The sequence below is a fragment of the Sorex araneus genome, chromosome 1 (assembly GCF_027595985.1).
Source record: "Sorex araneus isolate mSorAra2 chromosome 1, mSorAra2.pri, whole genome shotgun sequence".
Lineage (NCBI taxonomy): Eukaryota > Metazoa > Chordata > Mammalia > Eulipotyphla > Soricidae > Sorex > Sorex araneus.
The window spans coordinates 415122842-415411199 of NC_073302.1; the positions used below are offsets into that span (position 1 = coordinate 415122842).

Consider the following 288358-nt stretch of genomic DNA (forward strand, 5'->3'; position numbering starts at 1 on the left):
ATTAGGTGTTGTGGTTTGCAATAAAGGTGTTGAGTGGCCATTGTGTTCAGTCTCTAAATTCGGCACACGTCACCCTTCCCCTGTATGACCTCCGACCACATTTTACTTGGTGTCCCCTTCTCTGAGTTACCCAGAATGAGGGACCAGTGTCCAAGTCATGGAGACAGCCTCCTGGTACTTATTTCTACTATTCTTGGGTGTTAGACTCCTATACTATTATTCTATATTCCACAGATGAGTGCTCAAATTCTTTTGAACTATCTCTTGGGCCCCTAATATTTGTGGGTGTTTTAAGTTAATGATTTCTCATTTCATTGTGCAAAACTTTTCAAGCAATGTGAAACATTAAAAGAATATATGTGGTTCATTTGCTGTTCTCTGAATTCCCCCCCCCAAAAAAAAAAATAGTTAATTAAGTAGTTTAAAGTTGATTTTCAATTTCATTGTGTAAACTTTCACCCAAGTTTCCAAAATACAATTAAGATTTAAGAGAATGTTCTCTGCTTTTTTTCTAGAGCATATACTGCCATCTACTGGATTTTGTTATAAAAGCAATGACCTGCTCAGGACTTTAAATTTTTGTGTCTTTAACATAGATTTTAAGAAAGTCTAGATTTTAGGAAAGCTAAAATTTAAATAGAATTAAATTGAAAGATTGTGTAAATATCTTTTTAGACACTACAAGAAGTAGGAGATACTATACTCTGGTATCACTTGGGACTGATGGCTGTATTTTTGGTTTTCAGTTGACTTCCATACATGATCAGGAACTACTCCTGGCTCTGCATTCAGCGGCCATTTCCAGTGGTCCTCGGTGAGCCCCTATTGTATTTGAATATTTTTATATTTGAAACAGGATCAAGAGAAAATAAGATGTAATAAGCCCATGGGAAGTTATATAAAATGTACGATATGAAATTACTACTGTATTCTATGTGAAAATACTCATTACTAATGTGTTTTCATTTTAATTTAGAATAAATGTTCATATGTCACTCTGGCACATATACAGGCATTGCACCATGCTAATAGAATAATTTTTAAATTGTGATTTCTTGGATAAAGAAATAAACCACAAAAGTCATATAACATTTCACGTCGTAAAATAAGACATGTGGATCTTTCCTTTTTAATAAGTGATCATACAATAGATGTACTATGTAATCACAAATTTTGAAAACATATACTATAAATCTAACCACAAATTTTTTTTAAATTTTTTTATTGAGTCACCATGTGGAAAGTTACAAAGTTTTCAGGTTTAAGTCTCAGTTATACAATGCTCGAACACCCATCCCTTCACCAATGCACATATTCCACCACCAAGAATCACAGTATATAGCTCCACCCCGTCCCCCCACACCCCTAGCCCCCCCACACCCTAGCCCCCCCACCACCCCTAGTCCCCCCCTTGCCTGTGTAACTGATAAATTTAACTTTACTTTCACTTTGATTGCATTCAATATTTCAACAAAACTCACTATTATTGTTTGGAGAGTCTCTCCCCTAAAGTCAGACCTGCTGAAAAGGAAGCATTTGACAATTTGTTTTCCATTGCTGAGAATGAAGAGGTATGAGGTTGAGTGACCGCACCTAGTTAACCACAAATTATTAAAATATAAGTTTGGTGTGGGTTTTGGCCTCACCTGGAAGTGCTCAAGATAGACCTCGTGTCTGGAGATGTCTCCCAGTGATGACTGGGGTGTCTGGGGATGACTCCGAGTGGTGACTGGGGAACCATATTCAGCATATGGATGCACTGGGGTCAGCCGCATGGAGGGCGAGCACCTTGACTCCTGTTCATCTCTACTCTAAATATAAATCATATGCATCCATAAAATCATAAAATCATGTACATTCACACAAACTTACCAAGTTTCTTAAATGTAGGAGTACTGCTATTTATTGAGTCATTATATGGTCTATTTATACAGTCATAGGATGTAAGTGCTGTATTAATTTTTATAATAAATATAACTGTATGGGAAGTTATATAAAAAGTGTAAAACTTTTCAAAGTTCTAAACTGGATTGGGCATGATCTCGACAATCAATCACATTAATACTGGATTTTTCATAAATAAAATTTAATTTTCAACTTAGAAGCTCACTGAAACCTAATCATGAACAGCTTTGTAACTGTGTATGTCTAAATAAAAATAGAAAATAATATTAATAAATAAATAATTTTAAAATAAAATAAAAAACAATAAGTTCACTGTTTTGTAGTACTTTGTGGTCATTATAAAAATATTAAATATAATATTTTTATTGTACAATTCTTTAAATTAGTTTGGTTAAATAGTTAATTTTAATAAAATACATTAAATGTTTGCACAATATTATAAAATAATTAATAGGCTTTTAGTTGTTCTTGCACAGGCTAGATAAATGCTACCTTTGGTCAGATGTCAGAAAATACATATGAATTTTGCATTGTTAAGTGTTCTCTATATTTTACACAGATATGGATATGGCAAAGGTTCTTTTTAGTGATTTTGTTTGTTTGCTTTTGCACAGTGATTATTAAAAGGCAGAGTGGGACAGATCAGGTTTAGATGTGGAAGAGACAAAATTAATTTTAAAACTACAAACAACCTTAATTACTTCTGCTTTTTGTTTTCATTTTTTTGGCCAAATTCATTCATTTATATGCACCTTTGTTAAGACAGGTCCTTTCCACAATAAAATAAAAAATTTCTCCCAATCACCTTAAGTATTAGAGAGACATGTGTGTGTGAAAGTTTATATGAACTGTGAAATACAGTGGTTTGTGTGTGCGTGTGCGTGTGTGTGTGTGTGTGTGTGTATGTGTGAAAGCACACGTCCTACTTGGAGAAGCTACTTCTCTGACAGAGAGGTTAAATGAAAACATCCTCCATGAGGCCATTAATAGAAATTGAGGAAGATTACATGTTAATAAAAGAATTAGATGCATGGATTTAATTTTAACTTCAAGAGCTTGAAATAACACCTAATGACAAATAATTTCTCTAATAAAATAATTTCTAATCAATAAGATGGGATTATGGTTCTATTTAATTTTTTAAAAATAAAAACAAATGTTCAACTGGAGCAATAGCATAGCAGGTAGGGCGTTTGCCTTGCACGCGGCCGACCCGGGTTTGATTCCCATTATCCCATATGGTCCCCTGAGCACCACCAGGGGTGATTCCTGAGTGCAGAGCCAGGAGTAACCCCTGTGCATCGCCAGGTGTGACCCAAAAAGCAAAAAAAAAATAATAAATAAATAAATAAAAATGTTTAAGTGTCTTTAGCATAGATTTTAAGAAAGTCTAGATTTTAAGAAAGCTAAAATTTAAATTGATTAAAATTGAAAGATTGTGTAAATATCTTTTTAGACACTACAAGAAGTAGGAGATACTATGTTCTGGTATCATTTGGGACTGATGGCTGTATTTTTGGTCTTCAGTTGACTTCCATACATGATCAGGATCTATTCCTGGCTCTGTGTTCAGGGGCCATTTCCAGTGGTCCTCAGGGGGCCCTACTGTGCCGGGGATCAAACCCAGGCCTCCTGCATATAAGCATGAGCTCGGCCTGTAGAGCTCTCTCCCTTTTATAACTTCCAATCTCAAGGGCAGAGAGCTAGCTTTAAAAAACAACTAGGGCTATTATTTAAAAGGTTAGATTTTGAAATTCATCCTTACTTAATATTATAAGGTTTTCTCAAATTTTTTTCGCATGTTTGAATCTTTGTGAACTAGAAAAAACAACTCTTTGTTTTATCTAACTTCAATTACATGGTCGTACATAATTAAAGAAGAAAAAACAATTGTAGTGTAAAGCCTAACGTATTTGCATAACAAATTCCAGAAGTAAAAAATAGACCTAGTGAATGCGGACTGAAAAATTAACACCAAGTCAATCAGTATAGAATACGAAATATATTTTTTGAATATAACTCCAAGTCCACCAAGAAATTTCTTTCTTTCCATCATTTGTAAATCTGTATTATATTAGTTTGGGGGCCATACCTGGCAGTGCTCAGGGCTTACTCCTGGCTCTGTCTTTGGCTTCACTCCTGGCAGGCCTCAGGGGACCACAGGAGTTGCCAAAGATTGATCTCTGGTGGGTCATGCTCAAGTCAAGCACCCTACCCATTGGAATATCTCTCCAGATATTTGCGATTTTATTGGGTAAACATATTTTCCAAGACTCAAAATAGAGACATATCCATTGCTTTAAAAAAATGTTTTCCATGAGTGCTAGATGTTGAGAGGCCCCAGAGAGAAATAAAGCGTTTCAATGCTTTGCAAATAAGGACACTCAAACAGACCTGGAAAGGAAAATATCCTTCCTGTGTTCAAGGTCCCAAAGAGTAGTTGGCCCTCCAACTGGAACCCAGCTTCCTGGGCTAAAGTCCTGTGCACAATTTCAATATCAGAGTAATCTCTAGTCATCCTGACTGTATCTAAATGTCTCCAGGAATATGAAGAAATTAAAGAGAATAGATTTACTAGATTTGACTTGTAACATACAGAGCAGTACTCACAATGAACACCAGGTGTCATATAGTTCAATTTGAAAAGTGAGACTGTTGGACAGTTTTCACATGTTTGTCAAAGATTACTTATCACCCAAAATAATTGAAAAATTAAATTGCATAATTATTTAGCTCGAATTGATTTGGTTATCTCTACGCACTGGAGCAAGGCAATGAGTCGGTCGCTGCTTTGGACCCACGTGCTAAGAAGAGAACACAATTTCATAAATCTAAACGTATTTCTATTAGTTATTTGCAGGCACTTTCACTTGTTTTCCGCATCTGAGAAAGAAAACAAAGTATTCAGTTCTTGACTGACTTGAAACATCAAGTGGGGTATTATATTTCATCTTGAGATGTATGGTTAGTATCTAAGAGGTGACATAGCTAGTGCAAATCTAAGAGATCTTTTCTCTAGTCATTGTAAGGAGGAAAAAAAAAAGACAAAAATTTAAGTCAACACATAGAGATGAACCCCAGCTGGTGAAAGACAATAAAGCAGGTTGAAGATGTGGGGTATAAGGGAGGGATTTAGGCAGAGGAGAGTTGACAGCATAGCTATTAGGAGCTGGGTTCCAACACCAGGAGTATATACAGACAAGATACTCAGTTCAAAGTCAGCTGCAGTTCTGAAGGGCAAAGTGAAGAAGAAAGATAGGCAAGACAAGGAAACAGGAAGGAATGTGAGCAGAGATAAGGGCGTGAGCTAGCCTTGATTAGGTGCCTTCTTCTGAAGAGAACTTGATATAAGAGAAATCAGGGGCAAAGTCGAGGGAGAAGGCAATCGAGTTAGACCTTGAAAGGAAAATGGGAAGGGTGAGATAAAAGAACTCAGAGCCAGAAGACCAGAGGAAAGCAGATGGAAGTACTCAAGTAAAAAGAAATCTGTAGATAGGATGTCACTTTCCCATTGGAGATAAAATTAAATTGTACAAGCAGTGAATTTGTTCAGCTTGCCTTAATAAGTTTTGCACCAGACCAGGCTACTCGTGATTCTCCAACTTACAGAAAACCTGAAAACACTGGGGGCTCCTCAAGCATATCACTAAAGATGCTTGCACTTGATGTTCCAGCTAGCTGCAGCCTGCATGATCCCTGGGGACATTTCAAGCTCTCAAGGAAACAGGCAATGTAGTGCAGAAAAAGCAAAAGGACAGAGGGGGTTTTCAGGGTCCTCTCACTTCATTTTAGAGATCCGTCTAAAGAGAAATTGGTCCTTTTTTAAAAAATGTATTGTATTTTTTATTAGTGAATAAGAATTTTTTATTACAGATTTACATATTTTCATGCTTGTGTTTCAGTCATACAATGCTCGAGTACCCATCCCTCCACCAGTGCCCATTCTCCACCACCGGTGATCCCAGTATCCCTCCCACCCCCCTACTCCATCCTCCCCCACCCCACCCCACCTCTGTGGCAGGACATTCCCTTTTGTTCTCTCTCTCCTTTCGGGTTTGTGGTTTGCAATAGAGGTATTTGAGTGGCCATCGTGTTCAATCTATCACCTACTTTCAGCGTGCATCTCCCATCCTGAGCGGGTCCTCCAACCACACTTCACTTGGTGTTCCCTTCTCTATCCGAATTGCCTTTTCCCCCCAGCATGTGAGGCCGGCTTCAAAGCCATGGAGCAAACCTTCTGGTACTTATTTCTACTATTCTTGGATGTTATTCTCCCATTCTGTTATTTTATATTCCACAGATGAGTGCAATCTTTGAATGTCTGTCTCTCCCACCACTCCTACCCTCCACACATTGCAACATTCCACCAAATCTTATTCCCTTTGATTATCAAACTTTCACTCCAATAAAGAAAATAAGATAATATGACACTATTTTTAATTGACTATTCCTCTGATAAATGCTTAACAATTTACAGCAATTGCAGGGAAAAAAACAACTGGTGGTGGTATTTGCCAGTCTTCATGGCATGAATACTCTCGGAATGACCAATTTCAGGATGCCAATATGAAGTCTCTGAATGGCATGTTGGGAAAACATGAGAAAAGTCCCATCTCCAAAGCTGTTGTGAGCTGGTGAGAAGAGTGACCAGAACAGGAACACAGAACCACCACAGTCCATACACATTCCAAATTCCCAACAATCGCCAGGTGATTGTTTAAATTTCATATCAAAGAAAATGGTTTCAGATATTTTCCACCAATAACAAACATTCAATTAGAGGGGATTTGGTTTCATGATAAAGCACATGCCTCACATATGTGAAGTCCTGGATTTGATCCCCAGCAACCAAGATTCTGTTACTAATAAGTATATTAATAACATATTCAAATTCTCCAATTTTACTCAGATTTCAGAGATTCTTTAACCATGTATCCTATCTATAAATCTCGTCTATAAGTGATCTTATAGTTTACAAGTAAATACTCTCAATAAAGTGAATAAATAGTGAAGAAAATTCACTATCTCTCCTATTCCCCATTACGTCTTTAGTTACAAAATACCATTGTCTAGTTCTTTGTTTTGTCTTAGGGCCACACACACTTTGCTCAGGGTTTACTCCTGGCTCTGCACTCAGGGATCACTCCTGGCAGGCTTGCGGCACCGTATAGGATGCCGAGGATTGAACTTCAATCGAGGCAAGTACCTTACCACGAATCTCTCTGAAAAATTCCTTCTTAAACTAAACTGTGTATCTATGGGACCGGAGGAGGTAGGGCACTTGCTTTGCACATGGCTGACCCAGGTTCAATTCCCGGAATCCTGTATGATCTCTACAGTCCATCGGGAGCGATCCCTGAATGGTGAGCCAGGAGAAAGCCCTGAGCACTACCAAGTAAACAACAAAGTATCTATCCTAGAACACTCTGCTGCTCCTTATCAGCCACACAAAGCCATTCAGTCAAATCAAATTTCCATATTAATAGCTTCTCAGCCCAGTGGGAACATGCCCAGGAGTCAGACCTTCCTTGTCCAAATACCCCGAGTTTCCTTGTCTGTTTTTTTGTTTGTTTGTTTGTTTTGGTCACACCCAGGGATGTATAGGGGTTACTCCTGGCTCCACACTCAGGAATTACCCCTGGGGGTGCTCAGGGGACCATATGGGGTGCTGGGAATCGAACCCAGGTCAGCCTCGTGCAAGGTAAACGCCCTACCTGCTATGCTATTGCTCCAGCCCCTCCTTGTCTGTTTTTGAGGTATGATTTCGGGTCCTGCTACCAAAGTAGCCACTTTTCTAAACTTATTTCAAATTGCTTGTTTCTCTGCCTTTCCAGACATACAAGTTCCACAGCATCATGTGGCTAATTCAGAGTAAATTAGGACCAACCCCTTCTTTGGACTGACTTTCTACATTGCTATCACACTGCCTTCCTTTTGACCTGAAAGACTATCTCATGATCTGAGACTGGTGCCTGTCACCTTTGACACCTAAGGACTGTGCAGCCTACAGGCTAGCAGTTACAACACTGCTGCAGACTAGTGATTTTCAATCTTTCTACACATGTGGCTCAACACCAGTCCACGCACGGGTAGCTGAGAGTCGCTGATCTAAGATATGTCTGCCTGATCCAGCCCACTAAGAATCGGGCTTTTGAGCCCAAGTCCATATTTCTACATTTATCTTCTTCTCCTTTAATCATAGATAAGTTGGCTCATTACTTCTGCCTCTGAGTATTTCTTTTCAGTGTTCCTGATTTTTTTCAACTAGTGCGTCCCAATTTATTTTCCTTAGACACAGGCACATGACAAAATCGTGTGGCATACTGCTTGAAATTTCTTTCCCAGGGGAGAGCAATCTGTTCGATTATGATTTGAAAATCTTATCATGTACTTAAATAGGACTGGAGCGATAGCACAGTGGGTAGGGCGTTAGCCTTGCACGTGGACGACCTGGATTCTATTCCTCCGTCCCTCTTGGAGAGCCTGGCAAACTACCAAGAGTATCCCGCCTGCACGGGAGAGCCTGGCAAGCTACCCGTGCTGTATTCAATATGCCAAAAACAGTAACAAGTCTCACAATGGAGACGTTACTGGTACCTGCCTCAGCAAATCGATGAACAACGGGATGACAGTGCTACCGTACTTAAATAATTAGATATGTTGGCTATATTGGCATATCAATATACAACTTCCCCTTGGAAAGTTAAAATTTACAAATAAATTTGAATTCCTTTGTGGGTTTACAAATGATCGTCATCTGATGAGCACATGACATCAAGAACAACCTGCAAAGGAGAAAGGACTCAAAGAAAGTGCCAGAGCATCATACTTTTTTGACTTGTACTGTCAGAAAAAGAAATAAATAGGGCAAAGGAGAAGAGTGATAGTATAGTGGATAGTATTGTGGGTAGGGCTCTTGCGTTGCAATCAACTGATCTGGGTTTAATCCCTGGCACCACATATGGTCCCCAAACCCACCAAGAGTGATCCCTGAACACAGAGTCAGGAGTAAGTCCTGAGCACTGCCAGGTGAGGGGAAGAAAGGAGGAAGGAGGGAAGGAAGGAAGGAAAGAAGAAAGTAAGGAAGGAAAGAAGAAAGTAAGGAAGGAAAGAAGAACGGAAGGAAGGAAGGAAGGAAGGAAAGAAGGAAGGAAGGAAGGAAGGAAGGAAGGAAGGAAGGAAGGAAGGAAGGAAGGAAGGAAGGAAGGAAGGAAGGAAGGAAGGAAGGAAGGAAGAAGGAAGGAGCCCACAAATTTCTGCCATTTGTCTCTATGTTGTGTGTGTGTGTATCAGAGATCAGAGAAAGAGAGAGAATGGTAGTTTCCAGTACTTAAGCCCTGCAATTATTGAAAAAAGGAATCTAAATAATAGCCCTAGATAATTAATCTATTTACAGTGCAAGACAGTATCTATTATGTCAGTGTCATGCTAAATCTCTCATGCACTCACTTTTCATCTAAATACTTCTAAGACTCTTCTTTGAGATCATTACCAAAATAATGAAAAATAACTGTTTGGATAAGCCAGTAATTTTCACTCTCTCTGGGGTGTCTCATTTGGACAAGAGATAGAACAAAGGCAGCAGGTGGAATTTCCATTTAGTACATGCTTTACATGACAAATCACTGTATTGCTGTATCATTGTATCACTGTCATCCTGTTGTTCTTCGATTTGCTTGGGAGGGCCCCAGTTACGTCTTTATTCGTCACTGTCAAGTGCCAGTTAGCCCAATGGCATATTGGAGGCTCTTTCAGGATCAAGGGAATGAGGACCATCATTGTTACTGTTTTTGGCATATTGAGTATGCCACGCATAGCTTACCAGGCTCTGCTGCCGTGGCAAATATGGTCCAATAATAGGAGGTAGTGGTAGAAATTTTTAGAGCTATCCAAAATTCTTAAATATGTAGTTAAAGACTACTTAATTTTTTTTCATAACATGGCACCATTCCTAAAGAGGAGTTACTCTCAGTAGAAAGGTAACCTTGAGTACAAGAGTTGGAACCAGGTAAATTCTGAGGCTAGTCGGAGTTTCCGATTTGACTGTTTTGCTCATGGGAGGCCTTTCAGCACTCAGTCACCCAATAAATAATAACTACTGCATACACTGAGAACTTGGGTGCTCTTCATGGGATACCTAATTGTCTTAGCATACCTGAATAGGGAATAATGCTTTTCCATGTCCTTGGGGAAAAAAATGATGAAAACTCTAACCCTGGCTGAATGATGAGCATAAAGGCAGTGTAGACCACAATGGACACAGTCCAAACTTTACAGGATACAGGAAGGAAGTGAGTAGGGTCCCAGGCTTTAATCAGGGAAATTTGGGGAATTCAGTCTAGGAAGTATGGCTGGTCCCAAAGAAATTCTTGTCAAGGTCGCTGCCAATCAGGAAAGGTAGAGAGGAATATCTTTGAAATTCCCCTGGAAGTTGGAACTATAAAATGGCCACACGTTTTTAATTGAGAAATGTAGTAAAGGAAAGATAGATAATAAGTTATTTAGAAAAGGAATGGAAGTACCTATTTAGTCAGTTCTCATATTTGCTTTTACTCAAATTGCTATTTATTAATTGTGAACCATTTTTCTAAGATTTAAACAACATCTTAAGAAGGTTTAAGAAGCTGGCCCAGGGGCTGGAGTGATAGCACAGCGGGTAGGGTGTTTGCCTTGCACGCGGCCGATCCGGGTTCGATTCCCAGCATCCCATATGGTCCCCTGAGCAACGTGGGAATGATTCCTGAGGCAAAGCCAGGAGTAACCCCTGTGCATCGCCAGGTGTGACCCCAAAAATAGAAAAAGCTGGCCCAAAATCAAAAGTGAAAAATAAATAAGCCAGAATTAAAAAATAAAGTTTGTTTTAAACACCGATTTAATGTTCCCTCATAGTTCCTAAACAGAAAGAAGAAGAGATGAGAGGCCAACAACACCGAGTTCCTAAGAAGATCAACTTGACATATATATTTATCGCGATTGTGCAGCCTGCCCAGTAACAGCGGAAGTTACTGTTTCTGTTCCACAGCACATTTGCACCTACAGTTCCTTGTTAATCCCACCTGCAACTTCTCACCCTTCCTCCCTGATAAGCTCAAGGGTTTTGCCCTCTGCTTTAATGTATTCGAAGTCCCGGTTGATTTCTTTGGCGCCGCAATTTAGAAATGCTCTCTTCAAGTTAGGAAATCTTCCTAACACCAGCAGCGCTTCCCAGTGAAATAGCGCCTCTATTACTGCAGCAGAAATGAAGGGGCTGCGGAGCTCTCAGCAAGGGCAGCCTCCCCTCTCCCGCTAGAGGGCGCTGTTCCCGAGTTTCCCGTGGCTGTATTTCTGCAGCCTTCTCACGGATTCTCTCTGCATCAGTTCTTTCAAACAGAGCAGGTGGCTGCCCTCCTCTCTCCTAGTGCAAAGGTCGGTCACAGAAACTCCAAGCCAAAGCTGGCCAGGCTCAGTGTCGCAGCCTTTCGGGTGATCACAGAGAAATTATTTCCAGAGCAAAATGAATACCCTTTACCCTTTATCCCTGCAGCCAGGGATAGTGAGCAGGCCAGGGGTCCTTTCTATACTCATTCCAGATTCCAGTCACCCTCAGCTACCAGAATCTTCCCAGCAGAGGTTTCTGACAACCAAGAACCCAGGTGCTATCCTCGCCAGTGCTTGCCCTAATCTCGACCATTGAATCAGTGGGCATAGGAAATGGTTACACACAGACACACACAGACACAGACACACACACACACACACACACACACACTGTTTCAGCTAAACCAGGGAAGCTGATCTGTAGTGCTAGGAGGCTGACAGAGCAAGGCTTATGGTCATCTTGGATTGTGTACATTTAAGTACTGGAAAATGCATTCTGTCCTGTAGATCATCCAAGTTTAAGTCTCTCGTATTGTAAATTATTGCTGAGGGACTCAGTATTAACATTACTCAGTAATTGTTAAATTAATTCCACTTCCACTTGGGGAGTGGAAGGGAAACTGGGTGTAGGATAACGTTGGCAAATATCCTACACCCAGTTTCCCTCCCATTCCCCAATCTTCCTCGTTGACACACATTTTTAAGTTTGGTTGTTGTAGTTCATATGCAATGCTTTCAGTTTTGTTGGTTCTATGACCCAGATATATGTATTTAGCACAGCTCGACACCATTAATGTATCTAAGACCCCACCCTCTGACCCTGATACTTCCTGTCTGCTTCTTCTTACTTTCCCCCTCAGTTTCTTTTGTTCCCTATTTTTCTCATTTCTATAATCTAGGGCCCAGAAGAATCTGGGTATCCTCCCCTTTTTGATAACTTACATTCCAGTGTCCTGTTATTTTATATATCACAGATAAATGAGATCATCTAGCATTTGTCTTTCTTATTCTGACTTACTTTGCTTAGTCTGTTGACATATTTTAAAGAACTGCTCGACATATTTTTCTTTGAAATCTTAAAGATCATGGATCCTATTATTTATTTACTTGTTTTTCATTTAACTCTCCCTTCAAGAACATATATTCAAAGATAGATGGCCGCTGGGTGCTTGTGTTTGTTGATTTGTAAGTTTATAACTGGTAACTGTACCTCACGGTGATTCATTAAAATTTTTTTAAAAAAATTAAAAAATAGTTAAAAGAAAAAAATAAAGACAGACAGTTACAGAGAGACAGAAGAGGACAAGAGATTGTAAGAGATATCGAGTTAGAGAGAAGGCTGATTGCTGAGAGTAAGAGTGGCTGGGGAGATTGGACTCACGAAGAGAGATGTAGAGCAAGTTAGAGAGAGGGTTGGAGAGAGCTGGGAGAGATGAGAGATTGAATAAACGACAACTAATCAGCAACCAGCTTGGCCCTCGTTCTTTCATCCGTCCAAGGCAACAGCCGTCTCGGATGGGGAAGCGGCTCGAGAGCACAAAACGTGATGCAGGCAGTGAAAGAGAGCGGCCCAGAGAGCCCTGGAACATCTGTCAATGTGTAATCCCCGTGCGCTGGAGGAGTTTTCACAGCCCTGCAGATAGGAGATTTCACACTGGGGACTATGGTGAAGAGAAATTGACACTGGTGATGGATTGGTGTTGGATCAATATGCCTGAAACTCAACAATAAGTAACTTTTTGAATCACAGTATACCTAATACAATTTTTTTTAAAGATTTGAAAACCATGAGGTCATACATAAAAAGGAAGTATATCCTTAGCTTGCTAGCATATGTATTATTTCTCTTTTATCCTGAGGATCTTGGTCTTCCTTGAAGGGAAAATTTTATGGACATACTGCCATCTCCTACCATGGAGATGGGGGTAAGCATCTTCTCTTTAGTTGCCTTTTTTGTTTTATTATAGTTTAGGTAAAATGATTATAATAGTGTTGATGTTTATGAAACCAATGTACAAAGCTACTGCACCCCCTCTACCTGTCAACAATGTCCATATGATACTCTGTTCCTCCCCCCCCACACACACACACTACATGATAATCTCGGTTTCAAATTCCAAGGGTTTGTCATTATTCAATACTGTTTTCCATTGTTTTATCTCTCCCTATACCACAGATTAGTGAGATTACCTGGAATTTGTCCTTCTCCCTCAGATTTATTTTTGCTTAACATGTTACCCTTTAGTTCTAGCCATGCTGCAGCAAATTTCAAGATTTCATCTTTCCTTACAGCTGCAGCAAATTTCAAGATTTCATCTTTCCTTACAGCTGCTACATCATATATATGTACATATATATCATAATCTCTTTATAGAACTTACTACTGATGGACATATTCCTCTCAGTCCTTAATGGAGAAAAACTAACCAAACCATGCCTACATATAAGATCATGTCAAGTGTAATTATTAATGTTATGTGGCCATTTTAGCCCTAAAAATCTTGGATCAAGCATTATTCTAGATATTTCTCTAAAGATATTTCCTAAATTCGCTTTGCATAGAAATTAATAGACTTTGAGTAAAGAAGATGACCTACCAGGGAGCTAGAAATGTGAAGTGGAGCAAGGAAAGCCTCTTTAACAAATGGTGCTGGCAAAACTGAACAACCACATGCAAAAAAATGGGCTTAGACCTCGACCTAACACCATGCACAAAAGTCAGATCAAAATGGATTAAAGACCTCAACATCAGTCCAGAATCCATAAGGTACATTGAAAACAAGGTTGGCAAAACCCTCCACGAGATTGAGGCAAATGGTACCTTCAAAGATGACACGCCACTGACCAAATAAGTGGAAACAGAGATAAACAAATGGGACTATATTAAACTGAGAAGCTTCTGCACCGCAAAAGATACAGTGACCAAAATACAATCTACAGAATGGGAAAGAATATTCACCCAATACCCATCTGATAAGGGGTTGATATCAAGGATATACAAGGCACTGGTTGCAATCTGCAAGAAGAAAACATCCAACCCCATCAAAAAATGGGTCAATGAAATGAACAGAAACTTTCTCAAGGAATAAATACGAATGTCAAAAAGGCACATGAAAAAAATGCTCTTCATCACTAATCATCAGAGAGATGCAGATCAAAGCAACAATGAGATACCACCTCACACCACAAACTGACACACATCCAAAAGAACAAAAGCAGCCCTCGTTGGCGTGAATGTGGGGAGAAAGGGACTCTCCTCCACTGCTGGTGGGAATGCCGACTGGTTTAGCCCTTTTGAAAAACAGTATGGATGCCTCTCAAAAAATTAGAAATTGAACTCCCATTTGACCCAGCAATACTACTTCTGGAAATATATCCCGGAGAGGCAAAAAAATATAGTCGAAATGACATCTGCACTCGAATGTTCATTGCAGGACTGTTTACAATAGCCAGAATCTTGAAAAACAAAAAACCCAAGTGCCCAAGAACAGATGACTGGTTAAAGAAACTTTGGTATATTTACACAATGGAATAATATGCAGCTGTTAGAAAAAAATGAAATGATGACCTTTCCATATAAGTGGATCAAAATGGAAAGTATCATGCTAAGTGAAATGAGTCAGAAAGAGAGGGACAGACATAGAAAGATTGCACTCATCTGTGGAATATAAAGTGACAGAATGGGAGACTAGCACCCAAGAATAGTAGAGATAAGTACCAGGAGGTTGGCTCCATGGCTTGGAAGCTGGCCTCACATGCTGAAGGAAAAGGCAGCTCAGATAGAGAAGGGAACACCAGGTAAAGTGTGGTTTGAGGACCTGCTGGGGATTGGAAATTCGCACTGAAAGTATAGTATAGATCAAACACGATGGCCACTCAATACCTCTATTGCAAACCACAGTACCCAAAAGTAGAGAGAAAACAAAGGGCAAAAGGGAATGCCCTGCCACATATATGGGTGGGGCGGGGGTGGGGGGAATGCAATGGGTGGTGGGGGGAGGGATACTGGGATCATCGGTAGTGGAGAATAGGTACTGGTGGAGGGATGGTACTCAAGCATTGTATGACTGAAACACAAGCACGAAAGTTTGTAAGTCTGTAACTGTACCTCACGGTGATTCATTAATAAAATTTTTTAATAAAATAAAATAAAACCCCAAAAAATAGTATGACCTACCATGTGTGTTGTGGAGGGATAAATGGATTTATTCAGTTCATGGAAGACCTTAGCTGAAAAATAAATAAATAAATTTCTGAAAAAAGAGGGAAATTTGTCCAACTGCCTTTGAGCTCAAACTGCAACAATAGCTCTAAGTTTCCAACTAGCTTGTTCAATCTGAAGATTTAAAACTTAAAAAATTTATGTAATCATGTGAATCAGTCCCTTAAAATAACTATCCATATAAATAAAGGTATATAAATACATGTAGACATATATAAAGCTATATATACATAATTGTCTTTATCTGCATATCTTATTTTATTTTTTATTAGTATGGGAAAGTTGGGTCACATCCAGCAATGTATGGGGGCTTTTCTTGGCTCTCTGATTCGAAGTCACTTCCAATGGTTCTCAGCGGATCATGGGGTGCTGGGGATAGAAGCTTTGCTCCCTTGCCTGTAAGGCCAACACTCCATAAACATATATCTTACTCAGTAAGTTTCTCTAGAGAACCCTAACATTAATACGTGATGATTTTTGCCTTAGACCTCTAAATTCCCGTGATTTTTCCTCTCCCAATATAAGAGGATGCTCCAATCCTATGTTGATATATCCACCCCTCAAATATTGAAAAACAAATCATAGTTGCAATTTTTTGAAAAGCTATAGATCAATCACACAGATTAGCATCAATCAAGCCCAACTGAAAATCTACAATACCTACCCTTCTTAACTCATACATCATAGCATGGACCTTCTTTCTGTTCATGATGAACTGAACCTAGCAAACACGTATTTTGGCTCAGGAAATCTGAAGCATTTGAAACTGCTGGACTCTCCAATATCTTTTATTTTTTTCTTCCTTGAAGTTTCCCCCGTTCTCCCCCTGCCTCTAGTAAATCATATACCTACTCAGAACATTTTTTGCATCTTCACATTAATTCTGGTTTGATTTATGTGCTTGGATTAAAGCTTTCCTTGTGTTCCCAGCCAGGTCCCCCAGAGCCAAGACTGTACTTTACACTCCTTCTTGCCACCCACAATGACCTCTCACAGCTATCTCCGGGATGGCTACTTAGTAATGGTCTCCGGAGATGGGGAAGGTGCAACACTCAGTCAGAGAATTATGTTACCTGCGATCATAATGGCTAGTTTGATTTACAGAACATCTCTCTTCCCATGAACTTTAAACATCTGAGCACAGTATTTCATATGCGCGAGATCATTTTTTGGCAATTATTTACAAATAGAAGTCCAATAGAGAGAAAACATCGCAGTGATTTTTCCAAACACAAATCCAGTCAAAGGTAATCTGAGAAAAAGGCTCCCATCATCCTTTCTTTCAATGAATTGTGTTTTTATGATGCCATTTTAGTCTGTGTGGTTGATCTATAACCTTTTTCTTTAATTGAGATGATCATTTTGTCAATATAGGAGACGAAGATAAAAAAGAGACTGGAATACCTATCTACATATCCCTAGCGGATGTTGGGGGAGGAAGAAGACTGGGGAAGGATGGGGAGGGACGAGGCAGCTATTTATATCTGATCTGAAGGTTAGGAGAGAGACAGAATCAAAGCAGCCGGAAGATTCGATGCACCATCTCCTCCCTCCACTTCATGTATTGCTGTGCATGAAAGAAACCAGTCAAAAGATAAAAGCAAGTGGTAAAGGTTTATGGGCTGAAACAGCTACTATGTGTGTATTTCGCACATTAATAATAAAATTCACATCTTTGATTCCTCTTACACTGAATGGTAGTTTCATATCACTCTTAATCTAACCAGGCTGGAAAAGAAATGTTTTCAAGATAGTCCTCATTTTTTAATATTTGCAGTGATCATGAAGTTGAACTTCGAAATCACAATATGAGAGGTTGCAGATGTGGGCCTCTTGCTTATTTAAATTTGTGGTCTTTTATTTTTTGAGCTTTAGAAGTTGGGCAGGAGGAGTAGCAGCCACAAAACAGTAAACTGAGCTAAGAGACTTCAAATTCTTAGGTGTAAGTTGCTGCTATTGGCATTCAACCCGAGTTCTAATTAATAAATTATTAACTGCATGGCCAGAAAGATAAAAGGATCAAGTCACTGAAAATTACTCTGGCAGAATCTAAGTAGCAATAGCATGATAGTCCTATAGAGACACAAAAAAAGGGAAAATTCATTCCCAGTTGTTTTAACTCTCTTCTTTGAATTTATTACAGAGGCCATTAACTACCAGGCTCAGATGCAAAAGGCAATGAGACAATAAAGGTAAAATGTAAGGCAGCTGAAAGCGAACTTGGCTTCCAATGTAACTTTCCCATTAAATTACTATCATCACAGACCCATTTTCACCACAGTCCAAGTCACTGCCTTTTATTATGAGATTCTAATAGGCAATGCAGGAAAAATTCTTGTTCCACTACAGAGTTCCAAACATGGTGATTGCCCTATTTCAATGCATTGTACACACAGAGAATGTTCATAAAGCCCCATCATGAGTTGCTCTCTGCATGTGGTACCTAATAAGTACTAGAAAGTATGAGTTTCTGTGGTCAATTAGAATGTGGTCAGAATGATGTGCTCAAATAAAATCCAGATCTCACAAGCACTGTTTCTGATTCTTGTCTCATCATCATCATCATCATCATCATCATCATCATCATCATCATCATCATCATCATCATCATCCCATCGATGGTCAATTTTCTTGAGCGGTCTCAGTAATGTCTCCATTCGTCCTAGCCCTGAGATTTTATCAGCCTTTCTTTACTTGTCCTTCCCAACGGTGCCACATTGGAGGCTCTTTCAGGGACAGGGGGATGAGACCCATCATTGTTACTGGTTTTGGCATATGAATATGCCACGGGGATCTTGCCAGGCTCTCTCATGCGGTCAGGAAACTCTCAGTAGCTTATCAGGTTCTCTGAGAGGGAGAACTAGGCTATAAGATGTTGCACAGCCGCATTCACTTCCAGGAGCTTGGTTTTATAGTCTGGATGTTGGCCGTTGATGGGATTACACGGGCGCCCAGGACAGTTTCTGAGTGTGACCGCCTAGTTACTGGAAAATGGGGGATCTGGGCAGAAGAGGCCCAGTCCCAATCTGAGCAGGCTTGGCAATCTCAGCACGCCTGGGTTCCTTTGCAGGTTCCTTCATGCACAAGGCTCATCCAAACGTGTGGAGAGGGACCTTGAGCATGGCTGTGCCTGGGTTCTGGAGGTCTTAGGCTGCTGGGGCTCTACTTGGGGCAGAGAGGGTAACTCAATCCACCCGCTCTGAGGGACCCCAGTGAAGACACCCAGGGGCAGGGGCAAAAGACTCTGATCAAAGTAATTACTCAGACGAAAAGCTATTTCTTACCAAGATCTTTTTGGCTACATGAGAATCTCAATAGTGTGTTTATAGAAACTTTTATTAACCAGCTACTCAGATTAATGAATTATTTAGGGACAGGGTTGGTAAGGGGATGTAGGTATCTAGCTGTTCTCAGGGTTTACTACTGGTAGTGCTTAGGGGAACATATATGGTGCCAGCAAATATATGTTTGCTTGCGAGACAAGCACTTTACCTGTACTGTCTCTCGGGTTCCTGAAGTATAATTTCTCCCTTGGCTTCAATCAGATAGGGATCACTAGACCTATACAAATCTTCTCACTTGCTGAGCTTCAGAATCATATTCATTAACAAAATTAAGATAGTGATGGTGGTTGTGGAAATCATAACAAAGATATTAAGGAACAGAGAGATACTACAGTGGGTAGGCTGCTTGCCTTGCACCACACAGCAAGGTTCGACCCTGGGCACCCCATATGATCCCCTTAGTCGATCAGCATGAGTACAAAATCAGGAGTAAGCCCTGCATACTGCCAGGTATGACCCAAAAGTCAGAAGTCAAAAAAAAAGTATGATAGTCAACACTTATACAGTAGCCATTATCTGCCTGCCTTCATGTTGAGCAAGTCACATGGATAACTCATTATTACTGATAACAGTTGTATGTCTGAGGCAGATACTAGGAACACTTACCCACTCTCCTCACAGTGGACTCAATCTCCATGCTATCTTGATATCACCACCTCAAAATAAGTGGAACTGATCTCAAGTGGTGCCAGCTAAGGGAGCAGATCTTAAGCTCTAAGTGAGAAAGTCGTACCAGAACTCTCATAGCAGGATGGATTATTACGGCACAGCAAGAAAAATATACAACTTGCTTTTTGCCCCAGAGTTTTGACACAGAGCAACCAAAACCCTTGGAACTCCCTGAGTGAAGGGAAGGTCTTTTGTTAATCTTAATGCCTTACTATGATTACTGAGTTGGCAAACGCATGACTCGTGATGGGAGGTAACTTCAAGGTGGCAGGGTGTCAGAGCACTTGATTAGAGAGTTGGAAATTTCAGCCTTAAGCCTAGTGTCCTGGGGAAGGGATAGGCAGCTGAGGGATAGAGATTGAATTCAATCACCAATAGCTGATGATTTAATCAAACATGGTCACAAGACCAAACTTCTAAAAAGTTCTTGAGCAAAGTGATTTGTGGAGCTTCTGGATTGATGATCCTATACAAGTGCTGGGAGGTGGTGTGCCTCATTGGGAGTGGCCAGTCTGTAGTACCCATTCACGAACCTTGTCTGGTATATATCTTCCATTGACTGTTCCTGAGCTTCACCTTTTAGAAAGAAAATGTAAATTTAAATACTGCTTTACTTCCCATTTTACCCAGCAATATCACTTCTGGGAATATACCCTGTGGGCCAAAAAAATACACAGTAGAAGCACCATCTGCATCCTATGTTCATTGCAGCACTATTCACAATAGCCAGAATTTGGAAACAAGCTGAGTACCCAAGAATAGATGAAAGTATAAAGAAACTATGGCACATCTACACAATGGAATACTATGCAGTTGTTAAGAAAAATGAAGTCCTGAAATTTGCCTATGAGTAGTTGAACAGATTGTGCTGGATGCTGAGTCAGAAGGAGAGGGACAGATGTAGAATGACTGCATTCATTTGTGGTATATAAAAAGTATATAGAAAAACTAATATTTTTGACCAGGGAAAACAGGGCTTAGGAGGACAGGCCAATGATTGGAATCTACCACAAGTATGTCTGGGGTGGAGGATAGATAAGACAGAGAAGAGACCAGTGTGACAATAAGAGCTGGGAATGATTACACTAGGCAAGAACTGAGTGTAAAAGTAGGTAATGGGATATTCCTGATAAACTTTTAATATCTGTATTGCAAGCCACAATGCCCAACAGAGGAGACAGGCAGAGAGAGAGAAAGAGAGAGAGAGGAAAAGAAAAGTTTCTGCCACAGAGGCAGGCTGGGAGGGTGAGATAGAAGGGAAGCTGGGGACACAAGTACTGGGAAATATACACTGGTGTAGGGTGGCTGTTGTAATACTGTAGGATTGAAATCTAATCTTGAACAGCTTTGTAACGGTCTATCTCACAGTGATTCAATAAACATATTTGAAATAAACAAATAAATAAATAAATACTGCTTTAATGAATTGCACAAATACTTCTAGGAAATTTTTGAAGCTGATGTAGAGATTGGAACCTATCAATCTGTGGTTAACCATGCCAGGGACCCCACTGTCTGCTGGTGCTAAATTAAAAAAGCATGTTGTGGGACTAGGCCCTTTAGCTGCAAACTGCTAAAGTTGAATTCTAGAACACCTAGTTAATAGCAGAGGATTGGAGGATTTGACGCTGTTGCGGTGGGTGGGGGAGCAAAGAAGATCTCTAACAATTGGGACGGATAGAGAGAGTTAACTGTAGAACAGAGTAGGATCGTTTGTTATATGACTTGTGAGGTAACCTATAATCAGAAAAAGAACGTAGTAATAAGAAAGAAGAAACTCAGCAAATCTTACTTATGACAACATTGGAATTTCCCCTAATCTTTTTGCCAAGATCATCTGACTTTACTCTGAATGAGATGAGATAGAGTTCATCAGAAGAGCTATATTTTAAACATTTCCATGATATAAGCATCATTTGGAAAAGTCTGAAGACTCTGTAAGAGGAAATAAATATATATATATGGGGGAGGTTTAGAGAATAACCTAAAAGAGTCTTACCATAATTCATCTTAAAGTGCTCTATGAATGCATTGTTCCATAGCCCGTTGAATATTTAGTATACTCTAAATGCCTAGTGAGGGATAAAGAACACTTGGTCTTGTCATTATTTCAAGAGTCTAAAATATTTTGGCAAAAATGGAAGGAACTGAGCAAGCAAAAGGCAGAAGTAAGGTGGAAGGAAGCAGGGGAGGAAAGGGCAGAGAAACTGCGGCCCTCTACACAGATCTCCATTGTAGAAGGCTTTCCTATTGATTTGTAGTCATTCTTTTTGTCAGGTACTAATGTGATCTAATGAAACATCAACTTCTATTTTGATCTGTTGCTGCTGCAGCACCCTTAATTTATTAGGCACTGGCATGCATTTCAGAACACAGCATTGCTTTGAAGGATGATTGGCCTCCTCTGATCAAAGCAAATTTCATTAGCTAAAATAACTTGACTTATAGCTGGCATATAATACAGAATTGGAAAAAAATTTAATGTCTGTATAAAAATACCTGCCAAAGGCCTTTCAATAACATTTATTTTTTTTTCAAAAGACAAAGGAAGGGTGGATGAGTAAATAACTTATTTATTACAAAAACCTGGTGCCCAGAACCATTCAGAAAATGGTCTTAGGAACCAATATTTAAAAACTTTTCAAAGGTTTCCACAAAAAATGAAAAATTTTACTTAAGAGGACTAATTTTTAAAAAATAAGTAAATGGGGCTGGAAAGATAGTCTGGGAGTTAAGGCGCTTGCCTTGCACACATCCAACCTCAGCTCAAGTCCTTGGCACCACATAGAGTCCCAAGCACCGCCAGGAACAATCCCTAAACTCAGAAGCAGAGCTAAGCCTGTTTCTGAGTCCAGCAGAATGCAGCCTCAAAGCACAATTAAACTTTTGTAATTAAATACTTAAGTAAAATGCCTAGTTAATTCTTTTTCATCTCACTATCAATATGATGGGCTGGAGCGATAGCACAGCAGGTAAGGTGTTTGGCTTGCATACAGCCTACCCGGGTCCGATTCCTCCACCCCTCTCGGAGAGCCCGGCAAGCTACCAAGAGTATCTCGCCCGCACAGCAGAGCCTGGCAAGCTACTCGTGGCATATTCGATATGCCTAAAACAGTAACAACAAGTCTCATTACGGAGATGTTACTAGTGCCAGCTCCAGCAAATCAATGAGCAACGGGATGACAGTGATACAGTGATACAGCGATCAATATGATATACAAGCAGTCAATTCTTGATCCTTTAGTACCAGATAACCTAAATAATAGTTGTTGTTTCTTTTTCTAGAATCTTTGTTTTTTCTAGAATCTTCTTCCCTTGACTGTGTGTGTGTGTGTGTGTGTGTGTGTGTGTGTATTGCAGGGTAGGGTGAGGGATTGTGTCACACCCAGTAGTGCTCAGGGATTACTACTGGATCTGTACTCAGGAATCACTCCTAGTAGGCTGGGGGAACCATGTGGGATACCAGGGATAGAACTTAGATAGACTGCATGCGAGGCAAGCACCTTACCCACTGTACTATCTCTCTGGCCCCTTTCCTTGGCTACATTTTCAGCATATTATCATTTAAGTCTCAACCTTTGAGTTTGGGTTAAACTCAGAGCTAAATCCAAATATTCTATTTAGTCTGCATTTGATTACTTGGTTAGGAAAACACACGAACTAACATGGGTTTTTTTCTTTTTTTTTTAAGTTGTTTTTTTCTTGAAGATAGACCCTTACAAAGCTGTTCATGATTAGGTTTCAGTCATACAGTGTTCCAACACCCATCCCTCCACCAGTGTATATTTCCCAGCACCCGTGTACCCAGTTTCCTTTCCATTACTCCCCACTCCATCCACCAGTAACATGGGTTTTCTTACGTGGTTTATCATTTCTTTCGTTATCACTTATAAAAAATTATTGAAGTTACTTGTAATGCCTATAAAATATACAAATCTCAGCTATTTTCCAACTTAAGAAAAACTAAAGAAAGTGACTTTCAACTAAGCTAATCAAATAGTCAATCAAGCATAGGCAAAAAAAACCCCAACAAAACAATAACAACCAAAACTAATTCATCAATACAAATGCCATTTCACCTAAAATAGTTATGTGCTTCAATTTCTTTGAACTTTTGTATTAGTTCTATGTCTTACCATTGTATTTATAGAGGAAAATTATAGGAGAATGAAGAAAAATATTACAAAAAAATACACTAGATACATTTTTAGGTTTTCTTCAATTTTAACCATTTTTGCTATATGCATTGTAAATGTTCAATAATTGGCAAAGTTAGATAATACAATCAACATTAGTACATAATATACTTGTATAAAGAGCATATTTGGAAGTTTAGGACTGAATCAGTTCACTTCATTATTTGCCACTGCTTTCAATTACAGAATAATTCACATTTTAGACCATTTATATTGCTGAGATGGAAGAAGAAATTCTTCTGTGGACTGTATCATCAGCTCCTCTGTGCATTTCCAATATGCCTTTTCTGGCAGCCTGCCCTAATTTGGAATTTTCCCAGCCAGTCCCCACAATTTTGTTGGTCAATTTCTTACAACAAACCTAAATATATATTTTCTACTGATTCTGCTTCTCTGGTTGATCTATAACATATTTCTAACACTCTTACCATCTGCCTCCCCACCTCTCCTCATCCCAATGTCTATTTATGCTCTTGAAAGAACTTTCCCTACATCCCAAGTTTCAGTTTTCTCTGGCACCACAAAGACAAATATCTATAGAAAATTCTGTTATTGATAAGAAATCATGGGGCTCAAAGGCCTAGACCACAAGCTTTGTATGCAGGAGTCCAGGGCTTATCCCTGGCTTGGAGGACTACCTGGTCTCCTAGGCACCACCAGAAGCAACCACGGAGTACTAGGCTGGGAGCAGGCTTGAACACTATTGATTGAGGTCCCAAATATAATTTTAAAAAAAGACATCCTACTGAATGTGAGAAAACATCAATACTCCATCATCAGACAAAGAGCTAATATCAAGATGCACAGAGCATTCACAAAATTTAACCAAAACCCAGCTCCATCAAAAAATGTGGAAAGAACTGTGTTGAAAGTTGGTAAACGGATATACATGATAACCTTTCAGTATCTGTAATGCCCAACGCCCAAAAGGAGGATGAGAGAGATAGATAGATAGATAGATAGATAGATAGATAGATAGATAGATAGATAGATAGATAGATAGATAGATAGATAGAGATAGAGAGAGGTGCCTGTCTTAGAGGAGGGGAGAGACTGGAGGGAAACTGGGGACATTAGTGTAGGTAATGTGCACTGGTGAAAGGATGGGTGTTGGAATATTATATGACTAAAACCCAATCATGAACAACTTTGTAAAAAAAAAATGGGGAAAAGAACTGAATAGACTCTTTTCCAAGGAAGGCATACAGGTGGCAAACCGACATGCGAAAAAATGCTCAGCACCCTTGAAACACAAATCAATCTGACAATGAGATATCACCTAATAATACCATTAACAATGATGTATGTCTAAAAGGTCAGAAACAAGCAACGCTAGTGGAATATAAATGAATCTTCATTCATTTCTGGGATTGTAAACTGTTTTATTTTTTTGAACAAGGCAATCTGAATGGAAAAAACTTTATTTTTATTTTTTATTTTATTGAATGAACATGAGATAGTTATAAGCTTTCTCTGTAAACTGTTTCAATCTATATGGAAAACAATACAGACTTTCGAAAAGTTAAAAATAAGACTACAATATGATCCAGAAATTCTATTCTTTGGTATCTGCCACAGGCTAGGCAATGTATGATGATGTGTCTCAATCATTACTATATCACATAAATATTTTACTGCCCCCAAACCTTCCACATATATTTATCTCTTCTCCCTCCCCAACCCCTGGCAACCACTGATCTTTTTCACTGTATCCATGGTTTTGCCTTCTATTCAATGAGTTCTGACAAATGCATCCAAGTATGTGACCTGAACTTTATTAATAGGGCATTTACATTTCCCTAGAGTTTCCCTAGCTTCCTTCCCAGCCAATCCTTGTCTTCCTTCACCAAAAGCAACCACTAATATGATTGATTTCTTTTCCTCCATATCTCTCTTGCTTAAAAAATTCATAAATATGGAATCGGAGTGTACACTCTTGGCATGTAATCTTTTATGTCTGGCTTCTTTCATTCAAGCATATTTTTGATATTCACCCATGTTATGTGTATTGACTATTTATGCTGTTTTGTCATTGAAAAGCATCTCATTGTCTGATATACCACAGGAAGTTATATATTTCCTATTGAGTCTTTCATGCAAGCCAAAGGCCTGAATCTTAAGTTTGCCATCCAATGAGTGGATGGTGGGTGCTGCTGTTATTTAAAAGACTTTTTAGGGCAAGTTTATGTCAACAGTGAAAAGGAAAGGGGGAACAATAAAGATTTTCTGGAGGCTGGATCTTTACTTCAGTGGTAGAGAACAAGCCTTGCATGCATGAGGCTTTGGATCAAGTCCTAATGTTACCAAAAAAAGCAAAATTATTTTACATGTACACTTTATCTTTATCCATGCATAACTCTCAGTACTGGAAACTGAACAGGAGCTGGCGATACATAATAGAAGTGTCTTACCCACTGACCTGAATTTCCAGCCTCTACCCTTTAACTGTAATTCAACACATACACATACACATAAACCATTGAAAAGGTTTCAGAAGAACATATTCTTTGTTAAATTTTGTGCACACTATTTTCCAATTTTTATTTATTTTTTTCTTATTTAAAAACAGAGTAAACCATTAAATTGATTTCTTTATTTGTTGGATAATTACTGGGGGGTTTAAAAAGCACTAAACTGGACAATAGTAATTCAAAATATGACTCAGATTGAAGCGTTAGAGACTGGGAGAATAATGGTTTCATGTATCTAAATATATTTTGTTGAGAAGCCTCAACTTATTGGTGAATAAATATAAAGTATTTTCATTTTCTTCTAACAATTGTCTAAAGCTTTGCTTTGTCATTCACTTTATTTCTATTTTAATAAATTTTTCTTTTTAGTTATTTTTTAAGTGTATGTAGGAGTACAGTTTTAGATAAACTATAATGCTCCATCACAGTATTTTTCATTCCTATTCCATCATCATTGATGTAGCTCTTTATCATACATCTATTAATATTACAATTGAGGGTCTATGGATTACGCAGTGGTACCCAGCCTGCCTTACAGGCACAAGGCCATAGGTCATCCATTGCCAGCCCAGCTCCACACAGCATGACTGCATAGCAACTAGAGTGTATGTATGATTCCTGGTCATCACAACAACAGAGGGAAGAATAAGGGGAAAGATGAAATAAAAGCAATCATACTTGAGCTGAAATATAATTCAGTGCTTGAGTGGTTGTTTTACATGTTTGATGCCCTGGGTTAAATCCCCAGCATTGCAATATTAATAATAAGTGTCATAATTAAAAAATAATCATATACTTTAATATATTAATTTAAAATATTATTAATATATTTAATATAATAGAATAAATATTGATACCTCTATATCAGCTACCACTGAAGGATTAAAATAGTAAAAAAAAAATCTTAGCTATTTATGTTTGTCTCCCCATTTTTTACTCTTTTCTTCTCTGAACTTCTGTGACTATTATCATAAATTGTGTTTATCATTCTCTTGCTTTGTAAACTTATTATTATAAATTCTAGTTTTAAATGAAATGACCAATATCAAAGTAACATATAATCTCCTAGGATTCAGAAAAAAAATTATACTATTACTAATCATCCTGTTTAGTGTCTTGGGGATGATACTAAATCATCTTGGGGATATAGTTGTAAATGACTCATTTACATTGCAGTATATTATTCCACTGGAAACCAATGGCTATCCTCACCCCCCTTTTTTAAGTTTCTTTTTGGTTTTTTTTGTTGTTGTAAACATCTTAGTTATACACAGTTATTTCTTTGTTTTGCTCCCACAAAAAGTTCTATTGGAAACATTTCTGTACCTGCATACTGGTACAGTTTCTTCATGAGTTTCTCTTAGTTTAGTCATAGAATTAGAATTATTGGACTGTAAGATGTGAGTGTTCACATGTAATACTTCAGTATCGAAAGACGATTCCAGAGTAGTTCATCAACTAACCTTTGTCTAGCAAGATACTAGAAAAGGGCCAAGGAGATATCTCAGAGGGATAAAGTGTACACCTCACATGCATGAGGCTCCAAAAATGCCACTCGTCACACCACACGGGGGGACCGCAGAACCATTGGGGAGCCCCACCCTCCACCCTGTATACTGCAGATATAGTTGCTTCATAGTCTCTCCAATACTTAATGCTCTTATTCAATCCTCATCATTAGTGGGAGGGAGAGGACCTCAATGTCTTATGAATTTATAGGTCTTTTGAGCAGCCTTCTCCTACCATGCTGAGACCTGGCATGACCTGTTTCATAAATGTCCCACAGCTCCATTGTGTGGGCTTTTCTGCTTTTTACAGAGGACAGGAAGGACAGAGGAGGCAGAAGTATCCTTACCTCATGGGCCCATACCAAATTTTATGATTTCTAGTTGCTACCAGAACAAGGTGATGGGGTAGGAGTGGGGCTGCAGGGAGAGGTTAGACAGAGCCTGAGGCTGGTGAGAGGTCGGGAATTTGGAGAGCACTTCACACACACACACACACACACACACACACACACAAAACAATCTCTCTCTCTCTCTCTCACACACACACACACAAAACTATCTCTCTCTCTCTCACACACACACACACACAAAACAATCTCTCTCTCTCTCTGTCTCACACACACACAAACACACACACACACACAAAAGATTCCATACTAGAGGCAGTCATCAAGCCCTGGGGGAAAGTACAGAAGATCTCCAGCAGATTTCTCTCTACATCAGACAACTTAGAATCTTCTGTTCCCATCTTTGAGCCTCGGTGACAGTGTTGAAATAACTCCCATTCATTACCTCATATAGTCCTGCCACAGGATACAGCGGCAGATGGAAAGGACAGAGCATTCACTCTCTCCACATCTGGAGGTTAAGTTGTGAAGGAGACGTCCAGGTAAGGCCTGGCTCATAAGTCGTTGGTAACAGGGTTCTGGATCTCAGAAGAATGATGGGGCTAGAGATAAGAAGTTAGAAATTAGCCTCATTACTAAAGATCAATATTATCATATTCAAGTGTACTAATGAAAAAGATGACATTTGATGGCTATAATGTACCCAATATCTCATAGTGAGCCAGAGGCAGAGAGATCTGCCTCTGAAATTTTACTTCAAAAATTTCTGCTCTTTTCATGTGGCTGACCTTAGTTGTTTCCAGTCCTTTATCTGGTCCTGTAAATAATGTCCTGCGCACTGCTGGTTGTGGTCCAAGAATCAGAAAAACTAACAAAAATAATAATAAAACCACCGAATTGTACTAAAAACAATATTTCGCTCTGTTGATCACACAAAGTCATGAGAGAGAATGAGAAAGAGAGAATTCAAAGAAAGAAGCAAGGAAAGGAGGCACTGGTGACGTTCATCGGTACATTTGGGAACTCATCAAAATAAGACTGTAAGGAAGGAGCCAGGGAGATAACTCAAAGGGCTAGAGCACATGATGCAGGGTACCCACATCCCAGAGGTTATCCTATTGACTCCCAGAAGTACCTCATCACCTGGCCCTGGCACCTCACCAGGCCGCCACCTTCCATAAGATACACTGCATTGACCCAAGGACATGCATCTCCAGCACTAGACTCTTCTGCATCTTGCAGCAATTTAATCACAAGGGTTTGGTTAGGTTTACTTACGATTGGTGCCTTCCACATCACTGCCCACCTCCACTCTGTACTTCTGTGTCAAAGGAGCCCTATAGATGTCCAGAATTCTGACATTCTTACAGAGGCAGAATAAGGAAAGATCTGGAGGAACATGATGCAGGAAGGAGAAGGTAAAGCTGCATTCGCTGGACATGGATGTTGACTATGTCAAATGCTACGGAGGCAGTAAGAGTGAAAAGCCTGAGAAATGAAGAGAAAAGACTAATCTCTATACACATGACTACAAGTTTGCTATAGAAAAAAATGCTAATAGGAAGAAAAGATCTCCTTCCAAATAAGAATGTTAGATGTTGATGATTCAAATGTAATTTTAGCTTGGGGACACACCTGGTGGCCTCAAGGCTCACTCCTGGCTCTGAGCACAGAGATCACTTCTGATGGGTTTGTGGGATCACATGGGATGCTGACCCGGGTTAGTCACATGCCAGACAAGTGCCTTTCCTGCTGTATTACCTCTCAGGCCCCGGTAGTAGGTCATTAAAAAAATATTATCTATGATCTTGAAAGAAAGAGTTGAAAGGAGGGGCGAAAGTTAGTTCAGTGTTAGAGCGCATGCGCAGTATGTTTAAGACCCTGGGTTCAATTCCCAGAATCTCATTGCCAGCTACAGTGAGTGGGTCTCTTAAGTATCTCCTGCCCCAAGGGGGAGACCCCAAACAACACCAGGAATGGTCTTAGATCTCACAGTCTGAATTTTTTCAAAGGAAAGAAATTAATAAAATTCCTGTGTATTGATTTTTCGTGCGGGAGTGATAGCGCAGCGGGTAGGGGATTCGCCTTTCAGGGGCCAACTGAGGTTTGATTCCTCCGCCCCTCTCAGAGAGCCCAGCAAGCTACTGAGAGTATCTCGCCCACACGGCAGAGCCTGGCAAGCTATCCGTGGCCTATTCGCTATGCTAAAATCAGTAACAATAAGTCTCACAAAGAAGACGTTACTGGGTCCCGCTCAAGCAAATCGATGTGCAATGGGATGACAGTGACAGTGAGTGACAGTGATTGATTTTTCAGAAAGTATAGGTTATTAATTCATTCAATTAGACATTGTTCAGGTTTCCACATTTAAGAACATCCAAACAAACTAGTTTTAAAGAGTGAAGAGGAACAGAGACAGTCTCCCTTAAAATTGGTCCCCACAGACCCTTCATAGAAAGACTGCACACATGGATTAATAATGTGAATTGCTACTTTCTACTTTCAACTTAACTGATTTCAGCATCACAAGAGGATATGCCCCTTAAATAACTGTTTTTCTCCCTGAATAACCAGTCTTTTTTCTTTGAAATTTCAATGTTTTAAAAATAATAGCCTTTCAATGCAACTAAAATCAGAGAGCAGAACGCCTTGATAAATGATAATGTGTCTGATGGGACACACGCCACTGTCCCTTCTGTGGGCTGTGCCTGAACTCATGTTCAAATTACACATCAGGTTTGGATGAGAGAATTAAATTTTCAGCCCTGGTTTCCACTCCCATTGTGCTGGTGATTTTCTCAGAGAGTATATTTTTAGATGGAGACAGAAATATCAAAAAGGATTACCTAATATTCCTAGTTAAATAAGAAAATTGTGGAAAGCCATATTTTATTTGACTAAACATGTGGCTTAGACTATTACATTGCCCTGGCTTCAGTGGCAAAGTCATGCATTCTTCTCTGCCAGTTAGTGACAAATTGCAGGAAGCTCAGCTCCCTCCCTCTGCCAGCTGAGGCTGCAAGGTACAAACTACTTTCTAGGAGCAATCAGAGAGTAGAATAGCAAAGAAGTAATCTCAGGGATATTTTGAGTTCACTTTGCTCAGACAAGATTGTTTGTTAAAAGGGAATGCCCTGCCACAGAGGCGGGGTGGGTGGTGGAGGATGGGGTAGAGGTGGTGGGAAAGATACTGAGAATATTGGTGGAGGAGAATGGGCACTGGTGGAGGGATGGGTAAATGATCATTGTATGAGTAAAATGCAAACAGAAAGTTCGTAAGTTTGTAACTGTACCTCACGGTGATTCATAATAATAAAAAAAAACAGAGACAAACAAAAAAATTGTTGGTTAGGATTCCCCTCTGTGATCCCTGGGTAACCTAAAAAGTACAACAAACATTACACTAACTAAATGATGAGAGTAGTGAGAAAGATGTGATCTTATTGACAGTGAGGGAGAACTCAGTTCTGACTGAACCCAGTACATACACAGACAACTCATTTAAGAGGCGGGCAGGGAACACATATACATCCAAAAGAAACGGCTGTGGCGTCTGAGATCTATTCAGTAGATAGGGCAAATGGTTGGCATCCTCAGTAAAGTTTCTTTAATTTGATTTGAATGGTGTACTCTCAATATTGACTTCTCAGCTTTATCTTGAGTTCTTCTATTGGCATAGCCTTCCCGAGGAGCTGTTGTTTGGGTGATGAATGCTGCACACCATAATAAAAGGAAGTACTTTTGAAATCAGTGGTAATTGATGCATTTAGCTTTGTGAGTTTAACATTTGCTTTGATGGGGAAAGGCAATGGGTGCACCCTCCTGCTCAAGAGTCAAAACAAGGTTTGGTGTTAATTCAGCCATGTGCTTGTTGCTTCTAGTGGGTGTCAATTAGCACACATCTCGCAAGTACTTGTAGCCTGCGCCACTTAAAAATAGGAAAGAATCCTGCGTCATCTCTTGCCAATTGGTATATGATAGGCGCACACCATTTCTTAACTATTCTTTTCCTGATTTAACCGGGTTCACGTTCTGAGACTTTCCTGGAAGTAAATCTGCAGTTGGATTTAGATAATTATGCCTTTTTTTTTCAGTTCCACTGAAGGTTTTAGTCTTGTCCTAACCTGAGACCTGACATACCAGTCCCCGTCAGCAACTCCATCGGGTTGTCATAAAGAGACCTCTCCGGCACAGCTCCTCAGTTCAGTGACAAGCAGCAGCTTGAGAGGGGGGGGTGGGGGAGGCAGATCAATGGCTAATCCCTTTATACCTTTATGGAAAATAATGACACTGGAGAGAAATAAAACCCTGCTGCAACCGAGTGAAAGTGGTAATAGAATCTAAGTGGCGCCTTAGGTTAGTATCGTGTATGTGCACATTTGGAAAACAAAACTCAAAGGCCTAAGGATAAATGAGAAGAAATCATTCTGAATGTTCATTCTGTTATTCATTTAAAAGATTCTACATCCACGAGCCAGACACTCTCACACATTCACTCTCACAGTCACTCCTACGTAGCCACCAGATCTCAGTAAATGGGTGCTCTGTGCCCAAGAAAGGAAAGGGTAGGAGCGGCAGAAACAGGTTCGTTGGCAGAGCTACACAACAAAAGACAAATATACGCAGCGTGCAGTATGTGTGCTTGGCTCCAGCCTGTGCAATTAGAACTGCTATTTACAGCAAACTCCTTGTACCAGCACTTTAAAAGTAAATGACAACTAGATTGAAACTGTTTAATCAGAATGCAAAATTGAACCATGGTAGGTTCCAAAGCTGATTAACTAGCTCACTTTTTTTTTTCTCTTGCTAATTGCTAAGTACATTTGCTGGTTCCTGGCATTGATTTGCTGGATTCTAATTCAGGGTATGAGTTTAAAATATTAATCCACAGCTTCTCATTTTCTTTATTGGTCAATACTACTCATGACAAATTGTACTCCATAAATTCTTCATCTTAATACTTCTACTTTGATTCCCCCTCCCCAATTTCTCCATTTATTTCATGGATTTTTTTCCCCATTTCTTTATCCCTCCCCCCATAGACTACATTTTTATTCTTTCTTCTGCTCAATTTTCTTAGACAAGAGCAACATTAGTCAGAAAAAAATGAGAAGATGAGAAACAGATTAATTGATGCTACTTACAGCCCAGGGGTAGCACAATGGGTGTTCTATACTGAAGAATGGAAGCATGTTAGAAATCTAAAGAAACTGGCACCCAAAGATAAAGATGAGATGAGGCATGAGTTTCTATGTGTGCTTACAAATATTGTGCCTTGGAAACACTGAGTCTGAATTTGTTTTCCTCCGAAGTTTGTGACTAATATCACTTTAGAATGATATTGGCATTATAAAGAAGGTGGTCAACCCAGCCAGTAAATATTGCTGATATTTCACTCTGTCCTTTACACAGAGGGAAAAAATTGAAACTCTTCCTACACAATGATGATTCTTCTGGCAACTAATTCCATGAAGTTCTTTGGATTTCACTGTTCCTTCTGAGAAGAGTTATTATTCCTCAAAGGGTCTACCATTTAAATTACAATTCCAGTTTTTACTATAGTAGAAAAAAATTGCCTTTGCCAAAGAAAAGAAAAATTATTACAGGAAGTTATACTTCCTTATTTCTAAAACAAACAATTCTCACACATATCTCACATGAATATGAACGAACCAACAACAACAAAATTCTTGTGAATAATTAACCCTTTAAGATCTATTTGATGCTAATAGGACACAAACATACTTAACTGCTTCATTTTATTTACAACCATTTCTCCAGTTATTCACCAGTTGTATTCATATAAGTAGATTCAGAGATGCTTTGAGATACATGAACTTAATAATTTTTGTTGTTGCTTGGGGTTTGGGGGGCTGGGGGGCACCTGGTATTGTTCAGGGCTTACTCATGGCTCTGCACTCAGGGATCACCCCTGGTGGGCTCAGGGGACTATTTAGGGTGCAAAGGATCAAACTCAGGTCAGCCATGTGCAAGAGAATGCACCTTACCCACTGTACTACCTCTTGGGCCTTGGAATGAATAGTTTTAAGGCTGCCTGCATGTAAGGTACCTTACATACATCATTTCACTAGATCCTGAGAACAATCCTATATGGATCATAGGATCCATATGACAGGCCTTTAAGAAAGGAAAGAGATTCAGGTTCAGGGAGACCGATATTGTTTCTGACCACAATGGCAGTAATCTGAATTTGAATCCAGGACTATTTGCCCTAACAATTATAGCTCTTCCACCATAACACATCATTCCCAAGAACTCACTTTCTTCATTTTATCTTTATATCCAAGAGCACATTTCTTATATCCATGTCTATTTAAGAGAGCTCATCAAGAGTACATAATTTAGTAAAGGTGCTTTTATACATATAAACCAAATTTATTTTTATGTGGACTCAGTATATTTTCTCCTGCTATGATTCTTGGCAAACAATTTTACCAATGTTTTATTTAAATTACTAACTCCTTATATAATTAAGGTAAATATTCTGATTTGGACTTCAATATATCAAATTAAGACAGGGAACATAATTATTATGAGCAATTTTTATATGTAAACATACATGGCACCAGTGGCCATAAGTAGCTAATATTATTCAAGGTACTTTCTAAGAGAGGTAATGGATTTACACTAATTCATTCTTTCTCCTTTCTTTTGCTGAGTCCCTTGGGATCATGTGTATATATTTGCATTTGCTAGAAAGTCTGTTTAAGATTGAGAGCATGAAAATAGTGCAAAGTGAGCTGACCCAGGAGGGAATTAAACCTATGACCTTGGCCTCATTAGTAACAAGCTCAAATCAACTGAGTTAACCAGCTGTATTTTCTTAAGTTGAAGCACATATTTATTTGGTAAATATGGGAGTTTCAACTTCTTAAAACCCCTCGGGGACCATTAAGTGAGCTTCAGCATTCATTCATTTAACAGATATTAATCGAATAGTCAAAATTGAAAAGTCTTCTCTTTTAGCAATCTGAGAGGTGCCAATCACTGCACGATGTGGTCACCAGGATTACAGTCTACCTTGTTGAGGAGAGAAGACAGATACACAAGTTGAGTCTTATGTAACAGTTAAGAGCCTGGGTTTAGAGACAGAGAAACCTGACCTTGAAGTCTGGCTCTACCACTTACAGGAGAGAGAACATCTGTTACATCCAACTTCTCTCAGACACTACTTCTTTTCATGCCAAACAGAAGAATGCTATCATAGTCAGTACTAAGAACGTTATGACAGGACATTCTTAAGACCCACCCACAGTTGACAGCATATATGAAGCTCCAAGCAGGTTGTGGTTGCTTTATTTTAAGACTGGAAAGATGATAATTAATATTTCCCAATATCTTAAGATCATTAGTTTTTTCCCAAACTAAATAAAGTTCATGCCACAAACATCATGTTTTTTTCTTCTCCAATTCTAATTCTGGTGACACTACCCCTAAAGCAACCTCCTGAAACGCTAATGTCTTCTTTTACCTCCTTTCTTACAAGACTCCGATACTCAAAACTACTGCTTTTCACTACTTTTACAGAGTACTTTAACTTTGTGCTCTGTATCTATTTCCCAGGTCCTCCCCCAATTTAAGCTCAGGGTCCCTAAGTTTTTCTTATGCCTTGACTATGTCACTGGACCCCAAATTTGATATATTTATTTCCAGTTTGCCATTCATCCAGTCAGTCCTCTGAACAATTGCTCCCAGCATTGTCACAAAGCACCATGCACATCTTAAATGGATTTCCATTGATCTTCTACTGACTTTTTATTTATTTATTTGCTTTTCTGGGTCACATGCAGTGATGCTGAGGGGATACTCCTGGCTCTTCACTCAGGAATTACTCCTGGCGGTGCTTTGGGGATCACATGAGATGCCAGGGAATGAACTTGGGTTAGTCTCATGCAAGGCAAACGCCCTATCTGCTGTACTATCATTCCGGCCCTCTAGTGACTTTTTAAATGATCAACGGCCTTATAAAAATTCTATTTAGTTCCTTCATTTCTGGTAGTACACTCAATAGTTTTCTATTAAAGTTCAAGAACTTTCCTTCTCTTCTGTCTCTTATCTTTCCACTACCGTGTCCTTATATTCTGTCTTGCTGAAACCGAGCCAATTCTGAAAGCACAACTTAAATGCATACTCCTTTAAATCAACTCCTTCAAATCCTATCATTATGCTCTCAGCATGAGAAAAGTTCTTTCTCCCAGTTGTTCAAATTCCACTTCATTTGTTTCATACAATGTATACTTGTTATAAATTGTATTGAAGTTATTCATAGTTGCCTTTCCTCCACTTCTAAAGAAAACACACCTTACTGATCTCTCCACATATATCTCTCCATTTGACAACTTGAAGTGCAATGCTTTGTCACTCACAGTCCAATTCCCTTACTCCTTTATCCATGTTTAATGCTTACGCTATATTTGAAAAGGTTCTACGCCAGATCTCTTAGCTCTTGAAATATTTTGACACACTTAAGTTCCTCATTTTACTTAGTCTCTATAACATTTGGCATTCCTCCTCCTCTTTAAATTCTCCAATTGGTTTCTTTTTTCCGCTCCTTCTGAATTTTTCCTCCTTGCAATACAACCTCCCTTCTTCATTTTGTTCACAGAGATCTCTTCATCACCTATCCCTTAAATGTTGATAGTCTTATGTTTAGGTGATCACTCGTGTCCATCCTACATGAATGCTTACTGATTTTCTTTCTACATGAATGAGTACTGATTCACAAAATTTCACCTGAATCCATCAGAATGCTTTTCATTCTACATGAATACTTACTGATTCACAAAATTTCACCTGAATCCATCAGATTCATTCCCCCAACTTTCTCCCTTCCTTATTCAAAAGAATCAATACAAACTTAATCACTCAAACCACCAGAGTGGAAGTCATCCTAGAAGTTCCCTGGACCTCATTTCAGATATCAAATTTTTCTGCTTGCCAGGGCCAAAATCCACCCTTCACTGACCTGCTTTTGTTAAAACTGATCCTCTAACCAGTTTTCTTTTGAAAATTGGCTTAATGTTCAGCTTTGTCTGTGATGAGAAATGCAAGAAAGAAGTTTCCTCTTAAAAGGCCCCAGTACTCTTTTTTCTTCTGTGGTACTTGTCTAGTGGGGTTCCAGCCCAGAGAGTCCAGCCCCTCTCACATGGCTAGCTTTCCAGAGAACTCAGCTAAGAAGAGATTAGTTGCAAGTTCAAAAACACCTCTCTAGACATCGTCCCAGCAAACGCCACCAGCAACAAAGGCAAGTTTAATCAGCATCCTGGCAAATATCTTTCTGCTTGCAACATCAGGTAGCTGAGTCTCAGATTTCTTTACTATCCAGCAAGTCATGGCAATATCCTCTCCATTTAGATCTGTATTAGCATTGTAGGTAAGGTGTGGGGACCACTTTCAATTCTGTTCCTTCACTGGAACTGCTTCATCCCCTGGCTGCTCTTTATATCTGCTAATCCTACATTCGACAGCATCCTATTTATGCCTGAGTAGTTAATTTCCTAGTTGGGCTCATAATTTTTATGTTAATTTTTTCCTGGTTCGAATCACTGTGTGATTTCTGTGTCCTGACTGGAGCCTGATCAATATGCATCCCAACTCTGTTCCATGTTCCATCTCTTAAACATCTTTCAAAAGTATCAACTACTCTCCAGTTCCAGAATTCCTACTGGTGTTTGACCCTTGTCATTCTTTTTCTTTTTTCCTATATCATGGCCTTCTTCCAGTTTAGTTATTTTCTGTTACTTTTTTTTTATCAACACCAAAGTAATAATTCTATAAATTTTTTTATTTAAAGATTTTTTTTATTGAATCACTGTGAGATAGACCCTTAAGCAGCTATTCATGATTAGGTTTTAGTCATACAGTGTTTTAATATCCATCACTTCACCAGTGTAAAAGAAATAATTTTTTTGTTTTTGCTTTTTTGGGTCATACCCAAGGATGCTCAGGGGTTATTTCTGCTCATGCACTCAGGAATTACTCCTGGAGGTGCTTGGGGACCATATGGGATGCTGGGAATTGAACCTGGGTCAGCCATGTGCAAGGCACACGACCTATCTGCTGTGCTATCATCCAGCCCCAAAAGAAATAATTCTATAATGCACAATAGGTATGGTTTTTATCTACCAACTCAGATGTTAATAAAATGTCAAATAACTTTTCCTAGAACCTACTTAAATTCAACTCTGAATAGAAAACTTTCTTAGTTATGATAGACATTTATTTTATGATCTCCCCAGCTCTTTCCCTCTAGAATTTTGCAAGGATACCAAGAGTTTTAGATAGATTAAAATATAATCTCTTGCTAGGTGTCACAGCTTGTTCTCTGAACCACAGGGATCTTTGAGAAAGCTGGTAGATTCATTATCATAACTTCAGTCTTTGGAGGATGTCCCTTCTTTCTACTCTCTGAAACTGAGGTAACTTCCTGCAATACAATATGGAAATGAAATGGTCAGTATGTGTCCTAAAGATCACCCCTTTGTCAGGTTGGAGCCCCGCTATCTCTCTTTTCTCTTTCACTTGACAAGGTAATAAAGTCTGCCATTCTGATTTGTTTCTTCAAGAAATTCTGCTTATAGAAACTTCCTACAACCAAGAATTAAAATCCCCAGAAATTAAACTCTAACCACTTTCTAAACATTGGCAAAGGAGAAAGAACTATTTGGAGAGCAAAACAGAAAACAGAATCACATACAGAATAAGACTCTTGCAAATTAAAGGAAAAGATGTCAGCCCTTTATATTTCTGGCCATAACCTTTTGAATATCTGTATCCTGTTAAAATCGTTTTACTTTTGTCCACACATCCTTTATTTATTTTAAAATTTATTTTATTGATTGCAATTGTGTGGTTTGCTATACTATTAATAATGGTTTCTCCACAAACCCTTTAAACCTCACAATAAAATATTTATATTTTCAAGCATAGTCCCTTTGACTTTTAATGTTATTTCTTGCTACAACTCTATGGCAATGAACACAGGGCCAGAAGTCTGAATTTGTCAGGATGAGGTGGCAAAGAATAGGGAAAGAAGAAATTTCAGGGCGAAAATAGTACATTGGCTAATCTCAAATATTATGCCACTACACAATAAAGTGTCCTTCCACAAATATAAGCTGTTTCTGTCCCTGCTTATCATTCTCATTTTATTCAGATAGACCCAGGACAAAATACAATCTCTGCATTTGGATAAGGACTTCTCTGTGTACTCCTGAGGGTTTCTCCACGTTCCCTTCCTCCGCAGATTTACAGGCATGTCTGAGCACTTTCCTGCAACTTGCCTTATACTACTTACAACATGCTGGAAACCCCTAGGCTTGTCATTCATGTGACAGTTCCACCAAAGAAAAGGGAACCCCTGTGTACTGCTGTTCACTGCTCTATACTGCTGTATAAGCATAAATTGGTGCAGCCAGTACGGAAAGCAACATGAAGGTACCTCAAAAAGTTGCAAGTAGAACTACCATATGATTTCACAATTTTATTTTCAAGTACTTAGCTCAAGAGAATGAAAACACTAACTCAAAAAAACTATGGTCACGCACATGTTTATTATTATTACTAACAATAATCAAGATACAGAAACAACCTAAACGCCTATAGATGGGTGAACGAATAAGGAAATTGAGAATTATGCACATGTATACATGTACGTATAGATAGGCATATAGTTAGGTATACAATGGAACAGAATGGAACTTATTGCTATATTAAGTTCCTCCTCATCTGGGTGGTTTCTTTTCCTTTCCTGTCTACTTCACAATAAACCTTTCTATTTCAAAAACAAACAACACCCCTCCAAAAAAATATAAACAACAGCAATTGAACAGAATGGAGGAGAGAATGAGGAGAGGGGGAACACCAAGATAATGGTGGAGGCAGCTTAGAAGCCGTCCTCACATGCTGGGGAGAAAAGGCAGTTCAGATAGAGAAGGGATCACTAAGTAAAGGGTGCTAGGAGGGCCCACTTGGGATCGGAGACACATGCTGAAAATAGACTATAGACTGAACGTGATGGCACTTAATACTTCTATTGCAAACCACAATACCCAAAAGGAGAGAGAGAGCAAAAGGGAATGCCCTGCCACAGAGGCAGGGTGGGGTGGGGGGGACAAGGTGGGGGTGGTGGGAGCGATGCTGGGATCATTGGTGGTGGAAAATGGGCACTAGTGAAGGGATGGGTACTCGACCATTATATGACTGAAATGCAAGCATGGCAGTTTATAAATCTGTAACTGTACCTCACAGTGATTCATTAATAATAATAATAAAAAGATAATGGTGAAGGGCAACAGACAGTGGAAGGTCTAGCGTTGGCATAGAAAAGCCCATCATTGACAGCACTGTAAAACTGTAAATCATGGTGACTAAGAACAATGATTAAGAAATAAAATCTTGCCGTATGTGACAAGGTAGGTGAACTTTGAGGAAATTATACTAAGCAGAGACAACAGATATATGCTCTATGATCTCTTTCCTATGGGAAAAGCTGAGTTTATGGTTGCAGAGAACAGATTGGTGATTGCCAGAAGTGGGGGATGAGAAATGAATAAAGGGAGTTAAAATATAAAAAGAAAAAAGTTTTTTCTTGCCTTAAAGAGTCATTTATTTACCATAAAATACTACTGATAACATCCATTTTAATGTAGTTTTTGGAATCGTTCATACATGGAAAAGCGCATTTTTGAATATCAGGTGTGCGTTTGTTAGATTTGTTACTTTAAACAACACATGTCTTCCCAATGACCACTAGGCAAACCTGCTTATGAGTTGTATTTTTAAACTTACAGAAGTTGAATCATTAAGTTTCCAGAATGTGAATATATTTTCCCTTAAAAATGAGATGTTAATATTTTTATGTGTTTGTGTATTTTGGCAGCCTCAAGAAATGCCATCTGGATTAGCCAAATGAGGTATATTCTTAAGAGCTAAAAGATAGCTCACAATTCATAAATGTTACTGTGGAAAAAATAAGCTCACAAAAACAACCAAGGCTATTAAGTTAACTCAGCATGTAGCAAAACTATGATGAATAACTTTCTCAACATTTAGTTATCCAAAAGGGAGGTTATCCAAGTGCATTTCACTTTGCATATAGCCCAACTTTCTTTTGTTAATAGGTAAACTGTTTTTATACTTTTGTCAAGAAACAGTTCTGCCTGGTTCAAAATTTCAATCTGTCATTTTCAAGCTGTGCCATTTTAATCACTCTGTGCCTCAGTTTTCTCATCTGTAAAATGAAAGTAACAATCATTTCAGAAGGTCATAACGCTAATTTAATTTTCATTCAAAAATATTTATTGATTGTATCTGTATGCCAGCTCTAAGCATTCAGTATAACAGTGGATAAGGTAGGCAAAAATGTCTGTCCTCGTTGAGTTCATGTTTTACTTAAAATGCATGGAAAAGTAAAACACATGGAAATAATTACTATCACTATTCTTAGTAATAGTAGTAATACAGGACCAGAGAGTAAATGTGTGACTGACTGCTAAGTATGCACAGTCCTTAAGTGACTGTCCAGAATCCCAACCCATTTCTCTGAATCCTGACACACCCATGGCTGTTGGACTGAAGGTTGCATATTTCTCCCCAGCTAAGTCATGACTTGGGTTGGAGGAGGCAAAGGGAAGAATTTCCCTCAGGATGCCTAATATTAGCGCTATAATTTAGTGTCATAGGATGTGTCTTTCTCCCTTCAAAAAAACCTAGCCCCCACTTGACCATTGTATGACTGAAACGCAAGTGTGGAAGTTTGCAAATCTATAACTGTACCTCACGGTGATTCACTAATAAAAAAATTTTTTTTTGAATCCTAGCTCCCCCACAACTCCCCCAAAAGATGAAACATAATAAATTAAATGCAGGGCACAGAGTCTAAACTAATCCTGAGAGAATCTGCTTTTGCTAACACAGATTTGAAGACATCCTAGAGCTTGCAGTATGCGGTATGGGAACCTGAAAGACAGCACAGTGAAGAGGTATGGAGTCTGCTCTGGGGATAAACAGATCTGCCTTAATCCTTTCCTCCAGAGCTTTGCACCAATTTGAGCATCACATAAGGTCCTTTTCCACAGAGCATACCTCATATCGGTAGCAGGTTTAATTAGTATTTTGTCTTTTCCTCCACAGCTTATCCATCTCTTCTTCCTCCCTGATGCTTTCTTTACTAAAACTCCACTATACTCTTAACTGTTTAATAAATCTAAAGTTTGGAAATCCTTGTTTAAATGATCTCATAGGATTCCTATGAAACACAGAGACACACAAATGAATCTCGGAACCAAGCAGCTTGCTGCAGAGATGCCTCTGGACTTTGCAATAGGCCACTTTGGCTGGGCTACTCCAGACGGGAGCAGGAGCTGTCCCTCCGCCTGCCGCGTAGGAATCTGGGCAGCCGCGGTCTTCCAGAATTCAACAAAACGCCAAGGTAGGTGGGGGGCAGTAGCGGCAAACTCCAAACCTCATGGGACAGGGACATGGGACAGGAGCCAGTCCCCCCGCCACAATGGGAGTCTGAGATAAAGCCCACGAAATGCCGCCTGGCTACTTATTAAGTTCCTAAACGGCCATGATCCAGAGACACACAAACAAACCTCTGAACCGAGCACCTCGCTGCAGGGATCTCTCCAGACCATGATTATTAAAATTTTAGAATTCCAGGAGCACATAGCCTCAAAAGCTACATTATATGCTATCCATAACAAGCAATACAAAACAAATTCTCTAGCATTGCCTTTTTGGTAGATTTAAGTGGTGGTGGGAACATTCCAAGTAATAGTGGTGGGACTGGTGTCCAAATATTGAATGTAATCAAAGTAGAGAGAGAATATTGTGGAAATTTCCTGCCACACAGGCAGGGGAAGGTTTGGGATTGGGCAGGGTGGGGGGAAGACTTGGGATTTTGGTGATGGAAAATGTGCACTGGTGAAGGGATGGGTATTTGATCATTGTATGATCAAAACTCAAACATGAAAGCTTTGTAACTGTATCTCAGAGTGATTCAATAAGAACGAAAGAAAGAAAAGAAAGACAGAAAGAAAGAAAGAAAGAAAGAAAGAAAGAAAGAAAGAAAGAAAGAAAGAAAGAAAGAAAGAAAGAAAGAAAGAAAGAAAGAAAGAAAGAAAGAAAGAAAAGAAGGAAGGAAGGAAGGAAGGAAGGAAGGAAGGAAGGAAGGAAGGAAGGAAGGAAGGAAGGAAGGAAGGAAGGAAGGAAGGAAGGAAGGAAGGAAGGAAGGAAGGGAAAGAAAGAGAGAGAGAGAAAGAAAGAAAGAAAGAAAGAAAGAAAGAAAGAAAGAAAGAAAGAAAGAAAGAAAGAAAGAAAGAAAGAAAGAAAGAAAGAAAGAAAGAAAGAAAAGAAGGAAGGGAGAAAAAGGTTATAGAAATAAAATGATTCAAATAAACCTGGAAAAAAAGAAATTCCTATAAACTCTTAATGAAGACAGTCACAAAAAAAAAAAACTAGAGGACTCATGGTCTTTTGGGTTTAAATTTACCCCATTAGTAAGGTTTCGACATGATTTGGACATGAGTTAATTCACCCCTACATGACTGTGGAGACTCTCACTATCTCCATGCTCCTTGTCACACGAAGCCAAACAGGCCATGAGACCACCAATCACACACGATGCCTACACAACTCTTTCAGGCTTCACTTGGCTCATTAAAGAGGTGAGACTTTCCCGAATGAGGCCAGGTGTCTTTCAGATAAGTATTTCAACTAAAAAGATAAAACTGTGATGTCCCTGGGGACAAAAAGACGGAACTTGCAGTCATGCCAAAGTGATTATAAAATATTATTGGGTAAATTTACTCATAAGTGGACTATTGATTATTAAAGCAAATGAACTGACAAGAAACCTCAAAGCTAAGTCCTAGGATCTAGGGAAACTATGATTGCTACAGGGAGTAAAGGGAGAGTGAAAAATGAGTGGAGGGGTGCTCTGGAGGCTTGGTGGTCAGAATGGAAACAGGTATATGTATATACATATATGTTATACATAAATATATATGTTTGTGTGTATATATACATACATACAGATCTGTGAAGTTAATCTCCTGAAACTTTGTAGATTTATAAAATTTAATGATTTATAATAAGTCAGAAAAGAAAATTTAAGTAATTTTTGAAACTTACGGTGATTCATTAAAAATTAAAATATATAAATTAATACAAATTAATAAATAAATAATTTTTTGCAGGGGAAGCGTAGGGTTTGGGCCATATCCAGTGGTGCTTGAAAGACTACACCTGGCTCTGTGCTCAAAGTCATACTTTGAGCAAGGTAAGTGCTATTTGTCTGGCCCCACTAATTTACCCCCATATTTTATGTTTGCCCCAAGTGCCTTCTCAGAAGCAACACATTTTGAAAATTTCACAAAATTCATAGAACTTGAGGCAATTTACACTTGGGAGAATGGCAGAAGTGGATTTCAACTCCCCCACATAATAAGACTTTGCTTTTAGCTAGTGGCTGAGAAGAGTCGAGTAGTCATTTGCTGGGCTAACTAGAATTTTATCAAAAAGGACCCAAGACTCATTTGCTGGGCTAACCAAATTTTATCTTAGAGTTTCCAAAAAATTCTTCTGTGCTTACGTTCATTTGCTATACTCTTGTTTCCATGTAAACAATCTAATTGGTGAAGAACTCTCTTTCTCGGGAACTAGACAGGACTGATTGTACTGAGAATGACCTTGCTAAAGATAGTCCAGGTTGCTCCATAGCAATCATCTAGACTCAAACTCAACAACACCTCACAGAAAGACAAGTAAGAGAGACAACTATCTGCCAAAATGAATGAATTGAGTGAACATTCTTTGGACTTGATCTACTGACATGTTTGATGACACAATTTTTTTTAAGATCACTGAATTCCCAAACATACTATACAGTGTGAAACAAATTTATTATTTGATTTTGTGACATAATTCAATGAAATTTAAAATTGCAAGTTAATTTAGCTATGACTTTTAAATTCGATGTGCCAAAACAGTAATGATAGGTCTCATTTCCCTGACCCTGAAAGAGCCTCCAATCGTTGGGAAAGACGAGTAAGGAGAGGCCGCTAAAAATCTCAGGGCTGAATGTAATAGGGGCATTACTGGTGCCCGCTTAAGTAAATCAACGAACAACAGGATGATAGTTACAGTGCTACAGTGACACAGTGATGACTTTTAAAATTATAATTAAAGCCCAGGTCATGGATGAGAGGTCATGAAAATTTGTGACTATAAAAATAAACTGAGATCCAAGGCTTCTGTGACTCTAGTGCTGACCTCACAACAGTAGTCAAATATTTGGCATGAGTTTCTCTCATCCTGAAAAAAAGCTTGAGTCTCTTTCTCCATCCTTCCTTGCAACCTCCTGGAACACCATGAGAACCACCTAAAATTAATACTGGCCCACACAGCATAAAAACACAACAATATTTCTACTACCCACTGTGACCAAGAAGTAGCAATTCCAGTCAAGTAGCCTATTAAAAATAATGTATGACTGCTATATAACAGACCTATGCAAGATTATCTCTACAAAGTATAATCAGAAAATTTTCTTTTCATGTTTAGAGTGTTAGTGCATTGCCTGGTTAGTGTTGAGAAACAGAATTTTAGCAACCACAAATATTCAATCTTATAGCATAATTTTAATTTCATTGTGAAAATTATCTTAATTAATTTTTGTAAAAGTGCTCAAGAATTTTAAGCCAAGTAGGTCAAGTCAAAACATTCACTATCAGTTACTGAGCACTTACTTCTTTGGTGTCAGGATCTGAGCCGCATAATCTTTCCCTAATGTAGAAAGCTTAGAAGTCCATGAAAAATGACAGGCATCTTGAAGAGAAAATTTTATTATGAAATATAAGCATAGAGGACTGGCTGGCTCTGAAAAGCAGTGGACATTTGGGAGGTAATAAAGCAATGATCTTTAAAGACAATCATAAAAGTGTAAATGCAGCCATTAAATAAGTGTTTTCCTCCATAGGTTGAGAGTATTTCTAGGGAAATTTCAGGACAAGCTGACCAACATCGTGCCCAGACTTTCATCTAGCCGAGATTTTCCTCAGGCTGATTCTGAGCACTGGGTAAATCTGAAGTGGGAGAAATATTATTATAGTAAAAAATAGTATTGTTAGGGCTGGAGCGATAGCACAGCAGATAGGGCATTTGCCTTGCACAAGACCGACCCGGGTTCGATTCCCAGTATCCCATATGGTCCCCCAAACACCACCAGCAGTAATTCCTGACTGACTGCATGAGCCAGGAGTAACCCCTGGGCATCACCGGGGGTGACCCCAAAAAATAAAAAATAAGAATAGTATTTTGACACAGATGCCAAGAAGTTTAAATAAAAATGAATAGATATGCTGAGTTATTTATTTATTGTTAAGATTTTGAGGTCACACCCACCCGTGGTCTGGGGCTTCTCCCATCTCTGTGCTTGGGGTATGTGCAACTCCTCCCGAGAGAGGCCAACAATGTCAACATTATATAATGTCTTGCTTATTTTTCTTTGATGTATTTTACAGATTTGGTTTAACGTATACATCTTCAATTCATTTTGAGTTAATTTCTGTGCATGATGTGAGATAGTGATCCAATATCACTTCTGTGGTTATCCAATTTTCCAATGCCATTTGTTGAAGAGATTGTCCTTTCCCTAGTTTATATCTTGGCTCCATTGTCACGTAAAGTGACTGACCATATATTTGAGGATTTGTTTCTGGAATTTCTGGGATTTCGATTCTATTCCATTGGTCTGATAATATGCTTTTATTACAAAATACTACAATGTTTTGATCACTTGATATTTGTATAGTTTAAAGTGACGGAATGAATGTCTCTGTCTTCTCAGTTTGTAGGGTTTTATTGTTGTTTGTTTGTTTATTACTTGGAGTCATCAGTGGTTCCGTAAAACTTTGAATGTTCTATTTCCTTGAAGAATGCCATTGGAATTTTGATGTGTATTATACTGAAATTGCATAATGTTTTGAGTAGGATGGCCCTTTTATAAATTTTAATTTCCTCCAGTCTATAAACAAAGCAATACTTTTCGAGGCCCTTGGATATTCTCTTTCTATTTAACAGTAAGAGAGTTGTTTTTTATGGAATCACCAGGAGATATACAGTTACACAGTTGTTCATAATAGAGTCTCAGTTATACAACAGTAACAGTTTTTGATGTAGTAGTCTTTTCACCTCCTTTAATAGGTTTATTCTTAAACACTTAAGTCATTGAAGTGAAATGTGATTGCAATGAGATTGCTTTCTCTGTTTTTCTCACTTCTAGCTCATATTTTGCATATCGAAATGCAAACAAACTGGGTGTTATTGCAGTTTATATCTGTTGTTTTGTACCTCTCTTATTTTTCCCCTTGGTCTTTGATATCTGTCTTTTCTATGGAGATCAGGATTTATTTGCCTCTTCTTGTTTATTTCTTGTAAATATTTTAAATCTGTAGTAACTAGGATATGACATCAAAAGTCTTGCACTATTTTTTTAAATACACTTTTTTAAAATTTATTTTATTCTTTAACTAGTGAATCACCATGAGGGTACAGATACAGATGCACACATGTTAGAATGTGTTTTTCCCTCATACAATGTTCACAAACACATCCCTCCACCAGTGCCCATTCTCCATCACCAATAAACCCAGTATCCCTCCCCCGCCAACCCCATCTCTCCCCCACCCCACCCTGCCTCTGTGGCAGGGTACTCCCTTTTGATCTCTCTCTCTCTCTAATTGGGTGTTATGATTTAGTCTTGCACTATTTTTAAAGTGAAAACAAGTACATCAAGTTCATTTTAAGTGATCATTGTTATTTTTCTTCTCTCCTACTTTGCTTTGTATGTTTTATTTTAATTTTTATTGTTTATTTTATTTTTTAGTGTTTGGGCCACACTTAATGCTGCAAAGGTCTTACTCCTGAAATTACTTGTGGGAAAATCGGGGGACCATATGGGATACCTGGGATCAAATCTGGGTTGGCATCGAGCAAGGCAAGGGCCCTACCTGCTGTACTATCTCTCTGGCCCCCACTTTGTATACTTTAAAGGACTCTTGCTACCTCCAGCTGTAGAAATTCCTTTTGTATAAGTCTTCTAAGTATTTTTTTGAAGATCCATTTAGTGAAGTTGAGTTAATTTAGGTGCTATTTGAAAAGTCCTTTATTCCTTCTTCATGTCAGAGTGATAAGCTCACAGGATAGAGTACTCTTGAGGAAGGTCTTTTTATTTATTTCTTTTTTTTTAACTTTTTATTAAATCACCATGTGGAAAGTTACAAAGTTCTCAGGTTTATGTCTCAGTTATACAATATTCAAACACCCATCCCTTCACCAGTGCCCATATTCCACCGCCAAAAACCCCAGTATACCCCCGCCCCCACCCCTACCCCCTACTGTATAATTAATGAATTTCACTTCATTTTTTCTTTACCTTGATTACATTCCATAATTCAACACAAAACTCACTATAGTTGTTGGAGTTTCCACCCAAGAGAGACAGACCTACTACCAAGGAAGCATTTGAGAATTAGTTTTCCATTGCTGGAAATGAAGAGATATGTAGCCCCACTGCTACAAGTACATAACTCTCTTTATTTTTTCTTTTTCCTTTTCCCTTTTTTTTTCCCCCCCTCATCCCCCTTCCCGCTCCTCATAGTATGGTGTACGTCACGCACGCCGCGTCGGCCAGCGTGGGGCTTTTGCTTAGTTCACAGTCCAGAGAGGTGGCTGCTACATTAATAACCTTCAATATTTCAGCAAAAACTTACTGTTATTATTAGGAGTTTCCCCCCCAAGTCAGATCTGTTCAAAAGGAACCATTTCACATTGCTGACAATTATAAATGTTAAGTCGTGCGGATGCGGTTTTGGATTTCTGTATAAAGTCCAGGGAAAATTCTGCCAGAAATTACATAGCCCAGCTCACAGTCCCAGTGCATTGCTGTAAGAAGTCTCTGGAATCAAAGTCTTTAGGCGCAGAGGGTCCGCTTCATGCTCAGCGGCTCTGGATTTATCTGGGCCGAGGGCGTGCCGGTTATGCCCCCTTCCCATGAGTTCCTGGGAGCCCCAAAAGTAAAAACCGAATACCTCTGGGTTTGGAGTCATAGAAGATGGCGCCTCCCATGTGGTTGCCGCCAACCCGCCATTTTCCATGCAGGAAGACAGGGTGGGGAGGAAAAAAATCCACCCCCTGGCAGCACAGAGTTGTAGCCCAGTTCGCAGTCCCAGTGCATTGCTATTGAATGCTGCGCTGGATGCCCAAATGTGTTAGATCTCTGGAATCAAAGTCTTTAGGCGCAGAGGGTCCCTTATTTATTTCTTTGCAGCATGTCACTCCCTTCTGGTCTTTATGGTTTCTTGAAAAACCTGTAGCTTTATGGAAATTATCTTATATGTGACTGTTTTGCTTTTCTCTTATTGCTTTTAAAATTCTTCATTCATCTTAGATCTCTAACTGAAATTTTAATCATAACATTTTGTGTTTAGGCTTCTTTTTTTTCTTTTTTGGTTTGTAACTCTGTGCATCCTGGGTCTGATATCTAACTCTTTTCTCAGCTTTGGTAAGTTTCTGACTATTTTTGTTTGAATACAAAGCCTATCTTTTTCCTCTTTTACTTAAAGCTGTAAATTATTTTCCTCTTGATATTGTCCCACATAGCTCTTAGATTAACTTTTTTGTTTTTATCGTTTCTTCTAATGTAAGCATGGATTCTCCCTTATAGGCCATATTTACCCTATAAATATGGGATATTGTCCAGGATAGCTTTTTATTTTTTAACTTTCAGTTACTCTATTTTTATTGAGAAAATGTAGGTTTACATTAAATAAATTTTAGGAGTACAGGCTTGTACCTCTTCAAGTGTAACTTACTTCCATGTCCACCATCAAAGTGTCAATAACTCTCCACCAAATTCCATGGGACCCCTTCCACTCTTTAATACCTTCAGTTCTTGAGTGAAAATCTAAGTGTTTGTATTATTTGGTTTTGTCAGTGCCTTTGCCTTGTTTCTTTATATTCTGCATATGAGTGAAGTTATCAGAACAAACCTTTTGTTTGTGTGTGTTTGTGTGTATGTGTGAGAGAGAGAAGAAGACAAACAGAGAGAGAGAGAGAGAGAGAGCGCAATGTTCAAGAGAGAACATGGGAGTTTCTAGAGGGGAAAGTAGGGGAGAAGAAAGAAGAGAATTGTGTTCAAGAGAAAATTTGGCTTTAAAAAACCATCAGAACAATTCTTAAGGGACGTCCTTATGATATAGTGTATTAGTCAGCAATATGCACAGTAATGCTTAAGAACACAGAGTTGAGTAACGCCCTCAGCTCTCAGTGGTTTTCGACAATTAGGACTCACTTCACCTTCTGTAAGTATACAAAGTCAACTTTGATTCAGCTTGGACTCAGCGGGGGACTATACCTCAGACTGAGGTCAAGTAGGATGTGTTCTATATCATAGGTTCATTCATGTTAGCTCCTGTCTATTTATTTTAAGGCCTGCTTTAGACATGGAATGCTCTTTGCATAGTTATTCACCAAGATGCAAGAGGTCAGCCGTATCATTTCACAAATTCAAATGAAACCCACTAATATTCTATCAATTGATCAAATCTTATACTAAGGGTTAAGAGAAGTAAACTGTGCCACTAAAAGTACAGGAGTAGAGAGAAAATTGGTGCACAATAATTCAAACTGTGACCATAGAGGAGAAATAAAACCCTGGGTAAAGAGTTTAATGTTGCATTAAAAAGGAGATAAGGGGCTGGAGCAATAGCACAGCGGGTAGGATGTTTGCCTTGCACTCAATCGACCCAGGTTTGATTCTCAGCATCCCATATGGCCCTCTGAGCACTGCCAGGAGTAATTCCTGAGTGCATGAGCCAGTAGTAGTAACCCCTTTCCCAGTTGTGACCCAAAAAGCAAAAAAAAAAAAAAGGAAGACGAATGAGAGAATGAAAAACAGTCAAGCATACACACTTCTCCTGCCAAGCTCCATTTTATTAGACAAGAAACAATGGCTGCAGAGCAGGGATATGGTACAAGGGTTAGGGAATATGCCAATGCAGGCTCAATCTCCAACACCACGTGCTCTCAGGCATAGCTCTGGAGGTCTCGTGTGTGGCCCTGGAGGATCTCAGCTCTTTAGGGTGGTCCTAGCAGTCCCCAACGCTGTAGATCTTAAACAACACTGTATCTACAAGCCTGAACACTGAACCTCCAGCTCAGCTGTCCCAGAGTGCCAGGGTGGCCCAGACGCCTGAGTACCACTTGGGAGGGAATTCCACCACAAACACTCCCAAAGAGAGAAGAAACAATGACTATAATGTGTAGGAAAATCCACAGTGTTAATTTAACAGGATTAAGTCCTAGTAGAAAGAGATTTGCTATAACAAATCTAGGTAGGGGTGGAAAAACATTGGGACACTCCAGCAAGTCAATCTCTTACCCGAATGTTATAGGCCTGGAGGGAAGGCCTCACGCTGACCTAGAGCTAAAGCTGTTTTGGCTTACAAGTGCCCTTGAGCTACCAGTCATTGTTTCTGCTTAGGCTTGCTCTGGAATCCAAAACTTCCTCCATTCCTCAGAAAGAAGCTGTGGTACTAAGAAAAACAACAAAAGAACAGAGGCTAGAGAGCAGAACCTTCTGGGAATAAAGGTTTAACACTCCCCTTTCTATGAGTCAAGATTTTTTGATTAAATGTTGACAACCCTCGTGGCTTCAGCCAAGCCCCGAATACACGAAAAGGCAGCAGATCCCTAAAGTTAGTTTGGAAGGGACGTCAAGCCTGGTTCGGTAGGCTGGTGCAGTGCTGAATCAGGAAGTGAAGTAGAAATAATTCTGGGTTTGAGGTGGGACTAAAGATAGGTAGCCTGGCCCTGCCCACCTTAATCAGAGTTTATTCCCTAGAGAAAAAAAGCTCTAACATAGAATCTCAGAGGTCAGGTGAGGTAAGTGAAGGAAATAGAGGGAAGGTGGGGAAATTTTCTTATCTACACCTTGAAGAGTCACGGTGCCCTAAGGAAAATCAGAACAGATATCAGTTCATGCAGCAGACAGTAATAGCTGCAGCTCCTACCCCCATGTAAGAGAGTGACTCCGGAGGCTGGGAATTGCTTAAATACTGGTCTTGCAACTGTGAGATTTCAGGGTTGATCCCTGGTGTCACCATCTGGTCTGGATATGATCCTGACAACTCTGCTGTTTGTGTCTCTCACTGCACTTTCCTGTCTGAATCTCGTCTTCCACAAGTCTCACTAAACCAGGCATGTGTAAGCAACACAGCTACAAAGCCTGGCCCCAGGTAAGTACCATGACTTAAACAATGTGCTGTGAGCACTGTGGTCTGGTGTGTGACCTCAGCATGCACCTGTGTGAATGCTGCAACGATTCATGAGAGCACAGAAACCAAACTGTGTGCAAGTACAACTCAAAAACTACAAGCACTACATCCAAGTGTACAAGTATCACAATCTCATGCACAACTCCCCAGTGAACACCACAACTAACAAGCAAGAAAGTATGTGGAAGTGTGTGGGAGGGAAGCCTTCCATCATCACAATAGAGGGAAAAAAGGATTTTTTTTTAAGTTGGTGCCTATGATTATCCTCTCATATTCCTTCCATCTGTCTTGGATTACAAGAGAATTTACAAGTCCAAGACAGATGTAGCTCTAGCTGTGAGCCCAGGTATGTGGCCTCATGGTACGGCCTGATTCCAGAGAGGGATGTAGCATTCTTCATCACTAATGGGAGTGCCTAGAATCTATCCAGACACAATGTTCTAGGGATTGGCTCAGAAGAATATTCTCTCCCGGGAAAGATAGGATCTCAAAATAGAAGGACCTTACCTTAAAAGAAATAGTATGGCCTTCACAATAGGAGAAAAAAAGATTTGTTATGGCTTTGTTATTCTCTTTTCCTCCTGAAGTACAGAGAAATAACTCATCATATCTTCTTATTTATACAAATGACAACATAAATCCCAATTTGATTCTGGGGAATATGACTTAATATTTTAATTACTGTGATTACAACTAATCTTGGACTATAGCCCTGAAACTCTTGGACAATAATGAGGAATTATGTCTTAAAAAGGGTACAGTAGGGTTCAGTTTATATAGACTGAATGTTTTATGAATGGATTTCAGCAATTCTTTTGCATGTCATTTTTACATTTTCCAGAGAAATGTCTGGAAATTGTCATTAATAATGTGCAAGAGAGAGGAATTGATGTTAATTATCTTCTTTAAGAAATGTGAGAACTTACTACTCTGCAACCACAGTCACCCATGAATAAAAAAAAGAATTCTCTGCATGATAAGAGAGGGAGTGTGGAGACTATCCAAATAAAGGAAGAAGAGAGAACAAAGGAAGACACTGCACAAATTATCTCAGATACTTTGGGAGTAGGAAGAGTAAGGCAGTATGGCAGAAGATCATCACCTAGATCCACACTTTGGCACTCCCACTTACTAGCAGTGAGCCATTTGGCGGTATTTAACCCACAAACATCAGCCCTTTTCATCTTTAAAATGGAAATCTTGGTTTGTAACCCAATATGGAAATCATCGTGACTAAGAGCCCTAATGAATATAAAATATTTTCGGAGTGTCTGGCAACATGACTCCTGGTCTTGTATCCTCCTGCAAGATCCTACTCTTCTCTTCCTTTGATCTAAGGGTGCAGAGAAAGAATGGTGGACTATGTATGAACTGTCCTCTCCATCGTTGGAAACCTGCCTCACGACCGAGTGGGGAGAGGACAGCTGGAATGGAGAAGGGATCACTAAGAAAACGATGGTTGGAGGGTCTGGATGGGAGATGTGTGCCGAAAGTAGAAAACGGACCAAACATGATAACTTCTCAGTATCTGCATTGCAAACCATAATGCTCCAAAGTAGAGAGAAAGTATGGGGAATATTTTCTGCCATCGAGGCAGTGGGACGGTGGGAAAGGTGGAGGTATACTGGGGATTTTGGTGGTGGGGAAAGTACACTGGTGGAGAGATGGATATTTAATCATTGTGTGGTTGTAACTCAGACATGAAAGCTTGTAACTGTATCTCACAGTGAATCAATAAAATTAAAAAGAAAAAGAGTGGTGACTATGTTACACATGTCCCTTTAAACAATACTATGTAGGCAATTGTCACATAATAGGAATTGCTAAAGAGTAGAGGAAATAGGGACAAGAGGAATAGTACAGATTTGAGGAATTTGCCTTGCATGGAGCTGATTCCATTTAGGTCCCTTGCATTGAACAGCACGGATGGCTGAGTATTGCTGAGTTTCCCAAGCATCCTAAACAAAACTTGGGCAATCCTTCCCCCCAAACAAGACACGCTTTTTTTTTTTTTCATAGAAACCTGCATTTATAGAAACAAGCACATGTCTTAAATCTAACTCAATTGTCTAGAAATTGAATTCATGCCTTTAGAAACACATGCAAATTATGATAAGAGAAATTCACAGCAGAAAGTATGACACTTTTCTGTAATTTTCACTGTTAAGACCGTGTATAGGAACAAAAATAGTGTCTTCTCTTCTTGTGTGTGTGTGTGTGTGTGTGTGTGTGTTTATTCTGTTGTAAATTTTCAGCTGGTGAACTTTTCTGCAAACAAGAAAAGGACTGGACTTTGAAATGTTAAGGATTCGAAATGTTAAGTTTTCCCTAATGTACCTAAGTTTTAATTTCCCTTTAAAGTTTTGTCCCTTCCTCTCTTCCACTGTTGGACAAACCACAACTCCAGCTGGGGTCAAATCAGTGCCCTGAGTTCTGCAGTCAATGTTGTTTAGGCTAAGACAAGACTATCAGTAAACTGAACTTACATAGACTTTTGGCTAAATACAGAAGGTTGTGGAATAAAGAAAGAATATATCATGGCAGGTATGGTAAAACTTATTTAAATTTGACTTACTCAGCATATATATCCTAAACAATGAAATGTAAGCATGAGTTGACAGATTAGCCTTCAAATTCACCATTGTATAAAATAATGGAACACATATAGTTACTGCAAGACTTGAGATAAAAAAATCTTTAAGTTAATCTCTATGTACTGCTAACATTTGTTGAAGCTTAAACATATATTTTAAAGGGTTTTGATTTTTTTCACCATGAATAGTTATACTTCATGAAATGTATACAGCATGAAATGTATATACTTATGAATACATTATCACATTTGTATGCTATAGACACATGCATTTACAAATCTCTTTTTTGATAAAAAAATACTTTATATAATATTAATTAAAGGGCTTTGGAATAAAAGGTTACCAAAAAAGAGAATAGAAAGGAAAACAGTAATTTTGTAAAAAAAGATAAATAAAATAAAATTATGAGATGAACTAAGCTCCTTATTCTTATATATTCACTCCCACACAGACTGTACTCTTATTACCTCATTTAATTTTCTTTGATTCATAATTTTTGAACTGAAAAAAAATCATGTATGTAAAGTGTTTTCTGAGGTGCCTGGTTGTAAGCCAAACCTGTCTAAACTAATGTAATGAAATTACATTATAGACAAATTGAAGATCCACAATACTTTCTACAAAGTTATTGGGACAGGAATTGGGAATTATTCAGGATTTGAAATGTTAATAAATTATACAGAGCTTGTGTTATGTATCATTTTTCATGCTCTAAGGTACCACTATATAATCAAACATAAAGACTTTCTAAAATTAACTGTAGGCCAAGTCATTTGCAGTAGTCTATGTGAAAGCTGAAAGCAGCCTCACAGACATTCAAACCAGATTTTTCTATCAGTGGATTTCGTCTTAAGTTTATGAAAAAAAAAAAGCTTTCAGTTTTCAGAGCTTTTCTAATTTGTGAAGAGTAGCAGAGGTATTTTGCACACATTCACAAACGTGCATCCATGTGCACAGCCGTGTGTGTGTGTGTGTGTGTGTGTGCGTGCTCGCGTGCGCGCACACAGACACACACACATCTGCACACACGTAAAAAGAACACACAAGAAGTATGACTAATGAAAACTTTGTGCTTTTCCTTATTAACTTTGACCTATAGAAAAATTATAACACTTTGGGCCACTTGTAGAGCCACGGAACAGAATAAATGTGGTATTAGCCAAAAAGATAAACTGTGACCAAACGTGGTAAACACTCTTTGAAGCACTCTTGTGAATGAGCATAGCCAGGAGGTTAGGAGATCTGAGTACCATCTTAGCTCTGCTGTTGACTTTTGATGTGACCTCAGGAAAGTCATTTCATTTCCCTGGTCCTCAGATTTCTCCCTTGTAAAATGAGGCATTGGAAACAATGATCTTTAAAGCCCTTTCCAGTTCCTTAAGTCATGCTTCTAAGGTTGTTCGTTTTTCTCTTGATAACAGCTTTGATTTTTAAATGGTCATACATAACAATAATAATATGTTTTAAACAATCTCTTTGTCTGATATGTTCATTTGCACACAACTGTATATGTTAATCACCTGTTAGTTACTGAATTCCAAGAGTTTGGGGACATTTGCCTTACCATTTTGAAACACATTATTCTATATAAGTCATATAGAATAATTAAGCATGATAATGAAAGCGGAACACTAAATCCCTTCAGCTGAGTTTGCAGAGCTCTCATGTAATAAAATTAAATATTCCTTAAAATAACAACAGAAAAGATTATTTCTCAACTTGAACTATTAGTAATTTTACCAAAGTATTAGTCAGAAATGCAAATTGAAAACTCCAGATGGCAGTATCACAGTTACCTTGCTTTGCTAATTTTGCCTCTTTGAAATCTTGCCCTCCTAAGAAAACATATTGAAAAAAAATCTCTTTGAAACACTATCTTGGGCATGAAAATTAGCTTCTCAAGGGTTTTAAAGAGCAAACTATGGCTTCTGTAGCATGTCCTTTTTTAAATAATCATTGTTTTGATTTAAATTTTGAAATGGCCGGATGGTAGGAATTTCTAAATTTTCTATAAAAATATTTACTTATTTCAAATCTTACTAAACTTCTGGCCATCAAGGAGGCAATTTAGCCAATGTCTTCCTGGACCTAATCCAAGTTCAAAGTTTCTAAAGACCTTGAAGTGCAAAGTGTGACTTTGCACTTATGTCAGCTGCTTGATTACGAAGAATAATTAAGAATCTAGGCCCATCAATGCTTGTGCTGAGAACATAGCACTATTTAAATTGTTTTTACTTCAAAACACATCACTGGTATGTGTGTAAATGCATATGTATACATACTCATACTCAGTAGCCCCTCTATCCTCAGTTCTCAAAACTGGTAATGTATCATTATAATTATATTATTGACTAAAAAGCTAAATAATCCAATCACATTAACACTTTTTATAGAATAGCTTAAGGCCTCCAAATAAATCTTAGTTGAATTCTCTCTACTAATATTCCATACCCCACTATGATTAACTCTTTAGACGCTGAAGTTAATAAGAAAGATAAAGAATTACAACATTCTTATTTAATGCTCTCACCTCAAACTCTGTCCTACATTCTTATTATGTGTTGAACAGTGACCTAACATTAATGTATTAGCATATTTTTATATGCCTATAACTTAAGTGATACAATTCAACCCATAGTTCATCCACTTATTATAAGAATCTACTTGTACTTTTTCTTGTCATTTTCCATTTAGAACATATTGAACAAATATTATTATGCTTCTTTTCATAAATTTCTACACCTTGCAATTTATTTCTTCATCTAGTTTCTCTAAAATTTGAGAAATGGTTATTACTATTTTACTCATTGTCCTACATTTTTAAATAAGTGGTCTCACTTTATTAACTACTTTTAAAGTTTTATTAAGAAAAATTTCTATAGTATGTCTCTGCATTTTCTTCTAAAATAATGGCCCTAAAAATATAAACTACAAAAAGAAAAATGACATATACTTACGATGCCTATAAAATACTTGAAGAAACATTTTGATACATTCATATTTAAATGTGAACATATTGGACAGAGAGATAGGAGTTTGCAGTGATGGGATGGGATGCATGGGGAATCTCTCGATGGGGGAGGCAGAACCGGCCCTGACTCCTGCCCAAATGAGACCCCGAGTGGTCGCCCATGTACAGCTCCTCCGCTCCTGAACAGCCATGATCCAAGCGCCACATAAACCAATCTCGAAATGCAGCGGCTGCTGGCAGAAATACCTCTGGACTTTTTTTTTTTTTTTGCTTTTTGGGTCACACCCAACGATGCTCAGGGGTTACTCCTGGCTTTGCACTCAGGAATTACCCCTGGCGGTGCTTGAGGGACCATATGGGATGCCGGGGATCGAACCCGGGTTGGCCGCGTGCAAGGCAGATGCCCTACCCGCTGTGCTATTGCTCCGGCCCCAATACCTCTGGACTTAATACCAGAATTCCAAAACTGGTCGGTCACTTTCGAGACCGTGCAACATCATAAGCTCTTTGTTACCAACAATAGAAAACATACAATCTAATGATGCCATTCTGCAGGTCTGACTATTGGGGGGGAAACTCCAAATAATGATAGTGAGTTTCCTGTCGAAAATTGAATGTAATCAAAGTAAGGAAAGAGTAAAGTGAAAATCATCTGCCACACAGGCAGAGGGGGAGTGTGTGTGAGGGGGTATGCTGGGGTTTTTGGTGGTGGAACATGTGCACTGGTGAAGGGATGGGTGTTTGAGCATAGTATGACTGAGACTCGATCCTATAAGTTCTGTAACTGTTCTCACGGTGACTCAATTAAAAGATAAATTAAAAAAAATAAATGTGAACATACAATATCATTTATAATGCCCTCTCCTATCTCTCTCTCACCTACTTCTCTACCTGCTAATTCCTTCTGCCTACTTGTCTACTTGTATTGGTGGTAAAAGAGAATCATGGAGTAGCTGCTAAAGAGGGTGTAAACTTAACTAAAATATAAAAAGGTAATAGCTGTGATTTATTTGACAGATAAACTAATGGTATGATGTATTCTTGATAGTAATTGACAGTCACTGTCACTGTCATCCCATTGTTCATAGATTTGCTCGAGCAGGCACCAGTATCATCTCCATTGTGAGACTTGTTATTACTATTTTTGGCATATAATATGCCATGATTATTATAATACGCATATCGAATATGCCATGGGTAGTTTGCCATGCTCTGCCCGTGCAGGCGAGATACTCTCAATAGCTTGCTGGGCTCTCCAAGAGGGACGAAGGAATCGAACCTGGGTCAGCCTCGTGCAAGGCAAACGCCCTACCCGCTGTGCTATCACTCCAGTCCACAAACTAATATACTTTTTTTTTTGCCTTTGCTTTTTGGGTCACACCTGGCATTGCTCAGTGGCTACTCCTGGCTCTGTACTCAGGAATCACCCTGACAATTCTCAGGGGACCATATGGGATGCTGGGGATTGAACCTGGGTTGACTGCATGCAAGGCAAACACTCTATCACTCCGGCCCCGCAAAGTAATGTTCAAACATTAAAGCAGACCAAAGAAGGGCTGGAAATATTGCAGAGGGGTTAAGAAGCTTGCCTTGCAAGTGTGGTATCCATATTCAATCCCCAGCACCACATGATCCCCTGAGCACTGCCAGGAGTGACCTCTGAGCAAGGAATAGTCCTAGCACCATCTTTGTGTGGCTCAAAAATCAATCAATAAATAAACAGACCAAACAGAAGACAACAGAAGACGCATTTTTCTATGCCTTTGTTCCCTATCCAACAATTGTCATTTCCTCCATTTCTTGTACTTTCCTATAAAAAAGAACCAAGTAAGCAACTATGGATAAGAGTGATCTTATCTTGGTTCAATTTGTTTTAATGAGTTAGACTGATAGATAAGGTTTTGCTCTAACTGTGATCTTAGACTTTTACTGGAAGAAACTGCAATGTTAATAATTTATAGCCTCTACCATCTTTAGTAAATTTCTATGTATCTGTCATACACATTCATGTATTCTGAACAATTCCTCTGCATTCACTGTATCACTGTATCAGTGTCATCCCGTTGATCATCAATTTGCTCTAGTAGGCACCAGTAAAGACTCCATTCGTCCTAGTCCTAAGATTTTAGCAGCCTCTCTTTACTTGTTCTTCCCAGCAGTGCCACATTGGAGGTTCTTTCAGGGTAAGTGGAATGAAACCCATCATTGTTATTGTATTTGGCATATCGAATACACCACGGAGAGCTTGCCAGGCTCTGCCGTGTGGGCAGGATGTTCTCAGTACCTTGCCAGGTTCTCCAAGAGGGAGAACTAGGCTATAAGAGGTATCTTCCAGGAGCTTTGTTTTATAGTCTCTGGATCTTGGCTGTTGATGGAATTACATGGTGCCTGGGACAGTTTGTGGGTGTGGTTGCCAAGATACTGGAAAATGAGGGATTTGAGAGGAGGAGGCCCAGTCCTGATCCGAAGAGGCTTGGATATCTCAGGCCCAGGCCCCACACACCTGGGTTCCTCTGCCAGTTCCTTCATGCGTGAGGCTTGTCTGAACATGTGAAGAGTGGCTGTAGCTGGGTTCCAGAGGTCTACAGCTGCTCAGGGCTTTGCTCGGGGTGGGGAGAGAAACTCAACCCGCCCCCCTTCGAGGGGCCCTGGTGAAGACAGCCAGGCATGGGGTCAAGAGATTCTGCATTAAGTCAATTTAATAGTAACAATAACAATTACCATTCCTGTTTTACAGATATACTAAAAGGTTAAATAATTTGCCCCAAGTGTTTCAGCTCATACATGACAAACCCAAGGATATAGAAAAATATTCACTAACTCTAAAAACTTGTCTCACTAAAAATAGATGATCATGACTATTAAAAAGTTAAAATATACTCTATTAAATGAAAATTGGAAGCCAGAGACATAGTTCTGGAGCTAAAATGTAGATTTTGCATGCAACCAGCTTCAGTTGGAGCCCAGTTACCGCATTTTACCAACATTACCAGGCATAACCCAGAGACCTCTGAGCTCTGGAGACACAACCCTCGTGGTCTCCGGCCTGAGAAAATAATCTCTTTGGGCCTAAGCATTGACCATCATGACTGGTTGGCCAAGAATCACTTACACAATTTAGGAGGGCCCCCCACAAAAAGTATAAGTTGGTTTTATATCCCATACTTAATTAACTCCATTGTTGTTTCTTGAGATGAATAGAGGAATCAAACAAATTCCACTATATAGTAAACAGCCAAAAGACAATTATTTTGTGCTAAGTATTATGCTAAGGAGAAAATACTATCTCATTAAATGTTGAATAATACATTTGTTCATGATTTTAACATCCAGTAAAAGAAGCAAAAAAAATATGTGAGTTTGAGCATTGCATATAAAAGTTAAGCTGTATTATATCCTCTAATGCTGGAAATATCTGTTGGGAATACACATTAATCCCAAGTCGACCCTTGTCAGTAATATATTAAAATTACAGCCCTTCATGACATACCGAGAATTTAAACTACACGTGTTATTTAGCTCTAATTTTACTACCACCTCAGATGTTATGTTTGTAAACTTATACATCCTGGTTCTTTTTATAGGCTGCAATTAAGTGGAGAGCTGCAAATGGTTGTGACACCGTAATATATTCTAGCACTGTAGTTTGATTTAAGGCTATTGATATGTTTATTCAAAGCCTGAAGACCTAGTGTCATAGTAGCTGTGTAAAGGAGGGACCATAAAATCAAGTTGCAAAAGGGACCGTGGTTCTATATGCCCATCATAAATGTACTGCCCTACTGCTATTTCGGAGAGCTAAAATAACTTGCAGAACGTCAAGGTATTAATTGTCCCTGTAAAGCCAAATAAAATAATTGTATTAAATCTCTGTCTAATAGTTAAAGTTTGATATCTATGCTTAGACACTCAAATAGAAACACTGTAATAAAAGGTTATTTTAAATAAACCTTTAAAAATAATTAAAAGGAGTTATGAAAATAATAATGTAAATATTGCAGAGAGCAACAAAATGCAACCCACAAAACACTTAAAAGGCTGTTTTAGGCATTGTACTCCCCCAGGCCCACAAAAAAATGATCTTGGTTTCAAATTATTTGTGGAGAAGATTTTTAATAGCTTTCTAAGTCAGCTTGATATAATATTCATGTTTATTTCTATATGAATATCCAAGAAGAGAATATGGTATTTCCTAAAATGCTTGACTACAAACCCAATTTTTTCAGAAAATTTCTTAGAGTTACACAGAAACACAGAGGGAGTGTTTTGTTTTTTTTTTTAGTCTACAGAAACAAAGGACATTTACCCCAAGTGTATTTGTTGACCTCTAATGAGCGATGGCCCTGAGTTTGTGCTCTCCTCTCAAAATATTTCCACTTGGGCTTCAGGTCCCTAAAGACAGAGACAGTGTCATCCATCATTGACTCCCAAAGCCACTCGACTCAATAAATATATGCTAACCATTCCAGATACTCTCATTATGCTACTTTTTCTGTGTCCTTCACCATTTTCCCCCTTGGTGTACATAATCTTCCCCTCACTTCTTCCTGAAGTCTATCCACTAATTGACCACTAAGTCCGGGTCTTTCTAGTTCCCAATACAGTATTTCCAGAGCCAATACATGATTAAGGACCCAGTTATAGCTCTAGGTGCCCATAATCTCCCAGACAGACACGAGTATCTGGAGCTAGAACAAAGTGTAGAAAGAAGCCAGTTATACTCCTCAAATCTTCTTTCTTGTTAACACAACCCTTAAATATAGCTTTTCTTTTTTATATAAAATATTTCAAATATACTGAAAATGTAAAAGGATGATAGTTTTCAAACATACCCAGTTCATGACTTAAAACATTAACACTGTACCATACTGAACAAGCATTACAGACAGACCCGAAGCCCCATTTCTTTATCTCCTAACCCTGACACTAGTCTTCCATTCTGAAAGGTAGCCACAATCCAAGTGAAGTCGGTGTGCATCCATAATTAATATCTTTACTACATATGATGTAACCATGGCAACAAAAAGATTCTTTTGTGTGCTATTAATATGTACAAATTATATCACTTATAAATGCACCATTCTTCAACTTGCTTGTTTTCATTTCACATTAGCCTTTCCAGATTTATCCATGTAACATATGTAAATCTCATTTTCATTTTCTGTATAGAATCCATTTCTTATGCTTATACCAGAATTTTTTTTTTTACCCATTTCCCAACTGTGAGCCTAGGTCCTATTCTCTTGCATCTTGGAGGGGAACTCTAGTGCCCCTCCCCCCAGAGGGTGTCTCCAGCCCAGCTGCTCCTAAGTGTTGACTGCCGAAGGTTCACAGCTGCCCCTTTATCCAGAAATCCTTCTTGCTTAACAGGAGTTGCTCTATTCTAAAGGTGACACGGTCCAACCCAATAAATAGCCATACCCAGGTGGGGTAGAAAACAGCCCCTTTACTGAAAAGGGATAATCCCGCATGTGATTTATGTCCCAAAACTCTTCATGGGTCTGACCAAAACTAGACTACTTCACCTAGCCGGCCTCCTCACTTAGCATTTCTCCATCCTGTGTCCACATCCCTGCTTCCCTCACTCAAGATTTTCCTAGGCACACGCCCACCATGAGTGGCACATACATTCATTGCTGTCTCACACGACTACAGAGGATTCAACCTCAGACAGGGGTTACAGCTCCATTATGAAGCTAGGCCCGACCTCATTTGTCTCTGCATGCAGATTTGCCAGAAGGTTGCTTGGGTATATTCCAAAATTGCCGTCTGGTAGAACAGACTTATCTTCAGCCCAATTTGATGCAGCCAAGTTGCTTTGAAAGGTAGTATCAATTTACATCGCAACTTCCAAGTATGAGAATTCCTGCTTCCCAAGAGTATTTCCAGCATTTGTTGTCAGCACTTAAATTCTGCTGCCAGATTGGGAATTAAATACCTTATGCATTTCATCCCTTCATTCTGGGTCATTCTCTTTCATTTTATTTTGTTTCAAAAATTATATAGCATTTCTGTGAATTGTAGAGATGTCCTGAGAACTTGATTTATCTAAGTTCTCATTTATTTAATCTTCATGAGAAGCTCCGGAGATACGCACTACTATGATTATTTTCTGTTTCCAGATGAGAAAACTGAGTCACCGGAAGGGAGATGCATGTTCTCATGATGGCATTAGCACAGAAATAGATCACAACGAAGGCCCGGGTCTGAAACTGGCATACGCGCACTACCACTTCCTTCTCTAAGTTGTAGCAAGCCAAATGGCTCAGCCCAGAAGCCCATAGTAGGAAAACACATGCCTTCCCATTTCATCTATGAATCCAGCATTTAAAAAGAATAACAAATGACCTGAAGCAACAGAATCTAAGAGCTGTTCTATGGAACAGTTTGCCTTGGTAATGAGTCCTGGGAAGGGGAAGAGAGAGATTGAGGTAGGATGGGGGTGTGGATGGGTAGGGGTGGAGCTCAGGGACAACAGAGGGAGAAAAAACACCCTTTTAGTGGATGTGGTGTTGGGATGTTGTATTCACAAAGCTCTACCATTGACAGCTTTGTAAAACTATAAAGCACTGAAATGAAATTCGAAATAACGAAATATAAAATGAAATCAATAGCTTTGTTTCCTGCCAGCTAATTCTTTCAGTGAGAAAATCCTTTTCTGTCTAATCATTTCTTTAAGGTTTGCAGTTTTTCCATGGTTGAGGATGAAACCCATCAGGGTTTTGCACATATGAGACATGTGCTCTACCACTGAGTCATATCTCTGCCCTTTGTTTTCTTTGCGCTTTCTTTCTGATAGCTTTTAATTTTTTTCTGTTTGTTTTTGAGAAGCCAAGATTTGAATCTCTGTTCTTATTTGATTGAGATATTGGCGCAATCTGTTAAACTGTCAAAATCTAGGAAAGTTTCAGGCATACAGCCTCTTTCTTTTTTCTAAGTTTTGTCCTTCTGAAATCTCTAGGCTGAGCTTTCATATGTATCTTCAATTTCTTTTTATCCTTTCCCAGATGTATTTTGCTGGTAGTTTTTTCTGACTAGCTCCCAAAGTACTAATCCTCCCTTTGACTGGTCCTAATCTACTATTTTAATATTTGTTGAATGTTTACTTCCCTTATTCTCTATGCTTTATAATGATGCCTTTTCTTTTGAATACTACTATTTATTTTTTATTGAAGTTTGTAGTCCCTTTTATCTCTTTAAGCTTTTTAATGTGCCTATTATATTTCAGATCCTTCTATAATCTCCTGCTCTTGGAGTGAAAATTCTCCTGGTTATTGCAGCTGTTCTCTTCCCCTCGTGAGTTTTGTTTACTAATATATTTTTTAATTCCATGTGTACTGTTTTGTGGACTGTTTGGCAGAGCTGTTCTCCTCCTGTTTCATCCAGAGGTCTGGAAGGTTCATGAGTTCTAATGCCAACATGGGTGTTAATTTCTCAATCTGGGATTCCTGCACCCCAGGGGTGGCATAAATTCAAGACTCACACCTGTTTGGGTCTACTTAAGTTTCCTATTCCTCACAGATTTCTTTACCTAACTCACCCAGGCACGTCTTGGGCATTGAGTTTCTGTGGTCCCATTTCAGACCAGAGGCAGCCTCAAGGCTCCCTTTGACATAGCGCCTGCCTCATCTAAGTCTGGGTCCTTGTCTCCTGTCTCTGAACTGGATTCTAGTTCTAACTCTCAGATCTCACTCCTAAGAGAGCTTCTGATAAAAGAAGTCTCTGCCTTCATTTTCTACTATATAGTTTGGTGTAAGGTATACTTACCAAACCATACATCTGGTGATCTAACTTGAGTTTTCTAACCCTTGCCTTAAGACTAGAGTATCTGTTTCTAACCTTGCTTCCTCAGCTTGAGTACAAAGGTTTTCCCCAACAACCACCCACAACCCAGCTAGTGTGAGTTCCTGTTTGTAGCAGGCCCACACATCTGAATTACTATTTCCAAGGTCAATTCAGAGATGGTGACAATGCTTGGATGTTAAATAGGCTACCCTCAAGGGCCGTTCTATTTCAGTTACTTTCTCCAAGTCATGGAATCCAACTGAGAGAATCCCTACCAGCTGATAGGTCAGGCCCAGCAATCTACCTTCATATTCACCAAAATCTCACTAAGAATAAAGTAAAATAGATTTTTTTAACAAACATATAACTAACTAGGGGCTGGAGCGATAGTACAGCGGGTAGGGCTTTTGTCTTTGCACACAGCCGACCCAGGTTCGACTCCCAACATCGCATATGGTCCCCTGAGCACCGCCAGGAGTAATTACTGAGTACAATTTAATAGTTCCTTTTTTATTTTTAATTTTATTGAATCACTGTGAGATAGTTACAAATTTTCATGTTTGGGTTACAATCACACAATGATCAAACACCCATCCCTCCACCAGTGCACATTCCCCATGAACAATATACTGGTATACCCCCCCTTTTCCCATCCTCCCCCTGCCTCTATGGCAGAAAATATTCCATATTACCCATTATCTCTCTCTACTTTGGGGCATCATTATGGCTTGCAACACAGACACTGAGAGGCCATCATGTTTGTTTCATTATCTACTTTTGGCACACATTTCCCATCCCGAATGATTCCTCTAGCCATCATTTTCTTAGTGATCCCTTCTCTATTCCATCTGCCTTCTCCCCTCCGCACATGAAGCAGGGTTCTAGCTATGGGGCAATCCTCCTGGCCCTTGTATTTACTGTCCTTTGGTGTCAGTTTCATGTGATGTTATTCTATACTCCACAAATAAGTGCAGTCCTTCTATGTCTGTCCCTTTCTTTCTAACTCATTTTACTTAGCATGATACTCTCCATGACTATCTATTTATAAGCAAATTTCATGACTTCATCTCTCCTAACAGCTATTCCATTGTGTAGATATACCAAAGTTTCTTTAACCAATCATCTGTTCTAGGGCACTTGGATTGTTTCCAGATTTTGGCTATTGTGAACAATGCTGCAATGAATATATAGGTACAGATGTCATTTATACTATGTTTTTTGGCATCCTCGGGATATATTCGCAGAAGTGGTATTGCAGGGTCATATGGAAGCTCAATTTCTAGTTTTTGAAGGACTGTCCATATTGATTTCCAGAAAGGCTGGACCAGTCGGCGTTCCCACCTACATCCACGCCAGCACTGGTTGCTTTTGTTCTTTTGAATGTGTGCCAGTCTCTGTGGTGTGAGATGGTATCTCATTGTTGTTTTTACTTGCATCTCCCCGATGACTGGCAATTAAATAGTTCCTAATCCTACCTTTTCTAGAAGTCTAGAGAAGGGAAAAGAAGTCTTGAGAAAGTTTACACCAAGGAATGTATTTTTCTTTTGCTTTCTGTAGGTCACACTCAGCGATGCTCAGGGGTTACTCCTGGCTCTGCTCTCAGGAATTACTCGTGGCGATGCTTGGGGGGACAATATGGGATGCTGGGGATTGAACTCGGGTCGACTGCATGCAAGGCAAACACCCTACTCGCTGTACTATCACTCCGGCCCAAGAGATTTATTTTTTAAAAATCCCTAGTTGCCTAAGAATGTTTTGCAATTTTTCCAATTTTTTTTACTATATAATAACTATTTCCATTCAAAAAGATCAATATTGGACATTACTAACTCAAGGCAGTCAAAGGAAGATTTCAAAGGAAGATTACAAAGGAAGACAATAAATATTATGGACAATATAAATATATAATCAGTAAGAATTTAAGACATTTAATTCTAAATGAAAACGAAGGGGCTGAGGGTATGGCTCATATAATTCCCTGAACGCCAGCAGTTGTAGTACTCCAACAACTTAAAAAAAATTAAATAACTAAATAAAATGATTAATCTAAATATCTTAAGAATTGAGGCATTTCTGAACAATAACCCTATTAAGGTACAGTATGTATTTAATACTATTTTCATTTCCTAAAATTTTTCTTATAAATGCTTTAAAATTGAATTATAGATTTCATTCAGCTTTTGAAGACTTGCAGAAAACATTATCTTCTGATATGGTGAAAAAATCAATAATGCTAAAAATATCAATAATGATATTTTGAAATAGATTTTAAAAGACATTGTGACCTATAGCAGGATTAGCACTACCCAAAAAATTTGGGGTAGTTGTAAAACAAAAAGGAGACTATAAATAAATCCTAGTAACAGTGTTCTCAGATACTATAATTTTTGAAGAAAACTTACCTCAAAAATCATATATAGGGCTGGAGTGATAGCATAGCGGGTAGGGCATTTGCCTTGTACTTGGCCAACCCGGGTTCGATTCCCAGCATCCCATATGGTCCCCTGAGCACCACCAGGGGTAATTCCTAATTGCAGAGCTAGGAGTGACCCCTGTGCATCCCCGGGTGTGACCCAAAAAGAAAAAATATCATATATATATATAAATAATTTACTATTTAGTCTTCTGTTTCCCCAGAATGCCTTAGGAACCTGCTTGCTTGTATGTTCTGTACATCATTTCTGTTCTCTCCCTTCTAGGATATTTTTTAAGAAAAAAATCCCTAATAACCATGCAATGACAAGTTTTCTTCTTGATTTTTAAAACTTATACTATCAAAAAATTGGCAATATTTTTGGGAAAGAAATTTTCTAAATTTTCTAAAAGTGGAAGTTTTCCACTTTTAGAACTAAAATTTATTCATTAATAATTATAAATGCCTCTATATTTCTTGCAGTTTATATGTTGAATAGCAAATATTTCAATTATAGAGTTTATGTATGCTTATTTATGTGGGCAACTAATACATGGAATGAGCTCCAAACTGAAAAGAGAACTCTAGGGCCAAGAGATATCTCAGTGGGCTAAAGTGCTATGTAGGAGGCTCAGGTTCATTTCCTGGTACCTCATGGACCCCCAAACACTTCCATGAGTGATCCCTGAGCAACAAGACAGTAGCAGTCCTTAAGCAGTACTGGGTGACCCAAAATCCCAGTGGTGGTGGTGGGGGAACATCTACTACTTTTAAATATATGGAAAGAGGAATGCTTTCTCTCTCTCTCTCTCTCTCTCTCTCTCTCTCTCTCTCTCTCTCTCTCTCTCTCTCTCTTTTTGGTGGGGTGGGGATGGCATGGGTGTTGGGTCACACCTGGTAATGCTCAGGAGTTACTCCTGGCTTTGCAGTTAGGAATCATTCTTGGCAATTCTTGGGGGACCACATGAGATGCCTGGAATTAAACCTGGGTCCACCGCATGCAAGGCAAATGACCTAGCCACTGTACTACTGCTTCAGCCTGGGAAATATTTTCTTGATGTAAGGATTTAATGATTTAATGAGACACCTGTTATGAGGGCGACACCGAGTGCCTAGGCAGGCTTTGTACTTACCCAGCCATTTCAAACACCAACTGGCACTGTATAAGAAGACAGAGGGGCAGAGTAATCGAACCCGGGTCGGTCGCGTGCAAGGTGAATGCCCTACCCGTTGCGCTATTGCTCCAGCCCTTCCTCATCTGTATGATACTAAAATAATTACAAGAAACTCATAGCTAAAGAGGACAAGATAAGAACATGTAAGAAAAGAGGGGGGAGAAAAAGAATAAAGAAAGGAGGAGTATTTTTCTGTGTAGAGTCTAGGGGCATCTAATAAGAATAAATAGCAATTACCATATTATATGTGTTCAGCCTACACTCCACAACAGTAATATGCTTCCTATTTATTCTGTTGAGTTACTTCCTAACAATAGGAGATGACAGGAGCAGATGGAGAACAGTTTATAGCATAAATGAAGGAGAAAGCAGATCTTTAACAATCTTACCTTAAATAAGCTTGTGCCATGAACTAAGTGCGAAGTCATTGCTCAGATTATCATTGTGCCTCCAATGAGGTATTTGCATCATAAAGAATATGCTGGAAATAAAATCTCAGGGGCTCCAAAGGAAGAAAGAATGACTCAAAAGCACTGCAATCTGTGCTGACGCCACTCTACCCTCCTTTGGAGAGAAATTAATCCAAATCCCTCAGTTTACTATTTTCCTTAAACTCAGTTTACTGTTTTACACAATGGGTGTCCTTTATTAGTCTTCAAATCTTAGTTCCTGGCCTAGTTATTCCTAGGAAGTGTAGAGAAGGCATATATGAAGTGTTGGGTGTCTAAAGAGATCTCGTCTCTTTTTCCTAGGCAGGTACCCTTCCCGCTGCCCTGACTTTGTCATCTAATTTTCTAATCCTGACTCACTTCCTGAAGCCTGACTAGGGGGGTCTCATGACAGAGCATGCTCTAATGTTCTTATGCAAGTTTCTATGATTTCTTAATTCAGAACAATCCCCTAAACTCTACTCACCATTTTTCCTTAACAAGCCCAATTCAAATTTCTTTCATTCCAATCTACTGTCACTCCCAGTTTCAGTATAACTTATCCTCAACCTTCCCCCACCCCCCCACACACAAAAGGTATACTAAGATATTGCCGCAGAGCTTCTTGTCTCTTTCAGACTTTCCTCTGAAAATTTCAGATAGTTTAATGGTCCCTCTAAATAACCCTCACAATCAAACTTAACTCTGTAAATTGTCCATAAAATTTGAACCCTATATCCTCACAGGGAACTAATTGAGTTCCTGAAACTTTCACTTGTATATGGACAGTATACAAGTATGTATTTAAAAAACCTGCTGTCTTAGCCAAGTTACCCAGAAATCAGAAACAAAGGCAGAAACCTATATGCAGCTAGTTAATCACAAAGTGTAATTCAGCAAAGCAGCAAAGCAAGCCAAATCAGTTCCTGTATTCATTACTCATTGCATAATAAGGCCTTCACTGATATTCATATCTCACCTTTCTCCTCTTGCCATTATTTTAGATTCCCTCATCCTTTGCTAGCACTTTGGATAATCTGGTTTTCTTGCCTGTGAGTGGCCCAGAGCTACCCTTAGGGTGTTGGCATCTGCTCCTGCTGAGGTGGGCATCAAGCATGGTTTCTTCCTTACCAGGAACAAGGAAGTCCAAAGCAAAGAAGACATTAACAGGTACAAGGAGAAGTATCAGTAGGTTGTTGTCTTTTGAATCCAAGAAGGTCACTGTGTGACATCTGGAATGGAACAAGAAGGGGCCAAAGACCCTTAGAAACAAGTAACATGGAAAGAATGTAAACTGGTAGTAGAGAATTGTGTGGTACTTCTAACAAAGGAGATAGTGTTAAATTTTTTAATTACTTGTCCTCTCGGAGAGCCCGGTAAGTTACCGCGAGTATCTCGCCTGCACAGCTGGCAAGCTACCCCATGGCATTTTTGTTATGTCAAAAACAGTAACAACAAGTCTCACAATGGAGCTGTTACTGATGCCCACTCAAGCAAATCAATGAGCAACAGGATGACAGTGACGGTGATTCTTAGCATGAAAGTAACACGTTCTATGAGTTATTTCCCACCCTTGGAAAGTAGGAGTGAGTCATGTAGGTCAAGGCCTTTTTCTTTATCTAAACCTTTGGCAATGAGTCTAAGGGGATCAAAAATACTGCCTAGTATTGGCTTGGATAACCTCTAAATTGTTTAATTTCTTGCTAATATCCAGCTTATATTTTATCTGAATTTTTTTAAAAAGGATTTTAAAAGTTGACAACAAAATACATACTACTATGATAGATAAATAAAATGGTCCAAGAATATAAGAGAAATTTAAAATGTTAATGGCATGTTGAAAATAATTGCAATGATAGAGCTGCAAATTTGGCTCAGAGCTATAGAATTTGGAAAACAAGATAAGTCATATAGCTCTGGTTATCAGAATGGAGGAAACGTGCTTTAGGAGAAGCAAAGTTTTTTCTGGCACTGAAATCTGAAAGAACTGTCAGATATAGAGTTTTATAGAGGGGAAATCAAGTGATGTCATGGACAATGTACTCAACAACATTTTTACAGCAATTGCAGAAGTTGGTTAAATTTTATAGAAAAATAGGGGAAAGTAGTATGTCAACAACTGACACTATAATTCCATTTCGGGAGAGAACAACAACAATGCTGGCACACTAGACCATGTCTCTGAAGTCTGATAAGATACTTTAGTGAAAGCAGCTTATTATTGTCACCCATCATTTACATTCACTTCTTTCTAGTTAGGAAGCCTTTCCATGTTCAGCTGTGCACCATGGGTTCCATCTAGAGTCAATTTCCTAACAGGCCACTCAGCCGGTGATACACAAAATTAGATACTAATGGGAAGCTACTTGTCCATTGCTTTTAATTTCCCTGTTCCTGAAGTCTAGAACAGTGACTTTTAGCTGAGAGTCATCTGGATATTCCAAGGTGGGGGAAGCAGTTGAAAATTTGGTAAATGTGGGGGCTAAGACATGAGACTAAGGATAAAGAGGCACAGAATGAAAATGAGTTCAAAAAAAGGGGTGAGAAATACTGCTTTATAATATGAACACAGTTACAGTGTGCCAGCTGTGACCATATGTATACACATACTACTCTAGTTCAGGAATTGGACTAGTAACAATAAAAACAATAACAGCAAAAGGGTTTTTGTGTTCAATACAGCTGCTGTTTACCTCCCTGTTTCCCTTGACCACCTACCAGCTCAGATTTTTATATGGGAAAAAAACAAACTACAATATTTAAGCAACTGTTATTTGGACCCTGTTAAAGAAGCCAAATCCACATCCTTCACTTAAAAATATCCATTCATCTATTAATACTCTTCTATCTTTGGGTGTAGCCCTTAAAATCATGCTGCATGAAATAATTTCCAAACTTATCCAGAACTGTACTTCATCAGTTATAATAATATTTCCATCATTTAAATAGTACAAGCACTTCTGTGGGTTTATTTTTGCTATAACCAAGCAAAAATGTTTTCTCTGCTACATGGAATGGTTTTCTGAGTAATCACAGTGCCCATTACTGAGCAGGACTCAATGTGCTGCAGGAATGAGGTAAGAAGCATGTCATAATGTCATGCTGGCACAAAGAACCCACACTAATCAAAATATATCAAAACATTCCCTCATGAGCATAGGAAAGTAGCTCTATTGATACAGCAAACAAAGGAGAACCTTTGGTACTTTAACAGATTCTGTAACAGACTGTAAATTTCTAGTAATGATTGAATCATAATTATTGCTGCCATTTTTAGAGTAATAGTTCACTTAGATACTGGATTTGACTGTGTGCAATAGAAATCCAATTGCTATGGTTTTACCACAAACAGGGTTATTAATATATTTCAAGAAATCTAGGGTTAGAGCTATAGTATAGCAGGTAGGGTGCTTGCCTTGCACAAGGTGGACCTGGGTTTGATGCCCAATACCATATATAGTCCTCCAAGCCCTGCCAGGAATGCTTCCTTACCACAGAACCAAGAGTAAGCACTGCTGGGTGTGACCCAAAACAAACAAAAATACCCAGTATGAGAGTGCAGCAAGTGGAGCATAACATGAGGCCCCCATAGCCATGCCACTGGGTTCCTCGCCAGGCTGTTTCACTTGGGGCGCCCCAGAGGGGGGTGGGTGAGAGCCCTTCCCGCCCCAAGGGACCCAGCTCCGGCAGCCAAAAACCTCCACAACCCAACCACCGCCTCACTCAAGGCCGCTCCCCACGTGCTGGGGTCGAGCCTCACATATGGTGAACATATTCCTGGACCCATCATAAGACACTCCCAACCCATTCTCCATAATTACCACACCATATTTGATGGGGGTCAGACAGTAGGCAACAAATCATAGAGGGAAATATATATACATATCTCCAGATATATATACCAAACTCAAATCACCCAAACTTTAACAACATGTTAGTGATGTCCTATAGAATGAATGTCTTAATGGCTCCTGCCAAAACAGAATAATCTCCACACTGTTTCCTATATGAACACTATTTTGTAAGCATGTTCAGCAGTTCTTCATAACAGACAATACAAAATATATTACTTTGGTTGTGTTTTGGGACAGGAATTGGGGCTTGGGATGGAAACATCCCAAATTTGGTGGTGGGAAGGTGTAATGGTGGTGGGATTGGTGTTTGAATATTAAATGTAATCAAATATTGTAAACTAACTTATAAAATTTTTTAAAAAATTTAAAAAGAATGCAGCAAATGATTCCACAAAGCCATCAAGGACCTAGCCAACATTACCCTCATTGATCCTTAACACATTCTTTTCTTCCTTTGATCTCTGTTGAATCCCAAAGCAGTTACACCATAGACAGCATCACATCTACAGTACAGGCAGGAAGAATACAGAAGAGCTGACTCTGTCCATGTTTTACAACAATGGCTATGTAAAGACGTCTGTCTACAACAGATCAATCACAACTGTGCCCCAAAGCAATCCTTCAAAGCCAGGAAGTCTAGGAAAGTGAGAATTTTTACCTGGGCACTTTGCTGAGTTAAACAAAAGCGGACATCTCTTCATAAGAAAGCAGGAGTAAGTGATTACTGCATAGGGTAGTAAAAATTCCATATTCAAAGTACCAGGAGGCTGTCTCCATGGCTTGGAGGCTGGTCTCTCATTCTGGGCAACTCAGAGAAGGGAACACCAAGTAAAACGTGGTCGGAGGTCATGTGGGGGAAGGGTGATGCGGGCTGAATATAGACTAGAGACTGAACACAATGGCCACTCAACACATTTATTGCAAACCACAACACCTAATCAGAGAGAGAGATCAAAAGGAAATACCCTGCCATAGTGGCAGTGTGGGGTGGGGGGGAGACAGGACTGGGGAGGGTGGGAGGGATGTTGGGTTTACTGGTGGTGGAGAATGGGCACTGGTGAAGGGATGGGTTATCAAACTTTGTATGGGGGAAACATGAGCACAAAAATGTATAAATCGGTAACTGTACCCTCACGTTGACTCACTAATTAAAAATAAACTATTAAAAATTTTTTTTAAAGTTCCATATTCATCTGGGTATCTAAAAATCATGAACTCATTAAAATACGAGACTCCATACATTTCTAAAACATTCAGCAATTCATTCGAATCACTTCTTTCCGAACATAGCCAAGATTTTTTTTAAGGCAGATTGACTATCACTGCTTATTACTTTAACTGTTTTTCCCCATTATTATGTCTTCACTATTAGTTGAAAAATGTTTAACAATGGAGTAGATCAAAGATGACCACAATTTTTTTTTTACATTTATTAGTCAGGAGCAGAGTTTCATGTCCCTTTTTCTTGTATCCAAGAAGGCTCTGAGCCTGCTTGACCAATAGAACCAGACAGAATTCATGCTGTTCTTGGCCTTAAGAGATCATTAGCTTCCTTTTCCCTAACTCTCTTAATGCATGCTTTTGAGGCCAGGGCTATTATGCAGGGGCAGAGTGCTTACCTTGAGTCTGTGAGGTCCTGGGTTCAGTCCCTGGCACTGTAGCACAACACACACACACACACACACACACACACACACACACACACACATGCACACGCATGCACATACACAAAAAAAAACTCCAGAAAAATAAATGTATACACTTGTAAACCAGGTCAGGAGGAAATACAAATGGAAAGGACAACATGGAAATGAATAAGTCATTATTACAGCCTTGCTGAGCTGACCTTCCAGCTCCCAGTTGGCACCGACTTACCAGCCAATTTTTGAGCTACGTTAGAACTGTACTCTCCAGTCTCTGTTGAACTCTCCAGACTGAAGCTTCATAAAGTAGAAATGTGCTTTCTCTTCTAAGCAGTTCCCACGTTTCAGATTTGTCAGCAAAATAAACAACTATTATGGTTTTCAATGAGTATATTTGGAGAAGGCTGGTCACAACATTAGATTATTTTTATGAAAGAAATTAACGATGGCAATGAAGAATATAGATGAATTTCTAGTGGTCAGGAACGCAATGTCATCATGAACATGTCACTTTATTTCACACAATAAGCCAGAAATGTATTTATTGGCATTCAATTGCCATTTATGTAGCTTTATATACAGTGCATGCACTTGATGTACTTTATGCACTGACAAAAATATTTGGTTAAAGAAAATTACCCTCTGAACTCTAAACAAGTTGTGATCTCTAAAGGAACTTAGCAATTTATTACATTTTACCACTTTGATGAATCAGTTCCTGCCACTATGCCACTCAGTTAATGCGCACAAGAATGGGTTAGAGGTACGAGTCATTCTTTTTTCTTCATGGTGATTTCTTCATTCTCTCTAGTGAAGATCATATCCTCTTTGAGCTTGGCGCAATTTTCTCTTTTCTCTTCTAATAAATAAAATGTATTCACTTCCAAAAATGAGATAAAATAGAACAAAATGCAAGGCCAGCAGGATTTATCTACCTAGTATTTGCAAATGATATGATTTAAAGTAAAAATTTCCATTTCAGTTGTACTTACTTTCTTAGAGTTTAAAGCTCTCAGAGAATAAATAATATCATTTCAGATCAGAGCCCTCTAGTATACTTGAAAGTGTAACCTTTCCTTTATCTATTTCAGTGCAAGAAGTCATTCCCAAATTAAAACTTTTTAATGTACTCAGCACATAAATAAAAATTATGTTTTTTTCCATGATGTTTCACCAATGAGTAGGCAATTTGGTAACAGATATAAAACAATCATTTCTTTCTCCTACTCTTGCCATATATCAGGACTGACCTAACTTCAGATGTCATTGGGAAGTTTATAACCAAAACTGAGACTAGCATTTTCTTGAATAAATAAATTAATAGGTAAACACTGGCTGACCAGGATGGTGACTATGTTCAGTGAGGTAAATTGTTTAGGGATACAGACTTCATTTGTCTTTATGCATCTTTATGTTGTTTCCTTCTTCTACATGTCCAAGGTAGCTTGTTACTACATCCTCTTAATCAGTAGGATGAAAGAAGGGAGGAAGTAAATGCAAAAAGTGGAAGTTCCACAAATCAATTCTCTCACATTCCATGAACTGGAATTTATTTATCAAAGTCCACTTCAGAATAAGAAAGGTAGGTAATATATACACTTTATTCAGGCTGGTCATATGCCCAGTAAAAAAGATGAGACATTCTATTACTATGAGAGAGAAATTGAGATTAGATATTGGGCAACAACTGGACTGTCACTACCAGGTACATTCAATAGTATAAATATCAATTTTCTGGTGAGCATTTACTCTGTGTGAGATCTATGATTTGAAAGTTCTGCCTGGATGAGCATCAGATAAATGCTTTACCTGAACCTCTCTGATCACATTTTTATAAATAGTTCTTCGCTATAAAAACAGATGATGCATCTTTAACTCATCTTTATGTACTAGCCATAAAATACTATAATAAATTAAAGATAACAGAAGTCATTGAGACCGACATAGCTAATAGATATTCAGAGCACTTTCTCTTTGCCAGCCATAATTTCTAGAGTGCTCTACATGTTTGCTTTTTATATAATTTTAACTCATGTAATAACTTTTAGCAGACAATCTCAAGAAGCTTTTATAAACATTAATTAACTGAACCTCACAACAATCTTGAGAACTAAGTATTAATACATCCATTTATATGGCAGGAAGCCAAATGCACATTACAACAAAGCAATTTGGAATCTACTTGGTTTCAGCAATATAAGAAAATCAAACAGTGTTGGAATTCCATTCTAAGCCAAAAACTAGGCATTTAGACACTTATATAAAGGCAAGTGATTATTATCCTATATTTAATATAAGCAAAGCCACATTACTAAAGCAAACAAAAAGAGGCCCTTTATTTTGAAATACTACTTCAATTTAAATATGACTGATGTGTAATCTTCTATCTATGAATCTAAATATAAAAATAAAATTGGAAATATTTTCATCAGATAGACTTTCACACTCTGCTTGACGCAATTTGTTCCTAGATTAAATTTGAAGAAAAATAGCTCCAAAAAGAAATCATTTGATTCGTGTCAGCAAAAGATACACATATCAGATTTCTTTGAATGAAATAATCAAATTATATATGAATGTACATTGAGTATATTTTCTGAGCCCAGCTTAGAGGTGTTGTCATGAATAAATAAAAGAAATGACAGCAAAAATATATGATTGACTATACATGCACTATCCAAAGAGCAAAGATCTTTAGTATGGTATGAAGCAATCTGACATTTAAAATTCCAAAGTCTTTTACTTTGTTGCTATTTATTGCAGAAATTCATTATAAACTTTTAAGATATTAAAAAGAATTTTTAAAATCACCAATGAATTGTCACCATTTTCCCTTATGGGGCAGATTAAATTATTTTAACCACTAAATTAATTTTAATTTTAGATCATTTCTGGGAATCTGTCTAAAGAAAATAATAATATGTGAACCTCAGTTCAATTGTAGCCATAATATAGAAAACAGTGCAAAAGTATTATCTTAATTGAAATGAACACAGGGGCCAGAGAGGTTGCCCAACGGGATAAGCACATGCTTTGCACATAAGAGGTCCATGTTCCATTACAGCACTGCTCAGTTTCTCAAGTGCGGCTAAGAGCGAATCCTGAGGCAGAGTCAGGAGTAGGTTCCTAGTACCACCAGGTGAGGCTCCCACAAACAAAGAAAATAATAATTACTGGTATCATTGTCATGTCATCCCATTGCTCATCGATTTGCCCTACCGGGCACCAGTAACCATTGTGAGATTTGATACTGTTTTTGGTATATCAAATACACCACAAGTAGCTTGCCAGGCTCTGCCGTGTGAGTGAGATACTCGTGATAGCTTGCAGGGCTCTTTGAAAGGGATGAAGGAATCGAACCCGGGTTGGCGGCGTGCAAGGCAAACTCTCTACCTGCTGTGCTATGGCTCCAGCCCAATTACTGGTACAATATGAAAAATTTAATATGAATATGAATTTAATATAAATATTTAATATAAATTTAATAGCACTGTAGCACTGTAATCCCATTGTTCATCGATTTGCTTGAGCGGGTACCAGTAATGTCTCCACTGTGAGACTTGTTGTTACTGTTTTTGGCATATAGAATACACCACGGGGAGCTTGCCAGGCTCTGCCATGCGGGCAGTATACTCTTGGTAGCCTGCCGGGCTCTCCAAGAGAGCGGTATAAATTTAATATAAATATAAATTTAATATAAATAAATATAAATATGAACCAATGATTTTTAACTCAGTCATCAGTGATCTTTTCCAAAAAAAATCCTTAAATTAATATTTCTTATACCCTTCAAATAAGCGCATGCTAAAGTTTAGATATAAATCAACATTTTTTAAAAGTCTTCATGGAGTCTGATTTTCAAATCACAAGAAACTAAAATTTTTGGCATATTACTCTCAGGACACTGTTTTTAGCTATATTAACAAAAAGAGGAAATTGAGCATCTATTAAGTCTTGCTAACCCTTTCTGGTAAACTGACATGCTCAAACATTAATTTTTATCCAACAAACAAAAGGAAAAGAATTTTGAAGTTAATACCTAAACTATGGGTTATTCTGTTTGTTTGTAGGGGATGTGACAGGACCTTTCCAAACCCATTTAAGGTTTTACTTTAAGAAATTATTCAAAGAAAAAAATTCTGGTCATCAAAATGTGATAAACATAGAATGTTTGCTAAAAGTAAGGGTACAATACCAAAAACAATTGTCTTAGACAGTATGGGAAATACCTTTAACCATGGGTTGAATTCTTTTTAAGAAAACGTATACATTTTTTATACACTTTAAAAAAAAAAGATTGGTTTTATTCATTTTTTCCAGTAAGAATCGATGGCATTTGGCTGCAGATGTGTAATAATAAATTCACTTAACAAATATTGAGTCTTCTACTAAGTATAGTACAAGATATTCAAATCAGTAAGGTACAGTTCTTGCCCCTCAAGGAATTTGCAATATAGGTGCTGAAAAGATAGTACAGCAAGTAGGGTACTTGGGCTGTACAGGACTGTCCCTGGTTCACGCCCCAGTATTACATATGGTCACATAAGCAACACTAGGAGTGACCCTTAATCACAGACCCAGTATAAGCCCTGAACACCACCAAGTATGCCTCCCCCCCCATGAAAAAACAAAAACAAAAACCCAAAACTAAGTTTACTTTGTATAGAGGCATATTTTCAAAGAGAAAAAGTATCACTTGTCAGTTACAAGGAATATATTAATAGTTTCACAAATGGAAATAATTGATGTTTTGGGGAAGATCAAGATAGGTTGCTTGAGTATAGAATAATTTAGTATGACCCTTAAAAAATAGGAACTTTTTGGTAATGAGGAGGAGAGTTTTATTGGAAGAATTTCAGTAACAAAAACAAAAGACATATAACATATATAAGTCCAAAACATACTGAGTATTATAAAGTAGTATGAGAGAGAAGAAACAGAAGATAAATTTAAAAGTTAGGTCAGAGTAAATAGTGTTTTTGTGTTTCAGTTTGCAACGTATGCCAGTGTTAGCTGCAGGGGTTGGAGAAATAGTACAGGGTACTGATATTCCATCACCCATATGGCTCAAACCCCTCCCTCTAAAGTGTTAGGTACAAGTTCCTGAAATTGGATTTGTTTTTAAGAATTTGCTTCACCACAAAAAATATTGTTTAAGAACATACAGCAGGTAAGGTGCTTGCCTTGCATGAGGCCAACCTGGATTCAATTGCTGGCATCCTATCTCTGAGGACCACCAGGAGTAAATCCTGAGTTCAGAGCCTGGAGTAACCCTGAGCATCATGAGGTGTAAACCCCCCAATTTTTTGAAAGATTTTTTTGCCACATTTTCTTACTAAAATTATATATTCAATTTTTATAATGATGAATGCTGCCATAGTATGTCTTTATTAACCAGACCCGCACATGATTATCACTGTCATCCCATTGCTCATCGATTTGTTCAAGCGGGCACCAGTAACTTCTCTCATTGAGAGACTTATTGTTACTGTTTTTGGCATATCCAATATGAACAGGTAGCTTGCCAGGCTCTGCCGTGCGGGCGAGATACTCTCAGTAGCTTGCCAGGCTCTCTGAGAGGGGCGGAGGAATCGAACTCGGGTCAGCCGCGTGAAAGGCGAACGCCCAACCACTGTGCTATCGCTCCACCCCACATGATTATATTTTTATTTAAATCTGACATATTTATCAGATAAGAACCAAATTGAGTAGCATTTCTGATAATTTTATCATTGAATATAATAAAAATAGATGAACTGTAGAATCTATAAGCAAGCCTAAGAGTTTAAGGTTTCTCCTAACTAACCCTTTTCTTCAGAATGCCAAATGAGCATTGTTGAGCAAAAGTACCACTTCCTCTCTGTGTCCCAGACCTTTCCTAAAGAAATAATTAGTATTTAGATGACCCAATGATGAAACGTATCATATATAGAGATGGATTTACTGGTACTCTATGATAACACTGTTTCCCTCATCTATAATAGGTTGAAGAGACACATCCAATTCCAGCATTTTTGCCTCCTCTGAGACACTAAATACTAGACAAATTCTAAATATATTCAAAATAGCTACAAGATTAAAATAAACAAATTCATGGTTATTGTTATGCAAATAATGAAATGGAACAAAGAGAAATTTTCTAAGTCCCATTTACAATTGTTCCTCAAAAAGTCAAGTACCTGGGAATCAGCTTAACAAAAAAGTAGAAGACTTATACAAAGAAAATTATAAATCATTATTAAAAGGAATAGAATTGCAATGACAAAATGGAAACGCATCTTCTGTTAATGGATTCAAAGGAACAATGTTGTCAAAATGACAATCTTGACCAAACACATTAAATGTAGTCCCTATCAATATAATTATGACAATTTTTTAAGACATAGATCAAACACTTTTGAAAGTCATATGGAATAGTAAACCCCCTCAAACAGCTAAAGCAATCTTAGAATAAAAGAAAATGAAAGGCTTCTCTTTCCCCAACTAGTAGTAACTAAAACAGTGTGATACTGGAATAAGAACAAACTCCAGGCCAACAGAATAGAATTAAGAGTCCAAGGACAGAACATCAGATGTAAAGACAGTGAGTCTTTGATTAAAAAAAAAAAAGCAGAAAAGTATTAAGTGGAACAGGAAGAAACTTTTTCAACAAATCGTGTTGAGATGACAATTACATGCAAAATAAATAAATAAATAAATAAAAATAATTCAGACCCCTTTCTAAAATCATGAACTAAAGTCAAATCAAAATGGATTAAAGACCTCAATATCAGATCTGAATCCATAAATTATATTGCAGAAAACAGGTAGAACATGACATTGAAGCTAGATGTATCTTCATGACTTGATGCCATTGGCCAAGCAAATGGAAGTAAATATAAACAAAGGGATTACATCAAACTAAGAATCTTCAGCACCACAAAAGAAATGAGGACCAGAATCAAGACACCCAATAGACTAGGAGAGGATGTTTGTCCACCACTCGTCTGATAAAGAGTTAATCTCCAAAACATGTTAAAGCACTGGTATAACTTTACAAGAAAAAAAGAATCAAACAATCCCATCAAAAATGGGGGGAAGAGAGGCTGGAGCCATGGCACAGCGGGTAGGGCATTTGCCTTGCATGTGGCTGACCCAGGTTCTATTCCCAGCATCCCATATGGTCTCTTGAGGTCTCTAGGAGTAATTCCTGAGTGCAGAGCCAGGAATAACCCCTGTGCATTGCCGGGTGTGACCCAAAAAGCAAAAAAAAAAAAAAATGGGAGGAAGAAATGAACAGAAACTTCCTCAAAGAAAACGTACTGATAGTCAAGGGATATATGGAAAAAATGCTCTGCATCACTCATCACTAGGGAATTATGAAATAAAAACAAGATATCTTCTCACACCATGAGATTGCCACACATCACAAAGAACAAAACTAGATTTGGCATAGATGTGGGGAGAATATTGATTGGCCCAACCTTCTTGAAAACAACATAGAAGCTTCTCAAAAATCTAGACTCGAGCTCCCAAATGACCCAGCAATTCCACTTTTTTGGCATCTACCCCCAGAGCCCACAAACTATATTCAGAAAAGACATCTGCATTCATGTGTTCATTTACAACACAATTCGAAAAAGTCAAAACTTGTGAACACCTCAGGTGTCCATAAACAGATGACTGGATAAAGAAATGATGATACATATAAACAATGGAACATGACTGCGCTTTAAGGAAATCATATAATTTTCTGCTACATGGATAGATCTTGAAAGTAGCAGACTGAGTGAACTTAGTCAAAGGAGAGGGGCAGACACAGAATGATCTCTTTCATGTGTGGGATATATAGAAATATAGTAGGGGTGGAACAAATGCCCAATGGCAACAGAAACTAGGAACTGGCCTTCAGCAGGAATCTTCACACAGGGTAGGGATTGTAAAAGAGGGATTAGGATGGGGTGGGTGGGTGTGACACTGGGACAGTGGTAGACTAAAGTGGACACTCTGGGCAGGGTGTGGTAAGGACTGTGCTAAGCAGGAAACCCTACTATTAACAGTATTTCATATCATGGTAACTAAATTAATTTTTTAAATAAAGATAAAATATTTTTTCAAAAGAAAATAATTGGACACCAGGTTAACAGAAAACTGCCACGAGAATTTTGCATATATTTCCTGATCCTCCCTTTGTCTAATATGTCTAATATGTCTTTAGGGGTGGACGTACCCATCTCAGTGTGACTTCTTTAAGAATAATAGACACTGTCACAGTTTGCTAACCCCATCTGTTTCCCAAGCAAAGGGAAAGATTGTTAATTACATGGTATGGGTCAGGGGTCATCCAGCCCATAAAGTGGGTTACATACTACGGCTTTGTCCCAGAACAGGAACTCCAACTCCTGCTAAGCCTGCAGGGCAGTCAGCAGAGGACACAGACAACTTCTCAACCTTATGAAATTTTAAAATCTCACAGACACATAGACATCAAGGTAAACTGATGAAAAGGGTGTTATTTCTGACGCCTTGATCAACCAAGCAAATGCAAAACTGGCTGATCCTCTACATGCAGCGAGGCAGCCTCTTCTGAATAAACAATACTTGAAGAGATGCCAGACCTCCTACCTCTCCCCGCCTCTAATGACCTTTCCTCATTTTCTGTGCCTTCATGCTTTGTGATCCGCGAATCAAAGCTAGAAAAGAACATATGTTAATATAGCGTTGGTTTTATGCGCTTACACATATACACACAAAGGCTAGTTGTGACACAGGGTGGGATAGGCGAAAGCAGGAGAATGAACTGCCACTGGAAAACAGGGGTAAGAACTTACCAGCCTGCCTGGCCAGGGTGTAGGACAGGATGAGGCAGAGGGGAGTGTGCCAACATCAGGCTTGGTGCTTGTGAGTTTACCATAATGTAGAAGAGGGAAAGCCAATGGCATTGGAGAAATCCATAGGGAACCACCATGGCCTCTGCCATCAGATACACCAATACTACCTGTTTGCCCACCTGTCATGGAATAAGAGACCCAAGTTCTCTTTGATCGGCTGTGCAAGAAAAATAAAAACAAGAAAATGTTCCCCAGAGCTCCACTACTGTAAAAAATACAAAAGGCATGTGAGCTTGGGGGTGCAATGAGATATGTTGTGTGGTGTGGTGTGTTATTCGGGGGCTCTCAGAGCGGCGCTCTCTCTCCTTCTCGCTGCTCGTGTTCAGTGCTCTTGAGCCACTGTATAGCTGTGTATGGACTGGATCAGGATGCTCCTCCTTGTTCTCTGCTTCTGTGTGTACCTCTGTGCTCTCTTCTGTCTCTCTATCTATGTCTCTGTCTCTGTAGTCTCTCCTCTGGTCTCTTCTGACCTCTCAGTGTATGCCATCTCTCCTCTGGTCTCTTCTGATCTCTCTTCCGATCTCTCTCTTGGGAACCCTTTTGCTTCTGTGTATTCTCCCTTGCTTCTCTGTTACCTCTCTCCACTTCTGTGGTCTTCTGTGTCTTCTGTCTTGCCTCTGTCTCTTCTCCCTCGCTTCTGTGTCTTCTACCTACTTCTGTTACAGTCTTAGTTTATATAGCAATCACATGATGGTAACACAAAGGTGAGTTGAACATTAAGAAATCAACAAAGAGGGGTAAAACCATTTCTCCAGGAGATTAACAAAATCTCATCTAAGGAGATTACTCCAGATTACTAGGAGATCCGCTGAAGGGTGGGATCTAAACAAGGGTGTGTCGGGGCTGGAGCGATAGCACAGCGGGTAGGGCGTTTGCCTTGCACGCGGTCGACCCGGGTTCAAATCCCAGCATCCCATATGGTCCCCTGAGCACCGCGAGGGGTAATTCCTGAGTGCAGAGCCAGGAGTAACCCCTGTGCATCGCCAGGTGTGACCCAAAAAAGCAAAAAAAAAAAATAAAAAATAAAAAAAAATAAACAAGGGTGTGTCGCTTTCTTCCTTCCTCAGCTAGTAATCCACTTAAATAGTTATAGTAAATTTACTTCTAATATTTCTAGCAATGTCATTCTGTATGAGCACAGTAAGACATATATCAGACTTAAAGTTTGGTTCTTCCTGAGGACATTCACTATATATTCCAGACCACAGTCCTCAGGCCAATTTAGTCTTCCTAATCCCATCAGGGTCCTAGTCTCGTCCTTACTTTTGGATTATTATAGCTTTTGTCTATGACCATGTTCTCAACTTATAGTTGAGTATTGTGGCACTTTGGCCTGGCCCATTTCAATGCCAGGGTAGCTCACAGCTTGCCCCGGGTCCATTCTGTCCCTCGTTGGGACCCTGCTTTGGGGATGCTAGGAACTAAGGGCAACTGAGTTGAGAAAGCAGATGCCCTGGAGTAAATATTATTGGAGTCAATCAGTTCCCAAGTTACAAAGCATAATATTAACTGTCTTCCTGTGCCCATACAGAAAGGACATTGCTTTAAGGTAAACTAAGTTCCCTGCGGCAAGGCTGAAAGGACAAACCCAATGTTACCCTATACATTACCTTTCCAGATCAAATGTCCAACACCAATGACAAAACAGTACCTTTTGATTATTTTCCTCGGGCTTAAAATTCACCCCTCACCCAGGGCAGAAGCAGAGGGGAAGAGGATCCAAATACTTATTCCAGAATTTCAGACGGACCCCCCTACCCCACTTCCTTCAGTCCTTGCCCACTCCCATCCTCCCAATCTTTAGTGAGCAATAGCATCAGGATTTATGTTTGCAGCTACTTTTCCAACAAATGGTTGCATGCTACTTTATCCCAAGAAGCACTCACCAACCAGCATGCGGAAATCTTCTCTTCCTGCTGCAGTTTGTCCTGATCTTAAACTTCTGTCTCCAAAGCAATGCAGCTCTTTCACGGCTCTTACCCTCCAGGTAGCTCTAAGAACATTAGATTATATAAAAATGTTTACTCAGAAGTCAGGAATGATAATGATTCCTTTCAGCTAAATAAAAACCAAATGTTGAATTTTCTTAAAATTTCCTCTTGGAGGCCCTGACATATTCCCACTTTGGACACAAAAAGATCATCGTTCCGCAATAGTGATCACTATCAGGCCAAAATAAAAGTACAGGCTTTCTAAATCCAAACAATGGTCAAGTGCTAAAAGTCTGAGTGCCAAACATAATGTTTTAAGGACTGCATGAAAATACACATGGGCGGGGGGCGAGGCTGGAGTGATAGCACAGCGGGTAGGGCATTTGCCTTGCATACTGCTGACCTGGGTTTGATTCCCAGCATCCCATATGGTCGCCCGAGCACCACCAGGAGTGATTCCTGAGAGCAGAGCCAGGAGTAACCCCTGAGCTTTGCTGGATGTAACCCAAAAAGCAAAAGCAAACAGACAAAAAAAAATCGGGTGTAGCTTTTAAAAGAAGCTAAGAGAGTTGGAGAGATAGTACAGGGGCTAATTGCTTGCACCTAATCCCACATAATTCAGAGCACCACAGAAACTCCTGAACACTGCCTGGTGTAGCCTTGCAGACCAGGGAACAGTGCCAGGAGGGACTCTGAAGGACTCTGAGCTCCCCTCCCCCGAGGGAGGGGGGTCTGGCTGTCCCTGGTGCCACAGGACCCCAACAGCAACACGTGCCAGGGCCCCAGCATTGAATTGTTGTGTGGTCCATAGACTGAGAAACATCAGAAGGAACTCCAGGGCCCCCTGAGTACCTCTGGAGAGGTCAAATAAAGAACTCAACCGGGGGGCTAGAGTGATAGCACAGCGGGTAGGGTAGGGCGGTTGCCTTGCACGCGGCGGACCCGGGTTCAGTTCCCAGCATCCCATATGGTCCTCCAAGCTCTGCCAAGAGTAATTCCTGGGTGCATGAACCAGGAGTAACCCCCGTGCAATGCCGGGTGTGACCCCAAAAGCAAAAAACAAAAACAAAGAAATCAACCAGTAAAAAGAAGCTGTACCAAAGAAGCTTTCCATGAAGCAGAACCACTATGAATGATAAGGAAGAAGGGGTTTACGGCAAGACTCGGCACTTACACAATTGTGGGGAGGGGCCAGGAGCCAGAAAGGCCAACTACGTTGGAGAAACAAAAATGAAGTGATGCAGAAAAGTCCCCCGAGCAGTTGGAACTCACAGGGAGCTCTGGATGCAGCGGGTTCTACTGCTGGGTAGCGGGAAGGGGCGGGGCTGCCCCACCGTGTCCACGGCTGTAGGACGTTGGTGGCTCCTCAGAACTGCACCTCTGTGAGTTGTCACCCAAGCACTCAGTAGGGCCACTTTTAGTGAGCAATGTCAAAAGGAGGAAAGAGGGGCTAGAGGCAGCACAGCAAGTGAGGGGCTTGCCTGACTCAGCCCATCCAGGTTTGTTCCCCCGGAGAGATCTCGGCGTAAAGAGCACAGACTAAACCCAGAGCACAGCCAGCTATGGACCCCAAACAAAAATTTTTTTAAAAGAAAGAATGAACCAATTAGAATCTGACAGCCTCTCTGGGCCCCTCACATAGCACCTAGAGCAATAACGACCTTCAGAAATAATGAAGTTCCAAGTCTTCTTTTTTTCCCTCCAAGCCCCAGAATGCAAATAGTTTCCCTTCGGACCCTTTGCACCAATCTCCATCCCGAAGAACTCGGACATGAAAAAAGTCTGAAAATTTGAGTTCCCAGCACAACCACGTGGAATAAAACAATCCAGCACATTGGAATTCCTTTCCTTTCCTTTTTCAGAGGGGTCATATCAGCTTAAGGAGTCCAGGGCCACTGCGTAATGCTGAGGCTGGCTGTGGGATCTCCCAATTCAGTGCTCGGGTGGGCAGGATTGAGAGTTCCCAGAGCTGCCCGGAGCAGTGCTAGGGTGGGAGGTAGACCTTGCACACGTGTGAGGGACGTGTGCTCTAGCACTTGAGCCCCAGCCACGTAGGAATTTTGACATAATAACAGGCCCTCCAATAAACGTACAGGAGTGGGTGAATACTCCACCTCAGAAGAAACAACACTAAAATTAACATGTCACTGTGTTCCAGATTTTCACTAAACAACAAAAATCAGAAATTCTTAGCAACCTTTCTGCTATTAGCCAGTTTTTTGTGTCACACCCCAGTATCTATCAAACTTTCCTCCCTGTTCGACTTCCAGGAATCCTTGTCTCATATAATTTTATTTTTTTGTACTCCTGAATTAAAAAAAAAATCCTTCTTTGCCTCCTTTAAATCCTGCTCCAAACCTCCCATTTAGAGAGTATCTTTCCTAAGAGGAGCTGGAGAGCTAGTATAGTGGGTAGGGTGCTTGCCTTGTACACAACCGACCCAGGTTCAATCCCTGGCATCTCATATGATCCCCCTGAGCACTCCCAGGAGTAATTCCTGAAGTTAGAGCTGGAAGTAACCCCCGAACACCACCAGGTGTGATCCAAAATAAAATCAACAAAAAGAATATCTTTCCTAAGAAGTGCAAAATTCTTGTTGTTTTACTTAAAATCCATAGCGACTCCTTAGCAGCTATCACACAATCTCTCCCTCTTAGAGTGGCATAACCATCCCTCTTATTCTAATCCTCACCTACATTTTTAGCCTCATTTCCTGACCACTCCCAAACACATTGGGCCCCAACTGTTCCCAACTGCCTGCAGAATTCTGAATACATGATTATTCCAATCTGTGTGTTTCTCTTCTCTGCTAAAAATTCATTTCATCACCAAAGGTCCTTTGCAAATATAGTCACCTGGCAAACTTCTGCTCTCATCAAAGATGTGAGTCAGTGTGTTCCCCTGCTGATGTCTTCTGTGCTTCCTTACCTGCTTCCCACGCTGCAGAACACCCACGACTCTGCTAGCACTGGTCAGCACTGCCTATAGCTGCTGCTCTAGGTTTTCTGTGCTAGCCTATGAGCTCCTCACTTTAAGTACCACCTGCATTCATCTTTTTAGTCCTAAGCATTCAATTTTACCTGCGATAATAGGGGCTTATTAAACTCTTGATTAAAAGATAGTCATAAAGGCTGGATAGATAGTACAGGAATTAAGTCATTTGCCTTTTTTGATTTAATTTGATCCCTGATACTACACAGGGTCCCCCAAGCACTATTAGGAGTGATCCCTGAGCACAGAGCCAGGGCTAAGCTCTAAGTACCACAGGGCATGGCCCATCCCTCCCCCTACTCAAGAAGGTGATATAATACAATATATGATATGATTAATTATTGTATTTCATGTTTATTACTGCCACCATAAAAGTATAGCTAAGTTCATGATAAATATATTTTATGACTAGGGAAATAGCTCTAAGGGCCAGAGCATACATACATACATACATACATACATACATACATACAAGACATACCTCATGTCTTGCATACACAATGCCCCAGATTTGATCCTTGGCACATAGGGTCCCTGAGCACCACCAGTATAGCCCTGGTGCTTCCTGAACACCAAGCCATTAGGCAGGCATGCCAAGAGTGGCTCCTATGAGCACAGCTGGGAAGGTCCAAAACACTCAAATTAGAGCTGGTGATGCAACTCAGAGGTAGAGCATTTGTGTTCCATCTGTGAGACCCAAGGTTTGATTCCCTGAATAGCCAAATGAAATTGAAACAATATGTTAAAATAAAAATGTAAATGTTTATATTTACCTAAAATAATTACCTTGGAGGTAATCTGATCAATATAAATAATCAAATACTGAAACTAAGTCTAAATCTTCAAATGGCCTTAAACTAAATGACCTCACGGATAAATTAACAAGATCATTTTAAAATCTCAATTTCTCTGGTGCTGTTTCAATGTCCTGTTGGCCTATTATTTGAATAGAAAACAAAGGGAACATCTGGTTTTCCTTAACTTTGGGGTGACAAATATATTTGTAACAGTAGCAAATGAAGAGTCAACAGCATCTGATAACATGTCTAACGTGGGGAAAGTGGGTCAGAGAAGATGGCCCCAGTGCTTCAAGGGAGCACTTTCTCAAGATGTCTTTCCTAATTCAGGTACACACTCCTTGAAAGTTCCTTCAACATAAGCAGGAGAGTTCACAGTTGAGTTTATTGGCTTTGACATCTCTGCCTAGAGGCTAGTTTGCTATTGATCTTGGGGTGGTTTGATTGCATTTTGGTTTTCAAAGTAAATCCAGAAAGGAATGTTTATAATAGACCAACAAACTAGAAGTCCGAAGCATTTTGCATCACCACTGACTTTTTGAGCCTGACCTTTGACTGGTCACTGTTGGTCTCGGCTGTTCTGTTTTTAATTTCTCACTGGAAAAACTAGGTTCATCCAGAGTTGTACACACCTTAATTTCAATTATATTTCAACTTTGAGGGTGTCAAAATGTCAAAGTCTGGCCAGTGGAAAAGTGTTGTAACTGTATTATATTCAGAATGTACTGGTTGTACAAGATGGCTATCATGATTCTAATAAAAACTTTTTGAGTTTTCTATCATTTTTTCTTTGGGCCACACCCGCATTACTTGGAAGCAACTCCTAGCTCTGTTCTTGAAAGGAGGGTGGTTATAGTTTGGAAGCTCAGCTGCAAGAGAAATGCCTTAATCTCTGTATTCTTGAAGTCATGAAATTTGCTTATAAATGGATAGACAGGGAGAGTATCACGCTAAGTGAAATGAGTCAGAAAGAGAGGGACAGACATAGAAGGACTGTACTCATTTGTGGGGTATAGAATAATATCACATGAGACTGACACCCAAGGACAGTAGATACAAGGGCCAGAAGGATTGCCCCATAGCTGGAAACTGCTTCATGAGTGGAGAGGAGAAGGCAGATGGAACAGAGAAGGGATCACTACGTAAATGAAGGCTGGAGGAATCAGTCGGGATGGGACATGCGTGTCGACAGTAAATAATGGACCGAACATGATGACCTCTCAGTGTCTGTGTTGCAAGCCATAATGCCCAAAAGGTGAGAAAGAGTATGGGGAATATTGCTGCCATGGAGGCAAGGGGAGGGTGGGAAAGGGGGAGTATACCCAGGATATTGGTGGTGAGGAATGTGCACTGGTGGAGGGATGGGTGTTTGATCATTGTGTGATTATAACCCAAACATGAAAGCTTGTAGCTATCTCACGGTGGTTCAATAAAATTAAAAAATATATATCTGTATCTCTTAATCTCTTATCTCCCCAGTCCTCTATAACAATTTTTCCGTTGCACTGACTTATATGCTCTTAAGCTTTTAAATGATGTAACAATTTATAGATTGTTTGATTTATTTTTCCTCTCACCAAATATACTATCCCCAAATTTTTAAATAAGTTGTAACAGAAAAAACTTTTATCACATTTTCACAAAATCACAGTTAATAAGAAATATACACTAGAGTGAGTTTTATTCTAATATAGTTTCTCCCTATGTAAAATTAATCAATTATTAGGTATACTTGTTCCAAGAGGACTGGCTTCAGTAAAATTTTTGTTGATACTTTTAAAAAATCATTTTCTTCAAAGCCTAAAATTCTTCTTATAACTGACAAAAGTGATACACAGGGCTAAGTGCCAAAACACTTAACAAGTTCATGGGAAAAACTTAATGGGAAAAAACCTAGAAATTACAGTAATTACACAAACCCACACATTCACAAACACATTTAGGGGTTGGGGCACATCCAGCAGTACACAGGACTTACTTCTGGCAGTGCTTGGGGAACCATATGTGGTGCTGGGGATCCAAATGGAGTTTGTTGTGTGCAAGGCAGGAGTCCTAATCCCTGTTAAACTTCTTTTTTTTTGATTTATGACTAAACATGAAGGTGTTCAGGGATCATTACTGATAGTGCTTAAAGGTCAGTATGATGCAGAGGATCAAACTCAGGTCAGCAGCATGCAAGGCAAGTTCCTTATCCACTGTACTATCTTTCCAACCCATGAGCACAATTTTAATAGGCCATCCATAAAGAAAAGGGAAGGAAGGAAGGAAGGAAGGAAGGAAGGAAGGAAGGAAGGAAGGAAGGAAGGAAGGAAGGAAGGAAGGAAGGAAGGAAGGAAGGAAGGAAGGAAGGAAGAAAGGAGTGGGGTGGGAGGGAAAGAGGGAGAGCGGGAGGAAGGGAGGGAAGAAAAGAAACTAACATAACTCTAAAAATGGAATACTGACAGGTGAAAAAATTGTGAAGGCAACATTGTTGATCTTTTTACAGAACTTTGCTTTTATTTTTATGATCTGAGAGCACAGACTTTCCAAAGAATGTTACTTGGGACTTTTGACTCATCTGCTGCTTGTATTTCTATTTCACATTCCCTGGGTTCGCAAAAGCTCAAGGAATATGAGAACTGAAACACCAAAAAAGACATTTCAATTCCTTGCATGTCATAAAGTGTAAGGCTATGCAGCTACATCCACTACCAGGCCACACTGTCTGCCACTATAAGCTGGTGTGAAATATGACCTGAGTAGTATTTTATTTTATTGGGTGGATGAAGATGATTCACTTTGCAGTGATCAGGGGACCATGCATTGTACCTGGGGTCAAATTGAGGTTGACTGCATGCAAGTAAGCACCTTACCTGCTGTACCATCTCTCTGGTCCCTTGTGTAGTATTTTACCAGTGTACAATGAAGGTGCTGCCAAACCCTTGAGTTTGCTCTACAACACCCAGTCCCTGCAGGTCAAGGAATCAGAGGGTGGTCTTGCAAATATTATGGCTGATTTTGTGGACAGTAAAGAAAGGGAATGAGAGGAAGCCTAAGTTCTGCTGCCCCACACTAAATAAATGCATCATTCTCCCTATGTATAAGGACTGGGAACAGTTATACAAGTTCCAATGGAAATGAGTTGCAAGAATCCTAGAAAGAGGCAGACTTGGGAAAGGTGTGTGTGACCTTGGAAAAATAATATGGTTTCTCAGAGCCTCATTTTCTGGATGTAAACCAAGGAAAAGCAGAGCAGAGTTTGGTTATGAGAATCCTGGTAGACCTTAAACACACATGGGGAGCATTTACTGAACACTTTATCCCTTTGCCAATACTAAGTGTCATTTAATTTGCTGGATGGGTAACTAAACCAAATCATTCTCAAAATGCAGCACCCTGTTGGAGATACAATTTATATTTAATTTTTCTGCCTCCAGCTTCCTATACCTGCTGATTAAAAGCGCTCTATGTACAGCTTCAAGAGCCTAGCAGTCTTGTCCTCAATGTTGAATACGCTCAGTCATATTTTCAGAAAACTTAACATTGCATGTTTTATTTTTAGAGAGCGCAGCCACAAGTAAATGGCCAATACCAATCTCCATTAAAGAAAAACAATATAGAAGCATTCCCATTGACAGTGCCCCATTCCTGCTCTTTGAAGCTGGAATTTCCATTCTGTAGAGCAAGGCTTCCCGGGTCAGAGAGGTAGCTCAACAGTCTGAGCACAAGCTCTGCATGCAGGTGGTCTGGTTTCAATGCCTGACATTACATGGTCCCCAATGCACAGCCAAACCCCGAGCACAGAGCCAGCAACAGACACCCCACCACCAACAACAACAACAACAATAACAACAATATCACTAGTTGTGGCCCCAAAACCCAAACCAAATTCTCGCTTTTTTTTAATTTCCCCAAACATTTGCTATAAAACTAATTTTAGAGAAAATTGATATTATGACCTTGAAAGAAAAAAAGGTATTTTTTATCAGTTTGGTTTTGTACTGTCTTTCCACTGAATTTTCACAATTTTCAATATTCTACTACATGATGCATCTTAAAAAGGTTAAAAGGAGCCCTATATCACCAACTTGCATTTCCCCACAAAAACTATTTGAGGAGCCAACATGAGAATCGCTCTTTTGGTATGGGGCATTTTCCACAGGTGGGAAACAGGGCGATGGAGCAGGTAACAGGGGACAACAGTCAGACTAAAGGCTCAGATCACAACATCTAGAGAGACCAAACTGACCTCAAGCTCAGAAGTAAGCTTGATGCATTATGAGAGAAGCAGGCAGGCTAACAGAAAACTGTACAACCTATTTTCTGGCCACAACATGAACATTTTTTTGTTTGTTTGTTTTTGTTTTTGTTTTGCATCACACCCGGCGATGCACAGGGGTTACTCCTGGCTCTGCACTCAGAAATTACTCCTGCTGGTGCTCGGGGGACCATATGGGGTGCTGGGAATCAAACCCAGGTCGTCTGCGTGCAAGGCAAATACCCTGCCCGCTGTGCTATGGCTCCAGCCCCAACATGAACCTTTTGTCCCCTTCCCTTCCTTCGGTTATAGTTTGATTACAGAGTGTCACATGGCTTAGTTGTGATGCTCACATACTTAGTGGCTGTGGTGTTTGATGAGGGGGGGCTTTAGTTGTAGGACTCACACAAGTGCTCTCTGGAGGCTGAATTTATTTAGGTGGAGTGCTTCACTGCACTCCAGCTGTAGTGCTTACCAGCGGCCAATGAGCTCAGTGTTTACATTTTTTTTTCTTTTTACTGTTATGTTTGGGTGCTTGCTGAGATGTGGGAGGGGCCAAAAACACAGCTTTGGAGATCACACACTCTTGTGGCAGCAGAGGTCCTAGACAGCAGAACTGGCTGGACTGAACACTTAGCACATATGCTTGTCACGAGGGATCACACTTGTGACCTCTCACTTGCAGGGCAGGTACATTTAGCTATCAAGCCACTTTCTGGGCCCTGCAATTCAAACTTCTGAAACACATTTCGTCAGGTGTTCTTCGTCCCCTGGGTCTATGGTCTGTGAGCTCTTCCCTCTGAAAGTTATCAGCCTAAAGGCTCTGTTCAAGAAGGTGGCTTTGAATGTTTTATTTCAGAAACGGTCACATGAGGGAAGTTAAAGGGTATCATGAGAGATGGATATTTCGAATGATGAAGGGAGAGGAGAAAGACAGGGGTATATTTAGAACAGGATGCTGCTGTTCCTCTCTCTCCCAGGCACGGTTGCCATTGAGCCCATGGCAGGGTTAAGAAATGGAATCCTGTTTACAGTTTAGCACTATGTGTTATCAACAAGTATTTGGATAAGGATAGCTCAGGCCTTTCAAACACTTACATTTTACCAGACACTTTTCATGTGATTTATTTGGACCTCATTTCATCCTCAAGATCACACTATTGTTACCACTCCCCCCCCCCAATTTTACAGATAGCCACAAAGAATGTAAGCCTCCAGCCTACAGTTAATTACTAACATGCAGATGACTTCGGATGAAAATCTAAATTACCAAATTCTAAAAACCTCACTCTTAATACACCTATTGTGCTAAGCACAGTCTTGGAGAAGTCTTATTCCCCATGCACAGACTATGTCCATTTTTAATGCTTTGGGCTATAGGGAACAAAAAAAAATGGCTAGCAGTGTCTAGATCAAATATTTTTCTGCTAAATAAATCTGGATCAGGTGTTTACTGCTCACTGCTGCTGTTCATAGCCATAGCCATAGCAAAGTCAGCCTCTACCATTATGATTCTAATAACTAGTTTTTCACTGGGCAATAGAGATGAAATTCATAAAGCAAGAAATGGGATCAGTTCTTTAGTTGCCTTTAATCAGGATATTAAACTCTATCCCCAAAGATCCCAACAGACTCTGGCCTAATCTGATTGCCAGAATGACTTCATATATTCATGTGTGTTACAAAGGAGTCTGGGAAAGTCTCTTTCCCAGTTCTAGAATGAAGGCAGGCAAAGGAGCATGTGCTGGGAACAGAGAAGAGCAAGGGAGTAAATAGCTGGTTGCGAACAGGTGCTGGTTTAGCTAGCCAACAGGGCAGCCACAAGATGATTTGGTTTTCTTAGGAAAATACCAACGAACTTCATCACACAGTGTGTCACCAAAATCATGAACTCAAGGTAGGTTCTGCAATAACAAAGTTTGCTACAAAACCAACATTGCTCTAGAGAACCCCGATGCCTGTCTAAAGTATCTACTTCTATCCATTTTCAGAATTGTGAAATTACTTCTAACTCTTCCTGATCAAGCCTATCTGGGAAGTATGGAAAAGCCAATTATTGGATCCATATACACTTCAGTAATTTTAGTGATGCTAATTTTCATGATATTAATTTTAATAAAATGTACCCTCCTATTTGTGGTTAATAAATCAAAAACTGAATTTTTAGAGTTTCGAATTGGATTAAAATTTGCCAGTGACTAAAGCCTAGGAAAGTTCAGTGCTCGAAATTTACAAATTAGTTATTTGGATGTATAATCTATTTTATTTTCTAGTTTGTATTGACTTTTCTGGGTCATCCTACCCCTGTACTTGTAATTTTTTTCTTCTATATTTTTATCATGGCGTACAAACTCAGAAAACCTGTTAAGGAACTACATAAGGCAATCTAAAAATCCTGTTAACATATTGCTATGGAAACCAGGAAATAGAAGCAGCACTCTAATCATTCCTTTAGACAGCTATGGCTAAGTGTGTGTGTGTGTGTGTGTGTGTGTGTGTGTGTGTGTGTGTGGTGTGTTTGCCTTTTATTGAGAGCTGGTACTAAACTCTAAATCTTCAATTGGTCTGCCTATAAGTAGACCCAATGCCCATTCCATTGTTCAACTGTGCCATGCGCTAACAAGAAAACTTCAGTAAGATTGCATTGTTTACTTAGCCTTGTTCAGGTCTCCTGGCAGAGGAAGAACACCTGACTGGGATTTGAGACCTGGATTCCTTCCCTTCTATTCACCAAAAGAGGGACCCTCTTGGGAACTCTCATAGACTCAGTTTCAATATCCGCAATATGGTTCCATGCAGGCTCACCTAGTACATATCTGAGACATTTCTTTCCCATAAAACTGGGGAACCCCGAGGTAATCACTTGAGGCTCGAAATTACCTTGTAATTTGGGTAGTGTCTGGTACCTATGACCTCTTGGGGAAATGGTTCCTAGTCATAGTTTTTTTTTCATACTGGAGAAATCACCTTTTTTTTTTTGCAATTGCATAGTAAATGGGACTCTGTCCCTTACTCACCAATAACCACCATGCAGTATCTGGCAAACCCGTTTGAAAACTTCGCTCCTGGAACCTCAGAGAGTTGACTTTTCCATGAAGGTCACTGTCAAGTGTTCTACCACACATAGAACATATAGTCATACTGTCATAAGACCACAGCCCTTATATAAGTCAGCCACCCCTATCTCCCAAAAAAACTTAAAAAAAAATAACATTTCAACATTCAAGAATTAAACTTTAGTTCTGGTTTACTTAGTGTTTTTGTTTGTTTGGGGCTTCAGGGATTTTTTTTGTGTGTGTGTTTTATTTTATTGTTGGTGCCTGCCTATTTAATCAACCTGTTACCTGCTGGGGGGCTGGGAGGGGGGGTGAAACACAGAGACAGAGACAGAGTCAGAGACAGAAACAGAGAGACACAGAGAGAGAGAGACTTCCTCAAAGCTAAACTCCAGTGTTGTTCTTCCTTCCAGAAATTCGAGTTATTATAGTAGGGGATCATCGTGGCGCAATGAAATCATTGGGACAATTCGTCCACCCGCTCCTGCCTCCTTCTCTGACAATGAATTCCTTGTTTGCGCAGTGCCCAAATCTTTCTCCACGCGGGTCAGTGCCGGGGGCTGCCAAAGACTAAGGAGAGACTGGGCACAGCCGCGCGCGCTCCCAGACCCGTCGGGCTCAGGGTGCGCAGAGGGTGCGCGGGGAGCGGAAGGGTGAGGGTGGGAGGCGCCCGCGCGGTGCACGCGGCGGGGGGCGAGCGGCGGGAGCCCCGGGGCCAACGCGGAGAGCGCGCGCGGGGAGAGGCGCGGCGCGGCTCGGGGGTGCGTGGACAGGGCGCGGGGTGCGCGCCGGCTGAAGCTGGCCCGAGCGCCAGGAGGGGGAGACTCAGCCCCGCCGATCTCCCGCGGTGCCAACTGCAAGAGCGCCGGGACCCCGGGGGGCGCGAGCGAGCGCGGCCGGGGCGGGCGGCAGAAACTTCACGTCCCAAGTTTGCACCTGGCGGCGGCGGGCGGGGAGGACGCGGGAGGGTGGGGGGGGGGGGCGTGGAGGGCGCGGGCGGCGGGCGGGCGGGGAGGGGGCGGCGGCCCCCGCGGCGTCCCCACCTCGGCGGGCTGCCGGCTCGTCCTGCCCCGACGCGCCCGGCGGGCGGCGCGCTCCGAGCGGCGGCTGAGTCAGCGCGAGCGCAGGGGCAGGGGCGGGGGCGGCGCGCGGCGGGCGGGCAGGCGGGCGGGCGGGCGGGGCGCTGGGCCCGGCCGCGCCGCAGGTGACCCGGAGCCGGTCGCCGCCCGCAGCGCCCCCGACCCCTTTGTGAGCGGCTGCGGAGCCCGGGGCCGGGCGCGAGGCTGATGCGGGCCGGCAGCTGACGTGCGCCCCGGCGGCGGGGAGGCGCGGAGCGCGCGGGTGGTCCCGGTGCCACTGACTTCGCGGGTTCCTGGGCACCCGCCGAAAGGTAAAAAAAATAAACTGCAGCCCCCTTCTACCCACCGCTCTCCCTTCGCAATCCCTTCACCTCCCGCACCCTATTTCTCGCCCCTGGGTTTCTGCTTTCTTTGTTCCCCCAAGACACCCGACTGTTGTGACCGGGCGTTGGGGGGGAGTGGTGCAGGAAACTGGGGAAGGGGAGAGGTTTGGGGGCTCCTGGAATTGGCCGCGGAGAGACGGTGCAGGAGACGAAGGTGGCTTTTTTGTTTGGGGGGGTGGGGGGTGCTTCTGACAGCCACCTGTGTGACTCAGGAGGAAGAGGGCTGCCAGGGGGAGGCATGACTCGGAACGGCCGGGCAAGTTTCAGGCTCTGATCTGACTCAGCCGGTGCAGAGAGCGCGGGGGATCCCGTCGCAGGGTCCCAGGGCGATGCCGCGGGCGAGGCTGCAGCCCCGGGCGATTGTTTTCCTGGTTCCCAGCCCTGCTTTCTCGGCGCGGTGTGAGGATCCTTGCTAGGGGCAGGTGTTTCTGCAAAGGTTTGAGTTCTTCATTTCTGGCAAACACACAAGGCTGCGATCCATCATTTCCCGTCGCACCTTATCTCTGCCGGCTCGAAACAGGACATCTATCTTATTAGGTGAAATAGATACGAACCAGAGGTCGTGCCGTCTGGTGTGTGCTGGTACTGACCCAGTAATTAAAGCGCCAGTAGAATATACGTTCATCAGCTATTGACAATGCAGAAGTACCGTTTCCATTTCATATCTTAAAAAAAAAAAAAACTAAAACAGCTATTTACTCATTTGCCATTTGGAGAGGGTTCCTGTGGATCACGCATGAGTAGCTGTCCAGTGTATTTTACCTTATCTCGTTTTTATGTTCAAAGGAGCCTGGGGCAGAATGAAATATTGTCAACTCTCTTAGGCAAAATAATCAGGATACTTTAATTGCCGAGGTAAGATGGTCGATAAATATGAGAGGATTGTAAAAACTGACGTTTGAGAGAATGTAGACTATCTGGACTCTCTCCTGAATTTTAAAAAGACCGTTCACATTTTGCAGAGTTGGGTGGTGGTTTATTCTGTCATTTCCATCAGCCACTTACCTACATATTGCCATGCAAATGGATTCAGAAAAACATTATTTTCCTTTACTGCTAAACTATTATAGCTGACTAATGAATTTTTTTCTGCATGAAGATGATCTGAAAATGATGTACAGCGTGTATCTCTGTGTACTGGAACATAAATTGTGCTTTTTATGTAATCCAAGTAGTGCTTGGATTATTTACAGGTCCATATCTTTCCTTACATGCTCTAAGCTTATTGGACTTTGTTTTGAAAATGTAACTTTGATAATGGACCAGAAGTGAGGCGTTTCAGAGCCAGTCATAGCTTGTACTTTTTTGGTGTATTATTCAGTGTTCATTCTCTTTGAATTGCTTAAATTTTATTTTCTCTAACTATTAAGAATCTCTTATAACATTAAAATATACGGGTGGTCTAAAAAATTCCTGTTCTGATTTCAAACTTAACAGTACATAAGCCTATAGTTACTAACCTAGATCTTTTTTTTTATTTTAACAATATAGAGTTGATGGCATATGGAAGGTGATCTACTAACTACTTCTTTCTCAATGATTGCTTTGTTCTTAATACACAGCAATAGGAATTACATTGTCTGCTAAGTACCTTCAGAATTAGTGGATGAGGTTTATAGGAATGATAAAGATACAAGACTTATCACAGCCAGTACATAGCAAATCACAATACTGATATTTTCCTGACTTTTAAGGAAAAAAAAAAAAACAGGAGAAATACCCTTAATTTAAAATTTCTTTTTAAGGACTGGGGGAAATAACTCAGAAGCTAAAATACATACTTGGTATGCATGAGGCCTGGAATTGACCCCCAGTGCTACATGGTCCCCAAAACTCCACTGGGAGTGTTTTGAGCACCTTAGGAGGAAGAGCCTTAAGGTGTGGCCCTCAAGCCAAAAATCAATCATTTTTAAGAGTGCAATCTTGAATTTTTTAAAAAATTGTTTTCACGAGTGTTAGACTCAGCAATACATATAAAATATCAACTTTGACCCAGGCAGTACACAGGGGTTACTCCTGGCTCATGCACTCAGGAATTACTCCTGGCGGTGCTCAGGGGACCATATGAGATGATGGGAATCGAACCTGGGTCAGCTGCGTGCAAGGCAAATGCCCTACCCGCTGTGCTATCATTCCAGCCCCAAAATATCAACGTTTTAAGCTAATAGCTTAGGAAGGGTAAGCGCAGGAAAGTTAACCAAGGTAATATATATTCCGGAATAGCACTAGTTTAACTTTCCTCTCTTGGATGTGGTCCTCTCCAAATGAAGTGAATAACAGAAAAGTGACCACTGTGCTCTTGGACACGGTCTTCCTCTACGTGGCTAGCTCAGTGCCTGTGATGACACATGCTTTCCAATTTCATGGTTTCTTCCTCACTGTCATTAGGCTTAATGATTCTCTCCAGAACCATCTATGCTTTGTTTCCCCCACCATCCCGCTGTATTTTCCTGGGGTTACCGTGTTTATTCATGAGATACTGGATTTCCGAGTTGTGCCCCCAATTTAAGGGGAGAAAATCTGCAGAAACTCCTGGGCCTGGGAGTTAACCTCCTTTTCCTCCAGGGTGGATGTTGAAATTGGTATCTGATAATGGGCCCTCAGGGCAGGGTTTCCTCAGGGTCTTTGCTCAGTACAAAGTAAATAGTCACTTCTTAGTAATATAAGATGGGTAGACTGACTAATGTCAGTTGAGAAACATGTTGATTTCTTAACCTTAATAAGGTTGGTTCCAGGGCTGGAGGGATAGCACAGCTGGTAGGGCATTTGCCTTGCATGCGGCCAACCTGGGTTCGATTCCTCCGCCCCTCTCCAAGAGCCCGGCAAACTACCCAGAGTTTCTTGGCTGCACGGCTCAGGCAGAGCCTGGCAAACTACCAGTGGTTTATTCGATCTGCCAAAAACAGTAACAAGTCTCACAATGGAGATGTTACTGGTGCCCGCTTGAGCAAAATTGATGCGCAATAGAATGGCAGTGACAGTGACAGTGAAGGTTGGTTCCAGGCTTATATTTGCCCCTCCAAAAACTAGCTAAGAACTGTAAGTTGATTATCATAGATGTTTGGTGTTAAGAAATTTTTTTTTAAGGGAAGAAATGAAATCTCTGTCTTTGAAGAATTTACAATCTATTAAACTAGGTAATGCATATGAAATAGACTCAAAATCCATTGTTATTATCTTATTACCTGAAAAAAATAACATCAGAAACTACACTATTTGCTATGAAGTGACATAAATGTTTTTGAAAACTCAAATGATTGAAATGTAAAGGCCTTCACATTTTCAAACTGCTTTTGAAAATCCTATCTTTCTGATGCTATGTCAATCACACAAGATAGAAAAGGATGAAAGCATTATCTTAACATCCCTATATAATAGACGTGCCAGCTGTGTGCCGAGCCCACCCCCGTGCTCTCTCCACAGCATCATACAGACCTCTGGCCCGGCTTCCATGAAGTCTAACTATTTGAAATATGTTCCACTGAGGCATAGGTTGGGATGCTCAGATTGGAGATAAATAGTGACTAACATTTCTAATCTCTGGAGTTGTCCTCACCTTCTCTTTTTCCACTGAAGCTTACCGAGAAGTGACTCCATTCTTATGTGTGGGGCATTTTACTCCTGTTATCAGATTAAGAGCTGTGAGTAATTTTGTAATCTATCCTTTTATCAGAAAACTCATTCTCAGATATCTCTTCAGCTGTGCTTAACAGTTTAGTATAGTCTCCTTGGGATTTGTCTCAATAAAAACATCCAGTCAGATCTCACTACTTTGCTTTCCAAGGGACAAAATGAAGATGTTTTTATATGCTCTAAAACATAATTGAGGGAGAAAATACATGTGTGGTATTTGTCGAAGAAATGGGAGCTTAATGAAATTTGTAAAAATCAGTTCAATGCCGAATTGTGTACCCATGTCTACATTTTTCTTCTGTGAGTAAGTTTGTACAAATATGTCTATGCAGAATATTGTATTATTTTTTTATTCTTCTGATAAATTGTGTAGCTATGGGTCCAGAGAAATTATGTAATGATCCATTGAATTTGAAAATGCGTTTCCACTAATATAACAAAGAATTATTATGAAATAGGGTCAGATCAGTCTTGGATGGTCCAAGAATCATGAGTGTTAGTGATGCCAGATTCCTTTGTGAGTATGATTGAGGATTTAGTCATTTGGGTCATTTGTTGAGCACCTACTAGGTATATCATAAAGTGGTAATGTTGCAGAAAATAAAAGAGAGAAAATCTCTGATGTCATGATGCTCTATAGCAACAAAGATAAATAATACATAAAATACGTAACTGTATTGAACATCAGGGGATGATCATAGCCTCAAGGAAGTATAAAGCGGTAATGGAGACAAGTGACTGCCTGGGATAGGTGAAAGTTGGAGTAGAGATTGAAAACTTTAGTGTGGAGTCAAAGAAGACTTCAGTTTAAAAGTGACCTTTCCAGAGCTCCATCAGGCCCAAGCACTGGAGGGACTAGCCATGTTGTATCCTCACAAAAGCTATACATTCAAAAGAGATCTTTGATGGATAGGGCAAAATTGTCTGCCAAAGAGGCAGGAGGGTAGGAAGGGGGGGGCAGGATACTTGGGGACTTGGTGGTGGAAGATGTGCACTGGTGGAGGGATGGGTTTGTATCATTGTGTGACTGAAACTCAAACAGTAAAGCTTTGTAACTGTATCTCTCGGTGGTTCAATAAAAGAGGGGGGGGTGCTTTGAGCTATAACCTGAAGAAGATGAGAGAACAAGCCATGTATATGTCAGAAGCAGGGCATTTCCTTTCCACTGCACAGAAGTGCCATTCTCATTTTGTTGTCTCTGTGATTATGCAATACACAGCCTGCACAACTGTACAACTGTACCTGGGTCCCTGGCACATGGAAAATACTTAAAAACAGCCTACAGTTCACTACACTCTGAAAGATGAAGATAAAGGGGGTTTTATCCTCTGGTTTATGGGATAGGGAGGACCAGAATGCATTTACCTGGTCCCATTTCCACAGTATATCCTCTAATGAGGGGATTGCTCCATTGGGACCATTAATTAGCCTCTCTGTTTTCTACACGGTGAGCTTAGTTCAATGGAATTTGCTGGGTGTAGTCCCCAAAGTCTGTGCTGTGGATCGCTTCCACCAGATAAATCTGGAGAGAGCAAAGACCATTGCTGGTGGTATGAAGCTGCTGCCTGCTATGTACGTCTGTCTTGCCTTTTCTCTCTCCTTTTTCCTTCCCAGTGTAATCTGTTGAATTGGAAATTCCTCATTGCCCCATACACCTTGTCTTGGGTCCTATGTCAAGATTTCAAACAAGTAACCTAAATGAGCAAGACAGACCATTTCATCGGAGATTAACAGTCTTTGTAGACAAAGTTTATCATCCTTGGACTTGGCTTGAGATGCATTGGGTAGGATGGACCCAAGTCTTTCAGATTCTTAGAAGTTAGAAATCTTACCATGTCAACCATGTAGACTCTGTATTTTTTTAACCCTTATATAGACTAGAGAGGGAGAGAGAAGTCTGCAGGTAAGATTTGACTCTTTATGATCCCATTGACAGTCTTGGTCATGACTGAACTTTCCCAGTGGTCTGCTGTGTGTGTCTTCTTCTGGTGCTATCGAATTCATCAGTAGACATGCTCAGAGAGTACTAAGACTGCCCGCGAGCATTTTATATCCTAGGATTCTCACATTTCCTCCACCTCTGGAAAATTCATTTAGCAATTAAAAAGCAATTTCAAAGATTGTTTAGAATCCATCACCTTTTGGAACCTACTGGCTCACATATGTTCTATCCAGCTGTGTACATGTCTAAACTAAAGAGCAGTCTAGTTCATTCTTTAACTGAAGCAGTCATTTTAGTGAAGCCGGAATTCATCAAAGTTTATTGCCAAGTTCTCATTTATCTCGAAGGATTAAATTTCTATTTGGAATACAGGCTTTTTGTTTTGTTTTGCTTTGAGCAATACCTGAACTTCACCACTTGTTATTCCTCTACCACTGAAATTCAAAACGCACATTGCATTGCTTTCCAGTGCCATGTAATAGCTTTTAGACCACTGGTAGGATCTATTTTTCCAAAGGACTAAGAGCTCACAGGTTGTGTGCTGACTTGTTTCCTTTAATCCTGAAACTCAGTGAAATGCCCACGCTAGTGGCCTTCCGGAAGGCCATTGTGTTAGAAAGGAAGATTATGTACAGTATTTCTTCCTACTATTTTAGAGGCAAACATAATAATACATCATGAAACGGCGCAGATATTAAGACCAGTGGCCTTTTCTTGTTCTGAAATATTTTGTTCCCCAAGAGTTGGAAATCTGAAGCAGCACCTAAGGTTCAATTTTGAAGTAATGTGGTTCTAGAGAGAAAAAAAAAATCATTTGGAAGAATTTAAAAGCATTTCAGTTGTTTGATAAAGCTACAAGATGTTTCTGATGTTTTGTGTTTTATTGAAAATTTCTAGAAGAACACTTAAAGCTGGAGACCTATGAAACAATATAGACTTTGCAGATCAGAGAAGAGGGAGAAGGAATAAATTTGTTTAGTAGAATTTAGGTTGCCTCCTTTGAGGTTAAATCATGTGGGAAAAGAAAATGCAGCCAAATTTTGGATCCATAAGACAACCCAAACTATCTTTAAAAATAAGTTTTGAGTCTGCTTAGGACTAATGTGTCTTTAGACCAACATTTTAGCTCTTAGACTTAAACCTAGAAGTCTTTTAGAGGAAATTTAATCCATGTGTTTTTGATTCACTAAATCCTAAATCATTACCCATAAACTGTATGTCTCTCTAAGCTCTTTGATGTCTAAGAAATCTTTGAAATCATATAAAGGGTTCTCTTTTCCCTCAGAATAGGAAGTTAGTTTTTGCTAAGGGTCAGTAAATAGTATCTTCAAAAAATAAAGTTAGGTATGAAATCCTGCACCCACGAGAGAGGGGATGTATATTCTGCTGCTACAATGTGAAAGATATAAGTACTTTTTGAAACCTTGCTTATCAGTGGTATTCAGCTGTAATCCATATGAGCCCCCAAGGAAATTTTTTGGCATAACTCTTCTTTCTATTGTAATACGAAGTCCAAATATTTATCATTTTACCCTGGCACACAGTAGGTACTCAGTAAATATTTTGTTGAATGCTAAGTGACTGATGTTTTCTTTTACCCAGACCCTTCTGCTAATGTCAGTCTTTCTATTCAATATCAATATCCATCTGTCATGTCTTGGAATGAGATCTATTCTGAGTCAGTGACCTGGTTTGACAAATTTTAAAAATAAGCCATCCAAGTAAATATATGACATTTATTGAAATTCATTCTGTACCATGAAGCAACTGCCTTGCAAAGAGTGCTGAAAATAGGAAGGAATTTCTCGACTAATTTGATTAAATATTCAGTTCCTACCATATGCTTTCTGAAAATTGATTTTCCCCCTTTCACTGTTCCTGCCATCCTTCCTCCCACCTTGACATGCTTGCTGATTGAAAACTTACTGAAAGCTATACATAGAAAAGGGCAGGTCATTTGTATGTATAAGCAAGAGCAGCAAGTACAAACAGGATCCCAAAACATAATGCTATAATCACACATTGCTGTAATATAGGAGGTGAGGGAAAGAGGTGCTCAACAATAATAGAGGCATTAAGTTTTGCTCCAAATTACATAGATGACACATGTTTGAACTCTATTGTGTGGGGAAAAACACCTTCTTACTGTAGTTAGACTTCCTGTTTGTGTGTATTTTCTGGTAACTAGACTTCCCATATGAACTTGGCAGAAAAACGTAGCTTTAAGTAGAGTTGAGGTGCACATGATATGGGTATGGAGTGCTGTGAAGAGAGCAAGCCCTTCTCTCTGAATAAAAAAAAATATTAAGAAGCATTTGGAAGAAGGCATAGTTTTGAAATGTGGGTATGGAGAGCTTTCCTCATACCGTGTCATAAGTTTCTAACTACTTATCACACTTTGTCCTCAGAAAACCTTTCCTTATCAAAAATGTGTCGTTTCTCTCTGACACTAGCGTGACAGAATTTGGCAAGGCCTTTTAACTTGGTGGGTAGGAGAAGAAGGAAGATTGCACTATTATGATCTTCATATCAGGATTCCTAACATGAACTTGAAGGTTTTGTGAGTGACATACATATATCATCGTTAAGACTTGTTTTGAAATTTAAGTATACATGGCACTGTATAAGAAATGTTGTGTGTCTGTGTTGAAGCGAGGTGTTCTGGCCCACAGCTGGTGGTGCTCAGAATCCCTCCTGGCCAGAGGGATCACTCCTCAGAATACTCAGAGGACCCTGTACAATGCAAGTACCTTAACCCCTGCATTGTCTTGCTGGAAGAAGTAACTTTTATACTTCAGTTCAGTCACTGACCAATCAGCAGTAGTCATACATTGATGTCTTAGTTCACATTCATATTTAGATAACTTTTAAATTCCAATGAAATCATATCACATTGTGATAAAATCATATTTGATAAATGAGCTGTCAAATTCACCTGTATTTGTACATTTGAGAAAAATGTTGTTTGGCTTAAGGAAATTTTTGTGAGAACTCCCTTGGCACAGATCCATGGAACAGATAATCAAGAATACCTCAGAGATGAAGAGATAGTACAGCACACAGGGCATTTTCCTTGCATGCGGCTGACCTGGGTTCTATCCCTGGCATACGTGTTGTTCCCAGAGCACTGCGGGAATGATTCCTGAGTGCTGAGCCAGGAGTAAGCCCTGAACACCACTGGCTGTGGCCCTCCATAAAGTAAACAAATAAAAAAGAATACATGAAGGTTTTTATGGGATGTTGGATGATTGAAGTTAAAGGAGGGGAAAGTTATGGCTATGTTAAAGGATCTGAGACGATCGCATTGCAAGTCTTCAAGAGAATGGCCCATTAGAACTCAGCCTACTGCCTTCCAAAGTAGGGAAAGATGATCAAAATTGAGAGGAAATTTGAGGGGAAAGTGTGGGGAGATGATTGTGCGCGTGATAAGCAAGTTTAATCTTCTTTCAACTCCATCACATAAGCCTCGATGGGGAGAAACTATACTGTCATCTATTCATCTCTAAGTCAGGCCTTAGCTGGCCTACTTCTATTTCCAGTAAAAATGGCAAGCATCTGAAGCTGAAGCAGAAAAAACTTTAATTCCTGGTGTCAGATGCCTTTCCTGAATGCTACTTGCAAGGACACTAAGTTAAATTCTATGTTTTAAGATGAGGTCAGTGTTAAAGGGAAAAAACAAGCAAACTAAAGCTATTTTGCCCCACTTTCATAACTAAAATTTTCCAGTGTATCATGTCAATATTTCACATCCATTATTACTCAGACCAAAAGCTATGACCCCAAAACTATATCTGTAGTACTTTCCACTGGTATTCTATTTGCTATGGATATAAATTTTTAATTTTTTATAATGATACAAGATATTCCAAATTAGTCCATTTGTTCAGTGAAATACTCAAGTAGAACTGCTAGTTGGTATAATTCTTATGTTAGCTTTTATTAGGAATATAATTTCTTTTATATTTTTATTATACAGAATTTATGCGGCAATGTGTGCAGAAATTGTATTTATCATGTCTAAGCACAGACTCAGTGATGCAAAGATCAAAGAAAGACTTGCTTATAGTAGGGCCTTCCTTTACTTCCTCTCTTTTTGCTCCTCTGAAATTTTAAGCAGATATTATCTTACTCTGAACCCATATTCAGGCTGAATCCTTCCAGTTCCTGTATCTATGGCTTATGCTCTTCAGAGTAAACCCATGGTCTGACTCCTACGTAGTTAAGACAAAAACAATAGGGGCTGAAGAAATAGTACAGAAGTTAGGGAACTTGCCTTGCATACAGCTGACCCTGGTTTGATTCCCACCCTGCAACACTTCAGCCAACACTTCCAAGAGGGATCCCTGAACACAGTGGCAAGAATAAGTCTTGAGCACTGCTAGATAGGGCCTAACTCCCTTCTCACCATCCCCCCCAAAAACAACAGAAGGAATCATTTAGGGCTTTTTAATGACGGAAATAAAAGAAGTTCCTCCTAACAGAAATGAAGACACATTTTTTAACTTTTAAAGAATATAACTTCTGTCACAGCAAAATTAAGATACTTCTAAACTTTTAATTTCACTAAGAGATACTTAGATGGTTCATGGAATCTTTATGTCAGTGTCCAATGATTAAAAATATTCCTTTGGTCTTCCAAAAGCTTATCCATCCCCCCTCCTCCCAAGTTCTTTAAATTACTTCAAAAAGTGCAGATAAAAAGCTAGTTTCATTAACAATGAAAGGTGACAGCTCTTGAATCTATGTCATAAGTTGATTAATTACTTTCCAAATGTTATTAAAGATTCTGAATGAATAACTAGACTGGTATTTAGGATCAAGGCTCCCTCACAATCCCTAAATGGGTTTTAATTTTCAGAGTTAGATGATCATTATATCTGATTCATTTATTTAACAGCTTTAGACTGTTGGTTCTATTGAAAAAGAGAAGAGAGTATCTATTTCAATATATTTTCATTTTCCCTGAAGTTATTCCTTGCAGATTTCAATAAAACTGGTTTTGAAATAAAAACAATCAAACTCTGGCATTTCCTTTAAATAATGGCCCATAGATCTGATGAATTACATAAACATTACAAGGAATTCATTACAGAGATCATGATTATGGAACTGTTAAATCCCAAATCTGCTAGCTGACTAAGTAAACATTCAGTGAGAATGGGCATAGTGTTACCTCCTATCCTTGTTTTGCACATCTCTGTTACCCTGTTCTCAGTGTGTGATTCAGCCTTTCACCATTCTCTCAAACCTTTGGATCTCATTGACTCCTTTTATTTTTTAATTTTTTTTTATATTTTCTATTTTTAAATTTTTTTTTTTTTGCTTTTTGGATAACACCCAGCAATGCACAGAGGTTACTCCTGGCTCTTCACTCAGGAATTGACTATTGGCAGTGCTAAGGTGACCATATGGGATGCTGGGATTAGAACCCAGGTTGGCCGCATGCAAGGCAAACGCCCTACCTGCTGTGCTATCGCTCCAGCCCCAATTTTTAAAAAATTTTTATTGAATCACCATCAGATATAGTTACAAGCTTTCATGTTTGAGTTACAATCACACAATGATCACCCATCCCTCCACCAGTGCACATTCCCCACCACCAATCTCCCCAGTATACCCCCCTCTCCCACTCTTCCACTGCCTCCATGGCAGATAATATTCCCCATACTCTCTCTCTACTTTTGGGATTATGGTTTGCAATGCAGATACAGAAAGGTTATCATGTTTGGTCTTTTATCTACTTTCAGCACACATCTCCTATCCTGACCAATCCCTCCAATCATCATTTTCTTAGTGATCCCTTCTCTATTCCATCTGCCTTCCAACCTTCCCAACCCCCTACCCCTAACCCCCCCCTCCCCTGCTCATGAGGCAAACTTCCAACTATGGAGTAATCTTCCTGGCCCTTGTGACTACTGTCCTTGGGTGTTAGTCTCATGTTATGTTATACTCCACAAATGAGTGCAGCATTGACTCCTTTTAGTCACAGCGCAGTATCTTCATTTGTAGTTCAGAGAATAAAATCAGAAGTCATGAGGGAAACCATGAGAGAAACCGACATGGTTTCTGTGTCCACCCTTTACCAACTCTCTGTCTCAGTCTTAGTACTAAAGTGATATTTTTATTTCAGTTTCTTTCTTTTCTTTTTTTGTTTTTTTTTTTGGGGGGGGTGGAAAGAGTGAGAGTCACAGAGGAAAGCAGGAATCAAACCAGGACCACAGTTATACAAAGCATGTAACATGCACTTGTCTACAGCCTCAACCCCATTTAAAATTGATTTTTGGTTTACAATATTGCATACCTTTTGACAGTACACTTGATACTTCTATATGTGTATTAGCCTCTGCACAGTCACCATCAAAGTTCTTGTGCCATTTCTATTTTCAGCATAATGCCCTCTATTCTTTCCTCTCCCTCTTTGTCTTGTAACCACTATAGAATTTTGTCCTAATGTATTACTTTAGCTGTTTTGGTTATTTACATTCCAATTAAATAACTGGGGAAACAACTCAGTACTATCAGTCACTTTCTGACATTTCCCTTAGCAGAATCACTGAAATTACACGTATGTTTTCACACAAAATAAGACTTCAACATTTTTCAGTAGATCACTATTCCACTGAGTATGTACAACACAATTTCTATATTCAGTCATCTCTATTGAGTATTTGGGTTGTTTCCATGTCTTGGCTATTTGTGAATAATTCTGTTATGAACATAGGAGTGAATATATTTTGTAAGGTCCGTGTTCTCAAATTCTTCAGTTTAAAAACAGGACTGGTATTTTGTGAACACCTTTAAATTTAAAATAAAATACTATTTTTTGTGGGTTTCTGAAATGGAATCTCCATACTGCTTTTCTTTTTCAAATTCTTTTATTATGTTTTTTTGTTACAAAACTATTAATGATGGTTTCTTATGGACATAATTCCAGCACCCATCATTGGTGCAACCTCCATCCCCCAAAGACGCCACCCACTCAAGACCCCTGAACTCAGTTGTTTGTGTCAAGTCCCCTCTTATGTTGCGTTTGGAGTTTTGTTGCTGTGTTGCTGTCTATCTTTACGTCCCATATGTGAGAGAGATCATTCTGTATCTGACTCTTTCATTCTGACTAGCTTCACTCCAAATTACATCCTCTAGAGAATTCCATATTGTTTTTCTACAGAAGCCACTCCAGTTTACATTCCCACCAGAGTTCCCTTAGTTTTTCTGCACGCCCTCACCAGTACACATTATTTCCAGTCAGTCTGATAGAGACCATCCTCACATGTGTGATGTGATCTCATTGTTGTTTTGATTGGCATGAAATGGTCTTTTCCAACCTCAATCTTTTCTCCACATCTCCAAGCATCTTTCTCCATTTATCCCTCCCCCTTTATCAGGAACTGCCATCTTTAAGATCTCCCCCACCATTTTTTATTCAGATCTTACCCAACTTGCTAGTTTTTTTCGAAAATAAAAATAAAACAGATGTCTAACAACCTGGTAGGATCTGTAATACCTTAAGTGTTCACTCTTTTTTATTTCTGCCTTATCCTTTAGTTAAACAGTTCTTCTCCCCTCTCCCATTTTATTTAAACATTCTGGTTTATAAGTTGTTAATGATAATTTGTTACAAGCAGTCAATACACCAACACTAATTCCTCTCCCACTCTCACCTTCTAACCACCATTATATCCGTTTTTCCAACCACCCCTCAGTTCTGCCCTCATAGCAGGCCAACAATCACTGATCACTGTCATCCCGTTGCTCATCGATTTTTTCGAGCAGGCACCAGTAATGTCTCTCATTGAGAGACTTATTGTTATTGTTTTTGGCATATCCAATACGCACGGGTAGCTTGCCAGGCTCTGCCACTCGGGCTCTATACTCTCAGTAGCTTGCCAGGCTCTCTAAGAGGGTTGGAGGAATCGAACTCAGGTCGGCCGCGTGAAAGGCAAAAACCCAACCACTGTGCTATAGCTCCAGCCCATAGGCCAACAATACCTTATTTTATATTGCCTATTACCCCTAAATGGCTAACAAAATGATCAAAAAGTATTCCCATGGAAGAAAATTTGTGTAAATTGTTATATCTCACTATGGAGACATTAAATCCTTGTCTGAGGTTTTACTTAGCTGTTGTTGCAAGTTAATCTTCTGTTAATGTTTCTGTTAGTCAATATTGGTTGGTTTCTACTTTGCATCCCATCCATCTATTACTAGGATGTCAGTGTTGTAGATATTGGAGATGCTGCTCAACCACAAATGTGGCCACAGGTTCCAAAAAATCCAGAATTTTTAACTGGACAGTCCAGCTGGAGTTAAATCTTTAACTGGGTGGCAGTTTTGAGGGCTTTCTTGTGGGCAGGAGCTTGTCCACCCCCCCTGAGAACATCCCAGAGATCCCAAGTAGGAACCAGTGTCTGAGAAATTTTTGCAGCTAGATGATACCTTTGGAGATCTGTTTGAGTCTCTGGAACAAAGCCGAAAGATGAGCTTATATGGTGACCTAATCTCCATGAGTCCACAGCAGTAGGGTATGGGCGTGACTTTCCAGAAGTATGGTGAACTGGGGGGATCCTGACTCTGTGAAGCTTGGTATTTTCAGCCTCAAGGATCCATGTACCTGAGGTTTTCAGTAGATTAGGTTCTCTCTGTGAGGCTTGGGCTGGAACGATAGCACAGCGAGTAGGGCATTTGCCTTGCACGTAGCTGACCCCGGTTCGATTCCTCGGCCTCTCTCGGAGAGCCTGGCAAGCTACCGAGAGTATCTCGCCCTCATGGCAGAGAATGGCAAGCTACCCGTGGCATATTTGATTTGCCAAAAACAGTAACAAGTCTCACAATGAGAGACGTTACTGGTGCCCGCTCAAGCAAATTGATGAGCAACGGGGTGACAGTGAGAGTGAGGCGTAGTCCTGAGGTAATGGAGACATGGTGGGGGCTTTGGGGTATGGTAGCGACTGTCAGGGTTGTTTGGACAGAAGTTGACCCACCTTCCTTTGAGAGCATCCCAGAGTCTCAGCCTGGAAGGGGTGTCCGAGAAGTTTTTGTGGCTAAGTGAACTGTCTGTCAAGATTTGAGTCTCTGGAACATGGCCAGTAAATGAGCTTACATGGTGGCAGTGGTAGGACATGGGTGTGGCTTGCTAAACAATTCTCGATGGCTAAAAGCTCAGGGGTAGAGCTCATGCCTCACATTTCTGAAGACCTGGGTACAGACCCAGTACCACAAAGCAAACTAACAAAACAAAACCCCAGGGGAAAAACAGAATTTCTGCAAGTTTCTAACGTATTTTCTCTACTCCCATTCATTTAACTTCTTCAGCTCCAGCAGGCAGCTCTGCACTCCATTGGGACAGCACCATCACTCATAGCACCAGTGACCTCCTCGTTGCCAGACCTAAAGGGCACTTGTGCTTTTATCTTACTTGACCCTTCTGTGAAACTCGACACAATGCATCTATTTCCTCTCTGCTTGGAATTTCTCCTTACCTTTCTGCAACATCACTCGACCTTTTCCTTTTGCTATTAGATGTAAAGTGTAGAGTCTGTGTGGCTCCGTAGGCATCCCTCTTTACTGCTTACTGACCATGCATGTGGGTGACCTCATCTCCGCGACTCGAAAGACATGAAAGCAACCAGATCTTGCATAATTTGCCATCTATAATTCCTTCTTTTCTCTACATCAGTGTTTCTCAACCCAAGGGGGGCTGAATGCCCCCCTGCAGTCAGCCCCCAATACATACTAAGAGGACCACAGGTGAAAGCGTGTAAATGAGGAACCATGATATAGGACCAGGGGGCCACAGATTGAATTGAGGAGTGAAAAGAAGATTAAAAATGACCAAGAAAATAAAATGGCCCCCAAAAGGTTGAGTAACACTGCTGTCACCAGACCCAGGTTGCTAGCTCTCATTTGGAGACTGCTGCTGGAAAGATCAACAGATACTTCAGCACTAACTGAACTAATCACTTTGCCCCAAAACTCTTCTCTGTCTCTTTGTTACCTTTCTTTCAAGGTTCATGTGGAATGATAGACACATAGCTTTCACTTCTCTAGTATCTGTCGAATCTAATTCTTTGTATTCTATCCTTACTGCTAGATCCACAAATATTTTCAATACGTCCATCAGCTTCCATCTTCACTGCCTCCCAGAGTTTGGGGAAGTGTGACTTCTTGCCTTGATGACAACAGTTTTCTACCTAGTCATCCCTCTCATTTTTTGCCCTGGGTCAGCTATTTCAGAATACATGAGATTTTTAAAATTATAATCTGGAGCCATGAATATGATTCAAGTAGTAGAATATATGCCTAACATGTTTGGCATGCAGAATTTGATCGCTGGCACTGCATGGCCCCAGATCATCACTGAGTGTGCCCCTATAAAAGTAAATTTTAAGGGGCCAGAGGAATAGTACAGAAGATAGGGCACTTGCCTTGTATACAGATGACCTGTGTTCAATCTCTGGCATCCCAGATGGTCCCCCAGGCCCCCACCAGGAGGGAATCCATGAGCTCCATCCAAGCCAGGAGTAAGCCTTGAATACCCTGGATGTGCCCAAAAAAATACCCTAAAAATTTTTAAAGACAATATGAGACAGAAGACTTTGAGCAGTGGGTAGGGAACTTGCCTTGCATGTAGCCAACTCAAGTTAAATCCCCAGAACCTCATACTCTGCCCCGAGCCCAACCAGAAGTGAACCCTGAATACAGAGCCAGGAGAACCCTGAGGACTATTGGGTATGACCCACAAACAGAAACCCAAGCAGTCCTTCCTAGTCTCTACCCTTCTCTGCCCAGCTGGGCAGCTCCGGTGTGCCTCGATACACATGCGCATCTCTTCATTCTCAACATTATGCAGTCTCATGCAATCTCAGAAATTTTTATATCAGTGATATTCAGAGAACTTCTGTCCAGATTGGTCTCCCTAATTCCAGGACTTAAATACTCAGTTGCATGCTCCGCACCTCCACATGGGTACTTAGGAAAGTTGATCAAACATGGAGAAAATGGAACTAATCTGCACACATTCTACCAGCTTCTCTTTGTCAGTAACTGGGCAAAGCCTTTTTGCACTGCTATAAGATATAAAAGCTTAGATTGATCTTGCTAGCTAGCTTTTTCTTTTTTCATTTCTAAATCCATCACCAAATCCAGTCAGCTATGACTTCAGAATATAACCAGAATTCAGCCAACTGTCATCACTCAACTCTTTCCTCTCTGGGCTAAGCCTCCCTAGTACTCATCTGGACTGGTACAAGACCCCCCCACACACACCATGCCCCCACCAAACTGTTTCCCTGTTTGCCCTCTGCTTCTCCCCTAACATGAGCAGTCTTTTACCACCCACAGTTTAGAAGATTCCACTTAAATATAGTCATTCCCTTCTCAGCACTCTGCAGTAGCTCCTCATTTTACTCCAATAAAATTTCAAGTCTCACAGTGGTCCATCAGGTCCTCCATGTTCCGGTTCTTTGTCCTTTCTGATAGCATCTCCCAGTCCCCAGAGTGACTTATCAATCCCTTTGCCATACCATAAACAGAGTGCAGTGCTTCTTCCCTCTGTCCAGAAATCTCTTTTCATACCTTAGATTGCTATCCTTTCCCTCCTGCTCTTCCTTTAAAAGGCATTTTTTTCAGTCATAATATCTCCCTCCATCTTCTTTCAAGTGTGTCTGATCTCTAACCTTGCCTCTTTGTTTGTTTGTTTGCTTTTTGCCTCGACCATCATCAACTTTTAATATAGTACACAAAACTACTTAATTTGTTTTTAATGTTTAACTTCTTGTCTGGATCCATCTAGACAAGTAAGGGCCACAAGAGCAGGAATGTTTGCTTAATTCACTGATATTGCACTCATCGTGTGATATGGTTTAACGTTTAGTTGTAAGTAGCTGCTGAACACAGAAAACTAATACCGAAGAGATGGGATTTCAGAACTCTGGAGATAAAGAGATGAAGACACAGATGTGGAAGTCTTTACTCTGTTGTTAATCTTCATTTTCTATTGCCTGGACAGATGCGATGACCTTCTGTCATGTCTTATGGCCCCTTAACTCTTTCCCACTCTAATCCACCCACCACACTGTCACCAACTGTCAAATATATAGATATAAGTGTGCTGTGGAGTAAAGCCTCCCAGTGCCTCTCCACTGTGGATGAAGTGCAGACCTCCTCCACAGGACATGCAGGTTTGCCATTGCATGGCTCCAGGCTAACCTTGCAGCTTCACCCAGTCCCACCCCGGCCCAACCCACAGAGCCTGTGATAGTGACAGCTCCTGCACTGACCCTTCCTATTCTGCTTGAGCTGCTTACGTGCAGGTCCACTGTGTTCAAAGAGCCTTGCTCCTTGCCTCAGCTGGACCTGAGGCACTACCGCTCATCCTGCAAGACCCAGCTACAGTACTGTCTTCCCTCGGAAACCTGCTTGGTCCTGCTTCTGTCTACCACGGTTAGTTCTTCCCTGTATTTCTCCAGTAATGTCACCATCTTTATAGAACTACCAGGAGCATGGTGGGGCAGGGAAGAACGGTCTTGCTTCAGAATAGTCTTGCCCTCTTCTGTTTCTATTTTTCTCTCTTCTGCAGCCAAACGTAGATGCCCTATACCTAGACATACACATATCCACATCTGCCCTGAATTTTTTTTCCTTGAATTGATCAGTTACATAACCACAGTTCTGAAACAGAGTTGTTTTTTAGTTATCCTAACCTTTTGGTTTATTGATTTCGCAAGGATTCAGGGTGTTTACTGAGTTTTAGAAATTGGATTCTGTACTTCTGTGCTTATTTTCCCCTACTGTTCTATTTTTATGAGGACAGCTTGGCGAGGCATTCTCTATTTAAAAGTATTTAAGATTTTCGTAGAAAGTTTTGTGTAGGCCTTTCGTCTCTATAATTACATATTGATCTCAACGTAGGTATATTTTTATGCTTTTAAGTTTGCTCCCAACATAGTTATAATGGCACAGCATTCACCAAAGGGAATCCACATCTGTTCAAAATATGGCTAATGTTGACTTTTCTTTCAGTTCACAGTATTTTCAAGATTTCTTAACGTCTTTTTTTCTTCAGTGATAGTACAGCGGTAGGGCATTCACTTTGCATGTGGCCAACCTGTGTTCGATTCTTCCGCCCCTCTCGGAGAGCCCGGCAAGCTACTGAGAGTATTTCACCCACACGGCAGAGCCTGGCAAGCCACCTGTGGTGTATTCGATATGCCAAAAACTGTAACAATAAGTCTCACAATGAGAGATGTTACCAGTGCCCGCTCGAGCAACTCGATGAGCAACGGGATGACAGTGACAGTGACAGTGACTTTACCTAAACTGAGTGAAAGGAAATAGTGAATGAGAAGCCAGTTTTCATCTGACCACCCCAGATGTCTGGGGCAGAGCCTGGCATTCGGTGTTTTTATGCCTCTCCTTTCTGCCATCTCCTCACCTGGATGCTCTTTATCTGAGGGACAGCCACTGTAGTCTCAAGGGGATGCACTCACACCAGCATTCTGCTGAAGCTCGTTTCTGCTTGGGTGACACTCTAAAATCACTTGTACCACTTGTATCACTTGTCATCCCTTAGCTCATCAATTTGCTCGAGCGGGCGCCAGTAGTAATCAATTATATAAACCCACTACTCAGTAGAGTAACCCCTGCCTCAAGTACATTTGGAATTTACCATGTCTTCTGAGGAGAACATTTTCAAACACCAGGAGAAGGAAATGTCTGATTCAGTAGTGAGTAATATACCAGCTTCCTTTCCAACTTGTTTATTAGTAAGTTCACATTCGGACTATTCATTCAGGTTTAGCCTACTCAATTCCTGTATTTGAATGCAATTGGAAAAGATAACTAGCTTTATTTTATTTCAGCTTACATACTTGAAAAGATATTTCTCAAATGTGACTTATGACTCATTAGTCAGTGCCCCTGAATTAATTGAATAAAATCTTGTAATGCTTCTATACAATTTGAACTATAAAATCACATCTAACCAGGATGCTGAGAAATACTTTTATTTTTATTGCTCAAAAGTATTTTAAAATTTTTGCAGTATTTCAAGCATCTTAGCTCTTTATTAAATTAGGTAAATTCAACCTTTGTATTTTTGAAAGCAACAAAATATTCGTGTTTAACCTAAAACTGATTTTAAATGATTTTTAGAATGGTTTTAAATGAATATTTTAAAATGATTTTAAAATAAGAACACCTACCTATCAACCAGGACTGTTTGGTGTGTTTTCTGAACAGGATGTTTTTATGTTGTACACAATGTAATACAGATGTCCATTTATTCTTTCACAGAAGTTAACTAGTCTCAGCAGTACTTACAAGAACAGAGATGTTTACTAGAAGATTATCAATTTGTATGTGACAATCTAGAGAATATAATAGAATTATGTTCATTTTTATCTTTACTCCTATGTTAAAATTGGACAATGGTCTCAATAAAATATTTCAGCTAGAAAAAGAACAATTGCCTTTTTCTTATGCTGTGATTAATTTTTGACTTAAAAATGCTTACTGGAAGAAGGATGAAATAATGAAATATTATATAAGGATTCAAATGAAACACTTATGTAAGAAGAAACATTTATGTAATAATCAAGAATCAGTATTCAGAGTACCCCTAAAAGACACAAAAAGTATTTTTGTCCCATGTTTGACTTGCTCTCTCTTATAGCCACCTATACATAAATTTTTATTTTTATTACATTTATTTATTTATTGGTTAGGAAGGGCCCACATTCAGTTGTGCTCAGGGTTTACTCCTGGCTCTGCACTCAGGGATCATTCTTGTCAGTGCTGGAAGGGCAATAATAGGGTGTCAGGGATTGGCAACATGCAAGGCAAGTTTCATACATGCATGCAGTACTCTCTGTCCCCTATATAAACTTCTGTTTGGGGGAGGGGGGAGGGGAAGACACATTCAGCAGTGCCAGAAGTTACTCCTGGCTCTGCACTCCGGGGTCACTTATAACTGGCTTGGGGACCATGTGGGGTTCTGGGGGAATCAAATCTAGTTGACTGCATGCAAGGCAAGTGCCCTACCCACTGTACAATTGCTCTGCCCTCCCCATGTGGATTTTTAATTGCTTTTTTAATTGTAAAATATGTGGATAAATTGGGGCTGGAGCGATAACACAGCACCTTTAAAAGGTTAAGGTAGTGATTTATTGATTTCTTATGTGTTGTTCCTACTCAATATGAGAATCCCTTTCCGTGTTTTCTGTTGGAGGGCAACTTAAAAAGGACTTGAAAAATCTGAAACAGCCATAAAAGAAAACCACATGATGGCTAAAGGATGGAAAAATAAAAAATAACACTATTTAAACTGTAGTGAAGAGGACTAAGGTGATGAAATAGTCTCCAAGTATTTGGAGTGGGCTTGCCCAGTGGACTACGCCAATTTCCTCATTTTTATGAAGGGCAGGTCAAAACTGGCAAAAACATCACTTGTGAGAATAACCATAGTAGCCGCATTAAAAGCCAGTGGCTTTCATAATTTACCTCTCCTCCTCATGGCTAACTTACACCATTATCCCCATGTTTTAGATGAAAAGTGTGATACTCTTGAGTCAGAGGTATGAAAATCATATATCTAGTTGGATAATTTCAATGTAATCATATAAAAGGACAATTTGATCAGATGGAAATTAATGAAGTTTCCTTCTGTTCCTTAGACTTACTGTTAGAAATCATTGTCAGGATAGCTCAGGCTACATAAGAAGGGATTTGGGTACGGTGTGTTATTATATCTTTTTTATTTTATCTTTTAAATTTTAGTTTTGGCCTATTTGCGGGTCATCACACTAAAGGTTAGCTCCAGTCACAAGAATCAAATGTTAATCAAGACATGTTTTAAATTATTCTTGCTCAGCATCCCAGTGATTCTGTTTACTTTTCAATTTAGAATGTTCAATTTAATTTTTGTCATTTCTCTTGCTATCTTTAGATCATGAAGTATATATTTTTTGATAACAGAAATTTTTATTATCTAGGTATAGTACACAGTGGATGCTCACAAATATTTGAATATTATTGTGTGATAAGATATTATTTCTCATAACCAGTGACTATTTACAAAAACATTTTAAATTTCTTCTGGCATGTTATTTTAGGAGCCTTTTTAAAAATTTTTATTTTATGGTCCCACTTTTACACTTAATGGAAATAATATAAATAGGCTAAGAATTTTTCTTAGGACTTCACTCTGGCAAGTCCTGAAGATTTAGTCTTTAACTGTTTTTATGGCTGCAATTTCCTTATTACAGGGCCTCAGCCATTTTCCATCATCATAAATCCCTTTTATATTCTTAAGAGCAGAATTGAAATGTTTTCTAGATTTTATATCTTAACTCTTCATCTAGATATGCTTTTTCTATCTTAAGACCATATAAATAGTGTAAACTTTGAAATTGCATATCAGGAAAAAAATCTAATATGCCACTTCAGAAATTGTCATTCCAAATACAAAGTTAAATATTTAATTATCCAAGTATAATAATCTAAAGAAAATATCTTCCTCCAGTACTTGAATATTTTACTTAAATTTTTTTATGTACTTGACTTTGTATTTGAACTCATAGACATATAGTATCTTTGACTGTCCATTGTTACACAGTTTTTCCTTTTTTTCATGAATAAGACTAAAGGAATTACAAACAGCTAAAGGAAAAATCAAGAGAAAAATTAAAAAAATTTGGGTTCCCTTCACTTAATACATAGTGGAACTGATGCCCAAACATCTCAAAAATCTGCCTTTCTCTGTCACTGAAATCTTTCCACCCCTGGGTTCAGTTTATGCTCAGGTAGACCCTCATACAATGGTCATCACCATGATAGATGATCTTCAAACACTCTGAGTTAACATCATCTTTAGTGCTTTTTATTTTACGCAGAGAAGTTCTCTCCACATATCCATATTAAATCCTCCAAAAAGACTCTACTTGGCTTGGATTTGGTCAGGTGCTTTCCCATGACCAAACACTGTGAGTCGAGTTCATTGAAAGGCCAACATAGTTTGCTGGCTCACCCAGCAGCGAAGAAGGTAGGCCATGTGATAGGCAGCCCCATTATATAGGGGAGGGATTGTTCTTAAGAGAAACAATAGATACTAGACTAGTTCAAACAAATGTTTACCCAAATTTTGTCTTTGAGTAAAAGTCTTTCCTAGGAGATGCAAGTAATTTGATACAGTTCCAGTAGGAATATTCTTTTTAAAAGAAAGCATTAGCATTACATTCAAAGAGCTGTATTACAAGTTTATTACATTTTGTGTGTTTCATCCTTTTTGAAGCTCAGTTTTGTCATCTGAATATATTAGAATAATACAAAAAGAGAAGCACTCAGATTAGAAGAGATAATGCAATTGGCAGCATCTTGAAACTATAAAGAACCATCTATACGGCTACAAAAAATGATTTCTAAGAAAACCGGCTGCTAAAGAAAACAAAGTTATCCATCTCAAGGTTGGGGAAGTCTCTCTCATAACATGTATTCAGTTATACCAGGTGTGTTTTCCCCTGAGTAGTCAGCACATAAATTCAGCACATAGATTCTTTGTGACAGGTTTTTGTCAGTAAGGATGATGATGCTAACTTTAGTGGTTCTATAGGCACAAGTCACTTTGTTAATTTTTAGAATATTAAAGATGCTTTTAGACTTCTGAGGGCTGAAAAGATCAAGGTAAGTTTATTTAAAGAGAAAACTGAAAGCAGTTAAATGGGCAGAGTGGAATACCTGATCTTCAGGTGAGGCTGAGCTGAGCTAATATTTGCAGCATCCAGAGCAGAACTGTCTGAAGGAAGTAGTACTAAATAACGGTTGTTAATGACTAAGATGCCACTGAGGTAATCACTCCCAGGAAATGTTTTGTCAGTGAAATTATCTTAACCATCAACTGAAAAGAAAGACATGTTTTATGGATGATTCACTTTTACCTGCTATGTGCACAACATTTTAAGAGAATGAATTAGTCTGTTATACTCATTTTTACATGTTTTTAGTAAGGAACTCAAAGTCGGTTTAAGTGGCTAGCTCTGTTTTAAAAGCTAAAAGAAAACAGAAGCAGTAAAGACATTTTATACTGAAAGCTTGAACCAGACCATTCACAATTAAAAATGTATTAAGACAAAGATACATGAAAAGTGAATTTCTATAGTCTGTATCAATGCAGATAGTAAAGTCGCTTACACAGCGCATCTGACATATCATATATATGTAGAAGAGAAAGCAGTATACTATAACATTGCATTGGCATTGTAATGTCCCTGGAGTAAAAGATAATTGTGTAAAAACCCATCTTTTTTTAACCCAGGAGTTAAAAAATTATTAGTTGAGGAATAATGGACTGAAAAAAATAGCTCAATAGACTGGAGCATGTACTTCTCATGCTGGAGACCCAGGATCAATCCCTGGCACCAAATGGTCCTTTGAGCACCACCAGTAGCAAATCTCTGAACACCAAGCCCGAAGTAGCCTGAGAGTTACTGCCTGTGACCTGAATCCAAAAAAAATAAAGAAGAAAAAAATAAAAGAAGAAACAGAAAATTACTTCAGTGTTAGTGCAACCCGAGTATGTTCTAAATATTTAACATCTATCTCTCCAGGGGTAAAAAATAAATGACAACAAAAAAAAGAAACCCTGACTTGTAGGTTTCCAATTTCTATTGTGGAAATATTCCCACCCTGGTCAGTTTCAGTACCAAGATAAGATCACTGATTCTAAGTTGGAAATAGATGCATGCATAGGCTGCCATGAACCAGAACCAGACAGCTGCAGCCACTATGCAACAATTTTATTTGTAATTTCACAAATAAGAGTGAAGCCAAAGGAGTCACTATCTTTGGGTCATCCAGCAAATTCCTGCACTCCCATAATAAAAAGAAAAGCACTTCCCCATGCCATGGCTCAGATTTTGAGTGAGTTATGAAGGAAAGACCATGAGTCCTTCATTGCCTTCATAAGTCTTTCTTACTCACTTAGGCTGCTTAAGTTCTCCCTTCAGGATCCCCTGACAGGAGTAATTCCTGAGTGCAGAGTCAGGAGTCACCCATGAGCATCACTGGGTAGGGGTGGGGGTAGGAGAGGGAACCTGGGAAACTGGTGGAGGGAAGATGTAACTGGTGACAGGATCAATGATGGAACGTTGTGTGTCGAAAGCCCAACTCTGAATAACTTTGTAAACCATGGTGCTTTCATAAAATAAAACTGGAGGGGGACATAAAAAATAAAAAGGTTTTAATTTTTTCAAAAAAAAAAAAGAAAGGATCCCCTGACATTTCCATATGGAGTTTAAATGGTGAATTGTTTGCCTACTTATCCTATAGTTCTGCAAAGTGTTTTATTCATTTTTGTGTTCAATTTTTGTGTTCAATTTTATATCCATTTTGTATTCATTCTGCACAGTATTTGAAACATAGTAGGTGTTCAAAAAGTGTTTGTTGAGCGTTACAGGGAATCAGTAACAAAGATCACTTGTCCTGCTGCTACCAGGCCCTCATCTCAGTGGTTTACAGGCTTTAGCTCTCTGAACCCCTAGTCACTCTAAAAAAGGTACTTTCTATGGTCATTGCCTTATTATGAGTGAATATATAGAGGTTCAGAGAAGTTATTTTCCCAATATCACATAGACAGTGAGTGGAGTTGGACCCTCTGATTTGTCTCCAGACTGTGCACTTGACCTGTCAGCTGTCACTCAGAGACTGGCAGTGTCATCAGAGAATTCAGTTCAGTAGCAAATGCATGCAAAAGGCCTCCCTCCACTCTTCTGAGCAACAGACATTTCCCAAGGATGGTTTAGTCTGATGAACACATTGCTTTGTTCATGGGAAAGGGACTAAATTCATTGAAAAGATTGAGAAAATGGGGTTTTAAAGTTTTCTCATTACTGGAAGATTAAACATGACCACATTTTAATTTAAAAGTCTGTTATTGACAATGGTCCTAGTCCTGTTTGGGAGCTTTCATCAAAGACAAAGCAAAACTAACCTTAACCTTTCTTTGATTTCACAATTGAGAATAATGGGTATTGCTATTTGCTCTAAAGAAAGGATATAGGCAAATGGGTTACTAGCTTTGGGAATATTCTGCAAGGTTTGTCCTTATGTATGAGAAAAAAAATTAAAAGATAGTCCTCCCTAACCAGTTTTTTGTAAGTTGCCATTACATTGAGTGATATAAGAACACAAAGAGACCTTTGGTCCACTCTCTTGATTATCAAGAAGTTCGGTGCAATTGATGATATAGGTGCCAACTTTAAGATACTATTATCTTTCACACAATTTTAAATACCTCAGATTCTTTTGAAAAGGTCATTTTGAAGTCTCCTTCAGAAGTCTTGAAGGGAAAAAAAGGGATTCACCTTTTACAGTGGGCCTCAACTAAGATGCAAATTGGTTGTAATGCTTTTTTTCTCTTTTGCAGTAATGATTCATTTATATTCTGCCGTTAATATATTTTCTAGTGAAAATGCCAGTGATAAATTATGTATTGGGCTAATGCTCTTAATTTTTGAGGATACACTGATACTATATTGAGACTGAGAAGTACATTTAGCTTTTCTACATAATATATTTTATAGGTCTAGATCATATTTGCCTTTTGTCTTCTAATATGACTTATCCAAAATCTTTTCTCCTACGTTTTTCTGTGACCCCAGCACCAAAAATTTTCTATTACATTTCTAAATGAAAAAAGATGATGGATATAGCAAGCACAAATACCCTATATTTATGTTATTATGACTATATATCAATACTTTCAGATAAGAGATTTGTTAAAATATGTAAGACAATCATGTGAGGATTTTAAAATTATCTACTTTCAGAAGTAGATAATTTGCCTGAAATCACATGGCTAGAGAGGAAACAAGCCCAAATAAGAGCCCTGATTGCCTAGTACACTTTTTAACATACTCTCCTTAGCTTGGGAAGCTATGTGTGTTCTCATGAAGCATTTAAGAGTTCGGCCAGATTCTTGAGAGTCACTTGTGGATTGAATCCTGTTCTAATTGTGTGACTTTTGGCAAGTCTGTTCACTTAGAAATGGAGAATAATAATACTTCCTATATCACTGGGTATTTATGAAGAATTAGTTAGAGGACTTAGCAAATGCCTGGCACATGGTAAGCAGACATGTTATAAATATTTTTAACATTATAAGATTTGTACCTCTTTCAGTTTTTTACCATATTGAAGGTTTTGCTTGCTGGCCCAATTACAGTTTTCAAGTCTTAAGAACCTGTGTCTCCAGTGCCCTGAAAACCATTGTATTTGACCTTTAGCCTTGGATTCCTTGCACAGTTCAGGAACAGGAAGTCATCTCACGTCGTATCTTATCTTAAAGGAGCTCTCAGAGCTTCTGAGTCCTTTATTTGATTTCTTGCTGACCTCAGTCTGAAGATAATTCTATGGCTATTCTAAATCCCCTACTCTACCTAGAAGTCCAAGGCCCTCTTGTATTTATCATGTTGAGTGTAGTTCTAATGGTAATTTTTTTAAATAACAGTGAGCTTATAAACCTTGAACTCCCTCAGTGTCCCTGAATTTTCATGTCTTCTTTTTTGCTATGTTAGAAAGAGGCCTCTTGTGGTTTCCAAACTCTTTGAAATCTCTCTTTTTGCTCTTTTTGAGTAGTGGTCCTATAATTTTTCTCTTTCACCTATGTCTCTTTGGTCTCTCCCCACCCCATTCTATTTTTTCAAATTTACTTGCCTAAATTCTAGCATATCTTGATTTTTTTTAATTGAATCACTGTGAGATACAGTTACAAAGCTTTCATGACTGAATTTCATTCATACAATGATTGAACACCCATCCCTCCACCAGTGCACGTTTTCTACCACCAATGTCTTCAGTGCCCCTCCCACCCCACTCCCCACCCCACCCCACTCCCTGCCTCTGTGGCAGGCACCTTCCTTCTAATTTTCCCTCTACTTTTGGACATCGTAATTGACAATACAGATACTGAGAGGCCATCATGTTTGATCCTTAGTATACTTTCATCACAGATCTCCCATCCCGAACAATCCCTCCAACCATCATTGACTTATTGTCTTAGGAGTCCCTTCTCTATTCCCACTGCCTTCTTCTCCAACACATGAGGCAGGCTTGCAAACTGCAGAGTGATCCTCCTAGCCCTTTTCTCTACTGTCCTTGGGTGTTAGTCTCATATTACGTTATTACGTTATTTTATATTCCACAGAGTGCAGTCATTCTATGTCTGTTCCTCTCTATGACTCATTTCACTTAGCATGATACTCTCCATGTCCACCCACTTATAAGCAAATTTCATGATTTCATCTTTTCTAACAGCTGCATAGTATTCCATTGTGTAGATGTACCATAGTTTCTTTAACCAGTAGTCTGTTCTCAGGCAGTTGGGTTGTTTCCAGATTCTGACTATTGTGAACAGTGCTGCAATAAACATACTAGTGCAGATATCATTTCTACTGTATTGTTTTGCATCTCTGAGATATATTCCCAGAGGTGGTATAACTGGGTCATATGGAAGCTCAATTTCTAGTTTTTTTGAAGAATGTCAGTATTGTTTTTCTAAAAGGCTGGACCACTCTGCATTCCCACCAACAATGAATGAGAGTCCCTTTCTCTCTGCATCCACACCAGCACTGGTTCTTGTTTTTTCTGATGTGTGATAGTTTCTCCCACCCATATTCTAGGATCAATTATTTGAAGTTCTCTGGACTCAGCCATATATTCTTTCCCATCTCTGTATCTTTGCATAGGCTGCTCTGCCAGCTAGGAACTTTGATTCTTCATCCTCCTTCCAATATTAAACTCTACCTTCATTTTCATTCCAGTTTGTCTCTTTTACTACCCATTTCCATATATGTCTGTCAACCCTTTGGTTACACCAAGTAACTGTGAACTTCTGAGAAATCGGCACTGTAACTGTATTTTCAACCCGTACTATAGATGTCTTACCCTTATGTAATACTGGAAGAAAGAAACATCTACAAATAAGCATATGCCTTTCATAAAATTTAATTATAGACTCTTCTTAACCCTGCTGTTACCCCAGCTTAACCTTCTAACATTCTGTTCTTCACAACACATTCCCTTGCAATTTAGCATTCAATGCTACTGTTGAGTCTGTTGAAGCTATTCTTATGAAGGTCAGCCAGGAGCTCTGTATGGACCGTCTTTATTGAGCACCTCACCTTGGCTTCTGTAGAAGAATGCAGTAATGACTTCCTTGATGCTTATACTGAACTTAACATGCTTTGATTCCTTCACGTATTTCTCCAATATGAATAATCCCCCAAGACTAGGTTCATTTGTCTTCTCTTCCTTTACATTATTACTGCATAAGCATACTTAATTTTAAATGACAGAGTTCATGACATCTGTGTGGATAACACACAAAATTTATTTCTAGTTATTTCAATTACTTCTCCAAGGCCAACTTTTGAATTTGTATTCCTTCTACTGTAACCATGACAAATACTTAACATTCATTCTTCCCTTTGTCACCACCTCACCTAAGACCAGTTGTGCCACTTTTCCAGTAAGGATAGATTTCTCAGAATCCTTCTCTTTTATTTTTTTTTGGCTTTTTTGGGTCACACATGGCAATGCACAGGGGCCACTCCTGGCTCTGCACTCAGGAATTACTCCTGGCGGTGCTCAGGGGACCATATGGGATGCTGGGAATCGAACCCGGGTCGGCCGCGTGCAAGGCAAACGCCCTACCCGCTGTGCTATCTCTCCAGCCCAGAATCCTTCTCTTTTATTCTTTTCTATTGCTTGGCTCAAATAATATATCTTCTTGGAATTTTCATTTTCCATGTATTTTAGTCACCTGCTTCCTGATAAAGAATGTAACACCTACTAGTCATCCCTGTAGTAGAACATTCTCATTCATTTCCCATTAACACATCAAGCTCAACGTGTTCAAATCCAACAAATTTTCTCCAGTCTTTAGTCTACCTTCTTCCTCCTTAATTTTGTAACTTGTTTCACTTCTCTTTCGATTATTACCCATCATCTATTATTTCTTCTCCTTTGTATTCCACAAAATAGAGTGATAATAAACCATATTCATCTATATGTCATTAATTCCTACTTTCCTTTCAGTTCTTGGGAGTCACCAGCTTGATTATGACTCTTATTACTTGGTTATGTGCTAGTTGCTTTTCTCAGTGCCACCTGAGAAATAACCCTCCATGACTAAGCTGCCTTACTTCCAGATTTTACTTTCTGGAGTAAGTTATGTTACATACCTTAGTCACATGTCTTAGTTATGTGACTGTCCAACTCAGAACCCTTCAATGACTTTTATTATCTCTTAAATAAAACATGTAGTGCTCTTTGTGGGCGAGGCAAGGGGACAACACCTGGTGGTGTTCAGGGCTTGCTCCTCCTGGCTCTACACACAGGAATCGCTTGTGGCAGATTTAGGGGGACCATATGGGGTGCCAGGGATCAAATGCTCATCAGCCATGAGCAAGCCAAGCACCCTACCCACTGTACTATCACTGTGGCCCCCAAAGCAGATAGTTCTTATCAAGTGAATAGAGTAAGCATTTTTTTTTAAGTCAGAAGAGTTTAGGTTCGTGATCTGGCTGATAAACTTACTGTTCTGTGACTTTTATTGTTGCTTAATTTTTATTCACGTGTTAATTCATTACATATTTTACAACTGTGCTCTAGATTCAGTCCAGGTATCTACAATAGACTCATGTGTCAAAAGGACATTGTTTTTATTCTCCTGATTCTCCAAACCACAACAGAATTGTTACTGTTTCTCATTATTATAATGAGACAATATGAACAATGTCCCTTCCCTTGGTTTCTTTTTGTTTTGTTTCTGATGTGTGCTATGCAGAGTATAATGCTGTGTTTTATAGTTATTTGTCTGTGTATATTGTTGTTCAACCACCTGTAGTTTAACTGACAGGTAAGGACATTCCAAATTCCCATAGTACAGGCATGGAACTATACACACACTAGTTGCTCAGTGAATTTTATTATGATTTTTATTCATCATGGTTGGTCTTTGGTATGGTTATAATGCTAGTTTGTTTTTTTAGAGGCTATTTTTGTACTGTCAAAATAACACTTTTTTTTAAAAAGGGCTAGCTATTTAGTTTTTATCCCATGCTGTATATCTCCTTTCCAACCTGTCACCTTAACTATAGTAATTATAAATAGAACTGGCGGTGTTACAAGCTTGTGCACCTTAAAAAACTGAATAACAAATCTACTCATGTTTTCTTGTAGAAATGTTGTCCATATGCATAAAACGCAACGTTAAGCTAATGTTCTTTTTACTAAATAGCTTTTGACTTGGTAATGAACAATATGTTGTTTTTCTCTGAGAAATAATTCTAGGACTCTGGTTCTGAATATTATATTTTATTTCATAAGTTGATGGCTTGTTTTTAATATTCCCCGTGATCTTACCTCAAATAAAGCATTTGTCTACGTAAAACAATAGGTCAACTATGGCCAAATTGTAATCATACCTTTCTTCTACACACCAAATCCTATAAACAGCATGTGATCATCTTGCCTCTAGAATTTATGATTGTTTTCTTCCAAAAGGAAGCTAAATTTAGCCTAGTATTCTACATGCTCCCAAGGAAACAATGCCTGCTGTGATTTCTAGAGTAAATGAATTTGAACCACAAATCCTTTACTGCAGTATCTGTGAAAGTTTAAGTATCAACCTAGTCACTAACCACAGTTATTAAACCACACTAAACCACACTAAACCAGGGAAGGGGTTAAGGGAAAAAAATTGCTGTGTTCCTGATTTCAATGCTAAATGAGTCTAACTTAGTTGCTGTAGAATCCTAACACAAAACATTGTTTGCATCTCATAATGGCTCTCTAAAATTACTTGTTCGTGGCTTGAGTTCTAAAATTAAACTATGTAGAGTCATGTCCACAGCACAATGCATCCTTATATGAAACCAGTTAGAGATTTTTGTTTTCACCCAGCATAAAAACTCCAGTTAGCAAGCTTTGTTTCTGATAGTATAACTGGTATCTTTCAGCTTCTACTTCTTTGTTTCTAATGACAACTAAACTGTTCTCGCCTTGGACATGTTTTGGCAGATAAACTTCTCACCATGAAAGCCCCTGCTGTGCTTGCACCTGGCGTCCTTGTGCTTCTGTTTACCTTGGTGCAGAGGAGTGAAGGGGAATGCAGAGAAGCGCTGGTGAAGTCGGAGATGAATGTGAACATGAAGTATCAGCTTCCCAACTTCACTGCCGAGACGCCCATCCAGCATGTGGTTCTGCATAAGCATCATATTTACCTCGGGGCTGTGAACTCCCTTTATGTTTTAAACGACAAAGACCTGCAGAAGGTTGCCGAATACAAAACAGGCCCGGTGCTGGAACACCCAGACTGCTTGCCCTGCCAGGACTGCCACCACAAAGCCAATTCATCAGGTGGCATTTGGAAAGATAACGTCAACATGGCACTGCTTGTTGACACATACTACGATGACCAGCTCATTAGCTGTGGCAGCGTCCACAGAGGGACCTGCCAGCGACACGTGCTGCCCCCGGACAATACTGCCGACATCCACTCGGAGGTTCACTGCATGTACTCCTCACAGGCGGACGAAGAGCCGAACCAGTGTCCCGACTGCGTGGTGAGCGCCCTGGGAACCAAAGTCCTGCTGTCGGAGAAGGAGCGTTTCATCAACTTCTTTGTGGGCAACACTATCAACTCTTCTTATCCTCCCAATCATTCCTTGCATTCTATCTCCGTGAGACGGCTGAAGGAAACGCAAGATGGTTTCAAGTTCTTGACAGACCAGTCCTATATTGATGTCCTGCCTGAGTTCCGAGACTCTTACCCCGTTAAGTACATCCATGCCTTCGAGAGCAACCATTTCATTTACTTCCTGACAGTCCAGCGGGAAACGCTGGATGCTCAGACTTTCCACACGAGAATAATCAGGTTCTGTTCCACAGACTCCGGGTTGCATTCTTACATGGAGATGCCTCTGGAGTGTATTCTCACAGAGAAGAGAAGAAAGAGGGCCACAAGGGAGGAAGTGTTCAATATTCTCCAAGCTGCGTATGTCAGTAAACCCGGGGCCCATCTCGCTAAGCAAATAGGTGCCAACCCGAATGATGACATTCTCTACGGGGTGTTTGCCCAGAGCAAGCCGGATTCTGCCGAGCCGATGAACCGCTCTGCAGTCTGTGCATTCCCTATCAAGTATGTCAATGAATTCTTCAACAAGATTGTCAACAAAAACAATGTGAGGTGTCTCCAGCACTTCTATGGACCCAACCACGAGCACTGCTTTAACAGAGTAAGTCACAAACTACCCCCACTCACAAAAGTTAAGTAGCAGTTTAGGAAGGACTATCAAGAGTGTTTTTGTTCTTGGGAAATAGTCTCTGTCCGGATTATTTACAAATCCTTTCCAAAGGAATTTCAAAATTGAGTCATTTAACAATATTAGATTTATTTCTCTTTAAGCTGTTCTGATTTATACAAAGTTTAACATAAAAGCAATGCTTTCAGAACTTGATTATGGAGATTCTAACGAAGTCTTTATGACATTAAAATAAGTAAGTCAGAGCCAGAGTGATAACACAGCCAGTCGGGCACTTGCCTTGTACATGGCTGGCCTGGGTGCTCCACCAGCAGTGATCCCTGAATGCAGAGGCAGGAGTGAGCCCTGAGCACTGCTGTGTGTGCCCCTCCCCCACAAAAAAATGAGTCAAGCTAATCTATGGATTTTAAGGGCTTTTTCTGAGGCTCCATGTACTGTACTCATTGGTATACAAATGAATTGTCTGTAGTCTTAATATTGTTTAAGGAAATTTGATCAGACATGCAAAATAGCTTCTAAAATATTAGTCAACAAATAGTCACACCAAGAAGGGGTCAGGGATACTTCATATGTGGTACACAAGGTTATTCCTGGTCATGTTTGGAGGACTCTGCACGTGCTGGAATCAGACCAATGGAGGTTTACCATAATCATATCCATGGCCTTTTGGACCATTTTCCAAACCCAACAAATGATTTTTAAAAGAGATATTATACATCTCTAAATAACCTAGAAAACTGCATGGGAATTTCTGTAATGCCTCTAAAATTCCTTCTTTGCATCTTGCTTTTGTTATGAATTCCCTACGTGAATTGCATGTATGTACCAAGTTCTGGTCTGTTACCTTTTTATCTGACACATGAGAGGTACTTGATATTTGTAAATATAAATTTTTTTAATTTTTTAATCTTTTAATTTTTAAAAAAAATTATTTATTTTTAATTAGTGAGTCACCATGAGAGTACAGTTACAAATTTATCCATTTTCGTGCTTTTGTTTCCCTCATACAATGTTTGAGAACCCATCCCTCCACCAGTGCCCATTCTCCACCACCAATGAACCCAGTATCCCTCCCACCCTCTAATCCCATCCCCCCCCACCCCGCTCCGCCTCTGTGGCAGGGTTTTCCATTTTGTTCTCTCTCTCCTTTTGGGTGTTGTGGTTTGTGATAGGGGTATTGAGTGGCCATCGTGTTCAGTCTCTAGTATACTTTCAGCACGAATCTCCCTTCCCGCGCGGGATCTCCAACCACATTTTACTTGGTGTTCCCTTCTCTATCTGGGCTGCCTTTCCCCCAGCATGTGAGGCCAGCTTCCAAGACATGGAGCCAACCTCCTGGTATTATATACTACTATTCTTGGGTGTTAGTCTCCTACGCTGTCGTAAATATAAATATTTTTGATTAATGATAGGATATGCATATTTGGAAATGATATTTTTGCAGGAAGTGTGAGGGAAATTCTTTGTGGCTTTGATTTACGTAATTAAGGCTATAGCCATACACAGAGGATTCATGCTCCTAGTCATAAGATCCCTTGTTGCCAATTGGAACAGCATAAATTGGGAGCCTGTTGTGGCCTTGTGCTTTTTTTGTTGAACTCCAGATTTGAACATACGAACTTGTTGACATAGCCCAATAGCATGGCCATAAATGGTAATGATCAGGTGAACAAAAAGTGCATATTTCCTAAGGATTTACTTTGAAAAGTCCATCCCACCTCTTCTAATAATTTTCAGTCTAACTGTCACTGTCATCCCATTGCTCATCGATTTGTTCGAGCGGGCACCAATAACGTCTCTCATTGAGAGATTTATTGTTACTGTTTTTGGCATATCCAATATGCACGGGTAGCTTGCCAGGCTCTGCCATGCGGGCTCCATGCTCTCGGTAGCTTGCCGAGCTCTCCGAGAGGGGCAGAGGAATTGAACACAGGTCGGCCGCGTGAAAGGCGAATGCCCAACCGCTGTGTGCTATCGCTCCAGCCCCTTCAATCTAACAATGAACAATATTCACTCATTTCTATCTATTTCATTGAAATAATATACATTGAAGCCTAATTTCAATCGAACAATGAACTTTAAGTACACTTTTTAAAATTTTTATTTTCATAAGATTATTCACATTAACTGATTATGTTCAATATTTCAACACCAATCCCACCACCATTACACCTTCCCACCACCATTATTTCGAATTTTCCCACCACCATTCAAGCCTGCCTGCCAGGGGCAGATGCTAGATAATTTATTTTCTATTGCTTATTATGAATATCATGAGAGGTCCTGGAATTCTGAAAATTGTAAATGATTGGGGTCCAGAGACATCTCTGTAGCGAGCTAATCCATTTTGAGATCCATTTGGGAGTCTCTGGACCAAAGCCATTGATGCAGAGATGGTGCCCGGAGGAAGATTGTGGGTGTGACAGCCAGGACCCCAAGTGGGAGGGGAGTCGGGAAGGGCCAACATGTCTCCGCTGCCACCATATGGCTTGGAGTCTTAGTCCCTGAACCCACATACCTGGGTTTTGCTTCTGGAAGCTCATGACCATCGGGGTTTCATCTGGTGTGGGCCAAGAGGGCACACCCGCTCCATCTAAGGTGTCCCGGTGGGTGGAATTGGCTCGGTACAGTGTCTGGAGAGATCTCCAGTGAGCTGCTGTCTTCTGGGATTCACTAAACACACTTTTTAAATTTTTTTAAAAATTTTTTATTGAATCACCATGTGAAAAGTTACAAAGCTTTCAGGCTTAAGTCTCAGTCATACAATGATCAAACACCCATCCCTTCACCAGTGCACATGTTCCACCACCAAGAACTCCAGTATACCACCCCTCTCACCCCCGCCTGTGTGGCTGATGATTTTCACTTTACTTTCTCTTTACTTTGATTACATTCAATATTTCAACAGAAAACTCACTATTATTATTTGGAATTTTCCCCCAACAATCAGACCTGCCGAAAAGGCATCATTTGATAATTTGTTTTTCATTGCTAACAATGAAGAGCATATGGGTCTACATATGAAGTTTTGGATTTCTGGTATTTTAGTAATTAAGTCCAGAGAAATTTCTGCCAGAAGTCGCATCACTGCAAGCTCGTACCTCTGTTTTGTGGGCTTTATAAGACGATGGTCGCCATACCACTGGGGAAAGGAAAGGCCAAGAGAGAAAAACCTTTCTCCTCCCGGGGCGGCATGGGGCCGTAACTTAGTTCACAGTCTAGAAGCATTTCTGCAAGAAGCCACTGGGTGCCGAAAGTAGTGAGTTGGCCTCCGGGATCATGGGCTTTCAGGAGCGGAGGAGCCATTCATGTGCGGCCGCTTGGGGTCACATCTGGGCAGAGAGCGTAAACACACTTTTTAATGAAAGAAAATGATTTGCTGAGCGGTACCAAGCACATAGGAATTCAGAAACATTTGGTTCACATTTCACATTTGCTGAAATGTCTGGAATATTTATCCAGATAGAAATTTTAAGTAACTTTTTTTATAATGCTAAAAAATCTTCTGAGAATATTAATTCATCTTAGTAAACGAGAGATATCAAGTCCTTCTTTACTCATCCCAAGTCTGTGAATATTCCAATAATACTTATTTTTCTTCATCTTTATTTCTCTACATTACACACTCTATTAAAGGCAATAGTCTATCTTATAAGTCTGCCCCTTTTCTTCAACAGAAAATACAAAAGAATGAAAGGGAAATGAAAGCCATTTCATTAATTACTTACTAAAGCCAGTAATTAGGGAATAGAAGTGTAATATTAGACAGCTAGAGAAAACACTTTTTTTTTTTGCATCTAGTAAACTGCTTCAGAAACACAAGTTTATAGTCTGTCAGAAATTTCTCTGTGTCCTCTAAAGCACATAACACTTTGCTGTTTCAATCTTGCTAAAAATTAAAAAAGGAACCTTATCATTTCAGAGTGTATAAAGATCTCATTTTTTTTTGAACAGTTTAGCCTTCAGATATGGATTCTAGAAATTCTCAAACACATCTGAACTTTATTCTACCCCTTTGGCTTTTTCAGTATACCAACAAAGAGGCAGGATAATTCACTGAAATTCAAATCAGTTTTATTGCCCAGGAAAAATACCCATAATGTAGGAGCCACACATGAAAACTTTATCACTCCCATTGCAAAAATTCTTGTGGGAAACAAGATGGAACTTGCCAACAGTCTTACAAGGATGCCAACTTTTGCACTGGCCAAATTCCATAAAGATAAATACTTCCAAATTTTATTTGCCTGTTTATCTTCTCTAGTTACCAAAGATTAAAATTCTTCCAAGAATGAGATTACCCCTGTTCTCACTTTTCTTATACCCAGTCCACAGAAAGACTGCTGATCACTCCAGTAATCAGCAAGGGATCACTTCCCTGGCTTCATCTTTAAAATGAAGGCAGCTAGAGCCACCGTTCACCCAAAACCAAAACGATTCACAAGATCAAATGAAGTTTGGAAAGACTGTAAGCAATAAGTTGATTCCATTTTATTTTGGCAGATTAACTTGGCAAGATATCAAGTGACCGTTCTAACAGTTTCTTGGAATTGAGTTTTCATTCTGGCATCGAGTTCAGCAAGTAGACTCACATGCTTTGTCATTTTGGTATTAATATATACAGTCAATCAGATCTTTGTATGCGTGGTGGGCAGTTGTGTGCCTCTATGGTGCAGCAGTGACAGTCCTCTGAGAATTCTGCTTCATCCACTCTGTGGAGGCAAGGCTGTTCCCTCCTGAGCTTTGTATATATGCTGAGAAAAGACTTCCTGGAGAGCTTAGGGTCAGACAGAATGACAGAAAAGAGTCATTTAAGCCCAAGAGGGCCAGCAGGTGTGTTGATCCATCTTGTCTAAGATCAGATATAATACTGCTTTTACTACTCGCACACTTTATAAAACTCATCTATGCAAACTCTTCTATACATCTTCTATTTGTGACATCACTGATGTCCTCTTTGAACCACCTAAAAGTTGCCAGAGCACATCATTTTCTTCACTAAATTATTTGTGTGTGATTCTTTGTGATTCTACTTACCTATGAGGCTGTTTCTAGAAATTTATCCCTGCGTTCCCATTCATATAATTTTAGTGTTGATTATGTCAATTATTAAAGAACAGATTCTTGTTTTTTACAATGTAACCATATTCTTTGTTGCTCTTAAAAGTGATTCTTAAAGAATTATTTGTAGTGATTCCAAAAGAAGTTTTGAGCTAATATACCCACAAATAATTACTAAATCTGTCTTGTCTTTATCCCCCCCCTTTTAAAACCTATTCATCAGGGAATATCTAGAACCATCCTAAATTAGTATTGATTAAAGTTATTTTGGCCTAATGTGTGTTCCAAATGAGAAAATTATTTAAAATAAAGTAATTAAGTAAATGCCCTATAACATAGAAATCTTATAAAGTCCCAAATTTGAGAATATGCACACAAAAAAAGAAAATCACCACCTATTTAGAGAAAATCAGTATTAAAATTTCAATAATTGGTAAGCACATTATCTAGAATGTTTCAAAGTATCATATCAAGGACTTGTTAATATGAGTTATTCCAGAAAAATTAGAATATTTGCACATCAGTTTTTTACAAATTTTTAAAAATTTTTTGCAGATGAGAATCAGTGTTGAATATGGGAATGAAATCCTCAACTCTCCCACCATCCTACCCCCTAAAGATAGTATACCTACTAAGAAATGTAAAACAATATATTTTTAAAGGTGTTTTATCAGACTTGAAATACAAAAGGATTCTTAAAAATATTTCACATTTGCCCAGAAAATTCAACTATCATATTAACATTTTCTTGCAATCTCATTATCAAAGATTTTATTTATATGTAAGCACTCAAAACTGAATATTTAGGAAATAGTTTCACCAACATCTTTTTTGATTTTTGGGTTACACCCAATGATGCTCAGGGGTTTCTCCTGGCTCTGTCCTCAGGAATTATTCCTAGGGTGTTCAGGGAACCATATGGGATTGGACCCAGGTAGTCTGAATACTAGGCAAATTCCCTACTCTCTGTACTATCACTGCACCCCTCACCATCAATTTATGACTAATTATTGATCAACTGAAAGAGGAAAATGCTCTTATCTGGCAGTGAGAAGCATCATTGAAACTCTATAAATGTGTTTTCCTCTATGAGGAATGTTGTATGAACAAGAACAATAATATTCATAAAAGACCCTAACTTAATCTTTGGACCTTAATGGATAGCAGTTATTATCAGAAGAAATACTTGTAATATTACCAAATAAATAATAAATAACAATGATTCAAATTATTGAATTGTTTTCTGGAAGAAGCATATTTTTGTTCTAATGCTTCTGAGGAACTTTCCTTTCCCTTTTTACCTCTTAGGAGTGACCCCCTCCACAATGCTTAATTTGTGCAAATCCTTCTTAAAAGTAAAGTTTTCACTATACCACCACAAGGGAGGGTGAAGAGTGTTGATTTGGAAAGTGGAGAGTACAATGGAATCCTTACTGTATAATTCTACTTACCCCAGGCACTCTAAGATGCTATACTTATTTAATTTGTTGTACTATTCATTTAACAATTTGCAGATAACTCCGTTTTAGAAAAAGTCAGCCTCATAGGTTGTTTATATCAAGCTTCCTTGTTTTTAAATATCATTTGTACCAAATTCAAAGAGTAGCCAACTGCTTCCCAAAATAAAGGAAACTGAAAGTAGTAATTTTCCACCTCCATTCAAAGAGTGCCAGAGTTAAAGGGTCACCACTCTGAGCCATCAGAAGAAGAAAGCAAAGTGATTAGAACCATTTTGAATGAAAACAAAATCAAAACAAGATGTAAACAGGGAAAAATAGAAAGAGGCAGAAAAATAAACACAGAGATGTTTCTATATTACTATTATAAATATGACAGATGAGTCAAATTGGGTTATGTTTAAGTTGTAATGGAAGAAAATAATTGCAGCCTTCCATCAGGAAACCACAGGACCATTATTGATCTCTCATCCTCAGGGCATGTCTTGTAATATTAAATAAAATAAAGATTTATAACTCTTTATAGGCCATATATCTATAATCTCCCACCCTACACCATTTGATTCCGGAATGTGAAGTCAATGGTACAAATAACATCTGTGTAATTATGCTGGTTTGACATGTCTTGTTTAAACAATCTAACACTCTTGAGAGAACATATTTTATATTAGGGCTGAAAAATATGAAGTCAGATCTCAGGGATATTTTTTACTGCCTGTGCTCAGAAATAAGAGAATGTTATTGCATATAAAATATTATTAAGGATTCTTTATTCTAAACACCAAATATCTTGGCTATATGCCAAATGTAGCTACCAAAAAAAATCATCTTTCAAGAAAGAAAATCCATGGTATAAGGATTTAATTACTGTAAAAATATAAATAGAAATTCATTAATTTTACATTTTATTCCTTTCCTTCTGTGAACTATTCCTTATTCTTCCCTAAGCTTGAGAAATAACTGCTTGCTGTTTATTTATTTAAATTCTCCATGCTACCTATCCCATGAAAAGTGCCATTTGCCTTATCTTAATAAGATAATTTAAATTTTTTCCAGAATTTTTTAATACTCTCTGAGATCCATGAGAATATTAAAATACTAGTATAGAATGAATCATTAGTTTTACTTTTTTTCTCCCTCATAAGTCTTCTTTCATAAGCTATTGCATAGCTTATTCTTAGGCTTTCCCTAGAAAAAATGCAAAAGCAAAAGCATTACATTTTTATAGGTTAACTAGCAAAGAAACACAGTGCTGAAACTAACCAAAATGTAGCTAGAATTTAACTGTAGAACATAGCAACTCATGATGTAATTGGTACTCTTTCCAATCCAATTTGTGGGTATAGTTATGTCATGTGCATTTTAAATTAATTCTTAATGCCTTTGAAGTATGTTTTGATGGTGGTAGGTGTGTGTGTGTGTGTGTGTGTATGTGTGTGTGTGCGTGTGTGCGCGCGCGCTTGTGTTTTAAGTAGTTGATTTCTATACGGAGATTCATTTTATAGAATTAATATAGGAGACAGGAGTTTATGCTATTAAAGTTAGTTTTTGAAAAGCTGAAGAGTTAAAACTTCAGATCTAGTGTTTTTTATTCCCGTGATCATAATGCTCAGAGTTCACGTTGCTAGTCACTGTCAGTGTCATCCTGTTGCTCATGGATTTGTTCGAGCGGGCACCAGTAACATCTCTCATTGAGAGACTTAATTGTTACTGTTTTTGGCATATCCAATATGCTTGGGTAGCTTGCCAGGCTCTGTCGTGCAGGCTCAATACTCTTGGTAGCTTGCTGGGCTCTCTGAGAAGGGCGGAGGAATCGAACTCGGGTCGGCCGCCTGAAAGACGAATGCCCAACCACTGTGTTATAGCAGAGTCTGGCAAGCTACATTGATAAAGACTTCTGACAGTGGGCAGGATTCTGTTTTCATATGAATGTGAGCCTCCATGAATATCATGGTTTGGGGGTACTTTAGGGAAGGATTGGACCACACTTGGCCATTTTCAGAGACTATACCTAGCTCTTTGTTGAGGGGTCACTCCTGATTGTGCTCAGGACCATAAGAGGTGCCTGGGATCAAACTGGGATTGGTCATATGTAAGGCAAGTATCGGTACTATCCTGCTGACCCACATGGATTTTTGTTTTACTCGGGATACTATATCAAATTTTGGAAATGACATCATTTCTTCAGACTCTGCTTGACATTGGTAATCCCATCCTGCATCACCTCACTCTAATAAGGAAAGTAAGATCTGTCAGAATTGGGGCAGAAGACCCACTTGGAATTTCTGCTGTTGCTTATTCACAGATTGGCATAGATACTGAGTCAGTGGGTGTAGTTTGACCTGAATGAGTGACTCAGTGCTCAGATATATGTTCAGTCACATCTCCAGCAGCCAGGGAGGCATGGGAGGGCAGCTTATCAAGGAAATGAAACTCAGCTACTCATGAAGTCATTAAAACTCCCTTAAAAATTTTTTAAGTAATAAGTGAATGTGATAAGTGATTCTAGAATTCTGGATATATTCCATTTGCTAAGTATAGAGTTTTCCTAACTCAAACTTTTATTTGCATATGAATAACTTTCTAAGCAGATGATTTCCTGTCCTAAAATCTTAGGGAAGAGGTTTGCTATACTTCACCCTACAAACTATGCTAACGCTAAAACTGAGGTAGTGTGTCATTTAATACTTCAAAACCATTCTCTTTCTCTCTCTCTCTCTCTCTCTCTCTCTCTTTTTTTTTTTTGCTGGAGAGAGAGTACCACTGGTAGGATGTTTGCCTTGCACGTGGTCAACCTGAGTTTGATCACCAGCACCACATATGATCCTTCAAGCACTACCAAGAGTGATCCCTAAGCACAGAGTCAGGGATAAGCCTTGAGCACTGAAGAATGTGCTCCCCTCCCCTGCAAATAAAAAATTAAAAATTCCTTTTTCAACAAGTGAACAGAAAAATATTTTTAAATTTAAAAATATTAAAATTTAAAAATAAAAATATTTTTAAATTTTAAAATATTTTTTAATATTTAAAAAATATTTTTTAATTTTAAAAATATTTATAAATCATATAAGATAAAGATTTATAATATGATGAAGTGGACTGAAACTACTGACTCACAATTGGAAGGTATATTTTGTACCACATTCTAAGCTGTAGGCTGATTTAAGCCATTCTTAATGTTTACAAATAAGGGGAAATGGTTTGTAAATATTATAAACTATAAAAGAAAAATTTGTATTGTGAGTTTAGACTGAAGTCCCACTTGAGTTATCTTTTGGGGGGGCCTATCAAAAAATGTTCCATCTACCAGAGAATATTAAGATTGCTAATAATATTTCAAATCATACAGTAGATAAAAAGGGGTAAATTATAATTAGTAAAGCATTCTTTTCTAGAGGTGATTTTATGAAAGTTAAGTTTGCCTAATTATGTCAAAGTACATAGATATTTCTTATTTGGTAGGATTTGTGACTATGTACCAGAAAAGTATATATCTATATAACATTAAATTTTCTAATGATAGCTAAAATTTAAAACTCAGTTAACATTTGCATCTAATGGTCTGTTAACTAAACTATAGGCAAGATGGTGATCAGGAAATGGAAAAAATGCTAAGACTAAATTGATGTGTTAGCTCTGAGTAGATCAATAGTATTTAATGCTAATGCACTAAGCAGATTACAAACACTAATGCAATGGCAGTCAATAACAAAAGCGAATATCTCTAAAAATTATCTTGATGATAAAATGTGCAATATTTTCCATTTATTTTAAGCTAATTACATTACATGCTTGTTCTTTTATTAGTTTAGCTTAGTGCTGGCAGCTCAACCATTTTATTTAGTGAATAAAATTGTAATGATTGTTTTCAGCAAGAGATAGAGAGGAAAGGATTTATTCATACAACCAAGATTCAACAAGAAATTCAGCAGATATTTATGAAGTGCTTGACCCTATTGGAATTAAAGTGATAATTTATGACATAGGCCTGGTTATTTTCTTTATGAGGCAAATCGACTGACTAGGGGAGGAGATGACATTAAATATTTAGTCACACTAGTAAACTGTGCACCATGGTCATTTATGAAATACAGTGTGAATGAAAAGTACCTATGAATGAAAGTGAGGAAGTATATCAAACTTATCTAAATATCTGAATTTAATATTTCATATTACTGTCAGAAAAGGCTAGCATGAGAGGGTAAAAGTAACTTTTAGGTAGAGTTTTCGAAATTCTAGGAAAAGCCATGTATCTCTAGGTAATGGAAAATTACAATAAAGCAATAATTAGTACCTGTCTAACAAGCCTTAGTTTTGAACTACATGTGCAACATTTAATGAGCTTTTTCACAGAAGCATAACAAGGCACAGAACATGTTGGATAAATGAATATTTTTGAACAGTTTGTTTTGTTTTTTAAGTTGTCATGTCGTGAAACTGTCTTTGATTTCTAAATGAATAAGTTACTTTTAATTGATTCTTGTGAAGAAATATGAAGCAGTTATATCCGTCCAAGTTGATTTTTTTTCCTTCCTCCCTCTCCTTTATTCTGCAGCCAACACTTGAGGTTCTGTTTGTTAGAGGAACCTATTTCTTAGGGATGGAGGAGACTCCCCTGCTAGCAGTAAATTGTATTACAAAAAGAAGCACAAAATTCTGAAAACACAATTCTTTAGAAACTGTCAAATTTATTGGAGTCAGTAGAATTCTAGGAAACATGGTACAAAAATGGACCCAACTCACATTGTCTTTCTGCATCTCTGTACAAACGAATCCCTCTAAGACATTTTCCTCTTACAATAATCTTGTATCCTAGAGCCCATTTCTCATCCAGGGTCCACATGACTCCCTGTGGCATCCTTCCTCTCAGAATAGTTCAAGGGACCAAGTGAAAATTATGTCAATGGGTAGAGGCATAATATGGGACTCGGGAACCAACCATAGGATGGGGGTCCATAGGGACAAACAAAGTTGCTGAGGTCCATAGTCAAAAAAGGTTGAGATAAACTTCCCTAGAGGACCAAGTGAGAGACAAGTGCTCCTAGGACTTATGCAAAAAGTCATGAGCACCCTTGAGTGTACAAGAACATGCTCTCCACCTTGGGTTGCCTTTCTTGGTTTGCATGCGTCTCTAGCTGCACAGTGTGTGTGTGTGTGTGTGTGTGTGTGTGTGTGTGTGTGTGTGTGTGTGAATAAAAAATTTTACCTAGAGACATATGAGGGAGTTAGAAGAGTGTTAGTGCGGGGCTGGAGCGATAGCACAGCGGGTAGGGCGTTTGCCTTGCACGTGGCCGACCCAGGTTCGAATCCCAGCATCCCATATGGTCCCCTGAGCACCGCCAGGAGTAATTCCTGAGTGTAGAACCAGGAGTAACCCCTGTGTATCGCCGGGTGTGACCCAAAAAAAAGCAAAAAAAAAAGAAGAGAGTTAGTGCATTCAAGAGAGAACATGGGCTTTTCCAGAGTAGAGTCGGCCTGCGTATACATTGTACCTTTCTCTTTCATTTTAAGTGAAAGTCTTGGAGGGTAGGGCCTTGGTCATACTTCTTTGAACATAATCATATGCTTTGTGGTCCATAAACAATGGTATTGATTTTATGTTACAAAAAGAAAATTTTCCAAAGAAAATTTATGTACTTGACCCAGTGAACAGAGACCACCTGAATTGCTGAAGTGGTTGGATAAAGTCCTTGATAAAATCTGCAAATATACTTTTATGTCTAGATGATGAAAAGCATTATTTCTGTCAGCTCATAAAACCATGAGATTAGATATACAGGTGCATATATATACATATATATATATATACTACACACACAAATACACACATGATTTATTTAACTTTAATCCTGACCTGTAGCATCTTCCCTAGTGCTTTTGGTACCCTCCCCAGATTTGTTGAGGCAAAATTTATCTAAAATCATCTGAATAACTTACTTTTTGATCTTTGGTTGGGAGGATGATGAATGTAACACAAAATGACAGTTTAAACATAAAGTCAGTTTATGATAACACAGCAGGTAGGACATTTGCCTTGCACACAGCTGACCCAGGTTCGATTCCTCCGTCCATCTCAGAGAGCCCAACAAGCTACCGAGAGTATCCCACCTGCACGGCAAAGCCTGGCAAGCTACCCATGGTGTATTTGATATGCCAAAAACAGTAACAACAAGTCTCACAATGGAGACGTTACTGGTACCTGCTTGAGCAAATTGATGAGCAACGGGATGAGTGTGATTCAGTGATACAGTCAATATATATATGTGTATATACATATATATATATACACATACATACACTTCATTTACTTTTTTTGAGCACGAAAGAAGAGGAATTTGCCAAAGGAAAAGATAGGAGAATAGCAGGCATTTGATCTTTCGGGCTTATTCCTGTGCCTGCAAATCACGTCTGACTTGCCCCTTCTTAGAGGTTCTAATTATTGGCAGACCTCATATTGCTATTCTGGTAAAATAACCAGGCTCTTAAGTGCAAGATATTGTGTATAAGAGTGTCTGTTACATCTCAGAGAAAATAATAGGGATATGAGATTATTTTCCCTCTTATATAAGAATATAATATGAGAGCATTCACAATTGGAAATATTCTAAAACCCAAAATTATAGATTTTGGGTCAAAATTATTATGAGGTCAAATTAGGTGTTCCTCCCTGATACTTAAGGAACTGAATTCAATTAATTAAAAGGAAGAATTTATAGTAGAATATAGTAGATCTAATAATTCATTAAATGTAAGTTTATTTGTGGCTACAACATCATGGTAAGCAGGAATCAGTAAATGTATTAGTAAGAGTAATTCAGAAATATTTTGGGGCTGGAGCAATAGTACAGCAGGTAAGGCGTTTGCCTTGCATGCGGCTGACCTGGGTTTGATCCCTAGCATCCCATATGGTTCCCCAAGCACCGCTGGGAATAATTCCTAAGTGCAGTGACAGGAGTAACCCCTGAGCATCGCTGGGTGTGACCCAAAAAGCAAAAAAAAAGAAATATTTTGAATTCAAGAGACAGCCATTCCATTGGATTCAACTAGAGCTTATGTAGAAAAAGAAATGAGCAATGTTTCTTACTGTCAGCTAAACTCACTCTATTTCAAAACAGTCATAGAAAAGAGCTTGATTCCAAATAGTAATAGAGCTGACAAAACACAAGCTCAGTTTGATTTCCAGCCCAATAGTAAGGATGTTAGTCAGTATCTCCAAAATGGTGAGTAATACAGAACTTGGTAGTTTACCAATAGTAGTATAACTTATAATTAGCATGAAAAGATCAAAGTACAGGTTTGAAACAATTACAAAGAAGGCTAAAATATGGGGTCTGCTTTTGGAAAATTAAATGATAGGGCTGTAGAAATAGTATAGTGTGGATGGTACTTGCCTTGCATGCAGTCAACCCCAATTTAGTCTCTGTCTCTGCATATCATCCTCTAAGAACCACCAGAAGTGACCACCAAATACAAAGCCAGGAGAAAGCCCTGAGCACTGCCAGGGCTAAAGACTGATATGCTAAATTTTAACAATTAATTATGAAGTTTCTTAACTTGGTACTTTTATAAAATCAAAAACTTATGAAAACATGAGTAGAAAACTCATAGTTTTTAAGTATGAGGTTTACTTTTTAACATCCTGGTAAAAGACATTGTTCTCATCCCTCTTCTCCTGTTTTCCCTCTATGCGTTTTCTAAAGTAAATTCTGCATAGAAAAACTAAATCACTTCACTATTGAAAAATGTAAGTTTTACCCTTTGTGTTTACATATCATATAAAAATATATGCCAGGGTTTTGTCATACTGAACAAAAGAAAATTCTTTTATTTAGAAATGATCTCCAGATTATTAAGGGATCTAAAGTAAGTTAGGATATTGAGTATCTTATGATCCTAGTAATAATATAATCCATTTCAATAAAATGGATGCAGGAAAAAAAAGGTGTATGAACTACTAGAAAAATAAAAACCTAAGTTTTTATAAATCAATATTAATTAGTTGTATGAGCTTTAGATATTAAAACTTTCCTGCATTCTCTGGGCCCAGCAGTTATAATTTCCAGTGCCTTGCTTAATACCTGTTATGCTGGGAATTCCGCAACTACTGAAGAAATATTCAAATACTACATTTCTCTGCTAATGTTTAGTGAAATCCGTGAGTGGCTGGGTGATACGTTTAATAAAGATTAACAAAGATATTGGCCTAGCTTCATTTCACTTTTCTTGCTGCTAGTAAAGCATTCATGTATCCTCTGATATATCAGTAATTACTAGGTATATCACAAGTAAAATTAAGCTATCATTTGCTTAATGTTCTATTTCCTCCTAACTCCATTCTTGTCTATTAACCTCAATCCAGTTTCCCATTGACTCGGGAAGCCCTCAGGTGGGATTAATAGTTTACACGCCCTCTCTCATTCATTAACTCATGTTGACATTCCCATACCATGTTCCAGTCTCATTTCAGACTTTCTTAAGCACCTCGTTCAGTTCCTGCTTTGGGTACTTCTAATGATATATGTTTAATCAAGAAACTTAATGTCTTTAAAGAGTCCTTCACCATATCTCAGCCTTTTTCATGAGCACAACCTAAGTTTATCAAAAATTAAACTGGTCTCATTTATATTAAGTATGAAATTTTAAAATCCTACTCTCCCATAAATACACAAAGTAGAAATAGAGAAATTGTGTGCTATTATTCTGGCTGGAGTTTGTTTTGTTCGTGTGTTGAAAATTATGCCAGTGAGATCAAACTAAATCTGTCTGGCTCAATCCTCATTCTTCACCCATCTATTTGTCTCCAGACTGCTTCTGCAGCAAGTAATCTTTCTTGGAAGCAAACCCCTTTGTATCTCTTCAAATAATTTGAAAGTGAGCTCCAGAGCTCCAGATAGCCCTCAGAGTAAAATTCAGAGTCTTAAGTTGGTAATCAAAGAGTTTTTAAATTTGGTTCCTGCATATTTCCTAATCCACCTTCACACCTAGGCATGTGCTGGTAAATATTTAACTCTGAGGAGAAAAGGAGTAGAAGACCCAGAGATCTGCCAGTTTCTATAGGGTAAATATCCAACCAGGGCAGTTTCAAACTACCAAAGTCCTATTACTAAAGAAGAATTGGAAAGAAATGTTCATATCGGGCCCTTTAAACTCGTATGAGATGGTTCAGACATGCCACTGCCAAGCTACCCTGACCTCAACCCATCACTCTTTGACTCTCAGAACACTTTAATCCTATAATGCCGTGTTATCCGTTATTATAATCATCCTATACCTTGGAGCCTCAGGCCGTATTTATCTTAGCTCTTTGTGTACCCTCTTGCCATCTTCTCTCTGTTCTCCCCAATTGCCCTGCCCTTAGTGACCACATTTTTACTGTTTCTCTGGCTTAGAGTTTGATTTTATGTATAAATGATACCGTGCAGTATTTGCCTGTCTTTGGCTCATTTCACTTAACTGAAGATCTTTAGATTCATCCATCTTGCTTAGATGACAGGGTCTACTTTTTCTTTTAAAAGCTTAATAATATATACATATATATATATATATATATATATATATATATATGGCTGGAGCGATAGCACAGCGGTTGGGTGTTCGCCTTTCATGCGGCCAACCCGAGTTCGATTCCTCCACCCCTCTCGGAGAGCCCAGCAAGCTACCGAGAGTATGGAGCCCGCGAGGCAGAGCCTGGCAAGCTACCCGTGCATATTGGCTATGCCAAAAACAGTAACAATAAGTCTCTCAGTGAGAGACGTTACTAGTGCCTGCTTGAACAAATTGATGAGCAACGGGATGACTGATACTGATACTGATATATATTTATATATGACTTCTTCCGACACATTCTTCTGTTGATAGACACAAATATGTATCTCTGTCTTGGCTGCAGTGAACATGGGTGGCAGATATTTCCAGAGATAAAGTTTCATGTCCTTGGAATATCCATTAAGAATTAAGATTGTTAGATATTCTGCCTTTTTTTTCTTGCTTTTTGGTACTCAAAGTTTACATTTGGCTCTGAGCTTAGGGTTCACTCCTGAAAGCACTTAGGAGACTATATATGGAGCTGCGGATCAAATCCACGCATGGAAGGGTACCTACCCATTGTACTATCTCTCTGGCCCCTATATCTTAGGACACTTTAATAGTTTTAATTCCTCTTTTAAACTGTTGTTGAGGTAACATGATCCACAATAGTGGTAGGTTTTGGTATTAAATTTACTGCACTTCCTCCACCACCAAAGTGCCCAAAGCCCCCCCTCTCTATTTGTACATCACTTCTAGTCCACTGACCTTCATTTCTTGAGGAAGTTCCACACAGTTTCCTGGATGAACCCCAGTGTATATTCCCACTGGGAGTGGAGACTGGCTCCCTTCTCTGCAACTGTAGTTTCCTCCTGTCTTTGACAGTAACTATCCTAACATCTGTGAAGGAACAGTTCTTGATTTTGATTTGTGTTGTCCTGCTTATTTTGTGCACTGTTGCATGTTCCCATTGGTCAAGAGCAGATCTTTCCTAGGAGAATATCAATTCAGGTCCTATGCCCATTTACTAATTAGGTTCTTGTTTTTTCAACTTGGCTGAGTTTTTTTCTATTTTTTTTATAGTAGTCTTCATTGGATATGTGTCAAACTTATCATTCTTATAGATCCCAGAATCTGTCAGTCCCCCTCACACTTATTTTGCCAGATGAACACTTTTCCATTTTCTTAACACTTCCACTCAGGCATATGCTAAATAACCTGTCCTTTCTGAATTCTCTATAGCACCCTTTGTTTACATGTATCCCTTACTGTACTCTATGGAAATAGCATCTCTCTTTAGCTCCTTTACGATATGAACTATGGCTTTTACCTCTATTTTCCAAAACCATAATATAATACTTTCTACAAATGAATAAGCAATTATAGCAAAGCCCTATATTTCAGATAACATGATAAAGACTGGTTAAAGAAATGCTTTTTAGACAAAACCTTTTTTATCTTCTCAGCATATCTAAATATGAATATGTAGAATTGGGGAGTTTCCAAGAATTAATACTGCCAAAATTCTTGAAAATTTTATATACTATTACTGTTGCAAACATAAACACACATACACACACACACACACACACCATCTTCCCCCCCTTCACCAGTTTGGAATGAAGATGGATCAAGGAACAAAGAGGAAAAAAAATGAAAGGAAAAGGAAAGATAAGATAGGGAAGTAAATACACAGAATTCTAGAGCTTTGTATGTAGTTAAAATTAATAAAACACAATTAAAGCCTTGAAAAGGAGAAAGAGCAATACATCTGCTCCTTAAGGTTTTCTAGAACCTTTCCACAGATCTTCTCCTTTGAGAGAATTGCCACTTGGGCCTGTGGGACTCTGAATAGCTCCTCTGGTGGGTGTTACTGAACAATAGACACTCCTTCCCATTTTGTTTACCTGTGGATTCCCAAGATTTTCACTATGGCCCACCATTCTGTGATTGCACATTGAAAATAGGGTTTTTTTCCCTTAACCTATGGGGTTGTTGATTGGGGGAGGGTGGGGACAAAGGTCTTTTTCACCTTTACTATGGCCATAGGATTACGTTGTTCCATAATGACACCACTCCATAGATACCAAGCCCAGCTTGGTGTGGGGCAAAAAATTCCCTGTTCTTGATGCAGATGGGAAAGGATAAAAGGGAGCGGTGTGTTGTGATAAGGCATCAGGGCCCTTGGCCAAACCGGAGGATGGCCCACAGATTGGAGTTTCTGATCAACAGTTCTGGTCTGGGACAAGGGGAGAGGGTAAGTGTAGAGTCACATCGCACACAACAGAAGGAAGGGAGGGATGAGCCATCAGTGCCCCAGACTAGTATTCTATGGGTGGAGACACTATTTGGGCACACAGGAGAAGGACTCTGATTTCACCTCTTTCCCTCCCCTCACCCTCCCTGAAGACATTCATCAGCCTGTTTCCAATGAGCGCAGCACTGTTGAGAATAAAAACAAGCTGTGGTTCTTTGCACCTACAGAAAGAGCTGTATCTGGTTTGTGACTGCATGGCAAACCAGTGTTCTGTCTTCTGAGTGCCTTCTAGGGGAACGTATATTGGTTTATTTTCCGCTGAGTAAATAGAGAAAAATGGAAACCCTCTATACTATAAGCATTAAATTCTGCCACACTTGGAACAACTTTCTTTATGAATCATTCTGTCACTCCTGGCTGTGACTGCAGTGCAGACTGAAGGCTCCTAACCCAAACCACATGGACTTGGTCTGGTTTCGATCTGATTCACCTTAGGAAATGATGATAAAGAAGCAAAAGTTTTAATGCTTAAAATTCCAAGCCCCCACCATGGTCAACTCAACATGCTGAGTCTAAACAGTGATACCATGAGAGACGAATGGATATTTATTTTATGTCATTCATATATAATTACACATGTACCCATGCATCTACAAACCCATACATACATGGTCATAAAATGTTCATAATCTTTGCCAAGTTTTTCTCTTCTCCCTCTTCACTAGTCCAATATCTGTCAAGTCCTGGCTCAACTTCAGCCATCTTTTCCTAACTTAGAGTATTTACTTTCTGTCCCTGTGTTTTCAGAACATATCTATCAGCTCTGTCCTTTCATACTTTGAAGTGTTAGTTGACCCTTTGATGAGTCCGTCTCTTGTCTCCCCATGTACATGGTGCCTTCAAGGGTCACAGAAGGGGCAAGCTGGACTCTAGACAGAAACAGAAGTTTTGGGTGGGGGCAGGGACTACACCCAGTCAGTTAAGAGTGGTTTTGACATTTTTAAAGGAGCTTTTAAAACAAAAACTATGTTAGAGATCCTATAGCATTCAAAGTCTGATATTTACCATCTAATCCTTTACCACAAAAAAAAAACCCATGGAAGTGCCCACTTCTCTTTATGAGAATAATGAAAAATAATAGTGGACTTTATTAATGCGGCACTGATTTTCTAGCTATAATAATAATGTTGGGCATTGCTTTGCAGACATGATGGAGACGCATTTTTCCAATGTCAGTAACAATAATATTAGCTAAGTTGCACAACGGAATGAAGTTAGGTTTTTATTTTCCTTTCTTGTGCTCTTGTATCCTTCTGCACCCAGAACAGTATCAGTCACATAGTATTCTCACATACTTCTGTGGGATGGAAGTCAGAAATCAAGGTGTCAGTCAAGGCTCTGCTCTCTATAATGGTTGCTGTTTCTTGCTGCTTCTTCTAGGGGTCTCGGACATTCCTTAGATGCCATCAATCTATCTTCAAAATCTCTCTCTCCCAGTAGAGTCTTTCATCCTCATGTTGCCATCCTTCCTTGCTTTTCTAGATGTGCCTCCTGATCTTCTTGTAAAGGCAAGAGCTTTAAGACTCATACTAAATCCAGAATGATTTCATTTCAATTTCCTTAGCTATTTACATATCAGAGAGGTCCCATGTTTCTAAATAGTGTCACGGTTTAAAATTGTGGGGAGTGGAAGATATTATTAAATTCCACCCCTCTCAGAGAGCCCAGCAAGCTACCGAGAATACCTCGACACCACGGCAGAGCCTGGCAAGCTACCCATGGTGTATTCAATATGCCAAAAACAGTAACAACAAGTCTCAAAAAAAAATGGAGACATTACTGGTATCCGCTCGAGCAAATCGATGAGCAATGGGATGACAGTGACAGTGACAGGGCTTGACTTAAGTGGTAGAGCACAAGCCTTGCATGTGCAAAGGCCTGTGTTTAATCCTTGACATTGCACATCCCCCTCCAGCACCACCAGGTATGGCCCCCACCATAATTTTTTAGTACCACAATAAAAAGAGGAAACTAGAAGAAGAAGTGTACTTGGAAAGAAATGTCATGAGTTTGAGTGTTACCAAGAGCACGTTCCGTCTTGGCCTGAAGGCAAGAGAAAAGGCTGGTCCTCAGGAGACCAGCATGTGTGAGTTAAGTCATCACCACGAGGCAGCATCCATCAGCTCATGAATCATCAGGTCTGGCTGACTGGCCAGATGCCTGTGTTGAGGGCCGTCCCGGGCTCCCCACACAACCAGAGGACGCCTTTCTTCCTCCTGGAGACCAATCAACCCTTGAAGCATTCCCCATCTTTATTCCTTTTCTAGAACACAAACTGGGACCTCCAATTGTTCTGAACCACATGAAGCTGTGAGACAGGATTAGGTCATTCAGAGGAGTTTGTGTCAGCAAAAGTGCTCAGGAAGCTTGCTTTCTTTTAAACTGTTGCTGAACACATAAGGCAGGGTTATTTTCATAACACAAAACAAGTTAGTCAGATGCTTAGGATTTGGCCGCACCACCTAAGAGTCTGGCCACATCTTAAGGACTCCAAAGAGAAGGACATATTCTGTGAGAGATCTGAATCTGCGTTTTTCAGAGAATCCGTGCTTCAAAATGGACATCTAAGTTGATATTTGAGTACAGGGTGGAAGGAATTAAAATATAAAATCAAGACAAAGACATAATCAAATGCTGGGGTTCAAAAGTTTAGTGCTTCTGCCTGGATTCGGTGATACTGCTGCCCCTTCAAATTTCATGAATGAAATTTGGCGAAATAACTTAAATGGTTTTCCTGAAATTCAAGTGTTCCTTTGAAACAGCATAAGGTTATAACATGAAGATAATTTTTTCTACCTAATGGAATGGGATCACAAATTTGGTTTAGTTGAATCTCAGATGAGGAACTGCACTTATGGAAGACCAGTTTTTAAAAACAAGTATTGGTGCATTTTGAATTTTGGGTGGGGCTTCCTGAAACTGTTATCCTTGGTTACCAAGGTATGACCTTATTTTGGGAGAGTGAAGCGTTATATACAGACTTTCAACAGAGGGAATGTAAGGGAAGCTAACCTCCAAATTGTTCAAGGGTAACTATAATTGAGTCTGTAACTGACTATATAAAGAAATATAGACAAAGTGGGACTATTTTGAAATATGTATTCCCCTTAAACCATTCTGTGTATCCATAGAATTTGTGCAAAGTGGAATTATTCATAAAGTTTATATTAAAAGATTTCCATTTAGTCATACACTAGGAGAGATGAGAGCTGGTAGAAGTGAAATGGCAAATAGTTTATAAGATAGTACATTTTGTAAAAAATCTCTTTGCAAGACTGATTTAATTTATCTATAGATGAGCTAAATCTGTCCTATAGATCAATTATAAGAATCACTATTTTAAATATATCACAATCTTAATTACACTGAATTAAATATAATTGCATATTCCCTGCATACATCATAATGCTAATTAGGGGAAACATTCTGAATCAGATACATTAAAGTATATGGCACTTCAATTTCCTTTTTATAAAAAAGGTATCTGAGTCATATTTTTAAATGTGGCAATACAAAGAGGAAAGAATAAGCAATATATTATCTCAAGGCTTACAAATCGTATAGTAATTCCCATTATTCAATACTAAGACAGTATGAAGTCTTAGGGTTAAGAAAGCAAATATGTAGCAAGTTTTTGTAAAAGTTTATGGTTGGGGAGATGGGATGCTTACCATTGTTTCTAAAGTTAAGTCCATATAATCATTTTAGAAGAGGATAACCCTTAAAAATGAAATGCTTTTTGAAACTCCTATAGACTGGGCATAATTACCCAGAATCTGTGTTTTGGAGCAGCTTCTGCTGGTTGAGGACAAAACTGTTTACTCGCGCTATCCTAAACATTGAGCAACCATTTGTCTGAGAACAGACTGACAGCAGCTTGATGATTCCAAGTCCAGAGAAGCTCTGGGAATCCATCCATTGATCCACAACATGGCAGAACTGGAAACTCGAGATCAATTTATTCAAATTCTCTTTTTATAGGCAAGGTCCTTACAGGCTTCAGTAAGAACCCAGGGACCAGGTTTAGTCCTGCTATCTGAGCACTCAGTGCCTAAGTTTTCTTCTAAGTTTGGCATAAAGATTCAGTAAATGTTTGGGGGGGAAGTGCATAGAATATGTGTCTGGCACTGTAAATACTCTGAACAAATGTTTGTTAAAGGAGGTAAGGCTTAGACCTAGCTAGATCATATGATTTGCATACAAGTTCTAGCAGGAATCAGTCCTGACTTAGAGACCTGTTTATTCTTCTTTTCTTCTAGGCCCTTAGAGCATCACTAGAATGTGGTTTGTCTCAGAAATAGTGTGGAGCCTATAAATATGTGGCCCAATACAATATCAGGAACATAGGAGTTGAAACCAACCACGAGGATGCAAGGTCTAATAATTACTGATAACTCTTTGAGCCTGTTTCTCCATCTGTTGAAATAGATATTGTAACAACCCAACTCACAGGATCAGATGAGATAATGTACTTTGAAAACCATAATCCACTCTGCAGATGTTGTTGAATGTGATTGTTGTTAGCTCCTGTGAGCTGAGAAAAGTCATGAGAATATCTCAAGCCTACTTCAGATATCAAGAAGTTGAAGTAGGCGAGGTTCTTATAGGCTTTCTCCACTTTCACTTCCTGTTTATTCACTATATTCTTTCAAAATGTAATTCTATGATGATATGTAGTTGGACTTTCATATTTGTGAATGCTTCATCTGTGGAGTCAACAATTCTCTGATCTAACCATATGCTCTTTATTTATGGGTCCAACACGATACATCTGTGCTGAGCCTGTATAGATTTTTTTTTTGCTTTTTGGGTCACACCTGACGATGCACAGGGGTTACTCCTGGCTCTGAACTCAGGAATAAACCCTGGCAGTGCTCAGGGGACCATATGGGATGCTGAGAATCAAAACTGGGTCAGCTGCATGCAAGGCAAATGCCCTACCCGCTGTGCTATCGCTCTAGCCCCAAGCCTGTATAGATTTTTGAATTGTCATTATTTCCTAAACAATACAGTGAAACAACTACACACAGAAATTATATGTAATCAGGAGACGTGGACCAGTGAAAATAGGTGAAATAGTCATAGACTTCCAAGGAAAAAGAATATCCATTGTTTTCAAATAGTATTTTATGTTATTGTTTTAAAATAGAATATTATAAAATTAAAATCCAGGCTTACCATGTATTAACAATGGCTCTTTTGCCAGCTGGCAGGAAATTTCTGCATACTGACCCTGGTCTGAGGCCCAGTGGTTAGAAACCACTGATTTATCATATACAGAAGAATGTGCATAATTTATAAGCAAATAACATAGCATTGTATATAAGAAACTTCAGCATATTCAGATTTGTTGTATTTGGGATCTCTTTGTAGATACTAAGAAACAACTGTATTACTATGCTGAAAAGAATGGTGTACTGTATGTGATAATTGTATAAAGTTTTTTAAAATTCTGATTTCTCTACTTCCAGACTTTTAAAAAAGAGTGTATATAGGGGGCAAAATGTAGTGCAATATTTAGGGCACTCGCCTTGCATGGGGTCAATCTAGGTTCAATTTCTGGCATCATATATGGTCTCCCAATCCCATTCAGGAGTGACCCCTGAGCACAGAGCCAGGAGTAATTCCTGAGTACTGTGGAATGTGGGCCCAAAACCAAACAAAACCAACAAACAAAACCAATGTATGTTAAAACAAAATCATGAATTCTGATTTCTCTAATATCAGGGTTAAAAAGCAGATTGTCAGTGCCTTTGAAGGGCTCTGTGTGTCCCACCCTAGCCATATCTCTCCAAAAGTTGGTGAATCATGATTGTGAATTGCTTCTTCATCTTTCCCTCCCCTTATCTGCAGTACACAAGTGTACATGCTTAAACAAAATGTACTGATAATTTTTTAATTTCTTTGCCCCACGTGGCTCAGATGTCTCAGGCCATGTGATATCTTCCCATGCCTTACATGAGTCGCCTTATTCTTTTTCCACTATGTCCCCTGCCCCACCCATTGAAACACAATTATTTTCTGCATCCCAGTGACCTTAGAGATTTTAGAAGGCAGCAAGCTGCATGTTGACATGAGCAGAGTGGGTGTCAGTGACCGTAGGAGAAGGGACGCAACAGTAAAGCAACTGCAAAAATTCCAGGATGGGAAGGGGCTTGATCTAGATATCTACTCTGAAATGTATTTGGTGTCCGAAATGATGGCTGCACCTTTGACCTTAAGGAGAAAAGACTAAAACCATAGTTGAGTGTTGATGAAAAACATAGATCTGATATCCCAGGATGGTCCAAGAGGGCCTAAGGTGAAAATTGCATAAACTGCATAACACTAGGGGAGCAGCCAGTAGAATACAGGAGCAGCCAGAAGGGAACAAGTTGAGTAGGGAGCACCCTCAGGAAAAGTGTGTTCTAGATGATATGGAGACCAGAAAGCCAGTGAGGAAACTCCTAGGTACAGGTGTGGGACAAGGGGCCCCGCTGGAGAGGCAAGGGGGAGAGCACATGAGTGTCTGTGGGGAAATGAGAGAGAAACAGGAGTTGGTGATGAGTAAAAGTTTAGGTTACTTGAGTAGACACATGTTTCTGTTCTTTATAGCAGGCAACAAGCTAGGTTTAGAGCCATGCTCATTTGAAATCTTAAAAATGCCTCTGGGTCTTTTCTGTGCTGTTATCCAGAAAATAATAATAACATCCAGCCTTTCTGACAGGAATGCAAACGGGGGTGGGTGAATATGCATTTCCTACTTTGAAGGGTTGTGGGTTTTGTGTGTTCAGTATTATCTTTTGTGAAACAATTCTCTAACTCTCGGGCGATTTTTCTGGCTTTCAATTTCTTATGTGTGAAATGAGGGACGAGAGTAAGATAGTCTCTAAGGCCCTTTCCTTTTGGGTAATTATGCAATTCTCGGAACATTGCCCAGAATAGTAAACAGTAGCAAAAGAACCCCATGAACTTTGGGAAGCAGCGGAAACACAATTCTCATGCCTGTTCCAGTATGAACTGAGCACTGTGGCCACACCCTGTGCTACCTTGAATCCCTTCCTCCTGACAACTGAGCGTGACCCCACTTGCCAGCACTGTGGTGAGTCCGGTTGCCCATGAAAATGCCCTGCTCAGTGCCTGGCACACTGTAGGCACGGGGTAGAGATTGATTTCCTCCCTCCCTTCCTTCCTTCCTTCTTCCTCCCTTTGTTACTAATGGGAGAACTTTGGTCTACTCCCCAACTGGTGCTGGGATGAAACCTTTCCAGACTCTTCCATAGTACCCCAAAGCAGCTATTGTACCAGAGAATTGCTTTCTCCATGTCACCCCAAAACATAAAAACTCCTGGCTTTGTGTGGAGCACAGGTAACATGGAGACCCCGTCATAGTTGTGCTGTTGCCCTTCCAATTGGGCTGTGTCATCCCAAATACCTCACCCAGGAGTCTGGTGTCTAAATGTGGTGAGAGAAGCCACCCCCTTTTTCCTCTGCCCAAATGAACAACAAACACATCGGCTCATTATCTTTAAGGGGCGTAGTGAATCAGACTGAGATTTAGTTCTGTTTGCACAATGCTTAACCTTTGCCATGCTGAGAGCTATAACCAAAGATCCCTCTTAGTTAAACTTCTACTATTCAAGCAGAAAGACAGCGTGTGGCTCTGTCAGCCAAGCCAGTTCCTGTCACCCTGACCCCAGCTACTGGCAATATCAGGGTTCTCAGCAGGAAGAGAAAAGGAGTAGTTCTTTCTCCTGCAGCGAGGTCTGGAATGTCACATTTTCCTGGAAGCACATGCCCTTACCTGTCTCCTGCTGATTTCAGCTAGAGAGATTTTAAAAAGGAAAAAGCTGGGAGTCCCCGGCTTATGAAATCCAAATGCTACTTGAACCTGACATGATGTTTGTTTTGTGGCTCCCAATTGCACAATTTTTTTTTTTGAGATCAAGGAGTTCTGTGAATCCTGTTCCAACATTGTGCAATGTTTCTATAGTTAGGAATTTGTTTAGGGGGGAAATAGAGACATAGCTCAGTCCTCTCAGTTCATGAGAAAGTATGAAAGAGAGATCTAACTACAATATAGGTATTTCATAGCTCCTATACAGAGGCCTGCATTTATGCCTTACTTGCAAGGAAACATCTAAAGTTCTGGCCATGGGGCTGGAGCGATAGCCCAGTGGGTAGGGTGTTTGCTTTGCACGCAGCCAACCCCGGGTTCAATTCCCAGCATCCCATATGGTCCCCCGAGCACTGCCAAGAGTAATTCTTGAGTTCATGAGCCAGGAGTAACCCCTGTGCATAGCCAAGTGTGACCCAAAAAGCAAAAAAAGTAAAATAAAATAAAAATAAAGTTCTAGCCATGTTACTCTCAGCTCCTGTCGAATAAAGATCAAATTCTTGCAGGTTTCCAGGCACTTTGAGAGCCATCTCCTTCTTATTCTGCTCCCCCATTTCAGCCAGGCCCACCACAAAACAAGCTGGCTGGGCAGATGCGCTGTCTCTGATTACTATGTAGATGTATTAATTTTTCAGCAAGCTGTCATTAGATACCTACTGTGTGCTGGGCACATTACAGGGCTGTGAACACAAACGATGAATGAGACCATACCTGGGCTCTGTGAATAGAAGGCTGCAACTAGCTTACTAGCTTAGTTTTATTTGCAGTAAAAGCCTCCACCCCATGTGCTGCAGATTACTTTACAACCCTGTGAATACATGGTATTGTTACCACTACCAAACTCCAGGTCAAATTTGAGGCTTTAAAGTTCCAAGGGTGCCACATAGATGTAGAGAGAGTGAAAAACAAGCCAAGGAACAAAATAACACAAGAAGCTGACCCTAATGAGGAGCTGCCTCTGGAATAGAATTCTCACGATGGCCTTCGATTTAAAACTGAACTTTATTCTTTTAAGCAGCTCCTCTTACTTGAGGCTGTCTCTACCAAATGCACGATTGATCACTGATAGAAACTTAATTAATTGGTTAACATTGAATTGCTGATTCATCTCAGCCTCCTGGCACTCCTCAAGGCAATCTATAGCACTTTCGTGAAAAAAGCTTCTGGTTCGTGGAATAGCACTCATTAATAAATCCAGATAAATGTCTAAGCTGAAGCACATGAAATTTGAATGCTACTTGAACCTGACACGGTTTGTTTTCTCAGTTATAAAAGTCAGTGGCTTTAGCAACTCTGAGACTCTGTTTGCCAACTGAAAGCCTTTTATAAAATGAAGAAAAAGATGTTGCTGTGTCAAAGCAGGGCGTTTTAGGTGATTTTTAACCAGAAAAAAATTGATATAACTCAAAAGATGTAAGAACTTTTCATTCCGTATGACAGAAGTTTGACCTTTAAGGAATAAGGTACTTTTACGTAAGGATAACTAAAAGACATTTTATTTTATTTCTATGCACTACATTAGTTTGAAATATGCACTCAAAAATTTCTGGTTGCCAGAGATATAACAGGACAATAGTGGAGAGCACGTAGAGTTGGGAATGTGACTCCGCTGTAAAACAAGTACCTTGTATGTGTGATAACGTGAGGCTTGGTCCCCAGCACTGATACATAAATAAACAAACAAACAAATAAATAAATAAATAAATAAATAAATAAACAAATACACAAATAAATAAATAAATAAAAATTGCCAGAGACAAAGTGCCCTGGTTTGGTCCCTAGCCCCACATGTGGTTCCCTGAACACCACAAGGTATGGCCCACTGTCCCCCAAGAGACATGAAAGAGAAACAATTTTTAATCTTCAAAACATGTTGATGAACTCAGAACTACATACAGAGATGTAACAAAATACTTCATCTTTTCCCTCCAAATCAGATCTTTTTCTAAATGTGTGTCCCTGCTCCCCTTATCTTCCTCAAAAGTTAATACTCACAAGTGGATTTTTCAGAATAGTCAGGGCCAGATATTAGATGTCTCCCATATAAACTTTTCTTCTTTTCTGGAGAAATAAAAAGCTTTTGAAGATGGAGAGATAGTACAGACAGAGGGTAAGGCACCTACCTTGCATGCACATAGCCAACTGGGTTCAGTCCCATACCTTAGGATCCCCCAAGCCCACCAAAAGTGATCCCTGAGCACAGAACAAGGAGTAAGCCCTGAGCATCACTGGGTGTGGCCCAAAAATGAACAAAAAATAGCTTTAGTAATACTGGCTTTTATCTCCACAGTCATTCTCTATCTACCCATAAGTGAGTCACTTGCTTGTTCATTCATTAAATAACTGAATTTGGAGAACTGAAGGGACACTAGCTGCCCAGAGCACAGAGAACAAAGGAGTGCCCAAACAGCCAAATGTGGAGAAGTTGGGTAGGAGCCATATGTTGCAGAGCCCAACAGGTTACATTAAAAAATTGTGATTTTTCTCGGGCTGGAGTGATAGCACAGCGGGTAGGGCATTTTCCTTGCACGTGGCCAACCCGGGTTCAATTCCCAGCATCCCATATGGTCCCCTGAGCACCGCCAGGAGTGATTTCCGAGTGCAGATCCAGGAATAACCCCTGTGCATCACCGGGTGTGATCCAAAAAAAGGCAAAAAAAAAATTGTGATTTTTCAACTCAAGAACAATGGGGAACTGCTAGGTGCTTAAACAGTGATATGCTAAGATTAATGTTTTAAAAAGAAAATCTGGATGCAGTCTGGAAATTGGTAGAAAAAGACTGGTTGCTTCAGATCTAGTTAGGAAACCATTTTAATCGTCCAGAAAAGAGATTGTGTAGCTTGTATAAAGATTGATTGGGTTCAGATAGAGAGGAAAACAAATGGATGGATATAGACGTCTTTTTGCTTAGAAAGTAAAATTGATGGGTCTAGGTGACAGATCGTCCATGAGAAGGAATCATGCATGATGCTCTGATTTCTGATTTGTGGATTTAGAAGAAAGGTACTTTTGTTGTTTTGAACCTGAGGTATTTGAGACCACACAGGGCAGATTTCTTAGGCAGCTTGATATAAACACAGTTTAAACTAAAATGTGATAGACATCACAGGAGGGACTGAGAACCTGGGTGGGGTTGGGGAGGGGACAGTGAGTGGAGAAGCAGGCTAGGAGGGGGCCTTGAACAATGCTAACACTTGATAGCCAGGCATAGATTGTCCTTCAAAAGAAACCGTATACAGGAAGTGCAAGCAAAAGCAAAAGATAAAAGTGTCACTGTGGAGGAATGGATTCAGAGTGTTTAATCGTTATCTATTACAGAACAATGTATTTAAAAATGATTTCAGGGGCCACAGAGATAGTACAGAAGGTAGGGCATTTGCCTTACATGCAGCCAACCCAGGTTCTATCCCCAGCATCCCATGTGGTCCCCCTGAGCTACACCAGGAGTGATTCCTGAGTGAACAGTCAAGACTAATCCCTGAGCATCACCAAATGTGATCCAAAAACAAAAATACAAACAAAATTCATTTCAGCAGCCAGAGAGATAGTGCAAAGTAAGGTTCTTGCTTTGCGTGTGGCTGATCCCAAATCAATCCCTGATGCTGCCGCATTTGGTACACCAAGCCCAGGAGGAGTGATGCCTCAGTAAGCAGTCAGGAATGAACCCTGAGCACAGCAAGGTATGTTTCAAAAACAAATTATATTAGAGGCTGCGAATACTATAGAATATCTCCACCACATGTATGAGACCTGAAGTTCAATCCCAGGAACTATTAATAAAAAAAATTATTTGAAGTAGAACCTATAAGATACCAGTAGCCATTTAGTAACCTGGTTGCTTGAATCATTTGATGAACAAATCTTAATTTTTTTAAGCCTTCTACCACGTGTCAATGAATATATAAATGATGATCCCTTCATTCTAGACTTTATTATAATTAATATTTATAATTCTATCTGGTTTACCTAATTCTGTCTGTTTTACAGATGGAAAAAATGAAACAGTTAACATGAATTTCACAGAGAGATAATAGGTAACCAACAGGAACTTGTTAAGGCAATTGGGGTTTGATGGGGACACTTGGGCTTGGAGTCTAACACTGTTGCCTCCCCATGAATTAATCCGTCAATCTGTGCTCTTCACAGTTTGAACACAAATGGGGAGGGCGTTTGTCTTCCACGTGGCCGACCTGAGTTCAATTCCCGGCATCCCATATGGTCCCCTGAGCACATTTTTAAATATAACGGCCTGCTGTAACTCTGACATTTAGTCTCCCAGTTGAAATTTATCTCATTGGATTTGTCACCAGAAGTGTTACCTTTATGTCAGACTGAGTCATTTAGTTTTATTTTGTTTTCCTTTAATAACACCAACCAATTAGTCTTTGTGCATATATTGAACTACTATGAAAGTGTGATCAGAGGGTTTTCCCACAATAATGGGGGTCACTATAAATATTCCTGCCTATCTGAAACTATTGGCATGTTATCTTTGCCACTCCCCTCCAAGCTCTGAAGGATGCACTGCAAAGTTTCTTACAGCTTGTTCACCATTGGACTCACATTAATTCTATGACCATATTTTATTCCAGACGCTTTTGAGAAATTCATCGGGCTGTGAAGCACGCAGTGATGAATATCGGACAGAGTTTACCACGGCTTTACAGCGAGTTGACTTATTCATGGGCCAGTTCAACCAAGTCCTCCTAACCTCTATATCCACCTTCATTAAAGGAGATCTCACCATCGCAAATCTTGGCACTTCAGAGGGTCGCTTCATGCAGGTAAATGCTTTCTGAGAGTGGCTGTATTTGTTCTGTCTCATGTTATGTAGTTAATGTGGTTTTGTTTTTTGCATTAGCTATTTGCAAATACTATAAAGTGAAAATAACAGTAGAACCTAGAGACACAAATTGAAAGCAAAATAATAAAGCTTGATGCACTTTTGATGAAGTGCATGACCTATTTTTGAAGCTTTTGGTTTAAATGTGGTTGCTTTAATTTTTGTGCCCAGAATGGTTTGGGGTTGGGTTTTTTTTTTCCTATTCATGATTTCTATCACATGATTGGAAAATAAAATGAAACAATAAAAAGCATTTCCAGGCGACGTTTTCCTATTTCAAGGGAAGCTACAGATCAAAGGAGAGCTATTGTGTGAACCATGCATCTCCATGAGTAGAAACATTCACATCATTGAGAAATATTGGCAGGAGTTCGGAAGGGACATTATCATCAAAATCCTATTGGAACTCCGGCTCTCCTCATTCTTTAAAGGACAGGCTCAGCCACAAAGAAGTACAAATACTGAGAAAAGGATTCAGATTTTTATTACAAAGCATTTTTAATAGGTAGCAACATTATTTCCATACAATAAAAGTTCATCCTTCAAAGCTAACTTCAGGTACTATCTTTCCTAGACACAAGAAGAGTTACAGCATCTGGCAAAAATTAAAACACTGTTTTGTTTTTTTAGTAACTACTGGGTAGGACTTCTAACACAAATTCATTAGTAGATTCTTGATCAGTGCAGAATGATGAAGGTATCTTTGGAAATTGTTACAAATTTCAGACATTTCTCTTAAAGAGATGAGTAATTGATAATCTCTGATATAATTAATAGTCAAACAGTGATGGCTAACAAGCCAATTGAGGTGAAATGTTCTTTCTGTGATTTGTCTGTCTGTACATCCTCTCTTTGTAATCAGTACCAAAACAATCATATTTCATGAATTACCACTGACTTTGTAATTTTGGAAATTACCATTGGTAATTTTACCACTGGATAGTAGTCACTGCATATTTAAAAGACTGTAAATCATGTTTTTTTCTTGTACCAGTGGGCATGGTGTATTTTTTCAAAGTCATTTAAAACTTAGCCCTAAGTTAATCATATAGAAATTGTTACCTCCATGTTCCCATGCTGAGTCTTCCCTCCCGTTTCTGCACAATTATCTACACTATCTGCCGCCTCCTCTCACAGGCACAGCCCAGTGTTCTTATTAATTCTTCTAAAGCCTTTAATTCTTTCCTTAACCCTTCAAAATTTGAGGAACCCAGTGCCTAGTTCTATCCCACATAGACCTATTAGGCTCATATCTATTGTCCATTAGAATATGTAGCATTCCATTGTGTTTAGCTGTGCAGTTGATGTAGACTGAAGTTGCAGACATTTGCAGAATTTGTGAAAGATGAACAAAGCTAGCATCAATTAAACTCCAAATGTGTTGGTTTGTTTCCCTTGTTTGTTAATTCTGCTTTCCTTTTTCCCTAAACTGCTGTCTAAACAGCCAGTTTTATATTAATAAACTTTCTACAGTTAATTTTGACCTGACACCATTTTTTTTAGATTAAAAAGTTCCTGGTCTACTTTCAGATTCTAAAGTCTAATAAAATATATTTTAGAATAGTTTAAGAGACATGAGCTGTGCCAGAGGGCAGAGACTACCAGCCATATAATAAGACATGCAGAAGGACTGTGGCAATGCATTTATCCTTGTCTCCCAGCATCGCCATAAAAGCTATTTTACAGTCATTTGAAAGAGCACGTGCACACCAATATTCATTGCAACACTTCATGCAACAGTGCATATATAGAATCAATCTAGGTGTCTAGTGGATTATGAAGGTGTGGTTTATATTAAACACAATGGAATACTATATAGCTGCAAGGAAGGATGAAATCATGCAATTTGCTGCAGCATGGATGGAACTGGAGGATATAATGCTAAGTGAAGTCAGAATAGGGAAGACAAATACCTCGTGATTGAACTTATCTGTGGTATATAGAGTAGCAGGACATGGACAAGGGCATGAGAGAAATCAAGGCCGGGTGGGGGAGATTACCCTGGACCCTAAATTATAGAAGTGAGAAGGGTAAAAAGGAGAGAAATTGAGAGGGGAAGTAAGACGAGGCTAGTAGAAGGTAAAAGTCAGAGGCCGGGAGCCTCCGGCATATGAGTGGTATAAGGTGTGGTATAGGTATGCATCTGAACCACAGAGCCAACAGCATGGAAAGTACGAGACAAACTACAACAACCAAACTTTACAATGTGCCTATCAAGGAGGCAGGCAGGTAGGGGATATCTGGAAACTTTTGGTGGCGGGAAGTTCATACTGATGTTGGGATTGGTGCTAGAACATTGTGTGCCTAAAACACCATTATGAACCACACAGTGCCTTAATAAAATAAATAAAAAAAATAAAAGGAGCTGTTTTATACACATTGCCTATGCATCAAAAACAGTTTTAAAATGAAAATAAATCATCACTTTAGGGAAAGTACTATAGCACTGTCGTAGCACTGTCATCCTGTTGTTCATCGATTTGTTCGAGCAGGCACCAGTAACGTCTCCATTGTAAGACTTGCTATTACTGTTTTTGGCATATCAAATACGCCACGGGTAGCTTGCCAGGCTCTGCCTTGCGGGCAGGATACTCTCCGTAGCCTGCCGGGCTCTCCAAGAGGGACGGGGGAATTGAGAGAAAGTACTGGTCTCGCTAATTATTTTAAGCAGTGTCTCTTGATTTATAAAATTTGTATTGAGACCCGGATAATTTTAATAACTTTAATAGGCAAATAAGTGAAGCAGTGCCTGGAACCTGCCTTTAAGGAACTACAATTTTAGGGAGGGAAATGGAAACAGGTACCTACAGAGGATCTGTTTCTCTGGCACTTGCCTGAGAGAATTCCATTCTGTTAAATTTTCTGTAAACAATCCGAAAGTATTTGAAGCATCAAAGAATCAACACCATTGAAATCGGTTTGTTTACAGCAAACAGAGGCAGGGTAAAGAGCACAGCTAAACTGTGGGGACCTTCTAATTAGTCTTTCTGAGGAGTCACTCCCTACCAAGCTCTGAAATGTTTTGATTGTGCAAACACGCCCAATCTGTGGCCAGGCGTTAAGTTTCTAACCGTTCATACTTTAATAAATATTACGGAGCTTCTGCGGCAAAATAGAATGGGCATCATTTCCTCTCCCCAAAGACAGCTGCCCTGCACGAAAAAGAACAGAAAAATGATTTTACTTCCTTCCTACCCTGAAGCCTAAAAGCAAAGTGCTTTGCAATTTTTTTTCTCCCAAGACTTTGCAGCTGTTTCTGCCTTTCCTATTGTGCTTATGCTCAGCTCTAGCTGGGAACACAAGCTTGAGCCCCAGCTGTCGGGTGCAAAGTGAATCAGGTATTTCACAGCGGTTATTTGATTAGGAGGAATTATATTGTTTAGCTAACAGTTTTCTATGTAGGACCGAGAAGATTTTTTTTTTACACGTTTCCTAAGTTGCTGTTTTTTTGAATGTATATTTCTTTACTATTTCCTTTCTGGTGCTGCTTTCACTGCAGCCACCTGAAGTGGCACTCATCTGCTAGCTAGCACACAAGTGCTGGCTGGAGGACAGACGGTGGGGTTGGGGCATTTGTGTACATGTTGGTCGCAGCGTTCTCTGGCAGGGCTAACACACTTGGTTGCAGGACACTAGGGATTACACTCTTTGTTGTGGCACCCAGCGAAGTCCCAAACAGCAGCAGTGAGGCCAGGATCAAATAAGGCACTCGTGGGGTGTTGTCAGATTCGAACTGGTACCCTCGCATTTTCAGGGCACACACTTTTGCCACTGAACTATCCTCAGGCTCATTTCTAACATTTTAATATATGTAACTTATCTGCCCCTCCAGTAGAGCTGTGTCTGTACATAATCCTATGCACATATATTCGAAACTATCCATAGAGGCACATCAATATAGATTTTTCTTTTGAAAAAAAAAAAGAAAAGAACAGTTTTATTTGTGTGACCACTCTGGCGGATGCTTTAAAAGCAGTGTTTAGGATAGAAGGAGTAGACAGTGTGAAAGTGCCTGACAAACTTCGGAGGGGAAGGCAGAGCAGAAGAGAGCAAGCCTTGGAAATCTCAGTGCAGTGCCAGCGGATGAGGGAGAGGAAGGAGCGATACTCATGAAGATCACAGGACTAATCACAGGGATTGCATACGTCTCCTCTTCTGAGCTCCTCGTCTAATCTACATCCAAAAACAATGCTTGCTTGATTTTTTTTTAAACAGCACTTGTATAAGGCCTTTAATCTCTAGATGTAAGGCATTACTATTAAAATATTTGTGCATGACTGTCAGGCCAGGGAGAGTGAGTTGATCAGGGGTGGGGTGGGACTGGGAAGCACTTTTAAGACTTGTTTTAAGTCCAGTTCCACATTCACTGGGCAGTTTCATTATCTGCATGCAGTGGCCACAGCCTGGGCACATCACAGCTGTCATTAGTCCCTTTGGCATTAGCCTTGTTCTGCCTTATCCCGCTCTCTCTCCCACATTACTTGATACTGTGACCACTCGTTACTCTTTTTCTCTTGTGCTTTTAACTAGACTAGTTGGTTTTTTTTTTCTTTTTAAATTTTATTGAATCACCATGTGGAGGGTTACATAGTTCTCAGGATTATGTCAGTTATACAATACTCAAACACCCTTTCCTTCACCAGTGCCCATCTTCCATCACCAACCCCCCCAGTATACCTGCCGCCCCTCCCACCTCCCCAGACCCCACCCTTGTAAGTGATAAGTTTCTTCGTTTACGCTTTATCTCGATTACATTCCATGTTTCAACACACAACTCACTACCGTTGTTGGGGTTTCCCCCAAAAAAGAAAAAGACAGTCCTATTGCCAAGGAGGCATTTGATAGTTCTCCATTGCTAAGGATATAGAGATATTAAGTCCCGCTGTTTGTTACAAAACTTTTCTTTTTCCCCCTTGCCCCGCGCCACCGAGTTCACGCCTGTTTAGTAATCGCCATGCTGTCTGACAAAGGGAAAAAAACCGAAAAGGATGGTTATTTCCCGACATCAGCAGGCGTGGGGCTCTGGCTTAGTTGATAGTCTAGTAGAGTGTCTGCAAGCAGTTTCTGGAACCAAAGGTCTTGCGCTGGTATCGGCTCCGGCTCGAGATTCCACCAGCGTCCCACTGTTCCATGTACATAATTTTTCCCCTTATATCCCATTCCCACGCCACCAGGTCTGTTTGCTTAATGGACATCACACTATGGTTGACGCCACGCCGCGTTTCTTCCTGAGAAAGAAGAATATTTCTTCTCAGCCGGCGTGGGGATATAGCTTAGTTCAGTCTAGAGAGATGGCTACCACTTTGATTGCCTTCAATATTTCAGCAACAGACTTATTATTCTTGTTAGGATCTCCCACAAAAGTCCGACCCATTAAAAAGGAACCATTACATATTGCTGATGCTAAGATGACATTAGGTTTTGGGTTTCTGTATAAAGTCCAGGGAAAGTACAACCAGAAATAACATCACTACAAACTTTTACCCTTTTGTGGTGCTCATAAGATGGAGAAACCTAGAGAGAGGCTCGGCGTCTCCATTTTGCACTCAGAAAGCCGTGGACCCTGCGCTGTGCTCGGGAGGAAGGGGTTGAGAGAGAGAGGTTAAAAGAATTGGGGGATGCCCGGTTTCCACTGTCTCAGCCCGCCGTGGGTTCTCCGATCCCGTGCCGGAATTAGTTCAGTGGGCTGCTTGGAGTCCAAGGGCGCTCCCTTGGGCTCTTCCATCATGCTCGCTCCGCAGCAGGGTCCAAAGGCTAGACTAGTTGGGTTTTAAAACAGAAACTTAAAGAGTTAGGGATCACCTAAGAATACTTCCTTTTCTCATGATCATTACTTAATTCTATCACTCAAGAATATATCAGCATTCAGTGAACTTAAGAATAATTCCTCACTTCCAGTAAGAAGAATCAGTTCATCTACCAACCTTCAGTCTTCAGTTTCCTTTAGTGCCATCCTGGCATATATTAGAAGATAACAGCAGGCCAGAGAGATAATATAATGGGTAGGGCATTTGCCTTCTCCTGGTTGACCCGGGTTCAGTCCCTAGCATGGCATATGGCTGATACATTCACAGATGTTAAATTTAAGTCATAAATATTGAAATAATTGGAAAATACTACACTTTGGATGATTCATTGATTGGTAGCAGGAAGCAACTGGTATTTCTTATTTGGATGCTTTTTTGAAAGTGACACATTTAGGCATGAAAAGAGAGCTATATGACTTTTTTCTTTTATTATGTTAAATTTCTAAACAGATATATTTTGTAATATAAAGTGTCTAACCCCTTAGCCATATTTGATATATTGATTTAAAAGTACAGATTATTTAAAATGTTTACAAATTCATTAGATTAATTCATTTTCAGGTGCTTGGAGTGTTTTTATTTCAAGTTTTTCATCTCTATTAAAACATTTCAACTTATTTTGAGTTTTTTAGAAAACTGAAACATGTACATCAGTATTATAATAATAATGAAATTTGTTTTACTTATGTGTATACCTAGTCCTTTATGATTCATGATTTACAATATTGTTCTACACCTGTCACTAGAATAACTTCGATTATCATGAGTTCACTCACCCCACCTAACTCATTCTCTACTCCCAGTCTCAGGGTCTGCTACCATTGGCTATTAGCACAAAAGCACAGGCAGGGATAGTAGGAGAACCTGACAAACTCCCGGTGGCATATTCATATGCCAAAACTAGTAACAATGATGGGTCTCATTCCCCTGACCCTGAAAGAGCCTCCAATGCAGCACCATTGGGAAGAACAAGTAAAGAGAGGCTTCTAAAATCTCAGGGCTAGGACGAATGGAGACGTTACTGAGACCGCTCAAAAAATTGACGATCAACGGGATGATGATGATGATGATGATGATGATGATGATGATGATGATGATGATGATGATGATATCTAGTCCTTGTAGTATCAAGTTAGTATAGAATCACTCATACCCATTTACAAAAAATAATGAGGGAAAGAACAGAGTAAAGCTTCCTTTAATTCAACTTTTGCCACCTGGTACTTTGTCTTAACACTTTTAATTTTGAGCCATCATTACCAATCAGCAATTTCTATTTCTTCCCATGTTTCCTTTTTTCCCCCAGAAAACTAGATACTTACCTTGATTGAAACAAATAATTCTACTCTTCATACCTGATTTCTTTCTAAACAAACACCAATTTAGCTCACATTCAAAGAAGATAGGAAACCTAGAGCAGGTGTCTTGGTTAAAGCTGCTAGAACACATTATCATAGTCTGGGTGGCTTCAAGAGCAAATGTTTATTTCTTACTCCTCAGAGCCCAAGAGTCAAATATCAAGGTGCCAGCAGTTTTAGGACCTGGTGACGTTCTCCTTCCCAACTCATGTACTCCTAATTCTTGCTATGTACTCTTCTGACAGAAAGAAAGCAAGGAGGGGGTCACAGGATTTTTTTTTTATCAGAAAACTAATCACATTCATGAAAGCCCCACCACCCTGACCTAATCAACTCTTTAAGGCCTCACTTGCTAATATGGCTATATAGGGGTTAAGATTTTAACTTGTCTGTTTGGGAGGAACAGAGCCATTCAATCAATTGCAGCAGAAAAGGAAGGGTATCCACAGACCTACCTTGAAAACGCATATCAAATACTTTAAGGTTATCTAAATACCTTTAAAACATTACAAAGACTTAACTGAGTCTTTTATTTATTTAAACCTAAATTTATTTAGGTCTATTCATATATTTAAGCAATACTTTTGGAACCTATTGTATACCTCTAAGAACTATAGAGAAAGAAAAGAATATTCACATCTAGTATAGCACTGTTTGTTTTTATTTATTTTATATTTATTTTTTGTTTAAGACCACACTTGGTGGTGCTTTGGGCTTACTCCTGACATGTTACTCAAGGATCACTTCTGGAAGGTGTATGGGGACCACATGTGGTGCTAGGGATTGAAATATGATCAGATGCATGCAAGGCAAGCGGCCTTGTATTGTTACTATACTATAACTGTACTATAACTCCAGCCCAACGCAGTCTGTTTATTAATGATCTCACCACATTCACTCATCATTTTTCTATCAACTCACATTTTTTTACACTGAGTTTCAAAATTAAATAATTTATATCATCTTTCATTAAAATGTTTTTCTTATTCTCAGCAGAAACCCTCTATTTTCTTTTAAATTTTAAATTTAAAGTCCATCTGGATGATATTAAAATTCATTCAGTTCTTCTTGCCTCAAAATGGAAATGTATATCTCCATTCTTCTGAAAGAAAAATTCACTTTGCTCACCAAGACATTCGATTTTGTGAATGCCTTTGGTTACATTTTAATCTACAACTTCTGTACAACTGAAACATTTACCACAAAATTTAATATATTATTTGAACTCAGAATGTCCATATTAAAAAAGTACCATATTACATGTTCTCAAAAAAGTTTGTTCGCTCATTCCGACACATTGAAGGCCTCTGGGAGCATCACACAGGGTACTCTTACTTGTAGAATCAAACTCACAGCAGTAACCTCCAAGTGCACCACTAATAAGATTTCAGTGGTTCTTTATGGCTCTCCAAATTAGTAAAGGGTATAGATCTTCTTAGTCTTAGCCACTTTAAGCCAGTTTATTAGTGTAACCATGAATAATGGGTCCACGTTAGCCTTTCAAACACCCTATAGCTTCTAGGGACCCCTCTCTCCATGCTGTTTTATTCTATCCATGATACTCCTTCACAACCTCTACTGTAGTAACTTAGCATTCTCCCTTGTGATAAGCTTTCAACCCCCATTTCTTCTGCTAGGTGCAACACCACTTGGAGAGTGTGCTGCATCTCTCACTCTGACTCTCCTAGGAAGACTCAGTTTTGGTTCCTTCTAGCTCTCCACCACCTCCAGTTTCTATCGGACCCGTTTTATAAAATTTTAGTATGAGCATGAAGGGATGCTTTTCAGAACACTGAGTGGGAGGCTGAACAGGTGATGTCCAAGTAGTCAGCCAGGCAAGAGAAATGGATAGAAGACTGACTGCTTCCAGAAGTTAATTTTCCTTAAGTGAAGAAAATATTTGGAAAAGAAATATAAACCAAAACCACCAAAAAACAGCACTTCACACCCACTAAAATGTCTGTAATCAATAAAAATAGAAAATAACAACTGTTGGTGAGTATGTAAAGAAATGAGGACCATCACACATTGATTGTGGGAATATAGAATTGTGCAGTCCCTATGAGAAAGTTTGAGAATTCTTCACGGGGTTAGAGGGTTATCAGTTCTGCTCCAAAGGATATATCCAACAGAAATGAAAATGTATGTTCACATAGAAAGTTATATGTAAATGTTCTTAGCATTGTTCCCAATAGCCAAAATGTGGGAGCAACCCAAATATCCATCAGCAGATGAATGGATGGATAATAAAATATGGAAGATCTATACAGTGGAATATTGTTCAGTAAGAAATAGGAGTAAAGTGCTGTACATCCACCAGCAGGGACAAACCTTGAAAATTGTTATGGCAAGTACAAGAATTTAATTCACAAAAGGTCACATAAAGTTTCACTTACATAAAATGTACAGAATAGGGAAATGTGTAGAGTAGAAGTAGGTTAGCTTCTACTAGTAGCTACCCTTGGCCGGAGGAAAGGAGAGATGAAGACGTGAGGTCATGAAAATGTTCTGGAATTGGTTGTGATGAAGGTTGCATAAATCTGTGGATATGCCATCAAATTACTTTTTTAAAAATGCCAGGATAGGCAGAAAGTCACAAACAAAATAAGTAAAATTGTATTTATCGTTCTTTTTTTTAAAAAAATTAAATTATGGAACCAGGGAGAGCTTAAATAGTGGGAGCACATACTTTGCATGTGAAATATCCAGATTCAATCCCCAACACTCATAGTCTCCCAGGTACTGTCAGGAGCGACCATGAGCACTGTGCCAGAAGTATCCCCTGGGCCTGCTGTATGACAAAAACAAAGGAAATTGATTTCTAAAACAGTTTAACCATAAAACTAGATGTGGGGTGAGGGATTGCGTTGTTCAAGTTTATACATTTGGGGACCTAGTCACAAATAAGCCACATTATCTCTTTTGTGTGTGTATATATAAATATAAATATATATACATATATATTTTTCTTCCCCATATCCCCTGCCAAATAATTTGAGATCATAACCACAGTAATCAGGTCCATTCAGATTCTTCCCAGCTCCCCCATCTGAAAACATTAATTCTATGTTTTCCAGAGCATTAGGAAGAAGAAGTTTGAGATCCCAGTGCTAAAGATTAATTGCCTGCAACAGTAAAAATTGTCAGTCTTCTATTTCATAGGGATTGTTCCAAGATATTGAGGAGATATTAGGATAATTAAGTGTAGATATGAGGTCCAGTTCTGTCCTTTGAAATAGCTCCATGACAACCAAAATGAATTCCTAATTTTTTGCAAACGTTGCTCCGGGGATATTTTGGGAGTTAAAAGTGGTTACTCAATCATTTAGAATTTCGGCAGTGGGAGAAAATGAAGAATTAATGATAGAAAAGCATTCTTGGCATTTAATAGCAATAGGTATTCCTGCAGAGAAAGGACTAGTGATCAACTGAAAAAGTATTTGCATCTGTGAGATGACCTCTGCTCAGAATTCCAAACACACATCTCACTTTTCCACACAGTCTTCCTGTCTTCTCTGTGTTTGCCTGTGTTCAATACGAAGCCACACTCTGTGTAGCTCACAATCAGGAGGAAAACTTGCTCAAAGTGCTGGTAACATTTGATCTGGGCTATCAAAGTCTTTTTTTTTTTTTTTTTTTTTGCTTTTTGGGTCACACCTGGCAATGCACAAGGGTTACCTCCTGGCTTTGCACTCAGGAGTGACTCCTGGCAGTGTTCAGGGGACCATATGGGATGCTGGAAATCGAACCCGGGTCGGCCGTGTGCAAGGCAAATGCCCTACCCACTGTGCTATTGCTCCAGCCCCGGGGCTATCAGTCTTAAGATGTAGAGTTTTTTCCATAGGCACACTTAACTTGTGAAGCCAAAATTGCTAAATGAAGGTGTTTTTGGCAAGACGAGTGCATTGTAAAATTTGTTTTAATTGTTTCACTCACAAGTGGTTTTTGATAGCCCAGAGCTGAACCTTTTATTGGTATTCGCTTTGGTGTTCCAAGCCTGTAGCAGTTGAATATTTAAGGAGCAGTCAGGCCCATGAATTTTGGCATTAAATACTGCTTCTTGGAAGCCCAAACTTTTGTACTTCCTAGCTAAAGTTCACTGTCGTTCTTTTTTTTTTACATAAAATAAATCTTGTAAGACTATTGTGAGAAATGGTCATTTAAAACACTACTTATGGGGGCGGAGTGATAGTACAGCAGGTAGGGCGATTGCCTTGCACGGGGCCAATGTGGGTTCGAGTCCCAGCATTCCATATGGTCCCCTGAGCACCGCCAGGAGTAATTCCTGAGTACAAAGCCAGGAGTAACCCTTGCATACCGCCAGGTGTGACCCAAAAAGCCAAAAACAAACAAACAAAAAATACTACTTATGAGGGGCTGGAGTGATAGCACAGCGGGTAGGGCGTTTGCCTTGCACGCGGCCGACCCGGGTTCGAATCCCAGCATCCCATATGGTCCCCTGAGCACCGCCAGGGGTGATTCCTGAGTGCATGAGCCAGGAGTGACCCCTGTGCATCGCCGGGTGTGACCCAAAAAGCAAAAAAAAAAAAAAAAAAAAAAAAAAAAATACTACTTATGAATCATGTATGTACATACATATGTACTTTTTGGACAAAAGTTTTAACAAGGGAAGAATTAGTATAATGAGCAAGCCACTTGCCTTGTGCACAGTCAACATAGGTTCGATTCCTGGCATTCCAAATAGTCCCAAAACCTCAAGCAGGACTGATCCCTGAGCACAAAACTAGCTGTAAGCCCTGAGTACCACCAAGTATGGCCCCCAAATAAAAATAATCATTACTGTCATCCCGTTGTTCATCAATTTACTCGAGCGGGCGCCAGTAATGTCTCCATTTGTCCCAGCCCTGAGATTTTAGCAGCTTCTCCTTACTCATTTTTTCCAATGATTGGAGGCTCTTTTCAGGGTCTGGGGAATGAGACCTCTTATTGTTACTGTATTTTGCATATGGAATGCACCACGGGGAGCTTGCCAGGCTCTTCCGTGCAGACGGGATACTCTCGGTAGCTTGCTGGGCTCTCCAAAAGGTGTGTGTGTGTGTGTGTGTGTGTGTGTGTATACATATATATATACATATATATATGTATATATATATATATTTCCCTTTATGATGATGTGTTGCCAGCCATGCAGTCCAGGAATATGTTCACTCATGCATGAGGCTCGGCCCGAGTGTGTGGAAAGAGGCAGTGGTGGGGTAGTGGAGGTCGGCTGCTGGGGCTGGGTCCCTTGGGGTGGGGAGGGCTCTCACTCGCCCCCCTCTGGGACACCCCTGGTGCAGAGTCCAGTGGTATGATTATGGGGGCTTATTTTATACTCCCTTCTGGGAGAAGCAGCTGTGAGTTCTGGAGGGTGTCCAATCAAATAAAAATAAAATAAACAATAACAACAAAGTTTTAGCAAGGAATTTATAACAATAGGTATCCCTGAGAGAAAGGGCTCATGATTAACTGAAAAAGTATTTATATCTGTGATATGTCACCAAATCAATCTATCAAAGATCCGGAGATATAAAAGCTTCTTTATGAAAAGCGCTAAAAGTTAATTCTTTTTGGAAATAAGTATGTAAATAGACTGCAGACTTTTAATAAAGTCAAGGATGAATAACCTTGTAGTTAAGAAGGAATTGCTTAGTCTGAGTTTGGGAAATGATGTTGAAGAAAGCAAGAAGACAGGAGGGAAAAAGAGGACTGTACATTCATTGTAACATGTTTGAATAGAATATAGGTTCGAAGAGAGATACGCGATATGCAAATACCCATAGAAAAATTCATAGGGATGAATAGTCTCCAGTGAAGTGGAAAGCACAGAGGTTGAGAACAAAGTCAGAATATTAAATGATATTGTGTTTTGATTTTTACTTGTAAAATAGTATTTTTCATTTTTGTAATTTGAAACATTTGGCAACAATATGGGAAACATACAAAAAAAACGAGTTGTAAGAACAAGAATTGGTAACCACTAAGAGTGAGTTAAAATTGAAGAAGAGAATAATGAAATCTAGAGAATTAAAGCTAGAAACATGAGAAGTCTAATGTCCTGTTACTTATTATAACCAGCTCCCAGAAAGAATTAGAGCTGGTAATTGAACATTTTTTTTCTTTACCTGCAAAAGTTACCATAAAAGTTACCCTACATTTAGAAAGACTAGTAGGCTTCTATTTAAACCTTTTATAAGCCTATCTTTAAACCTATTTCTTTTTCCTTTTCTTTTCTTTTTCTTTTGCTTTTTTGGGTCACACCTGGCGATGCACAGGGGTTACTCCTGGCTCTGCACTCAGGAATTACTCCTGTCGGTGCTCAGGGGACCATATGGGATGCTGGGAATCAGACTCGGGTCGGCCACGTGCAAGGCAAACGCCCTCCCCGCTATGCTATCACTCCAGCCCCTATTTCTTTTTTATTTTTAAAAATAAAATAGTGTGACACCAATGTGAGGAAACAAACTTTAATGTAGATTTTAAAAAATAACAGCTTTCTGTCCTTTCTCTTTTTGACCTAGTGACCTTTGTGCAATCATTTAATTTCTGTACAGATAAGTTTTTTTTGTTTGTTTGTGCTTTGTTTGGTTTTTCTGGTCACTACTGCTATGAGGGCCAGACCCTGTGGTGCTTGGGGGTGGGAAGGCCCAGGGCACCACTCTCAGTGGTACATGAAGTACGTGGACCCAAACCAGGGTCTCACATACACAAATCCTGTGCTCTGCCGCTTGATCCACATCTCTGGCCCTGCAAATATGTTTTTGCAGAATTGAGGGTGGGGGTGAACAACTGTTAGCACAGAAACATCATGACACTTAACTTTTTTTTTTTAATTGACTCACCATGTGGAAAGTTACAAAGCTTTCAGGCTTAAGTCTCAGTTACATAATGCTTGCACACCCATCCCTTCACCAGTGCACATATTCCACCACCAAGACCACAGGAAACCTCCCCCCACCCCCGCCCCCATCCCCCCACTCCGCCTGTGTAGCTGATAAATTTCACTTTACTTTCTCTTTACTTTGATTACATACAAACAAAAAAACTCACTATTATTGTTGGGAGTTTCCCCCATTTGACCCAGCAATACCACTCCTGGGAATATACCCCCAGAGAGGCAAAAAAGTATAGTAGAAATGACATTTGCATTTCTATGTTCTTTGCAGCACTGTTTACAATAGCCACAATTTGGACACTTAACTTTTGTGGTTCTGTATGAGCTTGGTCAGTTTCTCTGTCAACACCCTACACTCAGGCAGCAGATTGTTGGGAATCTTCCCAAATTGTTTATATTTGACTATTATGCTGAAGAAAAATAGTACTACTAGCTCCCAGAATATTTCTATGTTGTGTGCATTTGTTAGAGTGCTAAGTAGTTAATTATTCATTTTTCATTCTGAAATGAAATTTCAAAGAAATGAAATTCCTTTTTCATTCTGAAATTTTCATTCTACAGATGAGAAAACTGAGGTAGAGGGAGTTGGTATTAATTTCAAACCGCACAGACCTTTGTTTTAGGATTTTATACCTATGTCAAATAAATGTAATTTCTATAAAATTTGGAAGGGTCTTTGGGATGTCAGACAATTTCTCAAAGCTACTTTCAAACTGAAAATTGTGGCAGGCCTCATACAGTCTCATGTATATGGGACCTGATGGTCTCTTTAAAAAAATAGTGTCTTGGGGCCAGAGCAGTGGCACAGAGGGTTTGAGTCCTACCTGACAGCCCATACGGTCCTTCCAGCTCTGCCAGGAGTGTTCTGAGCACTGCCGGGTGTGACCCAAAGGCAAAACAAAAGCAAAACAAATTATGTCTCTCTGAGTACTCATATACTCTCCTAAAATCTGAGTGTTTCCCTCAGATAGTCATCCTGATCTTATTGGTCTTCACTATGATCAGGTTCTCGCAATAGAAAAGATTAAAACTCTGTACCTGGGAAACATCCCAAATTAGAAATAAACGAAAAGCAAACATGACAGTCATCAACCCTTTTTTTTTAACAAGGCATTATTAAAAGCATCAAGCTTTATTATAAAGCTGGGCCAAGAATAGAATTTTATTGATAACCCAAGTAAGATAACATATGATGTGACAATGGTTTGTAAAATTGATGGTGCATCATTTCACAATAGTTAGGGGTATACTTTTTACCTCAGAAGATCTATAAATAAGGCTTTAGAGTAGTAAAGCGAGTAGTAAAGTAGATTCAGGTCTCCCATGGTCTCTGTCCACTGCCCCTTCCATTATTGCATCAAGGAAAATTGCCCGTTGGGATAGGCTCAGGAAGAAAGACTTAAAAAATAATCCCGAATCTTTGCAGCATAAATGAGGTCATCTGTTCCAAGGCATTTTGGTTCCTGCCGTTCCCAAAACAGTTATGAGGATTTGTCTGCGTGTGCTGGCTGATTGACTGAAAGCTCTCCTTCCCTAAGAATAAAGGATCATAAGGGGGGAAAAAAACTATCAAGATAGATTGCCTTCAGGGCAGGAGATTAGAAACTGTCAGATTGATTTACAATGAGTTAAATTTGCTAGACCTTTAGTTCAAACACTATGAGCTTTCCTACCCTGTTACTATTATCGCCCACAGTTTCCATCTATGTTTAAATGAGCTTGTTGGAATAAGGATTATTTTTTTATTTTGTTTCCCAGGTTGTGGTTTCCCGATCAGGATCATCAACTCCTCATGTGAATTTCCTCCTGGATTCCCACCCTGTGTCTCCAGAAGTGATTGTAGAACACTCCTCGGAACAAGATGGTTACACATTAGTTGTCACGGGGAAGAAGGTGAATCCCAGGGAGGTCCAGTAGATTCATTTATTCCTGAATATTTACAGCCCGTGTCAGTCCTTTCTAATGTTATATCCCCTCCTGTCCAGTTCTCTTTTAAGAATTCCCGAGATAATCTGGTATCCAGTTAAATTTTTTACAATTTTAAAAATTTTTTTACAATTTTAAAAAATATTCCAATGGGAAGATTGGACCAAGAGCAATCCTCTTCATAATGTGTACTTTTCCTTTTCTTCCTGTATGTCTCAATGAGAAAAACAAACACAGAATGAAAAGTACAGACCTAAAAGCAATGGGATGTCTAGTGCAGGCAGATAAATCCTGAAATGCAGTTTGGAATATGACGTGAGCCCTTTTCTCTGAGTGAGAGAGGTGCTTCTCGGTGCCAGATGATATGTACACTTACAAATTCCCAGGGATTCAAGTAGGTTTCCCAGAAAGTTAAATTGTACTTTCCTAATAGCTAAAAAATCATTATGGCCAGAGCCAATTGTCCCTACCACATAGAATCACAAACACTACATGCCAGGACTTATGTTCGCTGAGCATTTAATAATGCTAACTTTTACCATACATGTGCCAAGAAAGGAATATTTTAAGCATTTAAGCACTGTCACAGGATTTGCACACATAGGTGCTGTCTGTAGTAGACTCTATAAAATGATGCTTCTAAATAGCTTGGGTGTAGTTTTTAGTGCACCGAAACACACAAGAGCCCTCTGGAAGCTCTGTCCCTTTCTTCACAGATCACCAAGATCCCGCTGAACGGCCTGGGCTGTGAGCATTTTCAGTCCTGCAGTCAGTGTCTCTCCGCCCCTGCCTTTGTGCAGTGTGGCTGGTGCCAGGATAAATGTGTGCAAGTGGAGGGATGCCCCAGTGGAACGTGGACTCAAGAGACCTGTCTGCCGACAATCTACAAGGTAGGAATCTCCATATTTTTACAGAAAAATATTGCTGCCATGTTTTTTTTTCTTTTTTGTCAATGCAACACAATTTCATTCACTGAAAGAAAAAAAAATCAATTCTCTTAGCTGTAAGATATCAACCGAGTCACCGTCTGAGATTTGGGTGTAGGCACTGAGCCATGCCCCCAGGGGCTTCTGCTTCCCATTCTCTACATAGATTCTCTTTGGGGGGCAGTTGCTTTACCGGGGTGCTCGGGGAGTAAAAGAGAGCTGGCTAGTGAACACTATAATAATCCTCTCCTTCCTTACACTGGGATCTGTTTTTCTCTTGACTCGCTCATTCGGATGCCTCACAATCCGCTTTACCTACCGGCCTGAGCCCTATCACGAACTTCTGCTGTGCAGAGAACAATCTGAAACCCAGATGCTTAATCATACACTGAGCCCACATATCTGGGGGCCCACAAGACAGGAGTTTCTTCCTGTCCAAGGTCTCGATTAATGTGGCTTTACCAGTAAATCAAAACGCGGCTTCTCAGGACAGTGTGAAAGGCATCTCGATGGTCAACATTTATGTGTGACTATGGACCAACTCTTTATGTTCTCAGAAGGGAAGTAGAGGCACAACTGATGACGAGTGTACTCTGTGAGCCTCTTCATTCCAAGGATGTTTATTGTAGGTGCCACCAGGGGATGCAGTCTTGAAGCCAAGGGCCTCCTGCTAGTGGAGAACACAGCTTCTGACCTCAGCCTTGACATTGTAATCACCCTCTCAACTCTGCTTTGTTTGCTTAAACATATACTTGACACTTTGAAGTTCTCTATTGGCAATTTTTAAAATATCTTGGTCCAAATATGTTTTGTTCAAAAATACTTCCCTGCTAGGAACCCAGTATGTATTTTCTCTGCCTACATGCAGAACAGTTGTACTTTAGTACATGGTTCTTGTGAAAGATTCAAGTTAAAGGTCTCCATGTCTGGTTCAAGCCCAAGTAAACAACGTTTTCAGTCTGAACAAGAACCACCCCCAAGCGCCTGGCTGTTTTCATTTAGCTACGGTTTCAGCAAGATTTGTACTGGGTGACTGGGTTTTAAACCACATCATTTTCTGTTAGGTGTGACACTATTATTAAGATTTAGCTTTTACAGCCAGAAGACAAACTACAAGAGAACAAGAGAGTGGAGGGGAAAAAAAACCATTTAAATCTGCACCTCAATATTTATACATCCTTTTGCGTTGTTTACTATAGTTTTAAAACCACGCATAATTTTATACTTTTTTTTAAACACACAGCTTTGTAATTTGAAATATAAGAAATCTGAATTCATCTTTCTACAAAAGCGATAAGGGGAATGAGCGTTTCTGTATACATGTATGCATCATAAATGTGTTCAATTAAATAGTTTCATTTGAAAAAATACCTATCCTGACATTTGACCTAAAAGAATAGGTTGAGTTTCTGTATAAAAAAGGACACTTCATTTTAACCAATATGACTCCCTTTTTTATTTTTTTTTTATTTTTTTTTATTTTTTTAATTTTTTTAAATTTATTTATTTTTAATTAGAGAATCACCGTGAGGGTACAGTTACAGATTTATACACTTTTGTGCTTATACTTCCCTCATACAAAGTTTGGAACCCATCCCTTCACCAGTGCCCATTCTCCACCACCCGTAAACCCAGTGTCCCTCCCACCCTCCCCAATCCCATCTCCCCCCCACCCCACCCTGCCACTCTAATTAGCTGTTGTGGTTTGCAATAAAGGTGTTGAGTGGCCGCTGTGCTCAGTCTCTAGCCCTCATTCAGCCCCGCAACTCCCTTCCCCCACATGGCCTTCGACTACAATGTAGTTGGTGATCGCTTCTCTGAGTTGACCTTTCCCCGGAACGTGAGGCCAGCCTCGAAGCCATGGATGACTCCCTTTTTTAAGTCATGGGTTTGCATGCAGCTAATCTGAGTTTGGGCCGTGATACCACATTTGCCAGGGGTGACTCTGGAGCACAAAGCCAGGAGTAAGCCTTGAGCATTTCCAGAAAACAAAAACAAACCAAAATTCTGATGGAAATCCTTTATAATGATTTTTCAAAACTAAAGAATGCCTTATGATGTTTGATGCTCCCTCTCCTCTGGCCTTGCCCAACTCTACCCCTTTGTTGCTGGCAATTTTTAAGCCTTGCATTGTATCATGCATGATGAGTCGGTGAGGCTTGGCCGGGATTGTCAGAAGGAAAGGAGTGCAGCTGAGTCCATAAATCCCTTTCGGTTCATAGTTGTTAGGAAGATTTCATGCTGCACTAGACCGTGACATTTAGCATTCTTACTGAAGAAAAAAAAAAGACAGATTATTCATCTTTTTCTTATCTGTCGTAAACTCAATAGATGCTAAACCCAGCTGATCTACGGAGTTTCCCTTTCCAGTCAATGTAAATTACCCAGTATTTCAAGGTGCCTGAGGTCTAGTAGCTGAGCCATCTTTGCAGTTCCACATAGAAGAGGTATCAGGATTTTAAGAATTTCATGTTGTTCCCGTTATGCTTTCTGAGCTCTTCAAAGAGCAATGAGAAATGCTTCAGAAGAGGAGTGCTTTCTAAAGTACTCCAAATTCATTAGGATAAAACTATCATATCTTGTAGTATGGAGTTCAAGCCCAGTGTGTGACTTATTAGGTGACCAGAACTCCAGGAGGGTGCAACAGTGACATAAGTGGGGGACCCAAGTTTCTACAAACAGTACACCCGCCACCAATGTATTTGTGACTTTTTCCCTCCCTTGGCAAGTTTTTAATTTTCCAAGTTTGTTTAAAAAAAAAAAAACTACACTTCTTTTTTGATGTATTTCTTGCCTAGATTCCACTGTTGTTGACATCTCGCCTTACTATGGTCCGCTGTAAATTGTCATTTTCCAAGGGTGGGGTGGTGGTCATTGTTTTGCTGTCTCGTGTACTATCTTGGTGGTTTCTGGGTCGTTTAGATCATTTTCACCATGGAAACGATGCAGGCTACTTTTTGTGGCTGTTTCTCCCCAATGCAAACAGGTGGGAGACTCAGCTTCATGGCTTCATGCCGGACACTCATTTCCTTCCCACGGAGTTGCTGTGCCCTTTAGAATAACTCTTTTTGCCAGCCCATTGTTGCTTCTATCCAAGGGTGGGTAGTCCAAGATTGCTTCCTTCCTTTTCTCCTGGAAGAGTGCACAGTATCCCATAATGCTCAGATTGTCACCCCCCCCCCCCCGCCCCCTCCTCCACTTCCCCAGCATTTCACTGGGGAGAGCTGACGTTTTGAATCTTTTCGGATCCTAAAGGTCAAAGGCTTTTAATATCCATGTCTATTTCCAGAGCAACAGCGAGAGGTCTTTTCTCAAATCATGCCCCCCATCCTTTGGCCTTATGTAGAGTGATGATGACTGCAGAGTGGCAGGCCTCGCTCCGGCCTGCAGGATCAGACCGATGTCTGCCTCGGACAGCTGTTTCCAATGGGGAAGCCTCATTAGAAGAGAGAACAGCAGCTGTGTGGCTGCCTGGGGCTGAAGAGCGTCCCAGAGGGGTCGATGTCTTGTTCTCTCCTACTGAATTTCTAGCATAATAATAAACAGATTTTTTTTGTCCCCCTAGCGGTTCTCATTTGGCTAGACTTGGGCGAGGTAAGTTTTCATGAATGGCACAACTGTGTAATGGATTTTATGGGTAAAATAGCTATCATAAAAGCATTAAGCTAAGACTTTAAAGGGGTTTGGTAACAAGGGTAAGTAAAGACATGGGTTTGCGATTATTTACTTAGGCAGGCTGGGAATGTTTACAAATCAGAATTTTGTTAAAATACCCATCTAAATGGTAGAGGTAACTCTGAGACTTTCACTCACTCGTCTTGAGCAAATAGCCTTTACTGGGTTTTGAGTTGCCTCTATAGCGGTGCTATGTTTTCCCACCATTGTACTTTACAGCACAATTTACAATATATCCCCCCCAAAAGAGCATTTCCTTTCCCAGTTGTCACAGAGGTGCTGAGAAGAAGCTTATTTTTAACTTGGAAATTTGTTTTAATAGGTTTCGCCTAAGATCTGTTGTCTTACAGACTTCATAAGCGCTGAATTCTCTTTTGTGTCACAGATGCCAGTTGAACTAAATAAGTTCAGACTTTATATCCCATCCACAGAAATTTGTTCACAATAATTAAATGGACCACTTATTTATTGAACCTTGGACATGGGAGGAAAAGCTTCAGTCCTACAAAGGAGCTGCAAAATAGTGCTCAGGGAGATCATTAGAAACATCACTACAATACAGTTCACAGTTGGGCTCTCTCCAATTGTTTTCCTCATTTTCTAATAGAACTAACATATTGAATATATTAAGCATAACATCATTTTTATTTTTTTTTTACTTTTTGGCTCACACACGGCAATGCTCCGGGGTTACTCCTTGCTCTGCACTTAGGAATTACTCCTGGCAGTGCTCAGGGGCCATATGGGATGCCAGGGATCGAACCCAAGCCAGCTGTGTGCAACGCAAACACCTAAACCACTGTACTATTGCTCCGGCCCCAACATGGCATCATGTTTTTAAAGAAAACTTAGCTTTCGTTGTATCTAGCCTACCAGAAATAGTGACCATATCTGAAGAAAAAAGAAAACTTGCAAATGGGTAGTATGAATTCACAAGTACATAGGTATAGATTTTCTTACTTGGTACATAGCACATGGTGAACTTATAAAAAAATGAATGAATGGCAGGTATGCATTGAGAACTGTATTGTGAGGGCTGCTGAATGCAACTGTGAAAACGCTGGATATTGGAGTTATTTTTATTGCCTAGTTTCTTTTCTGGACTGGGAATACCATAGCAACAAGAATGCAGCACACACCCAGCTGGTGCCCACAGCACCGCAGATATTGGTGCTTGGTTTTTACTGCTCATCAGAAAATTTTAGCAGGGTTTGATCTGGAAGTCTCTGAGTGAGTGATAATCATATATGTCTGGTCCTAAAATGTTCCTCCTCCAACCCAGAGATTTCCACAGTACAAACTCACTTTATTTTTCAAAATTTATTTTTAATTCAATCACCGTGAAATGCACTGTTATCAAGTTGTTCGTGATTGGGTTTCTATCATACAATCTTCCAACATCTGTGGCATCATGGTGTACATTTCCCACTACCAATGTCCCAAATTTCCCTCCTTCCATCCCCCCAGTCTGTCTTTATGGCAGGCTCTCTCTCTCTCTCTCTCTCTCTCTCTCACTCTCTCTCTCTCTCTTTCTCTCTCTCTCTCTCTCTCTCTCTCTTCTTTTGGGCATTATGGTTTGCAATGCATGTATTGAAAAATTATATTGTATATCCTTCTCCTTTCATCATTCAGTTCCTGTTCAGAGTTATCATTCCCAACTATCATTGTCATAGTCATCCCCTCTCTATCCCCTCTCTATCCTAACTGGCCACCCCCCCCCCTTGTGGCAAGCTTCCAACTGTCTACCAGTCATCTTCTTGGCTCTTGTTTGTACTGTCCTTGGGTATAAGTAAAACAAATTCACTTTAGAGGAGTGATCCAAGAGGACCTTTCATTATCGTGGAGGATGAATAAGCAGATGAATACTTTTATCTCTGGGTCTCCTGAAAATAATTTGTTGTATCGACATGTCAGATATTATCTTTTTTTCTTCAATTTTATTTGGAGCACTGAGAGTTACAATGTGGTTCATGCTAGCTACATGCATGATTCATTTAAACACCACACCTTCTCTAGAGAGTCCGCATCGTTCCTCAATTGGCTTCTGGTCTCTTCCCTCCTTCCCCCCATCCTTGATCAAGCTCAGTTCTGTAGACCAACTTCCAGGTTCTTCTGACTTGGACCATTGGTTGGTTCCTTCCTATGGTTCCTTCTACCCTAACTATGAGAGAGATGATTCTGTACCTCTGTCTGACTGACTTCACTCAGCAGGATACCCACAAAGCAGTCCCACTAGTCCCACCTACAAAGCAGCAAATTACATGATGTTGGCTGCTGCCAATGAACATAGGAGCACAAATGTCTTTTTGAAATAGTGTTTATGGGCCCTTGGTATGACTGCCCTAAAGCAGAATTGCTGAGTCTTATGGAAGCTCAATTCTTAGTTAGAATCATCTCTGAAATCTGCCACCCTTTTTCTTTTGATGAAAATTTCAACTTTTATAGATGCATAATATTGAAAACTTTGAGACTATGGAGGGTATGTATTTTGTTTTTCACACATGTGAAAAGATAGCAATATATAGTAGAGTTTTTGAAAAGTTCCATGTTTTCCTTGTAGGTTTTCCCAACCAGTGCACCTCTTGAAGGAGGAACAACATTGACAGTATGTGGCTGGGACTTTGGATTCCGGAGGAATAATAAATTTGATCTAAAGAAAACCAAGGTTCTCCTTGGAAATGAGAGCTGCACGTTAACCTTGAGTGAGAGCACAACAAATATGTAAGGATCCTAAATTGATTCGCTAGAGTGTGGTTAGAAACAGGTCTAGTTTCTTAATGAATAATTGTAAAAATTGCCCCCAAAATCTATCTCTTGAATTAAAAGAGGTCTTGTTCTATCACACCCCTTATGGATTTTTTTCTTTGGTTTTTAATCCAATTTGCTTACAAGGATTAAGGAGAGGGGGAAAAAGATATAACCTAGGTGATGACATAAAGTCTGAGAGATTTTTTTCTGTCCATTTTTGGAATGATTAATCAGAAATTGGGTAAAATTGAAAAAATGGTACTAGTTATGGGGCTGGAGCAATAGCACAATGGGTAGGGCATTTGCCTTGCACAAGGCCGACCCAGGTTCGATTCCCAGCATCCCATATGGTCCCCTGAGCACCACCAGGGGTAATTCCTGAGTGCAGAGCCAGGAGTAAGCCCTGTGCATCACCGGCTGTGACCCAAAAAGCAATTAAACAAATGGTACTAGTTTTGGTCAGTTCATCTTTAAATCGTTAAAGTCTTCAAATAAAGAGTTTCTAAAAGGGTTTTCTATAAAGAAAAAAGTATATAGCTCAATATAGAAGCCTTTGGAACTTACTTTCTAATGTAGTAAAGTAGCTGTGTGATATTTAAGATTTGTTTTGGGGGGACAAATTTAAAGTGACATTAAGCTAACATTTATTGACATGATAATAAGCAATGTATCTGGCACGCCATTCTGCAGCTGCCAGAGTATCCCAATTATAGTTCAGTATTTTTCTACTTAACAGGACTCTCCTCTCTCTGTCTCTCTTCTTTCTTATATTTTCCTAAATAAAACTATTTCCCTTCTTTCTTATATTTTCCTAAATAAAACTTTTCATTCCCATCCCCCAAAAAAGAGAAACTAATAACTTGCCTTTCCCACATTCTGGAACTTTCAATTCTGTTTTATATTTAAAATATTCTAAGTAGAAGATATTCTAAACATTCCCCTTAAAAGTACCATTCATATTTTACACAGATGTTATTTCTGCTTTTCTCTACTAAGGAACAAAATCAATTTACTAGTAATATCTGGTCAATCAGCTCTTGGCCCAAAACCTGGTCTACTCAACCCCAAAGTCTGTTTACTCTAGTTAGTGTAGAACAGTGGAAAACAAAAACTAACAAAGAGCTGACTTCTATAAAGAACAGAATTTAGAATCTCTTAGTTATCACGTCGTACCAACAACCAAGTAATTGAAGCTGTGCAGTGAAAACCTATCCTATGGGTGACTATTTATTGCCTAATAGAATTCCTTCAGAGTTGCACAAACATCAAAATCTACTCATTTTACTGGAAGCAAAACCTAAACTAGTGTCATACCTATTTAGTTTAATGGCAAAACAAGTTCCTTCTAGAAACTTGTAAGTTCTTATTCATTGCATTGTAAATTAAAGCCTGTAAAAGTGAAACAAAATTCATTCTAGTCTTCAAAATGTTTTATATATGTATGAAACAATTTATATTTACACTTTTTAGTATCATAAGATTTTTAATTAAAAATAAGATAAGGAAAGTTCAACATAGTTTTAAATTACTTAAATCCCAACTAATTTAAATAAGTTCACAAAAACACAAACATATAGATATACCTGTTTATTATTTTTTACTAATTATTTACTAATTTTATTTACTAATAATAAATTTAGTGATTTAATGATTTAATAAATTTAGTGATTTAATGATTATTTACTAATCTTAAATAAAATGTGACAAACCTTATACTTGTGATTTTATAGGATTTGACTTTGATTTTCATGAATGCTGTAGTTTATGCGATCTGTATTGATAAGGTTTAACAATTTCTATTTTGTCAGTATGAATGCTACAATATGGTCAATATAAACTTTAGCATAATAACACAGAATTAGTTACATAACAGTTAGTGCTATTTCTTACCATGAATCTGCTTTTTATTCACAATAATCACTTAGCAATTTAAAGTTAATGTCCTTGCAGATAGAACAGCCCAAACCAGGAAATGCCTTTGGATTTATAACATACTGGACTTCGGCTTTTTCAGGTTAAAATGCACAGTTGGTCCTTCAATCAATGAACATTTTAATATGTCACTAACTGTTTCAAATGGTCGAGAGGCTGCACAATATAGTACATTTTCTTATGTTGTAAGTATAAGTATTATACTTATGAATAAGTATATTTGTTAACTAATCTTATAATTCTAAATAGATTAACAAGATATTCTATTTTGTTTTTCTCTTCCCTTCAGGATCCCATAATAACAAGTATTTCTCCAAGTTATGGCCCTCAGACTGGCAGTACTTTACTTACTTTAACTGGAAAATACCTCAACAGTGGAAATTCTAGACACATTTCAATTGGTGGAAAGACGTGTACCTTAAAAAGGTGTTGTAAACTTTCATGGCACCAACCATATTAGATTAATATTTGTACTAGTAAACTGAGGGGAATTTTATCTTTAATTTGTAAAGAAAAATAAGAATGTTTATTTCCTGCTGACTAAAATTTCTCCCTCCCAACTGCTGAGGACCAGATATCTTTCTAGTTAAGGTGTTTGCTTGCATGTGACCGACCCCATTTCAATCCACGGCACTGCCACGTGTGGCCCCAAATACACACCCACATGCACACATCCCACACACAAAATTCTAAATCTGTCTGTTCACCACTGTTGATTTTCCTGTCCTTCCCATATTGTTTAATGATTCTATTTCCAGATTTATTTTTATATCTACTTCCTCTGTTGTCAAGTATTAGTATCCCAGATATGATATGAGCTGTGATTTCTGATCATTGACAAAGAATTAATTAGCAATTTTGTTGGAAAGAAAAAAGATTTATGATTAGACTAGCTCACTTTGGAGAGTGGAAAAAGGAACAACAGAGACACAGGACTGGGAGGATGATTCTGTTCACGTTTCTTGGAGTCAGAAGAGTTCAATGTATTCAAATTGTAAAAGACACTTTAAAAATTGCTTAAGAACCTCAAATGTTTTAAGGTCAAAGATGATTTGTCTACAAAACAAGGTGCGTCAGATGCAGTTGAATGTCAATTGCCTGCATCAGAATGAGCGTTTTTGTACACAACAACAGGAAATTCTCATTTAGTAACCACTGAGTGGTACCCTTTTGATTATGAATATAATTCTTAGCTATGTATATCTTTAATAGCCACCGTTCTTGATTTTTTTTTTAATTCAGTGTGTCAGATAGCACTCTCGAGTGTTATACCCCAGCCCAAACCACTTCAACTGAGTTTCCGGTTAAACTGAAAATTGACTTAGCCAACCGAGAGACGGACAGCTTCAGTTACCGGGATGACCCCATTGTCTATGAAATTCACCCAACCAAATCTTTTATCAGGTAAGTAAAAGCTTCTAATGGGTATAAGAAAATAATGAACATAACATGATTTTCCCATCAAGTTGTCAAGCGGAATTGTCATTTTATCTCTGACTTTACTGTTGTATTGCTTTTGAAGGCTGTCTTTCTAATTTAGGAGTGATAACTACATTTAGATTCTGAGTACAAATTGCTTTTTTTTCAATGCTTATCCATGCCAAGAAGCATTTTACCCTATTCTGTTACATTTTAAATGGATTTTAGTAAAGCAGTTTAATGTGACTCTATAAGATTTATATACTTTATACAAACTTGTCAATTCCATACTAACCTTAGTGCCCAGAGTGAAATTGTACATTTTTTCTCCATTATTCATTGTACTTTTGCATTGCTACTTTACACCAACTTTTCATATTCCCTTTAAATCACTTCAGTTTGCCTTGTTTCCATTATTTTACTGAAACAATTGTAGTTAAGTTTGATTTTTGAGAAAAATATTATTTCTCATATTCACTGAATAAAAAGGTAAATGCGGAGCTGGAAAGGTAGTACAGTAAGTAGAGCATTTGCCTTGAATGCAGCTGACCTGGGTCAATCCCCAGGACCCCAAATGTTTCCTTTGAGCACCTCCAGGAGTAATCCCTAGGTGCAGAGCCAGGAGTAAGCCCTGAGCATTGCTCAATGTGGCCCCTAAAAAAACAAAACAAGATAAATGCTTTTCTTTAGCTCGTGTAATATGAGTTTTAATTCATATTTATATATGAATCAGAGTCACATAACTGAACAAGATATTTCCAGAAAATGAATCATGACTAAACTTCAGTGTCACTTGCACTCTCTACATGTGATTTAATTTTACTTCTTCCTTAAAAAGGCAAGAAGGGGAAAGAACCTCTTCGGTCATACTGCTTTTCTATTTTCCCTTACCAGTGGTGGGAGCACAATAACAGGTGTTGGAAAAAATCTGGATTCGGTGAGTGTCCTGAGGATGGTGATAACCGTACACGAAGCAGGAAGGAACTTTACAGTGGTAAGTCCTCTGGGCTTCAAGCGCTTCATCTGCCTCTGCCTATGACTCTAGGGGTACTAGGAACATTTCAGTTTCACTTTTAATGTTTGCTTGCCATCTGCCCCATAGCATAGGTCAAGTAGTAAATTTTTTTATTTAACCACTGAAGTGCTCTGGTCTCCAGCTAACACTGTGAAAACACACATACACTTACAGAAATACTTATCCACAAGTGATGATTACCAATTCAGCAGCTGTTGTTGCTGTTTTGATTTGGGGGCTGCATCTGGTGCTGTTGTTGGCAGCTACTCTCAACTCAGTGTTCGAGGGACCATGCCGTGGATGAAGACATGCCCTCCCACTCACTGCTGCTGTATCTCCCCCCAGCCCTAAGCAGTGTTAGAAAGACAGTGCCTGAGACCATGAGTGAGTTTGCACTCCATTGCCACCACCACGTGCACTGAGTGTAATCCTGGCACTACTGCTGTTGGTGCCCAGCAGCTCTGCTGTCAGAGATCCTTGTCCCATAAGCCTGAGTGTTGTGAAAGTACCACAGCTAAATGAGGGGGACAGCCTGCAAGCACCACAGCAAACCCTGCAGCACAATGTGCAGCCCCGGGTGAGCAGCACAACCAAGTATGTGTGTTCCCTCCATCATAACAATAGAGACAACAGAGGAATGGAAAAGGCGTGCTTAAACATGGGACTAATGCAAATTATGTCAGTCCCTATCTTAAAAAAAAAATACCATAGACTTGTGTGGTTTATACACTTATTTTCTATATTTCTGGAGGCTAAGGTGTGTGTGGGGGAGGTCAGGATTAAGATACCAACAGATACCAGGCATATCTGATGAGGGTGTTGCTCTTCCTGGTCTAATAGTCACTCACTGCACCATCACTTGGCAGAAAGAGGAAGGGGAAGCAAGCTCTCTTTGTCTCCTCTAGTTAGGGCCCGGACCTCCTCATACATAGAATCCTAAAGCCCCACCTCCAAGTACCATGACATCAGGGTTCCAGTTTCACATAAGAATTCTGGAGAGATTCAAACATATTTTTTTCTTATTATTATCCTATCTACCCTGTTTTAAAGCACCATAAATGAGCAAGCCCTCTGTTTTAATAAAATCCTTGGATAAAACCTTTAATCTTGTAGCATCTTTGTCTATCTAATTCATAGGCACAGGATGTTTTCTCCTCCCCTTCTTATCACTCTTCTTATCCCTTTGTTAGCATATTATCAAGCAATAAGAAAGAGCTTTGGAATACTTGCATCCTAGAGTATACATGGCTTGTTTTTTAATGTTTCCTGTCTTTCCTTCTCCTATTTCCAATGTCAATCAAAATTTAAATGAATATCTCCTTAAAAGTGACCTGGAGACAGGGCTGGAGTGATAGCACAGCTGGTAGGGGATTAGCCTTGCACGAGGCTGACCCGGGTTCGATTCCCAGCATCCCATATGGTCCCCTGAGCACTGCCAGAAGTAATTCCTGAGTGCAGATCCAGGAATAACCCCTGTGCATCACCAGTTGTGACCCAAAAAGCAAAAAATAAAATAAAAATATAAAAAATGAAAGTGACCTGGAGAGATAGCCCAGTGGGCTAAGTACATGTTCTCCATGAGGGATATTCAGAGTCAACATTTTCTCCCCAGTACACAACCAACAATCGCCCCTCCAGGCATCACTGGTTGCATCCGAAACCAAAATAAAAACCACCATTTTTGAAGTGCTGTAATAAATAAATTATGTCACATCAAAATGGTGCTTTCAGTTTAGCTTCTGGAAATTGAATTATTTGCAAATATGTCATATCTTTGTTGCTTTTCTAAAGTCAGTTATCGACTAATTTAGTTGGACTTGTGCACTAAACTTAGAATCAAAGTTTCAAGTGCCCTCTCTCAACAGGGTCTTGATTGGGCAGGTGATAGATTAAATTACAGCACTCCCTTTTGCTTTTCCCATCCAACACTTCTCAAAGACTAAGGCCATAGTGTTCTTTAATTACAAAAAACCAATTTGGGGCTAAAAATGTCAAGCCAGATCACCAAACAATAAGGTCATCTCAAATGAGATTTTTCTTGACCTTCTCAATCAGCCACATTGCATCACCTCGAAGAGTGTTATTAGATTCTTATCATATTCCTGAGAGATTGTACTCCAGGGAGTCACCTCATGAAGTAGAAAGCTTTGAAACCAATCCCCTCGCACATGGCCACAAACAAAGTTAGGATACCACTGCTATTAATTTAAAGGGCATCACTTCTCCACAACCAAGCTAAACATTGTTCAATAACCAAATTAGATTAAGCATATAAGTAAACCTCTTGGGTCTGAGCATAAGACTTTTTTAGAGTAGAAATATGAGAAAGTGTTATGGTTTTAATTTATTCTGTACTATTAAAGTAGTGACTAGATGACATGTAGAACTCCTGGTCTTTATTCATTTGTAATCAAATATTTATCTAAAGACTTTCTACGTGTGAAATATAAGATTCACATAACCCAAAGAAAGCTTCAAACAATGGTAGCGAGGAAAATCTTAGATCTGTTTACATATCTGGTAGTAAATAGTTCTGTTGTTTTAGACCCAAGTGTACTGATACAATAAAACTATGCACTAGAATTGGATAAGAATGAAAACTTCAGTGGGCCTTTTTCCCTATTGTTTGTGAAAACTACCTCATAAAGACATGTGCATTTTTTCAATATTCTCTGCTGCTTATAGAATTTGAAGCTGACCATGGTAAATTGAACCTATTCATTTTTAACTAATGAAACTTCATGATTAGGTTGATCTTAGATGTATTGATCCTGTTACAACAATTTTTTAAGTCCAAAAAACTGTGATTTTTTTATATAAATATGCTAATTGCCTCCTTAATGAAATGAACATTCACTGTTAATGTCATTATGTCCCAGAAGCCAGCAGCTTACTGTATAATTTTTCAGTTCATAATTTTACATAGAAAAGTATTGTGATCACAATAAAATTGTGCTTTCATTTTTCAAGATGACAAAGAGTTAATGTAATATGACTTTAATGCAAGTCTAATATTCATATTATATCTATACATTATTATATCACTTTTCTATATATACCTACAGCATACACTTTAAATGTAGGATAATTTTTAAATTATTTTGAAAAGAAAATAATAATTGCCCAATTTTTGTTTGTGCTTTTTATGTATATCCTGAGTTCTTTTTCTATTGTGGACATAAGTAATTGTTTTATCTCCAACTATACTTGTCAAAGAAAAAGGAAATCTAAGGGATGTTGTTGCTTGTTTGTCTTTTCCTTGGGGGAAAAAAACTCAACCATTTAACCTTAAATGTGCCGCTTTCTGTTGCTGGCTTAGTTGAAGCACAATCAAGAGGAAACCACATTTTCCAAACTTCCATAAATCAGAATTCCAAGGGGGAATATTTGAAATGAGAGATGAAAGGGCATGAAGTAATAATAGCAGAGCCTTTGTCACATAGAGAGCATAGGAAAAGGCTAGTCAGTGTAAAATACAGTGTGAGCAAAAAGCCATGTAGCATAAGAGCTAAGACACTTTTGGAGCCACGATCTAGGATTCCTCTTTCCCTCTCTGCTGCTCAAAGCTGTGTGATATTGTCTGAGGATGGAAGCCGTTTCTTCAACTGTAAAATATGGTAATCAAGTACATTGCTCAGTGGATTATTATGAGAAATAAATGACACCGACTTGGTTCTTTGCACAAAACCTAGACTTAATGTTTGAGAGCTTAAAACCCTCCAAATCAATTGACCTAATTACATAGTAAAGCATAATATACTATTAACTGTGTCATAACTGACAAAGGGTTTTACCATGTAGTGCTCATATGGTGAAAAACATTTCTACCTTACTTTCCTAAATGAGGGAACTTTCTAAGAGGTTTGCCTGAGTTTTCAAGGCTTTGTTTCGAGTGGGTTTGTGAATTCGGACTTGTAAGATTCTGAAGTCCAGATCCCAAGCTGCCATCTCTGTTTCCTCAGCAAGGGGGCTGTCCCTCCAGGTGACTGGCCTGACTTCTTAGTGGAAACCAGCATGATGGGAAGCACTAGCTTCGGTTGGAACAATATCACTTATTCCTGGAAGAGAACCCCTGTGTTCCTTTAAAGACTGAATTATATGGACAGATTTACATCATGTTTCCAGAAATATATTCTTCAACATTAAGTTAGATGGGGAATTTTTCAGAAGGCACATTTTTGATTGATCATCTGAAGCAGTGAAATGTGAACATTATTGTTGTTGAAACTGCTGAGCTTTATGCTGTTTACAGTGGGTAATTGTGTTTTACTGTAGGCATGTCAACATCGCTCTAATTCAGAGATAATCTGCTGTACGACTCCTTCATTGCAACAGCTGAATCTGCAGCTCCCCCTGACAACCAAGGCCTTTTTCATGTTAGATGGGATCCATTCCAAATACTTTGATCTCATTTATGTACATAATCCCGTGTTTAAGCCTTTTGAAAAGCCAGTGAAGATCTCAATAGGCAATGAAAATGTACTGGAAATTAAGGTAAGTAATGCTTAAAATGCTCCCTTAAATCATCAACTTGCCTTTAATTGACTTCACAGCTAGGAGAATAGAACTTTTTGACTTGGTCATTATATCTTTTAGTACATTAGCAAATATATAAGCTCAGAAAAACAAATCTTTGGGGCATTAGACTAAAAGGTAAGTGTATTCGTGAACTGCTTTTTAATGAAGCATTTAAAAACTCTTCCTTGTGTGTATGTTATAAAGTAGCAAATGTGGGACACAAATCTATTAAATAGGCTGCTGGGGATGCATTATCCCACTGGTGTTATATATTCTCTGGACACCTAAATGTGTTCATTATAAGATAAAAGGGAAGAGCCATGAAAGCAAATGTATCAACTATCCTTCTGTGCTTCCTTGTAAAACTTGGAATTTTGTGTCTGGGTATGATCATCTCTGAGATGATTTGTAAACAGAGCTGAATTTCCTCTACCTTAGGAATATGTTCCCATTAGCCTTTGACTGTAATTGAATCAGAGGATACCAGATCATCTTTTCTAACCCAGATAGTTGGAAACAACACTAAGGCCCCGACTGGTTCCATGGTCACAAGTGATAAAACACTGGCAGCACAAAAACCGAACTACAGTGATCTCAGGTCTTTTTAGTCACCTTGACTTCAAAAACTAATAAGACAGGTGAAATGATTAGGACTTCCAACTACCTAAAGCCACAGTCAGCGGAAACAGTAAATCATCCATCATCATGTTGTTTTCAACAGGCAGAACTTTTTCCCTGAAAAACAGCCTGACTGCAGATATGAACAACACCAATAGCACAGCACATGTTAAGATGTAAGCGCCAGTTAAATTGTCTCCGTCAAAGTAAATGCTACTGATTTTTTTTTGCCTTTTCCACAAGATTTTATCTCCTGCCAAATGCACTCGTTCACACTCATACAATTTACTAACCTCGCAATTGTGTTTTGTACAATAATTAAGCAAGCCCAGCATGAAATTAAATGGAAGCTTGCTTCAATGAGCAGCGTGTTTACCGCTGCAATGTTCTTTCATGTGCTTCTTTAATTAGTTTTAGAAAGGGAGAAAGAGTTTTTATCACTTCTTTTCCTCATTCAATAAAACTAATCTAGTGTGGCCTTTTGCTTTTAACAATTACTGTGTTTACCATTTGAAAGATACCATTTGGTTTTTCTTGATGAAAACAAAGGTTTATTTGCAAATATTTTTAAGTCCAGATAAACCTCATTTTTCTGTTCCTGTGTTTGTCGGGAAGGATTAGAAAAAAAAAGATTTTTATTTACCCTTTCAAGCACAGTCTTATATAGAGGATAAAAAATGTTTTTATGAGGCCGGAGCGATAGCACAGCGGGTAGGGCGTTTGCCTTGCACGCAGCTGACCCGGGTTCGATCCCCGGCATCCCATATGGTCCCCCAAGCACCGCCAGGAGTAATTCCTGAGTGCAAAGCCAGGAGTAACCCCTGAGCATCGCTGGGTGTGACCCAAAAAGCAAAAAAAAAAAAAATGTTTTTATTTTTTAATAAATTAAATGCCCATTACTTAATGCCCTACAAAATTGTTGGACTAAGAAAAATATGAGTTGGCATGTTCCTCACTGTCACTGTATCACTGTCATCCCGTTGCTCGTTGATTGTTTGACCAGGCACCAGTAACATCTCTCATTGAGAGACTTATTGTTACTGTTTTTGGCATATCCAATATGCACGGGTAGCTTGCCAGGCTCTGCCATGCGGGCAAGATACTCTCAGTAGCTTGCTGGGCTCTCTGAGAGGGGCAGAGGAATCCAACCCGGGCCAGCCTTGTGCAAGGCAAATGTCCTACCCACTGCGCTATCACTCCAGCCCATGTTCCTCAAATGTTCATACTGTTTCAGTCATGACCCACATGGTCTCTAGAAACAAACCCCAGATATTTTTCTTTGTGATCTTTTTACTGAAATGTATTGTCTAACAAGTTTGTAGCACCTGTCATGTCATAGTATAACAATACAAGAGGAAGAGGGAAGCTAAGAGGCTATTTTGAATTATAATTCAATCTTACTATTTTTATTATGTCACTGTCATTGTCATCCCATTGCTCATTGATTTGCTTGAGCGGGCACCAGTAACGTCTCTATTGTGAGACTTGTTACTATTTTTGGCATTGAATGCGCCACAGGTAGCTTACCAGGCTCTGCCATGCAGGTAGGATACTCTCGGTAGCTTGCCAGGCTCTCTGAGAGGGGAGGAGGAATCAAACCCAGGTCGGCCGCATGCAAGGCAAACGCCCTACTTCTGTGCTATCACACCAGCCCATTTTCATGATGTGTAAGAAGAAATCTAAGAAGATATATGTTTGATAGCAGTTTCTAAGGCCTATCGCATTAAAAACTCCGCCTTTGTAATAAAGGCAAGAAAAGTCAAGGTATGCCGGGATATCGCACATTGGAGGCCACTGTGGGTTTAATTCCCTGCACCTGGGTAAGGGAGAGAGACAGAGACAGAGAGAAGAGGAGTGAGAGAGAGGAGAGAGAGATAAGACAGGAGAAAGCCTTCTTTGAACAACCCAAGGATGTTTTGTAATCAAGAGAAAGGATACCATTTTATTTCATGTTGTGCTTGTTCTATTACTATTCAAAACATGAGTGTGAAGTATATTTGTATTCCATCAGTGAAAGCCCTATGGAAAGAGTCATGTGTTTAGAGGGAGATTTGCTCTTCTTGCCAAGAAGAGTTCGTGCTCCTCAAGCAGCCATGCATGCAAGAATTCCTTGGCTAAAAAGATATTATGATCATTTCCAGCCCTAGTTTTAAGAATCGCCTCAGTCAGCAGTTGGCCCAATGACTACTACACCATGACCAAAAAGGTCAGCCAAGTTTAGAAGAAGAGTACGTAGTAAGAGACCAAAGCTCAGTTGTTCCTCAAAATGAAACAGAAAACCCCATGAATGTGAGAGATAGTTTATGACCCAGGCTTCAAGTCACCCTGGACCAGTTGTGGGTCATCAGAAGTAGACCTCTCTTTGAGAAGACATATATGACTGCTTAGTTCTCTTTCAACGACTAGCTAACACTTGAACATATTTCATCTGAGATTCCTATGAATTTTTGATGTTAGGAGATTCATGATGATTATCTCCATTTATACATTTATAGACAAGTAAATGGAGGGATGCAAAGAATAGATGGTTTTTCTTGCAAATAGTAGAAAGTGAGCTCAAGTTTCTCGATTTCAGCTTTGGTGGTTTCATAATTGCAGTCATTTTTATAATGACTCATTTAATATATACCAAATCACCTTTCATAATAAAAACACTTTTGTATCATATGGTACATTGACATCTGCACAATTATTTAAGCACAAATATCTAAAATTAAATTCTGTCTAAAGAAGTCTCATATTTTCCATAATTACTTCATGACTTTTTGCTGCATGACCATGTTTCATGGTACAATATTTAATGCTGGATCAACAACTGCATAATATTCCCCTGGAGACTTTCTTAAGCATATTGATGAGACTTAGTGATAGAAAGTTTTCTGAAGTCCAAGCTCTGCTGAGCTTTTAATTGCCTGGCCAGGCTGACCAAGTGTCCCTGACTGTGCTCCCTAGATCTATGAGCATTACTTGGGGAGGAGATAGAAAGACCATAGTTGGCCTGGGAACTTTTTCCTAAAATGCTTTTTAATATCCAGTGGAACTCAGTTTTGAAGCCTCCTAAGATTCTTTGGCCTGGATTCCAAACCGAAGGTTTCCAATCTTATGGATAAAATGTCAGTCGCCCCCCTTACCCCGCCACCATCAAAGCTGATTTTCTCCTGCCAGGAGCCCCTGGTTTTGGACTCTTGCCTGTCTGCATCCTGCTACTTTATTGCCTTAGCTGACTTTTTCAGAGTCCTTTGTAGGGACACCAGGCGGTATGAAAACCTTCAGGGTCCTTCCAAATCTAAGTCTATGTTTCAAATTCCATCCACTTCCACTCCCATTTTCCCTGTAAGCAGCTCAAACTTAAGTCCCCGGGTCTGAATCTGAATCCTAGACAGAAAGGCAGCATCATACCGGATCAGAGTTGAAGAGGAAAGGATAAGAAACATTCCGCTAGAAAACACTGATGGTCGTTAGCTTCACTTTAGAGAGGCATCGGTTGTAAGATTACAGAGAGAAGAAACTCTTGTTCATCTTGATAGTCCCAGTATCAGAATTGTGTCACAGTAGAGGGTAAGTTGAATTTCCAGTAAATGAAACTTGATTTGCTTAATGACCCAGATCCTTCTTGAACCCTCATTCTCAGTGTGAAAAGCTAGAATGACAGTAGGACCGTCCACCTCCAGGAGGGCATCTTTACAGAATAAAATCAGACAGAGATCATTAGGACTCTGAACTGTTCTCTCTGTGTAGAAGATGAAAGACCAGAAATTTTCTGCGTCGTCTTTATTTTAAAACCGTGTAAAACCAATTTAATGACTGAAGACCTGAGACAATTATGTAACTACATTTTTCTATTTAACAATAGTTCATATTAAGTATTAAATACTTGAAAGCAAATGGTAAGAGCTCTAGCCATGCATGTTTCTCGACTAGTCCCAGAAAGCTGTGTTTATTTCAAGTGATAACATTAGCTCACCCCTATTTGTGTTTTCCTGACTCAGGCCCCTCAACTATAAAGTAATGCACTTCCAGGGCCACTTTTATGCTATCTTATAGTTTAAACATTTAACAATTGCACACAAATAGGAATAGAATAGGAATTTGTTATGTAAGTCACCACTTAGCATGTGTCCATGAGTAAGCAGACACATTGAAAAGGACTTCAGTTGTGGAACTGGCATTGTTTTAGAGAAGACTTTTTCCAACATCATAGGTGTTTCTGCGTCTGAAAATCAGGAATGGAACTGAAAATGCAATATTTTCACCCTTCCCCCATCTTCATTATTATCCAGCAAGCAAGACACATTTTAGTCATTCCCTCATAAATCAAACTCGCCAGCTCTTTAATCTATTTCCTTTGTCATTCTTTGAATTCCCTCCAATATGTGAGTGCCTTTGCCCTCCTCAGACCTAACCAACAAGTTGTCATTTGAAGCCCCAAAGTGACCTATTAGATTTATGTGCTTCTATGTTGAATTGCCCTGTGTGACTAACCTAATTCAATGGTGAACACGTACTACCTCTAGAAATATCCTAAGGATAGAACTTGCCTATATACATTTTTTCCTTTAACTCCAGATCCATGTTGTAGAGAAATAGTCTCTCCCATCTCCCTAAATAATACCTGAGCTGTCAATCTATTGATATCCAAATCAGAAGGCAATTTATGTAAAAACAATTTTCCCAGTATTAAGTTTATCTAAAGTGGCAGTAACTAGGGGCTGGAGCAATAGTACAGCAGGTAGGGCGTTTGCCTTGCACGCGGCCGACCGGGGTTCGATTCCCAGCATCCCCTACGGTCCTCTGAGCACCGCCAGGGGTGATTCCTGAGTGCAGAGCCAGGAGTAACCCCTGTGCATTGCCAGGTGTGACTCAAAAAGCAAACAAAACAAACAAACAAACAAATAAAGTGGCAGTAACTATAGTTATTGCTCTTCATTCATAAGAAAAATAATGTTTATATGTAGCTCTTCTCAAAAAGTGTGACTTGTTTAATAAATAATTGTGCCCATTTAAGTCTTGATAGAAGAAATTGCACTGATGTTAATGATGTTTTTTAATGTTAAATGGTAACTTCAGGTTTCTAAGTTGAGAATTTTTTTAAATTTTTTTATTTGGTTTTTTAGGACACACCCAGAGGTGTAAGTCAAATCAAGTTTCAATATCATTGCTTTAGATGGTAACAACCAAATCTCTAAATTATTTCCCTTTCACTAATCTTCAGTGCCTCACTGAAGCCATTCAAAAAGGACATATTGCTAAGATGTCATTTGAAGTAAGAATGTAAACCATGACTCTCTTTCCTTTTCTCTAACACCCAGTTCAATGGGAAAACCTATATAGTGTGATTTATGACTAATGAAGTTCTTGAAAAGGTCATGTTCTTCCAACCACCGAAATTCCCATAAAGCCATGTACCTTGGCAAACACTATAGCAATATGGCTGCCACAATATGTTTATATTCCTTCACAGTGCCTCGCGTTCCCGCAAAACTGTGAAGTATTAATGACCTCTTTTTCTTTTTCCTTCTAGGGGAATGATATTGACCCTGAAGCAGTTAAAGGTGAAGTGCTAAAAGTCGGAAATAAGAGCTGTGAGAATATTCACTCATATTCTGAAACCGTTTTATGTACAGTCCCCAATGACCTGTTGAAATTGAACAGTGAGTTAAATATAGAGGTGAGATTCCTATATTCCTCTCATGATATAAATAAAGATGCCAGTGTAATTATGTTCCTTTCGGGCTTAAAGAAAATTATTGTAGCTTATTTATGTATTGCGTTAGCTTGTTAATTCAGCCTCAATTCCTAGTTATTATCTTAGAAGAAGTGAGGGTTTTTGTAGTACTGTCTCCTTCTGACACTTCAAGAGCAGGTCTTAAAAGGTCTTGCTAATCAGACTGAATCTTTTTCATAACACACTCTTACCCATAATTTGCTGTAATTCTCATAAATGATATGGATCCATCAAGAGTGTCCCTTGCTCTACGGCTCCCCACACCAGAACTAAAATACCACTGCTCTCCACTATAATCTCAAGTGCCTGGACCTCATAAGTCAAAGACTATATGGGCTGTGGATGAGATCAAATAAGATTCTATTTCATAGTCACTTCATGTGGACAGCTAAATCAGATCATCTAGAATCAGAGAGAATAATCCTTTGGTTCTTTTTTTGAACAGCTTGATTGAAGTATAACTTACATAATACCATACAGTTTGGTCCGTTTAAGGTTATAGCTCAATAGGTTTTTCCATAATACATCTGTAATTATTTTTATTTCGGCAATATGCAACAGAAAAGTTGCCATTTTGACCATTTTTAGTTTATAATTCAATGGCATTGATTACATTCACAGTGTTGTGCAAAGTTCACTGCTCTTTGAATTCCAAAACTTCTTTATCACCCAGAACAGAAACTCTAACTCTGAGCAGTCACTTTTCACTTCCTCTTCTTCCCCAGACTGTGGTAACTGCTAATCTGCTTTCTCTCTTTATGGGTTTTCCTACTCTAGATATTTCTTGTAAGTAGAATTGTACTTATTCTTTTGTGACTGGTTTTTAATCACTTAGCTTGTTTACAAGGTTCAGTGCTGTAAGTAACATCTGTTAGAACTTCATTCCTTTTTATGACAGATTTTCCCCATGAATAGAATATTTTTAACTGTTTATATGTAATAGAATATCACATAAGTGTATAAAATATACATATAATACCAGTTTTGCTTAACCAGGAATAAGTTATTTTTAAAGATTCAGTATTTAAAAACATTCAGTTCCTAGAGTTCAAAATTCAGAAGGAATATGCACCCTAAGAATCATTGCAGAGCCATAAGCCTCTTCAATGATATCTTTTATGTATCAAAACTGAAACTACTTTGTGAGTCTTTATTACCTCACAATAGTAATAATCACACAATTTATCTCTTTTAAGAAATGCTCCCCATCCTGAGGACAGAATTAATGTCTGACTGTTTCTTTCATTTATTCATATTTCTTTTCTATATTTTATTATAGTATAATCATTCACATATCTCAAACCTTTCTCATATGTTATTCCTCAAGATCATAGACTTTAGGGGAGTGGAACAGTAGTACAGTGGGCAGACATTTATCTTGCATGCAGCAGGGTTCAATCTCTGGCACCCCAATGGTCCCCTGAACCCTACTAGGAGTGATTCCTGAGCTCAAACCCAGGAGTAACCCATGAGTACTGCTGGGTTGTGGCCCCCAAACAAGCAATCAAACATAAAAAAAAAAAGCAAGCCAGCCATATACTTTTAAAAAAAAAAAATCCCTAGTACCTAATTGCAAGTACAAACAACAAAGTGGCATGTAAGTAGCTCAGGGATCAATAACCCCTAATTATTTAAACACTGAAGCCAAATTAAGTAGTTTAATATTACTCCAAAGGCAATTATCTTGCTTCCCAATAGAGATCGCCAGTTAGTGTTCTGAGCCCAAATAGATTGTGATTCAACCTTTATGTATTCTTCATCTATCAGAACTAAATTCTGGCTTTTCTGTTTTGCTGCTAGTGGAAGCAAGCAGTTTCTTCAACTATTCTTGGAAAAGTTGTAGTTCAACCAGATCAGAATCTCACGGGAATGATTGTTGGTATTGTTTTAATATCAGTAATGCTCTTACTACTACTTGGCCTTTTCCTGTGGTGGAAAAAGAGAAAGCAAATTAAAGGTATGTGTTTTTTTTTTCTTGCTGTTTGTTTTTAAGCAGTTACCTTAATGTAATCATTATCGTTTAAATGTGTCATAGAGTCATGTTTGCTCATATGCAACCCATAAAGCCTGTCATCCTAGTGTGTGGCTCAGGGTTTCCTGGGACCATCACATCCACATCTTTAACAAGCTCTCTCTCTCTCTGTTTTAAGATCTGGGCAGTGAATTAGTTCGCTATGATGCAAGAGTACACACTCCTCATTTGGATAGGCTTGTAAGTGCCCGAAGTGTAAGCCCAACTACAGAAATGGTTTCAAATGAATCTGTAGACTACAGAGCTACTTTTCCAGAAGGTATATTTTAGTTTATTGTTCTGAGAAAAACCTGTACATATACCTCAGAGGGTTGTGGCATTGTTGTTTATTTTTGGTTTTACCTTCATACAGTGATAGAATTTTTTTTTAAAAGAATGAAATTTGCACAGAATTACATGACTCATTTTGTAAATGAGTTTGTCTTGCGTTAGATTTTTTTAGTCTTTAATCTGTCTTCTCATAAAAAAAGGTTCATTTTAAAGCCATTTGAGCAAAAGTAACTTGTTTATCATCTTGGTGCAATGCTGAGCAATTGTGATGGTACTTTCTTGACTAAGAAGGGAAGACTTAAATTACAACCCTTATTATTTAAATATTTATTATTCATGTAAGTATAAGTTGGAATGGCTACCTTTTCTAACCTGTTGATCCTCAAATATTTAATTACACCTTGAGTTTGCCTTTTAAAGATCGCCAATACCCTATTAGTATGTAGCCTTTTACCCACAACACCCCAGATCTTAAGTGTACAATACTTTTGAGTCTTATCCATTAAAATCTTCAATTATGTTATTAAAAAGGAGGAGTTAACATCATCTGCTTTACAAAACACTGGGCCTAAAAAAGGTTGGATTACATCTGTATTGTATCTGCTCTATTATCTTTAGAAGTTACAGGACATGAGTCAAGTGCAAGCATTTTCCTGGTTGAATATTTACCATTGAACAAATAAAATGAGTCACAGATAGTTAAGGATGCTGGAAAACTTAGAATTTGCTCATCAAAACAAGAGCTGCAAGGCCCTTAAGATTTTAACTTTTTCAAATACTTACTACCTCTTGTTTTTTAAGAAGTTTGTTTTAGTTTTATACACGTATATCTTATAAATATTATCTTTGCCCACATGATTCCAGTTACCTTTAAAAATACATACCCTTAACAACATGGACAAATCTAATATAGTTCATTGGTTTGAAATTTCTATCCACTTACTATTTTATATTATTTTTATATTAACATGTAGTAGCTCTAGCCTGAGATTATTAAATTCACAAGTAATTTTTCATGCTTAATGCACTTTCAGCCCTGGTTTACTCATCAAATCTCAGTCATCAGTACTAAGAAGCTTGAGTTTTATCTCCTTTCCTATGCTGAACCTGCCCATGGTGGAGAATTTGAAAAGCTTTCAATTCTACAAAACTAATCTCATGTATTTTTAGTTACACATATAAATTATAATCACACATGAATGATTCATATGTACTGATATATATAATTCACATAGATTTTAAAGTTTTAGTAAATTACACTGATAGACAATAACTCTCAAGTAGCTTGTTTTTCTTTCTTCTTTTAAATTGGATTTTTTGACACAAGACAGCTGTATGACTACATTCTCTACTTCCTATTCTTAATATATACTGAAAAGTAAACGTCATGCATGGATTTTTTGCTATATATAAAAGGACAATTGCCCCCTAAACTTCCTAAGGAAATTTCAAGAATAAACAAACTTTAAAATTTAATATTGAATATTATTTAATATTTAATATTTATAAGAAAACATAACAATTTTAAACTCTTTTCATATAAGTAAGTTTCTTTTTCCAATTTATTGTCATTTATTGAGACAAATTCCCTTATAAAGGCTCTTTCCAGCCTTGTTCAATGGTGATACAACTATTTTCTTAATCTTAAAATACAGTTTTATTTTCAATTAACTGTCCCAGTTTCAGCCCCCTAGGAAAGTTTTCACAATTGTTTTCTGATAGTTTTGCTTTGTCTTACAGACCAGTTTCCTAACTCATCTCAGAACGGATCTTGCAGACAAGTTCAGTATCCTCTGACGGACCTATCCCCCATCCTCACTAGTGGGGATTCTGATATATCCAGTCCATTACTGCAAAATAGTGTCCACATTGACCTCAGTGCTCTAAATCCAGAGCTGGTCCAGGCAGTGCAGCACGTAGTAATTGGGCCCAGCAGCTTGATTGTGCATTTCAATGAAGTCATAGGAAGAGGTAAGTATTTCCACTCCGCTTTTTTGTTAAATACGATTTTCCAGTAAGCATTTTATCTTCTGCCTTTGTAGATTAGGAATTTAGACAATGGGGAAAGTAACTGACAGAACAGTGATAACAACTGCACTGAATTTCTGTTCTGCAGAAAATCGGCCCTGGAACTCATAGCCAGGAGAAGTAGCCCTGGTGCATGGAGGCAGTTTGATAATACACCAAACATGTGAAAAATAAATCAGATCCCTTCCTCACCTTTTCCCCAAATGACAACTATAGCGTTTTGAAGGGTGCCACTTACCTCCTCCTGAAAATCTTTTTAAATTTTAATATTTTACTACTCATACCTCCCTACTTTGATCAAAGAACAGCAACTAACCCAGTGAATTCCTTATTTATAACTCTGTGTACATCACTCACTGGACAACATCGGAAGAAAGGGAATTTATAGCATTCCCCTCATCCAAAGTAACACATATCATCATGTCCGATGTACTCCAATTTCTTTCCACAAAGAGGGATGAATATTTGTAGCAAACCAGCCCAAACAGGAATAGCATCTAGCATTCACACTATTTGAGGAAATACTCGGCAGGAAAAAGAAATCAATAGAAGCCAGGAAATGAACGCTATCTGTCTCACCTATTCCTTTTTTCCTAAAATGATTTTACTTTTAATACTGAATGGCCTCTGATCTCTTTCTGTCCATGTGGCCTGGAAGAGGGAGCAGAGACAAATGGATGCATATTAGAAGAACAAAATCCTGGCGATCTTCCTGTGGCAACACATGCACATTCTTCCATTGCACGTTATAGTTTTTCATCCTGAGGCTGACCCCCTTCTCCAATAGCAGCAGAACTATCAACAAACACATTGCACATGAGAGGAACATATAATTCTATTACCGGCATGCAAATCCCAATGATTGCACTAGTTTTAGAGTATGAGGCCTCACTAATTGTGTTCTAATTCTGCACGCTGTAAAATGAGAAGGACTTTTCTTAAAATTGGTGGTGATAAAATGGCAATTATTTCTCCTTAGAAGTCATAAGCAGTAACATTCTAGAAATATTAACTCTCACTAATTTGTTTTTTTTTTCCTATAGAATGAGGGTCCTCAAACGCATAGGCTTTATTTTACTCTTCTTTGCACTACAAGAGGGTGGACTCGTACACTAGGCACTCAGTAAGCCCTGACTGCATGGATGAATTCATTAATGAATGACTTACACAGCAGCTATCAGACATTTGGCACCTCTGGGGAAAATTACTGCCACCGAATAAAGAGCTACCATTGGGGAAATAATGTGGCTAAAGCCAGAGGGAAGGGATGAAATGACTCACAGTGAATTCACTTCATTTGGGCAACTGCCTTCTAGTTTCTGCCAACCTGGATTAAGTCTTAAGTGATGACTAATGGGGGAAATCCTTTTTCTATAATGCTCATCTTATTTCTAATAGTCACATTTTCATTTCAGTTTAATTTACTAGAATATATGGAGCCAATTTTATTGCATTTTTTCATGTGGGTAAAACTGTTTTTGTATTTAAAAGATATTATTTGATCCTTTAAAATAATTCATTTCTTGTATAGGCATGTTTTTCCTGATTTAAGTGATCCTGCTAACATTGAATATTTTGGCCCTTATGAATAGTTCTATCACTGAAACAGTTGCTGCTCTATTGTATTTTTTGGACCTCACCCAGCAGCACTCAGGGTGTACTCCTAGCTCTGCACTCAAAGATCACTCATGGTCAGATTTGGGGGACTTATGTGCCCCCCAAGGCAAGCAGTATACTGTCTTTCTGGCCTCTAGTTGTCCCAAATAAAAATATTGCTTATATCATTGGATAAAATGCGCTACATATACACATATCTTCAAATTAATACTCTTTGATTGTTAACTAAAGGTCCAAAAACAATGTGCTTTTGTAGCATATAGAAGAAAGAGGAAGCAAAAAATCATAAAAGACTTACAAATTTTTATCTGATTATAAAGCATGATTAATAGCACTAATCAAGTATCCTCTTTCATACAGGACATTTTGGGTGTGTGTATCATGGAACCTTGCTGGACAATGATGACAAGAAAATCCATTGTGCTGTGAAGTCCTTGAATAGTAAGTTTCATTTTATTAAACAGTGGACTACAGTAGTCCATAATACAATGTTGAATTAAAAATTGACATGGGTCAGGAATGTAGAGTGTGTCTTAATCATATGTGAGGCCAATGAATATCCAGCACCACACCCTCCCTCCAAAAATAATGTTTGTTGACACTTTCCCTTGTGGAAAAAAATCAGGTGGTGTTTGAATTATGTATCTATTTCTGAAAATTGGTTTGATACTAATTTTTATTGCATCACTTTCTCAGAAATTATCTCTCAGTTAAATGAAGTAAGCTAGAAGAAGGATGAACACAGGATGATATAATTTATATGTGGTATTTAGAGTAACCGGATATGGGAATGCAATATTTCAAAGAAGGAAGGCCCAGATCACCTTGGCCCCAAAGTATAGGGAGGAGAAGGAAAGAAAGAGTGTGTGTGTGTGTGTGTGTGTGTGTATGTGTGTGTATGTGTATTGGGGGGAGCGGGGTAAGACACAGTTGAGAAGTAAAGCAAAGCCAAATCAGAGGATTAAGGAACAAAAGGAATGATAGAGTCAAATGGCCAACCCAGAGTCAACAACACTGAAATCAAGGGACCCAAACTTCAACAAATGAATTGAGGTGCCTGTCAAGAGGGCTAGCTTTGGGGTGGGGTGGGGGGTGAATATGGGAGGGAACCTGGAAACACTGGTGGAAGGAAGTTGACACCTGTAGTGGGATCAGTACTGCAATGTTGTATGTCTAAAACTCAACTCTGAATGACTTTGTAAATCCTGGTGCCTTAGTAAAAGAGTTAAAAGAACAAAGAAAGTATCCCTCAGTAACTATCTCCTTAGTAAAAGTGTAAGAGAAATTAGGTTCCTGGGTAAGCAGAGTATCGTTTAACTATGTTTGGCTTGTAGTATTTGTTTTTGAAAGTGACATTTATGGAAACTATTGGAAGCATGTTGGCACATACAGTCATAATGACTCATTTTACCCAGAGGCATTACTATAATTGTTTTTCAACCACAACTTCCATTAAAAAGATAAAAAGTGAAATAAGAATTAACAGGAGAGAAATATGCTGGCAGAAAATTACAAAATCATAAATGTGGTAAGATGTCATTTATCCACAGTTTTAGGCTCTGACACATAAGTAAATTTCCTAAACAAGTGAAACCCACTTCTAATGCTAGAGGCTTTATTGTAATTTTAGCAGTTATTGCGTAAATCTGTTTTTATGGGATTTACACTCGAAAGAATAGGCAATGCTTCTAAGCATAAATTAGGTCTATAGATGACCCAAAGCCACAATTATGTCATAAATTACTCTCTTCACTACTTAATGATCTTCTCATTCTAGAATTTTCCTGACCCCACCTTTGTTGACAGGTCTCACGTGTCCAGTCAGCAACCTTGCCTTTTTCTAAACCCACTGAAAATGCTTATAATATGCAACAATCTAAAAGATGTTAACCAGCTATATTTCCAATTTACATTGAAATAAATATCCTTGAAATGTGCAACTGAACATTTTTCCTGCACTATTTCAGCTTTTCGTTTTGTAAATGTGAATCTCCATGCTGAGCAATGTTCTCTCTCTGGTTGGTTTTGTTGGTAGTGTAATCAGAGAGTAATTAAAGAGACAGTTTTTGAAAGCTAACTATAAACTAGGATGGATTAAGTATGAATGTCAGTAAATTTGCCTCATGAGAGAACACCTTTGCCAAATAGACTCGGAGAAATCCTAACACCAAGAAATCTTTTCCTGTCCCGCTGTGCACAGACCTCTATCCAGTCCCAATGGACTTCCAGGTCTCAGAATTCATCGCTTTTGTTTAAAAGTATCATTACTTACATTATTACAAAGCAGGTTAACAAATTACAGGTTGCTCACTGCTCTTTAGTACTGACTAATAATAAGTGTGACACCCTCAAGATCTCTGTCTGCCTCTGTAGATAGTCTATGATTGATCAGTCCTTAAATTCTCTCTCCTAGACCAGGGATTGGAAGACTTTAGCCTCCGGTCTGTTTTCATAAATGAATAAAATAAGTTTTTTGAAAAAACCCTACTGTGATGTTTGTAGTTGATTTTGCACAACAATAGCAGAGGAGGGTGTTTTCAACAGAGATAGCATGAACCACAGCGAGCCAAAACATATTTCCCATCGGGTCTGGGACAGAAAAGTGTCCTGGCCCCTGCTCAGCAATCACAACAGCACTGGACTGGCTGTCTTCCCCCTCCATTGTCTGCACAAGACAAAGGGATTGTCATACTGACAGAAACGAGTGTAGGTGGTGACATGAAGGCACAGCACAGGTGATGACATCATTCCCTTAGAGGCATTGCAACTTACTTTTTATTATGCTTTGCTGGGATTGAACCCAGGACCTCACACATGTGAGACAGTTACTCAACCTCTGACCTATATTCCCACTCAGATGCATCATAAACAAGCACCCTGGATTGCTGAGATCCATTCAACATATCATCCTGTGGCTTGGAGAGTATGGGGGATTTGTTGGGACTTTGGTTTTTGTTTTATTTTGGTTTTGCCCTCAGAGGGAATTGGGGCCACACTCCACAAAACAACCTATAGTCCTATATAGTTAGTTTGGGCACTTTGATTGATTGGCACTCCTGGAAGGCTTGGGGGAACATACAGTACCGGGAATCGAACTGCATTTAGTTGCATGCAAGGTAAGCACCTTTATCCTGTACTGTCTCTCTAGCCTCCGTGGTATTAATTCCATTGCTCTCCCTACCCTAGTAAGGCACAGTATTCAGTTAACATCACTGATAATGATGTTAATGTCATAAAATTAATGTCTCCACTGCTGGATTTCTCAGGAATCACTGACATAGAAGAAGTGTCTCAGTTTCTGACTGAGGGCATCATTATGAAAGATTTCAGCCATGCCAATGTTCTCTCACTGTTGGGAATCTGCCTGCGAAGTGAGGGGTCTCCACTGGTGGTTCTACCATATATGAAACATGGAGATCTTCGAAATTTCATTAGAAATGAGACTCATGTGAGTATGCTTATGTTACCCAGATGGTAATTGGTAACATGTGCCTGCCTGTTGGGAACCTTTTAAACTCTTTTAGTCAAGGTGCACATAAAGTGACACTTCTCATGGAGACAGAAGTTGATTTAATTCACTTGAACTTCCAAGACCTCTAGCCTAGTAGAGAGACAGTGGGTCTTTAGAGGAGTTTTCTGGAGAGAGTGATTCTTTCCTGCCCTGGAGTTGTGGGCTGATATTTCCATTCCCAGTAAAAGTGTTTTTTTGGTGTAATTGATTTCACTATTGGGTGGATTGTAGAGCCAAATAGACTTAGGTTCAAAGAATAACTTCACCGCTCATTATCTGAGAGGCTTCTATGAAGTCTTTCTCTCCAAGTATATGTTTCTGATCCCTTTACATCTAGGGTTTGCTGACCCTAATTGCGACCTGATAGTACGCATTCCATACGCAAACCAACCAACGCAAATAACCCCAGCCACCTCCAACGGGTTTCTCAAGCTCTGGGCCACTATCCACCTGCCCTCATCACCCTGGTCAGAAACTAGAAAACTAGAAACCTCAGACGAGCCCCTGCCCTATGAAAATATTGAAACTCTCCGTTCTTACTTGCTTAGCCTATTCACCACTACCTTCCTATAGAAACCATAAACAAACCTGGTGCCCTGTTTTTCCCCTTGTCCTCTTTACCTCCTCACCAAACCCACCGACTTCCCCGGGTACCCTCGAGTGGCACCGCATGACATGTACCTCCTCTTGGGAATTGCAACAAGCCGTCTTTTCAACCGCTGCTTCCCACTTCTGGGCCTCACATGCCTGAATGAAACTCTACGTTTCCCCCTTCTGAAAAGTGGAACCCATATCAACTGCTTTGCAAAATGTTTAAGGACTAGTCATTTTTACAAATCTCTTTCTCTCTCTCCTCTTTCCCTCTCTCTCTCTGTCTCTCTCTCTTTCTCTCTCTCTCCACACTCTCTCTCTCTCTCTCTCTCTCCTGATGTTTTGCATAAGTACTTAATAAGTGGTGGTTGTTATCAGTATGACACATGATATTTTTTTGAAATAAGATCGTCCTTATAAACATTTCAGAATCCTGAAATTACAGAACCGCGCCTGCTCAGTTTGTGCTGTTTTCCATTGCTCTTTGATTGCAGAGTCCAACTGTAAAAGATCTCATTGGCTTTGGTCTTCAAGTAGCCAAAGGCATGAAATATCTTGCAAGCAAAAAGTTTGTCCACAGAGACTTGGCTGCAAGAAACTGTATGTAAGTATAAGAATCTCTGTGCCCACAGTCCAAATGATGTGACAAGAGGAATCTGTGTCCTAGTATTCCAGGCTAGTGAGGATATTTTCTCTTCTTATGCAAAAGTCCTTTATTTCCGTTACACTTTTAAATCCATGTGTAAGCACTAGGCATGTGGGCGGGCCTTTCAGCCTTTATCAAAAGGAGAATTTAAAAGGGATTCTGCAGGAGTGTTCTTAAACAGCTGTTGCCTGCTTTTACTTTGCTTTCCCTTCCCACCAGTAGCCTCCAATGTTGTGGTTTCACACTGCATTAGAGTTAGGGAGGGAGAATTTGATCTGCAACGTTTTACAATGAAAAGGAGGAGCCCGGCTGGGGTAAGCCAGAAACCAACACATTGTAACTTCTCAAGAAAGGATTTGAAGTCAGCCTGCAAAAGCCCTACCAAAAATGGTATTTGGGAATGAATATACAAAGACCTTTATTTGTGTCTAGCTGCTGGGGCTGTATAATACAACAGTCAACAGTTTGTAATTGATTCAGTGCTTTCTCTTGCATAGCACTGATTCATGACTTATGGTATGTGTGAATGAAAAGACTGGGCTATTAATTTCCTACCTTGGTTGTGGTCAATGTAACAACACAAAAGCCAGTTTAAATAGAAGGACACATAGCCTCAGATAGCGGAAATTGATTTCTGTTGGCCTTGCTGTTGTTCTTAGATGCTTGACTATGTATTCTATTTCCCTGTTACCTGAGGGCTGGAATTTATGAGTTTTATGAAGTAACCTAGTCCTGAGATGAAAAAAGTAAAAGAACAGGGCTCTGTCATGTCACCTCTAGGAAGCAATATTGCTAGTAAGTTACAAGTAAAATTGGCATTTGCTTTGGGTCATCTTTTGGCATTCTCTGTTTAGCAACCAAGGATAGCTTGAAGGAGAGCCATTTTTTAAGGTTATATATTTTGTTTTGTTTGTTAGTACTCAAGGCTAACTCCAGCTCTGTGCTCAGGGATAACTCCTGGTGATGCATGGGGAATCGTATGCCCTGCTGGGATCAAACCAGAGTTGGCTGCATGCAAGACAAGTGCATTACAACCTTTGTGATATGACTTTGACCCAAATAGGATTTTCTTATGATACAGCATTCGTGACCTCTTTCTTCTGCCTGTTGGTTTTGTAATGTTAAGTGCCAAGAGTTTTCTAAGAGTTTTGTTGTAGTTTAGTATTAGTAGAAGCCAACTGACACTCTCTCTTTAGAAGTTATGAATTTCAAACCACCCCAGTTGTTTTGTTCTATTCCATAGATGTTCAGCATTGCTATGAGCTTTCTCTTTTGGTCACTTAAATAATTTTTGTCTTTTCTGTGTCTGCGACTGAGGTAGACTGGGGATGGAGGACCTCATGGGAGAAAACTGGGGACACGGGCACTGGGAAATGTACACTGGTGGAGGGATGGGTGTTGGAATATTGTATGACTGAAACCTAATCATAAACAGCTTTGTAAAGGTCTATCTCACAGTAATTCAAAAAAGAAATCTTTAAAAATAAAAAAAACAAAACAAACAAAAATAACAATTTTTGTCCTTTCTATAGGTTGGATGAGAATTTCACTGTTAAGGTTGCTGATTTTGGTCTTGCCAGAGATATATATGATAAGGAATACTATAGTGTCCACAACAAAACAGGAGCGAAACTGCCAGTGAAGTGGATGGCTTTAGAAAGTCTACAAACTCAGAAGTTCACCACCAAGTCAGATGTGGTAATGTATCAGTTAGCCTCTACCAGCTCTTTTACTTTTATTTATTTTTTTTATTTTTATTAGTGAATCACCGTGAGGTGCAGTTACAAACTTATGAACTTTCATGTTTGCATTTCAGTCATACAGTGATCGTTTACATCCCTCCACCAGTGCCCATTCTCCTCCACCAATGTTCCCAGTATCCCTCCCACCACCCCAACCCCAACCCCCACCACCCCACCCTGCCTCTGCAGGGCATTCCCTTTTAGTCTCTCTCCTGTTGGATGTTGTATTTCGGAATAGAGGTATTGAGTGGCCATCATGTTCGGTCTATAGACTATTTTCGGCACGCATCTTTCAACCCGAGTGGGTTCTCCCAACATTCTCTTCTAGGTGTTCCCTTCTCTATCTCAGCTGCCTTTATATCCAACATCTTTTAGTAATTTTATGGCTATTTTTTATCACAGTTAATTTTTTATTTTAAGGGAATCTTTAGCACCACTAATTTTCATTTCCTTTATAAGTGAAAATGGGCTCACTTATCCTACAGCTATTTATATTTTCATAAGTTCACTTCTTACAGGACTGGAGTGATAGCACAGAGGAAAGGGCATTTGTCTTGCATGCAGCCAACCCGGGTTCGATTCCTCTATCCCTCTCAGAGAGCTGGGCAAGCTACCGAGAGTATCCCACCTGCATGGCAGAGCCTGGCAAGCTGACAATCCTGAGCAGTCAGTGCTATTACTCTGTCCTTCCTCATGGTAAAGGATGTAGCACTTAAAATGAGTCTTATGGGAGGGTAGAATGGCAGTGAAATAAACACCAATCCTGGGTAGGGAGGAGATGGAGAGGAAAGTGAAAGCATCTTTAAAATTCTGTAGAGAGCCAGAGAGAGAGTTTAGAGGATAGTTGCCTCGCATGCAGCCAGCCAGCCTCACTGCCCAAGAATCCCCACGAAGGGCCGCAAGGCCACTTAAGAGGCTAAATGAAATAAGAGAAAATAAGATTCTAAAAACATGGTAAGTAGTGGGTAAATTGTCCAAAGCAGATGGTCCAGAGGGAATTTTTGAGAATAAATTGAGTAAACTATGTTTATACGAGATCATAGAAGTTCTTGGGAAGAACACTACGAAGTCTGGAGTTTATTCTCTGCCCATGTGGAATCACTAAGTATAATCAGATTAAACTACAGTCTTTTTTCTTCCTTTAAAATGTTTTGAGAGGAGTAGATGCAGAAAGATGAAGTAGAGATGTAGAACTTGAAGCCACATAAAAGCTGGAAAAATAGAAAATAGATGAAAGGAAAGGCCTTCCCGGAGGTAGAACCAGCAGTGAATAGCAGGGAATTGATCTGTGTCAAAATGCAGCGGAGTTCAGTGACAATGTAACAGGAATTATATTATGCCAGGAGCAGGAACTAGTTTAGGAGGAGAAAAATACAAAACTGATCCTTGAATATGCTGAGTTTGACTTGAGAGTTGTATGTGCATGCAGAGAGTTCTATCAAGCCAAAGGAAATGGAAATCTGCAGCTTGGCTAACTTCTTTGGTTGTCTTAATTCGGACTACTAGAACAATATATCATACTCAGAGTGGTTTAAACAACAGATACTTATTTTCTTACAAATTAGGGACTGGAATTCTGGGATCAGGGTGCTAGGCTGAGTTCTTCTAAGAACTCTTGTCTTGACTTGCCAATGACTTTTTTTTTAAGGCAGCTTTGGATTACATGATTACATGATTGTATGTTAGAGGGATATAATCTCACACCTCTTTTAAGTATATGTTGCACCACATCCATCACAAAAGCACCAGTATCCTTCCACCACTGTCCTCCAACCACCCCCTGTGATAATCTCAGTTATGCAGAGTCCAAGAGTTTGTTTTAATTTGTCTGTATATGTTCCCTTGCTTCTCTATATCAGCCAGTAGTTGTCTTTCTCATTCTTATTTCACTTAGCACACCCCCTTTCAATTCCATCCATGTTTTTGCAAAATACAAGATTTCATCATTTTTTATTGCTGAAGAATATTCCATTATATGCAAATCCTATATCTTTATCTGCACTTCTGTCATTGAACACTTGAATTGTTTCCATATCTTGTTTTTTTGTACCAGGAACATTGCTGTGCATATCTTTTCAAATTAATGTTTTTCCATATCTTATTTTTTTGTACCAGGAACATTGCTGTGCATATCTTTTCAAATTAATGTTTTTGTGCCCTTCTGATAGAAACCTATGAGTGGATTTACTGATAGATACCTAGGAGTGGACATATGGTAGATCAGCGTTTTTTTTCTTTTTGGGTCACACCTGACAATGCACAGGGGTTACTCCTGGCTCTGCACTCAGGAATACTCCTGGCTGTGCTCAGGGGACCATATGGGATGCTGGGAATCAAACCCAGGTTGGCCGCGTGCAAGGCAAACGCCCTACCAGCTGTGCTATCACTCCAGCCCCTAGATCAGCTTTTTATATTTTGAAAAATGTATCAAATGATTTTCATAGAGACTGAACCAATTTATATTTCCAACAGGTAAATACTCTCTCCTTGTGAAAGAAAAGAGGCATATCTTCCAGTTTCTCCTCTACTTTCAAGGCTATTAATCTGGTCATAGTAATTTCAATTTCAGGAGCTCATTTAAGCTTAATTACCTCCCAGGATAGGGCCTTCAATATTAGTTTTGTAGAGACACAGTTGAGTCCATAACATATGTAAAGTCTGGAAGTATGCTCTTAAGAGTCCAAAAGCAATTGTTTAGAAAATGTATATATATTCAGTGATGGAGAAAAGCAAAGAGGCCAGAGACCTATGAAAAGAGAGTCTCATGAAAACAAGGAATGGGATATATTCGTCAGGATTCGTTTTATGCTACTCTTCACATAAGGAAGGTTCTGGAAGCTGAGTGACCTGGAGATCAAAGTGTGCTAAGGAACCTGGGTGTTGTTCTGTTTACATATAGGAAGTCAAAAGGTTTATAATGTGTGGAGGTACAAGCACTGATGTTTCAGTCCTTGGTGATAGCAAGTTTTTTAAAATAGGAAAAGGCTGAAGCCAGCAATATCATCAAACATAGGGGTGAAAAGTAATGTGAAAGGAGGGCTTAGACTTCCAAAGAAAAAGGGTTAACGGCCATTGAGACATTACAGGGCACGAATGCAGTGCCAGGAATCAAACCTAGGTCTCATGGACAAGGCTTACATATTTAGGGCTCTACTCTCCAGCCTCTTAGCAAATAATTTTTAAAATTATTTCAATCTTAATGCTAACACGCGAATTTGAAGGTTAATTCAATTAAGTTGTCAAAAGTGACTCATAATATTTTCAGGCTTTGAAAATTTTAATTTTGGAAGGGTGAAAAATGAGCAGTTACCTAGTTGCCACCTGGAAGGTATGATGTGTCTATCGGAATCAAAGCAGTCAGTGAACTTAATGGTTTCTCGCACTTGAGCAAAGAAGTGTAGTTCATGAAGACATATATCACCGCTTACGATACTACCGAGTTTCTTCCCTTCCGTTCTAAGACGTGCTTTAGCCTCCTACTCCATACCCCATGCTCCGTTTGTCTGTATTTTCCATTCCCATCAAGTGGTTTTTGTTGCTTTTATTTTTTCTCTCAGAACTTCAGTTTTCCTCTATCTGCTTTGAGCCTGTAAGTATCCTGGAAGTGTTGCTTAACCAGAATTGATTTTCTGGGCCCTCTGCCCAGGGGTGACCTGCATGGACTGACCTAGTCTCCTTTGTGTCATTTTCACCTTGGCTCCTGTCCAGGGCGAGATAGTCTGTGTGATCTCACTGCACAGACAGGATCAACAAAAGGGAACCCCAGTGCACTGGTGGTGGGAACAGAACTTGATGCCGCCATTATGGAATACAGTATGAAAATTCCTCAAATTCTTCAAAGTCGAACTCTCATGTCATCAGTGACTCTCCCAACTATTTATCTCAGGCTGTGAAAATCCCCCAGGATCACTGGGGTGGTCCAGGTATCCCCAGCACCACAGACCCGAGCAGCCTGTATCCCCAGGCCCCTGCACTGAACTAACTAATGGCATAGTTGGCCGAGAATTACTGGTGGGGCCCCCTGACCTCCTGAGCACCCACCCACCCGCCACCCCCCCGCAAAAAAAAACAGTATTGAACACTTACTGAACCAAAATATATTTACCCTCATGGTTGTTTATATATTTTATGGTCAAATATATAAAATGATTTATATATTTTACAAATATAAATCATCATATTTGTAAAAGCTAAAACATGGAAGAAACTTAAGTGTCCTTCAGTGAATGAATGGGAAGGAAAATGTGGATTTTTATGTATAATGGAGCATTATCCAGCCATGAAAAGAAAAGGAAATACTGCCATTTGCAACAACATGGATAGTCCTTGAGAGCATTATGCTAAGTAAAATAAGTCAGAAGAAGTAATTACTATGATACTTGGAATCTGAAAAAAACAAATGAGACTCGTGGTTGGGTAATGATCAGAGGTTCAGGGACTAGTAATGTTAGAGGACTAAACTAGGAAAAATGGATTTAAAAATCCCAACTCTCAGCAATAAAATCAGCCATGGATATGGAACATATCCAAGGAAGCTATGGTTTAAAATACTATATACTAAGGTCGCAGAGTAACATAGCAGAGGCATACTGGGAATATAAAATACTATATTCTGAGAGTAGGATGATAGCTCACAGGGCTGGAAAGCATGCTTCACGTGCCAGGGACCATGATCAATCCCTGGCCCACATGCTCCCTCAAGGAATGGACCCTTAGCACTATCAGATGTGGCACAAAAAGCAAATAGTCACTTCATTTAATATTGTGTTACCTCTTTGAAAGTTACTAAGAGGGTAAATCTTAAAAGTTACCCTCACACAAAAACAAACTTTGTAACTCTGTATCATAAAACATATTATGATAATCAATTCACCATAAAGGCAAATATTGAATCAGTATATTATGGCCTGGAAACTAATGTTTTATGTCATTATGTCTCAATATAAGTAAATGAATTGAAATTATGGAAAAGGAAGACAGGAAAATGTTAACACTTTCAGCCTATCAATTTATTCTTATAAGAAAAGAATTTGGAAAATGTACTCTTAGTGATAAAATCTTAATCTCTGGACTTTATTTATCATTTTTGAAAAATTCTACTGTTTTACAATGTAAACATTATCCAGCTCACATTTAAACAAATAACAAAAAGTGCACCTTACTATATTAGCTTTAAAGAGCATTTATGGGGGCCAGAGCCATAGTACTTTTGCCTTGCACACGATGGATCCAGGTTCAATTCCCAGCATCCCATATGGTCCCCCAAGTACCATCAGAAATAATTCCTAAGTGCAGAGCCAGGAGTAACCCCTGAGCATTGCCAGATGACCCAAAAAGCAAAAAAAAAAAAGATTTTTTAAAAATAAAAAGCATTTGTGGGCCCAGAGAGATAGCAAGCATAGCACTACTTGCACACAGCTGACCCAGGTTCAGTTCCCAGTATCCCGTATGGTCCCATGATCCTCACCAGAAGTGATTCCTGAGCACAGAGCCAGGAGTAATCCCTGAGCACTTCTAGGTATGGCCCTAAAACCAAAAATAAATGAATAAACAAATAATTAACAAAGAGCATTTGTGAGCTAAAGAGTTAGCACAACAGACGGAGTGCATGGGAATGCCAGCATGAGCATGCCAGCCTAGCATGCTAGAGGCCTAGATTCTAACCCAGACACCGCATGGTCCCCCACGCCCATCAGGTGTGACCCCCTAAAAAATATAAATCACTGTATCACCATATCACTGTCATCCTGTTGTTCATTGATTTGCTCAAGCAGGCGCCAGTAACATTTTCATTTGTCCCTGTCATGTGCTAGTGTAGCCTGATGGTGTCTGCTCGCTCCAGGAACACAAAGAGCACGTTGTTGTTACTGTGTTTTTAGCATATCAAATACGTTACAGGAAGTTTGCCAGGCTCTGCTGTGTAGGGTAAAATAAAAAACTTAAAATAAAGAGGTTGTGTGGCCGCCAATGCAGCTGTGCGCTCAAGGAAAAATTGTTTTGCTCTCTTCTGGGAGCTTTGTTTTATAGTCTCTGGATCTTGGCCATTGATGAGATTATATGGTGTGGGGTGGGGGTGTCAGGTGCGGGGAGTTTGTGGGTGTGACTGCCAAGCTACTGGAAAACTGGGGATCTGGGTGGAGGAGGCCCAGTCCAGATCTGAGCAGGCTTGGAGATCTCAGCCATGGATCCCACATACCATAAATAGCACTGTCACTGTAGCACTGTCATCCCGTTGTTGATCAATTTGCAAGAGCGGGCACCAGTAATGTCTCCATTGTGAGACTTGTTGTTACTGTTTTTGGCATATCAAATAAGCCACGGGTAGCTTGCCAGGCTCTGCTGTGCAGGTGGGATACTCTTGGTAGCTTGCCAGGCTCTCTGCTAGGGACAGAGGAATCAAACCCAGGCCGGCCACATGCAAGGCAAACACCCTACCTGCTGTGTTAAATAAAAATTTTAAATGAGGAACATTTTGTTCAAGAGAGGGGCTAGAGAGATAGTACAGTAGATAAAGCACTTAACTTGTATGCAGCCAACCCAGGGTCGATCCTCAGCATCCTATATGGTCCCCTGAGCCCCTCCAGGAGTAATTCCTGAGTGCAGATCCAAGAGTAACCCCTGAGCATCACCATCTGTGACCCAAAAAGCTGAAAGAAAAAAAACCACTGTCCAAGAGAGGATCAGTACTGCCTATGTTGAGTCAAGTTTCATTAGAAAACCTACTGCTCATATTTCATATTTGTGCCATCACGCCTCTCTCACCTGAATCCTCCCTGCTCCTGTTTGTTCTAGTGGTCCTTTGGTGTGCTCCTCTGGGAGCTGATGACAAGAGGGGCACCGCCTTATCCAGACGTCAATACATTTGACATCACAATCTACTTGTTGCAAGGCAGGAGGCTCTTACAACCTGAATACTGCCCAGATCCCTTGTAAGTAGACATTCAATAGCCTCTTCAGAGTTGTAATATGTTTCACTTCTACAGAAACGTTGGCCTTCACAGGATCTCTCATGGCAATTCTTGGTTTTGCTCATAGGTATGAAGTGATGTTAAAATGCTGGCACCCTAAAGCTGAACTGCGCCCATCCTTCTCTGAACTGGTCTCCAGGATATCGGGGATATTCTCCACTTTCATCGGGGAACATTATGTCCATGTGAACACTACTTATGTGAATGTCAAGTGTGTCGCTCCCTATCCTTCTCTTTTGTCCTCACAAGGTAATGTTGAAGGCCAGGGGGACACATGATGCTGCCCAAGACACTCTCGAAGAAACATCATAGAACTGTCAAAACAGTCCCACCTCATCCAAGATTATTTTCACTGCCTGGTCAATGGAAGGTCACAAGATGTCTTTTGTTTTTGTCAAAATTGCACTATGACAGAACCTTGTGTTATTTTTAAAGTGCTGGGTTTTAAGGAATTTCTCATCTGACCAAGCATCGGAGCCAGAAACTTGGCCCTACAGGCCAGTGATTCGGGACAGCCCTGCTGCAGGGAGGTCGAATCTGCCACCTTCAGGCCAAACCCTGGATTCTGGATTAAAACTTAGAAAAATCAAGATGTTACCTGATTCCCTGTGGAGTATGGAGGAGATAATATGGAGGCCACTTGGTCACAGAACATTTTGAAGAAGTGGTAATGTCCAGGAGAGATGTGGCAACCTCCAAACTAGGCTACTCGTTTAGAAATCATGTCTTTCAAAGAACTTTTTTGTGTGGTGTGGTCACAAACCACATCAGTGGTTATTCATTACTGTTTTTCATTACTGATGTCATTTTCCTGTTAGGCAAACCATTCCCTTTTAAATTGTGGCATACACATTCCTCTTACTGCAGAAATATCCCTAGGCAATGCAGTCAACATTTTAAGACAGCAGGACATGATTGTGTTTATAAATTAACAGGGATATTTACATATTGTACATAGATGCCTTTAAGAAGGTTTTCATAAAGTAGAAGAGTCACAACAAAATAGTTGTCATTTAAAAATCAACTAAGAATGAAAATGTCCTGGTTTAATGAATGTGGATATCTAGATGTTTTTGTCTGTCTGTATTTTTTTAATGAAAATAAAACAAGTACTTTGTGATAAGTGTTTTTAAAGGTAACAGCATGTTTTTAAAGCATAATACATCTGACTAAAAGGTTCATTGATCCCAATCGTGGCTGATAGGTATAGCGAGGAAAGGATCAGTGGACTGGAAATATTAGCCTCTTTCTCAGGTGGCAACTTTCCACCCCACAAGTAGACAATAGAAGAGACCAGTTTTGCATTAATACATAATTTTTGTTAAGCTTAATATATTTTGAGGACAAAAAGGCAATGGAAAGTTCTGGCCATTTTGCCTAGATAAACAGTTACGTTCGTGACGTTTTGTTCTGTGATATTTTGTGCTTACTACTGTATAGTGCATGAGGCACAGGATAATGTAACTGGTTTTGTCAATGTAACATTTAAAGTTTTATATTTTTATAAAAATGTTTATTTTTAATGATATGGAAAAAACTTTTGTTAGGCCACAAAAACACTGCACTGTGAACATTTCAGAAAAGGAATGTCAGGCTTGGATTAATGACAATGTGGTTTTGAATGACTATAAATAGTGATAAGGATATATACTGATAGCCCGTATATGCCCCACCCTATTACATCACCAGGACTTAAAGCCAAGGGTTAACATAGCAAGCTATAAAGTGACTGTGATACACTGAGACTCAGTGGGCTGTTGTTCCAAGAGAGTGATTACACCCAAAAGCTCTTTAACAATGATGGAACTTACCAGAAGACCCAAGGAATTGTACTGGAGAGACACATTTATTTCCTAAGTACTTAGAATAATATGAATTCACAGAGAATTATAAATGGTGGTGACCCCAAAAAATATATATATACATATATATATTCTGCAAAAAGAAATCTCTCTGCCCATGTCAAGAGAAATTATATCAAGAACAGAAAGAGTGTATTGAAATAACCATCAACAATACTACACATCTGTATATAAGAAAGCTGCAATGTGAAAATCATGTTTGCTATTTAGAAACATGTCCTTAGGTTAATGTATCTAAGCAGATTGTGGGAGTAAGTGATTCTTCTAAGAATTAGATACTTGTCACTGCCTATACCTGCAGTTGAACTGAATGGTACTTTGTATGTTAATAGTTGTTGTTCTTCTTATCAATCATAAGATTAAATTGTTGTATCTTGTATCTTGAAAGTTGGTTATTGCTAGTCATCCTTGATTACTGCCTCCGTTTGCAACATAACAGGAAGCGTAAAATTGATTTCACCTGGAAACATTAAGCTGAACGATAAGTGAATGTCTTTAGCAAGTTAAGCTAAAAGAATTTGCATCCCAAGGGGGCCAGGGATGTGACAGAATGGTAAAGTGCATGCCTTGCACGCATGAGAACCCAGTTTGATCCCTAACAACATACACACACACACACACACACACACACACACACCCCTGAATGTCAGGAAGTCTTTTTCAAAATGTAGTCTGCCCTGATTTATTGAATTATCTGTATTTCTCCACCAATCTTTTTTTTTAAATTTTATTTTATTTTTTATAAAGTTGTTCACAAAAATTTATTACATTTACTATTTCAACACCAACCCCACTACTATATTTCAAATATTTCTACCCCACCCCCCAAAACCTGCCCCCAAAGCAGGATCTAAATAATTTATTTTGCATTGCTTGTTATGAACAATCTGCTAAAAATAATCTAAAAAGTTTCCTTGAGGAAAGTGTGTGAAGATTGTCGTATTTCACCCTGGAGCCATTAAGCCATTGGCTTGATACATCAGTGATGTAGAGCATGAGATGTAGCTCCAGAAATTTTAAATTTTTAAGTATGGTGATATAGCCGAGGTCAACTTTTTTGGTTTTTAACTGAATGGTGACTTTAGGTCCAGAGGCATCTCTGCAGTGTATTGCTCTCTCCTGAGAGATTTATATGTGAGTCTCTGGATCATGGCCATTAATGAGCTTATAGGGAGTCAGAGACAGTTCATGGGCGTGACTGCCAGGCTACCAGAAGCACCGGGAGATGGGGAAAGGTCACCCAGTCCTGATTTCGTGTGAGTCTGAAGATTTTGGTTACAAGTCTTGCATTCTTGGGTTTCTCAGCAGATTCACTCATGGATGAGGCTCGTCTGAGCCTGTGGAAGTTGGCCGTGAGCATGGCATTGACTGGGTTCTGGAGAATTTTGGCTTCTGGGGTTCTGTTGGGGCAGGTGGGGAGACTCACCCTACTCCGGGGTGCCCCAATAAAACAGCCTGGCACGTGGTCTGGAGACATTTCTGTAGTGTATTGCTTGTGTTGCTCTCTGCCCTCTCCACCAATCTTAACCACAAGAGTGCCTGGCTCCTACCTTTGAATAGTGGGGGGTTTTTTGTTTTGTTTTGTTTTGTTTTGTTTTGAGTATATTGTATCTTTAAACCATAAACTGGGATTGACATCATTGCTGCAAGCACCCACCTGGCACCAAGTCAGAGAGAGAGAGAGGCCTTCTTTTCCTCTTATAACCCCCATTTCCATAATAAATATTCTCCCCATTCAGGACTCCCAGTTACTGGAGAAATTAGCCAGGTTTTGTCCTTGAATTCTCAGATAACGTAAAGGAATGAAAAGGTGATCTTTCAGTCTCAAAATCATTGTATGGCACTCTGGGACAATCATTTTTAAAAGGATGGGGAATTACACATTTAACCTTTAGTTACATAATCCAGTAGAGGCTGATTTTATTCTTTACTGAGAGAGAATACAATCTCTTCACCACTAAACTACCTCCAAGAAGTTAAATCCAAGTCTTTACTCCTGGAAGGCAGGAACCTGGAATTTCTCTAGCTCTGGTGTCCCACATTTCGTAGATTCTCAGATAACTGATGAATGAAAACTGCTTCTTCTCAGTCTTTTTTTATCTTCATTCTTTTTCAAACCACCACTCATACAGTTGTTGTCTCTGCAGATTCCCTGATATTTGGTGAGCACAGATATGGGCCCTGGGGGGATGTCTCCAGGGAGAGAAAGAGAGTCCTTTGTGAAACAGATGCTCGGAGGTCAGGAAGACTGTACAGGGCCCAGGCACATAACCTTGCATGCACACAAACGAGCTTTGATCCCCAGGTTTACATGACCACCCCAGCATCTCCAGATGTGTCCCTGGAGTCCCCAAAGCACTTCTAACTGTGGCCCTGCAGGCCCCCTTAAGCACCACCAGGGTCCCTGTATGAGCCACACCATAATCTCAGGTCTTCACATCACCCGACTCACAGAGAGTGGCTGTTAAAAAATGAGGGAAAGGATATAAAACTTGCAGAGACATGTCAAACATTTAGACGCTGGCATATCTGCCCAATTTGGATCATGAAACAAGTTTTCATTATATAAACAGAAATTGATCAGCATTTTATTTACTTGGAGAATTATGGAGCAGCTATGTACATCAGCTACTGTGCTAATGAGGCTATAAAAATTAATCCCTCCCCAAGGAATTTAGTGGAAGTAACAAAATCATATAGCTAGTAAATATTAGGACTGTGCGTTTCTTAAATCAGTCATATATATTGAAGAGATTCTGTAGTTCACTGTTTTGTTTTGGGGAGCTACCGTTGGCAGGACTTAGGGGTTATTCCTGGTACAGTGCCAGGAATCAAACCCAATGCTCCTGGTGCAAAGTGTGTGCTCAGTCCATCGAGATATATCCCTGACCCAAGAGACATTACAATTTAAATATAAAAAGTCAATCCCCCTGTTCAAATAGATTGAGCTCATATATTGTATACTGCATATTGACTCTCTCAACCTAAGCTTTATCTGACAAGTTACTCCTACATATTTTTCAAAGTTATTTGACAACTGAAATAGACTGTGTGAAGACCACTGTCATACCATGGATAGTCAGTTGTGATATTACCTAGATTTGGACAATAAAAAGTCCAGGTAAAAGTACCCTGTGGTAGAGTACCACACAGGTGTTAGGAAAAATGAAGTTATGAAATTTGCTTATAGATGGATGAACATGGAGCGTATCATGCTGAGTGAAATGAGTCAGAGGGAGAGGGACAGACAGAATGATTGCACTCACTTGAGGATCTAAAAAAAAAAAAAAACATAAAGTGAAACTAATAGCCAAGGACAATAGAAACAAGGGTCAGGAGGATTGGTCCACGATTGGAAACCTGCCTCAAGGGCTAAGACAGTTGGGATAGAGAAGGGACCACTATGACAAGGATAGTTGTAAATGGTCACTCTGGGTAAGTGTGCTGAAAGTAGGTAAAGGAACAAACATGATAACCTCTCAGTATCCGTATTGCAAACCCTAAGTGGAGAGAGGAAGGAAAGGAGAAGGAGGGAAGGAGGGAAACAGACAGAGAGAAGCAAAGTGGAAAGTGCCTACCATAGAGACAGGCTGTGGGGTGGGGGAAGTGCAGGGCGATGTTCCAAGAGGGAAACTGGGGACATTGGTGATAGGACATTGGTGGAGGGATTGGGTTGAAACATTGTATGACTGAAACCTGACTATGAACAGTTTCGTAATTGTGTGTCTGACGTGATTCACTGCACTGTAGCACTGTCATCCCATTGTTCATTGATTTGCTCAAGTGGGCACCAGTAACATCTCCATTGTGAGACTTGTTACTGTTTTTGACATATCGAATACGCCACGGGTAGCTTGCCAGGCTCTCCGAGATGGACAGAAGAATTGAACCCACGTTCAAGGCAAACACCCTGCCTACTGTGCTATCGCTCCAGTCGGTGATTTAAAGTACCCTGAGGTTGACTGAAAGGGAAATTATGCTTGAAAGGTTCTTACAGGTGTCCATATTCAAATCTTAACTCCACCCACCAACTCCTGCTTTCTACATACCTACACAGCTGTGATTCCACACAACCATACTCCAGAAGTGCAGGAGACAAGGAGAAGGACTAGGAGTGACACCTTCCTCTGAGTGTTCTGCACCCCAAAACACCTCCATCTCTTCCTCCCTTCCAAACTCCATACTATTTCTTTATTTTCCTTGTTTAGCTTGAAGACCCAGAATACACAACAGACATGGAAGATATAATACAGATAAATTCCAGGGAAGTTGCAAGAAGGCACAGTAGCAAGATTCACCTTCCTCAATATTTATGTATAAACATGATAACTTTTCCTTGTTTTACTCAAATTGGATGGTTAATAATTCAGGATAAAATAGACGAAGTACAGTACTGCTTTATTTACATGTTTGAAAGATAAGAAATGCTGTGTTAATATTGTGATCCCTCTGGATGACCAGGAACACATAAGTGAATGCCAATATTCCACAGGAATCATTCATGTAACTTTTTAGACAATTTTAAGAAACAGGTATGCAGACATCATGTCCTAAAGAAGAAATGCCTATTGCTTTTAAGTCCATAAATTTTTTTTCCTTTTCATACTTGACATCTTTCTTCAGGTCTATTTCAATTGCCAATCAAAAATTGCAAATAACTTCAGTCATAAACCAGTGAAATATTTCAGTTGGTGAATTGAAGGTAATAAAACAGAGACTTGCTCAAACTGTCTTTTGTTGTAAATTATACTAGAGGTCCAGATTACGTCAGCGAAGGTATTGATCACAATGCTGAGAGGTTTATAACTGCTATTGACTTACCATGTGACCCCGGAGCAGAAATCCAGGAAAATTGCAAAAGCATATCTACTGTAAAGAAAAGCCCATCATTAATAGGACTAGCTATCCTGACATCCAACAAGCACCATATTATCTTCAAGGCAAATATTTCATTAGAAGAATGAAACAGAAGGAACTGCTATCTTCTTTTTTCTCCTTGCTTCTGCACTATTCTGATGAATGTGTTTTCTTTCCTAACAATAAAAATTGTAGGTTTAAAAAAGCGGTACTAGCCCCATATAAAATTAATATCTCAAAATCTGAGTTTTCATTTTTGATATATTTTTATTGATTGAGGTTCTGTAGTTTTATTTTTAATGAAGAGTTAGTTTCCCCTGAAGACCAATTTAGAATAGAGATCCAGTTCTTTTTTCCTGAACAGTTAAACCCTACCTGCTTAAGCAACCTCCAAACTAGGTGACTTTCACGGAGAAATGCCAAGGTGAAAATAACCATTCTTAGCATGCATAAGCAGAATTTTTAATTCAAACATTAACTTAGCATTGTTTGGATATGCTGGACCTAGATGATAATGATATTTATTCTTCTAACCTTTTCTTAAAGAAGCCTTTTGTATCCACTTTTTCACTGTCACATGTATACATTCTTCTCACCACACGAGATCCAGGCTGGCAGAAAGAGCTACTAATCCTTAGACCTCTGGGTTGGAACGACAAAAATGCATAAAATCTTACCAGGCCAAAAGAGATCAACTTTAAAAATCTTTGGCATCCAAACATGTCAGAACTGTTTTTCACTGACTCCCCAAACCATTTGCGTTCCCCATTATGCCCGGGAAAGCTATAATTTCAGTTTCTGATACTACAGTTATGTTTATTGGGTGGCCTGGAATTTTAGGACACTTTCACTTACCTTTCTTGGTTCTTTGTAATTTTCAGTTTTATGAGTTTTTTTCTGTATTCAATCCAACGAGTGTTGGAAAGAAGTAATTGGACAGAATGCAGTCTGCCAGCTCAAGCCATCCTTTTGACTTTCCACTTTCTAGCTAGTGACATCTGCTCTTCCCATCAGAGTCCAGCTGGGGCTTTCCTGCTGTAGAAACGGTGAACAAACAGCAGCCATGTTCATCAGTGGCACAATCCCCATAAACAAGAAATGCCAAATCCAGAGTCTTCATGTAATCTGGCCTCAAGAGTCTACACTTCCGAAGTCAGTCATGTGATCTTCACAGACTAATTTAGAATTCTCAATTTAAAAATTAGAGAGGCCCCCAAATACCCTATTAAAATAATTTTGCAAAGGTGCTTCTAATATTTTTGATGAGACTATGGGGAGTAAGCAGGGAATTTAACATAGCTTTGGTGGTAGCCAAAGTCGATGGAAACATGAGTAAAGCAAGAGCTCATGGTTGAAAAAAGAAAAAAAAAGCTTAAAAAAAAACATGTCTCAGAAAGAAAATGACCAGTGTAAAGATCACAGAACTAGTTTTTCTGAAAGTGAGTTTAATTGATACAAATAAAAATAATAATAATAATGATCTCATCTCAAAATATGTCACAGAAATTAATGACTCTCTACCAGCTAATGGGTAAGGTAATGCTCTCAGGAATTAGTCTTGCTTAATGAAATGGTGTTAGTTTAGTAAATGAATGCTTAAAATGGCAGAAAGTAAAAAATAGGGGCTGTACAATCTAGATTTGTTGGTTCTCACAGGGGAGAAGAAGGTAATGAAAAAATGTGTGCAAAATGTGCTGCTCTTATTCACTCTTTAATCCATTTATGATTCAGAAAATATATACACATCCATTATCACTTATTTCTTTTTTATCCATTTCCTACTTCTGCTCTGGGGATATGTTTACTTACAGATGGTTTCATTGACAGAGACAACCTATTAATAATAAAAATGTAACTCCCTCTAGTGCAGGGATGTCACTATTTAAATGATGCCTGCTTTGAATCATTTTATTTTAAATGCTCTGATATGAAGAAAACATGAATTCTCTAAATAGGATTTTGAAATATTGTACCCAAATTATACTTACCACAGAAGTCATTACTCCCCAGATTTTGCCAAGATAATCCTCATAACTGACCTTATTTTTCCCTTTCCATATTGAACTCTTCCAAAAATCTAAAACCGGTCACCAAAACTAAATATGTGTTATTTTGCCACTTGGAAACCTATGTCCATGCTTAAGTGTTCTTGCATTTTGTATCAGTTCCTTGTAGGATTTTTTTTCTTGTTTTGCTTTGCTTATTATCAGAACATATATCCTCATGGAAAAATGTTAATTAGGCAAAAACTATAAAGTGAGCAGAAAATATTTCCTGACCACGCTTCCACACCCTCCAACTTTACTCCTAAGGCAGGGTGGGGATCATCCCCCCTTGGACTATATTAAGCCCCCAAATCTTGTGATCTAGTCCCAGTACATGATGGGAAAGAAAAGGATGCTTCTCATCAGCTGCCTAAAGCCTGTTTTTCTCAATTATATAACATGAAAATGATGTCACAGATATCCACATGGCCCTTGGCAGCAAAAAAAGTTACCTACCCCTTCAAAGGCAATCAAGTTAACATTTTCTTGTATAGTCTTCTGGAAATTTCCATTCTCTGTCAGTTCTAAACTAAGCCAAGCATTTCTGTACATTCTTTTAAGACCTCCATCATATTGACCAAACTATTACTCAGCATAATCTCTTCTGTCAAGAAGACTGTGTCTCCACATCTGTGACTTTGACCTCCCACCAAAAATATGTTCCTAAGATATGCTCCTACATAAACAAAACTAGTCCTACTTGGGCACACCTCCATGCTCTCATAAGCTAAACTATAATTTGGTGTTCCTTCAAGTTGATATCCTTCACATATTTGTTCAACATTTATCTAAATTTGGGAAATTGTTTTCTCATAATAAAAAAATTAATGGATTTTGTTTCCATTCAACAAAGCAAAATGAATATACTAAAAACAAAAGTCAGCAGCATATTACATTTTTCTAAGATTCTAGATTTCTCTAACAGTACACTGTAGCACTGTTGTCCCGTTGTTCATCGATTTGCTCGAGTGGGCACCAGTAACGTCTCCACTGTGAGAATTCTTGTTACTGTTTTTGGCATATCGAATACGCCACGGGTAGCTTTTCAGGCTGTGCAGGTTCTTTCACAGTATTCTATACAATAATTCTTAGAAATTATAATATACTTTAGACTTAGATAGACTTAAACTAAGACTTACACACACACGCACACACCTTTCTGATATCAGCGTTCTGTGAGGAATTAGTTCAGAATTCCATCTGACAAAACTTCAACTGGAACTTTACTTACTTACTTATGGCAAACAGACACCACAGAAATGGGTTGTGTACTGTAGCCAGTTATTTTGATTCAATTCAACCCTCCTTTGGGGAGGAGCAATCCCCAACCTAATATTGTCCATTACTGAAGTCACCACATGCAGAAACCTGCATCAACTGACGTCATGTTTACTGACTTAACCCAGTCATAATTTAGGGCCCAGCAACCTGGCAGGCCCACACCTACTCTCATTCTAGATAGATACACTCCAGAATGGCGGTTAGAAGGACGAACTTCGTAATTAGACACATTAGACTCGAATCATTTCCACCACTTAAGCAGTAGTGCGACTTTGAACTTGTTAGCCTTCCTACTTCTCAGTTTCTGCATTGTAAAATGAAAATAGAAATTGTGGCTTCCTCAGAAGGTTGTGCAAGGATTGAATAGCAAAGTGTGTGCCCAACTCAATGGAAACCATTATCTCTGGAGACTTTGGTTGTTGTTATGGCCATGACTTGCTCCACAACATGTGGAAGACTCTAGAATAAAATGACCAACAAAACGGTCCAAAATTTGTCAGATTCCAGAAATATGTGAAGGTTAAAGTCCTGAAGACAGATGCTAGTCTTCTTCATCCTTTTTAGCTGTTGTTAAGAAAAGAGCCCTACCTAAAATATCTATTATGAAAGATATTTGCACTTTTATGGTCTTTGCAGCACTAGGTACAATAGCCAAAATCTGTAAATAATCTAAGTGCCCCAAAACAGAGGATTAAAAAAATCTATGGTATATGTATACTGTGGAATACGACTCAGCTATACGGAAAGATTAAGTCATGCAATTCAATACTCCAAAGATGCATCTGGAAAGTATCATGCTGAATGAAGTTAGTCCAAAGGAGAGGGACAGGCACAGAATTCTCTCTCTCTCTCTCTCTCTCTCTCTCTCTCTCTCTCTCTCTCTCTCTCTCTCTCTCTCTCTCTCTCTCTCTCTCTCTCTCTCTCTCTCTCTCTCTCTCTCTCTCTTTCTCTCTCTTGTATAGGGGATATCAAGAAACATCATAAAGGAATGTCAGATTCCAAAGGCAACAGAACCTGAGAAGTGATCTATCGGACTGTGCTTACCATGGCAGGGAGATGGGTTGATGGGAGCAGCCTTCAGAAGAGTAGCATGAGACAGTGGTGGAGGGAAATGGACACTCTGGGAACAGTGTGGTGTTGAGACTCTGTTATTAACAGTATTGTTAATTAATAGCAGTATTGATAACAGTATTGATATCACCGTGTCTAAAATTTCTTTTTAGTCTGGAGCAATACCACAGCAGTAGGGTGTTTGCCTTGCACGCGGTCGACCTGCGTTCGATTCTCCTCCCCTCTCGGAAAGCCCGGCAAGCTACTGAGAGTATCTCGCACACACGGCAGAGCCTGACAAGCTCCCCGTGGGATATTCAATATGCCAAAAATAGTAACAACAAGTCTCACAATGGAGACATTATTGGCGCCCGCTCTAGCAAATTGATGAGCAACGGGATGACAGTGAATAATAAATTAAAAAAAACATTGCCCATTCTTACTTAATCAATATGAGCCCCGCCTGAGTGTCATTTACTTGAACTTCCCTTGTCTACAGAGATAATTAAACTTCCTGGTGCTGGTTATAAATATCAACTCTTATAGTGAGGATTTTTTCCCCAAAGTAAGATATTCTTACATTGATTAACCCATCAGAATGTTTTGTTTTGGTTTTTCAAATGTCTTTAGAGTTTATCTTGTTTATAAAACTGACTCTGACCAACCCATCCTTCATTAGCTGCAACGCAATTGCTGAACTTGCTTGCAGAAATTTGTGCTTAGAATCAGTGAACTCAGAATTAGATCTGGCCACGAATCTGGGTCTCAGCATAAGGATTCTGGGTGTTTGTAGCTAACTGACCCTTAAACCTCTCTCCATCTTTTTCAGAATTCAAAGTTTGGGGTTAACTCACTGCCCTTTCTCAAAGATCAAACCAAATGCAGCTCTGAAATGATGTCCTGAGTTAACATGAGACATGTTTAGTTTGAATCTCATCGGAGCTGTGTTTTTCCAACATAAAAAATTGCTCTTTGTTCAAATCAGAAACTGGATTCACTTTATTTTCCAAAATCAGCCCTGCCTTGTTTCCTTGATTTAATTGTATCATTTTGTCTGCTGACAATGGAAAGCAGAAGAAAATAGTCTTACTAAGGAAATGAAATATTACCAAGAAAAACAGCATTCTCATACTGTATGAGCTTGAGATTTTTTTCCAACATTCAAACTTTTTTTGTAAGAAAAAAGGTCTCTACCCTTTGAAAAAAACAGCATTATAATGGTTACTGTTAGGTCATATCTACATGCCCCCAAAGATAATGTTGGAAAGAAAATGAACTAATTCACAGGGATATGAACAAAATTATTTTAAAAAGGAAATTGCTCTTCATACATAAAAAATAATAAAAGTAATAATTGGGGGAATTATTTAAGTAACTTAAATAAAATATATGATTCATTAAAGTGAATGTGGAGTTCATAAAAATCACTTCATGGAAACACAGATTAGCCAAGTCATTACTCTAACACTTCAGACTATTTACCTAAAATAGTCCCTGCTTTAACAGCAGAAAAAGAAATCTGAGTCCTGGGAAGAGCAGCTGTCTGCACCATGTCAAATTAAAAAAGGATTGAGCTGGAGAGAGATAGTACAGAGGGTAAGGCACTTACCTTGCAAGTAGCTGACCCAGGTTCAAATCCCTGGCACTGCTTATGGGTCCCCTGAGAATTACCAGGATTAAACCCTGGTCACTTTGATTATAGCCAAAATAATAATAATAATAATAATAATAATAATAATAATAATGAGAAAAGGAGAGCCCAAGTGAGAGAAAAACATTTTTTAATTTTTTTTATTTATTTTTTAATTGAGTTACCGTGAAAACAGTTACAGGGCTTTTAGGATTGATACTCAGTCATACTATCTCAGTCATACTATGCTCAAACACCCATCCCTTCACCAGTGCACATGTTCCACCACAAAAAAACCCAGCATACCCCCTCACACACACTCCCCCTCTGCCTGTGTGGCAGATGATTTTCACTTTACTCTTTCCTTACTTTGATTACATTCAATTTTTGACAGAAAACTCACTATCATTATTTGGAGTTTCCCCCCAACAGACCTGTCGGAATGGCATCATTAGACTGTATGTTTTCTATTGTTGGTAACAAAGGGCATATGATGTTGCACGGTCTCGAAAGTGGCCGCCCAGATTTGGAATTCTGGTATTAAGTCCAGAGGTATTTCTGTGAGCAGCCGCTGCATTCCGAGATTGGTTTCTATGGCGCTGGGATCATGGCTGATCAGGAGCGGAGGAGCTGTTCATGGGCGACCGCTTGGGGTCTCATTTGGGCAGGAGACAGGGCCGGTTCTGCCTCCCCCATCACAAGATTCCCCATGCATGCCATCCCATCTCTGCAAACTCCTACCTCTCTGACCAGTTGATTCTGAACGGTGGAGGTCGCCATGCTGTCTCAGGGGGGAAAAGGCCAAGGGACAGAAACCCTTCCCCTCTCAGGGCTGCATGGGGCCGTAGCTTAGTTCAGAGTCCAGGAGTATATCTGCCAGCAGCCGCTGTGTTCTGAGATTGGTTTCTGTGCCTCTGGGATAATGGATACTCAGGGGTGACGGAGCAATTCCTGAGCATATTTTTTGTGTATCACGAAAGGTCGTGCGGTCGCTTACGTGGCCGCATGGTTTGGAAATGTCCCAGTCCCGCATACCGGAGCTGTGTTAGTAGAAGCTCAGTGTCTCAGGGGCTCCATCTGGAGAAGGCATGCTGGCTGTACCTTCTCCATCTGGCACCCTGGTGTTGTGGGCCCGGTCTGGGGTCTGGGGCATTCTCTGGCTTGCGGTGCCTGCCGGCCCGGCCCAGATTCCTCACTGTTGTCTGCTGTGGCGAGGGAAAAACTTTTTTGACAAATTATGGATTTCAATTAAAAGTCATGGAGAGGGTTGTTTCCCAAGACAAAGGTATTATTGCGAGCCAATGAAAGGAGTACTTCAAGACATGGTTGATGGTGGTAAGGTTGACTTTGAGGAGACTGGAATATCCAATTATTATTTCCGCTTTTTCAAGTAGATATCTTCATGCAGAAAAAATGAAAGTTGGAGGTTCTGGAATCTCGGTTTTCTGAGGAAAACAAAAAGCATGAAAACCTATGGCATAGCACCAAGAAAAATAATAGTTCCCGATATGAGATGGCAGCAAATGAGTTTTCCTCACTTTGACACCAAAGGCAATAACCTAGGCAGAAGAAGGAAAGTTATTTTACTAATTCTAAGGAAAATATAAATTGTTTTTAAAAACTGACTCTTGTTTATTTTAATAGGTGTGTCATAATGACGGAAAGGGTTTGAAGCAAGAAAAGGCCAGATTCCACTCTCAGCTCTGCCACCTAGACTCATCATTTGCCCGTGAACAAGTTTGGGTTTTCATTCATTCAATGAGAAAGTGTTATCGAGATTCTTCGATATGGCAAGTATTGTTATGAGAAAGGAATGAAGAGCAGGAATTCTACTAGACATTGGCCTCCAGGGAATTTTTTCCAAACGGCCAGACAGAGAACCCAAAGAAAGCAAAAGATTGAAAGACAACAGATACATGTACAGATCACTGACCAAATCATTGGTTAGATAAGTTAGAGAAATAATTGCCCGAGTTTATTTTTCAAGAGAGGTGTTTGGGTCATACTCAGCTGTACTCCAGGTTTACTCCTGACTCTATTTAAGGGACCCCTCCTGGCAGGGTCCCTGGAACATATGTAGTGCTGGGGGTTGAACATAGATCAGACACATACAAGGCAAGCACCTTAACTCCTGCATTATCTGTCTGGCCCTGTCCAAGTTAATTTTTAATTATTATAAGTGCTATAGGAAAAAAACTAGGATTGAGATAGAGATTTAAATGGCTAATTCATAGGGTGACAAGGGAAGGCCTCTATGTGATCATAAATGAGCTGACACTTGAAATTAAGAATGAGCAGTATTGGGGTAGGAGAGTAAAGGGGATTGCAAGCAGCTGCCTTCCAAAAATGTCTGCCATAGAGACAGGCTGGAGGGAGGGTGGCAAAATGGAAACTGGGGACCTTGGTACCAGCGGAAAATGTACACTGGTGGAGGGATGGATATTGGAACATTAGCTTTATAATTCTGTATCTCACAGTGAATCAATTAAAAAAATTTAAATTTTTAAATAAAGCATTTGCCTTCTCTCCAGTTTAATTTGGTTCATACCTTGATACCACATATGGTCCAGAAGTGACCCTTAAGCATGGAGCAAGAAATAGCCCCTGTAGGGGGCTAGAGCGATAGTACAGCAGGGAGGGTGTTTTCCTTGCACATGGCTGACCTGGGTTCGATCCCTGGAATCCCATATGGTACCCTGAGCAACACCAGGAATAATTCCTGAATGCAGAGCCAGGAGTAACCCCTGTGCATTGCTGGGTGTGACTCAAAAACCCAAAAGAGAGAGAGAGAGAGAGAGAGAGAGAGAAATAGCCCCTGAGAACCCCTGGGTGTAACCAAAAAAACTTTTCATACTTAGTGACCAGTATAAATAGCTGATATTGGAACTAGTGTAGAACATCCCTAAATGTGAAGACTGTTTCTGGAGTTAGGAGCTGAATTTCCAGAAAATCAGCCGGCAAGACAGTAATATATGAGCTGGGGAGGAATGATGCGAGGCAGTTTGAAACATGAGCAAAAACAAGTTACATTTCTATTCTACCAGCAGTGGGAAGCTGCTGAAGGGTTTTCAAGAAGAGGACGTGATTTATTCTTACTAGATTAGTCAGTCTGGCTGCTGAGTGAAAATAGGCCGTAGTAACCCCAGAGATGAAGCAGGGAGGCTGTTGAATAACTCCACCATGAGGACGTGGCTGGCTTGACGTAGGGTGGAGGCAGTTCAGGTAGATAAGTGGACAGACTTGAGATGCAGTTTGAAGATAAAATGAATGGCATGTGCAGACGAATTGTGTGTGGGCAACGAGGGGAAAGGAATGATCAAAGACCACTCCCAAGTTTTTTTTTTTTTTTTTTTTTTTTTAATTTTATTGAATCACCATGTGGAGGGTTACATAGTTCTCAGGATTATGTCGGTTATACAGTTCTCAAACACCCTTCACTTCACCAGTGCCCATCTTCCATCACCAACCCCCCCAGTATACCTGCCGCCCCCTCCCACCTCCCCAGTCCCAACCCTTGCACATGGTATGTTTCACTTTGTTTACGCCTTATTTCGATTACATTCCATGTTTCAACATACAACTCACTACCGTTGTTGGGGTTTCCCCCAAAAAAGAAAAGCAGTCCTATTGCCAAGGAGGCATTTGATAGTTCTCCATTGCTAAGAATATAGAGATATTAAGTCCCGCTGTTTGTTACATAGTTTTTCTTTTTCCCCCTTGCCCCGCGCCACCGAGTTCACGCCTGTTTTAGTAATCGCCACGCTGCCTGACAAGGGAAAAAAAAACCGAAAAGGATGGTTATTTCCCGTCATCAGCAGACGTGGGGCTCTGGCTTAGTTGATAGACTTGTAGAGTATCTGCAAGCAGTCTCTGGAACCGACGGTCTTGCGCTGGTGTCGGCTCCGGCTCGAGATTCCACCAGCGTCCCGCTGTTCCTTGTACATAATTTTTCCCCTTATATCCCATTCCCACGCCACCAGGTCTGTTTGCTTAATGGGCATCACACTGTAGTTGATGACACACCACGTTTCTTCCCGAGAAAGAAGAAAATTTCTTCTCAGCCGGCGTGGGGATATAGCTTAGTTCAGTCTAGTGAGATGGCTACCACTTTGATTGCCTTCAATATTTCAGCAACAGACTTACTATTAGGATCTCCCACAAAAGTCCGCCCCATTAGAAAGGAACCATTACATATTGCTCATACTAAGATGACATTAAAAGATGACGGTTTTGGGTTTCTGTATAAAGTCCAGGGAAAGTACAACCAGAAATAACATCACTATAAACTTTTACCCTTTTATGGTGCTCATAAGATGGAGAAACCTAGAGAGAGGCTCGGCGTCTCCGTTTTGCGCTCAGGAAAACCGCGACCCCTGCGCTGTGTTCAGGAGGGAGGAGTTGAGAGAGAGACAGGTTAAAAGAATTGGGGGATGCCCGGGTCCCACAGCTTCAGCACGCCGTGGGGTCTCTGGTCCCATGCCGGAATTAGTTCAGTGGGCTGCTTGGGGTCCGAGGGCGCTCCCTCGGGCCCCTCCATCATGCTCCTTCCACAGCCGGGTCCAAAAGGAAGCACACGTGGGGGAGGTGGGTTTAAGTATCTAACTGCGGTGGGCGGGGGTCGCCACCCCCGCCCCCTGGGGACTCCCGCAAGCGCGCTCACGTCCTGTTTTGGCTGAATCGGCGACTCCGTTTTGCGCTCAGGAAAACCGCGGCCCCTGCGCTGTGTTCAGGAGGGAGGAGTTGAGAGAGAGACAGGTTAAAAGAATTGGGGGATGCCCGGGTCCCACAGCTTCAGCACGCCGTGGGGTCTCTGGTCCCATGCCGGAATTAGTTCAGTGGGCTGCTTGGGGTCCGAGGGCGCCCCCTCGGGCCCCTCCATCATGCTCCTTCCACAGCCGGGTCCAAAAGCCCACTCCCAAGTTTTTGCTTTAGGCAACCGGAAAGATGGTGCCAATACTTTTTGTTTTTATTAAAATGCTTGTAAAAGGTTTGAATTAATAAATTAGCACATATTATATCCCAGTTCTTTTTTTTTTAAGTATTCTTATTTGAGAGGAGGCAGAAATGAGGATGGGCCACATCCACCTTTGCTCAAGAATCACCCCTGGTAGTACTCAGGGACCCATATGTGATGTCGAAGATCCAACTGGGGTTGGCTACATGCAAGGTCAGTGCCTTAATGCCTTCCACCATCTCCCTGATCCCTTCTTTAACTGGATCTTTTATCATTGTATGATTGTAACCCAACATGAAAGCTTATAACTATCTCACAGTGATTCAATAAAAAAAAAAATTTTAATGTAAATTTGCACAGCTTTGGTTAACTTTTCCCTTAAAGCGGCAGAGAGACTCTTGCCCGAGTGCCTAGCTGTCTTTCCCGGGGCCCCTCGGAGGGGGTGGGCTCCAGCTTCCCTCCCCGCCCCGAGCAGAGCTCCCATGGCCAAAGACCTCAGGAGCCTAGCCACAACCATGCTCAAGGCCCCTCTCCATATGTTCGGACAAGCCTCATGCATGAAGGTACCGACAGGGGAACCCAGGTGTGTGGGACCCAGGGCTAAGACCTCCAAGACTGCTTGGATAGGGACTGGGCCTCTTCTACCCAGATTTCCCATTGTCCGGTAGCTAGGCAGTCACACTCAGGGACTGCCCCCGTGCCGTGTAATCCCACCAACGGCCAACATCCAGAGACTTAAAACCAAGCTCCTGGAAGCACTCGGCCGAGAACCTACTTCTCCCTTTGGGAGAACCTGGCAAGCTGTCAAGAGTTTCCTGCCCATATGGGAGAGCCTTGCAAACTCCCCATGGTGTATTCATATGCCAAAACCAGTAACAATGTTGGGTCTCATTCCCCTGACCCTGAAAGAGCCTCCAATGCAGCATTGGAGGACGAGTAAAGAGAGACTTCTAAAATCTCAGAGCTAGAATGAATGGAGACGTTACTGAGACCACTCGAGAAATTTGACAATCAACAGGATGATGATGAAGATGATGATGATTACCTTTTTTTTTTAATTTTTTAAATTTTATTGAATCACCGTGAGATAGTTACAAGCTTTCATGTTTGAGTTACAATCTCACAATGATCACACACCCATCCCTCCACCAGTGCACATTCCCCACCACCAATATCCTGGGTATACCCCCCTTTCCCACCCTCCCCCTGCCTCTAAGGCAGACAATATTCCCCATACTCTCTCTCTACTTTGGGCATTATAGCTTGCAACAAAAACACTGAGAGGTTTGGTCTATCATCTACTTTCGGCATGCAGATGATGATTACTTTAAACACCTAAATCTTTGCTTCTATCTTATTCATAGTTGCTAACTTACATCACCATCATCTTTAGAGTCAGTCCCTTAAAACAATTAAAAAGTAACAATCCACAATTAATCTAGAGGGTGTGTAAAGCATTAAATTCAGAATACCAATACCCCAAAACTACTATACCACTAATGGCCCAGTTTAAATAAATAAGATTAAAGCTCTCTTCTTTTAAACGAATTGAGGAGTAAGACATGTGTGAAGTTTCCAGAGTGCCCTCAGGGATCTGGGCTCCATCTTTCTGCCATTCCAGTACCTAGATTCTGTCCTCCGAATCACCTGTGTTGTCCAGGTAAGAATTCCTGAGCTCCAGGAAGAAATAGAAAAGGTTCATTCAGCTTCCTTTCAGAAGCTACCTTGGAGGCTGAAGAGATAACTCAATGTGTTCAGCTCATACTTCACACGCAAGAGGGGAAGGTTTGACCCTTTGCACCACATGGTCCCTCAAGCACCACTAGGAGAGACTCTTTAGTGTAGAGCTGGGAGCAGCCCCCAGAACCTCTGTGTGTGTCCCCCTTAAAAGTCACCAAAGTAAAAATTTACTTTGGAATCCTGTAAACACTATACTACTATGCTTGGTCAGAACTTACTCATATATATATATATACCTAGATGCAAGAAGTGAATAGGAAATGTAGTCTTTTGTTTTGATTCTAAGTTTAAAAATAGTGTTCTTTGTGAGTGGCTCCTGGGTCCTCTGAGCACCACTTAGGGGATCCCCTGTCACCTCCAAATTATTTTTCTGAGAAGGAAGAGGGCTGGGGAGGATGTTGATAGGCAATGGTCTCTTTCACACATTGCTATTCAAGACGAACAGCAAGCTATGGTTTTTAGGGGATAAATTTAAAATGTTACTGTTTTAATTATTATTCCCCCCCAAAGCGAACTATCTTTGACATTCTCATCCATCCTGCGTTCTTTAATCAAATTTCTGCTATCTAATTTCTGTAAATTCACCACAGAAGGCCATCCATATTGCATGAATCACTCGGTCAGGCAATGAAGAAGTTTACAAAGGTTTGCAAATCCTCACATAATTTACACTTTTATTAGAAAAGAAAAATAAGGACCCCAAATCCTAACTATAATAGGTAATTGTAATAAGCATATAAATTGAGAGACTTGGGTTTCCAGCATATAAAGAGATTCATTTTACAGGCGGGATTTGCAAAAAAAAAAAAAAAAGGCTATACATGAGCTGGGTCCAGATGGATTCGACAGGAAAAGAACATTCCAGAGAGAAAATCGCATCATCAAAAACTAAAGGACAGTACAAGAGTGCTTAAGGAAAAAGAGAGATTAATTTAAAGATAAAAACATTTGAGAAAAACAGAGCAATGTGTCTATTGATAATAATGAACCCTGGGAACCTTAACATTCCACCTTAACATTCCATCTCCATTAGTTCCTCCTCATCTGAGAAGTATGATTGGAAAGTTAAGGAAGAGGAATAGGAGGCTATAATAAGGATAAAAATGTCCTTGTCTGTTTTGGTTATGCCACCCCCATCCCTTTCCTGGGACTGAACCTATTGACCCTGCTTCCCCACATAATCATCACACCCTGTGTTTTCAACTCAATAAAAATTTGTGATGATCTGAGCCTCCTCCACCCAGATCCCACATTTTCCAGTAGCTTGACAGTCACACCCACAAACTACCCCCGGTAGTTTGCTCCCGGACGTCTTATAGACTAGTTCTCAGAGAACCTGGCAAGGTACCGAGAGCATCCTGCCCACGTGGCAGAGCCTGGCAAGCTCTCCGTGGCATATTTGATGTGCCAAATACAGTAACAATGATGGGTCGCATTCCCCTTACCCTGAAAGAGCCTCCAATGTGCACCGCTGGGAAGAATGAGTAATGAGAGGCTGCTAAAATCTCAGGGCTAGGACAAATAGAGATGTTACTGATGCCCACTCAAGAAAATTGATGATCAACTGGATGACAGTGATACAGTGTGATAAATGTGATGATGTGTGCCTAAAAGGAAAATGTGTGTGAGAGAGAGAGAGAGAGGAGGAGGAGGAGGAGGAGGAGGAGGAGGAGGAGAGAGAGAGAGTAAAGACAAATACCATACAGGCAGGCTGCATGGCAGTTGGTGACAGAGCTATGTAGAAGAGAAACTGGGAAAACACCTGGGGGAGGGGATGGGGGGGAGGGCAGATGTGCACTGATAACAGGATGGGTACTGCAACATTGTATGGCTAAAACTCAATCATAAACAACTTTGTAACTGTATATCTCACTGTGATTCAATTGGGAAAAAAAAACAGATTCCAAACAAAATAAAAAGGAAACCTGTGATGATTATGTGGCAAAACAAAGGAAGACCCCTGGATACCATTGGGTGTGATGCCATCTGGAAGCGGCACTGAGTTGACATCTCTTCTTGAAAAATTCAGCATGTAGTCAGGCACATAGTGTTGCAGAAACTTTGATGAGACTGGAGAGATTAGCATAGGAGTTAAGTACTTGCCTTGCATGAGGCTGACTCCATTTGTTCTCCAATATCACAAATGGTCTTCCGAGCCCTACCAGTAGTGAACCCTGAGCACGGAACAAGGATAACAAGGAGTAAGATATTGGCTGGGAGTGGCCTCAAAACAAAAGCATGGGTAAATAACCATGTGGTACCCCGAGAGCAAAGCTGTGTGAGCCAGAAGTTGCAGAGAACTTAAACGACCTTAATCTCACCGAAAGGCGTTAGGAAATGGATAATGATGAAATGCTTTCAAAACAGAGTCAAAAAAACACCCAGAAATGTTATTTGAAATAATATGGCCAACAGCATTGATCAAAACAGAAATATGTTTAAAGATGACCTAGGACATTACTTGAACGTCTAGTCTATTTGATGGAAGCAGCAACTACGGGAGTTCTAAAGGAGAGTGGCAATAGGTCAGCATCCTGTGATCCCATCGAACTGTCCCTTTATGATTGCATTTGATGGCACAATTGTTTACAACCCTCCACTTTCTTCCCTGCCTTATCATTAGTGTTACTTTAGAATAATGAAGTCTGCTCCATCCATTAACTCCACTAACATTTGATCTCCTCATGGATTGAGGTTAAAAATTAATTACTCCTCCAACATATTGATTACATGACTATAAATATAAAAACAGAACTACAGAGCAACTACAGGGACCTTTGTTTAAACAGCCTGTTTGCACTTTTTCAAGGAGGTAATTAACGTTGAAGGACCTTGAAACGAGAGGGACGACCAAGAAAAGCAACCCTAGAGTGCCATCTAGTGTTCATGATATGTAAATGCTGTATGTCTAGTTCTATGCTATTGGCAATTCTCTCCTGTTCAAAACTCGACAGTCAGGAAGCAAACTTTCAAACTGTTTTCCTTGTCTGTCATTCAGAAGGAGACTGACTTTCTCACAAACAAGATATTCATTGTGGAATAGAAACAGGAGAAAGACCTTAAGGGCTAGGTAGTAGGGAATGAACAGAACTGGAAGCAGTTTTGCACATTCTTTATACAATTGTCTATCATGGGAGAAAAATTGATCCTTGGCCAACTTAGCTTTTAACTCTTTCTTTTCATTTCATTAACTAGGTTGTTTCTGGCGACTTCACCTAATTAAATATGAGCTAATAATATTTCACTAATTAGTGAGTGGATAGCATGAAAGCGGTTAGGGACTAGTTTGCACTTAAAATCTCGTGCCATGAAAATTCATGGTGTCTAGGGTGGCTCATATATCACATTCTCTGACTTCTAGACATTAAAATTCACTTTGTTTCATGTCCCTAATACTGCCCAGTCCTAGGGAAGCACGAATCTGACATAATATTAGGCAATTCACACTGACCTAGGAGCTCAAAGCACTCATCACTGGTAAGTTAAAGTGACTACACTCCAAAAGGAATAGAGCCTAAGGTCACCATTGTAAATCTTGCCACAGGAAGGCCAAAGATTATAATCTTTGTGCCAAGTGCTACGGATTCCTTTCTGCTGAGTAATATCATATTTCAAAGACTTTACTAATCTGAAACCTAAAAGCAATTGTGTTATTATAAGATAGGGCTTAAATGGCATCAAATATATGCAAAAGAGTACTAGCAAATAGGTGGGGAAAGGTGCTTACTAGAGCTGAAGTTAAATTTTAAGTTCATCCTTTATACACTATTCTGAAATTCAAGCATCATCATATGTATGGACTAAAAGGCTCACATTAAATCTTGCTTATTTAAAGAGATATGTGCTCCTGTATCAGTGAATGTGCCAGGACTGTGTGTAAACAGGGGATATTAGTGTACGTGGGACCTTGTGCTACTGAGACCACTTTCAGAGGGATGATTTCTAAGCAGTAAAGACAGCTTCACTGTTGGTGCCTCAAAACATCTGATGAGGGGCCAGATGATAGTAGAGTGGATAAGGCATTTACCAACCCGGGTTTAATCCCCAACATCCCATATGGTCCGCCAACCACTGCCAGCAGTAATTTATAAATGCAGAACCAGGAGTAAACCCTGAGCATCACTATGTGTTACCAAAAAAGCTCTTCCAGAAAAAAAAAAGACATGGATAGCTGTTTTCTCACAATCAAGGCTTTGGAAGAATTGGTTGGTCAATTGGTGACTGATAAAGAAGAAAAAAAGAATTTTAACGTATTCTTTTTTTGCTTTTTTTTATCACACCTGGCAATGCACAGGGGTTACTCCTGGCTCTGCACTCAGGAATTACCCCCTGGAAGTGCTCAGGGAATCATATGGGATGCTGGGAATCAAACCCGGGTCGGCTGCGTGCAAGGCAAACACCTTACCCGCTTTGCTATTTCTCCAGCCCCAGAATTTTAATGTATTCTTATTTGATTTTATTCCATGTCACATTTAAGTCCTTGTATAAAATGATGTCAAGACTTTGTCTTTTTGGGGTGACTTTCTTTGCAAACACTGACAATCCATTTCAGTATAACTGTTCCAGTCGCAGCTTCTCTCCCTTCCATATTCTCACGTCCCTTCTCCTTGGAGAATACTACACATGAATGTAGATTTTTAGAGTCGCTATTGAAAATGGACTCATGCTGTTTAGATCATCTGCAGTAGCATTTTCTTCCATTTAACAACACAGCCTCTGGTGTGTGTCATTTTCTTCCTTGCTGCCTGCTTAACATTATGTGGAATGGTGCCTGCTTTGAGAACTGGTTGATCCTTACCCTTGCTACAAGTTGCTTTCAGGTCTGTTTGGTGTAAGCACTACAAACAATACCACAATAAACACCTTTTACAGGTAATCAAATATATCAACCTATTTTTCTTCTAAGATGCAGTCCCAAATAAGACTATGAAATCAAACACAATATGTATTTTAGCAGACATAGGCCATTCTATTCTCCAGAGAGTGAATCTTCCAGAACCAAATTTTCTATTCCTGTGTTTATCAATCCAGAATAGAATCACTTTTTAATTTTTGCCAGTGCTATCAATAAAAAATATTAGTTCGCTCTGGTTTTAATGTACCCTTTTGTAACCCACGTGATTAACTATTACTTTATTATTAGTTGACTACTATCAATTGTCTTTATGTAGCTTTTGTCCTATATCCTTTCCTCAGTTTTGTTTTGAATTCCATAGGCTTCTCTTAGCAGTCGGGAAACATTCCTGAATATTAAAGACAATGCTCTTTGTCCTTTTGTGTTTGTCCCACCCACCTCCACCACACTGCCTCTGATTGATAACGTTGTGATGAACAGGGTCACACATCACACACACATGGCCACGGTGCTCACTAAGGTGCTCGCCACTCACTTTGCATTGTGCGGTGTGTTTGTGGACTCCCCGGATCACAATCTTTAGTTTCCTCACACACACCACTCTGCCTATAGTGCTTACTGGGGGCTTGTACCGTTTATTGTGGTGCTCACAAATCCCAAACCCCTGCTGTGTTGCAGCTGGAAATTGTAGCATGGGAGGAGAGGGGAAAGAGGATCACACAGTTGCCAAGTTCAGCAGAGTTGCCTGGATGGCACTGAGCATGTGTAGCAGGACCAGAATTTCTACCTTTCTAAAGACTCTAAAGATTAGGGAAGGTCTTCGGATCGAGCATTTGACTTTCAGGCACATCGAAGTTTACAACTTCCTCAGCCTTCGTGATGCTCCAGTCATTCCAAAATAATTTTCCAATATCCTCCTATTTTCACTTTTTTGCTCTGGTATGGATTGTTCCTTCTGTGGAAAACACCTTCCCATTGGCACACACCACTTCTGTCTGTATATTTAAATGCCTACACTACCTGCAGTACTCAAGGATCTTTTCCACAAAATCTTCCTTAGTTGATGCAGTCAACATTGGGTCTTTCTTCCTGTGCTGTCTCTTGATCAAGTACGTATTTTTGCTGTTACACTTTCCAAGAAAAAGAATAATTATTTATTAAATCATTTATTAATTTGGCATTATGAGTTCCTTACTTTATCTTTGCATCTCTAGCACTCTGTTTAGTTTATTATGAAAGTACCATCTATAAATTTTTTTTGTTTTTTGTTTGTTTGTTTTGCTTTTTGGGTCACACCCGGCGATGCACAGGGGTTACTCCTGGTTCTACACTCAGGAATTACTCCTAGCGGTGCTCAGGGGACCATATGGGATGCTGGGATTCGAACCCAGGTCGGCCGCGTGCAAGGTAAACGCCCTACCCGCTGTGCTATCACTCCAGCCCCCCATCTATAAATTTTTGTTGATAGAGAAAAATGAAGACACTAAGGATAATTGTATTCTATCATTCAATAAGTATTCTTTATAGATAGGCCCAGAGAGGTGGTACAGGAATCAAAGCACTTGCTTTTCATACAACCAATTCTAATTTGAATCTCTGACACCACGTGTGCTCCATGGAGCACCACTAAGAGCTCTACCAGGAGTACTACTGCACACAGTACCAGAAACAGCCCCTGAGTGCCTCAGAGTATAGCCCAAAATCAACCCCACCCCTCAGAAAGAGTTGCATTTCCAAGTCATCATTTTTAAAGTACTAATAAAAAGTGACATATATTAATGTTATATAGCAACAACGTCAGGTGCTGAAAAGTGACATATATCACTCTTTATAACTTATCACAAACTATTGATGGAAGAACAGAGATCATATATTCTGAGCCATTCTTAGTAATTTAGATTACTGGGACAAGAGCAACAGTACAGTGGGTAGGGCATCTGCCTTGCATGCTGCTGACCTGAGTTCAAGCCCCAGCACCTCATATGGTTCCCTCGTTCCAGCAGGAGTGATTCCTAAGCACAGAGCCAGGAGTAAGCTCTGAGCACAGTCAGGGGTGGCCACCAAATCAAAAATACAAATATTAAAAAAATAATTTATGTTACAGGAATTAGAGAGAGAATATTGAGTTGGACATTTGCCTTGCACATGATCAACCCAAGTTCAATCCTCAGCACTTCCTATGGTCCTCCAAGTCACACCAAGAGTGATCCTTAAGCACAGAACTAGAAGTAAGCCCTGAGCAATGCCACTTTCTGAACAAAATCAAGAAAGCAAAAATAATAATTTAGGTTATAGTCCAAAGTTGGAGATTACCCAGTCTTGAGAACCTCTCCCTTCCATTTGTCACTGTGTAAAGTGCCAGTGAACAAAATCCTTTGCATGCATCTTATAATTGCTTTGATTTAAAATAAATATAGCTAGCAATTTGCTTATTATGAGAACTTTAGGTTATTTTGGAATTCCCAAAGTAAATGCACAAATCAGTTCTTTTAATAGTCCTTGAAAATACAAAGGCTACAAAGCAGATGCCAAGAAGAAGAGAAATGCTTGATGTTCTTTTGCTGGGGCCTAAAAATACTGTGAACACTAATAACTTCTAGAACTGTAGCACTGCAGAGTCAGTGTTAACTGTAGAAGTGCACTATAAATATGAACTTTCCCCCACGGCTTCCATTCCCTAAAGGCATCTGAAAGATTTAAATAGAATGTACATCAAAATGTATCATAAGACTATATATCATAAGGCTATATGTCTAAGTATAAGGTTACTCAAAACGAACAAAAAAAAGTCTTTCTCACCTGCTAAAGTCTATTCTTCTTAGTAGTAAAGTTAATACATTATCTTAATAAAATCCATAATAAAAAGCAACTACAGGTTTGGAGAGATAGTAAAACATGTAGGGTGCTTGTCTTGCATGTGGCTGACCCAAGTTCTATATCCAGTATCCCATTTGGTTCCCTGAGCCCCACCCCATATGGTCACCCTTAGCACTGAGATTGGAGTAAGACCTGAGCACCTCACAAGGCACCTATAATCTATAATGATTTCTCCCTTGCAGAAATGAATTCTCTTCTCTCTACTGACAGTGTGAGATTTTCAATGAGAGATGACCTCAGAAGAGCTTAAAAGGACAAGAAATAGGAAGCTGTTGACAGAAAAGGAAGCCTGAAACAGAAAAAAAAAAAATTGAGGGCTAAGTTCAGTCTGCTTTTGACTAAAAACAGGCCTGATTTTACAAAACAACATGACGATTGAAATTTGCTTATTCAAGTACCAGAGCATTATTTCCAGTGGCAGCATCAAAAATTGAAGCAATATACTGTTCATTAATAGTTCCTTAACAGGGCTTGACTAAGACCACCCTCCACTGCGTTTTTTAATGAAATCATGAGAAAAGCTTGGAGGACTAAGAACACCTCCTAATATGGCAAAACTAGTGAAGAAACCCAGAGTAATGACATGTTTTTCTTCTGAAAACAAGAACCAACAGGAACAGAGAACTGCCTGTTCATACTCCACCAGAGTGGAATAAACTCTGCTTTCAATAATTCCCATAAGAATAGCATGAAATCAACAGGAAATGCTGCAAGATCAAATGGTAGGTATATTATAATGGGCCACTGAAAACCAATAATCGCTAGGTGGGAACAAGTGGCAATTGAAGGGGCAGGAAACGGAGAGATTAAAGACTAACCAGCACAAAATTGTTAGATTAAATAAATCCCTTTTCCATTTACAACAGATTCTATTATTGTTATTCAGAGCAGCTATTTATTCGAGTTTTATTTATAAAGACACATTCAAGGTTTAAAATAGCTTGGACTAGCTGCCTGCATGCTTTTTTTAAATGCCCTTCTAGATAGATAGTAAGAACAAAGGCCAGGAGAACTGGTTAACGAGAGGAAACTTGCCAGCGAGCTTCCTTTACTTACTAGGACACCAACTCTACTAGATTAGGACTCACTTGAATGACCTCACCTAACTTGTTACATCCGCCAAGACCTCACATTACCCAGGTGCAATTATGACTTGCCACTAAGACTCCGGCCTGCTGTAACACTCTGTGATTAGAGATTACCTTGTCTACCCAATCTACCCAACTCTGCTGATTCCAGAGCTTTCTGAAACTTTTCTTTGTTTGTTTTTTGGAGCGGGAGAAAAATCCCCTTCCCCTTGTTTATTTAGCTGGTTGAATAAACAAATTACCATTGGATAGATGAAAAGGAGGGGGGGAATAACAATTACATAAGTGTGGGAAATTTATGTGAAGATGGTCGGGCAAAACTCAGGATTTCTGCATCATCCCGGGCCAGCAGGAAAGGGCAGGCGTGGACGCCGGCAGAGAGAAGGCAAAACGCAGGGAGAGGGAAAGACCATCTGTTGGGTGGACACGTGTTCGTGGGGCCATGCAGAAGGCAAGAAGACAGATCTCGTTCCTTTCTAGATCAAGTTCTGGCCAAATGGAGGGTCTGGGGAGCTACGGCCTCTAGAAGCCAGCCAGGGGCAGGGCCCTGACTCCCCGCAGCCATGGCCAGCCTTCTCTCACACCGCACCTGCTGGGACGCAGGCCCCCTTCCTCCTCTGATCCAGGCACCCCCTGCAGCTCTCAGAGGTGCCACACAGTGGGGTGCAGAGGGGGAGGCTTCAGACGTGGGCCCACAAGGCTCACATGAGACTACATGAGACCGTGCACCTGACCCATAAGGTCACAGGGGGCTCTGTGAGGCCTACCTGGGCCTCATCTTGCTCCTGGCATGACTACGTGTCACACTCGACACCTAGAGTGACGGCAGCACACAGTAGGAGCAATGCCCACCGGGGAGCAAGTAGGCGCTGGAGAAGATCCGGAGCTTTCTCCAGTGGCTGCACATGCCTCCTGGTGGGCTAATAGCCAAGTGGCTACCAACGTGGCTGCGTCCCTGTAGCACATGGACACTGGTGCCTCGGGTCTGTTAAACCACATTCCAGGGGCTGGAGCAATAGCACAGTGGATAGGGCATTTGCCTTGCACGCGGCCGACCCGGGTTCGATTCCCAGCATCCCATATGGTCCCCTGAGCACCGCCAGGAGTAATTCCTGAGTGCAGAGCCAGGAGTAACCCCTGTACATCGCCAGGTGTGACCCAAAAAGCAAAAAACAAAATAAAATAAAAATAAAATAATAAACCACATTCCAGTGTGACCCACCAGAGGTACCATGGACACCAACATGTTAAGTCATAACACAGAAGGCCTGACGTGATGGCTCTGGGGTGGGGGGTGGGGGTTGGGGGTCCCCCGCACGGCTGCTTTCCTCACTCTCACCAGGGCTCTGGGCCTGCCCTGTGACTCTCCCCTTTCCCTTCCTTTTGGCCCCGTCCACTGCTCCCCTTTAGCTCCCCAGCCTGTGCTGTTTGGAGACTCGGGACCCCTGGAACTCTCAAGCCCCAGGTGTCAGCCGTGCCCCTGGCACAGGCTCCCACGGGGGCTTCTGAGAAGGCACTTCTTGAGGACCTTCCTCCACCGGAACAGATACTCGAATGCTTCCTCAGTTTCCCTCCTCATTGTGACTCCTCACCACAGTCTCTGCTCCCCTGTGAGATGGGAGACGGCAGGCAGGAGAGGCGAGGCGAGAAACCCAAGAGCATCTGCTGTGTTCTGGGATGTGACTCAACCTTCTCTTTCTCCGTGGACGGCAGGCTTCCGTGACCGAGATGACATTCTGACCGAGAGCACTGTCCTTTCCTTCCAAAGGGGTGACAAAGAGGGAGGGGCCAGTCAGGACAGACAGCAAGTTCTCTGAGCTGCAGCTAGGGCGAGACAAGGTGCCAAAGTGAGGAGGGTGAGAGTGAGAGCTGTACCGGGTGCACAGAACCCCTCGGCCCCGGGGTCTCCTCAGGGTACGGCACCACATACGCCAAGCGCTTTAACTCCGTGTTCCTGAATCCCGTCGGAGGGCTTGCAGGAAACTCCCTGCCACACTGCCGCGCCTACCACGATCCATCTTTCACTCTTCCTTCCTTGATTAGGCTCGGACAGAGAGTACAGGGAGGGCCGCGGGACCCACAGCCCCAAGAAGCCGGCCAAGCTGTGGCCCGTCCTCTGCACATCTGGGGACAGCCGCCCCAGGTCTGAAAACCGCACCCCTCTCACTCTTGCCTGGGAGCAGGCAGGGCCCTGGGAACCCCCTGCACCCCCAAACCACCACTGCTGCTCCTGCCTGGATCCAGAAGAGGGTCTCACAAGCTCAGGGTCTTCCACCCGGCGCCGGCTCTGGTGGTGCGGCTCAGTTCTGCTTTTTATATTTGTTCAGGATCCAGTCAGCATCTTCAGTGGCTCTTTTCATAATCTGTTGGAGTCTCTCAGGGCTGTCTTCGTCTGAATGAACTCGGACACTCTGTCTGACTGCATGTGTCTGTAATGCTCCGGGATGCCCTTGGCCAGCAGCTGCCGGTGGCAGCAGCACGGCAGTATCGGTAGAGCGGTAGCGGCGTCTGGACCAGCTCAGCCGGCCCCTGGCGGCGGGCCCAAAACTTATTCCAGAACCAGAACCAGCAGGTCACTCACTGCCAGCTGTTTCTGCTGATGCTCCAAATCCCGCACCCGGAGACTGTACAGAATACAGAGGGACAGGCCCGGGATGACTGAGCACCCAGTACCCTTCCTGCCCAGGAAGGAACTTAACACCCCCCCCCCCCCCGTTTTCTGTATTGTGATCTGACCTTCAAGCAGGTGTAGAATAAATACAAGCCACGCAGTTCAAACTACCCGATCACTTTACTTCCCAAGCTCACAAGATCCCCCTCAAGCTCCTCAACTCTCCCCATCAGCAAGTTTGGGCAGGCAGGCAGGGCTTGGAAAGACTTCGTTTCCCTTTCTCAGGGTGAGTAGTCATGTCGGCCCTGCCTGTGTCATCCCACTCAGGATGCTCCAAGAGGGGAGCCCACCGAGTACAGGTAGCACTTTTTTCCAAATATGCTCACATTCTGGGGCTGGAGTGATAGCATAGCGGGTAGGGCATTTGCCATGCACCCGGCCGACCCGGGTTCAAATCCCAGCATCCCATATGGTCCCCTGAGCACTGCCAGGAGTAATTCCTGAGTGCAGAGCCAGGAGTAACCCCTGTGCATAGCCAGGTGTGACCCAAAAACCAAAAAAAAAAAAAATGCTCACATTCTGGCCTGGAGAGATAGTACAGGCAGTGTGACACTGATCTTACATGAGGCCCACTGTGGTTTAGACCCACGCACCACTTTGGTCCCCAGGCACCACCAGGTGTGATCACTGTGGACCACCAAGTGTGTCCCTAAAAAAAAAAAACCAAAAAGCTTACACTCACAGATGTTGAAATTAAGACTTCAATGGATCATTCTGAGGAATACAACTCAATCTATTACATCCCTTGACCCAGCCCCCGAAGATAATCTCAAATGGACGAATTCCTAAAATAAAATCATCCCAAGATCTGGATGGGATGGATGGGATAGATTCCATTGCTCATCGATTTGCTCGAGCAGGCACCAATAATGTCTCCATTGTGAGATTTGTTATTACTGTTTTTGGCATATTGAATACACCACGGGTAGCTTGCCAGGCTCTGCCGTGTGGGCAAGATACTCTTGGTAACTTGCCAGGATCTCCAAGAGGTGGAGGAATCAAATTTGGGTCAGCTGAGTGCAAGGAGAATGCACTTGCACTATCACTCGAGCCCACGATCTAAAAAAAAAGAAAAATTGTTTTGACCTGGTTTATTTCCCAGCATCACATATGGATATATGGTCCCTCAAGAACCACCAAGAAGGTTGATTGATTGTGGGGGGAGCATACATGGCAGTGCTCAGGGGTGCAAGGCAAGTGCTCTACCCACTGTACTATCACTCTGGCTCACCACCAGGAGTTATCCCTGAGCACAGAACCAGGAGAAGCCTTGAGCATAGCCAAGTGTGGTCCAAACTCTCTCTCCCCACTCCTCAAATTGTTTCACGTTCTATTACTTCCAAATGGAACTTGGCATCTGTCCTTCCTCATAACTAATATCCACTTGGTAATCTTGTGATAGTAATTTTATGGGTGTCATTTCTAAATTTGATTTACCTGTGTACATGGATACTTTGTGCATTCATGTCTCTTCTGTTCTATCTCTTTGATCTTTTGTCCAGTCTTGATTGTGAACTCCCAGAGATGGTGATTGTTGATGATTTCTTCCCTTTTCCTACTTAGCTCTTTAGGGGACATGGACAGAAGAGTTTGTTGAACCCCTTAGAGATATTCTTTCAGATATAGCAGCCTGGAATCATTGACATTGATTCAGGCTGAGTTCACCTTAAAAGCACCATATATCACTGTCATCCCGTTGCTCATAGATTTGTTCGAGCGGGCATCAGTAACGTCGCTCATTGTGAGACTTATTGTTACTGTTTTTGGCATATCCAATACGCCACGGGTAGCTTGCCAGGCTCTGCTGTGAGGGCGCGATACTTTTGGTAGCTTGCCAGGCTCTGCGAGAGGGGCGGAGGAATGAACAAGGGTCCACCATGTGAAAGGCGAACGCCCTACCACTGTGCTATTGCTCTAGCCCGAGAGCACCATATATTGTATGTGGAATTGTCTACTTTCTAACTCGAATTTTTTACCTCATGTCTTCCTCCCTTATGTGGATTTCAATTTTAGCAGTTCCGTTTCTCTTTCTTTAATCTGGCTTCCCTAAACTTTCCTCTCATGAGTATACTGAATATTTCTCTATAGGACTGAACACCAGATATAACCATGACCTTGGTTGTCTTCAGTGACTCCTTTGGAACCCAGACAAATTAAGGAAAATGGATGAAACTCAATTTTAGTGACCTTTTTCTTTTATTCTTGTGATCATAATTATGCCAGTCATCGTTAACATGTATTGCGTGCTTGACAGCCATTTTCTCATTAAAGTACCCAGAGAACTGAGAAACAAGAACATTAATATCTTGCCCAAGACTATACAACAACTTAGTGGTGAAGTTTCACGGGGTTCACAGCATCCAAAGACACATTACCAACTGGAGGACAGAAGATTTCAGGAATCTCTTTGTCAGCTTCATCACATGCAGTTGGTAGCTGAGATCCAGATAGAGCTCAATATTACAGAAAAAAAAGTTTTTATTTGTCTATGAAGAAAATAGATATTGCTATACATTGTACAGTAATTGATAATCTCCAGTTTAGGCAAGGAAACTGTGCAGAAGTAAATACAAAAAGGAAAGAAATGAGTGATCAACAGTGGTGTTCAGAGACCATGCTCCTCCTTTTGTAACTGTACTTCACTTTTCATCTAATTAGATGAGCACAAAAGCCCTGCACACAGCCAAGTCCAATGAAAAGAGCTTTGCACAATACCCTGCATCAAGGACAGACATCACTAGTCAATCACATTCCCTCTTTTCTGTAGAAAATAAAGTTTTAACCTTCTCAGCACTGCATCCCAGGCCGTCACTACCAATCAATTCAAGTTGGAAAATAATGAAATTTTTATTATTCCTAGACCATAATGGTTTATGGTCTAGGAATAATAAAATGCTGGTCTAGGAAATATTCCTAGACCAGCATAGCTCTGAAATTTTTGGTAGTATGATTTGCATTTTAATCCATGTTTAATACTTCTTCTTGATCAGAGCATTCTCTGTGTGCTTCCATTGAATTCAAACTGTATTGAACTTTCAGAGATAACCTTCTCTCTCATCCCATTTCATCTGATTCCCACAAAGCCTATTTCCACACTCATAATCCAAAGGCTCTTCAAATTTGCTTTTCTGGTTGGGGTATCACTTTGCAATGAATTATATACTGCTGGGTAACCAACCACAAAAATATAAGTGGTTTAAAATAAATAAATTAGTAAGTTGGAAAATAGCTTAACTGAAACTGGTGAGGGATTCCAGAAGCCTTACAGGTGGTGCGCACTTGAAAGTCCTACCATTCCAGAGAAAACAAAGCAGCAAGACGAGATTGATTAAGAACCTGAAGTTCAATCCTGTGCAGGGCAGCATGGACAGTTACATACTATTTCTTAAGGTGGGTTTCATTTATTCATCCCATGAATATTTACTGTATAGCAAAATGGTTTGTTCCTTTGCTCATTTGTTTTTTATAGTATTGAGAAAATAAACAGGGTCTTCTCATAAGTAATGTGATTGTTCAACCATTGCATCACATCCCTGATCTCTTTCTCCACTTTATTGTCTATCAGTAACAGTACATTTGGAAAGTAACTATCTGCAGCTTTAAAACTAGCACGTGTTAGATAACTTTATTACTATGGTGAGTTTATGTTTTATGGTAGTCTTTTTTTCCCTAAAATGTCTTGAAAGCTGATCATGTTTTTAAAATGTATTTTTAAGTAACAAAACCTCCAATGTCTACACTTTATCTATTTAATTCAGTTTACTCTTGTTATGTATGTTTTCTTGATCTTGGTCTCTCTTGACAAACATATGATAATCATTAAAAATAAAGCATCCTTTCTAAAAGTAAAATTATAATCATTTTGACCCAAATTATTGACTTATGGTTTGTAACCGTAGTTTTCCATTCTGTTTTCATATGGAGATCACTTGGAGAACATTTTAGAAAATATTTATTTTACTTAAAACCAGTTAAAACACAATTTCTGTGGGCAGAGATAGACATCTGTATTTCCAAGGACTTCCTCAGTTATTTCAATATGCATCCAACAGTGAAAATCACTCTTCTAAGGAATGCACAGTGATTTCTATAGAAAGAAGAACTTTGAGAGTCAAATTATTTGCAAATCCAGTTGCTTTTCATTCCACCCTATTTTCCAATAGGAGCATAACTAATCACATTACGTCCCCGTGGGCACGCTATTTTATTGTATCTACTTTGTGATGAGAAGTTGTAGCTTAACTGCCTGAAGAAAACTAATCCTAGCCCTGATCTTAGCCAATACAAGATGGTAAACATGGCAATTAGGTTATATATATGTATAAATACATATATATAAAACATCATGATCATGATCTTGGCTCTAATACCAAAATATATATAAATATATATAAAACATCATGATCATGATCTTGGCTCTAATACCAAAATTCAATTGAAAAATAAAGCATCTTTGGAACAATAGCTGAGCTTAGAATTTCAGTAGAAGATGAGGACTGGAGAGATAGTACAAAGCTTAAGGCACTTGCCTACAGGCTTCCCAGGTTTGACCTCCAGCACCTGTTAAGGTCCCTGAGTACCACCAGCCATTCCTGAGCACAGAGACAGGAGTAAAGCCTGAGCAAAGCCAGATGTGGCCCCCAAATTAAACAAAATCAAAAAAATAGATGAATAAGTAGCATCCTCTAGTGCTATAAAGTCTAGACTAACACACACACAGAGGCACACACATTCACACACAAATGAGGAATAACACAGGCATCAACTGCAAGAATCCCCAATGAGCAAAGCTTGATATTTTAAGCAACAAAATTAATAAAATACATTACATTACAACTCAAAGTATTTTTCAATCCATAAATTGATATGTAAATAATTAATACAGTCAATAAACAAAATTGGGAGAAGAAAAACAAATTTCCTATGTGGGAGAATTCCTAACAATTGATAGAACTACTCCTTCTAATCCCCACTGTGTGGTCGAGTATGATGACTTCTTTCCAATGAGTATAGTAAACATGTATAAAACCAATATGTAACTATATACACACACCTCCACTGACGCAATAATGCTGTGTGCAAAATGACAAGTTAGAATCTCTATTAAGCAGCCTCAAAGAATAGGAGATATTTGTCTGGCTATATTCTTGGACTCAACAACATCAAAGAAAATTGAAAGAAGCAGGACTAAATGAGAAAGAAATTGATCTGCCATTCGGTCTCAACAGAAGTCTTAGCTGTAGGGTGTTTTGGACCTAGGATGACTCTGGATTGGTGATGGGGGACAGGCCTTTATATACAGACACTGATCAGTCATTGGCTACAAAACTTCTTGGGAAAGAATATTTGACCGTAAGCAAAGTAATTTTTTAGATGTACCATCATCACAGGGGGCTAACAGCTGAGCTTTTTTCTGACCATGATTTTACAGTTTGTAACCTTAGCTCCTGAGAAGGATCAGGCAGTATATTATAGTGTCTACTGCTATATCATTTAGGTATAGCAGTTTTCACAATAAAAATTGTTTAAAGTAACAGGAAATTGTCACAGCAGGAAAGTCAAGCTGTAAAAGGGAATCACGTAGGAGTGGTCCAGAATCTCAGACAAGAGAAAGTCAAGAAGCTAACCTGATGAGGTGTGATGAGAAAGCGAGCTGAACAAAAGAGATGGGAGTATCTCTACAAGGAGTAATATATGAGTTTTCTGATAATTGAGGTGAAACCAGTGAGTCATGTATGATTTGCTGATATAATCCAAATGATTCAGACATAGGAATGTCAGCTTCAGAGTGTGAGTTACTTTGACAACTCCCAGGAAACTTATGTTGTAAAAATAACTATGGTTTTTTCCCTCTCAAATCTAAGTGACCAAAATGAAGAAATATATATGAACCTGAGAGATGTGCTTCTTTGATTATATAACACAAAAAAGTCCATGGGCTGGTAAAAGATAGCTTGAGAATTCCATCTTGAAATATACTCAAGTGATAATAAACATCTCGTGCCAATTAGACAATCATAAATGCTACTGTGTATTTTTTAACGAGGAACAATATATTGAGTTAAGTGTCTCATATCTATTACTTCATTCATTCTTCACCATTTTTATTTGTACTATAATAGTTTCCATGTTATTGGTTTTAAAACTCAGGCACATGTGAATTAAATCACTTGCTCAGTATCTCCAAGTCAGTAAGTAATAGGACCAGTGTTGGAACTAAGCCACTTGGTCCAGGTTTTACCTTCTGTTTGAACCATCTATAGCCTCCCACAGATGGGAGAGCATCAACCTCACTAGTGACAGAGTTCTGATTCCTAGGCAAAAAGGCAGATTGACTCAGTGCAGCATAACATTGGTTTGTCCTTTCTCCCTGGCCACAGGGAGCTTAGGTTTATTGGGTTACACCCATCACAGTGCTCCCAAGGCACTCCCATTCCTGTGTATTTATCTTGAACCTCTTCTCTCTGCTCTGCTTCCCCAACCAGTCAATCATCTTTATCCCCAAATTGGACTCTGTCCACTTGGAAGTTCAGATCCTTCTAAGGACTCTGGCTTTGTATTTGTAAGTGAAATATTGCTTTTCTCTTCTCCTAATGTCCTTTGCATAGTTAATTTAGAGCAATGTTCTTTTTGTATAGGCATAGGAAGACAGTTAATGCTATGCTTTTGTAACTTGGGAGTTAATTGACTCCAAATAACATTCACTCCTGAGCATCTGTTTTCTGGACTTAAACCTCAGTTGCCCTTAGTTCCTAGCACCCCAAAAGAGGAGGGACTGGGTGGACCCAGGGCAAGCTGTGAGCTACACTGGCATCAAAACAGGCCAGACTAAGCATCATAATGCTTAACTACAAGTTAGTATTACTATAAGTTAAGTATAAGCACAGTCGTGGACAAATTCCGTCATGATCCAAAGAATAATAACTGGACAAAGACACTGCTAAGGTTAGGAAAGACTAATATTTTCTGGGATCTACAATAAGACATCCCCAGGAGAGCCACCCTACAAGCTTAAGTTATCTCTTACTGTGTCCATAAAAAATGACTAATATTATTAAGAAGTAGAACTAAGATGAATGTTTAAATGGTTATTGGACTAAGGAAAGGAGAAACACATCCCTAGGTAGTATTTCACCCTTGAGCGGACCTCCTGGCTGCAGGAGACCTTTGCTTAGTGCTTCCCTTAGAAGGAAGGATTTCATATGTTGATTGCACTACCTCACCTGGGTGTATTTGCTGCCCCAAAGCTTGGAGATTGTGCGAGACCAAGGCAGTGAGATGGAGTGTGGAGGGACTAGCGTGGGGGACAGGAGGAGAGACAGGAATGAGGGGCAGTGTAAGACTGGGATGGGGAGCTTAGTGAGACTGGAACAGGCATGTGGGGAGAATGGAATAAACGGCAACTGATCACCAACCCGCCTGGTGGCCCTATTCCCTCCTTCATGTGTCTGTTGGCAGTGGCAGGCCAAATAGCCGCTGGAGAAGTAGCTCATGGTCACCAAACACAGGTGGCAGGCAAGAGAGATCATGCCACCACCACCACCCTCACTTACTTATTTTGTGATCACACATCTTCACGTGGAGTGGGCAGAGGGAAGTGCTGAGGTACAGCTACTGTATCCAGGTATGATACTTGGTTGGGCAAGGTTGTGAAGTGGCACACAGTAAAGGGACTTTGGACCAGAGTCAGGCTTACTTTGACTCTGGCTCTAACTCCACAGCAGCCCACCACCCCAAGAACTCCATACTGAGCCCCAAGAGCTCTATACTGATATAGAAATGCGTTCTATCACATTCCTCCTTAGGAGCACAAATCTCGAGATTCATCAGGATGGAGACCTAATAAACTATCTACATTGTGTTGGAGTGATGAAAGTGGGCAGACAAGAAAAGATGCTAAAATATTTCTCAATTCATGGGACAGGAAGCAGACGCTAAGTGAGAAAGAAAGAAGAAAATGTTTTCTGGTGGACCTGGTGAAACAGCAGTATATGTCTAAGACAATAATGTTGGTTCTATTGTTTTAGAATTAAGGGGTCAGAGATTTAGTACAGGGGGTAAGGTGCTTGCCTTGGCCAACCCTGGTTCAATCCCCACTGCCCCATATAGTCTCTAGAGCAAGCCCTGAACACTGCTGGATATGGTCCAACCCCTCCCCCCAAACTAAATTTTTTAATGTTTTCTGGAAATCCAGGGATACAGAAACAAAAGAGCACTTTCCTCCCATGTGCAAGGCCCCTGAAGCAGTGGCATCAGCTCTCATGATCAGATTCTCTCCTGGAAACTTTGCTGTGTGTGATCACCACAACTGTGTCATCTCTGGTACCCGGCAACCAATTATTTGAACAACACAACAAAAATATGTCATACCCAGTCACACAAACACAAAGGAAAGAGAAGAGAGAAAATTTTTTTTTGCTTTTTGGGTCACACCTGGCAATGCACAGGGGTTACTCCTGGCTCTGCACTCAGGAATCTCACCCCTGGCGGTGCTCAGGGGACCATATGGGATGCTGGGAATCGAACCCGGGCCAGCCGCTTGCAAGGCAAACGCCTTATCCACTGTGCTACCGCTCCAGCCCCAAGAGAGAAATTTTTTTTTTTTTGCTTTTTGGTCACACCCAGCGATGCAATCAGGAATTACCACCTGGCAGTGCTCAGGGGACCATATGGGATGCTGGGAATCGAACCCGGGTCGACCGTGTGCAAGGCAAACGCCCTACCCACTGTGCTATTGCTCCAGCCCCAAGAGAGAGAGAAATATTTAATGTCATATTCTGGGGGACCAATAGATGAGGGTGGAGATAATCTCCCATGTAGGACCCAAGAGACCCAAAGTTTCCACCCACCAATGCTGGGGATCAAACTAAAGTGAGCCACGTGCAAAGGATGCACCTTAATCCTGTCCTCTCACTCCTACCCTTTTTTGATGTGTTCTGAAGTAGAGGGTGTGAGTGCTGGGTGGACAGTCAGGGTATTCCCTAAAGCTGAAGGGTTAAGGGTTAGAGTAGAAAGACTGACCTGTTGGGTCCTGCCTGACCACAAAGGAAATGAGAGCAAGAGGTTCTGAAGGAAGAGGGGACCTGTGCAAAGTCCTGAGATCTGGTGTTGCCTTCAACACAAAAAAGATCACAGCCACTTCCTAGCACTGCCGCGCAGAGCATCTAGAGTTAACACTTATCAAGTGATTAGAACCAGGCCTGACTCACTGGAGCCATTCTGGTACCCAAGTGCTATTATTATCTCTTCCTGGGTAGCAGGACATTGTTTGCCTTGAAAATTCCATACTGACCTTTTTAATTTTTTTCTTCAGGAAACATGGGTGTGGTTCTCGGATCAAAATTGTTCAGAGAAACAAAGTGACCAGCCCTTTAATCTAGAATGAGGGCAAGAATCCTAGCTCACAGACAGGCTAAATCTATTCTAATTCTAGCCTGAAGTTGACCAGTCCCAATACCTGGAAATGTAACAAAGTTTACACTTTGAGAAACACAGGTCTTTCTGATTCTCTGCCTCTTGAGATGCCAAGTATGGTAAGGGTTGAGAATTTGAGGAGTGGCCCTCAAATTTAATGCAGCAGCACCTTCTGAGGGCTGATAGGTCAAGGGACTAGACTTTAAGCGTTGCTTCTTTGGGTTCGATCATTAATACCTCACGGTCCCCCAGTATACCAGGAGTGACGCCCAAACAAAACAAAACAAAATAATGAAAGACACCAATCCCAAACCCATTCAAGGTAAACAAAAATCATGATTGTAGTTATTAAAAGCTGCTCAGATTGTCCTAACACACAACTAAATTTAAGAACGATTATGAGCTCCCGAGGGTTAGAGGCAGTGACTTCCTTTGTCCTCAGAGGTACAAGGGGCCTTGGAGGAGGTAACAGAGGAGAATCTGAGCAGGCAAGATCACAACCTCCCCTTAAAAAAGCGTGGCTCCCCTTCCATTCATTTTATGTATCATCAGAACTTTCAAGAACAAAACACCTGTCTCTGGAAACAAACACAAGTAGAAGCCCTGGACTGAAAAATGTGATCAAGTTCATTCTGAAATGAGTCTCAAAGTGCTTCTTTTTTGTAATTAAGGATACAGCCATTAAAATATTATACCCTTTTTTAAATTTATGACAAATCCAAATTAGTACAATTTGGAAAACAGCAGGGAGGGATTGAACAAATTGGATTCATTCCTGTGCTAAATATCAATGGGGTGCCATAGAAAGAGAGATGCATTGTCAGCAGTTGAGAACATATTTGTATCCGTCTTTGGAAATGTCAACAGCACTATCTCAGTGCAATACTTTGGCTTAGCATGTGTGTGTTTGGTCCGATAGGCAGGTCCCCAAGTCCTAGAGTAGACTTATTCATTAGGCGCAATCAATAGGTGCAGTGCTTATAATGCATGTGCTTTAGGACCCCGTGGAAATGTTCTAATTTTGAGTTGTTCTTTTTTTAAGCCAGAAGAAAAAAAAACAGACACTTGTGTATTACTGCATATAATAAAGAAGTCAGCCTACATTATACCCATCTATGGGTCACCAAAATCACTTTTTAAAAAACATTTTCATACATATGTGCATGCTTTTGGTGTGGGGCCAAACCTGGCAGTGCTCAGGGTTACTCTCTGCTTAGTGCTCATTCCCACTGATTCTCGGGGACCATACTGTCATGGATCAAATCAGGATCTCCTTCATACAAAGCATGGACTCTGACTTCCTGTACTAGCTCTCTGGTCCCTTAATTATGTTTTAGGGAATTAATGAGCAGTGATCTGGACACTGGGGCAAGGGCGGGGCACTCCAGCCGTACTCAGTCAACTGGGTTTGACAGTTCAATGTTCAGAAGCAATGTAGCTCAGGAGCTTGCTCTACCCAGGAGCCTCCAGGGCTATCTCTGTGGGTGCTCTGGTACCCATGTGAGACCAGAGAGTCAACTAGAGTTCTTGAGTACACAGGGTATGCAACCCTGATGTGTCTCTGCAGTTCCTTGATACTTTGTTATAGAGGAAAAGGCTGGCAAAGGCCAATGTGACTTTACGTTATCCTGCATCCAGGAAGCCTACAGATCATAACATTGAAAGGTCACAAGAGCCCCAAACCAGTCTAGACTCCACTGTGAGCATGAAATCCCAGGGATGTGTCATGGAAATTTTCAGCAGCCATACCTATTTGTTCTGAGAAATGTCTTGCCTAGTGGGCTACCAGCGTCTCCCTATTCCAACAGATATGACCAAGCAGTAGGTCAGCTATCTCCTGGAGACTTGTAAGATATGCAAACTCTTAAGCCCCACCCAACCCACTGAATCAAACTCCCATTTTTCAATAAGACCCTGAGTGATTTATAAGCACACTGAAATCCTTGAAGCACAGGAATGAGATCCAGTGAGGTAGAGAACAGATACCTGCAGAGAGAAGGATTTCCTTAAAGGAGGTTCACAGAAAGCAGAGGCAAGAAGGGGGCAGTTCTGGGATGGGGCGCCTGGACAGAAGCAAGAATGGAATCCCAAAGAACCTACCAGAGAGATTTGGTCTTTATGATGCATTTCCCTTTTGTCTGGGGGGAAAAAATTTAATTTCTACCTGGTGAGACACTTGCCTTGCATGGGTCAGGCCCTGAGTTCAATCCCTGGCCCTTGAAGAAAAAAAATAATTGAGAAACAAAGGGCAAAGGAATTTAAGAAAGATCATGTGATTGAGAGTGATATGAAAGGAAAGGATAGCACAGAGAAGATAGAATTTCAGAAACCACCGAAAGGGATGGGTGCTATTTATCAAACATCAGGTGCTCATCAAACAGTTCTGATGTTAGGCCCTGGGTCAGGGCTAGATAAACAGAGTAAGTCACCGCCTCTAACCATAGGAAGCTCATAGCATGAGTCAGTAGTTCGCAAACCTAGTTGTATATTAGGACCATCTGAGGAGCTTTTTATCACTATAATCCTAATTTAGTTTATCTCGAGTGAGTTCTGGGTATTGATGTCTTTGTTTGGTTTGGTTTGGTTTGGTGGTCACTCCTGGTATACTGAGGGACCGTAAGGCGCTGAAGATAGAACCCAGTGCAAACCTTGAACTCTAGCTCTTTGACCTATCAGCCTTCAAAGGTATCCTTTAAGGCCTCAGGTACAGGTAACAAGTTCTAAAAGAAGAAAATATCTAACCATAAAAAAAAATAATTAGCAAGAAAAAATTTTACTGAAGTGACATATATATTATATATGCAATATATGTATATATAGTTTATGTATATGTATATATATATATACAAAACACTGTGTAGGTTTCAGGAAGGCAACACTAAAAATCAAAATTAGGAATATACTTCATTAATTTCCCCAATGATCATCCAAACAATGATTCACCAAACAATGATTCCTTTTATTTCAATTAGCCCTTTCCCCGCCCCCATCCCCCGAAACTGGTCTTCAATAAATAAATAAAATAATATGTTTTATCTTTATCTCTCAGGATGAAGACAAAGATAATTTGAACTCAATAAAATTAACGTCTGCCTTAACAGACACCATCGAGAAAGTAAAAAGCCAAATTGCAGACTGGGTGAGGATACTTGGAATGGCTACATTCAACCAGTAGAAACAGTACAAATTGAAGGGTCAGCTGGAACTGGACCCATTTCTTCTCTTTTGATTTCTTTCCCTCTGGACAAAGCAGATTTCACTTAGATGTAAGAAGGGCTTTTGGAGTGATGGAAGAAAACAGCAATGTCATAAGCCAATGTAACATGAACAGAGTGTGGCTTGAGAAATTTGTTTAGTTAATGGTACTAGTTATTAAAGGATTTCATTTATTTATTTATTTAGGGCTTGGGAGCCACATCTGGAGGTGCTCAGGGTAGATAGAGTCTAAACTGGATTACAAGACAACCAGCGGGTACTAAAGAATGGCTTGGAGATTGTGGGGGAGAGAGGAATACATTAGAATCGGTGTCAGAATCCTAGAAAACGAGCCTAGAACATTCAAGTGTAGATGCTCTACGAACAGGTAGGAATGAGACAGGCTGCTTCTATAGATGTAACTTGAAGAGACAGCATCAATGCTTTAGATGAGCCTTGGTTTGGAAAAGGCAAAATCCACAGATGACGAGGGGAGGTCATTCCAGCCCTGCTCTCAGGCTGCTCATAACTTCACCTGTCATGAGGACTAGAAGCTTTCCTTGGGATTGCTGTCTGAAGCTGAGGAAGCATCTTGTCGAATTTACATGGAATAAAATGTATAATGATGTGCATATATGTTACACATTTGTGGAAATTATTGATACTTTCTTAGCTTAGTGTTTTGCATAAAATGGCTCAGGGGAAACTATTTTGAAGTTAAGAAAAAAAATCTCTCTTTTTTTTTTTTGCTTTTTGGGTCACATCCGGCAATGCACAGGGGTCATTCCTGGCTCTGCACTCAGGAATTACCCCTGGCGGTGCTCAGGGGACCATATGGGATGCTGGGAATCGAACCCAGGTTGGCCGAGTGCAAGGCAAACACCCTACCCGCTGTGCTATCACTCCAGCCAAAAAAAAAAACCCTCTCTTTTTCATAAACTTTTTTGTCTGGCCGTTAGAGATTTCCATCTGCCTCAGAGCCTTTACCCCGGCATGGTCTGTGAAACCCTATAAAGAGAATCCAAGTTTCTCAAATTAACTTGAAGAGAGAATTTATATTTCTGGAGTTTTAGTTACACCTCGTGGAACCAATGTTTTGCTGAATAATTTAGAAATTGCTCATCAAAATTAGGGTATTAAATCTGCTGCTTTAGAATCCCATGGAGTACTTTAAAATATAGATATCTGTGTCCCACTCAAGATCTGAAGAATTCGGTTTTGGGTTTTTTGTTGTTGTTGTTTATTTTTTTTGTTTGCTTTTTGGGTCACACCCGGCGATGCACAGGGTTTACTCCTGGCTCTGCACTCAGGAATCACTCCTGGCAGTGCTCAGGGGACCATATGGGATGCTGGGAATCGAACCCGGGTTGGCTGCGTGCAAGGCAAATGCCCTACCTGCTGTGCTATTGCTCCAGCCCCAAGAATTCGGTTTTTGACCAAATCTTCCACCCCACTCCCAGGTAATTTTTAATTGCAATACAATTTGAAGCAGCTGGTCTAGATAATTCCCAGGTTTCCTTAGAAAACAAAATGTTTGGCAATGGGGTATTTGGAAGAAGTTACCCTAAATATGTTTTAAAGAAAGCCAGCAAGATAAGGCTTAAGAAAATTTGAATGTTGACTAAGTGAGGGTACAAGTGATGTCGTTGCTTTTTTTTGTTTGTTTGTTTGGCAATAGTGTCATTCAGTCCACATATTTGGTCCAGAATTCTACTTGTTTTTCTAACTCATAACATTCTTTTATAGCTAATCTGCCTTCCTCTTGCATAGTTAGCTTCAAAGGGAAGTTACTTAGTATCATGGAAGGGTCAACTGGAACTTGACCCATTTCTTCCCTTTCGGTTTCTTTCCTGAACCCCAACCCCCTCACTTGGCTGGTGAGTTTTCTCAGCCCTCAGGCTTCAGCCCAAATGCAGTTTCTCAGTTTCTTTTCAGGCGTCCTCCTGCTCCCAAGTTCCCCTCTGCTTCTTGGCTGTGTGCATGAACACCCATCCCAGGGTTTGGGGTTGGGGCCCCAGGTCTCTGGGATTCCTGCCCGCCTAAGGTTCAAGACCTTTCTGGCCACTGGCTCTGCCTGCCCTGTCAAGACCGCTTGTGCTGACCACCCAAAGGCTGCGCCTGCAGTTTCACTCCCTCAGCCTGGGAAGGTCAGTTTCCCCTTTTCTGCAAGCAACAGAGGGGAAAGAAACGCCGCCTTTTCCTCTTTCTATTTGCTGTTCCTCTCTGCTTTCCCCGTTTCTCAGGCTCCTCCTCCTCAAACCAGGCAAAGAATGTCTCAGAAGCCTGCCTTGTCTACACAAAGGTTCCTAACTTCTTGAAAACAACGTGAAAACAACTGAGTCTTTGATATATTTATATTTTGAAAAGGTTTAATTGCAGAATATCTCAGCTTCCTCTTAATTCTGCTTAGCTCCCAATAGGACTTTAAATATAAAGTTAAGTGAGGATAAATGTAAGACAATTTTCTTAAAATGGAACCTCCATTACAGCGTCGAAGAGCAGAAGCACAATTTTCATGTCCCTAACCCACACCCTATTTTATTTGCCTATTTTATTTGCAAGCAAATTTGATTTACAACAAATTTTCTGGAGCCACTCTGGGTTTGCCACTGCTTTGGTTCTCTGATCAGTTTCTGAGCATAGGATTTAATCAGGAGCCTAATCATGATATAAATTACTTTAAAATACCAGAAAACAGAACAATTATTAACCTTATAGCTTGAAGAATAGTTCTCTTCTGTGTTAAAAGAAACAAAACTCTAAAGAACCAAAGTTAATAACTGATTATTAACTATTACCATTGAATATTTTGTTATTAATAAACAATAATAAAATAATAACTATGACTATTTTAAGCAGGATTTTTTCCAGGAGAAACAAAACCAACAGGAAATTTTGGTGGTTTTTTATTTCTATTTTTTTGCTTTTGGGGTCATACTCAGCAATGCTCAGGGGTTACTCCTGGCTCTGCGCTCAGGAATTACTCCTGGTGGTGTTTGGGGAACCATATGGGATGCCAGGGATTGAACCCAGGTCGGCCGCATGCAAGGCAAATGCCCTCCCAGCTGTACTATCGCTCCAGCTGCCCCCACCCCCCGCCCAACAGGAAATTTTAAAGGGTGGGGAAGAGAAAGCATGTAGAATATGATCACTCTTGTGCAGTCATGGAAGCTGAGAAATCACTAAAAAACCGTATAAGACTCACAAAGGCAATTCAGTCTCAACTCCTGAGAAGGAGGGTGAGAAGGGATCAATGCAGTCAGTTTCAGTCTGCACCCAAAAGCCTAGGACTTAAGCGCACCAAAGTCCAAAGTTAAAAGGAAGGATGTCCAGGTTCAAAGAGAGAGAAATTGCACCCTTTCTTCTCTTGTTCTCTTCAGGCCCTCCATGAGTTGCTCGTCTGCATTGCAAAGGGAACTTGACTCAGTCTACAGAACCAAATGCTAATCTTTTCCAGACACACCCATGTTTTACTAGCTATCTCATCAGAGAACAGCAACCAAGAGTAGACTATGAAGTCACGTGAAAGGTGATCTTTGTCCAGCAAGCACTGGCATAAGCCCACAATTATATTCTCCCTTTTGTAAGTTTGAACTGGAGCCACAGAACATGGTAACCAGTGGGATCCTAAAGGAGAATTACTGAGTAACCCGAAACCTCTTAGGGAAGTAACACTCAGTTGAGGGGTACTTCCCTTCTTCCAACCACATCCTTTCTAGCTTATCTTCTCTTCAGCTTTTCAGACAACCAAGAAAGGAGTTGGAATGAGTTCATCAATTTATAGCTTTGGACTTGGTAGCAGCAGGGGCAGAAAGGAACTGAGTCACAGGAATAGATAAATCTGAGAAGTGATAACTGAGATGAACAGATAGAGAACTTTATTGGCTACAGTGGCCTTGCTCTTCTCATTGTAAGAACCTTAATTAAAGGCAATCTGTTCCCAAGAGGCTCAGATATACTGGGACCCTTTTTTTAAGAAAAAAAATTTTTTTTTAATTTTTATTTTATTGAATCACCATGAAAAAAGTTACAAAGCTTTCAGGTTTAAGTCTCAGTCATATAATGATCAAACCCCCATCCCTTCACCAGTGCACATGTTCCACCACCAAGAACCCAAATATACCCTCCTCCCACACCTACCCCCCTTCCTGAGTGGCTAATGATCTTCACTTTGTTCTCTCTATACTTTGAATACATTCAATATTTCAACAGAGAACTCACTATTACTATTTGGAATTTCCCCCCAACAATCAAACCTGCTGAAAAGGCATCATTTGATAATTTGTGTTCCATTGCTGAGAATGAAGATAATATGAGTTCGCGCGTCCACTATCGCGGCCGCATGGTTTTGGATTTCTGGTATTTTAGCTCAGTTCACAGTCTAGATGCATTTCTATAAGAAGCTGCTGGATGCCAAAATGGGTTAGTAGACCTCCCGGATCATAGTCTTTAAGGAGCAGAGGGGCCGTTTTGTGTGCAGCTGCTCCGGATCTCATCTGGGTGGAGAGCGTGCTGTTAACACTTCCATCCCCTGATCTCCTGCGTGCCACATCACTGCAAACTAATACCTCTGGGTTGTGAGTTCTAGAAGAAGGCGGACGCCACATGGGTGCCGCTGCTGCCACTGCCACCGCTGTCATCTCCCCCGCAGAAAGAAAGGGTTGAGAAAGAAAAATCCTTTCCCCTTCCCATGCGGCATGGGGTTGTAGCTCAAATTATTTATTTATTTATTTATTTTATTTATTTTTAACTAGGAATAGATCCTATTGTTGAGGTTTTATCAGCTGGTTGAAATCTCCATATACCTTAATTCCCCAGTTTCCTGTAAAAACTACTTCATTATAATGAAACAATTATCATTAACTCAGAAACATTGTATATCTTATCACCGTATCACTGTATCACCATCATCTCGTTGTTCATCGATTTACTCGAGCGGGCACAGTAACGTCTCCATTCATCCCAGCCCTGAGATTTTAGCAGCCTCTCCTTATTCATTTTTCCCAACAATTGGAGGCTCTTTTCAGGGTCAGAGGAAAGAGACCTGTTATTGTTACTGTATTTGGCATATTGAATACACCACGGGGAGCTTGCCAGGCTCTTCTGATATATCTTATATCTTGGTAATTATTTATCAACGATGAAAACAAACAAATGGGGGGGGGGATTAGCATTCTATGTACAAAGAAACACTTCCTTTAAAAAAAAAAAGGGAGTTATATCCAAAACCAAAGAAGGTCAACTACACCCTGACCTCTATGCTCAGGGACCACTCCTGCTAGTACTCAGGGGCCATCTGCAGCACCTACCAGATATCCAACTGGCCACGTGCTGGCCGTATGTAAGACATAACCCTGAATTAATTTATCATTTGTGGGGCTTTGAAGGGGTAAGCATTTGGGCCACACCCAGGGGTACTCAGAGACTATTTCTGACACCTGGCAGTGATTGGGGAGATCATATATAGTTGGGGGACAGGACTGATTCAAACCAGGTTCAGGAATATACAAGGCAAGCAGCTTATCTCTCTAGGCCCAACACTTAGCTTCTTAAACTAATGGTGGTAGCCCCCTTATGAATTGCATAAATTAATGAAGCACCACAAAAAATTGGCAAAAGGAAAAAGTTTCTAATCACTCAAAAACCAAAAATTAGCTCAAAATCAACCAAGTCATGAATCCAAGGTGTTTCTGGCAATGTCTATCATTGTGTTTCTTAGGTGAAAAGGTGTTGGAAAAAAGATTATCACCCTGAGTTATCACTTTTTTTTTTGCTCCTTTTTTTTTTACCCTTCACTTTTTTTTTTTTTGAATTTAGGAAATCATTCTGGTTCAAGTGGGAAGCAAATGCAAAAATAAAAAATATCACGAGTGTGCTCATGAGAGCTTCTCTTTTTTGGGGTTTCTCTTATTTACTTTTCGAGGCTTCTCTTGTTTACTGTGACCGGGTGACTTAGTTCCAAATGCTTGTGGTGAGTAAACCAGTTTCCCTGGTGTTTGAAAGAGAATGTAGGAATAAATTTTATGATTCACAAGCATCATGAATCTCTCTTTTTAAAATTTAATTTGGTTAAGAATTTGGTCAACCTTTAGTTACTTACTTCTACAGATAATTACAGAGCTTATTTCTCTGTATCAGGTTTCATTCAAATGTGTTACTTCTGCTAACAGGTGTGTGTGTTTATGTGTGAATTACTTTTAACAATAATTATTCTATTAGTTACAATTCTCATATAATATGACAAATTATAATGTTAAAATGCCCACAAAATTTAACCTATAATTTAAATCATTTAGTCTTGATGAGGACAATTACCCTGAACTTTTGTATGCAAGAAAATGCATATTCACTCTCTCATGTTTATCCACTGAATTAGTGACCTATAAAATTTAGGATATCTAATACATTAAGGACATTGTAACACTTAATAACAATGTTAAAATTCATACATATGTTTTCGAAAACAAATCAATCCCAAATAAGAGCTTCATTTATACATGCCTCCCATGATAACACTTTCTGTTTTTGTTTTTTCAGCATTTTCAGGTATAACAGGTGAAATATCAAAGGATTTATGGAGAAGACAACTTCACGTTTTTAATTATTTTGTTTTATTAGTTCTTTGAAACATTTTTTGTTTGCTTAACAAAAAGCCTCAATATTTAATATTTAAATGAAGTCAGGCAAATCACTTTGGTTTTAAGCAAAAACTTTGGTTTTTAGATTAATTTGTTTTCTTAGTTTAAGGTATTTTTTTAACATTTATTTGCAGAAACTGAAATAAGAGAAATACCTTATTGCTCTCCTACATCCCCCACACTCATTACCAGCATCTCTTGAAACTTGGTCACCCCTTCCTATTCCCCAAAGTCTACAGCTTTGGAGGAACCAGTTAGGATGGGAGATGCATGCTGAAAGTAGATAATGGACCAAACATGATGACTTCCCAGTGTCTGTGTTGCAAGCCATAATGCCCAAAAGTAGAGAGAGAGTATGGGGAATATTGTCTGCCTTAGAGGCAGGGGAGGGTGGGAAAGGGGGGTATACCAGGGATATTGGTGGTGGGGAATGTGCACTGGTGGAGGGATGGGTGTTTGATCATTGTGAGATTGTAACCCAGACATGAAAGCTTGTAACTATCTCATGGTGATTCAATAAAATTTTAAAAAAAAAGTTTACAGCTTTAGTCTCAGTGTCTGCTCCCACTTCCCTCCCCACTGGTCATTACTTCAGATGAACACTTCATTTTATTTCCTAATTAGTTTTACCTCGGTGACCTCTAAACCAATACAGTCACACCATTTCAGATTTTGTGTCCTCCAGTGCCAGCTCTAGTTCCCACATCAAAGTCACTAAAGAAGATGCCAGTGTGGCTTATGCTACTCTTCCAGCTCCTTCTGAAAGCTTAGTTATCTTCAGGCCTCAGTTCTTACTCCACCCTTTGTCTAAAGAAGCTCATCTGCCACCAGGATTGGAAAACAAGCTATATGCCAACAACTGACAAATTCCTATCTCTATTCTGGACCTCTCTTCTGAGTTCCTAGCTCATAGTGCATTGTTCCTTCAAGACTGCTCAGGAAGCTCACAGTCATCTCAAACAAAGCATTCAAAATGTGTTTTTCCATTCTTCCCCAAGTCTGCTCTCCTTACTTTCTTCCCCCTTTCTCAGCTTAGTAAATGATACCTTTGTTCACCCCATTGGTCAGGCAGGTCAGAAAACTGAAGGCCACTTTTAGCAATATTCTTTTCTTCACCTCCTATTCTCTAGTCCATCATCAAATGGACTAGAGAACTATTATAAAATATACTTTGACACTTCTCTCCATTTCTACTCTTTTCTTCCGTCCAAACTTACAGAGTTTTGCCAGACTAAGACTATAATCCTAGTCTTTTTGATGCCAAGGCATCAAAAATCAGATGGGCCGGTCATGTAATGCGATTCAGAGACGACCATTGGACTAGAGCTGTTACAGACTGGATTCCACGGGACGTCAGAAGACCTCATGGCCGCCCACCAACTAGATGGTCAGATTTCTTCGTCAAATCTCTGAATGAACAATTTGAGGCTCTTTCTGTTCCTGGAGAGAGCAGGTATCACTGGGCTACACTAGCTCACGACAGGGACAAATGGAGATGTTACTGGCGCCTGCTCGAGCAAATCGAAGATCAACGGGACTACAAGTGACAAGTGACAAGACTATAATCGTTCAATTGACCTTTTTTTTTTCCTTTTTGGGTCACACCCAGCAATGCACAGGGGTTACTTCCTGGCTTTGCACTCAGGAGTTCTTTGCACTCAGGAGTTACTCCTGACGGTGCTCAGGGGACCATATGGGATTCTGGGAATCGAACCTGGGTTGGCCGCGTGCAAGGCAAACGCCCTACCCGCTGTGCTATTGCTCCAGCCCCTCAATTGACCTTTTAACTTTTGCCACTACCACCCCTTTGCACTTCATTTTCGAGATGTACCTTCCCTACTCAAATTTGCATGGCAAATTGACTGACATCACAAGGCAATGCTTTTTTAAATAAACTGAATATTTTAGTGTCAGGCACCATGATTTGTAATACTTTTAATAGCAGAGCTTCATGCATACTTCAGTCCAGCACTCCACCCTTCTCCAGAGTAGTCACTTCCTTCCTCCACTGTCCCCATGTTCCCTCATTTTAGCCACTCCCCTCCCTGCTCCATGATAAACTTTCTACTGAATATTAACTGTCAGCTTCTGTTGCCTTTGACTATTCTTTATTTCTTTACTATGTTTCTTCATATTACACTTGTGAGAGAGATCACTCTGTATCTGTCCCTCCTTCCTGACTAACTTCACTCAGCATTATACTCTCCAGATCCATTCATGTAGCAGAAAATTGCACGATTTTCTTTTTTCTCATAGCCCAGTAGTTTTCCATTGTGTACGTTTACAGAGTTTCTTTATCCTGACATCTATTCTTGGATACTTGTGTTGTTTCCAAATTTGCACTATTGTGGATAATGCTTCAATGAACAAAGGAGTACAAACTCCTTTCTGGATAGTGCTTTTGGGCTCTTGAATTTGATGCCTAGAAGTGTTGTTGAGTCATATGAAACCTCAATTCTTAGAATTTTATTGTTGTTGTTGTTTCGGGACTGGGAGATGGCACACTCTGTGGTCCTCAGGGATTATTCCTGGGTATGCTTTTAGGAATCACTCCTGGTGGTGCTCTGGGGACCATCTGGGATGTCTGGGACCAGGTTGGCCATGTGCAAGGCAAGCACCCTATCTGCTGTGCTATCACTCCAGCCCCTCAATTCCTAGTTTTGGGGGAAGTGTCCTTATTTTCCCAAAAAGGTTGGACAAGTCGACATGCCCATCAACACTGAGTAAGGTTCTCTTTGTTTTTCACATCCACGCTAGCACTGGTTATTATGTTCTTTGTGACCTGCCTGTGTCAGTCTTGCTGGTGTGAGATGATACCTCGTTGCTGTTTTGATTTGCATTTTTCCTATACCATTTGGCTATTTCTATCTTGTAAGTTATTTGACCCTTGATCATTCTTTTGGTTTTATCTAGCACACACCAACCTCCTCCCACAACCACCCCCTTGCTACACAAGGCACAAACCTTGTATAGGACTTTTTTTTGCATTCTTATTTTTTCACTTCCTCAAATATACTGAGCTCATTCTTGTGTGTTTTCTTGGCCTTGAGAGTCTCTTCTCAGCCTCCACCTGGTAGTTCCTATTTATTCTTAAGGCATATGCTCTATTCATTGATTTAATAGGTAGTTATTAGGGACTTTCTAGGTAGTGTGACTGCAATAGAAGGAAAAATACAATCTACCACACAAAACTTATAATTTAATAAAGAAATGGAGAATCAAATAATATACAAAGAAATATAAAATATAAATGGTGCTAGCAGAGTATATAACAGGGCTTTGGCCTGGCCAGGAGTTTGGAATATAAAAGAGGTAACTGATCAGAGATTTGAGGGAGAATAGCATGAAAGACGGAGGAAAGAGTAGGAGTGGGGGTGGTTAGAGTGGTCACAGAATAGATTATATTCAGCAACTCAGTGGGACATCATATGACTTACACAGAACAGGAAGTAAACCAGTGTGGTGAAGCTGAAAGAATGAGGAGAGCTTGGTAAGAGATCAGCTAGAGGTGCCAAAACATGCAGAGTGAATCAGCTTCCTCCACTGAATCAACAATTGAGCCAATACTGTGGGAAATGATAGGAGAGTGGCAGAATCCTAGGTAAAATAAAAAGTAAAACATTGCAAACAGACCTTCAAATTTCACTTAAATTTGAAACAAAACAATGCTGAACTACAAAAAAAAATAACATATTCCACCAAAAGTGCATTCGCTATTATTCAGCTTTGAAAATCAGTCTTGAGAATAAAAAAAATTTTTAATCTTAAAAGCTATGGTAGAAAGCTGTTAAATTCCAAGCTACCCAGAGAGAACAGCCCTAACAAATTCATATTTCAAAAAATAAAGCCTAGCCCATTTCTCCGCGCCCGCACCCCCAGAATGACTGACGAAGAGGATGGAGCTGCTTGGGACACCGGCAGCCCACCAGCAACCTGCAGTATGTGACTTGAGAGTTTCCGCCAGGTCCCCCGTGTGGAAATCTCTCTCTCTCTCCTTCAACTTTTTCCCTGGACTTTAGACAGAAACCCAGAACCGCGCGGCCGCTGCTGCGGCCGCGCGACCTAATGTCATCTTAGTATCAGCAATATGTAATGGTTCCTTCTTAATGGGTCGGACTTTTGTGGGTGATCCTAACAAGAATAGTAAGTATTTTGTTGAAATATTGAAGGCAATCAAAATGGTAGCCATCTCTCTAGACTGAACTAAGCTATATCCCCACGCCGGCTGAGAAGAAATATCCTTCTTTCTCGGGAAGAAACGTGGCGTGGTGTCAAACATAGTGTGATGTCCATTAAGCAAACAGACCAGGTGGCGTGGGAATGGGAAATAAGGGGAAAAATTAGGTACATGGACCAGCGGGACGCTGGTGGTATCTCGAGCCGGAGCCGATATCAGCGCAAGAGCTTTGGTTCCAGAAACTCCTTCCAGACACTCTACTAGACTATCAACTAAGCCAGAGCCCCACGCTTTCTGATGACGGGAAATAACCATCCTCTTCGGTTTTTTTCCCTTTGTCAGACAGCGTGGCGATTACTAAACAGGCGTGAACTCGGTGGCGCGGGGCAAGGGGGAAAAAGAAAAGCTATGTAACAAACAGCAGGACTTAATATCTCTATATGCTTAGTAATGGAGAATTATCAAATGCCTCATTGGCAATAGGACTGTCTTTTTCTTTTTGGGGGGAAACCCCAGCAACGGTAGTGAGTTGTGTGTTGAAACATGGAATGTAATCGAGATAAGCGCAAATGAAGTGAAACTTATCACGTATAAGGGTGGGGACTAGGGAGGTGGGAGGGGGCGGCAGATAGACTGGGGGGGTTGGGGATGGAAGATGGGCACTGGTGAAGGGAGGGGTGTTTGAATATTGTATAACTGACATAATCCTGAGAACTTTGTAACCCTCCACTTGGTGATTCAATAAAAAAAAAAAAAAAAGCCTAGGAGAACCTCAAAAAGGAAAAAAAGCAAAGAGCTATAGATAAAATTCTCATGATAAAAAAATATGCATTCATAAAGTGAAAATGGAAAAATGGAGCCTCCATCTCCAGCATAGTATAGGTTTTGGGAGTTGTAGGTAAAGTTGTAGGTGAAAATTCCTCTAGAAGAATTTTATTTTTCAACTAAACACACAATGTTAAAAATGAATAAATAATAAACACAACAGAACCAAAAATTTTGAGGCTAGAAAACATGAAGGATTGCAGAAGACTTGGGGGCCTCTAAAATCTGCAACTAGTGTGGGGTACTGTGCCACCAGCCAGTCAATCTGTACCCACAGGGCGAGTGCATCAGCAGCTTGATGGTGCCCTCAGGTTTCCTGATTCCCTAAAATTGCTGCTGTGCTTCTGGCCAGCCCAAATAACTTGGGGATCAAATATCCCAAGAAATTAAATGGCCAAAAGTTAGGTATGTTAGTCACATACCTAAGTTAGTTATGTTAGTCACACTGACAAACCACCTCTGGCTCAGCTATACAAGCTCATTCATTGGCCTTGCTTCAGAGATCTATAAACAAATCTCAAAAGAGAACAAAATCATACCCGCACAAAGCCAAACATATCAGGGCAAATCAGAGGGGAGTAGATTGAAGAAGAGCCCCCGGCAGCCACTTGCTTCCACAATCCAAAATCACTGCCATTGCCCCTAGTCAGACTCCACCATCACAGGATGGACCTCACTGAGACACAATCTGCTGAAAATTTGGGTATGCAGGTTTTGTGACTGAAATCTCCAGACTTTCTTGAGGTCAGGATAAGCCACCTCCCCCCACCTACTTCTGGAAGCTTTGGCAGTCACATACACAACCCAAAGTCGCCACCCAGTTAAAATCTACTATAGCCTCACATTCTTGATAAAAATACTGAAGGACCTGAAAAAACATGATGACATCTTAATACCTGTATTGCAAACCACAATGCACAAAAAAGGGCTGGAGCGATAGCACAATGGGCAGGGCATTTGCCTTGCCCGAGGCTGACCCGGGTTCAATTCCTCCATCCCTCTAGGAGAGCCTGGCAAGCTACCGAGAGTATCCCGCCTGCACAGCAGAAGCTGGAGAGCTGCCTGTGGCTTATTCAATATGCCAAAAAACAGCAACAGCAAGTCTCACAATGGAGACATTACTGGTGCCCGTTCAAACAAATCAATGAACAATGGGACGACAGTGAGACAGTGCTACAATGCACAAAAGGAAAAGGAGAGAGGGAGAGAAAGAAGAAAAATACCTGCATAGAGGCAGACTGGGGTGAGGGGTAGGGTGCTGGGGAATGGTGGGAGAAAAACAGGGAACACTGGTAGTGGGAAATGTACACTGGTGGAGAGATGGGTGCTACATCACTGTATAAAACCTAATCATAAACAGCTTTGTAATGGTCTATCTTACAAATATTCAATTAAAATTTTTTTTAAAAAGTAATGTAGAGTTCATACCCGCTTCAGTCAGCTTCATCAGTGACTGAATAAATAGCAGTATCCTACATTTAAAAAGTAAGTGCAGCTAAAAGTTATGAGAGTAAAGAACCAGTTTCATTTTTACCCTTAGAACTTGCAAGCGTTCATGACTGGAGAGTGAAGCCAGACCAAGGAAATTGAAATTACAAGTTGAGGCACCGAAGTGATTATACAGCTGAATGGGTGCTTGCGGAACATGCTGCAAACCTGGTTCACTCCCGAGCACCACATGTGGCATCCCCCAGCCCTGTCAGGAGTGATCCAAGGGCTCAGAGCCAGACGTAAGCCCTGAGAACCGCCAGGGGTGGCTCAAAAAGGAAAGAAACAAAAAACAGAAAGAAAGGAACGGAAAGGAAGGGAATGAGGGAGGGGAGGAAGGGAGGGAAGGAGGAAGGAAGGAAGGAAGGAAGGAAGGAAGGAAGGAAGGAAGGAAGGAAGGAAGGAAGGAAGGAAGGAAGGAAGGAAGGAAGGAAGGAAGGAAGGAAGGAAGGAAGGAAGGAAGGAAGGAATTGAATCTAATATTGAATTCAATATTAGAAGCCAGAAAACCTATCTGGTGAGGGATAGTTGAAAACACCCAGAATGTTCCTCTTATCTCTTCCTAAAGTAGGACCAGAAATCATAATCAGAAATCTTTATTTGCAATCACATGAGAAGTATTTCTCAGGGGACCAGCCCAAGTGGATTTATTCATCACCCTACAGCTCACCAGCCTGTAACCTATCCTTCCTAAAAATGTGCTTCCCTGTTCTCTTGTCCTATTAACACAAAAACAAACAAACAAAAAGCACTCTTTTTTAAAAAATTTAAAAAGAAAGACAGTTCTTTTGAAGGTTACCCCCTTCCAACCTGCCTGCATGAGGCCAATAATGCTTACTACCATCCTAGGCCCCACCCCCACCCCAATTTCAATTGATTGACCTTTGAGCGGCAACGGAACTGAACCTTTAAAGTTACCAAAGTAACAAGTACTCCTGGGAGTGGGGGTAAGTGGGGCCCCAAAACAGAAGAAACAAAAAAAGATCTGTTTGGAAAAAAGGGCCCCTTTTTAAATCCCTGCCCCTCTCTGTGCTGAGGAACCTCTGCCCCTCTCCCAACCAGCAGAAGTCTAGAATTTTATTGTATGGGGAGGGTAGAACAGAGGCATCCTGGACGACCAAGTGGAGTTGGAGGTGGTAAAAACAAGGCCAAAAATAGGAATTCAAGGACCATCTGGCTGCTGAATACTGAGACAGATAGCTGACTTCCTCTCGTTGGCTTTTAAAGTATTATTTGCTCGGCCTTTCCTCTTCTGGCAGGAGATTAAGAGTCTGTTGTGGGGATTTTGACCAAAATGAGATGGGAAGAATTAAATGGTCCTGTCAGATATTCCTAAAGAAAAACAACGAAACTATTTATAGTCGAACATTCTGATAAACATAAGCAAACAAAAAAAAAGTGACAGGAAAAACTCAGAAGTCAAGTAAGAGTTGTGACTCAAAAAAAAAAAGAAAGAAAGAAACAAAACACATAATAGACCCTGGAGAGTACCACAGGCAGAATGAACACCAGCCCTAAAATGAAATGAATTTGGCCCCCAACAAGCAATGAAACTGTCCATGTTCCCCACCCAGAGCAGCACAGACAACTCTGTATGACCCTGACTCAAACCAACAACAGGCATTGAAAGAAAGGAGAAGGAGAGTGAGGAAGTACTTGTTAATTTATCAAAAAGTAGGAGACAGACAGATGATAATCGAGACACAGTTCAGCTAATCTTCTCCTAAAGGACTTCATTTATCATTGGCATTATTGACCTGTCCTTCCACAATAAAATATGTGTTTAATTATCAAGGTTCTTGATCACCTTGTCATCCATTTACATGAACATTGTTGATAAAATAAATAAGCAGCAGAATGACACACATTGTATTTTTCATAGTGTTTACCTTAGGGAGAGAGATAGAGGAGCATAAGGCAAGAGGAAGATACAGGGAACCTTAAATGTATATGAATAGCCTTTTGTGGACATGAGGTATAATGCAAATATGACACAATGATAGTTAACATTTAATATGTCTGGGCTCTGACTATGTAGATGATTATATAGTAATCTATATTCTTGCCTGCATATTTTAAGCATTTCAAAGTAAAGCAAAATTTATTTTAAATGTAGACTAGAGACTGGACACAGTGGCCACTCAACGCCTCTATTGCGAACCACAACACCTACATAGAGAGAGAGAACAACGGGAAATACCCTGCCACAGTGGCAGAGTGGGGTGGGGGGAGATGGGATTGGGGAGGGTAGGAGGGATGCTGGGTTTACCGGTGGTGGAGAATGGGCACTGGTGAAGGGATGGGTTCTCTAACTTTGTATGAGGGAAACATGAGCACAAAAATGTATAAATCTGTAACTGTACCCTCACGGTGATTCACTAATTAAAAATTTTTTTAAATTTTTTAAAAGATTTAAAAAATTTTTATTTTAAAAATTAGTTGGAGGGAGGTGGGTAGATGCTTAAGTATCACTTAATAGGATAGATTCTTATTCCTAATTGGCCTATGATTTTTTCCAACAAGTTAGCTTGCTACAAGTTAGCTTTCAAGGACTCTAGCAGAAAACACAAGACCCCTGACTCAGAGACAAAGGATTTTATTATTCAGGGAATATCAACTACCAAGAGCATCTGCTTATTTGCATTAGTTTTTCTTGTCCCCATGTCTCATATGGCAACACAGATGGGTCCAGATGGAAGCTTGCATGTGAAAGGGGGTGCATTACGGAAGTGGAAGCTTGAATTTAAGGAGCCCAAGTCTTTTATAATGTGCAATAGGAATGCCTCGGCTTTGCAAACTTCTTGTAGATAGATAATCTAAATTCCTGGCATCCCAACGAGTTTTTAAAAGCTTCAATTTAAAAAGATAGTACAAATCATGGGGCTGAAACAATATAGTATAGTGAGTAGGCACTTGCCTTGCACATGGCCCACCCGGGTTTGATCCCTGTCATTCTATATGGTCCCCTGCTCACTGCCACTGAGCACTACTCTTGAGTGTAGAGCCAAGAATAAACCCTGAACATCACCGAGAGTGACCCCAAATCCTAAATAAATAGCAAATAAATAGTACAAAACAAAGGCAGTTTATTTGCAAGATGCACAGGAATGTGAAAGACACATTAAGGATTACCTCTCAATGTCTACACTCAAATTGCCCCGTACATTTTCTTCATTGCATTATCAAAATTCTAATTACATTGCTATTTGAGTGATTATTCTTTTGCTACCTATCTTTCATCTAAATAATAAGCTTTATGGAATCAGGGACTCTGTTTTGCTTCTTACTATATCTTCAATGATTAACACAGTACTGATGCATTATAGAAAATGCTCATGGTTGTTAAGGCATGTGTATTTGAAAAAATAAAGAGAAGAAAAATGAAGGACAGATGACTGATGTTGCAAAGCAAGATGTACTTCAATGATGTTGCCCGACATTATGCCAGAACTTGTCATTTTACAAAACACTCTTTATTCAACGTGTCATGCAAACCTTCCTATAGATCTTTGAATTGTCACTATCATCCCATTGCTCATCGATTTGTTTGAGCAGGCACCAGTAACGTCTCTCATTGAGAGACTTATTGTTACTGTTTTTGGGTAGTTTGCCAGGCTCTGCCATGCGAGCTCAATACTTTCAGTAGCTTGCCGGGCTCTCCAAGAGGGGCGGAGGAATCGAACACAGGTCCGCTGCATGAAAGGCAAATGCCCAACTGCTATATGAAGATATTAAAATATTTGTCCAAGGGACTGGAGAGATAGTATCACAGGTAAGATAAGTTCTTAGGTAAGCCGTAGACATGATTTACCTGAGTCTGATCTCTGGTATCCCATTTGGTCTCCTGAGTCCTGTCAGGAGTGGCCTCTGAGTGCAGATCAAGGAATAATACTGTAGCACAGAAGTTGTGGCCTAGAAAAAGAAAGAGAGAGAGAGAAATTTGTCCAACACACTGGACTTTTTAATTGAAAAATGGGCCTAAAGACTGGAGTCTTCATATTGATTTCAATTGCAATGTAGTACAGTATCAAGGAAATGGTGGGAGTGGGGTAAGAATACCTTCCTAATATGCCTTTTGCCTAAAAAGTGTAAAGGGGGGGGGCTGGAGCGATAGCACAGAGGGTAGGGTGTTTGCCTTTGCATGCGGCAGACCTGTTTTCGATTCCCAGCATCCCATATGGTCCTCTGAGCACTGCCAAGAGTAATTCCTGAGTGCAGAGCCAGGAGTAACTCCTGTGCATTGCCGGGTGTGACCAAAAAAAAAAAAAAGGGCCAGTGGTTAGAGCACAGGCTTTTCATACTGGAGACCTGAGGTTAGTTCCCAGCACCAAGAGTGGCACCCACCTCTCCCACCCAGCACTGAACTGGGAGTAGCCCCTGGGGAACGTGCCAGATATGACCCAAAAGCCAATACTATACAAAAAAACTCGTTTCAGTGGGCTAATTGCATATTTTGCATACAAGTGGCCTGCATTCAACCCTTGTCACCACATGGTCCCCTGAGCTCTGCATGCCTGACCTCTGACTGCTGAGTCTGGCTCAAAAACAAAAAAATTTAATATTTCTGGAAACATATATGTATTATAGCTAGCACAGCCTGCAAAGATAAGTGAATAGAATTAAATTTTCATCAGACTGTGAATTTTTATTAGTTTTTTTTATATTTATAAAGTTTGCAATACTTATACATCATTAACCTCACACACAATGAACTAAATATTACCATTATTTCCTGCTTGAGATTATGAAATTGAAGTTTAGAATTATTTCACATATTAGCATAAATCAATAGCTAATTCTTTTGTAGCTTAAAATATAGAGGTGTTAGATTAAATATATGATGCCTCTTTATAAGAGGAAATTATTCTGCCATCATGCAGACGTTCTTTTTTTCAACACCATTCAAAATACTCTATTCCAACATATAGTAATCTCTTATTCTACTGTCAAATATTGTGAATTAAGAAAACATGTCCTAAAATAAATCAACTCACCTAAGTGGTTAGTATATACATTAGAAACCATCAACGTTCCTAACCTAGAATTTAGAGTCTAGATTTTCTCTATAAGTATTAAGATTATAAATAAGTACTGATAGTTTAACATTGTAATTGGCTTAAATTCACACTTGTGTCATGAGGTATGTAGCACAGCTGATTAAGAGATACAGAAGAGGGAAACCATTTAAAACCCACTTTTCCTTCTTTGATTGGTTGTTTCAACGAGTCACTATCACTATCACTATCACTATCATCCCGTTGATCCTCCATTTGCTCGAGTGGGCCCAGTAATGTCTCCATTCGTCCCAGCCCTGAGATTTTTGCAGCCTCTCTTTACTCGAGCAGCCTCTCTTTACTCAAATATACATATGAGACTGAGTCAGATCAGTCTTATTTCCATTTGTGCTATTCATTTTGTACTTACAGATTACTTTGTAGGGCTATCATCTTAGATGTTGAACTCCAGCCTTTCGTAGTATTTATTTATTTATTTATTTGGCTTTTTGGGTCACACCCGGCGATGTACAGGGGTTACTCCTGGCTCATGCACTCAGGAATCACTCCTGATGGTGCTCAGGGAACCATATGGGATGCTGGGAATCGATCCTGGGTCGGCTGCATGCAAGGCAAATGCCCTACCCACTGTGCTATTGCTCCAGCCCCACCTTCCATAGTCTTTAATATTAGGACCTGTATTAAGTCCAATAGTTGAAAAACTTCCTCTCAACCTCTCTGCTTCACACAGTGTCGAGCCAGATTCCAATATGTGCCGAACTTTATTTGCTTTGTTCCCCTCCGTATGTAAAGTTGCCTGCAAAATTAGTCCTGTTCTATTCCCAGAGCTAATTTCACTGACATGGGAACAGATTGGCTAGATTATTTATTCAAATAAATGTTTTGGAATTTATCCTCAAGCCTAGTTCCATCCTAAAAAGGTGCTCCAAATTTGATAATTGGCCTTGCACCCTCAATCTGGAGCTCCTGAATGCCCTCTTTTTCCTCCGCTTGGGGAGATAGCTCAAAGTGCTCAGAGCAGACTTTGCAGAACAGAGGCCTGGGTGAAGCCCTGCCTGGCATGGCTCCCCAAGAAGTAGTAGGAGTGACCCCTGACTGAGAATTGCCCCTGGGCACTGTCCTGTGGCTCCAAAACCAAAGAACGAAAAGGAGAGAGGAAGAAAGAAGAAGGAAGAGGAGAAGGAGGAGGAGGAAGAGGAAGGAAAAAGAAGGTGGAGGAGAAAAGGAGAAGAAAAACAAAAGAGAAGGAAAGGAAAAAAGATTGAGGAAAAAGAAGAGAAGGAGAAGGAGAAAGAGGAGAAGAAGGAAGAGGAGAAAGAGAAAAAATAGGTTTCATTCCCAGAGGAACTATAAAATGGCCTCATCTGAGGCAAAGTATCTGGGTGTTCATATTTCATCATCTGACAGTCATGGTTAAAAATTGCCCACAAGAACTCACCTCCCAGCTGGCAAAGCAACTCCAGTAGCTCAAAAGCAGTATTCCAATTCAGCCTTCTGATTCTGTGAAGTAGGGCAGAAGCTCAAATACACAGTCACTAGACACGTGACCCATGAGGATCTATCTGATCAGAGTTTGCTAAAGCTTCGTCCATCAGAGGCAGCTCTTAGGATAAAGTTACAGATAATTTAGTGTCCTGCCACACACGGATAGCTGAGCCCGTCTTCAATGGGTACACCCAGCCACAGGAAGAAGATGCAATGGCAAGAGAAAAGAGAAAAGGAGAGAAGGGGATTAGGAAAGATGGGAGAGCTGCAACATTGGTAGAGATATGATGATGAAATAGGGAGAATCAGAGATGATAAACTACATGGCAGACTCAACTTTTCTGGTGGCACATAAATCACTGTCCCTTGAACCCAGAGCAAGGGATCAAGCAGGCATTCCTGTAATATGTTGAATCAGAAATGCATTTTTATTGGGGTTGAATAGGGAAACTCCAAAGGCAAACTCCTTTTGTTGTAACTTAGTCCAAATAAGAGTTAAAAGTATTTTCAGGCAGGGGCAGGGAGGTAACTGAAAAAGCTGAAGCAGAAGCATGTCGTGTGAAGGTTCTAGTTCAATCTCCAGCACCCCATGCTCTCCCAAACATCTTGTATCCCTGGTGGCCCACAATATCTCATTATGGGCCAGGCACCTCAGGCCTGCATAACCAGGCCAATTATCCCTGGGAATGATCTTCATGCCTCCAAAACATGTTTCAGGAATGTTGTCCCTGCAAAGACTATATCAGATGTTAAAGGTTAAAAAATATATATTAAAGAAATGAGAACTATATTTTCACTTGCCACTAGTGAATTATTATGTTGATTTTCATAACCTTTTACGGGTCAAAAGTCTAACAGTTTTTCATCTATGATCCGTATATGAAGATGTTTTGCTAATTAAGAAATTAGTGGGGTTTTGCCTTCATAGGGCCATACCCAATTCTCAGGAGCTGCTCCTAGTCAGGTGCTCAGATGTCACTAAGAATACTGGGGGAATCAGGTGGGGAAGAATTGTACCCTGGGCTTCTGCGTGTAAAGTGTGCACCCCAGCCCTTTTAGTTAGCTAGTTAGTTAGTTAGCTAGTTACCTTAGCTTTAGCCTATATTTATTTTTATGCAGGTTGTTTTCAAAACTGTGCAAAGCGATTGTACTCATTTATTTGCTTCAGAAATACTCTTGAATTTGGTACTTCAATAATTGAATTAAAAGGATCAATCACTGTATCACTGTCACCCCGTTGTTCATTGATTTACTCAAGTGGGTGCCAGTAATGTCTCCATTCATCCCAACCCTGAGATTTTAGCAGCCTCTCCTTACTCGTTTTTTCAACGATTGGAGGCTCTTTTTAGGGTCAGGGGATGAGACCTGTTATTGATGCTTGATATTGATATGCCAAATACATATCAAGCCACAGAGAGCTTGCCAGATTCTGCCGTGTAGGCGGGATACTCTCAGTAGCTTGCCAGGCTCTCCGAGAGACATATACATATATTTCCCTTTATGATGATGTGTCTCACGGCCCAGGAATATGTTCAGTCATGCATGAGACTTGGCCCGAGCGTGAGAAAGTGGCCTGGAGCCTGGTGGCGGTGGGGTAGTGGAGGTCAGCTGCCAGGGCTGGGTCCCTTGGGGTAAGGAGGGTTCTCACCTGCCCCCTTCTGGTGTACCCCTGGTGCAGAGTCCAGTGCACCATGGGGTCCTCATTTTATGCTCCCTTCCAGGAGGAGCAGCCATGAGTATATATAAAAGGATAAAAAATGATAAAATTAAAAGGATTAAAAAAATAAAAGCAGTATCCCAGACTAGGGAGATAGCTCAGAGATACTGTGAATGTGTGAAATATGTGAAGTTCTGGGTTCAATTCTTGCTACACACCCTTCCCCCCACAAAACAAGAATCATGATATGTAAAGGAATAACACCAGATTCAGGTTAGTGGTAATCTAGGAGGTTAAGAAAAAGGAATCTAGAAAGGATATGCCTTTATTTGCATACCTGATGTAATTCAAATAAGTAGATGCTTCCGTATTTATATACCTCACTGTAATGAATCACCTTGGTCACTTCTCCTCTTTGGTACTTGCCATGAAGATGCAGAAAACTTGAACTTACAGAGTTAGAGGAATTAAAGAGAAAACTTAGCACCTAAATCCTTGAACTAGCTTTTCAGTCTTCTAACTTGGATTTTAAAGGGTAGGGAGTGGCAAAGAATCTATCAGAAAAAGCTTCAACAGAGGACGAGAGAGTGATGAGAAGTAACCAGGTTTGTGCTCAGTGATGTGCGTCTGGGACAGTAGCAGAGGAGTGTTGAATAAGGTCGACAAAAATCAAATTATGGAGAACAGAATATTCATAAGGAATGACAAGATAAGAAAATCAGCATTTTCAGTAATTCCCGTCATCTTTGGAATGATCCATTTAGGATTCTCCTAGGCTATTACTTCTATAAACTTTCTTAAACTATAGTTGAGAAAACAGACATACTCAAGTATTATTTAGGAAATTGGTCAACTTAGGACAATGACTTTATTAATATTGTGGCTGTAATTTAGGTAACAAGTTTATAATTGTTTTTATATTTTTGGCATTAATTTGCAGTTCCTGCTCACCCCCACCGAAGTGTCCAGGACCCTCCAGCAATGTCCTTATGTTACTTCTAGACCTCTTTAACCCCACCACACCTCCCCCCACAGCTTGATAACCTGTTTTAGGACAACTATTTTTTAAATATGCAGGATATTTTACACTTCTATGGTCATAAAGTACATTATTTGAGATCAGTTGTGTTCATTGACCATGGAAGTAACAAATAATCAGATGTAAGTTGTGAAATTCTAGTAGTTTTTCTCAGAAGTGAGGTAAACCTTCTTTATAAACTACAGATCATTTATTTTCTAGTGTAGAGATGAAAGAAAATAATGTTATAGATGCCAATATATAACGATAATTTATAGGTAATATTGAATATTTATCACCTGGTAATGTTATATGATTGGAATATGATACATAGGTATTTTATATAGTAATGTGAATGTATGTTTAGGAAAGAAGATGAGTATAACTTTGGGGCATTGGATTTTGAAATAATAGCGACATGTGCAATTTTTAATCAAGTAATTTGATTTCTCTAAGGCTAAATTTACCTGAAAAATTAGATGCTTGCAGTAAATGGACTTTAAAATTGTGATTGTGTAAATTAGGCAAACTCTCACTTTGACAGGCTTAAATTCGTGAGGATATAAGGCAAATCCATAATGAAACAGAAGAAGATATATGCAAGTAATTTAAAACACAGCCCAACTAATGAAAAAACTTTAAAAATCAGGTTTTGTTGAAATAAAAAAGATCGAGACATATACCATTATTAAATAGAAGAGTGCATTTAGAAATGATAAAGAAAAGAGTGAACAGCTTCAAAAGAAAGAATTGTATGAGGGAAGAATATTTTGTTGCTTTCCTTTTCGTCACAGAATTACTAATCATATAGAGTACAATGGGCTGGGTTCAATTCCTCTGCCCCTCTTGGAGAGCCTGGCAAGCTACCGAGAGCATCACACTTGCACAGCAGAGCCTGGCAAGCTCCCTGTGGTGTATTTAATATGCCAAAAACAGTAACAAGTCTCACAATGAAGACGTTACTGGTGCCCGCTCGAGCAAATCAGTGAGCAAGGGGATGACAGTGATACAGTGATAGAGTACAATACATTTCTATTTGCAGTCATATAATAGTAATTAAATTTTATAGCAATTTGTGTAATATAGTGAAATCTTATCAGAGGTCCCAGTTTACAAAAATTCTAGAATTCTTTTTGACAATATTAAGAGAGTGGTATTGATAGGCTTTTGAAAAGATTATCAGAAATTATACATAATCGCTGGTGTGTCACTATGGGAAACCATGCAAAAAATATTACCAAGGATGCAACTGTAAACAGAGTATGACTCAAATTATTACAAAACATTACCAGTTTTGGGTGAGGTTCTTAGGGGAAGAAAGCAATCAGTTAAGCAACACTTACTGAGTACCCACTGTGTAAAATTATTGATATTTGGTGCTGCTGAGTAAACAGAAACAAAATAAAATGCAAGAAAAGAAAAAAAACTTGGAAATACTGCTGCTTTTGATGTAATTGTTGGCAAATAGAATTGATGGAAGAGGGGTCAGAGACTTAATACAGCTTCTAAGGTACTTGGCTTGCTGACCCGGGTTTGAGTTCCATTATCACGTGTGGTCCCCTGAGCACCACCAGGAGTGATCCCTGAAAATAGAGCCAGGAGTAAGCCCTGAGCATTGCTGGGCGTGGCCCAGATCAAACAGAAATGATAGAAGAGTAATTGCCTTCATTAAATTTTACTCGGTGGCAAGTATATGGCTTCAGAAAGCAGGAAAGAAAGATTGACAAATGGAAAGGACAGCATCCTGAGTAAGATGCTTTGGTTTCCATCCCCACTCCATCACTTAGAAACACTTACAAGCTTAGACAAATATATGGCCTCAATTTTTCTCCTATACAGTGGGTAAAACTTTGCTGACAAATATCTTGATTCTTAAGGTTGCAGCGAGAAATCAATGAGATAGTGATTTGTCAGAGAGCAGTAAATTTGTTAACTATTTACGTTTAAAGAGGTCCTTCACCAGACTCTGCCCAGACTGTCTCTCATGTCTTCTCTGCACTATTTGTCCC

The 288358-nt window shown here is 39.8% G+C and overlaps 1 protein-coding gene across 2 annotated transcripts; it reads left to right on the forward strand.

Moving 5' to 3' along the window:
• The first annotated feature begins 97852 nt into the window (after positions 1 to 97852).
• On the forward strand, positions 97853 to 222770 carry MET (MET proto-oncogene, receptor tyrosine kinase). 2 transcript variants are annotated; one of them, XM_055122647.1, is made up of 21 exons: positions 97853 to 97887; positions 130237 to 131453; positions 162310 to 162501; positions 178379 to 178513; positions 179263 to 179436; positions 185708 to 185868; positions 187910 to 188012; positions 188117 to 188253; positions 189070 to 189231; positions 190141 to 190240; positions 194537 to 194755; positions 200919 to 201065; positions 202923 to 203079; positions 203273 to 203413; positions 205165 to 205395; positions 207430 to 207510; positions 210336 to 210517; positions 211666 to 211775; positions 213350 to 213515; positions 220352 to 220488; positions 220595 to 222770. In XM_055122647.1, exons 2-21 carry the CDS (start codon positions 130251 to 130253, stop codon positions 220803 to 220805), a joined length of 4149 nt encoding a protein of 1382 aa, XP_054978622.1. In that variant the 5' UTR covers positions 97853 to 97887; positions 130237 to 130250; the 3' UTR covers positions 220806 to 222770. The 2 variants fall into 2 exon arrangements, with proteins under 2 accessions (XP_054978622.1, XP_004602131.1); XM_004602074.2 differs by lacking the exon at positions 97853 to 97887 and adding an exon at positions 98319 to 98516.
• Positions 222771 to 288358: the final 65588 nt, after the last annotated feature.

Coding starts and splice junctions, on each gene's coding strand:
- MET (XM_055122647.1), top strand. CDS start 130,251: ATGAAAGCCCCTGCTGTGCTTGCACCTGGCGTCCTTGTGCTTCTGTTT. Junction 162,502..178,378: donor CAGAGGGTCGCTTCATGCAG/GTAAATGCTTTC, acceptor TTTGTTTCCCAG/GTTGTGGTTTCCCGATCAGG. Junction 178,514..179,262: donor TAGTTGTCACGGGGAAGAAG/GTGAATCCCAGG, acceptor CTTTCTTCACAG/ATCACCAAGATCCCGCTGAA.